The sequence below is a fragment of the Semicossyphus pulcher genome, unplaced genomic scaffold (assembly GCF_022749685.1).
Source record: "Semicossyphus pulcher isolate SPU_LCO1_2020_fin unplaced genomic scaffold, fSemPul1.0.p SCAF_27, whole genome shotgun sequence".
Classification (NCBI taxonomy): domain Eukaryota; kingdom Metazoa; phylum Chordata; class Actinopteri; order Labriformes; family Labridae; genus Semicossyphus; species Semicossyphus pulcher.
In genome coordinates this window covers 6,344,531-6,632,888 of record NW_027211701.1, presented here as the reverse complement: position 1 = coordinate 6,632,888, position 288,358 = coordinate 6,344,531, and the positions used below count along the sequence as shown (strand labels likewise).

At 41.3% G+C, this 288,358-nt stretch overlaps 12 protein-coding genes across 19 annotated transcripts; 5 read left to right on the top strand and 7 right to left on the bottom strand.

The window, feature by feature from the left end:
• Window positions 1-6,426: 6,426 nt before the first annotated feature.
• ctnnd1 (catenin (cadherin-associated protein), delta 1) lies at window positions 6,427-35,617 on the bottom strand. 4 transcript variants are annotated; one of them, XM_069676799.1, is made up of 23 exons: window positions 35,556-35,599; window positions 27,620-27,767; window positions 23,723-23,797; window positions 23,483-23,608; window positions 22,550-22,842; window positions 22,370-22,460; window positions 21,393-21,583; window positions 20,989-21,244; window positions 19,778-19,849; window positions 18,865-19,015; window positions 18,550-18,751; window positions 15,974-16,091; window positions 15,261-15,417; window positions 13,776-13,793; window positions 13,408-13,473; window positions 13,041-13,168; window positions 11,883-12,033; window positions 11,545-11,740; window positions 11,210-11,403; window positions 10,401-10,448; window positions 10,185-10,267; window positions 8,935-9,029; window positions 6,427-8,510 (listed from the first exon to the last, which is right to left on the bottom strand). In XM_069676799.1, exons 2-22 carry the CDS (start codon window positions 27,758-27,760, stop codon window positions 8,970-8,972), a joined length of 2,817 nt encoding a protein of 938 aa, XP_069532900.1. In that variant the 5' UTR covers window positions 27,761-27,767; window positions 35,556-35,599; the 3' UTR covers window positions 6,427-8,510; window positions 8,935-8,969. The 4 variants fall into 4 exon arrangements, with proteins under 4 accessions (XP_069532900.1, XP_069532899.1, XP_069532902.1 ...); XM_069676798.1 differs by having other exon boundaries at window positions 8,975-9,029; XM_069676801.1 differs by lacking the exon at window positions 27,620-27,767 and having other exon boundaries at window positions 8,975-9,029; window positions 35,556-35,617.
• A 10,883-nt stretch (window positions 35,618-46,500) lies between these two features.
• LOC138604792 (equilibrative nucleobase transporter 1-like) lies at window positions 46,501-54,711 on the top strand. Its single transcript, XM_069676779.1, has 12 exons — window positions 46,501-46,693; window positions 47,940-48,069; window positions 50,198-50,244; window positions 50,326-50,402; window positions 50,498-50,590; window positions 50,698-50,837; window positions 51,121-51,254; window positions 52,105-52,248; window positions 53,033-53,140; window positions 54,022-54,208; window positions 54,347-54,470; window positions 54,577-54,711. Exons 1-12 carry the CDS (start codon window positions 46,501-46,503, stop codon window positions 54,709-54,711), a joined length of 1,512 nt encoding a protein of 503 aa, XP_069532880.1.
• Window positions 54,712-57,573: 2,862 nt separating this feature from the next.
• LOC138604791 (zinc finger protein 853-like) lies at window positions 57,574-60,978 on the top strand. The gene is made up of 4 exons (XM_069676778.1): window positions 57,574-57,742; window positions 58,514-58,608; window positions 59,328-59,409; window positions 59,507-60,978. The coding sequence occupies exons 1-4, from the start codon at window positions 57,574-57,576 to the stop codon at window positions 60,301-60,303; spliced, it is 1,143 nt and encodes a 380-aa protein (XP_069532879.1). The 3' UTR covers window positions 60,304-60,978.
• Window positions 60,979-63,425: 2,447 nt separating this feature from the next.
• LOC138604861 (equilibrative nucleobase transporter 1-like) lies at window positions 63,426-73,453 on the top strand. Its single transcript, XM_069676887.1, has 12 exons — window positions 63,426-63,603; window positions 65,229-65,358; window positions 66,573-66,619; window positions 67,072-67,148; window positions 67,290-67,382; window positions 67,774-67,913; window positions 68,017-68,159; window positions 70,381-70,524; window positions 70,674-70,781; window positions 70,865-71,051; window positions 72,550-72,673; window positions 72,859-73,453. The coding sequence occupies exons 1-12, from the start codon at window positions 63,426-63,428 to the stop codon at window positions 73,006-73,008; spliced, it is 1,521 nt and encodes a 506-aa protein (XP_069532988.1). The 3' UTR covers window positions 73,009-73,453.
• Window positions 73,196-84,807, bottom strand: LOC138604860 (E3 SUMO-protein ligase ZBED1-like). 2 transcript variants are annotated; one of them, XM_069676885.1, is made up of 8 exons: window positions 82,560-83,881; window positions 82,372-82,469; window positions 81,564-81,895; window positions 81,392-81,456; window positions 81,045-81,202; window positions 79,973-80,467; window positions 77,517-78,970; window positions 73,196-75,335 (listed from the first exon to the last, which is right to left on the bottom strand). In XM_069676885.1, exons 1-8 carry the CDS (start codon window positions 83,663-83,665, stop codon window positions 74,658-74,660), a joined length of 4,386 nt encoding a protein of 1,461 aa, XP_069532986.1. In that variant the 5' UTR covers window positions 83,666-83,881; the 3' UTR covers window positions 73,196-74,657. The 2 variants fall into 2 exon arrangements, with proteins under 2 accessions (XP_069532986.1, XP_069532987.1); XM_069676886.1 differs by lacking the exon at window positions 82,560-83,881 and adding an exon at window positions 84,734-84,807 and having other exon boundaries at window positions 73,203-75,335; window positions 81,564-82,469.
• Window positions 84,808-88,977: 4,170 nt separating this feature from the next.
• ccdc175 (coiled-coil domain containing 175) lies at window positions 88,978-91,191 on the top strand. The gene has a single exon (XM_069676777.1). It carries the CDS (start codon window positions 88,978-88,980, stop codon window positions 91,189-91,191), a length of 2,214 nt encoding a protein of 737 aa, XP_069532878.1.
• A 9,270-nt stretch (window positions 91,192-100,461) lies between these two features.
• Window positions 100,462-106,516, top strand: noctb (nocturnin b). Its single transcript, XM_069676796.1, has 5 exons — window positions 100,462-100,651; window positions 102,466-102,608; window positions 102,719-102,893; window positions 103,882-104,213; window positions 104,296-106,516. The coding sequence occupies exons 1-5, from the start codon at window positions 100,639-100,641 to the stop codon at window positions 104,815-104,817; spliced, it is 1,185 nt and encodes a 394-aa protein (XP_069532897.1). The 5' UTR covers window positions 100,462-100,638; the 3' UTR covers window positions 104,818-106,516.
• On the bottom strand, window positions 106,312-123,775 carry elf2b (E74-like factor 2b (ets domain transcription factor)). Of its 4 annotated transcripts, none has more exons than XM_069676792.1 (10): window positions 123,411-123,775; window positions 116,174-116,335; window positions 115,836-116,088; window positions 110,885-110,998; window positions 110,395-110,583; window positions 109,888-109,965; window positions 109,568-109,763; window positions 109,062-109,457; window positions 108,764-108,932; window positions 106,312-108,331 (listed from the first exon to the last, which is right to left on the bottom strand). In XM_069676792.1, the coding sequence occupies exons 2-10, from the start codon at window positions 116,246-116,248 to the stop codon at window positions 107,720-107,722; spliced, it is 2,082 nt and encodes a 693-aa protein (XP_069532893.1). In that variant the 5' UTR covers window positions 116,249-116,335; window positions 123,411-123,775; the 3' UTR covers window positions 106,312-107,719. The 4 variants fall into 4 exon arrangements, with proteins under 4 accessions (XP_069532893.1, XP_069532894.1, XP_069532895.1 ...); XM_069676793.1 differs by having other exon boundaries at window positions 109,568-109,760; XM_069676794.1 differs by lacking the exons at window positions 115,836-116,088; window positions 116,174-116,335; window positions 123,411-123,775 and adding an exon at window positions 113,237-113,354.
• Window positions 123,776-129,330: 5,555 nt separating this feature from the next.
• LOC138604976 (skin secretory protein xP2-like) lies at window positions 129,331-137,309 on the bottom strand. The gene is made up of 4 exons (XM_069677025.1): window positions 137,146-137,309; window positions 133,508-133,605; window positions 133,016-133,088; window positions 129,331-130,912 (listed from the first exon to the last, which is right to left on the bottom strand). Exons 1-4 carry the CDS (start codon window positions 137,216-137,218, stop codon window positions 130,395-130,397), a joined length of 762 nt encoding a protein of 253 aa, XP_069533126.1. The 5' UTR covers window positions 137,219-137,309; the 3' UTR covers window positions 129,331-130,394.
• A 5,133-nt stretch (window positions 137,310-142,442) lies between these two features.
• On the bottom strand, window positions 142,443-145,199 carry LOC138604993 (ras-related protein Rab-33B-like). Its single transcript, XM_069677049.1, has 3 exons — window positions 144,981-145,199; window positions 143,076-143,254; window positions 142,443-142,953 (listed from the first exon to the last, which is right to left on the bottom strand). Exons 1-3 carry the CDS (start codon window positions 145,197-145,199, stop codon window positions 142,626-142,628), a joined length of 726 nt encoding a protein of 241 aa, XP_069533150.1. The 3' UTR covers window positions 142,443-142,625.
• Window positions 145,200-146,799: 1,600 nt separating this feature from the next.
• On the bottom strand, window positions 146,800-165,446 carry naa15b (N-alpha-acetyltransferase 15, NatA auxiliary subunit b). Its single transcript, XM_069676877.1, has 20 exons — window positions 165,266-165,446; window positions 158,271-158,355; window positions 158,071-158,175; window positions 156,719-156,876; window positions 155,925-156,059; window positions 155,187-155,340; window positions 154,019-154,138; window positions 153,803-153,898; window positions 153,589-153,695; window positions 153,300-153,372; window positions 151,981-152,150; window positions 151,733-151,885; window positions 151,126-151,254; window positions 150,776-150,989; window positions 150,429-150,622; window positions 150,205-150,313; window positions 149,988-150,086; window positions 149,693-149,836; window positions 148,700-148,797; window positions 146,800-148,444 (listed from the first exon to the last, which is right to left on the bottom strand). Exons 1-20 carry the CDS (start codon window positions 165,317-165,319, stop codon window positions 148,247-148,249), a joined length of 2,595 nt encoding a protein of 864 aa, XP_069532978.1. The 5' UTR covers window positions 165,320-165,446; the 3' UTR covers window positions 146,800-148,246.
• Window positions 165,447-174,771: 9,325 nt separating this feature from the next.
• On the bottom strand, window positions 174,772-281,153 carry maml3 (mastermind-like transcriptional coactivator 3). Its single transcript, XM_069676869.1, has 6 exons — window positions 280,735-281,153; window positions 228,942-229,682; window positions 226,572-227,510; window positions 181,897-182,163; window positions 180,431-180,509; window positions 174,772-178,893 (listed from the first exon to the last, which is right to left on the bottom strand). The coding sequence occupies exons 1-6, from the start codon at window positions 281,110-281,112 to the stop codon at window positions 177,779-177,781; spliced, it is 3,519 nt and encodes a 1,172-aa protein (XP_069532970.1). The 5' UTR covers window positions 281,113-281,153; the 3' UTR covers window positions 174,772-177,778.
• Between the last annotated feature and the right edge of the window lie 7,205 nt (window positions 281,154-288,358).

Below are 288,358 nucleotides of genomic sequence, written 5' to 3'. Positions count from 1 at the left end.
TATGACTTTATACTTTAACTGTATGGCATGAGCATGAGCGTCAAAACACACACAGGTCTGCGTCATATCTGCTGTTTGTCTCTTCCCTGCGCGGCATGATACCTCTGATAAACAATGCATGGATCACCTCCGGCTCATCTCAATCACAGCGTGTGAAGACGTATTTTATGCTTTGTAAAGGGTTTTCACAGAAATACAGGACCGATCGCAACCCTATTAAGTCAGGGGCAGAGCCTGACAAACACACACAGATCGGTGTCATCACTGCGCTGCATGATTATAAACTGCTCACTGCTGGATCACAATGTAAGTTCAGATAAACTGCTAGGATCACACTATGGATCATCTGTCTCTGACCCGCGTCGTCCCTCTCGTCGGTTTGTCCTGCATTAAAAATGTAGATGCAGTCTCCGCACTGGATGAATACAGACACAGTCTGTCTGTATTTCTGTGCGTCTGACCGTCATTTATGAGCATGCATGTCAATGAGCAGAGCAGAGCCAAACTATTAAAATTTCTTTCATAAGCAGGAACAATCTAGAAAACACACTACACATCTTGTTGACATTTTTTAAAGAAATAATAGGAACATTAATACATCTATTTACCTGTATCTGCTGAAGAGAGACCAATCTGTGTCCCAAAGTCGTGGTCGCACACACCACCTTCTGCACTGACACCAGCATGCATCTGACTATGCACTTCGTCACACTCTGTAAGTGGGATCTGGTAGGTGGCAGGTGCTTGGTTGTGGCTGGGTTGAAGGTGATGAGACTTCTTGAAGTCCCGCTCCAAGTTTGGCAGGATGTTCAGACCCATCATGATGTCCTCCAGCAGCTTCTCTATCTGCTCTTCATCAGACTCATCCACAGACCCAGGAGGCTGGGGGAGCGGGACCGAATCAAGACCATTGCTTCGGTTTAGAGTCAAACAGTCACAAGAGGTGGTGTTTGGGTGAGGTGGTAGTGGTTCTGAAGAGTTGGTGGTGGCAGGTTGAAGAACTGGGTTTACCAGCTTTGGAATTGAACCTGGCTGGACAGAGGAGGGTGGCGTCTCACTATTTGTAAGGTCTGTCTGTGGCCCTTTGTGGTTGGAGCAATCCTGAAACACAAATAAAAGGTCACATGTCTTTTCAAGTTTAGATGATAAAACATCTGCTTCCACTATGGACTTGCTCCCTCAGACAGCAGCTCTGGCATTCTAGTTACTAAGCCAGGATTTTACCTGATCATAGAGCAACTGAGCCAGAAAACCGCACCAATACATCAGTGCGTCATACATTATTGTATTTTTTTGGGAGCTGTTTGTATTTTTTTTTAAAGATTTTGGGGTTACTAGAGGCCTCTCCTATTAAGTAGGATAAGTGAGGTTTGTTGAACATAAAGCCAGAGTTTTCAATTTCAAGGTGGCTCTCTTTAACCAGGCTAAATCACCTTGGTATCGAAATGGAGGAAGTTACGTTCACAGTTTCAGATATAAATGGGCACCACCCTATTAGTTATTCGACGATAATTTATTCTATATACATTTCCAGCTGTGGGACTATGTTGAATCCTATAACTATGGGAACGTACAAGCACACATTTCACTTTGATTTGGCAGCAAAATGTCATTTCATGTAACCTTCATTATGAGACACTGTCAGATTCTTGATACAATTCTTGAGTATATTGTTGAAATAATCTGTAACAGGTTTAAGAGCTCAGTGACCGCTCCGTTTGTCATGAGAGGAGTACCTTCTTAAAACACACTCAAGAATCTAAAAAATATAAGTTGTGTTAACAAGGCCAGTGGATAACCACATTTATGATCCCCTGGGATTTAAGGTTAAATGGAGTCAGCTAACACAAAGTCACCGTTCAGACCTTTTATCAACATGTGGTTTCACTACATCACAAGTGGACAGCCTTAGGTACAGGTATAAACACTATAAACAAATACGATCACTCAGGCCACATTTGGGGTGGTCTGGGACGCATTTGTCCACTTGTGGATCCGGGGAGACCACTCACCTTTCATTGTTCACTGATTAATATTTATCTGTTGTGTCTCTTGAAAACCTTTTTTTCCCCCTATTGCTCATGTCACTCCAAGCATGTGTAAACGTACTTTATACAGTAGAGCGGGGTGTGCACAGATATACAGACAAAACATATCTGTATTTATTCAGTGAGGGAGACTGCTTTTATTTTAAAAACACTACAATCTCAAACTGACGAAGGAGGAGGGTGAGACAGTAAGAGCTGATCCACAAGCATTTTTTTAGAGTTTCATAGTGGATGCAGATCTGTGTGTGTTTCTCATGCGCTGTCCCTGACTCAATGTGACGATTTGTCCTGTATTTCTGTGCACAGTCACTATAATGCATAAACTACATATCCACATGCTGTGAATGACACAAGCGTGGAGATGTGACCCACAAGTAGTTCATCACAGTTTATATTAGTCCAGCATGGGAGGAGACAGGTGATTCGTAACATGGATCTGTGTAATAATCACACAGATCTTTCTGTCACTGTTAACAGAGACTCCAGTCTGCAGAGTCCACATATTTCCCTGATAAACCACAGAGATGTGAAGGAGCACATGCACATGAGCACAGATCTCCCCTTCTCTTTGCTGCAAGTCCGCATCACAGTTTATTTATTACATGATGTTTTTTTTTAAGTCTAATTAAGGTACATGAGGCTACATGTTTATCTGCATACAGAGCCGAAAGTGAGAATCACAAGTGGTCACTGAAGACGCATTTAAGGGGATATATGCCAGGTGTGAACAGCTGGGCTTAGAGCTATCCACTTGTGATCTGATCACAAAAACCACATGTTGATATCAAATGTGAAAAGGGCCAAGGAAAGCCTTGCTCTGAGCAAACCACTCAGAAACTATTATAGTCTATTTGTTTGAAATACTCATTATTTAGTTTGGTGTGCATTTCATGAAGAGGGGGCCTGGCAATTGGCACTCTGACACATTATAAGACAACTAACAGAGCTAACAACTAACAAACTGCAGGCGAAAATTTACAAAATATAATGTATAACCCAACTTTGTAGTTACACGATACCATCAGAGAAAAAGTTTAGTATCGTAAATATTCTACCCCCTAAAGAATATGCGCATTGGGACTTGCTGGCCCTTTAAATAAATGTGATGTATTGCTTTTGCTGAATCACACATTGGTAGATAATTTGAAATAATAGTCTTATTATATCTCTGCAGGCCAGTGCATCACGACTACAAATAACAGAGTGTTTATTGCTCTTGGAAGATGCATGTGAATCGGATTACACGTGTGTCTGATCCTATCAGTATCATCCTCGTGCTTGTCTACCTGTTTCTGGGAGGCAAGGACTGCCAACGTCTCATCTGTGTCTTGAATGTTCACAACCTCCCACACTTCTCCTTTGGTCCTCCTCCTCAGCTTCACCTGCACACAGGGAAGGAAACATATTAAAAATCAGTTGGCCTTATACACATTTGTTATGACAGTCTAGAGACATCAAAAACTTAACATAGCAGAGACATGTGACAATTCATTGTGAAACTACATCCTCATTTTTTCACTTCTTTTCATTTGTTTTTTTGTGAAAATTGTGTGTGTGTGTGGGGGGGGGGGATGGATGCTTGACAGGAGGTGAATTATAACAAAAATGTATATAAACCTCCCACACTGGTTGCGCGGGAATAAATTCAAAGTGCTTGCTAACGACTCAGTTAACAAACAAAGCCCGGCTCTGATACCTGTGGAATTTTGGAGATTTTGCTACTTTTCATTTAACTGCTATTGGGGACACTAAACTATATTTACAAAAGTATTTTTTCCTATTTTTAATCCATTACATACTGTGGAGGGACTACAGGAAAATGACAGAGTTGCAACATAACCCTGGGCAGAACTTGAACTCAGGATGTTGTATTTCGTGGTTGGCATTACCCCTCTGCCATGAGGGTGCTTCAAAAGTTTTCTTATTTTAGAGCTGATGGTCCACTTCCTGTGAGTGAAGGAAGTCTTAATAAATAAGAGGGTATGGGACACTCTTGTCTATTGCAGTCATTTTAAAATTTGATAAAGTCACAAAACAGTGGAAACTTATCTTTGACGTGGTTCACTATCATTTTGTACACAAAATTATTAAAACATTTTGTGTTTTATACACACACATAACTATGAAAAATAATTAATTCCACGTTATCTTCTTCTTGAAAAACGTACCTTGATAGAAATCTGAGTGGCCTCCATCATCTGCTGCATCTGTTTCATCTTTGCCAGACTCCTCATCCTGACATTTGCATTAGCATGCCTATTCTGTGTAACATTTCCTTTTCCTCCTTCTTGCATCTCATCTCTTAGAGTGGGTAAGCTCAGTTGCTCTGTGTTTTCTCTGCTGTCAGCCATCTTGCCATTTGTTTTCCCCACAGATGATTGCTGAGAAGTGCTGTATTCCTGAGGTGTAGGGGAGTTCAAGTCATCATTAATAGAAAACGGGTAGGTCATAATGTCGCTGGACAAAGTGGAGGTTGATGTGGGGTTTGTGACACTGTCAGAGGATTGCACAAATGTAGACTCTCCATCACTTGATTCACCACTGGGCATGCTGGGAATGGGTGGGAAGGAAGGGGAGCAAGAGTGTTTGTCAAATGTTGTGTTTTGAGGTTGCAAAGGTAAAGACGATGCAGACTCTTGGGTTGGAGCTCTAGTGTGGCTGGAGTCAGTTAAAGAACTGCCCACTGCCTTTTCACCAGCTGTAATGGTTTGTGTGCCTGTGGATTTACAGCTTCTCTTCTTAATTTGAGAGTCTCTAGCTCCCCCTACAGGAATGTCTGACTGTACTTGTGCATCCTGCATTTTTCTTCTTTTGTTACTCTCTCTGCCTTCTTTTCCATTGTCTTTAGTCCCATCTTTTTGTCCTTCTACAAGAACTGTGATCCCAAACTGGTGTACTGCAGACAGCACATCATTCTGCTCCACGCTCCCTTTTAATTCTAGCTCCCCAGAGTACAGAAGACCAACAAGCTTCAGCAGGGTCTGGGCCCTCACACCCTGCAGCTGGAGCTGGCGCTTCTGGCCAGAGGGAGGAGAAGGGGATGCTGCCAGTTTCTGTGACAGGTAGGGACTGAGAGCTGCGAGGATGCAACTGTGGGCCGGTACTGAGATACCTTAACAAACAGTAAAAACAGTAAAAAACTGGATTATATTTTACCTGCTTTAATTTGAAACTTTAGGTATACCACCGTTTAATTTCATTTTTGAAATCAGCTTACCCCTACCTTCAGTTTGCAAGAGGGTATCGCAGAACTGGGTGTTGATTTGCTGTCTTTGCAGCTCTCCAAGAAGCTGCATATCATAACCTGGCCACTGGTACCTCTGCATGTCCACATGGGCACTGGGACCGAAAAAGGACAGCGAGGGTTGCACATTATATTAACATTTACATTGAATGACACACATGAAAGTACAACTTGGTACAACTGAAAGCTACACTTAAAACCTACCTGTTCATTGTTGCTTATTAATTAAAGTGCCACGGTAAAAGTCCTAAAAGTCTTTTTAAACCAACTTTTTGCTTTTAAAATGGTGGCGTGTACAAATGTGAACTCTCTACATCACTTTGCGAAATCACCACAGCCTAGCATTAACGTAACCTAGCTAAACTATATTTTGCACTCTGTGGAGGCCGCGTCACGCAGCACGTGGCGGAGCGAAACTATGCTCGAGCAACGTAAACGCTGGTGAACTTCTTGTCAAATACTGCCTGACTGGCACTTCACTTTTTAGGCTGACTGTTATTTTACCACTTTTAACAGTTGTATTTTCTGCAAACCTAAGTATGAAACAGGGAACAATTGGCAAATTGTTTCCTTCACTGTTGTAAGGGAAGCGTGAACTGTCATAAGTTCACATATTATTGTCAATGTGGCTAAACGCTTTAAAAACTAACGTTTCTAGCAGACAAAAAATAAACGACTCAAAACATTTAAAAACAGGCATGTCACAACATGCCCCCCTCATTCGCAATATAGCCCATTTGAATACAATATTTAATAAGCTCTATTTGAACGGTAAAGCCGCGGAGCAACAAAATGCAGTTAACTAGCCCCACAATTGAATTCATAGCATTAGCATGAAAATCAAGCTTACCTGTATATATATGTTGCACGGGCAGAGTGGTTTTGATCAATTAAACTGTATTTGAAAGAATGACACAACCCTAAAATCCTGAAATTTACCCCGTGTTGTTTCATCTGAATTACTGAGCCGCACACGAACAGCGACACCTTCTGGCCACTCTGTCAAAGACAATAAGTAAAGTCTTACAATATTGGACGGATGACAGACTTTCTTTTTCAGTAGGGCTTACAACGAACTGCTCCATATTCATTCATTATAAAATAGCGTTATCAACAACAAAAGAAAACAAGAGCTCTGAGAAATCATTTTCTTTTTTATTAAAAACAGTATTGCTAGTTACATAATTCATTCATAAATGAGAATGTGCAACTTTAAGAGCCAAGGCAAAGAGATTATGGTGTAGTCAAGAATCAGATTTTTTCATTAGTGTTCCAGTATCTGATGAGTGTTGGAGGATTTAGTTTTACTAACTTGTTTTACATTTAATTAAGACATAAGCTAAATGTTTTCAATCAAAACATAAAAACTGATTGCATATGCGTTCACCCAGAGCACCCAAAACAATTAAACCCAAATTAATATTAAAAAAAAGGTAATACATAAAACCATTAAATTTAACAAATATTCTCTTGTATATATAGTTTAAATGTGCTTTTATTTTTTTCTCCATTTATCTAATAGCAAATTCTGGTCTATACGTCCTTACACAGATTTTCAAACAAACCCTTGCTCTCCTCTATTCTCCTCTTTAAGTCAGTCCTCTCTCCAAAAGGCAACATGTTTCTTTCAGAAAATTAGGCATCCTCTGCTGTAATTAGCATAGAAAACAAACAAAGGCAAGGGAGAAAAAAAAAAGGAAAAAAGAAAAACACACATAATTCCCCCCTAGTGCTTCTTTTAATCATCCACTCAGTAAGTATCTACATCTCACTCTGCACTAAGAATATGTATTCTACAGAACAAGCACTGTACTTAAGAAATGTGGGCAAAAACAAACAATACTCCCGTTTTACTTTTCTCTAGTCTTCAAGCCAGGTAGGCTAGGGTTTGTGAAGCAGTAAATTATACAGAACTCAATAGTTTTATATCTTATAAAAAACAATCCCAATGACAAGAATCAACTCTTACATACATACAAGTTCACATGTTCCATTATCTTGCAAAATAGAGAACTGCTGAGTTCTATATACAGTATTCCCAATGAGTAACCTGCTGAGAAAAAGACACCTTGGTTGGTTACCCATGTCATGTTGGACAAACCCATCGCACGAGGCACTCCAGTTAGCTCACACAGATGCTTTTAGATACAGTCTTGTTTGTACACATTCATAAGACCGTAGACCTGCAGATAACAGGAAATGCATCCACTGAATCCTGTGATATCTCCCAAGAATTACATTTAAGTTAAGGGGGTTACATTTGTCAAAAATATCACTTAAGAAACAGACTATACTGTCTATTTCAACAAGACGTACAATCATTTAATTGTCTCTCCATTTCTGTCTGTAGGAATACCCATACTATTATCTCCACTCTTCTATGTATAGATCACAATCATATACAGAAAATGCAGCATCCCCATGCATGTTGGCAATGGTCACATACTGAGCACTAAACAAAGCAGCTGTTGTAAAAAGTCAGATTCTATGAAAGTTTGCATTCAGTACTGGCAGTTGCAGCAGTAGCACTGTCATTTGGCACGTGTGCAATACTGTGGTACAGAGCAAAGCAAGAAGAGGAACACCCACTGACAAAACAGAAGCAGAAGCTTTACTGACTAGATCATTTAACATTTGTATTCATTCGTAGGACTTTTTTTGTAGAATATAACAATCAGAGAAAGAGAAAGAAAATGACAAATTCCCTCGATTTTTTCCAAACAAAGTGTCATAGCCATTTATGTAAAAATTGTTCTGTTCTGATCCCAACAGTCCTTTCTAATTAGCTTCTTCATTCTATGCTCCCCTCTCCAACAAATAGAAAAATTCTTAGATGAAGCCACAGTCCGTCGCTTTTTTTTTTTTTAAGAAAGAAATAGTGTTGTACAGACGAGTCGTAGTGTTGTTGTTGAGTGGTTAGTATTTTAGAGTTCAGAGACTCGCAGATAACAAAGTGGTCATAGTGTCTTGTCCAGTTCGTCCACAGGGAGAGAAGATCCACGTCAGTTTTTCTTCGTGGTTTCATTAGTTTGTCAGCTGCAATGGAGGAATGTCACAAAGAGAAATAAGAGAGATTGAGAAGCTGCAAAGAGTAAAGAGGGACAGTGTTAAGGATGGCGTTTAGTCCCATCTGTAGTGTAGTGGTCCCTCATTGTCAATTCAGCAAGGGCAGTAGGTGGGAGGAGGCTGTCGTCTTGTGATGCATACAATCAGTTTTTCTGCAAGAGAAGAAGAGGCACAAGTGTGGGAATTGATCATGCGGAGCAGCTAATGTGAGAAGTTCATGCCTAGGTGGGAATAATTGCACATTTAAAAATTCAGTTTCGCAGCACTGGCTTATAAAAATCAATACAAATACAAAATACAATACAAAACAATGGTTGCTGACAACAAAGTCACCACACAGGAGACACAAATTTCACAAACTGGGCAGAGAGAGAAATGAAATCGCATCGAAGGAGAACAAAAACCGCTGACACTTTTCACCAGCAGGGGGAGCAAAAAACAGTCAAAATTCATTTGAATGGATGCTCATTAACAACACTGATACTGAAGAACACACAAAGAAGTCATACTGCTTTATACACAACTCAGTTATTAGGCCATGCAGTGAGTGGAGAGCAGCCGGTGGGACACACATACCATGCGCTGACATGCATTGTGACAGTGGGTGTAGCCTAACCATCGTAAGAATCCATTAGAGGCAAAGAGGCCTGCCTCTCCCCATACATCCCTCCCTAAGAGAGAGAAAGATAGAGAGAGAGAGTAGAGTGTGTAGATAAAGAGAGAGAAAAGAAGAAAAGACCAAAGGAGGCATACAGAGACACGAGGAAGGGTTGAAGAAGAAATAGGAGGGTTAAGTGTGAATACCCAAGAGAAGGTGAGAAGACACAAACCATTCAAAGAAAGGAAAAAATAACAGTTTAGTTAAATAGAAGCATTAAATAAGTGAAGAAAGTGTTACAGAGGTTAGTTTAATGTTAGGTCATGTTACAAGGGAAAAAAAGGACACCTGTGAGAAATGATGTGCAAGACACATCGACCATAGTGACACCACAGTGCATGCACTGACATGCTGTCTGTGGGCGTGTGTGAGAGCACGTCTGTTCACACAGTAACATTTTTAGAAGGAAGTGCGGATTTCGGCATGTGTATCATCCTAAAATCTGGAACCTGAAAAGGTCTGTGTGTGTTGCACATGATTAACCAGTTTTATTTTTTCCTACAATTTCCATTTTTCAGATGGGTGATTATTCAACTAATAATGTATGACATTATAATGTCATACTTTTTCTTTTTCAATCGCACATTGTCAAATGGTAAAAAGTAAAAAGTAGGGCTGGGCAATGAAACAATTTCTATAAGGGAACATGATCGATCTGTATAACGATAAATTATATAATAATTGTTAATTGTTTATATGTACGTAAAAACATGTGTTCCCTTACATTGACAACAGAGCAAAAAGAGCAAGAATCATGTTTTGAGTAGAATACCTTTTCATTTTGTAATACCGTAATATAATACCGATACCGCCAAAAGGAAAATAAATACTGTGATATACATTTTAGGTCATATCGCCCACCTATAAACCTATATAAAAGAACCAGACATGAAAAAAATACCGTGATATACCGTGAAACTGCCAAAATATAATAAAATACAGTGATACAGATTTTTAGTCATACTGCCCAGCACTACTTTATGATGTCTCTTAATATCAAACAGTAGATTTAAATGCAGTCATTTTAACTAAATAATTTAACTGGATGAAGGATATTAGTTATAGGATGTCTGTAAGTCATGAGATATAAAATGTACACTAGTTAAATTGGAGTGCAGTCATGCCAGGTAATGTGTGTAGCACAGATGTGGTGTGCATGTGTATTTACCGGTACTGCATCTTTGTCAGCAGGTTCGAGTGTGTTATCCAGAGTGTTCCTTCTCCCTCTCTGGTCCAGTGTGGAGTAGGCATCTGAAGAGGAGAAAAGTATGTAAAGCCACAGGTGCTAGAGGTACATGTAAAGCAGCTCATTGAGAAGTAATCACAGCCTATTGTTTTACTGGTCAGTCATATGTGTGGTTGAATTTTCTGTTGTCACACTTGCCTGGTCCCATGTCATTCATTGGAATCATTTCGCGGTCCCCTTTTCCTCCTGTGTATCAAAGACACAAAAACAATGAGCATCAATATGTACTGTGAAATGTTTCTGTTCCCACACAGAGGCGGCCACACCATCTCCCGCCAAAGATAGAATAGCGTGTAGGTGTTTGAGTATTTTGCAAGTGTTTGAAGTGTGAGACATGAGCCAGCTAATATTTGTAACAACATATCCTATGTTACTTTGGTGTGTAATGGGTAGTTAGGAAACTTTACAAATCACTGCCAAAGATCTTAAAAAGAAAACATAACATGAACCTGGGGATTGGCAATCCTCGTTGGAATCATCTCAAATGCTACAGTAAACTCTTCAAATGTCTGTATGCCAAGCAGGTTGAGAAAAAACATGCAAGAATTAACTGCAGCTTCTAGTTAATTCTACAAAGTCCGCAGACAACCTACAATTTACCATAACACCGAGAGAATGTGAATAGAACAGAGAGAAAACAATGTCACAGATTAGTCTGTAAACTCTGTGGAGCTTTTTAATAACGAAATAAAAAGCTGGCGAGGCACACTTCATATATTAAATAGATCAGTCTTTAGACCTAACAGAACTGGTCGTGTACACAAATCAAACACTTCCATCCAAATTTTAACAAACACCTGCCCTGAGAGTTCGTCTTTTGTGGTGGTTTGTATGCTGCATTAGATACAGTTAAATGTCATGAGAACATTTTGGTGAAAGACTCGCTTTGGCTAAACTTTCAGATATTTGGCCTTGCAGAGAATGTAACTGCATGCAAGCATCCTGACCTTTGTCTATTAGTGGCAGAGTGCTGTCCTCATATCCTCCGTTGGCTCTGGGGTTGTTGCTTGGAGGGTTGAGGTTGACCATGAAGTCTGTCTTCTTCCAGCCGTCTTTTTCCAAAGTGCGCCGCAGCTCCTTGTAGCCCCACACTGTCTGCAGCACCAGGCCGGCCCCACGCACCTCCCGCTCAGAACGATTACTGGTGATCCATTTTAGAATAAATAGGAAGATTTGGACTTAGACTTAGTCACGCATTACGAAAACAAATTCAAAACCGCAATTTTAGCAGTTTACATATGGTCTACATATAGACACAAAAATAGATTTTATCGACCCTCACCCGTCCTTGTTAATGAGCACCAGTCTCTCAATTCCCTGGGAGGCCCTGAGGGTCTTGGCTGCTTCCAGGCTGGAGCCCAGCACCTCATGGAGCGTGCTTAATACCGACACCACAGTCTCTTCTGACAGTGCTCGCACCGGCTGACTCTGACCTCCACCAGGCAGGTTGGACACCAGGTGAGGCACCGCATGTTTACCTGAACACACACAAGCAGAGGAAAAAGTGTTAAAAATGTAAAATCACATTAATACTAACACCTTTCTCTGAATACAAAAAATGGTTCTAGGGCTGCATGACGCTTTGAGTTGCTAAGTGACACAAAGCAACCAGTTTCTCACCAAGTAGATCTCTGTTGCGTGCGTCAATAGCCAGGTTGCGGAGGGCTCCAGACATGGCACGGACTACGCGGTCGTTGCCATGGGCTAGAAGCTCAGTTATCATGGGTAGACCCTTCTCCTGGCGCAACAACGCACGGATGTATCGCCCGTACTAAACAGACACACATTTTTCCCCCATTAATAGATAGATAGATAGACAGATAGATAGATGGATAAACCTTTATGGATCCCACTGTGGGGACATTTTCAGTGTTACACCGCAGCAAAAAGGAAAGAGAAGAAGCACTAAGTGCACAATAATAATTAAACACTTGTGAAACATTTTAAGTTACAGAGAAAATACAATACAGTGGACACTGTGCACAAAATGGTTGGACGTTTGCACTGGATATAGTGCACATAATACCAACAGAAATCATTTTCAGTTTAAAATCAGGGGACTTACTACTCTACCTTTGACAAAATATGATTTCAGTTTTGCAGTAATTGTGCAGCACAAAGCCCAAGCTAACTGCTGGATGACACATGCCAAAAGTTCACCCCCATTACGTATATCATCTAAATCTAATCTCATATATATCCATAAAAAATATATTTTATAGAGCTCATTTAAATACAGTATTAGTTGTACGTAATCCTAAGCAGAGAAACCTTAATTTTACAATATATTCTCCAGGAGGCAGGGTAATGTGGACGGTTTGCTTTGTTGTTTTAGAAACTGCAGGGTTAAGCAGGGACACAGCAGGGGGGGGGGCTATAGTGAGAAGGAAGAAAGGTGGTTTAGGTTGCAATTAAAATCTGGCACCTTCCAGCAGGGTTGCGTGAAGCCGTTTGCTTGTGTATTTGCGCTTTAGAAAGTAATCACCATGGAAGAATGTTTTCATCAATTTTTAATCAATTCACTTCTTCTTCCACTCTCTTTGGTGCTAAACAGCGTGCTCTTTTGTGCTGGCTTAACAGCCTTAGGTTGAAAATCAGATTATGGATCTGTCTCTGTTTTTCTAATTTTAGTACTGTTTATTCTATCAAATGACAAATTTAGGGAAATTACATCGTTTTAAAAGCTTAGTACTGAAAAAGTAAACAAGTGCTACACTTTTGACAACCTTAAATTGTGCTGTAATATGGATAAGTTTACTAATGTATAGTGGTTCTTACACTCCAGCGTCCGGCACACAGGTTTTGAACAGCTCCAGCTGAAGCTTCCAACACAGTGGGATTCTTGGACTCCTTTAGCAGAGAGGTGTAAATGCGGACGACTTCAGGCTGGTACAAGAGCTCATAGCCTACAATTAAGAAACAGGGATTGGGGATGAGCAGCAGAAGGAGGAGGTTAAGTATGAAGAAACAAGTGGGGATAGCAGAAGTGATTGATGGGAAATATGTAGATGAAACAGAGGGAGGGAGAAAAAGAGGAAAGGAAGAGGGATAAGGAAGGTTTAACATTATTTAAGGACAAAATCTCATTTTTTTCTTGAAAAAAACTGAATGATACAGAAAAAGTGTCACCTGAGCCTTTAGTTACCTTTAGCAGGTGTGGTCCTCTTTGGAATGTCTATTACGTCTGCAGCTGCATCCTCATCTTTCCTACCTTAAATCAAACATTAACGTTAATGCCCTTAGAAACAGAATGTAAATATGACTAAATATTATTCATTTTAGAGGATTAGTTCCACTGTTAGTACATTTGGCCTAGGTGGTTAGACATATGCAATGTCCAAAAAGTGAGATGCATGTTGGGTATTTCACTACAATGCTTTTACAGTGAGAGGAGGGCGTGCATGTTAGTATTAAGACAGTCACCCAGACCTGTTAGCTCCGCTACTCTGTTACTAATACCACAAAAACAGGCAGCAGAAGCAAAGTGCAGTCATACACAGGTGAAGAACTTACCTTTGGAAAACCATTCATCTGTAGCCCAGCTCGAAAAGAGGAGAGGAGAAGAGAGGAGAGAAGGAAGGGGAAAAGTGGGAGAAGAGAATGACAGCACAGGAGGTAAAGAAAGCATTTACAGTAAGTAAGAGGAAAGCAGCCATAACTGAGCCACCCAGTTAACACCATAGACTGTATGATAAAATGGACGACATGACAGCTCCCTAAAAGTAAACCCAAAACATCTCGAATGGCCCATTCTGACCGGCTGCAGTATAGGTCATAAAGCCTGTCTCCTCCATGTTAACAGTGTTCACTTTTCTCACAAGTGTAGTTTTAATTCGTTTTTTGATGCTATAAAAAAGGGCTCTCACGCCATGATTGACAGCTCTGTTGACAAATACAGCTCCTGCTGCCAATCTGTCCGGGGGTAGAGGAGGAACGGCGAGAGGAGACGTAACTAAAAAGATAACTACAGCCATTGAACTTTCCATATCCATGAATATCTGCTTCAGACCAACACAAGAAGCTGTTCTGCTGCTGAATTCGCCGACCTGAGGGATCTTTGCCATTTGTTTTGGAAAGTTAAATGTGTGTTTTTGGTTAGCGGAAGTGGCGGTACGTCAATACCACGGCTTCACCAGCGATTCTCTACTGGGCAGACTCCAAATGTGCAAGATGGCAGCGCCCGCTTCCAGGGGTATTCACTTTTGAACAATAAGAGAAGGTAGAAATGCATCGTCCATCTTTAAATACAGTCATTGGTTACCACCTGCCTACATCCCAATGGCACTGCTGCCACCACACAGCAATCAGCAATGTGACATGCCAAGTATGGAGGCTAAATAAAGATAATGAAAGCACACAGAAGCTCACATAACATTATACAAACACATATCTTAGGTGAGGTACATGATTCTCTGCGTGTGGTAAATTTCTCTTTTATCCTCCAACGTGCATCACATCCTTGCGTTGCATAGAAGCTAAAGTGATGCAATCGTCTTTCACACAGTAGCAGTTTAATTAAGACTGTTATGACTATGTAAAATTTAGTCCAGCACTCTTCTGATTTAAAACCTGAGCAGTCTTCCTGGGTCTAAAGATCGTGTTAAAAACTATAAATAATCAAGAGGTTCTGATAAAAGTTTCAAACAAACAACACTAGCAATGAGGTATCTAAGATATTTGACTTCATGATGTCTGAATTTATAATAACAGATACATATTTAAACAGTAGAAAGGGGTTTTGTAGTTGGAAAAAAGGTAATCAATACTCTCAGTGAAACACAAACAGAGAGCAGCGAGAGATAGGATGAGCTTTCTCTCGTTGGGAAAATTGTTCACATTCCTGTGTGACCGAGTTTTGTTTGTGCAAGTGTGTTTGTGTGTATGTGTGTGTTTGTCTATTGAAACACTGCTGACAACAGTGACATCATCGCAAATGTTCCTCCTACTTACTGAACAAATACATTATACTGTATGTCTCTCTCTCTCTCTGACACAGACCTTTGCTTTTGCGGGAGCTGAAGCAGCCACCCTTCTGGCTGGAGGGGGCGGGGCCCTGGTTGAGGGGCACGGCCTCCTGGTAGCGCTCACAGCCAGGGATTTCTCGATGCACGTGATAGGACAAGTTCCTCAGCAGACACACACTGTTCTCTATCAACTGAAGCAAAAATTGAGAAATAACGTGGGGATGGAGAAAAGAGATGAGAGGAAAAAACATGATGAAAAAATGCAAATACCTGCACATCAACTACTCAGAGTGCATCATACACCATCTTGTTATTTAATTTCATTTGGTTTAAAAAGTAACCAATTTCACATTGCACTCTCATTACATTATAACACTAAGCTTTATGACACTACTTTCGTCTTATATTGTTCTTCATTGTTATAATCTAGAACCTACATTAACCCCAATGCTTCATTGCTGAGTATAAAGGGTTATGCTTGTAGCAGCTAATGTTGTCCCAGGCCTGTAGCCTCAAGATGAGGAGCAGGATAGAAAGGTCTGTCAAGCCAACTTCTTTGTAACTCCACACCCCCAGATTATTGCATTCAGTCTTGAGTCCTTTAGCACAAACTGCTTAAAGTGACTTGAGGACATTTATCAGACTACAATAACTTTTTTCACATATGCATTAGTACTCCCAAACACCTGTAAATAGACTTTGTCTTGAATTGGTATATTGGTCAAGCAATTCAAAAGGTCCACATACCTTATTGTCAACATCTTTACAGTCAATCTGGGATTGGACAATGTACATGAGCGAATCAACCAATCCTGTGCACTCCCTCAGCTTCCTCCTTGCCTCACTTCGCTCCGAACTCACATTTCTTCAAGAAAGTTGAGAAAAGGAGAAAAGACAATGTAAGACAAAACAAGGATTAGCAGCTTGAAAGGTTGGAGGAATTGGGACAGTTAGGAGGTTAAAGGGGAAAGGAAAGAGTCAATTTAAGTGACTACAAAAGGATTCCAACACACAATGCTTTAACACACCCCCAAGAGTTGTGTGAATGAAACTCCTGCTGAATCTACTGGTTTACAAAGAGAGTACAGTTTGGTGAGATCAAGTTTCAGCTCTGGACCAATTTCTTCAACTGTTCTCTGACTCAGTCCTATTTAGAGATCTAACAACACTTGATGGATGGAAACAAGTGGAAACTGACACCCACATAGTTCGTGGTCCATTAATGTAAAAGGCTTTTAAAGAGAGAAAACTGAGAGAAAACTCTGTGGAATGATATTCAGCCTTGGCCTTTTGTGCTGGCCTGTTTTTCCCAGTGACAGACACGCCCTCTCATACAATACCAGGACACATTGTCTTCCACAGCAGGGGGCACTGATGTCACTTTACTGCATAGTTCAGGAAGTTTATTTATATGCTGCAGTCTGCAAACATTCAGAATGTAAAATGCTGACAGAATCAAATCAGAACTGCAGAACAGGACAGAGACCAAGTTCTTAAAAAAGATAAGCTTAGATTTCAGCTAAGCTGACTTTATTTAAGATTCTTGAGTCAGGTGTGGTCACAGGTGTGACATAAAATGTAACTTCTAAACAAAGGGTCACACGTCGGTCAGAGAAGGATGGATTATTCAGTATATATCTTTATCAAGACCCACTGGGAAGAAAAAAATAGTCCACCTAGGGGCCTTATGGATGGGTAAATGTCTGACAGTCAGTTGGTTGATGTACCACGTTGGTCTGGACTGAAATCAGTCAAAAACTAAAAAGTTAGGGTTGGATTGTCATGAAATCTGGTACATTCTCTACAATAGTTCATTAACCTTCCATCTTGCACCACCATAAGATCAAAAAAATGTTCAAGATTTTTGACATTCCCATCATCCGCATTGGTATTTGGCATTTGGCATTTTAGCACACAATCATGCTAAACTATGGGGAACCATGGTAAGCATTACCAGGCATTTGGGTGACCTGACAAAGACCATTGTGTCGAAATGTTGTGATTAGCCATTAAACTTGTTGTGGCATTGAGCAAGTGTGCAGGCTCGTCTTCTTTTTCTTGTTGCTGTTTTTTGATTGCCCTGCACCTACATGTCCTACAACCCTTCTTCAAGCATTACCAGCTAAACATTGGTATGTTACCGATGTTGTGTGCCTGTTAGCATGCAGGTTGATACCTCTTCTAAACATACATCTAGCAAGTGAATTAAAGTCAATCGAGCACAAACAAATTGTCCAGATACTGGGAGCCATGTTGCAGAGCGAGGAAGGGAAGAGATTTTGGGATTGACTTGTGATTTTTCACTCTTAAAATTAAATGGTGTGAACCTCGTAAAAATAGAACTAGGACTTTTCAAACAGGTGATATGTCACTTAGCCTGTTTGCTGACACATGGAGTAGGTTAGAATACTTGCTCGTTCACTTGCTTCAGAGATAAGAACTCCAGACACTGTCCAGGCAGTAAAGAGTATAAATATAAGAGAAACTCTGTTCATGCAAACTAGTTTATCAACATGCCCACTTCCGCACTGAGCTGAAAAGTAACTGCATGTTTATGTGTTAAAGTGGCCTCAACAAGTACTAACTCTGATTTTATGTTTCTCTAGAAATCCCAAGTGATGCTAAAACGTTTTTGTTAATAAGTTAATAATCAAAACTAAACTAATTATGAAGTTTACTCAATGGATTCAATTTCAAAATCTGATTCCATTTCTTTAAACTTCTTTACTTGATTGACACCTGTGTCTAGTCATATGGTGTACTAGGACAAAACTGTCCAGACAATTTCAGCAGATACTAAACCTTTTTACCAAGTCATTCATACATACTACTGTAGACTTGCAAATGAACACAGTAGTTAACCGTGTGGTCAAGGGGAATGCGTAGATAACAGCCTAGCAAGCTGAACATACTGTTTACACAGTATAAGTCGATGCCCTACTGTCCTCTGTTCGCCCTCCCCCCATAAACTCCAAAAATCCCCCCTCACTCTCTCCTGATCTCAGAGTTTACAACAAGGAGATATGGTTGATTTAGAAGGAAACATTGTATTCTGACTACACACATTCTGATTTTTGGTTCAATAAAAGCTTTCATATGATTAAGCATGTTTCTTCATTCTCCCTCTGAATCAAATGGATGTTTTCTTTTTCTCTTCTGCTCTGTTAACTACTACCTTCCTCCATCATACATCCCACTGCTCTGTCAGTCTGTTGAGCTGGCATGTTTCCAATTTCCTCTCGTCTTCATCAAACCTCCCTCCCTCTGTCCATCTCTTTCACATCATCAGAAACCGTAACAAAAACAGTTCCTTCCCTCCATACCTCAAGCAGCCTGCTGTGTTGGTTAGGGCTGTCTCCCATTCAAGATGTCTGGGCTTGCAGTTCTCCTCCCCTCCTCCCGCTCCATTGCTCCCTCGCTCCCACCCTGAATGGGGCACCATCACTTCGTCAGACAGGGCATGTAGAGCGTGGTCCACAATCTCCATTTTCACAGAGTCGTGAGATGACAGGTTCCACAGCGTTCCTGAGAAAGTGTACAGATTATAACTCTGAGGCACAATATATTGGTTAGGTATAGATATTGTAGCTAGTTAAAGTCACTTCTGACAGTTTCTGTGTTTGCAATGTGCTTCCAACCTGTGATGTTGTCAGTGAGGTCCTGGTCATGGGTCTTCCTCAGTAACCTGATCAGAGCTGGCACTCCATCACAGTTCTTTATGGCGATCTTGTTGTCAGGATCTTTGCCATACGAGATGTTCTTAAGTGCTCCACAGGCTGCATAATGAACCTAAAACAACATTATCAAGATTATTGGTTAAAGAGAGATCTAAATTCATAAACATGGATGTGTTGTAGTGGTAGAACAGTGTTATGGCCTTGTAAATGTTAGATTACACAATGCAAATTTTGTTTTCATAGCAACTGCAAGTTATTAATGATATATATTAGGTAGCAACATTTCTAACATATAAGTTCATAAACATCTTATTGCATATAATATATATTGCAATTCAATTTTAATACTTTTAACATATATTTGTATTTGTATTTTTGTGTTGATTCTTTGTAACCACTTTAAGAGGATGTTTGACCCATTTTTCTAGCCAGCAAGTCTTCAAATCTGTCATTGGCCGTAGAGCATGAAATGTGAAATTAAGATGCTTTTCTGCCTTGAGGGTGGAATGCATATAGTGGTTTGTCTGGTAAAGCCCATACAAACATAAGCAAAACTTTACCACAGCTTGTGCTAAATGAAAGGGAATCATAGAAAAATCGCTGAATGTTTTAGCAAAAACCATATTTAGCACAAATGTTGACCTACAGGATTTGAAAAGAAGTCAAGTACGTCATGCTTATTTTATTTCCCTTTCAATTTGTATTAGTGCTGAGTTTCAAGTTCACCTTTTCTCAGGCACATTAACTGTATCAGTATTATATAAGAAATACACTACATCCCTTAAGCCTCACTTTTATCCTTTCGAGATCACTCATAGCAAACTTTTAGAGTAAAAAAATTACAGAAAACCATGGAGAAAATCATCAAACGGACCTCTTTGTTTGGGTTGTCAAGCATAGAGACCAATGCTGGGATGCCTTTCAGACGACGCACATCAGACTTCACCTGCAGAACAAAAGGACATGTCACATTAGTGGGGTGTCAAGTTAAGGACAGTTTAGTGTTTTTAACCAGCCAAGAAAAGACAAGCACAGGGGCCAGAATAACTTATTGACAGATCATCACTGAAGAACAAAAAACTCCTGGGCTTTGCAAACTCAAAGGAAGTCCAACCATGAGAGCTGAGCGTGCTTTAGGTGCCATCACAAAACAGTAAAAATCTGCTAATCACATGAGCAGTTTTGTGGTCCTTTTTCTTCTGAAGCAAAATTAAGAAAAAATGTATCATCCCATTTGCAAGAAAACTTGACTGTTGCAATGTTGACAAACAAACGCATTAAGATCTGTGCAGACAGCATTATATTAGCTCAGAATGACGCCCCTGACTATTTTTAAGTTTCGGTTCATTTTCTGCCAGATCGCTTGTTGTTAGACTTTCAGTTTGAGGGGCATCATGAGGCTTAATTCAAGAAAAAAAAGCCTTTAAAGGATCGTATTGTATTTCTCTTTCACTTTTCACCAAAAATATGCAAGGAACTTTCAATGGGTTTGGTACTCTTTGAGCAGTCAAGTTGCAGGTGATCAATTGATCAAAATAGTGCGATAATAAAACATAGGATTTTCTGACTGTGCAGACAGGCCAATTTAATACCTTATATTCAACACAACATACAAGAACAATAACACAGTACCTGCAGAGATTTAGACTGATTTCTTCACTGCATGAATTTACTCCCCTGGGTTTTTTGAAGGTGTGCTATACTTTTAAGCGCTCTATGTGGTTCATGTTATTGTAGACACAACACTTGCGGGTTTCTACATGGTAAAACAACTAGCACTGCTTACTTTGGCCCATGTTCAAAAGTTCCCTGCAAAAGTTAACTTTATTGATTTATAAGCAAAATTAAAATGTTTCTAAATAATTAAAAGCTCTTCATTTGCTGAAACCTGCTCTATAAACAACAGCCAACCTTGAGAAGAAAAAAAGGTCTCCACTGTCTACTCCCTTAAGTTTTTGATCCATACACTTCCACCATATTGTACTCCCCCAGCCGTGGGTAGAATTATAACCTTCTCTCTGACTCTGATTATATATTCTATTACACGTCTCAGTTATAAATAGAAAACACAGGTGCGGCTCTTACTTTATCATTCTTATAGGTGAGATGCTGCAAGTATGCAGCTGCGTTGCTCTTGACGGGGTCAAGCCTGTAGTTAAGCATGGCAATGACCTCTGGCAGCTCTGGTTGACGCCAGCCACCAGGGCCGGGACCTTTCCTTAGAGTGCTGTCCAACGAAGCCATGCTACCTCTTTCACCCTGAGCCAGGGGCGCTCCTGCTCCCCAATAGTAAATGTCCCCTGGACCGCTCATGTCACCATCCAAGGTGCCCTCATAACTCCTGCAGAGGTAGGAAAGGGTGAGAAAACATTTTTTGTATGACAAAAAACATCACAGAGGTGATCTGAAAAGCAAAATAATAACAATTTAACATAGTTTTCCCTTTCTGTCAGATTATTGAGATTTACCACAAAACCACAACAACTTACCCCGTTCTGCGTGGGGGTCCATGGGGAAATGCCTGGTGGTTGCGGGGCACAGTGCTGAAGTGCATAGGGTGTCCCATGCCATAGTCAGGCTCATCATAACCCATGCTGCGCTGATCATCCTCCAGCCCATACGGCTCTGGGACAAACCTTGGGATGGAGGATAGCTCCATGGCACTTCCCATACGCCCAACCTACAAAAGGGACAGGGAATATGATACAAAATAATTAAAGCCACACATCAAATGCTTTGCATAACTGATTACATAGCTTGTAGATTTCTGTCAACTTAATTTTAAATCCTATTAATTTTTTTTACAAATAGAATGGAAGCAATACACTAAAACAGACTGCACAACCAGACAGTATATAGTGTTTTTCTAGTCTTCAGACTTTTACACTACAGGCCACATTCACCCTTACACACACATTTATACACTGATGGCAGAGGCTGCTGCACAAAGTGCCAATCTCCAATCAGATTCTAACCATTGACGTGCCGACGCACACCAATGGCTTCAAGGTCTTGTAATGTTATTAATACTTATTATTTCAGTTAGTTCTGCACTGATGTTTATGTTACACTCTGTTAGCGTCAGCTTTGGCCGCGAATGTATTTTCAGCAGGTTTGATGTTGCTAAGTCCAGTAAAATGACGAGAAAGTGTTCGCTAGTAAAGAGTTGTGAAAGTTGTTTAACTTCTATTCAATGGCTGGAGTTTCTGTGACTTTTTAGTCTTTATTTGTATATTGTTGATAACTTTGCACAGGCAGTGCGTACACACACTCGTGCCGCATTAATGTCGTAGCATTTCGTCAAGCTTTTGTAGGGAATCATCAAGCATTTAGGCATAATTAAAGCGTTTTATCGGCGGAAAAATGACATATATGACCGATATGTCATTTTCAAGCCATTATCCGCAGATACCGATAACGTGCCGATATAACATTGCATTCCTAATACAAAGATTGTTAAACATACCTGTGGCTGAGCGGCATAGGGGTCCAGCTGGTTCCTGCTGTGGGATCTGTAGTTTGGATCCAGAGTTCTGTAACCGTCTGGATGGACTGGTCTGGAGAAGGAGAAACAAGCAGCTTGAGTGTGAGAACATTTCCCATAAGATTGTCCAATTAAATTGTGAAGATGAATTTCAACAGCTACCTGTAGCGATCATCCATGCGTGCTCCCCTGGTAAGGCTTGCGTAGGTCTCAGATGGGGGTCCGGTGCGGTAGTCGTCATAGCCCCCTGGAGGTCCATAGTGGTAGTTGCGGGGCACTGTGTGGGTGGGGTAGTCCATGGGCACACCACCGCCGGGTGCCTGCCTGTAGACCCGGTCCATGGGTGTAGTGTAGCCTCCCATCCCTGTCACTGAACCGCCACCATCCAGGGAAAGTGTGTCTGACACAGAGGGTATAACTGTGCGGGTGGTGGTAGTCTTTACAACTTTCTTTACCTTGAAGAACAAAAAAAAAAAAATAGACTTGATTCAACAGTTACCATTTATAATATTTTATAGTATATATAAACCAACTTTCAAATTAATCAAGAGAAGTCTAAAGCCAAGTCCACGGTGGTTTTCATATGTGTTTTAAAGCAAAACTCCACCCGGACTGTTGTAGCTATTTCAGAACAACTCTCCATAATTTAGTAATCTCACATTCAAAAAGCAATGGGAGTGAGCTGACAGAAACGGGAAATGCTCAAATTATAGCTTGCTTGCTGCTCATGTAGTCGGTAGTTACCAATAAAATGCAGAATTTAAACTCAGAACTGCTGCTAGCATAGACTCAGCAGTTTCTGTTTCTAGTTGATGTTGTTGAATGAACAGCTTTTAGACAAGGCTGAGGTCATTTGCTTTCTTCAGGGAGGGAGTGATTTGAACACAACCAAACTCAAGCCATGAAATGGTCGGCAAACTATCCAAAAGTGTCTGTTTTTAGGGCTTTTAAAAAACAGCTTTCTAGTGTGAATGTAGCCTATGTCCCAAAGAATCTTAACTCTGACATTCTGCAAACTTATGGAAAGCTTAAACTAAATTTTCGGCGTTTGTTATCAAGTGTTGTTAAGAGCATTTCAACTTTCCATCAACTCACCGTTGTTTCTGTGCGCCGCGTAGTTCCATCTTCACTGGTCTCCACAGAGACAACAGGTGGTATCTCCTGGGGGTCCTCCTCCACCGTGTATGTCTCCTGCAGCATCTGACCAGGCTCCATCCTGAACTGCAGACACACATATACAAACGCACTTCAGAATATAAGTCTACAAGTTATAGATTGTGTTCTCTTAATGTGATTTTAACAGTGGAAGCAGAGAAAGCTCTGAAAGATGCTTACATGATGTGTCCCGTTGATGTAACCCTCGTTCAGCGTCAGCCTCTCTATGTCTGCATCACAAGGAATGCGGCCGTTCTGCAGGGAGGAAATAACACACATGAGGGAATCCAACACACGCATGTACTGCTAGGAATAAAAGGATGAATATACATTTACGAACACATACGAACATTGCACCAATGACAGGGCAGTTTAACTTTTTCAGCCATCTGGATTAAGAGAGTTAATCATTTACAGTATTGACCAAATAAAAACTTGAGTGTAAGGAGCAACCATCATCAACTATCATTTGAACTTTACTGGCACCCAGCGGCTGAAAAAACATGCCTTTTTTTCTTATAGGTTGTGTACAGCAATTACAGCCCCACAAGAAACAAAATAAGGGAGCCATTTTTAAAAATCAAGTAAGGGACAGATGAGTGCTTGGTTTATAGCTTGCAGAGCCAAAATAGTAATTCCATGGATTTTTAGACACAAAATGAACTCCATATGTATGGAAGTATCATGAATATTAGCACAAACACTTTCATGCACTCTTCAGCTCTAAACACAACTAATGAGGTAGTTGAATGGAACACAATCATCCAAAAAGCGTATTAATTAATTTTGATAATGGTATGAACAGACTAAATAATTAGTTGGTAATTAAATAATTAAGTGCCCATAGAGAAAGACAAAGAGTTGACACCATCATCATCACTGTTTCCACAGTAGTGGTGGTGGGTGTGGTGCTATTTTCATTCCAGCCACAGGGGGAGCCTCGTTTCTCTTTACTGCAATCTCTGCAGTTATCTCCACTGCTGTGGAGGTAAAAGGCCCCAGCCAGGAGGGGACAATGCTCAACCTTGATTCAAAGATGGGATAGTGCTTTCTCGAGCTGACATGCATGTTGTATTTTACAATCTTAAAAACAGAAGTAACTTTCTGAAAGCTGGATATAATACCTGAAAGGGGAGCAGTGACAAACTTTTAAAGTGCCACTCTGCCAAAAGCAAACAAACAAGACTAAGCAAAAGAAAACTCTCTTTAGTTCAGATAAGGACTCGGCTAGAGAGTAGTATAGAAAGTTCTGGGGAGATGCGAGCATGTGGGAACCTGTCAGTAAGAACTAAGGTCGAGTTGCGCTGCCTGGGAGAGTGGCAGAGGCATGCCGAAGCCTTTGGGCTATGTAAACACGCACCGCACAGATAAGAACCAGCAAAGGCTTCATTTCGGTCCTGCTCTCACTGTAACAAACACTCCACCTATATTCGTGCTCCTTACCAGCCACTGGAATTACATGGGACTAGGAAGTGTCCTGTTAAGCACATGCCTACATGCAAGAGCGGCAAATAAAAGAGGGAAAGTGAGCGAGCGGGAGAGCTTACTTGTTTATGAGAGTGTGTTTCAAAGGTTGCCTCAGGGCCAAAGCTTACGTGTAAGTGTGTGTGTGTGTACATGTGTATGCTGGGGTATTCACGCATGCCAATGCCTGAGCATGTCAATAAGGAAGTAAAAGAATGAGCGAGTGTGGGTGTGTGTGCCTGCACGTCTGTCTGTAGACTTAGACTATGAAGTCACTCTTCAGTGACTGAACCAGGTTATTGACTCATGCATGATAAAGAGGGTGTGTAAGCAAACGGCGGACACATGTTAGCTATGGAACAGAGAATCAAAGATTTAGATCAAGAATTCACAGGTGATAAAACAGGTCTGACTGGACACTTGTTCTAGTTAAGGGTTTTATGATCTATTGAAAAAGCAGCTGAGGAACATCTTCTTTTTCAGAAATAAGAAAGAACAAATTAAATTCAAAGGTTTCATCCAAAAGCCAACTGGATATGGTTGAAGTTTGGAGAACATTCACAGACACAACAAATTAAAAATATATCAGCTGTCTGGCTTTAGCTTCAAAAAGTTTAATCTCTTTAAGATGGTCCAGGAAATACTCGATATCATAGCAAACAAAATGTCAAGCAAGACAAACACGATGGGTGACACTGGGTTATTAAGCTTAATTGGTAGAGAGATATGAAGATGATGATGGGAGGGCTTTTTTTTAATAAGACATTGACAGTTACTGAGGAAGGATGGATATATGTGGTGAAAAGCTGTGGTAAGCAACCGAGGGTTTAATTACCTCCTCAGTGAGGCTATACTGGAGGGGGCTTTAGTCTCGTGCTGGGCGATATGTCAAAAATATTTATCAAGATATATTACATATTAATTCATATTTATTAATTAAGGCTTTATTCATTTTTTTTTAAGTAAAGATGGTTAAAAGCAGTAAATAAAGAACAAATAAAGCAGTCTCGGTTAAAAATCAGTGTTTCTACAACACTCTTTAGCAGAACCATCATGTGGGTGAGGGGCTACAAGCTGAGCTGCCGCTTACGACATTTGTTTAGTTTTAAGGTAAAGTTAGGTTAAGTTCTTTCGTCCTGTTCATCATTCACAAGGTTTATACTAGGGATGTACGATATTGGATTTTTTGCCGATATCCGATATGCCGATATTTTACAACTCATTTAACCGATTACCGATACTGATATTTTTTCCCGCACACCTAATGGCAGAGATCATCAACTCTCTTCTGCATTGGAATTAGCGTACAGTATAATGGTGATACTCTTATCACATTTGTTACAACGGTCGGGGTGACGGGTCTTGAGATGGTTAATCAAGTTTGTAGTGTTGAAAGACTTTGCCTTGGCTCCTCCTCGCATCACCGAAGCTGAGCAGTCATTGCAAATAGCAGTTTTGCTGTCTATTTCGGACACTTTGAAAAACTTCCACACCACAGACATTTTGGCTTCTAACTCTCTCATGTTTCAGGTAGACACACATGACGTCATCACGCTGCGCCACACAGGTCTTCTTCACGCCGGGTACATTGCGCCGAGGTCGGGCATTTAATCAAGTATGCAGCAGCCCATTATTTTATCGGTTAATTATATCGGTGGATATCGGCATGTTGGCCGATGTCCGATAGTTCATTTTTAAGCCAATATCGGCCAATACCGATAACGTGCCGATAATATCGTGCATCCCTAGTTTATACCAGGCTCAGAATTATCTGCAGATGTTTCCTCCTCCCTGAAACAAATGTACCCAGTGATTAAAACCTGTAAATGTAAAATAATGTAAAAAATGTAATTACATTTTTAATAAAGTTAAAAAAATCAGTCTCTCAGATAATCTTCAGTCGACAGGCTGCGAGCTGAGCTGCCGCCTACATTGTAAGCTCTGTTTTTAAGTTATTCCTTCAGCAACATTCATTAGGCTTCTGTCGGGAGCCGAATTGTCGGTGGAGGTCTCCTCCTCTTGAAAATTAACACACTCAGTAATTAAAGCCAGTAAAAACACAAAAAAGCAGGTCAGGTGAAAAGTTTCTTTGAAGTTCTGTGGCGGGGCTTCGGGGTTTCGAGCCGAGCTGCAGCAAACTTAAGCCTACTAGCTGACTAACACTTTGAATGGGAAATGTTTAAATGTTTAAAGGTGTGCCAGCTATAAACTGTAGACCTATCACGTTATTTTGCACTATGTGATAGGGCTGTTTCATCTATCTATATTGTCACAGTCAAAATAAATGTTTCATTTTCCACATAACACTGCCTCAAGATCGTTTTATCCCCCATTCCTGCTTCAGTTGCCTTTTTGGCTGAATTTAGATCAGAAAATTGAAGGTAAATTCAAGCACCAATTCAAAAGCCCAACTTCACAAACAACCAAGGAGGTATTTCACGCCCAAGTGTGGTTAAGGTTTTGCAGCCATCCAGATGTCCACAAAGATGGGATGGGGTGACCATAGAGATGACAGTAGATGAACTTCCTCAGATCAAGTGAGAATCCAAGGGATTTTATGATGGAAAATGTGCATAGGGCAGGTTGAAAGGAGCGGGCGTTGTTCCGTATTACCTGCATGTTGGGGAGGGGGCGGGGCAGGGTGCCAGCACACGACCTCCGCTCCTCCTCCAGTGCTCGGCTCAGCATCTCAAACTGCCTCTCCTGCTCCCGCACCGAGGCCAGCAGGGAGGCCGTACTCGCACACTGCTCCATTCACACGCTGAGAGCAGAGCACAGGACAGGACAGGACAGGGTCAACACCAGAGAGCAGAGACTGAACCAACACCCGGATTTATTTAAAGAAGAGACATAGATCCATGCTGAATCACCCAGTAGACAGATATAAAGTCAGAAGGGGCCTGGCACAGTGCACATTTAGGAATGTACACAGAAGTGCTAATGAAGTTGATATTTAGAGGTCAAAAAGCAGCAGGAGCTGGCACAAGAAGGCACAGTGAGGGAAGAAAAATGAGGGAAGAGGGAGAATTGTGAAGATACAGCAGCAGGTAAAGAGAAAATGTGAGTACAGAACTAGAGCTAGTAGAAAACCAGCTAGAAAGAAAAGCAGGCATAAAGAAAGAGCTCACAACTCGACAATTCATTTACAAAAGTGATTATTTGGTTCAAATTCAAGGTGGTAACAGCATCAGCAGAGCCATGAAGCACTTTCCCAGTGCTTTTCTTCACCTTCTGCTTTGCAGGGTTGAAAATAGAAAGTGAGATACGTGATGAGAGATGATAACAGCAAGTTTTCAGCAGCAGCATATTGAGCTTGTTAGCACGTCCTTGTTCAGAGGATGCAAAGTAAGTGTGAGAGCACTGAGAGGAGTCATCAAGAGACAGTATCACACCATCAAGTTAATCTAAATTTATAAAGAATTCAAAAGGTACGGTCACTAGAGAAGGGAAAGACATGGCAGGCCTTGCTTCCTCTGCATACTACAATACTTTCGTATTCCAAGTCATAATACGGCGAATATTTAATTTGCATGCCATTCATGACAATTTACTTTCAGGCAAGGGGCTCTCTTATCAAGAGTTCTACCAAACTTTACAAGCTTTTCCTAATAGCAAGTAGATACATTTTATTCCAGTCAATTAAGCCCAGGCCTACTCACGTGCTGATGAAGCACATGAGCTCAGTCTTTGGGTTAAATTAGAGGGTTTTTTGATCAGCTGACACCTTTTAAAACTACTACACAAACTGCACCAGATCCAGTATGCAGGGCTATTGCACTGTGGACTAGCATACTTCCAGTGCCCCCAGATTTTCTTGTGCTTTCTCCTCGGTATTTTACTGCTCTACAATAGTTATCCATTTAAACTTAGTAATCTCTGAGATCTCAGTATAATGTTTTTTCGCTGTCATGTGTGTGTCATCTATGTATATGCCATTTTATTTTTCACCCTTTTTTCTTAGATCTCTCAGGGTGTGTGATCTGTGCATTCCTACCTTTGCTGTCATGTGTTTTGAATGACATTAAATAAGACATTGTGCTACATAGGGCCCTTTCTTTACAGACTCCTTTAACATTTACAAACTAAGTAGATAGTAGATTTATAGATTTATAACAAGTAGTTTTAAAACAAGAAAAGTTGTAAAAACTGAAGCTGGTTAATGACTTTTTAAAATTATTATGCAGTCTGTTTTTAATCAGTGATCCAGAGTAAATGAGTGATCAACTAGATTTCCTGTATAAAAATCATTTAAAACAGCCAAAACAAAGAGCAGCCAAGGGTCCGACTTCCAGACATCACTGAAGGGACGAATGGCTGCATAACTCTGCTCAATATGTGACATATTATCACTGTTTACTTATCTACACATTTTCAGCAATTAGTTAAACATTTTGTATTACTGTGACTCTTAGTTAAAAAAAATATGGGCCATGATTTGTGAAGTAAGGGCACAGCTTTTACTCCAAGGCAAACCTTTTTTTTTTTTTTTTTTTTTTACACATCACAAGACTGTGATCTTAATATAAACACCAATTCAGATGACATTCACTCATTTTTCGCTTGTGTGTACAAAGGCCTTTTATACATATTGTGAGAAACTGTCCTTCCTTCTGCACTTTTATGCTCCTTACGTACTTTATACTGCACCTTATATTGTACCATATCATAAACCTTGGAGAGTATTACCTCATCCTGCATACCATGTGACTTTATCTCACAACTGTCACTTTAACTTGTCACTTTACTTATCTTGTCACTTACTCCTACTTGTATAACAGTTGTATATACCTCGTATTTTTATATGTATCCCTCATATTTTTTGTTTTTTATTTATCTATCTATTCTTATTTATTTATTTATTCACTGACTTGCTATTTTGTCTTGGTACTGCTGTATCACCCGAATTTCCCCCGTGGGGATCAATAAAGGATTATCTTATCTTAACTTAACATGGTAGGTTTGAGGATTTTTACAATAACTTACTGGTAGACACCAGACCTTTAAAGGAAGCACAGCATAATAGAACATGCATTACACAATAAAGACCTAAATTATTAATCATAGATGATCTACCTCATGACAAATAACAATAAAGGACTGAGGAGCAATAGAGGACAGGAATTTGGGGGAAATGGGATACTACACAACAAAGAAGAGAAGAAGAGTTGTGTTTAAATCACAAACCTTGACTTTTGGATAATAATGCTGCCTAAACACACATGCCACGGATAACCTCAGTCTATCTGAGGCATATTAATCAGTCAATGTCACTCCTGAAGTCATAATTAGGACAATGACTAAGTCCATTTTTACCAACTTCCTCAGCAGGCAGGCTGGTGAGGGAGTAATGAGGAATCTGGGGGAAGTTACTTCAACAATGTCTGTCTAATAACAGGATGACACGAGTGTGGCTCATCTCCAAACCACGAAAAAAACATCTTCAACTTCAAAGTTCACTGATTCAGATAGATCAAACCTGGTCTGTCTCTGTCTGCGCACACTGGACCAGCAGATGGAACAAAGGCTCCTGTATTAAGATTGAGTTTGCACTTTTTCCAGCCTCAGTGTGTTCACACATCTGTGTGAGGACGAGTGGTTGCGTATGAAGGTCAGAGCCTAAATAAAGGTGGCAATTGTGTGTGTGTGTGTGTGTGTGTGTGTGTGTGTGTGCGTGTGACCGTAGTTCTATCCTTGAATACAGAGCAAGTTTTGGTGAAGTTAATGCTGTCTTTTTTCTTTCCATCTGTGTGGGGGAACAAAAACATACATTTGTGGAACCAAATACACAAGAGCCGCACAAAAACACACATACCACTATTCTCATACATTCCACAGAGAGATTTTGCGTGTCATATCCTGTCTCAGCAGTTGGAAGCTGTCCTAATAAGGGAGTCATTCACTCTTTCATTGTGCTGCTCTGATCTATCGCTCATCCCAACCTTTTTACTTCCAACCAAACACTACAATCCTGGAAAGGGAGAGCGGGTGCTGTTACTTTCTCCGACCCAGAACGTCTACACACAAACCAACAAAGTGCTTCTCCAGTGGCTAATGCTTACAAATTGAAAGATGGTTTGAAGTGATCTCAATTGGGTATATGTAACATAAGCTAAGGCTGTGTTAAAGTTTAAACTGAAAGCTTTTCTTTGTTCAACACTGACACATCTTTGCTTGGATCCCCAAAACAAAAAGAAAGTAACTAAATGTGACAAACAAATGTTTCTGTCTCTTGAAGGGTGCCTATAGCAGCTGTCAAGCTTTACATTAGGGACCAAGACTTCAACTTTGCAATGCAGAACAGACACCAAACATCAGATAAGTCAACATACCACAGTTTGGGTTGTTCTTTGTGGCTCTGTCAAAACGTCAACACTTTTTTAAGAGCATAGAGGAAGGCGGTCCCCTGTGCCTCAGTGCAAAAGACAGGCAGACCCACACAACCTCTATAGCTGTGTTAGTCCCACCACTAACATTCTTGTGGCAGCGAGCAATTGCTTGTGAGAGTTTTAAAATGGCTTTAGCCACTTAAAGCCCAGGCATTAGTCGTTAATCTATTGTAAGGCCATTAGCAGCAACGCTAAATCGTATCTGCTAATGGGCTAGCCCTGGATTTACAGTGCTAAGCCACTTAGCATCCTGAGCCACACAACACTGTTATACACACACACACACATAAACAACCCACTGAAACCTTTGTGCAGCACACAGCCAGTTTGTATGTCTACCACCCAGATCCCAGTATTGTGACTGCAGTGTATTCACTCATTCTCAAATGGTATCATTGCTATTTCAGCCACTTAAACACTGGTGGCTGTGGCAGGCCGACATGCACTCTGTTCCAGTCAACACACATATACACACAGTTGAGGTGACGCTATGGTAAAATGCTGTTGTGGCTTGGCCAAGTGCTTTGCTGACTCAGCCTCATTTGAATGGTCACACAGCAATTTGGCCAGTGTGTGTGTGTGTGTGTGTGTGTGTGTGTGTGTGTGTGTGTTTTGTGAGTTAGCCTTGGCCCACATCCAACTTCTACCGCCTTTGCCATCCTGACATTAAACCATGAGGCCTACATTGTAGTGGAGAGTGTCCACATGCACACACACTCCAGACTTTTAGGGACCTCTGCAAGGCCAGCTGTCCAGACCACCAACTTACTATTCTTAGTAAAGAAAAAAACGGCAAGCAACTGTAATTCAGGGCAAAAGACAAGCGATAACACGGACCAATCCGTTTGAGTATACGTGCAACTAACTATGCTTAGGAGATAAACAAATATAATATAAATGAGGCTGACTGTTTTGGGGTAATGCTGCACAGTTGTAAAACATTTCTCTATAATCTTAGATTTTATTCCACCATTGAAAATGAATATGTGGTTTATATCTAGTCAAAGAAATGAAAGAAAACACACATGTCAATGTGTGCTGACAATGACTTTAACTGATAAAACCAGCAGACCCTTACTTATAAATAATTAGAACCAGCAAATGTTCAACATTTTATAATGAATGATAAATTAATTGATTACCAAAACTGTAGTTTATTACTTCCCTTCAATTGTGTGATCTTCAAATACTTTTACCGTGTAATAAATACTGACTGACACTATCTGCTCAGCCATTATAAGGGTGACTGTCTTGACCTCAGTCTAGACAATCTCTGCTAAAGGGTTACCCTGCATTTAACCATTTAATATCATCATTTGACGGGATATGAATAATGCAATAAAATCAATATCAGGATTTGTTGTATTTTTCCAATACACTGGTACATCACAATACCAAAATTGTATCTGGAGTTAACTAACAACCAACTTATAAAGTACTCAACCTGATAAGCAATCACATGAATTTAATGGAATGTACTTAGCGCAGTCCAGTTACTATAGCGCTTTTCTAGTCTTTGCAACCACTCAAAGCTGCTTTTACACTACATATCACACACATCCTCACACACACACATCTATACACTGATGGCAGAGGCTGCTACGTAAAGTGCCAACTGTCAAATAGTTATCACATTCATACCCGTTGGCTAGCAATTTGGGGTTCCGCGTCTTGCCCAAGGACACTTCAACATGAAGCCTGATGGAGATGGGGATCGAACCTCCGATCTTCCGATTGAAAGACAACCAACTCTACCACTGAGACACAGCCGGCCAATGTATGGGTTAAACTGTTAAACATCAAATTAATTTTCTAGACAGAATTTACTAAACCAATAACACATTATTTTTTATCCTTAATAAATCATGTGAAATTATACTGTATTATCACCCAGCTGTATTTCTTGAATATAGGCTGCATGTAGGCAAGGATTTCATATTAGTCTTTACTTCAACTTCAGTCAATAATAAGTTATTACAATCAAAACAATTTAATAAATAAATTCAGTCAAAACACATGTAAAACGCTATATAATGTAGGTTATGCAAACGAAAAAAACAACATTCAGCATTTAGTAATGATTTACAACTGGTGAATGCAATAACACTGTGACAACCACTCAAAAATCAAGGTGGCATATTTGCTGCAGCGGGGACCATAAAAGTGCAAAGTGACACTCAACATTCCATGAAGTTAACCACCAGCAGTAAGGAAGGGTAATGTAAGACACTTTAGATGGCTTTAGTAATCTTTGTACTTTGATTTCAATCTGTGTATACCACCTAACATGTCCCTGCTTCATGGAGAGCAAATTAACGTGCTCACAGTTCAAATAAAAACACACACTGCAGGTGTAACCATTGACAGCAGAGAGGGGAAGTGAGATAAACAGAGAGAGGAAGGGAGCGGGAGAGAGAGAAGACTGGGAGGAGTTGCAAATGTAAGAAAACCCCAGCTTCTGTGTGTCAGAGGGACACACCCCTGGTGTGTTCTGAAGCCCATCATTACTGAGGCTCACAAATGATAGCCCTGGCTATAACAACTGGCTGAGCAGCAAGACTTTAGCCCCAGCACTCAACATGGCTATGAGCAAATTCTAGGCAGCAAAGGAAATGTCCAACTTAATTATTTTTAAAATCCTACAGAGGGGACATTTGTGAGCAAACGGCATGCCCAAACACGCTCACAATCTTTTCCATCTCTGTTCAAGCGGTCAAAGCAGACATGCCCACAGGGTATTAAGGGGAATATGACAGGCATGTCTATGCTTCCCTGAAACTAAGCAATCAGCTGACTGTACCAACTCATACAACAATTCACACTTAGTTCAGACAAGCGCTGACACATGTCTCAAGCTTTTTATGTTTTTTTCATGTGATGTGTACACAGAAACTTCAGAAGACCCCAACTGTTTCTAAATAGAAAGCTCTCTCCAAGAGTGATTCACTTCCACAGCAGAACAAGTCTGGTTTCTCAGAGTAATCCAGCAACTGTACGCACAGAAGAACTGTAAGGTGAGAAGGTGGCTGTAGTTGCAAGCCTTGACACAGGGGACTGAATAATGAAGCAACAAACACGCCTGCCACCTTACCACACCCAATACAGCCAGACCCACACAACAGGTTCTTGCTTTTGTCCCTGGCTGCCGCTCCTCCACCACCACCACCAATTCTGTCTCCCTCCTCTACCTGGCAGACCACATCAAAAGACAGCTGCAGGAACATGAAACATCTCTTCTCACAGCAGACTTTTAACACAAAAAATGAACAAATGTCACAAGCAATTTGCAAAACCACACCTCATGCAAGTTTAGTTACCTGCACACAGAATCACTGCCTGTAGAGAGTGGGCGTCGCAGGTACAATACAAAATTGGAAATTGATAAGTAAACCAGGACTGGACTTTGACTCCTAACTTACGGGCTTTGACGCGGCAGGCGGACCGGTCACTTCCGTGTACTCTCACCTGTCCTGAATAGCCTACAGGTCGGGGGGAACAGTGTCGCAAAACTCTGACAAATATTGCAGCTCTAATGTTAAAAGGGCAGAAGCTCAATGTAATGTTACAACATTATACACCAACAAACCAGCCCATTCGTGTAATAAACTGCTGTATTTGCAAATTAATATCATTATGGCTTGATAACTTATATATGTAGCAGTCTTGATATGAACCAATTTTAACTGCAAGCATTACTTTTGTGAAACTTTCCCAAGGTATTACTCTAGATAAGTAATTCATCAAGCCGACGAATGGAATATACCAATGCTAGCTACATTAGCTGCTGCTGTGGTAGCTAGCATGCTAACGCTGCGTTTACTACATGCAAGTTCACCTCACTCCTCCGTCTACCTACACCAACTCCCAATCAGCTGTACCATTGACATAATATCAAAATACATGCCATTACCGCTTCTGGAGACAGTTAGGCTTGTTTTGAAAAGTCCATGAGTGTTTGCAAGGCGGTTTCAGGCCTAGCCTAGCCGAGTGCCGCTGCAGCTGCGCCGACACGATCCAAACGTCGACTCGCAGGAGAAGAAGTAAGTAGAGATGAGACAACAAAAACACCTCGGCGTGCTCTAAAAAAACACCTTTCAGCTGCACTAGTACACTGTCCACCGCGGGAAGTGAGCACTCACAACGAAGAAGGAGAAAACACCCACCTATGCAATTTCCTCTCTTCCTTGCCCTGGCTTGTTGTTCACTTGTCTCTGCTCTTCCTCTCCGCTGGGGGGAAAAGGGGGGGGGGGGGGGGGGGGGGGGGCGAGTAGACGGCAGGAGAATGGAGCTGAATAATACGGGGGCGTTTTGAAATATGGATGAAGGCAATGTTTATTTTTCATTTGCGACTAACTACTGTAACTTCTTAATTTGGCAGGCTATATCGCTTTAACTGCAACAGTAGTACCACTTTTTTTTTTAAGATTGTGTGTGTTTTTTCATTGTTATAAATATCATTATCTTTGTTTCATAAAAAATTTCATAATGTTTTTCATAAATATTTTAAATATTCCAATCAGAATAAATGCGTATACTATAATAAATAAAGCTAACTATCTATCGTGCTTTCAGCATATCTTTCTTTCTCAGCCTCCTAAACGAATGCCTCACATTATGTTTGTATTATGGATATGCCCTCTAAAATGAAAGAGTTCCGATATTGCCCTCAAGTGGTCATGAAGCTGCTATTACAAGACAAGGCAAGGCAAGGCAAGTTTATTTATACTGTTGAGCACCAGTTCAAATTGCTTTACACAGTTAAAAACAGAGCATTAAAACATTAAAAGGAATGTGACTCAAAGCAAAACAGGAACAAAGAAAAGCAAAATATATGTTCAGAACACTACAACAGCATATGCTACTTCAAGGACGCTTTCTAACACTTAAGTATTAAAAATGCCTTTTTAAGTTTTCCAAACCCTGAAAAGGTGTTCCCAGAACTACCTTTTCTCCTGTGAGGATTCTAAACCCTTGGAGTTGTTACAATCACACATTTTTCTTTAAATCGCTAAATGCGAACAACTCATTTACTTAGGCCTAAGTCTTTCTACTTAATTAATGATAGCTCGGCAGTTATAATTTTTTCTTAGTTTTTAGAATTCTCTTGAGTCCCTTGGGTTTTTGAATTATTTTTCTCTTTTTTTTCTATTTATAATATTTTTTTTCCTATTACAAAGCAGGACCATTTATTTAACTCAAATGTATTTATTTTTATTTCAAAGGTAATTGAACATGAAGTTCCAATAAGAGTATGAAACAGACATGCTTAACTGTGTATTTGTAATATTAGTTTTCAACTTTTGTTCCCAGTTGTGCTTTAACATGAACAGTGAAATGCTTCAGCTGTATTCCAAGTGAATTTTGGAGTAGACATTCTAGAGGGAGTTGTCCTTGTCACTCCGGCATATTTGTTACCTTCGATAGATATAATTACTATGCTTTGCAAGTTTACAACCATAACATGCAATTTGTTAAAACGCAGAGTACCCAGCAGTATAAAGTAGTAGAATTAGTAGGAACTAATTTATTGTTTTGATTGCCAATGTAATGTAATGTAAAAATGTGTTCTACCTTAACCAGCTTCAGCTGTTTATCCATTGATGCCTTAGGATAATAGGATAATAATGTGGTGGCAATTTTCTGATGACGAGACCAATAAAGTTCTCAGGGAAACAAAGTTGTCTTTTGATGTCATTTAATTGAAGAATATTAAAAAATGAGTAAAAGCAATTAACAACTCGAGCTGGGTCAGACCAGTACTAAACAGAACGAAGCTGTCTAACTGACTGACACAGAATCAAGGTTCAGAGTATGTTATACATTACAGAATTAACTCCCTCTCACAGAGACAAAGTAAGGTGTTATTGTTATGACTTTAGCTGAAGCGCCTGACTATCTAGAGTTTACCCCTTGCCCTGGAGCTCTCAGCCAAGACAAGGCCACCAACTATCTCTCTAAGACGGAAGGAGCAACAGTAAATCATGCACAAGACCCTGGAGAGGAGCAGACAATACATATCCTTAAAATTAACCTTAGCTGATTATACCATGATTGTTGACTCTATAATATTAAACAAATTTAAACACATGATCAAACAGGTTAACATAAAAATTTCCTTCACAACCCCCCACTTTTTATCATTAACTGATAATTAAATTCGAGTATATGAGTATATATTAGCCTTCAGCAACATCATAATGTAAACCCTGTTTTACAGTTTAATTACACTCGTCCGGAGAAGGGGAGTAAAAGAATCATGGTAAAAATCATTGTAATATCTGCTGTCCTGTGAGAATTGTCAATACTTACCCATGTGTGATATCATGTCTGTGTCATAGTTGGGGAAAGGGAAAAGGTCAGGTGAGCGGGGGTCATTAGGGAGGTCAGAGTCAGTTTGGATCAGTGCTTTGAACGTTAGCTGTTTAGTCAAACTCACGCGTTAGTCTGGTGTGTTTTATTGGTCAGGTAATGTGTGTGCGTCACACTGATTGTCTGCTGTTGCATTTCGAACCATAGCAAAGGAAAAATGACGATCAATGTTACTAAAGTTAAACAACATATCCAGGCTGCCGGAATGGTCACCACGGTCGTTGACAATCCATTCTGGGGCAGCACCAAAGGCCAATGTTGAGATGGAGCTTGGCACGCTACTGTTGGAGGAGGGCGCTTATTTCACCCCTGCCTCTTACTTTAGGTTCCAACGCAGCTGTAGGGTAGGGTGGCGCTAGGCTCACTTCCCAGTTGCCTTCCTCAGCGTATCAAATTTTGGCTTTTCAGCCTTTTTATGTCTTTCAGGTCCTCCCCAAAGGGAGACAAAACTTGTATATTCCAAAGGTTGTAAATCATTTCCTCAGAGGCTCCCGTGTTGGAGAAGGAGCCAGTTGCAGTGGCTGGTGTGGACCCAAGTGGCCCTCCCTTGGACTTTGAGAGGGTTGTGTGGTGTTAGGAGGACCTGGAAAGGGCCAGTGAAACGCCTTTGCTTCCATTGCTTTCTCCTGAAATCTTTGAGCACCCAGTCACCAGGCTGGGTGTTGTGTTGAGGACCAGTGGCCTGTTAAGGCAGTGCAGCCTTCACTTGGAGGTGAAGGGCTGAAAGGGAAGCTGTTAAGTGTACCCAGTAATTATCTGAAAAGGGCTCAGCCCGCATTTATCTATATATACATCTTTACCCGTATAAGTTCAGCATCCTTAGCTTTAGCATTCAGCTTTAGCTTTAAAGGTTTTCACGCTCTACTGCACCTGCACTCTGTGGCTGATAGGAGCAGTAGTGTTTTAAATCAAACCCCCCAAAGTTCAGACATTTCTTTGATGTTAGTTAGTTGGTTAGTAAATTAGTTAGTTAGATACTTAATTAATCCTTTACAAGAAATTTTACTGCTACAGCAGCTTCAATCACTGTCAAGACACCACATGTAACACTACAACACAAATCAGGCACATAAAAATACCCTGACACTGACACATTTCAAGATACTTAATAAATGTAATAAAAATACACATTGTGGATTGAGATGGACGCAGATGGCTTGATGAATGACAGCAAGACCATTACCACAGCTTATCTTACCAGGGATCCCCCACCGGGGAATACCTTCCATGAGCAGTGCTTTTGCCACTGCTGTTGAATCCTGTTTGCTGGAGGGGAAAACTTCAACCCATTTACTGAACATGTCCACCATGACCAAACAGCACTTTTTACCTTCACAGACTGAGAGTTCAATGAAATCCATCATCCAATGTTGTCCTGGGCCTGCAGGGGCTGATGACTGTGCTGTGGGACTTTTGGAGCGCCCACTGCATTGTGAGCTGCACTGAGTTTTTGCAGAAATGTTTAGCAACAACAGAAAAACCTTGTGTATACCAGCATGAATTAATGGCAGCAAATGTCCCCCCTTTAACCACGTGATCTTTTCTGTGAGCCAGGCGCGCATATAAAGTGAAAAGAGCACGTGGTAAACAGGGTTTGTCATCAGGACCAGAACCCAGTGTCCCAGATCTTGCCACTCCCAGTCTCGTGGTTTAGCCAGAAGTACATGCATAATATTTCTCTGAAAAACACACTTTTGAAGAGAGGACAGGGAAACAGCAACAGCAAACACCGAACTTTTCCAGTAGACGTGAGTTATACTTATTCTCTCTGGTTCAACAACTTGTCTAAACCATCCGTCCTCATACTCTTTATCTGGACCTTCATGAATGTGTGAGGTGCAATGTAAATCGTTTGTAGGCATGTAGTTATCTGCACATGGTGTGTGTATGTGTGTGTGCAAATGCAATCAGTTGTCCTGAACATCTGGTGAGTGTGTGCGGAATGAGTTGCCAAACATAGGCATACAGCAGTGAGTGCGGGCTGTACTGCACCATGCGGGTGGGGTAAGACAGGTGAGTTCTTGTCAGTACTCTAACTTTCTCTGGTGTGGAAATCAGTACAATGCTGAGAAGACACATAAGATCTTTTTTCTAACAGACAAAACAATGTTTGAACTTGGTGTGTTCTAGGGAGCATGCTACAGGGACAGTACACTTTTCCTGTACTGGGATAACACAAGCTCCTACAGTTAGGCATGATCTACCATGCTGAATTTAGGAGGGGTGGACTCAGCATCTGCCATAATGACAGATGCTTTGGCCTCTGAATCTCAAAGAAAAAGGTATGCGTTAGCCTGCTATCTAAACTAAAATTTTTCTGCAAGCATCTGGTGTTTGATACAAAGTGAAATTTTACACATCTTAGACTGGTAAGGGCTTACGTTTAGCAGGTTTGGGTGAGTCGTTGTGTGGCGTTTGTGTGTGTGTGTGTGTGTGTGTGTGTGTGTGTGTGTGTGTGTGTGTGTGTGTGAGTGGGTGTGGCGTTCTTACTGTCAGGGCTCGTGGGAGGTTGGACTTCACTCTATGGGGTCCGCCCACCACACGGCAGTCAATCTGAAGAAGGCACTCTCCATGTTTTTGCCCCTCCCTTCTTGTCCTTTGGATGCAGGCAGTCTGCAGCCCAATGTCCACTTTCTCCAAAGTTGAAACACACATCCGGATCACAGCCATGTCCTCGACACCCAAAGCCGCGTCCACATCCTCTGTCTCTGCCTCGTCCACGGTCACCTCGTCCTTGGCAACTGCCTGTGGCAAACTGCATCATAGTCAATATAGCTTGAGCTCTCATGTCCCGTTGTGTCTTTTCTTCTTTCTTCTTTTTGCCGTCTGTCCTGCTCTTCTGCATGTTCCACATGTAGCAGGATATTTGACAGAAAGGTTGTGTCCCATGTGATGCAGGAACGTTTCACAGCTTCACACAGATGTGGGTGCATCTGGGCTAAGAACAGTCTCTTTAGGTTGGATTTATCAGGGCTGAGTGGATGTTCGCGCAGTCCTCCTCCTGGATTCTGTATGCTGCTGTGTTGGTCAAACTGGGCTGTAGGAAAGTGTCCACTGGTTCTCCTGGTGTTTCCACTGAGGTCATATGTCCAATCCTCTGTTGGTGTGGGGGCGGAGGCCCTAGGTGATCCTGTCTTGGTTGGGAGGGGGTGCCTGGCCCGGAGGTGCTGGGTTGTAGGGTGGTGGTGGAGCGGAGTCCAGGTGGTGATCCATTCCTCTCCCAGAGGGCCCATGTAACACAGGATATAAGGGTTGGGTTAGTGTGTGTTTTTCTGAATTGTCTTGTTCCTTTTTTCAGCTTTATCTACATGCTTCTGTTCTCCAATCAGTTACTGTTTTCCAGTTAGCCTGAAATGGCAAAAACTTTTTTCTTTTAGATTTAGACTTTTTTCTACTTTCTTTCTGTCCTCCTGTTCTTTGCGTGAACATATTCTCTCTAATATTTTACGTAACTGGTCAAGTTTGCGGAGACTGAAACTGCCCTGTTGAGGGAAACCCAATTCTACACATTTTGATAATTGATCACAACTTCCTGGGTGCTTTGACTCCATCACTTTAATCATGTCAGATTGGAATTTAGGTTTCGGACCTGGGTCCGGTTTGCGACACTGCTTGCTATGAGCCCTTCCCACCCATCCCTAGCCTTAACTTACCTCCTATTTGAATACACAACCTTGGTATCAGTTATCTATGAGTCACCGGACTCCCAACTACTGTTAAGTACTATGACACGTCTATCACCGACCCCGTGAAGCCCTTCTCTCTACTTTAATAAACGACCTTGGTATCAGTCATTTACGAGTCAGTCCGTGGGATTTTAAGCTTTTTCTTCTTTTACCGGTAAACCTTTAGCCTACTTAAAAATCAATACTCAACAACTAGACATCATTGGAAAATATCAAAATTAATTAAAATTTTCTCTGACCGTTGTTTTGTTTCTTTGCACACGGTTTTGGGTTGGTTCTTTTCCCTTTCGATAGGATCCGAGCGCTGGCCGGGCTCCGCCGGGCGGTCAGCTTCGCTTTTCTGCCAGTCCGACGGAGTCCGATCAGGCGTCGAATCCCATCCTCGTCGTCAAGTTGTGGTTTGCAATTTTCTGATGACGAGACCAATTAAGTTCTCAGGGAAACAAAGTTGTCTTTTGTTGTCATTTAATTGAAGAATATTAAAAGATGAGTAAAAGCATTTAACAACTCGAGCTGGGTCAGACCAGTACTAAACAGAACGCAGCTGTCTAGCTGACTGACACAGAATCAAGGTTCACAGAGTATGTTATACATTACAGAATGAACTCCCTCTCACAGAGACAAAGTAAGGTGTTATTGTTATGACTTTAGCTGAAGCGCCTGACTATCTAGAGTTTACCCCTTGCCCTGGAGCTCTCAGCCCAGACCAGCCACCAACTATCTCTCTAAGACAGAAGGAGCAACAGTAAATCATGCACAAGACCCTGGAGAGGAGCAGACAATACATATCCTTAAAATTAACCTTAGCTGATTATACATTTGATTGTTGACTCTATAATATTAAAGAAATTTAAACACATGATCAAACAGGTTAACATAAAAATTTCCTTCACAAATAACATAAATAATCATTAAAAATAAGGCTGCTAGTAGAACATCTGAAAGGGTTCATTCTGTAAATGATTACTTGGAATACTCATAAACACTGAAGATAGCCTAATACTTTAGACAAGACTGTGACTTTACCAAACTTTCAATCAAAGACAAGCTAGTTTGGAGAGAAAAAAGACATTAAGTATACACATAATATGCCCTCCATAATCTATTTGATTATGTGTACATCCATCCATTATCTATTCCGCTTATCCTGTTCAGGGTCGCAGGGGGGCTGGAGCCTATCCCAGCTGTCATGCTGTTGATCACGTGTACAGTTAAAAAGAAATTAAATCAATGTTTTAAGTTCCTCTTTAAGTAAAAAAAAAATCTGAATGCTAGACTTTTACTACAATATTAATGTAAAATAACTGCAGACAACAAAAATAGACAAAGCAGAAAAGCATAGGGTTATTAACTTGTTGTAATTATTGTCCAGTACCACATATGGTCAATAAGTGGTGCTATAGTGTAACTTAATACTACTAATGTCCTCTACTGCTGCTGTCAGCACACATACCATGCTTATATGTATTTTTATCAACACTAACAACAAACATGGTATGAGCTGATGCTCTGCTTCAGCTTTGTGAAACTCATCATCCAGGCCTCTGTGAGTGAGAAATGCACTTTGTGTTGATGCTTTGGGTTTCGCGGCTACAGGTGATTTATTATCATCACTCTAACATGCGGGAAAGATGGTGAACATGGCACACATTTTACATTTTGCTAAATGATCATTGATGAAACATTTTTTTCAAGCCTACTGAGGAGATCATTTCAGGGGGTGATGGCAGTTGGTTTAAGGATGTTTTTGCTCATCTGTTTATGTATGTAGTCTGTGAGTTTGTCATTATGTCAGTTAGCTTTTGTCTCAAGTGAAACAACTCAAATATTGGGTTTATACAGTAACATGAAATTTCATAATCCTCAAGAATAGTCATAACTTTTGTTATCCAGTGACATTTCATTTCGTGCCACCAAACAACAGGTTAAAATGTACACTTGTAAAACTCTTTGACAAGATACTTCCAAAGCCTGTTACTAATTTTCAGGCCAGTTAACATGTTTCTGGAACAAGTTTGCTAGTTTACAGTAGATTAATCTATATATTCACTGGGAGCATCCATGTAACACAGAATCACCATTAACTATACATTGCCCTTCAGCAACATTCACAACATTCGCAACATTGCTGCTAAAGTCCTGTTATACAAGTCAGACTAAGGGAACATCCTGGTAAACGAGGTGAACAACTGTCTCTTATCTCTTCACCCATATGCTAGTGATGTCTGTGGCCTTGAACTACACTGAAGTTTATGGGGACCTGTGGAGCAGACTATTACAGAAAGGTACACTACTAATTATTGTAATTATTGACATAGATTTCATGTCTGTATTAAATGATTAGAAATGCCTTCCAAAAGATAGAACAAAGACAACATTTGAAATTGTATACTTGTAAGCTGCTGGACCACAGAATGTACCTCCCCACTAATATTTGGATGTGTTCTAATAACCTAAACAAACAAGTAAATGTACCTTGACTGTTTTACATTTAAAACAAAGGATGGATTATACCTTTTAGAGATTTGGCAGAGACAATGGCATTTTCAAGTTCTAACAGTTTCTAAAGGATCCCATCTTCCTAATAGAAACTCTATAAAGTGTCAAATTTGGAGATATTTGAAAAAAAAAATCCTTATGTGGAATGATAAAATACTTTTTATGTGTTTAAACCACTTTACAGAGCTACAGGTCAACAGGCCTGCAAGATCTAACAGACCCTATTATGTCCACTCCAACAGACCAATACTTCTGATGTCATGAACAAACTTGATGATGTCATGTCAACTTTGAACTCACACCTTTTTATTCAGTCTCTGTTCTTCTTTCCGATATATTCTGTGTTTTTTTTCAACCAGCTCACATGTGATCACACGGCAAAAAAGTTTTATTCTGGTAATGGCATCAAGTGTCAGTAAGGCAGAATAAAGACGGGGATATTTACCAGTTCTGACATGTAACACAGTTAAAAGTCAGTACAGACTTGAAACTGGTGACAGTCTTTAAGAAGTCTGAAGGCAGCAGTTATCTCTTCCATGAGGCATTTTGCCAAGCACAGTGATGCAAACGGATGGAAGAAGTGCATGTGATGTTTGTCATAGCCTCAAACTCACCTACCTAGCCTGTTTTGTGTTCCTTCTTCCCAAGTGTGCCACATAGAAACTTTAAATACATGATGAGTTAAATGTTTGCACAGAAGATCTGACTGTTTGGAGGATGGATGGAAATGTTATATTTATGCTGCAGCATCTCCTTTACCTACATGTAGTAGGGTAGACCGGGGTTGGTTGTCACACTTTTTACTTTCATGATCAGTACTTCTTGCAGTGGCCAATTCATAATTAGACTGAAGCTTATGGTCTTATGTTGAAATTGGTATCCCTTTCAAGTAAAATGACGGCATTTAGTGTTAGTAAGGGTTGCAAAATCAAGGATTTATTATTTTATTAAACTATTTATTTTGTGTCTTTGTGGGTGGGTGTGTAAGAGAGTGTGGTATCAAAAACAGTTAAGAACATATGAACCGTAAGATGTTTGCCATGCCTACTGTCTTTCTGGCCTGATTTGTCAAAAAAAGACTAGGTCAAAACCTTGTATGTGGCTGACCGCATCAGGCCAATATGCGCGTTTGTGGGCAATGTGTTACAAGGACTGTCCTTATGAGGCCGAACAAAGTATCCAGAGCCGTATAGAAAGAGAGTCACAGCCCCGTCTGCTCCCCGAACAAAGTATCCAGAGCCATGTAGACAGAGAGTTCGTCAGTGGAGGTCCAATATGCTCCATGATCCGCCATTGCGATGTCGCAACTCTCTCTATGGCTCTGAAAGTACAGTCACTCACTCACTCAGTCAGTCAGTCAGTCAGTCACACACAGACAAAAGACAGCCCTAATAGTAGCTTACATAATGTGTCCAACATCTGTCACATGTGTCACAACTATCCCCACCTGACCTCTTGACAAAGGTTTTATGCTAGTTACCACATGGCTTTAGCACCACGGTTCCCTATCATTTGGCTGAAATATGCACTGTGACAACCAACCCGTGAGAAAACCAACCCTGGTCTCCCCTATTAGAACACAAAATGTTTGCTGCTAGTTTCAAGGGTACATATCCTTAGAGGCTGTGTCCCAAACACAAGCTATTCAGGTTTAAAAGTAACAATTTAGAGATGAATAGTGACACAACTAAAGAAACCGTCATTTGTGCCATAAATTATTTTACAACCAGAACCTGATGTATTTAAGGCCAACTTGTTAATACGGTTGAAAGATTCAAATACCTTAGTACAGTGCAGGACTATCAGTTGTCCTTCTGGGAATATACTAACTGTTGTAAGCTGATGTGTTTTTATTTTACTATAGGTAGCGTCTTACCTCGTTTGTTCTATATGTTTCAACTTTTATATGTTACCGGCTCTTGTGTTCCTTAAACTAAGCTCAGAGTCTTTCAATGTCTTCTTTTTTGTCTCATAACTGTTTTAAAAGGTCATTACCATAACTCGACCATCATGCACAACCTAAACTCTCCAGCTGCACTATGTGTGTGTGAAATTTCCCACCCACTCTTTCATGAGACATGCAGGGTAGTTAGCAGATTTCAGTTCAGAGTAAGCGAGTAGATGTCAGGGGCAGAGACACAGGGAGTGGCAAAAAATGGGAAAGAAAACATTGAGTCTTCGAACAGCTAGCAGTGCGACACGTAAGTCTTGCAGAATTAGAGGATGAAATAATGATACTAACAATAGTTTAACAATGCAAGTATTACTAATTAACTTAAGCTTGTAGAGTTGATTCCTGTGTGTCTGTGTGTGTCTGTGTGTGTCTGTCTGATCAAAAGAGCAGATAAGGACTCTGTGCTGATGTGATGATCTCATTTCAACTTTTCAAGAGCACACACTGTTGTCAGAAGGAATAAATAGGTCAGTGTGTGTATTGAGCTCTGTCAGTCTTTTTCTTACTAACCTCTGTGATCCTGCTGTGACAGCTTTACAGACAGGCGCCATCATTCCACTTCGCTCAGCCGCTCAAGCAGAAGCAGAAGCGTTTGGCAGCATGTTGGAATTCCCTGGGGGAAAAGCCAAGCTGCATTACTGGTTGACACTGCTGTCGGGACTTCTAGAGAGTTTGTTCTTCACAGGACTGGCCTTTGGCTGGGCCTCTCTGGTGTTTGTGCTGAAAGGTGATGGATACTTTGCTGGATACTGTGTCAACGCCACCAGAGACAATGAACACACTGTGTATATAGGTACAGTATAAATATGCATATTTTGTATATGGAAAGAGATGCACGAACAGGCATGTTTCCCAGTTTTATTAAGAATTCTTAAAGCTTCCAAGAATTGAGATTAAGCCTAATTTTTGATTGACCAGTGTTTGTAATTGATTCTATTTAGATATGGTGATATAAAATAACCTTAAACATTAACATGTATTAAATGAGTTCAGCTGAAAGGGCAAGTAACAGAAAACAACACAAACTTGTTTTACACACTAAAAATGCTGGGTCAAAAACTACCCAACATGTGTAGTTTACCAATATGGGTAGTTTTTAACTACACTGCTGGGTAACTATTGGTCCAACTACATGCTGGGTTAATTAAACTCAGCAAGATGGATTGCTTGTTTTTACCCAGCAAGATGTCTTAAATATTGAACCCAAATGCTTGTTCATTTGAACCAAAATGCTGGGTTAATTCTATCACATAAATAGGTTGAATATTCTACCCAAATGTTTGTTCATATTACCAACCTGGTTTTCTAGGTAATAAAGTGTGTATTTTCATACTTTTTAACATCATAGATTTAAATAATTATCGAAATTGAATGTTTTCAGGCTTTAAGTTGGCAATTTTTACATCATGGATGCATAAGGACAAATTGATACAGTGTTGGAAGCAGGGTCATAGGGTAATTCCTATGAAAGCTGCTCAGTGGCGCATGAAGCTAAAAAAGTTCCACATCGTGAGACCCATAGAGCAAGGGCACTAAGGTTTCCTTTATCACAACCCCAACTCCTGCAGCTCATGAAGTATTCTTACAAAATTAGCCTACTCTTTATCGTCTGTTAGTGAATTTTTTACATTACGACCAAATTATTTTATAAGGGCTATTAAAAACTGGGAAGTTAATGTACCAAAAAAAAAGTATGCTGATTTAAGACTTCTCCTTCCCATAGTAAGTAGACTATTTTTGAGCCACTTTGCATCATTAAACAACACAATTGCAATTACATTGTTGGCCATTATGTCAGATTGGCTTCAGTGTCTGGCGCACTTCCTAGTGGCTTGATTTAAAGGTTTTCCAAGCTAAGGAGGGAACTATGCTTTCATTTTGCAGTAGTCAGTAGTGCTGAATGAGACTAGCTGACAGCTCGTGAAATAATTTAAACAAGACCTTTTAAAGGACTCAGTTGTTCCCTGATACACCAGTAATAGAGTAAATATACACAAGCGTCATCCTGTTTGGGTAACTCGTTTCTTTTTTCCTTCCAGATTGCAGCGGTCAAGATGAGCACTTCTCTCTGATCATGTGTGTCGCTTTCATCGCCAGCACAGTAATGCGTTTCCCAGTCGGATTTGTGTTCGACCGCTTTGGAACCACAGCAACAAGGCTTTTAGCTATGTGAGTGCACAGTGAGTGATGTGGAAGTTCATCTTAGGACTCAGATGCAAACAGGAACCGAGAGATCATGAATGATTAAAAGAGAGTTTATTGTAATTTAAATACGGATCAGACAGTGATCTTAATATGTCTGATAGGGGCTGGGAATGGCGGAGCAGAGCAGACAGACGGGCTGAAGGCTGGGTGGAGCAAGAATTGTGATCTTAAGACAGAAGAAATAATTTGCTGAGGTCTGGAACACATCAAAAAACAAATTATCAGTAGCTAAGAAGTTGGCCTTAATGTCTGCACTGCACAGGAGACTGAACAATCTGGAAGAGTCTGGATGTCTGAGCTGGGGTTATACTGCAGTTGTTTAAGAAGCCGATGGTGAGGTGTTCAGGTTCAGCAGCTGCAGGCACTCATGAGGATGAAACCAGGTGGCCACGCACAGCAAACACACAAAGAGACAGACTGAGAACTCATGTGAAACACTAGAGTGGCAAAGCCAAAACCCAAACAGAACAGAACAGTCTATTTAATTAGTTTATCAAGGGATGTTTGTATTTGGTAATTAAAAACAGGTAAGATCATTTCTGGCAAACTCGGGCACACTCTTTCTGACAGGGCTGCTAGCAAAAGGGGAGCGCAGACAAACATTGACAAAGTAAATATACAGCATGTTGCTGTAGCTTTAATGCTAGGTAGCTAACATTAGCTTTTAACAAGTTGAAAAGCTGTTTACAACCTGATTGTCAGATGTGCAGCACCCACCTCAAAGATCAGTACCTCCTCTTCTTCCAGATTAGCTGAGAATTGACAAGTCTCCTGTTTGCAGGTTGGAGAAAAACAGATCTCGAAGTATTTGTTTCAGAAAATGAATTCATTGTGTTCATACTGTAGATTAAAGAGGTTTCTAATGGTGTCAGTAAGTGTAATCTGTAACCCACGGAATTATCTGCAAAGCCCAGCAGATGTTGTAGACATGGCACATGATGATCATGTTTGTGGCATTGCTCTAGGGATGGCAATGTGACATTAGGCTCTTGGTTTGCCACTCTGGTCCAAACTGAAATGTCTCAACAACTAGGGTGGACTTGACCATGATATTTGACATTCATGTCCCCCCTGGTGAATAGTAGTGTAGGAAAACAATATTTTTATTTTCTAACTTACTTTGTAAGCCTCTTTGAGAGAACCTTTCACTTAGTCCCCCCCCCTAAGTACCTGTTAATCTTTTTGTTATCACTCAGTACAATGCAGTTGACAATGATAACTGTCAATGATAAATAAAATTTGCACTTGAACAAATAGGTCCTTCAGGTCAGGCAGAGGTATACAAAAGCAGTCCTCTCTTCTCTAACAAAGTAACATAAATTTTGCCTTCTGATGGGAAAACTGTTGGTAGGAGAATCTATAATCTGTAACGCTAGCTAGCTTGCTAATTAACGCGAAGCTAACATTGGCTCCACAAGTTTGATAAAAATGCACTTCCTGAATTTTGGATGTTTTCAGTTGGGCCGATTTCAAAAGATGAAACCTGTAAAGGGTGAATTTGTCCTTTAAAGCCACAGTGGGCTACATGCATGATGTGTAGGAGATAAAAGATTGGGGCTAAAGCTAAATGTCCCTATTAAAAAACAGGCATACTCACCAATGATGATCTAAAGACATGAATGAAAAATTAATGTAGTTAATTAATTAATGTAGAAACTCTAATTAGTGATGTATAACTGTTGGTTTTGAGAGCAATTTTTATGTAACTAGTAAGCTAGTTAGCAAGACATGCTAACAATTGCATCTTAGGCTAGGGCAGATAAACACACTATTTCAATGCAACAGGAGCAAAGGGAGCAATTTCTCTGCCATTACATTGCTAACTTGCCTAAGAATAGAGCCTTTATGATTAAAAACATGTCTGTCCGTGTCAAGTAGGCTACATTGAGGTCAAAAATAATTTAAATGCCATTTGATGGGGCTATTAGTAGCTTATTTATCTAAACATTGCATATATTAAAACAGTAGTCCATTTTTCATACAGCTGGGTGTCTATTATGCTCACAGCTTAATAACAAATAATATATCTGGTAAGATTTGACCTTTGACCTAGTTCAATTTCACAGGTTGTTTTTTTTTTACCTTCCTCCAGATCCTTGTACACCACTGGCACACTGTTCATCACACTGTTAAAAGAAGGTAGGCTATGTTGTTTTGTACATTGCAGTTTTAGGGTCTGTCTCAGTCTGTCCTCTTATATCTCTCGGCTCTGTCTTACAGAGATGTCACTGTTGCTGTACCCTGCAATATCCTGTATCAATGTTTCTGGTATGATCCTCCATACCACCAATGTGCAGGTATGTTGTTTTCCAGTCCAAAGTGGGTAAACTTTTATGTTCAGGGGGAGAGAAGCACTTCATAAAGGATTATGAGAAATGTGTCGTCTGTTAAGGTGGGCAACCTGTTTCACTTCTATCGCTCCACCATCATCACCATCTACAATGGAGCATTTGACTCTTCTGCTGCAGTGTTTCTCGTCATAAAGGTAATACATAATTTATGCAATAAAACATTTCAATGAGACTCAATTCCTCTCCATTCCAATTTAATGAATCAAATTGTACCTTTTCTCTTTTGTCTTTCTGTCTACAGTTGCTGCATGAAAGAGGAGTGTCTCTTTTTTCGTCCTTTCTCTTCCTAACCTCGTGCAGCATCATCCTCCTTCTGCGAACCTTCCTTCTAATGCCCAGAGGACATATCCCCTACCCACTGCCAGATACATTCACATATGGGTCAGAACAAACAACACCATCCAGATGAATGGCAGCTCATACAGCTCGAGGTTTCTGCCTGTTAAAAGGCAGTTTTTTCTTTTTCCCTGTCGCCAACTGATTGCTTATAGAGGAATTGTTGGGTGTCTGAAAAATTATAGTAATAACAGTACGGTCTACACCTGCTTAATACGTGTGTCATAAGATAATTGATTGATTGGTTGATTAAAAGATTGATCAATACATTTAAATGTTTTCTTGTTACTGTGACAGTTCTTCTTAATCACCACCTCTGCTGTGACAGAGTAAGCTGCTCCGAAAGAAGAAAAGAGAAGAAAAACGAGACAAAAGAAATGAAGAAAGAAGACATCATGAGGAATCAAAGTGACCAGCAAGCAGAGGAGACAAAGGCAGGGCATGAGTCCAAGCAAGAGGAAGGTATGGTGATTTCATTTTTTTGTGACTTGCACAAAAACTTGCTAAGCTATCGTTATTAAAAGGACAATCAACCTTAAAACTTGCAAAGAAGTAGCTAATGATTTGGCTGGTTTTATATATAGGATTCTGTTTTTTCCAGGGGTCAGGGCTGAGGTGCAATTTGAAACAGAAACACTTTACTTCAGAAGCTTCAGTAGACCAGAATGCATTGCTGCCACAGCTTTTTTTATCTGCCCCCTGTGTCCCAAAGAAATTCAGGGAAATATGAAGATCTCCCCCTCAAGTGCAGGACAAATTAAAGCCCCTATGAGGAACTTATATTTACTGTCAAATTTCAGTCGTGCCCTTGAACAAATGCTTTGTTTGGTATAAACATTGATCTGGCTAGCATGTGCATTTGTTTTAAAAGCAAGAGAACAACTGCAGCTACATTGTATTACTATTTTTAATTTTACACCACAGCTGTTAAAGTGTGTTTATGTACTCTAGACTTGTTTGCTTAGTGATTATAATTTTGTTGATAAAGCAACAAAACATTTTTTAACATTCCCACTCTAGAGAAATATATACTCCAGCTTGCTTTTAACTAGCTAACAACCTACTCAGTGGGAAGCTTTGGCTCCTCTGGTCTTCCTGCTGTAAATCAGGATTGGACCCAATAACATTGGAAATGGGCATTAAGTATAATATAGACAGAGTTAACTTCCTTGCTGATGCTTTGGTTTGGTTTTGTAGATTTCATAGATGTTTAAAACTCATCATCTCAGGTTGGAAAGTTTAAACAGTGTTAGAGTGACCCAAGCTAGCTTTTTCCTCTGAAAAATTGATTTTCTATTTTTCTGACATCCAGTGGCCAGTTTCCGGAGCTGCGTCTTGTCGTGGCTCTTCCTGTGGCACCTGCTGTGGGTGCTCACCATGCTCTTCTGTCAGTTCATCTTCTTATCCAACGTTAACGCCATGCTCACACGACTGTCCAATAACGACCAAAACTTGGGTGAGGTATAGAATAATTGAATTCTATGGAGCGTTTTTCTGTTTATGGCTCACTGCTTATACAGATTAAAAGTATCAAGGTCAAAGGATGTCATTACAGCAGACTTTCAGCATGACGAAGGTGCTTTGGCTATGCCATTAAATGGTAAATGGACTCTACTTATATAGCGCTTTTCTAGTCTTTGCGACCACTCAAAGCTGCTTTTACACTACATGTCACATTCACCCATTCACACACACATCCATACACTGATGGCAGAGGCTGCTACGTAAAGTGCCCAACTGTCAATCAGTTATCACATTCATTCCCTCTGGCTATGCCACCGGGAGCAATTTGGGGTTCAGTGTCTTGCCCAAGGAAACTTCGACATGTAGCCTGAGGGAGCTGGGGATCGAACCTCCGACCTTCCGATTGAAAAATGACCACTGAGCCACAGCTGCACAAGCAGTATTAAATAATTTACTACCAGTAACAATTTAAGCTGGAAAAGAAAGCTTACCAGACCTCTGTTTCTTTTAGTGGTTTGAGGCTACGTTAGCCACTGTGGGATAACACTTGTAAATCATAAAACTGTCGCTGGTCATGTTGCATTGTAGTTAATGCAGGTAGTAGCATTTTTTTAAACTGTCCATCATGAGTATAAACTTATTGTAGGAGTGCATAGCTTACATGTTAGAGTTGTATTTGTTCAGTGCAGGAACTTGTGTAACCCACTTCCAAGGATTGGAGGATCAGTTTCCTCCAAACTAAACATCTCCTTTCTGTCAATCACCTCCCCCTACAGTGAGTCACTACACCAATGCATTTGCCTTCACCCAGCTGTGCAGTGTTTTGTTTGCTCCTGTGAATGGGCTCATCTTGGACAGACACAAGAAAAGGCCTATTGCTTCAGGTTAGTTATATTCTTCAACTCTATGTGGATATAAAGCTTTTTATTTGAGCTTTTTATTTAGATGAAACAGTTCAAAACACAGAGCAGTTCATTTTTTAAATTTTGTAATGACAATAAGAAATATATATTATGTAATGACTTAAAAGTTAATAAAAAAATTGGGAATTCTCACATTTGAAATAATCTACAATAAGCACAAAACATGGCCCATGCATGCTTTGCTACATTGTTGGCAAGTAAGATTTGGCCATCAGGGTTTTTTAAACTCTGGACCTTTGTATTGCCAGTGCTAACCTTCTTATAAACTCAAAATGCCTACAAAAGTCAAAATGTCGATAATGAAACTCATTCTGCTGGTTTCAGGATTATTGTCAAATGCTTTGATGAGGTTTGATCAAACATTTGGTGAAACAGAAAATTGTATGCATATAGTAGTTGTTACAGTATGACACTGAATGTCACTACTTTATGGAGATACAGAAGTAAACTGTTTTTGTGTTTTGAAAGATTTTGACAGATATCTGCATTGACATCAGGATAGAGTGATAAAACCATGGTCACAATTCAGTGGATTTTCTAAGAAAACTTCAGCTTTGAAGGATGCACCGGTAATTTATTTATTGGAAAATGATATGTTGAAGTAGCCAATTTAATCTATCATTAAGAAAATTTATGCATAAAAAATATATTCAACTGAGTCATGACCCAAAATGCTGTGCTTTTGATGCGTGGTATTTCCTGGAATATACACTACAAAAATGTCCTTATTTAAATCAAAAAGAAATAAATCAGAACTAGTCACATGTGAGTCATCTTTGTGTTGGTTGTTCCCGAAAAGGCCTCATTGTGAGCCATCATATATATTTTCTTCTATCTCTTAGGAGAAACCAGGCGGGAGGCTGACCTGCGTTCATCCTGCCTGTCCCTTTTCCTCACCTCCCTGCAGTGTTTCCTCTTCTGTGTGTGCTTCACCTGTCCTGTGCTCCCCCTGCAGTACCTCACCTTTGTCCTGCAGGTTGTCAACAGCTCCTTCTTCTATGGAGGCCACCAGGCCTTCATCAGCATTGCGTATGTTCATATTTCCTTCTTGATTCAACCGCATTTTAAAGCGAACAACAACAGTCAACAAAATCTTTCCCATCATCCCTCAGTTTGCTTTTTCCCTCCTCTTTTCCTCCCTCCTCTGCCCCCTCTCAATGACTCTAGATTTCCAATGTCTCATTTTGGGAAGATGTCCGGGTTGGCAATGTCATTATCAGCTCTGGGGCTGCTTCTTCAGGTTCCAATACTACACTTCATCCAGCACCAGCTACATGGCGATCCACTTTACGTAAGCGCCCGGGTCCTTGCGTGACATCTTCTTGCCTTAGCCTGATGGTTTAGGATAACGACTTTAACATGCAATTATTTGCATTCCTTTTCTGTCCTTCTCACAGGTAAATGTGGCTGTCACCTTGGTGTCTCTGCTGGCTTTTATACACCCAATCCACATCAGGCTGTACTGCAGAAAGCTGGCCAAACTGAGAACAAACAGCAAACAAGAGATAGATGAAGATTTAGACTTTTTTTAGCCAAATATAAAACAAAAACAGAATTCAGTTCATTTACTATGAATGATTTAGACTTTTACATAAACATTTATATTTCTATATTTCAGTGGCACACTTTTATTACTACTTTGAGATTACACTTGGTAATGACACTACATTATGTTTAGAATGTATTGGGATGTGTTTGGACTTGAATGTGAGAACTGACATTCAAAGTAACTTGGTTGAGTTGGAACATTTGTCACATTTGGCACCGTCTCTGCTTCCATGTTATCAATGGATCATTGCAGGTTAAAGCAGCTGAAACCAGCACTGGTTTCAACATTGTCTTAACTGCAATAACAAGGGTAATGTTAATATTCATGACAATAAAAGCTGACAGGAATTTGAGCAAGAAGTTTCATTCTTGACCTTTGACACACAATTCATTGGTAAATATCATAAATATAGGGACCTACTTCACTATTACTATAGGATATGTACAAAATCTCACTTAAAAGAGATATAACTGCACGTAACATTTCAGATATTTACCATAAAAATGAATTAAAGTCTTGAAGTCAGTAGTAAAATAAAAATGTGCAAAAACTGATGCAAAAATCCTTTTAAAGCCTAACCAGCATTTCTTATGCTATAAACTATGGACAGCTGTATTCACATTGATACGAATGAAAAGGACTTTGTTGTGTTTATCAGGTAATTCAGCAGCCCAACAGGTCTGTTAGTGCCCATGGAAACATTTTACAGCATGAGACATTAATATCTTGTATGTATATTGTCTTATTTCATGTAAAAAGACCCTTTATCCATGCTGCTGTTGCCTTTTTTGATTATTTGCTTACATTTATTGTATCTTTAAATTACACTATCTTCAAAAGAGCAACAAATATCAGGTCAGTTCACATGTACATGACTGTAAAGCATAAACCTGTACTTCTCATCACCTTGGACCAAAACTGTACAGCTATCAGGAGTCAATATGCCCATCTGTACACCAGGAAAAGATCCAAGTGTATAGCGTGGTACCAGGATGGGCCTGGACTGGGCCTGAGCTGGTCTTTTAACCCCACCCAGAAGGGAGCTCATGCTAGTTCTGTTCTTGGTCAAAGTTGACACTGATGGAACAGAGTGGGGTTTCACTTAGCCCCACTGGTTTCATCATTCATTACATGTGTATGATAATTACCCAAATGTTTTAATCAAAGGGCCATGAACGACAGCAATGGAGTCACACCTCTGTCCCCTTGGATTGGGATAGTGTGTGAGAAGATTAACTAGGATAATAGTGGGATTTGCCTCCTCATTCTCAGCTGCTGCGTTTAATCCAGTTTCACGGGTTACTTCATTTCATTTCTGCTTTATATATCATTCACTGTGCCTTATTAGTGTTATAGTGTTTTTCATTTGTTATAATCATTAATTTACTGCATATGTTTATTCATAGTTTAGTCAATAAATTCTTCATTTATAGAGAACCTGATCACGTGTTTTGTGTGTGAGAGGGATCACAGCCACTGTACATGAAAAGAACTCAAGCATCCCTTAAGATATGAGACTTAAGTAATTAGTTAACTGATTAAAGGGGTTCCCTGTTTTGTCAAAATTGGATGGTGGCCTATATATTAAAATTCTATATAACAAGTAGAGTGCTGGCATTCTGCATTAATTAATTCATTAATTATAAAATGTATAATAAATTAATTAAGGACCGATTTACACTACACAAGCTTGGCAAAGGGTTTTAGATCAATAGCTCATCTCAAGTAAGCAAAACTATATAATGAATATATAAATTAAGGTGAGTTTATAATTGAGAAGTCAATTGAAAAAAATGTTGTCAAAGTGGATTTTGGAAAGGAAGAAGCACTACATACAGTAGCTTGCTCAGATACAGTGGTATATGGCAAGATGTGTTAAGAGGAATTAACAGTCAAGTTGCATTAAATGGCAAAAAGATGATAATTTAGGTCTTGTGTGTACATACTTTACCCAAATTATCATCTCATTGCCATTACCAAAAAGTTAGTTTCCACAAGAAAGAAAATGCCACAGTTCATCAAATGAGTTTGAGAAGAAGCTGGCTATTGTACTCACTCTCATCTGGATAGAGGAAGTTAAACAAATCAGAGTTTATGCATTTTGATTCCAGCAGGGCACTTACAAGTATGAATACATGGTGTCAAATACAAGCCATGACATACAGTAGACATAGGTCGAGCAATATTCCAAATTGGAAGTTCAGGAATACTATATTTAAAAATGTAATGTACAAATTTATGAGTCGATTATCTGACTCTAAAAATGTAATCATGATTGGCACTATGTCAACTCACACTAAGTGACAAAAGGTGTTTTTCCTGCTTCAGGAAACACTGGAGAAATGTTTTAAAATCACAGTTGTAAACTGTAATGATTTCATCCTTTCATTATTGTCTATTTTTATTATATTGTGCTTCTTATGCTGATTTGGACTTATGTCCATATCAAAATAGAAACTTGAACTGTAATGATTTTATTCCTGTCTTTGTCCCTCTTTTGGTGTCTTTGTCTTTTATTGTATGTATTGTGTTTTGTGCTGATATGGACCTGTGTCTGAAATAAAGAAATAAAGGAAAGGAAAGTATATGGCCATGCTGATAATCTTTTTATTCCAGACAATTATTCCAGTAGGTGGCGGTAATGCGCCTTGAATCAGTTTGCCGAGCGCTAATACACTACACACAAAGAAAAAGGAGAGCGTTTTTCACCCTGCTGAGCTTTTCTTTGAAACCTGGGCTATGAAACACAGACAGTTATAATACTACTACTCTATAATACTACAAGAGGCTGACTGAAGCAGTCATGGAGAAGATGACTACGTTTCAGTCTCAGTTATCTTCCGTCATGGAGAAACTAGTCGTTTCCGCCGTGACGGAGATCAACCAGTTAGTGTGTGAGTACTGCGCCGTTCTTCGAGTGGAGCTGAGCCGGGAGAAACAAGACAACAGCGCCCTGAGGGAGCAACTGAAGCTGCACCGACCTGTCAGCAGCTTCATGCCGGACGCTCAGGATGGTAAGATGATGCACATGCCCACACACTCCAGAACTCAGGATGTTAGAAGCAGTGGGGATGAAAACGATGGTGTGGGGACCCTCAGATCAGAAATAGAGGAGACCAGGAGCTAATGATTACTTCGGTTTTGAAGTCACTGCTCAAAATCCTCTTTGTATTTGAATACAATTTTGATTCAATCGCTTGTAATTGTGATGATTTACTTATAATAAGTCTTCAACACAAGCAATGTTGCACCCTGCAGGACAAAGATAAGTCACAAAATGTATTGAAACACTAGAAGTCAGCGTTACATCTCCCACCACCTGCAGGGGTGACTTGAGAACAAGTGTAAAAACACACTACTTATTAGATGTAATCAGGGACATCCAAAAATATGCAATAAATTCAATGAACTATATGTAAATGTTGATCAAGGGAAAACCATGTTCAACTGTGTTGCTACAATTGTTACACAAATAAGCTGAAACAATCACCAAATGCAACATTGACTTTTAGTGTTTCATTTAATATTGTGACTCTCACATTACTTGTTAAACGTTTGATGACTAATTGACTATTAACAAGTAGAAAACAGATGCAAGTGAAGGAATTACAAGCCAATGGAACAACAATACTCTGGTTATGTCATGATGTTCTATCTTTATGCATATATTTAGTTGTGTTAGACTTAACTGGTCCTTTTTATTTTGTTTGTTTAATTATTGAATGAAAATGTAATGTAAAAGTTTCAGTTCAGTCATTGCTGAGTGCTTGCTTGCTAAATTATAGGAAACAATGGAGCAGGACCAGAGCTGCAGGCAGATCAGCTGAAGAGAAACACAGTATGGGAGAATGTAGAAGAACCTGCAGAAGAGCAGGAGGAGGTGAGGCTCTTTACTCAGGCCATTAAAGCATTTTGCTTTTACCTTACTCATTAAGTTTTATCTTTAGACTGGAGAGATTACACTCTATATCCCCAAATATTATCGTGACAATGCCTTCAGAAATCTACAAAAAACATTAATATCATTTTTTCAGATGCCATTTTAGACTGTGAACGAGGCCTATCATTTCCTTAAAGGCAGAAATTCTTTTTCAGACAATTTCTTCTTATATCTTTGTCACAAATTCTTTGTTGAAAGCTATAATTGGCATTTTCTTTAGAGGCACTTTTTTAATTTGTTGATAATCCCTCAATCTTTCCCCCTAATTTTTCTTGTCACCTGTCAGCCGTTCTATCAAATAAAGGCAAATGGCCATAGAAATAATCTTCAAATAAATATGTATATGTCATAGCATAACACTTTTATTATGCCTTGTGTTAGTTTAAAAAAAAAGAAAGAGAAAATAAATTAGCTTGCAGATTTCTATGGTAAACTACTTTCAAAATAAAGTGCACTCCTACTGCTTTCTTCAAAGTTGCCAACATCAGCTTTAGTGCAATCAAGTGAAATTCTGACACAGAGAGGTTATTAAGCACAGCATAGTTCCTTCTATCCACAAGATGTGTCTGATTATTGTAATACCAGTAGATGAAGAGGATGTAATTATGGGATGATGTGTTAATAAATACATTTTGAATTGCTGTTTTTATGTGCCTCAGAGAGCCTGTAGTTCTGTGCACTACAATTCAGGACTAATTACTGTCAAATGTGAGAATCCTGAAGATCAACAAAAGCTGAGAGGTAAGCATGTTGTTTTTTTTAGCTAAAACAACAATGTCATGTCCGTTATGACCATTAGAATGACTGTGGTGACCTTTGCTTCTGATTTTCTTTTCAGCATCACCTCCTGTATACTCAGCCACATGTTCTGAGGTCAGGGAGTGTCCTCCACATCCATCTGGACAGAGCTCACAGTTCTGCAGTGAACCTTCAGAGGCCAACAAAGATCTACACACAGGCTGCAGGCCATCTTTGGAAATGCAGTGTCGGTTAAGTATATCCCCAAGTGGATCACAGTTTGCTGATCTGGGATTTCACATTAAAAGAGAAGTAGAGAGTCCAGACTTACAGACTCAGGGTGAAGATGTAAATCTGGGCTTTGAGCTCCAGGAAGGGTTTATGTTTCAGATGTACACTGAATCCGGAGCGTTCCCTGGGGGCAGCACCCTGCCTGACGCCCCAGCACCCACATGTTTCAGCAGCTTACAACCACCAGAAAACCAACACGTGCCAAGAACATTAAACATGCCTGATTTATCATCAAATAGACAGCTCACTGCTGGCAGAGAAGCATCCAGTCACCAAGAAAACCAGTATGGCAGGAGAAGGACAGTTCAATATCGGACACCTGGGCGTTTCAAGTGTGACTACTGTGGGAAAGGTTTTCCTTTCCTGAGCATGATGAATGGCCACAGGCTCACACACACCGGGGAGAGGAATCAGGTGTGCGGTCAGTGCGGGATGACATTTATCAGACGGAGCCACCTGAGGCGCCACGAGATGCTGCATGCAGGCATCAGGCCGTTTACCTGCCTGGTCTGTGGCCGCAACTTCTCTCGTCGCGCACACCTCGGTTCACACATGAAGACCCACTGCGTGGGAACAGAGGAAGTTTCCGTGTTTCTGGTCTCATAATCGACATCGGCTTGCATGCATTGTCATGCTTCAAAGCTAAATTCAAAAGGGCAACAAAAGTTTAGAACTGAGGCAGCCTTTCGGATGACAGGTGACATGTTTTCAAGAACTTTAACCAAGTCCAGTTGCCCTTTTGGATTTAGCTTCGTATTACCATTACCTGGATGACTGAGAACCTTCACAGACATTGTCATGCTTCATTTTAAGCATACAGAGAGAAGAGTTGAAACCCGGCAAGGGAGAAAAGCCTCCCTTTAAAAAAATATCAAACCTTTCTTTTTATTTTAAAACTTCTGAATAGGCAAAAACAGATTTTGTGATAATTATAGCTGAATCAGCTCATTTCTGACCACTAGGGGGTAGAAGAATTCCTCAAAGCCATATGAAATTCCTGAGAAAACTTTGGTGGGGAGTTTTCAAGTTTCCTCCAATAATTAACTGACTTTATTTCTATTTGGTGTTTGGCAGGGAACTTTAGAGTACTGTAAGAACCGTAAAGTACTAAAAACACGTGCTTTTGGCTGTTCAATTGGTAGTTATTTGATTCAGTGTTAATACTGACTATAAATGAATGTGAAATCATTATTTTATTATCTAGAATAGACATCATATTCTGTTTTCTAAGAGATATGAATTCCTCCCATTGATTACAGTCTTATACAGGTTTTTCATGAAATAAATCAACCTTAACTTGAGCAGCTGGAATGTATTGAACTCTCTTTTCCAAATGTGACTTTTTTGTGCATATACTGTATTTGTGTTTTGGTGATTTGCCAATTCTGCTGATGTGTCAGTGGCACAGCTGGACATAGATTACACAGGATCCATAATATGTCTCAAAATGTCCAGTCATCTCACGGTTTGAATGACCTCCAAACAACAGATCTCCGCACAGAGTAAAGAGATTTTAAAGATTGCACATATTCTGCAGTTAATCATGCAGTTGCATGTCAAATTCAGATGACTGTGACAATACAAGCTGTTCATTACATTTTCTTATTAGATGAGTAATTTGTTTCTCCTTTAAATTCTTTGTGCACACAAACACATTGCTATCTGTATACAGTACACATATTTCTTTAACTTTATATACAAATACAGTATACTTTGCAGATGAACAGTGATCATAATAAGGAAAACTAATGCCAGTATGATATAAAGACACTGTCATGGATATTCAAAATCATTAAAATACCCCTGCAGTTGCATTCAAGTATATTTTGGTGACATTGATGAGTTAATCTTGTATTTTTAATTATATTTGCAGGGCTTAATTGGTGTCATTATTTAATTAACATGTGGGATGAGTGTTAGTAAACCCGTAAGATTAGCCTATAATGCTCAGTAAAACCGTTAAGAAGTAGCTCATAACGGACACCCATATGTTAATGTGGTTTCCCGCCCCATGTCCACCTGTTGAGATTCCAGCTGGCTGTGAGAGGCTGGGTGAGAGATGCAGCTCTGTACATGAGACAAACACACTGCGGCTCGGTGGGTGCAAGGCGCACTGTCCTGCAGAGCCCCTAGAGGACCGCAATGGATGTTTGGATCACCTGGAAATTAAAAGGTAAGACACTTCAGAGCTAATTGTTAGCGCAGGTGTTTGATGCATTATGCGTGTTTTGTCCAACAATGTGCTGAGTTGCTGCAACTTCTTTACAGAGAGATACGGACGAGTTATGGGCAGGCTATTATACGGCATTCGTGTTTACGATAATGCATGTGTACAGTTATTTTGCGTCTAATAATTCTGAACCACTTTTGATGGCCACGTTATAAGGATAGAAGTTGTAGCAGTTTAGTGTCAACGTTTTGCCATGTGTCAGTACACGTAGATTAAGTGACCTAATCTGGATTACAGTGAGCGCAGCCTGTCGATAACCTCCGTATGTTGACACCAGACAAGACAGAACACATAAGAAACTTTTTCTGTGTATTTGAAGTTTTTAGAAAAAGAAGCTAATAAAATGAAACTGACATGAAATGAAATGTAACTTTGATACCATGAGCTTTGAGTTTTTAATTATATATTATAGTATAAATGCAATTATAGTACTGTCCTCACTTATGTGCAGCAGACTTTTGATGTTATTGTAGGTACCTAATACAATCTTTAATGCTGTGTAGTTTAAAGTAAAGGAATTTAATATGTAACAAAAACATAATCAGATTGTGAAAAGAAACTCAAAGGAATTTGTAAATATGACAATATGATAATATTGTGAGGCAAAAAGTATTTTGTCCTTGAAAGTAAAGAACTCAGCAGGCTATTTGAAAGAAAAAAAAACATCTGATTGAGATTTGATCTGATCTGAGTTTTGAAACTTGTGGCCCAGCAGCTTTTTATCTTGTTGTGTCTGTGTTGGTTGAGCGGCTCCAGATGTCCCTGAAAGTGTCACCACAGCCTGGACGAGAGAGATTACTTGAGCAGAACTTACTTTTTTGTTTGGTGCGACATTTCCTTTAATTCTGCAATTTATGTTTGAAATGATCAGTATGAGCAGAGTCAGTTAAGTTTCTCTTAACAGACTTTGTAAGCACAGATGAATCTCGTGTCAACTTACATCAAAGTCACATTCTGCAGCTGCAGCATGGCACCCCACAGTGCAAACTGCAGGCAGTACTCTCTACCAGAGCAGCAGAGGACAAAGAGTCTCTGCTTGTCACATTTCATGGCCATCTCCCTCCAAGGTGTCTTATACTTAAACACTTATTTTAAGGACGTATTCAGGATCATCTCCACACAAAGTAAAATATCTACCTCTTGTCATTCTTTGAGCATGATTTAAAACCCATGTTTAAAAAAAGCTGTAGAAAAGTTAACATATGTCAACTGCTTCACTAATGCAGCTAAGTCCAGGATCATCTGTTGCTTAAGCACAGAACAATATGCTCTATCTTATTGTCCTGTTTTGGCTGACACCTGTTTTGTTTTTCTTCTGCATCTTAGAAACTTTAGTGCAGCAGAGACCTTTACTGCCCGGCATTTTCTGAAGGAAAAACTGCTTCAAGAGGATCAAGAGGAGGAGAAAACAACGGAAGAAAGGGAGACAACATCTTCACGAGGACTTAAGCCATACTGGAAGTGGACCTGTTGGCGACGTGACGAAGAGGCGTGCAGCATGCAGTGGTGTGGAGTGGGTACCAGTCTGCGCTACAGGCTGACTCTGGTCTCTGGGATTCTGGAGTGTCTGTGCTTTGCTGGTCTGGTGTTTGGTTTCACCTCTCTGGTGTTTGTGCTGAAGAAGGATGGCTACTTCAGTGCGCTGTGTGTCAGCGGCACAGGCACCAACAGTACAGGTGAGCCACTCTGGAGTCCTGGTTTCAGAGGTGAATTAAAGCCAAAAAAAGTACAAATAATAGCAAAAATTGCCCGCTTGCAATTGCTGTTGTTTTCAGGTGTTTTTCAAAGAAGCCCAACCACTGAGCAAAATAACAAAAAGGCAACTACCGTATAAACCTGCCATTGTCAAAACAGCTCAAACTACCCCTTTTAGTCCCTTTGGCTATTTTATTAAGCTATACTGATTTTAGTTCTAACAAGTTGTGATTTGCTATGCATGTACAATTTCTGACCTCAGCTTTAAAGAAATCTGAGCATGAGGATAGAGAAACATGCCTATCTATCTGTATCATAGAGTGTATATAAGAAGATACCATGTATTGGCTTGTGAACTACTGTGATGAAGCCTTCATTTCAGAATTAAGGCCATCACCATCTTAACTTATTGGAGTCAGAAGTTACCCTATTTTGACAAGAGGATGGGTATCCATTGCCAGGCCTCATATCCTAGTTGATGGGTTGCCAAGGGAGCACCTTGTCACTCATATGTAGCTAAGCCCTAAAGGATACCCTGTGCTATTTTTCACTCTAAATGAGCCCGTAATTTAAAAAAAATGAACATCATGCGGTATTATGGAGGACTTAAAACTAGACATTGAGACAAAGAACTCATGAAAATGTTACTGAGGTAGTACACCTGCTGAGAAGTTCAGCTCATTTTCTGGGAAACTTGCGTACAATTAGACTGTTTTTGGTAACCAGTGGAGTCACCCTATGCTGGCCATCACAAAAAAAAGCAGATTTAAAGCATATTGTGTATTGGCTTAAGTTTTGAAACCAAGAGGCAAAACCACTTATTATATGGAGTCTATGGTCTCTCTATCACACTCATGAATATATGTGTGAGCTGATCAGAAAGTTTTCTGCTGAGTAGAGAGCAGAGACATATTCAGTGTTTGACCAATATTGGCAAAATAATTGATAACAGAACACATTTATAATTGCATATATTGCACAGACAGCAGACATCCTCAGTGAATGGGCTTCTTTGAAAAACAACAGCAATTGCAAGCAGACAATACAGCAGTACTCATTAAAAAGTCAGCTGGAAGCACTGTATTTTCCATAACCGCCACACAGACGTCTAGGAGCTCAATGAATGAACAAAATAATTAATGACCTTTAAAAGCAGAATTCTTAAAGTGAAAAATTCATGTAAACTTAGAAAAGTAGTTGCGATCTAATGATTCTTAATCACAAAAGTTTGGATCTGTCAGGAGTACTACATCCTGTAGGAGCAAAGAGAGTGTAGGAGAAGAGGGGTTACTTAGTTGATGAAGTTATTCTAGTCTGCCCGGCTCATTGATCCTTAAAGTGACATCTTTATCTCCCATTGGGCCATTGCCCCAGTTAAATATTGACAAATCACCCACTGACTATAACCTCAGTCGTAAAGGCCAGTGTTGCATATTTCCACACACACACCTAGCAAAGAGCAACATTTTCATGCTATTAAGGCCAAGTTTCTGGATCTAATTCAAAAATTGTATCCTGCTTTTAGCAGTCATTTCCTGTTGTCCATCACCAGTTTTCACGATATCCCTTAATTCTCCATCTTTCTCTGTGCTTCTCTTCCTTACAGACTGCAGTAGACAGGACGAGCAGTTCTCTCTGATCTTCACCATCGCCTCGTTCCTCAACAACTTCGTGAATCTAATCATTGGCTATGTGTTTGATCGATTTGGCACGCTGGTGACCAGGCTGCTGGGAATGTGAGTTCCCTTTATTTGTCTTTCTCCAACCACTAAACAAAAGGAAAATCGCTTCAATTGAACATCAGAATCAGTTTTTGTTAAATTTTTCCAAAAACTGATGAACGGATTTTTACTTTTTTCCATGTCTCAACTTAAAAAACACATAATGAGCATAATGAAACAAAAGTTGAAAATGTTCTTTTGACAAAACAAGATTGTTACATTTGTTAAGTCATTATCGATGCATGAAACATACACGATTCAAGAGGTCAAATTTATTTTTTAGTTTGCACATCAGTTATTTGCACACTTTACAGTTAGGGTAAAGGGGGACCAGTTAGGGTTGCAGAGATAACAGTAGGGAGTGTCTAATGGAGGTTGCGAGAGATTACCATGAAACAGATGTGACTTAATTTGACCTCAGAGCCCACAAACACAGCAGATTTGTGACGATCAAAACCATGAATGCTTTTCAAGAAAAGTTACACAAAACATGGCACTCCTAGTTCAGACAGAGCCACATTCAGTCACAAAGGAACCCTTTTGACCCCAGACGTTTTGTCAATAAAAGTTACATTTCACTTAAAACACGTGCCTGCAGTTTTGTTACACAACTCATGCATGCATGATAATATCGGAAAGCGCCTATAACACAGTATGTCCTACTAAGAGTTGCTCTTTCCTGGGACAGTAAGTAATGTTTATTTCTAGAGTTTAAGCGTTATACATTGACAATTTGGGTTACTTATTTATTTCTTTTAGCACACGTGGATGCATATCTTTAGATAGCCTGATACAGGTTTTCAGGTTAAAGAGCCCACTGATGAAAAGCACTAAGACTGTGAAAATGTGTTTTAAAAGATTTAAACCAAACTAAACCCAGTTAAATAAAACATTTAAAACAAATATTCAACTCTTAAATGAATTCATAGTAAATTCACAATTATTGTCTATCTATCTATCCATTATCTATGCTGCTTATCCTGTTCAGGGTCGCGGTCCCAGCCGTCATTGGGCAAGAGGTGGGGAACACCCTGGACAGGTCACCAGTCAATATCAGGGCTGACATATAGAGATAGACAACCATTCAAGCTCACATTCACATCTACAGGCCATTTAAGAGACACCAATTAACCTTCCATCGTATTATTGAAAAAGTGAATTGTGTAAATAGCTGTCAGCTTTCTAGTGTGTCTCAAAGTGTGCATTCAGTCATGTTTCTCTCTCTCCAGATCTTTGTACACAACTGGAACCCTTCTCGTGGCCTTCTCCAGTGCTGGTAGGTACCCACATACAGGTGTTTAAATCCAAAGCCACAAAGAGACAAATTAAAGCAGTTAAACTCTGTTGACTTCTAAAGCACTTAAATCTCCTCATATTAATGATAGTGGAATGAGCCAACATAAATAATATTGTTTACATCAGGGAAATAGAATGGTGAATAGATTTACCTTTCCCCTCTGTCATCATCCCCGTTTCCATTGGTTTCTTTTAACTACAATCCTTGGGCAAAAAGGCATAATTTTGATGTTTTATCAACTATTATTTCATGGGAGCTTTAACAACCATAATTTCTCAAGAAAGTTTGCTTGTTTATTATCTTATTAGCTGTCATGCTAGCATGACTTGCCTGCTAACTCTCTGGACTCTTTTTGAGTTTGTTTTGTTTTGAATTCAAGTGCACCACCTGTGAAATTAAATATTTGTTATTGTCTTTCTTCTCGATTGTAGCATTTTCCAACCTGCTCTTTCCTGCACTGTCCCTCATCGCTGTTGGAGGGGTTTTGTTCCTTCTAACTAACATGCAGGTAAATACTGTATTTCAGTATGGATATCTGAGCAGAATACTATATAGTATGTTCATAAAAAATTATATTACATATACCTTTAAACTCTCCAATAAACTGTATTATACACCTTGCTGAATTATGTCTCTCTGTGCTGGGAAGGTGGGCAACCTGTTCCCTGCTCACCGCTCCACCATTATCACCCTCTGCAATGGTGCCTTTGACTCCTCTTCTTCTGTGTTTCTCCTCATCAAGGTAAAAGAGTGCAACCATGTCAGAGAAGCCTTTATGATTTTAAATAGTGGCGGCATGAAATCATTTACTAGATGGGTTATTGTGATAAAACAATAACAGCAGGATTGCAGATTGCACTTGGTCATGTAGGGTTAGGGTTAGGGTAGGGAATTCACACAGCAAAAAAACAAGGCTAATGCAAGTCTTCTGTGCAGTCAAAACAATTGATTCTGGTCTTGTTACATTAAATCTAGTTTAACTTCGGTTTGAAATGCAAAGGAAATGCACCATTTGGGAGGGTCTCGGCTGTCTTGATATACAGTAGTGTATGAATATTTGTGAACAAAGCAACAAAATTGCTCTTATCCATTTTTCTTGCAGTTTAACCAAAAGCTTTCCCTCTGATTTCCAGATTTTGTATGAACAGGGAATCTCTCTCCGCTCCTCCTTTCTTGTGTTGTCCTTATGCAGCATCATACACCTGGTGAGAACCTTCGTGCTGATGCCTAGAACCCACATCCCCTACACTCTACCACAATACTACAACTACGGGTGAGAACATTAACTTGTCTATTAGACAGATACTTTATTTGGTAAAGTAGATCATCTTCACAGATTAGACATGACATAGACATTTACTTTTCCTGGTGCATAGATTGAATTGTGGAAAGGCCAACACCTACAATGTGGAGCAGTTTGAGAAGATGGGGGATGGAGCCATGCCAGGTTCAGGTGAGAAGGACAACATGCCCCCAGCTGCTCAGGATGGGACAGAGGCACAAGACTCTGAAAAAGAAGGTACGTATTCTTTTTTTTTTTGCTATCCCTGCACACAGACATGTTTTAAACATTCTCTAAAACTCCTTAGTTCCTCCGGCTGTGCTTACGATCAGAGATAATTTTGCTACAAGTAAATGGACTCGAGGGTACAATTACAATGTTACAGGTCAAGGTCAATTTAGTCATCATCATCAACATGAATATCCCAATAAACATTAACAACATCCTCAATTTCATCATCATCATCAATAGCTTCAATATCATTAAGTGCAGAAGTGTTCATGAAATAACTGGGTCTTTAGCTTTTTTTAAAAGGTGAAAGGGACTCTACGGACCGAATGGATTTTGGTAACTCATTCCACCACCGGGGGACTACATGGGAGAACAGTCTAGTTAGCGACTTAGAGCTATCATTGGCAGAGCGTAGTGGGTGGGAGGAAGTGTAGACCTGGATGAGGGAGTTCAGGTAGGTATCAATTAATCTAACAATAGTAAAGAGCCAGTTGATATTCAACTTGGGGAACAGCTGGTGACACCTTTCTCATATAAACATGAGACCAGGTCTTTAAAAGATGCCTCATTCAAGTGCGACATGCGATGGAGAAGGTAAATTATTATGATCTCCAACTTTACAAGCAACTAATTATGAAAATTATATGATTAAGTACAAAGTTGAGAAACAAAAAAGAAGCTCTTCCCTTCTCTCTCTCTCAATATTAACATCAACCTAAGGAAGTAAATAATGACATTTTAGGTATTTAATGTAGACATGTACAACCTCTTAGTTAAGTACCTCTAAGTTATTTTGTTACCAAGTACATCTTTTTTTCTACCCAACAAAGTATAAAATCCAAAACACAGTTTAAATAACTTTTAATAATAATTTGATAAAAAAATTGACCATCACTGACTGTGAAAAGACGGTCCAGGTTGCTACGTTCAGATTGCAAGAAACAACAGGTTAAAACAATTTTCTTGCAAGCATCACAAGTAGATATTTGTGAATGTATTTAACAAAGCACCTTTCTGTGTGCGGACGTGCTTTAATTTTTGCTAACATTTTTGTTAGAATTTTGAACATTGACAAAGCACGAAATAACTATTTGCTATGTTAAGGTATGTTCTATTAAAGGTGTACCTAGCGAAGAATAAAGAGAAACCTTCTGTCTGTTGTAATACATGCCTCACTGAATGTGAGTCCCTATCTGCACATAAAGAGCCAAAGAGTGTGACCTTCTACACAGCATTGTTAAAGCGAGAGTGCAGTAAGAAGCTTTCATCAACCTTTAGCTAACTAAAGCATATTTAACTTGATGGTTTAGGTAGGTAGTGTTAGCATGATAACTAAAATTTCTTTACACTGATTTAGCTCACTATGAACACTGAAGAAAAATCAGCAGGACCATCCATGTCTGAGGGCGTGCTTGCAAATGATAAATGGACCACTTAAAGTTGCTTTTACACTACATGTCACATTCACCCATTCATACACTGATGGCAGAGGCTGCTACTTAAAGTGCCCAACTGTCAATCAGTCATCACATTCACACACCAATGGCTATGCCACCAGGAGCAATTTGGGGTTCAGTGTCTTGCCCAAGGACACTTCAATATCTAGACTGTAGCAGTCAGGGATCGAACCTACAACCTACGATTGAAAAACAACAAACTCTACCACTGAGCCACAGCCGCTCCCTATTTGTGTTCATTTGAGCCTCTGACTGAACTCGGCTTTCAGAGACTCTGTTTCTTTCTGTTATTCCCCCCCAGTCCCTTTTCCCTTCGGTTGAAAGCATTCATGAAGTAGAGTCTGCCTCCAATTCCAAGTGGTTAAAAAAAAAAGACATTGTATCAATACAGGTAAAATCAGTATATCTTTTATCATATAAACTATTTAGGTTATTTACAGTTAAAAATGCTGTTTGACAACTGTAATATATGAATATGAATATTGTTTTCATAATACTTAGCACAGTACAATTTGTGTCAAAAAAAGTCTGGATTAACCGACGAGCCCACCCACTGTGTGGTCTGATATGTTTTTGGTCTAGTACGACTTCTAGTGGTTCGGATTAGCTCATTTCACATTTCATGTCAATTTCTAACCTGTCCTTGTATTATATGTAGTATGTCAATTTGTGTGTCTGTACAGTGAGTGTTAAGAAAAAACAGAGTCAAATTCCTTGTACGTGCCCACATACTTGGCCAATAAAACTGATTCTGATTTCCATGTGTTTAGTGGCGAGTTTCTGGAGCTGTGTGCTGTCCTGGTTCTTCATGTTGAACCTGCTGTGGTTGTCTGTTATGCAGCTGAGGCACTACCTCTTCATTGGCACTCTCAACTCCCGGCTCACCCGGCTGGCAAACAATGACCCTGACCTGGGTAACTCATTATAAAAGTTCTTGACTATTTGTCCTTCATACTAACTGACAGTGATTTACAGTTACATTTTTGTTCTCTTGCTGACATTTCCATTTTCCTCATTATCTTTTCTTTGCTTTTCTCTGTGGCTTTGACCATCTCTCCCCCAGTGAGTCAGTACACCAATGCTTTTGCCATGACCCAGCTGTGTGGAGTGCTGTGTGCTCCCTGGAACGGACTCATCATGGACAGACACAAGGGGAAGCCTCTGGCTCCGGGTAAATCTATAACCAGTGTCATAACTTCACATTTGCAACTTCCCAACTTTAAACATTCCCTTTTAACAATTTTTCTTCTGTAGGAGAAACAGAGCAGGAGGTAGATCTGCGCTCCTCCATTATGTCTTTGTTCCTCACCTGCCTGCAGTGCCTGCTGTTCTCTGTGTGCGCCTCCATTCCTTCCCTCCCACTGCAGTACCTCACCTTTGTTCTGCAAGTCCTCAATCGCTCCTTCGTCTACGGGGGAAATGCTGCGTTCATTAGCATTGCGTAGGTGGCTCACACACACACAGACACACACACACACACACATACACACACACACACACACACACACATTTTTAATATGCCTTACAATACAAAAGGTCTAAACAAAAGACCAACTTGGAACCAATTTTGTTTAAGACAATTAATTTTTCAGTGTTTGGAACTATTGCATATTTGGCAGTGATAATCTACAGTTGTACACAGGTTTCACACTAATGGGCAGGGGGCAGAGAATGTAGGAAAACAACTGAGTACTGACTGTTGAAATGTCATCAAATGGGTTATTTTTGCAGTATCAAGGTTATGTGTTGTACATGTAAACATCATATCCTGAATTCTGAAACTTAAATAGGTTACCCATAGTACATCATAAGAAACAGGGTACTGTGGTATTTAAACATACCCAGGTTGTCTTTGTTGGTACAGAACATTGTGACTGAGAGAAATCAATACACAAATGCACATTGATGATCAAAGCTGTCATGAGCATGTATACTTGGATAAAGAGTTTCATGAAAACATCATATTGTGACATCACGCAAATTAGGATGAGGCTCGAAACCAGGACACTAATAAGCATGTAAACACACTCTATGAAGGCCAAAGAGTGGAGGAGCAGAACTCAGGGAATTCAAAGATGATTTTTCTTTCATCATAGTAATATTAGCACTGTAATTAAAAGGATAGTCCTCAGAGGTTGATAACTTGAACATACAGCACATAAGTACTCAGGCCGGCTTCTCCAAACAGGGCATATTGAATGTATGAAAAATGACCCTCATTACATCATTTTGGATACGGCTTGAGAATAGAAATTCTAAGTTGGGATCTGGATTTTTAAATATACTATGTATTAGGCAGAGTCAGTCTCATGGTAGATAAGAAGTGGATGTAGCCTCTTGGTTTCAAAAGTGAAGCCAGTGAAGCCAATGTGGAAGTGCCTTAATCCTTAAACCCACATTACCTCAGTAAGCATCTTTATAATGAGTTTATATTTAATAGTTTCAAATCTTCTTCAAAACAGTAAACACAAGTAATGCCCTCCTATGTAGTAAAATAGATGATAAAGCAGGGTGTGCTTTAGGATTTGGCTACCTGTAAATGACCTGATCTCTGTCAACTATTACAGAGATGTAAAGTTGCGTATCCAGCTTGTCATCCAAATAAGATCAGTTCTTGAGCCTCAAAAACACAAAATGGCCAAATTGCTTAACTTGAGCCTTCAAATTGTAGTCCAGGAACTCATCGGTGATGTCACAGTCACAACGCCTACTTCTTATATACAGTCGTCTTCAGAGAATGTTATTGAATTGCATTATGGGAAATGTTGGATCCAACATTTTTGGAGCTTGAACCCTACTCAGAATTAAGAGTCATGATGTCTCGGCCACTACAGCTTTGATTTAAGCCTTAGCTTTTGTAACTCATTTTTGTTAATCAAAGAAAGACTGATGCCATGTCATAGACATACCTGTGTAAATGAAATCTCTCTCTCTCTCAGTTTTCCAGCGTCTCACTTTGGGAAGCTGTTTGGCATGGTGATGTCCCTGTCTGCAGTGTTTTCTCTGCTGCAGTACCCTTGCTTCGCCTTGGTCAAAGGAGCTCTGGGTGGAGACCCCTTTTTTGTAAGTGCTTGAAACACTTTAAATAGTAGTTTTACAAAAAAGACCACTTCAATATCAAATCCCTCTGGAGGGGCACGATAAAATTTTGAGTAGCAATGAAAAACTTTGTCTGAAGACAGTGACTGTATCACTGATTGTTACATTGGCACTGACTAACGGACCCCTGTTTTTGTGATCTGTTACAGGTGGACATTGCTCTGATTGTCCTCACTCTGCTGGTGTTTATCCATCCCGCCTACGTCTTCATTCACTGCAGAAAAGTAGCTCAAAACAGAGAGGACAACACCCAGATCAAGGTCGACAAAGGCTCAATAATGGCTGAAGCCAAGTTTTAGTCACATAATTATTAAAATACGTTTTTTTTATGTCTAGAAACTTAACTTTTCAGGTTTTAAAATGCTTTTCTTAGTTGAAAAAAATGTCACCTGCCTGTTCTTCAGAATTTCTTTTACTACGAAATAGATTTTGTATACATTTTGTTTTTATTTATCAAACAACTCTGTTGAAATTGCGTATGGTGCTTGTGACAATAGATGTACAGCAGTGTACAAACAATTCTGCTGTACTGTGTGCTGTATATTTGTGCACCATATGTAGAATTGAGTTAGTATAGCAGCTCAAATGGTAATATATTTTATTTTTAAAAAGTGTGATAGGTATATTTACATTACAGTAAGACATCCAAAGAAAGAATCGTTGCATGTACATAAACAAGAATATTACAGTCAATGACAATAAAGACAATGTGCCAATACGAATAACAAGTGGTAAAGCATAAACAAAGGCACATGGTAGTAGTTTCACACAATGCTTACAGTGTTATCATGGAGTGTCATCTTTCCTGTTTTCACAAACGGTTGTTTACATTATACCTACAAATACAAATGTATTGTATCCGGAAGAGTTAAGGCACTAGGCTACATGGTACTTAATAGACAAAAGGCAAAGTTAAATGTAAATCAGGAGTGAAGCAGTTCAAACTATACACAGTAAGAAACAGATTTTACGTCAGCTTTTTTTTCTCTCTTTAGTCTTCAGCAAATAAAAAAGAAAACATCTAGCCACTGTTACTTTCGGGAGAAAGTGATATTTTAAACCTTAAAATCAGCTTATAAATATGGTAAAAGATTAAACTTAGTAAAACTTAAAATGATTAAAGAAGTCCTGTCAAATCTAAAATCATCCCATATGTAAATGCTGCAAAAGATGGGATTTGTCACTAATCATTCAAATACTAGCTTGCCTCTGATGCATCAAGGCAGTAGTAAAATGATAAAATGCAGAACACAACTTGGTATTTGTCAATTCAAATATTTAGAGTACAATAGCCTATTTCAGTAGGTTATATTTTTTTCACCATTTTTATTCTACTTAAATTCTCCTTTTATTTTAGTGTTTATTTACAAACTACTTTAAACCTTTCACCTACACCCCTGCACCTTTGGTCATTTACTGCACACACAGCAGTGTCTGCTGTTGACTTTCTTCATCAGCAGTGTGCTCAGTCTAAAAAACATCTTTTGGATTTTTTTTTTTTCAACTACGATGCCATTTTTGCAACATGACGTACAGTATCAAAACTTACAAAACCAACGTGCTACCAAAAGCCATCAGGGCCAGCTAGGTACATTTATAGGAAGAGGTTGCACCACAGTCAGTGTATTTAAAGAGGGGACATGCTATCAAAGATGGTCTCTCTCCCTGTGGTGTGAATAGACCCTACTCACAACAGCAGAACGAACAGGTACAGGAAAGAGCAAGGGGAGATACATATTGTTATAGATACATGGCAAATGACCTTGTTCTTTTGGAAGGATAAAAAATTTAAAATGCTTAAATAGTGTCACCTAATGTACTTTGGTCGTGCTTATGGACCAGGGCGGCCTGCCCAGGAAGAGTCAATCTGAGGGAAACACTGGAGTTACACATAACCAAGAGGGTTTAATTCAGAGCTTATAAAAAGGAATGAATGTATTTTGTGTGTTCATGGGACCTTTTCAATCCCACTGCTCTTGTCATCATTCCTAATTGCTGCTTGCCCACTCTCAGCGGTAGGCATGTGGTTGTGGTGCAAAAACAAAATTGAGTCCAAGCTTTCTGGTGGAATGTTTGCTCTCTTCTTGTATGTGGCTCGCGCTCCTTCCTGCACAAAGTCCTGTGCAGCACTGCCAGCCACTGCCGGGGCAGCCAGGTAGACCCTTGCAACTGTAGCCAACAGTGGAAACTGCACTGCCTTCATCCTCCACCACTGCAGGGGCTCCACTCCCAGCGAAGCCCCTTTGTCAGCTCTGAAGACAGAAATCTCCATGTCCACAGTCTCCTCCACAGAATTCGGCCTGCTCTTGGGGGCCGAGCAGAACAAGTCTCCCAGGAGGAACTCCATACCCGACATCCCACCACCTTGAGCACCTGGTTCTGCCTCCTCACTCTCATCAGCCTCCTCTTCATCACTCTCTTCTTCATACTCCATCTCTCTGAAGTTGATTGGGCGGGTTTCTTTAAGGCGCTTGCTCCTCCGCAGGTAGTCACTGTCTGACTCTGGTGACCTGGGTGAGGGGCTTCTCTTGATCTGGCTTCGCTTCTTACCTCTGCCTTTCCTGCTGTCCTCATTCACAATCCTGACAGCCTCTTTCTTCAGCCAATCAAAAGTGGCTGTCTGCTCCTTGAAAATAATCAAAACAAAAATATATTTAATTTGTGTTTCACTGTATCACTTGCTTTACAGATCAAGAAGGCAGCATCAAAAGTTAATGTAAATATTTCTGGCCAATGATGAACATGCACATTAGCAACAAAAATAAACTGGAAATAAACTCTTGGTAAGAAAGAAACTCATTTATATATTTCTTTGCATATATTACAAGTGTCTTCCACTGTGTCTTGTTTTGAAACATTTAACAGTTAAGCACTTGTTTTTCTTTTGTTTGTTTATGTGAACAGGGTTTTGTAGAAAAACAAGTTTCTAGTCATGTAAAAACAAAACAAAAAACCAAAAAATAGTTTGCCTTTATTTGATACAACATATGAAGAGAGACAGGAAATATGGGGAAGGGAGAGAGGCAATAACATGTACAAAATGGCTGAGGGCCGGGGTTGAAACCGGGACTGATGCAGCACGGACTTTACCTCAGCTGGTGGAGCTTGCACCCCATGTACAGAGGTTTTTTCAGTACTGAAACTCCGGTATTAAGTTCAAAAACAATATCGACTAATCAGGAACAATTCCTTACTCTCTTCCCCAAAGCAGTGATGGTCAAACCATAGTTTAACAACCGTACTATTGGGAGAGTCGTGTTTTCATTTCTCTACTTACCAAAACCAAAAACACACATTAACAAAAGTGAATGGAAATTTGTTTAACTGTGCATGTTGGCTCTAATGTAATGTCCATAAGCATGTCTGGCTAACTAGCTTAATACCTACAGTAGTAAACAAGGGTTACTTCCAGTAACAAGGGGCCAATCATGATGCAACTACATTAGTTTGAGCAGTCACAGGTCACGTTAAAAAACAACAGCATGGGGCACCAGTTTAGTTTAGCAGTGAAATCAGTGTCCCATGTGCCCTGGGCTCGACTCCGACCCCCTGTCCCCCAGCTGCATTCTATCCCCTCTCCCCATTCTCATATTTCCAACTCTATCCACTGTCCAATCAAATGAATTCAAAGTCCAAAAGAAAACCAACCCCAAAAGCCATGTTCACAACTATCACATCCACACAGTTGTATGTCCTTGTTGTGTGGGAGCCACTCCTGGAATGCTCGCAACCACAGCCTGATCTAAATAGAATGTGTTACTTTGTCAAACACATCGGTTAGTTGTTATTCTGAGAGATAACACTGAAAACTTTTAGAAAAAAGTAGGCAAGTTAAGCAGCCAAACAGTATGACAATGTTATGAAGAATCTGTCTGATCTAATATTTTTCCTTAAAGGGCAAATTCACCAATTTTCCACCTCAGTCCCATCATGCTATTATGGGGAGCTAATGCCATTATGGTACAACAAAAATACAATTTCGATCAGTGCCTTTGGAGGGCTCACAGTTTCTTGTGATCATGACAATAATTCCACCTTTTGTGTGATCAAAAAATGTATTTGTCTGGTCTCCCAATTAACAGAATGTAAAATCAGTCCGGGGCTGTCCACATGTCCGGAGTCGTTAAGCAGGAAGGGGATTATTATATGGATGGACTATATATATATATATATATATATATATATATATATATATATATATATATATACACGCTCCTGTTGCGCACTCGTTTTAAAAACATAAAGCTGCGTTACAGAGAGTAATAATAGTAAACACCTGTCAAGTCTGGACTTTACAGTAAGCTGTTCAAAGATCTGACCCCTCCTCTCCTGTCTCCTCGTCGATCTTTGCCTGCAGTTGCATGTATCTGTGAAACTTTATGGCCGTGTTTGCGCTTGAATATCATCAGTGCAATTTGGTCTGAGAATCGGACCTTGAGATGAGTGAATTACCCCCTATGTTTACCAACTGTTCTGGTCTAAAGAACGAACAGGCAGACTTCTTGTGAGACATCCAAAGAGACATACAAATACAAAGAGCTTACAAATGGAGCTAGCATTAGCTTAATTTGCTGGTTAGCTATAGCTGCTGTAATATGCAGTTGACAGTTGTCATTTCAGGCAGTACTATCACCACTCAGCTTCAAGAACAGAAGAAATGCTTCTGTCTACCTCTCTCCGAAATAAAGGATAAGATAAGAATTTCAATGAAATACTGTGCTAGAACAGAAAACTTGACAGGCAAAACAACGGTAAATAATGAGTTTATCAAAATTACAACTCCTCTGCATTTAACTTTACAACTCACCTTCTCCTCCATAAAGCCAAGCCCATGGAACTGGGGGTCAAGGGAACATGCAACACACAGAAACCTGTTAACGACAGGGTTGTCGTAACAGCTCGTCAAGTTCCGTCTCATCATCTTCTTCACTTCTTTCAGGATAGATGAAGAATCTCCCGGTCGTGACACCAGGTGCCGGGAGAGCAGGCCAGTGAGAATGGGTTTGATGAGGGACAGGCGGGGAAATGCCTCTTTTGCGAGAGTTCGACACGCTACATCCAGAGGTTTGAGGACCAAACACAACTCCTCCAGAACTCTCCATTCAGATCGCAAAGTTGTAAAGCTTATTGGGGATGTGTTGGTGGTGGAGTTTGCGTAGCAGCTGCCAGATGAACTGGATTCTGAAGCACTGTCTTCTTTAGACTCCTCTTTAATCTCTTTGATTGTATCACAAAAAAGGCTTTTATGTTTGACGAGTATGCTCAGTACAGGATACAGCTTATTCCATGTTGGCCGAGCGTGAGCCCCTGACATCAGCTCTGCCTGTTCTTCTTTTGTCAGGGTCTGAAATATAATGCCAGCATGGTGCTGATATGAGTCTTGGTTTTGTGCTGGTGGCAGGAACAACGTTGAGAGAATACCCTGGAATTGTCTAAGGGTCTTTGAGATGACACTGTGTGACATCACTTCCTCAATGCAGCCTTGCACAGCACTGAAGAAACATGGAACAGATGGTAGCCCTTCACTAGACTGGCCATGTTCCGATCCACTTTGTTCCTCAGGTGATACAGAGTCGTCCTTCTCAAGAAAAGTTGTTGAGTTAGGGTGAGGAACGCTTCCAGCTCTCTCACTCTTTTTTGGCCCTGAACCCATCTTGTTTCTTCCCTCCCCTCCCAGCAAGACCAGATTGGGCTGGACGATTCCCAACTGCTGCGCCATCACTTTCACATGAGCTACCACTGCACTGACGGAGTCTTTCGCCCCACTTTCGTTAAGTCTTTGGGTTGACAGAACCAGGTTCTGAAAAGTAAAATTACCGTCTATGAAGTGTGCCCAGAGGGTGAGGTACCGCTCAGTGTTGCCCTGCCAGTTGTGAAACCAAACATCCACACTTAAAGTGACAAAATGAGGAACTTCCCTGACATGGCTCGGAGGTCGCCCACGTCTCCTGGGCTCAAAGTCGATGGGAGCAGTGTAGTCAGTCTCCTCATTTTCTCCACTTCCAACTTTCCTCCTCAACAGCTGCACCAGCCTCGTCTTGCCTTTGGTGTGCTGTTCTTTTAGGAGGTTCTCGAGTTGACAGGTTGAAGGCATCTCATTGTAAAAGGGCAGGAGAGTGTGGATCAGCTGTTTGAAGCCTTCCCCTTCGACCAGAGCTGGGGGCTGGAGATCCATGATGACAAAGTTGGTGATGGCATTAGTCACCTGAACAGGCAATACCAGTGGGAGAGCATTGACCACTGGCTGAGGGCGTTGTTGACCTTTTATGAAAAAGAACAACCTTCAATCAGTAAATAATCTTTAACAGCCTGATAACACATTTTCTACAAAGCCTGTTCAAGCTGTGGAACAACACATTTTGACCAGAGATTTAGAGCAACAGCAGAAGAGCTTCAGGTACACATTTTGGTCAGATTTTTTAGCCATGCCAGTGGCATGAGAAGTTAGACAATATCCGAGTTCATGACCAGATATTTTCAAAACTAATTCACATCAGACCCAGACGGACTTTCTGTGTAGTAATTAATTAGCAATAAATTAGTCACTAAAATAAGATGGTGAGCATAGTACACATACCTGCTAGAAATTAGCATGTTACCATTGTCGTTATGAGTATATTGTCATAATAACCTTAGAATTAAGTTCAACACACTTCTGTGCTGAATCATCACAGCCTCATGGCTGGCTAGTATGGCTGTTTGCTTTTGGCCACCATCAATTTTGGCAATTGTAACATTGTACTAGAAAAAAAATAGAGAGTAGAGATCAGGGGACACATCATCTAAAATAAGTCGAACGAGAAAAGAAACACAAGCACTTGAGAATAAGACAGCTTTTAAACAAACTCTGTGCTCAAACAGCAAATTAAGAGAAATGGTAAAATTACCAATTTAACTGGTTTAACTTTGACTTACCGTGCTTTCCGTAGTTTTTTCTGCCACAAGTTAAAATATTTCACTTGTGTTCCCTTTTAGTTTTACCTCCAAATAAAATGGTTTGGATAATTTGGCTAAAGTCTTAGTTAGTTCACAACCTGTCTCACCGCTCAAGTCGTGGACATTAACGTTAAGATGTAACTATGTCTCTAAATAGCAACACTCTGATAAGCACAATGTAATCTTAACTGCTACGATTTATAGCAAAACATACTGTATAAAAATTCAAGTTCAAGTTGTATTTAATCTAGGACCTTTAATTAGTATCAGGAATTAAATACCCTGTATTTATTTTACAACCAGCAGGTCATAGATAGTAATTGTTACCTGCAGTCGGAAGGCCTCGATCCTTGTTACTCTCACGTAGTCTGATGTGGTGTTTGTTGGCGAGATGGTTTTGGAGATCGGGGGTTCCTCCTCCACAGCCCACATGTTCCCCACACAGCTTACATACTGCAGTGTTACGGTCAAGAGGCCTACCAGTTGGGTCAGGCTCTAACCCAAAGAAGTACCACGGACTTAGCGGTGTAACATTCGGGTGACTAAGCAGTTTCTCAGATCCAGGCATAAAATCATACTTTTCCGATTGAGAGCTGGGGGACAGAAAAGATATCAGGGAGGACGAGCCTATGCCTGAATCACAAGCTGCATCAGGGTTGGACATTGTCGTCACATCACTGATGACAGGCATGGGGCTCTGTGATTGGCTATGGTCTGACCAAAGGGAGGAGCTGCTGGGCTCTGGGAGAGTGACCAATTGGATGTCCTTCAGCAGGCGCAGCACCGTCTCCTTGTCTCCAAATTCACATTTTACATTGTCACCTGTATCTCCAAATAAAAAATAAAATTAGATGATGGCAAATTAAATTTAAGTTGGATCTACTAGACCAGTGGCTCTCAACTGATCTAGCCTCAGGACCCACCACCACCTCGTTAATGACTAATCGTGACCCAAATTTCTGAAAATGTTTCTACCACTCAAATTTAATTTATGAAAATGGTGCAGTTTGGACCTGGATGGAATAAACACAACAGTATAATAGTCAAGAAAAATGACTAGCAGTGCATAAGGGGAAAATATTCCCTCTACAAATTATTCAATTAACAGCCTTTTTTTTTCAATAGAACAAACTCAAAGTGCATAATAAATAATACTACATTAGGGCTCATCGAGTTGTGACTGTAACTGTGATTATCCAATCAGTGGATACATGGAGTGTGAATAAACTACACTACTGCACGCACATAATAGGAAACCCATGTCCTTGCCAGACCTTTTTTTTCCCAAGCACACAGCTGAAAACAGCTCCGCAACCCACTTTTGGGTCCTGACCCACCAGTTGAGAACCACTGTACTAGACTACCAAAAGTCATTCCATGCTTCAGCAAGTGAACTCACCCATCCCAAGGCCAAGCAAGGTGGCATAATCCTTGCCGATCCCGACCCTGAGCTCTGCTCCCTCTATGATGGGCTGGGAGACCTTGTAATAGATGTGGCGGTAAAACTGAATGATGGCCAGGTTGTGCTCCTTCTCACTGCTGGTATATGTTACATACCTGAGACATTAAAACAAACATATATAGTATGTAAATGTGAGCTCTGTTGAACAAAATACTGTACTGAAAAATAAGCAAATCAATGAGTGACTGAATGTGGGGCTTCAATATGAAAAAAATCAAGCAGACAGCAGAAAAAGTAACTACTTTAAGAGGGAAATATCACCTGAATTAATAACAGATGCCTACCTCATCCAGTTAGATTTGTTTTCATCCGAAGCATCCACATAGACAAAAGCAGCATCATCCCTGATCTGGAGATGGGAGCAGTATAGACATATTTTTTGAACAATGTTGAATGGCGTTCTTACAGGATTTCTATTACATTTTAAATGTTACTGTAGTGTGCATGTCTACTTACAGCCCAGGCATATTTGAGGTTGGTCGGCATTTGTCCTCTGCACAATTCTCCTACAAATGGTCCAAACATGACACCCTGCTGAAGGTGACACCTCGCATACACCTTCATCTCTTCCATCTGCTTTTCCCCAGAAGAGCCTGGATCAGACATCCCAGACCCCACTCCCTTGCACAGACTGAGGCAGGAAGGCAGGGACAGCACTGCCCGAGAGGGGCCGCCAAGGAGCCACGGTTCTCCAGGAGGGAGCACAGCATCTGGGACATAGCTCTGGCTTGAAGCAGTCTGGAGAAATGGAAAATCCTCAAGGAAATCTTCATGGTTTGGATACAAGCCTTGCAAAAAAAGAAAGACAAAAAAGAGAAGATTTATGTCAATTACGGAATTAGTTGAGGTATTTTTATTGATAATCCTATGGTCCATTTCTGTTTTTTGACAATAAAATAGAAATGACGGAATAAAGCAACACAGGAAATAGAAACAGCAAATATATTTCAGAGATGTTACTAAATTAGACTGTGATTGTTTTTAAAAAATAAAAAACATGAGACATTTACATTTGTATAGCAAAGACAGAAGCTTCAGGTTTGCATTAAACATTTTATTTTGTTCCCGAAACAAGGAAATGCCTGTTGCTTTAGTTTCTTGTATCCAGTATGTGTTAGTTTATGCCAAGTTTCTGTCTACATTTATCTGGACAGTTTACTACGACTGTGATTTCTAATACAATGAGTCAACTGCAGCAGTGGTGCAGAAAATGTGTGCTTGAATGAACTTCTGTTAGGTGGTGCCCAGTTGTCTGGTGGCAGACCTGCTGGGCCAGCTGAATCACTCTTTGGCAATATCTTTCTCCACTTCTTACTGCTTCCAAGTGATGGCGGTGGCTGACTGTGAAGGGAGCTTACAACCCTGGTAAAGAAATTATATTTTTGTCAATTCAGCAGTTGTAACAAGATATACGTGAAGGAGGACAGCAACAAGTGAATAAAGTAATCCTACCTGTGCACGATGACAGGAATAATTATTCTACCATCCAGTCCTGCATTGCACAGATGGTGAAAAGATGTGTTTCGGATACAGTGATTGGTATATATAACTGATGTGCGTGCTTCTTTACACATGCGAGAGAGCATTGAGCCTAGATAATTGACTCCAAGGGGGGCATTGTTGTACCAAATTTCATCAGTGAGCTCCTTTTTTGGCTGCAAGTAAAGGGCAGTTGCATTTGATGGGAGCTTGCTGAGGTACTTTAACAGGGAAGTAATGGGGCAGAATTCATTGCCTGGCTTCTCAAACATAGAACATTGGTCCTTTTTGTTATTAAAATTTGTCTCATCACCAAAGGATAAAGTGCAGTATCTAAGTCCCCTCTCTTCTTGTCTGATTACAAATGAATCTGGCTTTAGATTCCTGTTAGCCTGCTTCCCTCTGCGGCCAAAATATATTTGTATATCAAACCAGACTTTGTTCAGAAGACCCCTCGGAGTGCAGGTGTCCATTACGTGCGAGTGTCTGAGGATGCGGATATCATCAGGTGACAGTGATGGATGGTGTGATGCTCTGTCTCGACCAGACTTCCTTAATCTCTTGAGCACTCCCAAGAAGACCTTGTTGGCAGAGGTGAATTCAGCATCTTTCATTAAGCACACAGGGCGGCTGACAGGAGGCTCTTTAAAGTAACGGTTAAGTCCAGCTCTCAGTGCAACATAACTAGCAATCCCATACATCTCTCCTTTGCTGTTTCGTACTGATCCATAAAATTGTCTCAGCATCCCGTTCAGCTCAGTCTTCTCCACTGTATTCAAGTCCAGTTGCAGCCCCTGGGACTCCAACCAGCCAAAGAAGATATTCACAGCCCATGTCGTCTGCTTCCTTGTAAGCTTGCTTATTTCAGATCTGCTGATTTCAAGTTCATCCAGTTCCAAGTCTGATACTATGGCATGTCTAGAAATGTCACTGGTATTTACCTCACCCTCCTCTTCTTCTGACTCTTCCTCTTCTTTTAGAATGATCTCCTCTTTAGTTTCCATATCAGGTTCAAACAAATCCAAATTCTCACGAGATTCCCTCAGGTCTGCGTTCATTATGTTAGCTGTTAGCTCCATTAGCTATTCGGGCAATTGCTTTGTATTTAATTTAAAATGAAGCGAAGGATTTGGTCATGTAAACAAGGCGGAGTGATACCGCTCAAGCAGTCAGGTTACGGTGCTATACGGCGATTATACCACAGTCATTATCTGCTTGTATTGTAGAGAAAGGGACCAGTCGGTTTCGACACGGCACTTTAAAATGCTAAAGATGGCGTCTTTAACTGGCCAATCATTGCACCAACCGCATGTCTGTAGTTATTTGCGACATATCCTACGAGCGGGACAGTAGAAACATAACCCAAATCGAATGACATATCCTATTAATATTCCCAAAGGCTTCTGTCAGCTCCTAACAATGGACTACGCGAATGACTGTTTAGGAGATGCCATGGCAACAACATTGGTATGGGACTGCCGTAAAACAGGCTTCAAGCACGGGAGCTTGTTCTCTGCGCATGCGTGCTGTCATCTTCAGACGCTTACAGATGTGTTTGTTATTGCAAAAATACACTACGGTGTAGAGTGTACACGTGTGACATGGAAATTACATTGTGTATACAAGAATGACATTTGAAAACCACCTGTTAAAGAAATAGTTTTTCCTCAAAAAGTTACTTACTGAAGTTACTAGATCTACGATTGAGAGAAACTTGATTCTATTTACTTTCAGTGTGTGGTCATGGTCGTTATTACATTTTGCATTCATAAATGTGACAAGGTGAATACACTAATCAGTCTATGTTAGGAACGTTAGTAGGCTATGTAGTAAAACAACCTATAGGCCTACGATAGCCTAACCACGTGGTCTGTACTCTAAAATGTTATATATACACTTGCAGTGTTACACGGTGCACAACAGCATCAGATTCAGAGATTATTTTTCCATCTTTAACTCAATCCCATGGCAATGCACAGTTATAAATCGTGCCTCGCCATACTTGCACGTGTGAGATTTAGTTTAAAGGGGATGGATGAAGCAGTGGTTGCAAAGACTATCAGTGCAATGGGACTCAAATTTGATGCACTTTTCAGCAACACAGCTGTGGGAACTTGGTGAAAGTCCTAAATATTGTGGTAAATCACCTTGAGCCTCAAACAAAGCTCCCGATGCCGTGGGAGAAATGGTCTCGAAGAATTCTGCACGGTGTCGACGTCTCAGATGACTTCTTAAATTCGTGGTATTTCCACCTTTTGAAAGCACTATTTTTCGGCATAAACGACAAACGGCCTCTCGAGAATTCAAAGGTTGTCCCTTTTCGTCCGCTTTTAAGCCAAAATACATCCATACAATAGATTTGCCTCCTGGTTTACTGATAAGATCCATGTTTCTGTAATATGGCTCTTCTGTGTTTTTCAGCAAGCTATCCACTGGCTGCAGCACGGCTTCAAGAGGTAGGGTTGATAGAAAGGATACCCCTTCTTTTTCCTTCTTATTTAGTCGTTCAATGGCGGTTTACAAATGGCTTTCATGCGCATTATCGCCACCTTCTGGATTGGAGTTTGGGCAAAAACGGCTGCTCAGAGGATTGGGGGGCTCAGAGTAGCATATAATATTGGGCTATATGGGGATAAAGAGAGCGGGTTGTAAATAAATTAATAATTTGACACAACATATGGACTTTAATATGATTTTATTGATTTAAAAATGAATTATTAATTTATACAGCTAACTATCCAGCCCATCAAATTCAATAGTTGGAAGCAAAGCAATGGTGATTTCTTAACAGCCTACTTTTGGTTCGAATTAACATTAAACTTACCATTTTTATTATATAAGTGAGAACATTGCTTGCTTGTCTGATATAAATCACATTAAAAACTGAACCTTTAAAGCTCCTGTGAGGAGTTTTTTTGCTGGTTATGAAACAAACTGAAATTAATTCCGACTCTTTTATGCAAAACAGGCAATCAGCATCAAGACTGATTATTTCTATCAAATTATTTTTTATGCCTGAAACTGCTTGCCTTTGTTTATATTTTCCAGGGCAAAAATTTAAGTGGATGTTAAAGATTATTGTTAAAGACAGCAGGATGACATTTAATGTTTAAAACCACCACTTAATCATGTACAGGATAAAATTAGATGAGGTAGGCCATGGCTTTGTCCACAGGGGTCACCAAAATCAACAGAAACCAAAAGTTCCTCAAGGGAGCTTTAAGTTAGAGATGCGCTTACCCGCTCTGCTGTCGTTGTCGGGATTGCAGGACAGGTTCTTGCTCCACTTCTCCCTATCATCAGAAATAGTTGGGGTGCAGTAGCTCCTCAGGCTGCTCTCACATCTATGCCCGGTAACTGTCATTATTTCTCGACTTTCAAGACCAGCCCGAAAGAGGAGCTGTACAGCGGTGGTCCTCAAGCTGTAATTAGTGTATCGCCTTGAAAGCCCGGCCGCCTGGCTGATTTCAGGTAACATTTTGCCAAGGAAATTGTGCCCCATGGGCTCACGAGAGTACCACACGCCTTGTTTGTTCAGTAATTGTTGATCTTTCTTTTGTGGGTGAAGGTAGAAAGCTTTAGCGTCAGGAGGGCAAAGTGATAAATACTTTTTAAAGCAGGCTACAGGGCAGTTTGGATTACCAGGCTCAGCGAAGATGCATCCCCTGTATTTTTCTTTACATGGGTCTTTGGTCTCAGCGTTGTGGGAGAGTGAAATGTACTCATTGCCTTTCTCGTCATGTTTTAAAATAAAAGAGTCTCTATTTAAGTCTCGGTTGCCTTCACTGCCTCGCCTTGCCAGATGCAGCTGTACTTCAAACCACACTTTACGGACCAGTCCAATCGCTGTGTCTGGAGACAAGACATCTGAAGACCTGAGGAGCCGCAAATCTGCACTTGAGATGGGGGGGTGGTGCGGGTTAACGTCTTTTCCATTTTTGCGAAGCTTTTTAGTGACAGATTTAAATACCTTATTGCTGGATTTGAAGGTTGGACCATTAATTATATCAAACGCCGAGAAATGACGACTTATCCCAGCCCTAATAGCTATGTAACTGGCAACTGAGTACGTTTTTCCGCTAGCATTTTGAACAGATGCATAAAATGACCGCAGCACCTGATTAAGATCTTCGGCCCCGTAACTTTGAAAGTCTGTTGACATTTTCTTTTCTTTCAACCAACCCTCAAACACTGCCAAAGCCCATACCGTATTCCGATTTATGTTTGCTTCGTGTCCGTCTTCTTCTTCAATCTGGTCGACTTCTCTGTCATTCACCTCCTTGTGTCTTTTAACCTCACTCGTTTCTGTTCCGTTTTCCTCCTCTATTTTTATTTTCTTTGCTGGTGACTCTTCAAATCCTAAATCAAAAGTAATATTCAAAATTTCCTCCATGTTGTCCAGCAAGCTGTCCATGGCTGCTGCTCGGCTTCAAGAGTTAGTTAGGGTTGTCAGAAAGGATGCCCCTTTTTTCCTTCTCATTTGTTGTTCAATGGCGGTTAACAAAGAGCCTTCATGCGCATTACCGCCACCTTCTGGATTGGAGTGTGGATAATAATTAAGAATTAAACTCGTCTAAAAAATGCATGTTTTCTAAACAATCTGAAAACAATCCTGCTGAGTCTGCCTCTCTCGTTGATGAGGTTGACAGTATAAAAACATAGATAACCATGTAGTCCACAATTTTTATATATCTGCTTATACCCACCCCTTTAATTGTAGCATCACCTGTCCAAGTAATACTTTAATTGGAATTGAATGTGAACCGTACAGTCCTTGTCTTTTGTTTTAAATTTGATGTGATATCAAAATGTGTGACACTTTGTGTTAATAATGATGAACACTTTCAATAGCTTTCAAATTAATGAACTTGGCATATTAGTGACCACATGTGAGTGGGCTACAACATTTCTATTATAGATCCTAACATCTTCCTGTTAAATTATGAAACGTGCCAATACTAACGCTGTTACAAAAAGTTTTAGTTTATTAAAAAAATAACAAAACTAAACAAAACTTAAAGGATTGCGGCTGATGAGTTGTTGGTGTTTTTCTACCTGTTGTGTTTCTATGCTTACGCTGCCTTTTTTTTTTTTTTTTTTGAGGACCAACGACAAAACTCTGCGACGGGGTTGGGTTGCCAGGTCCTGTTTTACACAGACAATGAGTGTCTAGATCTTATTATCCTTTAATACAGTCTATGTGCACTGACCGTTGAAAACTTCCAATCCAAATGAAAAGTCATATATGCCCCCAAAGAAATTGTACACATGCTTGGGAAGAAGGACCAACAATCATTAACTGTACAATAAGGACCTCAGTTGCTTGACTGCATTTTTTCTTTTTTACCTCTGTGTCGCTCTAAGCCAGCTCAACCCATTTTACAATATAACCCAGCTATTGAAGCCAGGAGCTGCCCACCCAACACCTCCCTACACACCCCCACCCATGCCCTCATCTCCCCCAGCACTGCCACATTGATTCCAAGCAGGGCCCTGCACAGATGTTGTCACATCACCATCATCTATAATCACACATTATGTTGATAACATGAGTACTGTTTAACCTCTACTGAACCACATTAGTCCATGAAGAAAACACAGATTTGACATGTTTTCATGAAAGTCATGCAGTCAGTCAGTGTTCAGTTGTTTAGGCTAATTCAAAGTACTGTCTTATATTGTTACATGCATATGGTTTACTAATCCAGGGTCAGGGAGGTGAGAAATATGTTTTTTGCCTGTCATTGGAAAAAAGTCGATTTGGGTTTTTTTTTAGCAGTATTTATGCTGCTTCTTATTTTTCAATCAGTGTATTTATTGACTGATTGAAACATTTATTTTAACTGGAAAAAACACACTGCTGTGCAACTATGACATGTCCAAACAATAATACATTTTTTTAACATCACGTTTAATTAAAAAAACAAAACTGTCAATTAAGAGAGGGGGTGCCACATCTCATATCCGTTTTACGGGAAGCTTTCAAATCTGGCAACCCAGGACGAGCGTAACCGCCAGTCTATGGTATCCGCCCACTGGTGTTGTACAGTAGTGCGAAAGATGCTCTGATAGCTCTCATACCAGGTGAGTAAATTTCAGTTTATACACCGAGGTCCTGCATACAATTTTACACGTATGTACTAATATTTATATTGGCTGTATGTCTTACGGTTGGTAGTTGATAGCAACGATTTTTTACACATACTGGAGATTAGCTTATGGTTAGCCACCGATACTAACGTTATGGCCTTTTGGACTTGCCGTAGCATGCAGTCTTCTTCTTCGTGGTTGGGCAGCTGTTGCCATGGTGAACCCACTCACAAGTTATCGGTGATAGAAAACTTTAAACTGCAGTCACATAACCGAGCAGGAAAAACACACACCGACCATAATGGCTTCATGCCTCGTTCCCGACTTCCCGGCCGTCATGGTTGCTTTGGAGCATATGAAGGAGCTGGACAAGCAGCTGAAAGAGGACGGAGTACCATTCTCACCTGAAGTCAGCCTCCATCTGACAGAGATAACTGCTGCTATAACTGAACTGGAGGCGGACCGCCGTACGACTCATGAGCATTTAGAAGTGGAAACCATAGAAAATAGTAAGCTAAGACACCAAATAAACAACATAAGAGAAAGAATGAGTCAGGAAATCATGGCTGACGTAGCAGCAGCCCGGACATCCAATGCTGATGAGATAAAGCAATTGCACCATGACCTCAACACAGTTTCTCAGCTGCAAGAGAGCACCCTGAAGAGACAGGAAGCCCTATTGAGTCAAAATGAAGTGCTGTACCCAGAGCAACAGCAGATGAAGGCTGAGCATGAAGAGATCATAGTGGCCCTGAATGATCAAATCACCTTAAAGTATGGCTTACAGAATCAACTGGATCAGACACATGAGCAGATAGAGGAACTGAAGAAGAACATAGCTGCAGTCAAACAGGATAAAATGGCACTGCAACAAAACATGGTGCTGGAGAGAGAGGCTTTCAAAGTGAAGAAAGACAGCCTGTCCAGAGAAGAGGACCAGGCCGAGGTGAAGATAAAGCATCAGAAGCAAGCTATGAGGAGGTGCAGAAAAGAGTTGGACAGAGTCAATGATAACAAAGTAGAGAGCAACTCCCGCCTGGGCGAGCTCAAGATAGACATGGCCAAACTGGAGAGCAATCTACGAAGACTGACAGAATCCCGGTGCCAGTGTGAGAAACAGCTGGAGGGGGAGACCCAAAAGCATCAAGAACTTAGCCATCAGAGAGAAATGTTGAAGAAGCAGTTGTGTGAGTTAAGGGACACCTTCAGTATTGCAGTCAAGTGTCTTAAAGAGGAAATAGACACAGTTCAAGGTAAAACAGAGGAGGGTCGAGCATCAAGATTGCACCATCAAAACTCCCTGGCTCAAATCAATGAGATATTCAAACGTCAGAGTAAGGAAGAGAACGAAGTAAGGGCAGAGCATTTACATGTCACACTGCAGCTGGAGCGATCCAAGCTGCAGCTGGAGGAACGTATCACCTCCATAGTCAAACACAGCAAGGAGATCAACGAGATGGACAAGCAGATCAGAGAACTCCTGGAAGCAGACACAATTAACAAGCAAATGTTTGAGAGGAATCAGGAAGAGATTGGTGGTAATGTGGATACAGAGAAAAAGAACATCAGCCATTTTCAGGAGGAGAGGAAGCAGCTAATGAAGTTCTTGGAGGAGGCGAAGAGGATGCAGGAGGAGCACATGCAAAAAATGACAACTGATATTAGCAGCACCAGGAGGAGATACGAGGGGCTTCGACAAGAGGAGGCCGCACTCCAGCAGCGTCAGCCGAAGAGTGTGGATGCTAACTTGTTGTTGAGCCATACAGACCAGTGTGAGGTGGAGTACAGACAGAAAGAGACCAAATACCATCAGGAGATAGAGCAGTGCACCGCAGAGACCGAGACCATCATGAGGAGCAACAAAGAGAAGCAAAGGGAGGTAGAGGAGAAAGAGGAAATGCTGAAGGAGGTGGAGGCAAAGTGGAATGAAGAGCATTCCAGGCACCAGAGGCTGAAAAAGCTGACCTCCGAGCTTAGGAGGAAAAAGAATGAACTGGAGCTGTCAGTCGAGGGACTGAAGGAGAAAACCAGCTCTCTTCTTCAGCCAAAAGGGGAAATGAAGGCCAAGCTGGGGGAGCTACAAGCAAGTCACATGGACATGCTCAACAAACAGGCCTCAGAACTGAGAGCTGTAGAGATGAGCATCTATGACAATAGAGTGAAACTGGAGCAGGTCAGCATGGAGAACAGCAGGCTGCATCTCTGTATCAGACAGATGACAGAGGATGTTAGCAGAGCCAGGGGGGACAAAGACAGGTACTGGCAGGAGGTCCTACAGTTCAAGCAGGACACGACAGCCTTGATTGAGAGTTTACAGGAAGCATGGAGAGAGGATTTACAGCTAACTCAGGACTGTCAGTGCAAAGATGGAGTGCTGTTAATGTCGCTGGCTGCTATGTTGGACCACTTGAAGAGTAGGAAACAACAGTTGGGGAACGTCAGCACACTCCTACACCAACAAATGTTAGATTTCAGCAAACGACTGGGAGATAAAGCAACTGAGCAGCAGAGTTGAGAAGTTTTCTGTTGTTATAAATCTAAATAATAAAGCATTAAGAGGTTATATGTCTGCTGTGTTTTGTTTTGAACTCAAGCGCAAGTACATAAAATGGTATAAATTAAATTGTACAATTACAACACAACTCTCCTTATTGAGTAGACTTCAGCAACAATCATCTATACAGGGACATATTCACACTTTTGATCTGTATTCATGTTGGTTCTGTATTAATGTAATATACAGTACAGTAAATGCTCTTTTAGTACATATGTTTAATATAGACATCTTTACATAGACCCGTCAAAAACGTGGTTTATTCCTGCACTGCCTTAATGACTTAAACAGAAGAGTTATTGTTAATATTGTGAGTTCCATCTTTGCTTTTCCAGCAATTACAACTCATAATGTCTCTTTTGGAACCACTAATATAACCTGTGTTATTTTGTGTTTATCACAGTCAATTTGAATTTTTTTTACTAATACATGTCTTTATCAATAGAGTTTTTGGTTCACATACTGTATACTGACACATCACGATAGGAAAAACCTTAATCACATTAATTTCACCACCATTGTTTCTTTTTATCATTCTTCTTATGTCATTTTGATATTAGTTTAGTGAAAGGATATATTCCTTAGTACTTGAGAGACAGCTTTTACCCACTGCAGTAGTTAAATAAATATAAAATGGAAACTTTAGGTTTTTCATCTATATACACTGTTTATTTAGCAAATATAATTTAACCCAGAAAAATAATAACCATGGGGTCTTTTTTCTTTTCAGACTTCGTGTATAAAGTAGGATACTTGGTCCCTGTGTGGCTCCAACCAGCAGGTGGCAGAAGGGACCAGGCTTCTCTCTGCTGTGACCTTGCCCCGCTGCTACAGGGTCAGGCAACCACCTACTATTCTGTGGACAAAAATACACTGGCACATGCACACAGACTTACATTCCCTCCCGCCGTGTCACACACTAAGAACCACATTGAGGCAGAGGAAGAGAGCTGGAAAACAAAGCAGCAGCTGCTCTCGCACAAGAGGAGTCTAATTTAGAGAAGAAGGTAAGTCTTCAGATAAACATAACAAAATTACCCTGAACTTGTTTGTAACATGTGACAGTACGGATTCAATCTATGTTTGAAACAAGTTTTTGCTAGTTAGTGAAAGTAAGTTCTCTCCGTCTGTGACTGTGTTAATATGCCAATAATGTGCCAGGGTGTGATACATGTAACAACAAAGCCAACAACAAACACTGCTGTTACTCATTTTACATTTTGCTGTTGAGAGCAGCTTGTTATCTTCGGTTAAAGGACACACGCTGCAGTAAAGTAAAAAAAAAACCCTCTCTGAATCATGTAATGTTTTCTTTTTTGCACACTTGAGATTAAAAGAGCTTATTTTTGACATTTGCACTGGATAGAAGCCATGTTAATCCAGTGGACAAGTTTTATCGTTGACTTATGAGCAGTAAAGTCTGATGTCTTCTCATCATGGGTTTCTGATTACTGATCATATGTTTTACAGGGACACAGCACTGGAGCTTGTGAGTTCAGTATAGTTCTTTCACAGCAGAAACACCACAGCACCGGGCACAATGATTTTGCTTATAAGAATCACTAATGAAGATTCATGAGAGCTACTTTGAAGCACTTTAAGTCTCTGTTGTAGGATGATTAAAGCAGAAAAAAGCACAATAAATATCTTTCATGAATATCTCTCACATGAAAAATCATGCGGGAAAACAAAGTGTTTTCTCTCAGGACCAATCTTTCCCTCCTCCCTCTCAGTCAGTAGGCAGTGTTTTAAACAGGTTGACATTTTTGTCTGGAACATGACCAGCTCCAGAGAAGACCAGATGTTCAGTTATATTACCATGGTGATTTACCTGGTTAGAAATAAAAAAACACTAGATTCCTAAAACCTAGAGTTAACCCCTAAGTTACCTCACGTATTGCAAATCCTACTTTGCGCAATGCAGACCTCAAATTTGCATCCAAACTTGTTCTTCCAATTGTTTTTCAATGGCTTCATTAATGGATGCTTTTCTGTGGGAGCTATCCAGTTTGGGCATGGATGTGACTCTTTCAATTCTACCAGTGTCTACTAGTGTTTCAGTGGTATTCACCGTCAGTGGTCATAGCAAATGATGACGTAGATACAGATGAAAGCACATGCTATGGATTGCGTTTACACCTATGAAGATCTGAACACATTGTTAGCATTTACACCTTGCATTGACATGCATTTATCCTTGTCACGAAAACTTGTTGGGAAACAGATTACATTTGATTACTAGGATTAAATGTTGTCTGCAGGAACCAGTGTTTCCTACGCTTTGTTGTATGACGAATTTTTATATGTTTGTGTGGAGCACAATACAACTATTGTGCTTGTCTGTTTGAAATTGTATAAACGTCGTTTAAGCTCATCAAAAGAGCAAGCTAATCTTTTCTCAACTGTATTTTCGCCTCTGAGTATTGGTGGGCAGCAGCAACAGCTTGTTTTTTGGGCTTCAGTTCACATCTAATGTCAGCCAGACCCAGCGGCAGGATTTTCTGTTGAGAGGAAGGGGACTATAGATTATTTGGGGCAGGCACATTAATTCAGTTCTCTGACTGCAAGCTTACTGAATATGTAGCCTGTTGCTGACAGTCTTATAGATATATTACAGTTCTAAAACTAATTGCAGGTATTGACCAACATTGTATGTACTACCTGACATGACCCTGAAAGATCATTTTGATAAACACAGATATGAATCTGCGCACATCTGCTTAGAACAGGACAAAAACAGAAATCCATCTATTTTCTATACATTATCTATACTGCTTATCCTTAAGTGGTACAGATAATAGGTGCTGGAGCCAATCCCAGCTAACCTTCAGTGAGTTAATCACAGGGCTGAGGCGTAGAGACAGACAACCATTCACACTCACATTCACACCTACGGGCAATTTAGAGTCACCCATTAACCAAACATGCATGTTTTTGGACCATGAGAGGAATCTGGCCTACACAAAGAAAACCTGTGCAGGGAGAACATGCTGCAGCTGGCCGGCTGTTGTGAGCCAAGAACTCTCTTGCTGTAAGGGAACAGCTCTAACCACCTCACCACCATGCTGCCCTGGAACAAAACATGCCCAGTCCAAATCAATGAAGCAACAAGTTGTTAACTCAACATCAAGTTCATGAATAGCTAGTCTGTAGCTAGCTCCCCTACCTGTTGTAAATGTTCTGTCCTCATGCTTATGCAGCTATGGTGGGAAAGGGTCCCTGTTGGTTGATCAGTCATATTGTACAGTGTTGTATGTATATGAGACATGGTAAATGGATTGCTCTTATATAAAAGCAATACTACATGTATCACTACTATTGCAGTGACAATTGATATGTATATAACATTCAGAATGTTATCCATAACCATATTTCTATTCATAGTTATATGCAGCGCACCAGCCCTGGCAGTCTTGTTTGTGTTAAGTGTTTTGTTTTGTTCGACTATTGTCTTGTTATGTGCACTATTTTATTAGCACCTAGTCCGTGAGAAATGACCTAGTCCATGAGAATTGACATTTCGTTCAGCTGTGTACCTTGTATGAGGATGAATGACAACAAAGTGGACTTGTCTTGACTAAAAGAAAGTGTCCCCTTTAACAGAAGGCCCATAGGTTTTTTCTTGAACTGTTGTGTCATACCCAGATCTTCAGACTTTAAGTCTCAGCTGACTTTAATCTTGCAGAAAAAGAAGCTGTGAAGTGGTTAGGAACAGGCAGCACTGTTCTTACTGATTATTCATGGCCAGACAGGCTGAAAGCAAAACTGAAGATGGCGCTTGCAGTATATTTAGGAGTCAGCAGAGTAATTTAAGGTGGCGTGTCCAATTCTGAGAAAGATAGTTGTGTGGATTTTAAAAGTAGACAATATTCTTGATAAGATAATGGCAATAAAACCCTTAGAAAAGATTTTATGAATACCACAATGCTATCTAGAGCTAATAAAGACACAGCAAGTTATGCAACTGACGTTAGCCAAGTTGTGGGTAAGCAAACTGTCACTAAAGTTGCTGTTGCTAACATGCAGAAAGGATGAAATGGCTCCCCTGGAACTGCAGCACAAAGATGCAGACAGCAATATTCACAACTCTCCTGCTTCTAATGCTAAGGTCAAAACAACTGTATGTCATGGCTGCTAAGTAAGCTGAATATCTGTGGCTCCCTCAGTGCGACTTTGTTTGTTTCCCATTCACAAAGCCAAGGCTTTGTATAAACACTTAGATTATAGAATATCAGGTGATAGCAGGTTCCCATCTTATGTTTTTATTTTTTCTTGTGGCACTTGTTTACATATGAATCGTTATAGTCTCATGTCTGTCACTTAAAATATATTAAGTATATTTCCCATGTGAGATGGGCCTAGACATGTACGTGATATATATATTTACATGCAGTGATTGTGTAGGAGTAATTTGTTATTTTGCAGGAGTAGTGCTGTTTTGTTATGATAACTTCTATATTGTCTAATGCTTAGCTGTGGGAAGGGGCACAGGGGGTTTATGTTTTTGTTTGTTGCAAACTGAAACAAGCTTCCACCACCTCACACAACATGCCTCTATGGATTTTGTTGCTTCTTTACGTTGCAGTTTGTACACACTCAGCTTTGCCTGTCTAAAGGTCAGAGAGTAAAGCAGCAATTCAATACAACAAGCACATAACACACGTGATACCTATTGAGGGTTGTACAGGATATCACATACTGTATTTATGCTTACACATACATCATACACTATGTGACATTTTTATCTTGCCAAATACTTTTGGTTTATAACCAAATACCCGATTAGTATTACCACGTAAGTGTGTTAGCAGTAACACATTAGCAATATGCTCAAAGCATCGTGTAGTACAGTACCAGGCAGCTGCTAGTATGGCTTTTGTTTGAACCTTTTTTTAAACAGGGAAGTTAGCAGTTAGAGAATTTAGCTTATTATCTCAACAAAAAATTTAAGGTCGCTTAGTTTTTGAGCATTTTATCGTTAGTTATTTTAGTGAGTTGAAACCCAACACTTAAATTAGAAAGCGTTGACCCTCGGACGATGTGTTTGTAGACACCATAACTTAGAGCTCCTGTGAGGATTTTTTCGCTGGTTATGAAACAGACTGAAATTAATTCTGATTACTCTTTATGACCTACAAAAGCAAACCAGACCATCAGTGACAAGATTGATTATTTCTATATTTTAATGCCTGAAACTGCGGGCGGGGGGTAGGTGTCAGAAGAAGCGGTTTACTGCACGCTGCCTTTGTGTAGATCTTCAATGACAAAGATTCACAGTGAGTGATACAAATGACTGTTAAAACGAAGCAGGATGAGAATTTTTGTTCAAAACCACAACTTAAGCATGTACAGGACAAAATCAGCAAAGATAAGAGGTACAGCTTTGTCCACAGGGGGCGCCAAAATCAACACAAACCAAAAGTTCCTCACAGGAGCTTTAACTAAAGGTGAAATGTATCTGACATGCTGAGAAAGGAAATACATACAGTCAGCCAGAAATCTTGGGATTGTATCCAACAGATGGATCCTCCAAATATGGGGAAATAAGGCCGTATTCCTTCTCTGCATTTGAAGGAGCCCTCAAAATGTAACAGCTTTAGTGTGCAGCTTTTATGCATACGGTCTTCAAATGCATTCAAATGCAGGATTAAGATTAAGGGGGAGATTAAGATCTTATTTTAAGGTAAAGATCTGGGTGAATACACACACACACTATTTGTATATCTATAAATAAACAACATGATCCAGAAGATAATTGTATGTCTTTACATGTTTTTTTTCTTTATAATTTTTTTAATCCAACAGTTTGACCTGTTGCAGTAGCACCAGTATTGAAACATCCACCAGTTGATTTAAGGGAGAAAACAGGTTTCGTTAGTATACAGTAGTGGTGCTCAACATCACGAATAGAACCATCATAGTGAAATAGTTTCAGCTGTCGTGACATCACACACACGCAAACCCACCCACATATTGTAATGTAATGAGGCAGCTGCCCCTCTATGTGGAAATGTCAGTATGCCAATTAGGGATACAATGACATGCTCTCTGTCTTTCACACAGACACACACACACACACACACACACACACACACGCACAGATACATTATCAATGACTATTCATTCACCCTGTTTGCCATTTAGCTACTTTGAGTTCTTGTGAAAGAGGATTTTTTCGTTTCTGCTACAATTCTCTGGAAATCACGTCTTTCAGTATGATGCTGGTGCCTCTCATGATGTGTCGTGACCTGTCGTAATTTGTAGAGACAATGCACAGAGCCCTCCCTACAGGCGTGAGTCATCAAGGTCAGGCAAGACTTTGTTGTTAATCACAGAGCCAGCAGTGCGCTGACGTCAAAGCAACACAGTAGAAAATGGAAATACGTGTTTCTTGACTCCAATCTGTTGGATTAAGGGATCCAGATAAAGAGGAATTATAGGGCTTTGTTGCTGCTCATAAAACATAATTATTCTGCTCACGTAGTACACACAGGGCAGATATTAGTCCTTTTTTTATTCACAGAGTTGAACAGGTGAACGTTTCACTGAGGTCTCTGCAGAATGCTGATTTAGACCCACAAACACAGATTCCTGCCACTGTCACATTTTAATTCTACGTACTTGCAGAACATTGTCTGTTGCTGATGTGTAATGTGCGTTTTTGCTGTAGAAAATAAAAAAAGGTTTTCTATAGGCTTCTGTTGATCCCTTAAAGACCCTCATCTAGACTGTACCTGTGCTTCATCTGATAGCTGTCATAAAAAGTGGTCACTGTGCTACAAATAAATGTTATGCAGGTGGTTTTCATCCTTTTGGCTTTTCAGTCTCGACATGCTATCAGCTCTGTGAGGCTGTATTTTGAGCTAAATGAACATAAGCATGCTTACATGCTCACAATTTCAGCATTAATATGCTGATGTTTATCAGGTAAATGTTTACAATGTTCGACATCTTAGTTTAGCATGTTAGCATGCTGACCTTTGCCAAGTAGCCCAAAACAGAATATCCAGAGTATTTTATTGATAAGGATAATGTAATTTGTAATAGAAGTGATATGGCTGACGATCTAAATACATTTTTTGTAAATATAGGACCCGACCTTGCAGAAAAAATCTCTGATCCAGGGACAGTTGGAAAAAACATGGATATATTGATAGAACGAAATCCCAACTCAATGTTTCTCAAAGCAGTGGAAGAGAAAGAAATACTGGACATTGTTAAGAAATGTAAAAACAAAACATTATAATGACATTGAAACAAACTTGAATAAAACAAAATTAATGTTATTTGGGAATTGCAGAATTAACGAACAAGTACAAATACAGATAGATGGGGTGCAGATTGAAAGGGTTCATGACAATAAATTCCTTGGGAAACCACACACCAAACATTTTCAAAGTAAACTATCAAGAAGCATTTCAGTTCTAAATAAAGCAAAACAGGTTCTGGATCATAAATCACTACGCATCCTGTACTGTTCCCTTGTCTTACCATATTTCAATTACTGTGTAGAGATCTTGGGCAATTATTACATGAGTTCAATCAATTCACTAACTATTCTACAAAAAAGGGCAATACGGGTCATTCATAATGTCGGCTGTCAGGATCATACTCACTCACTCTTCATTCAGTCAAAATTATTAAAATTTACAGACATAGTGAAATTCCAAACAGCAAAAATCATGTTCAAAGCTAATAATAACAACTTTCTGCCACAAAATATACTAACATTGTTTAAGAATCGAGAAGGGGGATATCAATTAAGAGGACAATACAACTTCAAAATTAACAAAATCCATACAAATAGAAAAAGATTTTGCATTTCATTCTGTGGGGAGAGACTGTGGAACAGTATAAGTGAGGAGATCAAGCAATGTCAAAACATGCAACAGTTTAAAACAAAATATAAAGAAAATGTTTTCACGGGATACAGAGATGAAGTGGGGGTGTGACAGTCACTAGGTGTGCACAGGATACTGTTATAGATTATTATTTCTTTAATTATTGTTTTTTATACTTATTTTATGTCATTTTTAGTTGGTTCTTTTCTTTTATGTTGTGTTTTGTTATTGTTAGGTCCCTTTGTCTTAGTCTTTTTCTATAAATGTAGATGGATATATTGGTGTATATTTAGTATAAATCATGTTCATTATTATTATTATTAGTATTATTATTTTATGATTGTTATTAATAGTAGTATTTCTAAGGAAGGATAGATTTATAGATTTATAAATCATCGTGCAGGGAGAAGGGGTGGGATTAGATAAGTTTCGACTTCTTCCCACTCCTTTTTGAACAAACTTTTCATTGTCTGTCTTGTTGTTTTCTTTTCAAAATTCAAAAACTTTCAAAATTCAAAAACACAAAGTGCATCTGAGGTTGTATCGGACAAATTGAGACTTCGACCTGATGAAGGCAAGTAAAGGCATCCACTATCCACAATGCATTTCTGCTTGGGTAAAAAGTTGTTTGCAGATGTCTTTCAAAGAAAAAGATAACTTATTAATTGTATTCAGCAGAAATTCATTTATCTAAAATCCCACAGCCCCTCACATTATGCCATGACCGCTTAAGGAGGCCTCAAACCACCTATTGTAAACTGCTACTTCATGCTATTTTTACCATCTCAATAATATGTTTTTTCCAGCTCAAAATATTTTAATTTAGTTGTTTTAGTTTGTAAAAGCACAGGTACCACATGGAAAATAACACTGTTCACTGATGTCACAGTAGCGACAGTAAACTGTAATCAAAGTGTCTTGGGTGCTGTAAGAACACGCAATCTGAGGAAGTTATTATTGCAAAACTGGCATGCACACTCTCTCTCTCTCTCTCACTCACACACACACACACACACACACACACACAGACATTCAGCTCAATTGTTCATTCGTGCTGTGGTTGTAAAGCAGTTAATGGTATTAGAAATGAATAAGGTGTGAATGATTGAAAATGACTTATCTGTTCTGATCCTGACTTTTTGTGTGATATCTTGGTAATTCAATAAGTTTACTTGTGCTATTTCCGTTCACATACTCAGCTTGTGTATATGTGTGCGTATGACTGTGAGAGAGCAGCGGTTTGTGTTGCGCAGTGTGTCGCTCTGTCCCTCACCAGCCCATAACCTGTAATACTCCATATGGTCTGATGACGTCTATACTTCCTAATCTCCCCCTCCCTTTCTCATTCTCTCCCTTCCGGAGGTTTTATAGGCTGCAGTGAGGAGGGAGAAGTCAGATCTCTGCCTTCACACAGAGACAAACACATCAGTCACTGTCTCCTTTAGCAGAGGAAACAGGAAACATAGATCATTTAACGGAAACATACAGTGTCTGTTAGGGTGACTGTAGCCTTAAAAGGAGGCGTTAAAGACAGTTTAGTGTGGAGAGGACAAAGCTGTGGACAGTGATGGAAACTATGGGTAAGCTATTCTTTATTTTACCATAGATGAGGATGTGATGTACAGTTTCTTCTGAATATATGAATGATTGAATTTCAAATGTTCAAAACCAAAGACCAGAGGTGGAACATGTTACAGTCAAAGTGAGCTTCTGTATATCTGCTGATGTTCGAGAGTAAAGAGACAAATTGAACCACCATATTCAGTCCGGCTGGAGCTGGCCTGTATAAGGATACACATGAACCCTCATGAAACTCTGTTTATGGTTATCTGAATGTACCAGGCTCTGTTTTATATGTGGACAGGAGGGGATGCTGGCTTGTCCAGTCCTGTTATCTCTCACTCCCACATAGAACTGGACAGATTCTAAACATCAGTGTCAAACAGTATCTGATCTCTCCTTTTATAGTCACATAGTTCTGGTGTAGAGGAGCCCAGAAGAAGCCCCAAGAATCTGTTTGAAAGAGGAGATATCACTCTCAGATCTGTGCAATTTAACAGAATGCACATAAAACATATTTAACTCTTGATAGAAGTGGTGACATGAAATGATTGTGCTTTGAACTGTGTAATCAAATGTCTTACAAGGGTACAAGGGTTAAACATGCAAGGGTATGTTTTAGGCTTCAGACTACACTTTTTTCAGTCAGTATTATTATTATTATTTTTAATTCAATCCCAAATTGTTATTTATTTTATGTGTCTTTATTTTGGAGTAATATTGACTTAAATAAACAAAACTAAAAAAATGAAACACAAAATGTCTCATGTTTAAGTTTAGAAAATTGAAGCATAGACAGCATAGACATGGACGGACAACAATAGCAAAAACATTTATGGGTTATTTTTATAATGTTACTGCTAAAAATTAACAGCTGGGGCCCAACTGGGAGACATGATGTTTACATACTACGTACTTAAACACTACGAGTGAATTTGACCTACTTTGGTTTGACCTACTGCACATCAAAGTTCTCAGAAACCAACAGCCAGCATGTGAAATACTCATGGATGCACAAACTAGAACAGACGGTGCTTCTGTGTGCATATGCACTCGTGGCTGTGCTCACTATTATCGACCCCACAGCTTCACTTAGCCTCTTTAGGCTCATTGTTTTGCAACTTTAATGTTTTTTTTCAGCATTTCCGGCACAGCTTCCTGCTGTTTTTAGTAAAAATCAAACTTATGCTCTCCACTGTTCACAACTTGCAAAGCAGCAAATGGCAAACGGTCAAAGTTTGCAACTATGGGGTAAACATAGTATAGCAGTAAGTGGCCAGAGGAGGAGTGGGTGAGGAAAGAAGAAGAGTAAACATTGGCCTTTATTAATCAGGTGAACAAAAGTACAACTAAAAATAAATGCTTACATGTTTGCTAGAGTTTTTAAGAAGTAGCTGCTTGCTAATTACCCAAGACAATGTGTTTTATAAAAGAGTTCAATGGAGAATGTAGACCTGTAAATTACATTTTTTACTATGAAAAAAGAGGGGGGAAAAATAAGGTGAACACATCTCATTTATAATGAGAACATTGTTTTGATGAATTCTTTAGCCTAAAATGGGTCAAAAGGAAGTATTAGAAAGTGATCTCGATTAAACATGGAGTGGTCTTGGCCATATAGAGTGAGTAAAAATGTCCCAAACTAGAAACTGCAATCTTAACATGAGCCATACTTTAATAGTTTATTAAGTGTAAACTATCTGTCAACTAACTTTGCTATGGACCGATGTCTGCTCTGCTGTCATCCTCTTCTACATATGCTGTATAGTCATATACATAGTCAAGTGGAGCTCTAACAAACACCTCACCATCTTTGTCTTTTTCTTATAATCAGTGTGTCCGATGGGTGTAGGGGCCACCAAGCTATACAGCGCCCTGACTCAAACCCTCAGCAGCAGCTCCCCTCTCCCCCTCCCTCCTTCCCATCTGACCCCCTGCCAGCCTGCGGACGCAAACCTGGATCCAGCTTCCTGCCAGGTGACTCCTATTCTGTTCCTTGTAATTTAAAAGCCCGGAGATGCTGTGTGTATCATATTCATTCTCATCAGATCAAATAAATGTTGACAAGTATCATGTCTGCCTTGCAGGAGCAGAAGGGCTCCTCTTTATGTCCCCCCAATCCAGTGGAGCTGCTTCGACAATGTGAGGAGGCTCTCAGGGACAGACCGCCACGCATCCACAGGAAGTTCACTCACCTCAGTGATGGAGACGGCGCCCCCAGCAGCCCCATTAGGGTGATGCAGTGGAACATACTAGCACAAGGTAGGCTGCTTATAGCCCAACAACTGTTTAATGTCGCATGACAAAATATTGTTGGCTCTCATACATCTAATGACCCTTTTTAGCTACAAACACGGATGTGATGAATGCAGTGCAATAGGATGGCATAAGTGTCAATCCATGTTCTTGGTAATGCAACACAGTAAAGTTGGAGATATCAGATATTCCTTCTTCCCTCAATTTGTTTCTATTTATTTTTGGCCTGCGTTTATCAGCATTTTTATATTGACAACTGGATCAAATGATTATGTTTATTGTGAAATGGAGCAGTTCCTCTAAGCTTTAAGTATTTTTTAGGCCTCTTTTTAAGCTCTTTCTTTTGCTTTTTATGGCCTGAAACTTTATTTCTTTCACTCTGCTGCTGTTGTCAATCTTTCTAGTTTCTAGTCACAGCAGGCAGCTTATTTCAGAGAAAAATCTCAGCACATTGCCCGGCATCATTGCTTAAGCTAGGAGGTTGAGAAAATGTAATGCTCTCTGCAGTTGCTGGAGAGCAACACATCAGTGAAAATACTTCTAAATATTGGACCATTTTCCAGGTAGCAAGTGAAATTATTCGAAATAAAAGCCTTTGTTGCTCTGCTTATGCTGGAGGGGATATAAGCAACTGTTTGTTACCATGTTAGCCACGTCATTTTGATAATACATCACTGTTGGTTTTACTGGTTCTTTTACTGCCACCAAGTAGATATCTATCGATATTTTACTGCTCAAAAAATGTAAGAAATTTTAGTTAACCACTTTACAAATTAAATTTGAAGTAACATTTTTTCAAATATGTTAAAAGATGGTAAATGTAAACAAGACATAGAAAGTAGAAAATACTGTGGTATTTTATGTAAACATTTCCAGTTGAAGCAGGGAGATATCTGTGTTGAACACATGCCAACATTACCTATGAAGCAATGTTCAAATACTCGAGGTTAACTCAATACTGAAGTCAGGTCTCCCTCTTTCTCCTGTTCCTCAGCTCTGGGCGAGGGACTTGACAGTTTTGTCCAGTGTCCCCTGGAGGCCCTCAGCTGGTCCCGCAGGAAGTACCTCATCTTAGAGGAGATCCTCACCTACCGACCTCATATAATGTGTCTGCAGGAAGTCGACCACTACTATGACACCTTTCAGCCGGTCTTGGCAGGCCTGGGTTACAGCAGCAACTTTTGCCCTAAACCCTGGTCTCCATGCCTGGATGTGGAGGGCAACAATGGGCCCGATGGCTGCGCGCTGTTCTTCGATCAGTCGAGGTTCGAGTTCCTGGATAGCGTGCACATCCGGCTCTCTGCGATGAGGATTCCAACCAATCAGGTGGGTAGAATCTTATTAAAGTCACACATGTACACATAAAGGCAACTTAGACGACCGCTAACGCGCTGCTCTCTTGTCTCAGGTTGCTGTGGTGACGATGCTACGTTGTCGAAGCTCAGGCAGATGCCTTTTTGTGGCTGTGACACATCTGAAGGCTCGTTCTGGCTGGGAGTGGCTGCGCAGCACCCAGGGTTCTGATCTCTTGCGACACCTCCAGAATCTAGTCCAGAAACATCCCACTGGGCCCACTTGTGCCCCTTGCTCCAACATTCCTCTGCTCATATGTGGCGATTTCAACGCAGTCCCAACCGAGGAGGTTTACCGACGTTTTGCTGCGTCACCTCTCGGTTTGGACTCGGCCTATAAGAAACTCAGCCAGGATGGTTTGACTGAGCCAGAGTACACAACGTGGAAGATCAGGCCTACAGGGGAATGCTGTAGCACTCTGGACTACATCTGGTACAGTCAGGACTCACTGAGAGTGGACGCAGTTTTGGACATGCCCACTGAGGAGCAGATTGGACCAAACAGGCTCCCTTCTTTTAGCTATCCCTCTGACCATCTTTCTCTGGTTTGTGACTTGAGCTTCAAAGAGAAGGAGTGAGGAGAATAGGATGAACCAGCACACAGGAAGGGACGAGTTGTAAAGAGACAGAGTCCAGACTGGATCCTGGTTGGCTTCGCCCAACAAGAAGGCGTTCAGATGAGGATGAAGACAGGATGCCAAATTTTCAAACTGCCAAATTGAATTCAGAGTGTCTGACAGTAAAGTGTTTTGCTTGTTCGAGGCTTATATTTGATGACTTGCTTTAGCATTGAAATATTGTGTTAATTCTCTACGCTTATTGTTTGGCAAGAATTTAAAGGTGGTTTCACACAACTTATTGAATTATCTTGAGGTGTCTTGCTATTCAGGTAGCATCGGGCATCAGACAAATGTTACACTGTATATGGAACTCAGATATGTCTAATTACTGCATTGTGCTGATAAAGAAGCAATGTTTTCATTGGAACCAATCTCTAAGAAGGAAACTCTCAGTAAAAACTGACACAATTTTATCTGTTATTGTTTTTTGTTTCTTTTCGTGAAAAAAAGCCTGTGCTATTGAATTTTTTAATGCTTCTAACAAACCAAAAAAACTCCCATCCACCTCTGTTTTATGCAGGCAAGCCAATATCTCTATCTGGACAGTTAAAACTAAAGGTATGGCCATTGGCTAGAAACAAGGAAATGTATTTTGAAATTTGGGTGAACTAACCCTTTAAGCTTACTACAAAATTAACTCTGGCTCCTTTTAGGTTATGTAAATGTCACCAACTGGTTGGTGTCTGAACATTACTGGTGTGGCAAACACAGATTTAGTGTGTAAATGTGCAACAATCTTATTATGGGACAATTTTAGCATCAACATACTGTATGAGCACAGCTCCAAGACGAGCTTTAGGATCCAAAATAAAATCCCATATCCAACAGTAGAGAAGATCACACACCTACATTGGCATTGTGCATGTTCCTGTTTTCCTACACCACCTGTTGAGACATAATACAGGCTGATACAGGAAGACACTAACACAGTTTGTCAATCAGGTTTGTGAGACATTAAAAACTACTTCTACTACTACTTGGAGAACATTTTCCATACACATAAAGGGAGCTTTAGGGAGATTTAAAAAAAAAAAAAAAATGTTTTAAACATTTGTGCTCATGATCTTCAGCATCTTTTTTAGCTACAGCATGACTGCTTAAAGTTAACTTTGCCTTCTTATCAGGGCAACAATGAGTTTTGTAAACTTAACAATCTGGATGGAAAAAGGCATCAAGTAACCACACAAACAGTCTGCACTCAACATGCTCCTTTAAACATCCAAATATATTATTGCCACCTAAAAACAAGGTTACTGTTGGTCAGAATTGGTACAGTAACCTCCAAGCTTTAATGTAAAAGCTTAATAATAAATACATTAATGATGAATAGGACAACCGTAAGGTTTCAAATGTCTTTTTATATTTCAGTAAAATCTAATACACTTTGAAACAAGAGTACAGCAAAATAGAATATACTTCAAATGTTGAATATACAAACAGTTCAGTCTGAACACAAACATCTTTCCTCTTTTAAGATAAAAATAAAAATGACTAAAGGGACGGGCCGAAATTGAGTAAAAAAGTGTAATGCTGGCAAATTGACCCTCTGAAGTAAAGTGACCTGGGATCCACAGTGGTTTAATATTTTAACATTTTGCATAAACTTGACATTTTCAATGCCTCTCTTTTAATAATTAAAATAATTGCTTTGTTTAAATCTGGTTCTCCGAGTTATATTTTTCTCATGACATGCATCAGATCAGTCACATTTCTTCGCATTTACATGCAGCCAACACTGCTGAGCAAAAATCTGTCCAAAATTAAAATAATTGAGAAAAACAAAAATGAGAACCTTTTGGAAAATAAGTTTGAAATTCTAGTCTAGAGATTTTTCTAGACACTGGCGGACACACTGCAACCGAACTGCAAACTTTCTGCTGGTCGACATGTTGGTGTTTTGCCTATAAGATTAGAACTATATGAACCTTTAACAGCCTGACAGAGACAGAGGAGCACATAATTGTACAAATAAAAGTTCCCCTTCTTTTAATAATACTGTGCTTGGTACAAGGTATCAAAAAACAAAATGCTTTACTGTTCAGACAATACAAAGAAAAGAAAGTCAAAATTAAAATCTAAGGCGATTCTGTTAACTTTAGCTCCGTAAACAGTATAGAAGATAATATATATTTATATGTATATATGTACATACATGACCATTTCCTGTCTGATATCGTTCCTTGTTAGAGCTTCTCACAGCTTCACTTTCTCTTTCGTACTTACACTCTTTAGGGCTCATGTAGCACCTCCCACACTTGAATTACACAGTGATACAAGTAAAAAAAAAAAAAAAAAAAAAAAAAAAGTTGCTGGTTTTAACATCAGTCGAGGCAAAGTTATAAACAAATGGTTTCTACAGAAGCTTAATTACACACCCCACTGTGTCTTTTTTTTTTATTTGACAGTTCACATTTTTGGTTAGTTGTAATCATTTGCCTCGTTTTGTAGTGTTTTGTTTTGTTGGGTTTTTTTATATTTTTTAAAAGGTTCTTTCATTATTACCCAATTCTGGTCAGTCCTTCCTTTTAGAAGTCATAATATGTAGTGATCAAGGTTGGTCCCTTTACCTTACCAAATAAGTCCCTATTTAGTCTGTGTGTATTCCTTTGTTGCACAGTATGAACCCCATACACGACACTCAACGAGGTTTCAGTGTGGTTCTGAGTGAGACTGGCTTAGTTCAGTTTTAGGCAGCATCAGGGAAAATGTGAGGATAGGTTCAGGACTAAACAGGCCTTCAGGAGTCTTTAAAGTCTCACAGACTGCTGCTGGTTGTTCCAAGAGTAAAAATGACCTCTGGCATGTACAAACTCTCCCACTCTGGTAGAGAAGGAACAGCTTGATATAGGTACGAGTCTGTTCAACACTCAGGCTCTTCTCTCTTTGACACGTCAGGTGTTTCCAGTTTGATAACCACCTCTGCATCCATGGCCTCTGATCGGACATTCTGGACAGTTTTGGGGTTTGCCTGATTCTGCTGGACTGCCACCTTCACCGGAACCTGCACAGCTTGGACCTGGACTCCTGCTGCCTTCAGCTTCTCCAATGCGACTCCTCCAGTTGCTGGTGCTCCTATCACTAGCTCTGAACCATTAATGACACCGCTTATGATCCTAGGCTGTGCCGTTACCGTCTGATTGGCTGTTGATACTGTCACCACCCCTGCCCCGCTGCCTGGCTGCGAAACCACCAGAGTCTGTTGTTGCGTCTGTGTTGGCACGGTGAGTCTCATCACTTGCGTTCCAGGAGCAACGTTGACAGGCGCCAGGGCCCGGACTGTCAGAGGGCTCCCGAGGAGGCTGATGCCTGCCGGGGAGGCCCCGATGCTGGGCTTGTTTGTGCCTGTGGTCTGGAGCTGACACTGAGCTAACTGGTGGGCTGGGATTGTGATGATCTTTGCCAGCTGGACAGTGATTTTGTCCCCATTCTCTGCTGTGGCAGGGACCATGGTGGGAATTGTCTGGATAACAACCTACCAAAACATAACAAATAAAAAAAAACACAAGGATCATTAAAACAATGAATGTTGGAATTTCCTTGATTGATCTGTAAGTCTGTGCAGGGATTCTGCTGGTTTAAGTGGTTCATTTAAAACTCATATTAAGAACTTTTTAATACCACATGGAATGCAATTAAATAACCATTTTAAAATGAACAATGCCAAAGTATGAAGTTATGAAGGAAGAGAAATTGGGATTATAATTTCTTATTTTGCAGCAATATATAAAAAATAATTCTTATTGGTGAAGTAAATTAATGTAACATGGACTGGTACATATTAAATTAATGGATTAATTAACATAATAAAAAATATTTTTCCGTAGTGACACTATCAAATTATGAATCAATGTGCTTCCTAGCTGCTTTAGGTTGTAGAGGTGCAGTACCCTCTTGAAATACACACCTTCTGTTGAGAGTTGTTGTTACCAGCAGCAGCACCGAGAGCAGAAGTGTTGGTGAGGAGGGTGTTGTGTCCGGTTGCACCTGCCGGCTGCTGCACAGCTACTGTCGAGATCTTCTGACCCAGTGACGTTGTCATGACTACTGGCACCTGCATAGCCACCCGCACAGTCCTGTGGACAACAGAAAGGCAGCAAAGACACACAAACATAAATATTTACTGTAGATAACATGCTAATATTTGCACCAGCACTGCAAATATGAGACTCCCCCTCATGTCTAAATACAAGTGTTCCTCTAACCTGTGCCCAGGAGGGTTAGAGATGATAGCCGTTTGAGAATGCTGGGTATGACTTCGGTCTGGTGCTGCTGAAACAGTCACTATCCTTGGTACTCCAGCTGCCACTGCTGCACCGCCTCCTGCTGCTGTCTTGCTGCCCATAGCGACAGGAGCTTGTACCACGTTTGCCCTGTTCCCACCCCGCAGGATGTTGGGCTTCTTAGAGGACAACAGCATGTCTGGTGAGGGCATCACACGCTCGTAGGATGCAGCAGTCTCTGAGCTGATCAGATCGTCAGGGGTGGGCATGTCTACCTTGTCATCGTCAATGATGACTATGTTTTTGGGCATCTCTTTGAACTGGTAAACCAGCCGTTGGCCCTCTACCTTGGCCAGGATGCCACGCTGGTAGTAATATCTGAGGGGAAATGGATTATTAAGTTATGATGCTGCTTCCCTAAAACACAAATATGAAAAAACAATGTACAATATTTCGCACACACACAAAGCCACACACAGACTGCTCACCTGAGGGCCCGTCCCATTGTCTCATAGTTCATGTCAGGCTTGTTCTTGTGTTTGCCCCACAGCTTGGACACAGCCTTTGAGTCGACCAGTTTGAAGATGCCCTTCTCCCTCTGTGTCCACTTGATGTACCTGGGACAGGTGTTCTTGTCCTGGAGGAGGTCCAAGAGGAACTCCCATAAGTAGGTGGTGCTCCCTGCTGGAAATAAAACTTAAAAGGTTAAAGGTAACCCCTCTTCATCATAACTTAAACATTAAATAGAAACAGATTCATGCATACATCTATGTTTTTCATAGCCAGTAGCATTGCTGCTGTAAGGTACCTTTCCCTTCTCTTGGTTTCTTCTTAATTCCAAGTTCCGGTGAGCCATTAGGGAAAGATGACTTTGGCTTCCGTCCAGCTATAAACAGAAACATTTAAAATAGGACTTCATCATTTGCTTCAATCCCTGTAGCCAATACTGATGATCCTTGATTTGATGTAACCACTAGATGGTGCTCTTGGGTCACCATAAATAACTATAATTAACAGTCTAGGTTTTGGTTTGAGGTTTATGGCCACACTTGTGAGGCCAGGAAGGATAATTACAGAGCGGCCATATGTTTTCCATTTCAAACTTGGATTAAAAAAACATTCAAAACAAAGTTTCTTCTTTTACCAAAGCATATCTCCCCGCATTGCAGAGTCTGGTACTGCAGTGGGTCTACAACTGCATGAAAGAAAGTTTTAAATGTTTTTTGTATGCTTTTCCACAGCTCTGCAGTACTTGGTGTTATACTTCCTTACTGTAAAAATTAAACCTAAAACTAAAACCTTTTTTCTCTCTTACCTTTCCTCTTCCTGGCAGGCTCGTGGCCATGCTCTGTGTCTGGCTCTTCAAGCAGTGTGACCATCTCCTCATCTTCCTCCTCACAGCACTCCTCTGTGGATATCTCCACTTCTGTCTCTGTTATCATGTCCGGACGCATGGCAGCGTGAAGGAAATCTGGTGTTGTTATGCAAGGCGGGATAAAAGTTTCTGGGTGAAGGAATCAAAGAAGGAAGAGTTAAAATTGTGCTTTATACATTATTTTGAGACTATATTCATGAATGAGGCTGATAATAAAAAACTGCATGTCTATACAAAAGCTTTAAAGCTCCAACTTTGATAAAACACAAGTTTAACATTTTTGTTTAATTATTTCGTTCTTTATACCAGGTTTCCAGAAAAACAGAAAAATGTACTCAATTAATGAATATTAACAGTTTTGAAGCAGTAATAAAAGTTAAGAAAACAAATCCATCAAATTCCTTGTGTACTGTAATATAGGGTGCGTTACCTGGGCTTCGGTCTTCTCTTAGGCTGGAAGGTGAATCCATGCGTAGCAGAGCCTCCGCAGCCTCAAAAGTCTTGTCAGAGCAGTGGACACTGGTGCCATGGACAGACGCCTCCACTAAAACACAGACACACAATATCAGTTAGATAATAGTTTAGGGAAAATAAAGAAGCTCTAACACACACACACACACACACACACACTTCATAATGTCCCAAACAGAAAATATAAATATTAGTGTTTTTCACATCTATCAAACTATTGACACAGTGCTGCATACACTGCACACAAAATGCAACTATATGGTGCCCTCTAGTGGAAAGATAAATTGCTTTAGATCACTGAAATTCAACTTCAGAAACTTCATTTTCACTGTGATCCTGTGATCCAGACACATTACGACTTGAAGTAAAGTACAGACACTGCAGTAGGAAAAGTCCTTATAATATTGCCTCTTAATTAATCCACTTATAATAACGCTGCACGTTTTGCTTTTGTTTAAAGTGTCAAAGTATCAGAATTTTATTTTTGAATACTGAGGTGTGACTTTAAGAAAATGTTCATATTGGCTAGTAAAATGCTCAGAATGCTAAATGTATGATCCTTATTTACCACTTCAAATATGGCAGACATAGCAAAAAAAGACAATGCAGTATAAATCAAAACTGGCATACAGCCTGTTGGGAAGAAATGGTACGTGGCCCCATTTTGGACCCTGAGAAGGAACCCAGGGCACCGGCTGTTGGTGTCAATCATTGGTGGGAAACATGAGATCCTGTTACACCCTGCCCTGTCCATGTTTGGCTATCTCACTGAGGCAACAGGCACTGCATAGGGGAGAGACATGGGCTATCTTTAGATTGTCCCACTCACACAAACAAACAGGACATCAGAGCAGAGACCCTATAGCCAACCGAGCTGCCCTTGAAACCAGGCAGCTGTGCTGTAATAAGAGGTGTGGGGTCAGAGAGCCACAGCTTGGCTTGACCTAAATAGCAACATATGGACAAATTGGCCATTTCCAGTTAGTACAGAATATTCTGGTTATGATTTGTTCCTAATTAAGTAATAACAAAAATTGAGAGAAATCAACAATAATGGAAAAATGTGCATAAAATGTGGGCAGTTAAAGCTTTAGAATTTTTTTTTCAAATGCCTATTATTAACCTATAGCAAAATGTAACGGCGCCGAGAATAGCAGCAAGTCCGACAAAAAGTAGTGCTGCCCCTGTTGACTTCCGTGTTTACAGTGCTCATCCTTTCCCTCCAGTTCTCTTCGAAGAAGCTCACAAATCCTCTTGTCACTCAACACCCGCTTCGCTTCCAATTGGTTCACTCACAGCTTAACTGCCCGCCCCTGATCAAACCTGATTGGACGTACACGCTATTGGACTAACGGGCGTGTCAATCAACGACACACTCCGCCCTCTCACATACACAATGCTTCCGCCATCGAAATGGGACAAAAATACTTTGAAATCTGCGATTTAACAGAAATAGAAACGACGCTGTATGTTCACAATGCGTGGTTTATGAAACGAAACGGTGATCATGGACGTGAAATCTCATAAACTGTGTATTTGCAGATCAGTGTGGTCGAAGACTGAGGACCGCACTGGAAACAACTACAGGGAAGGAGCGAGTCAGCCAGGCCATCCCACGCTTCAATCACAGGCTGCACAACACGATAACGGAAACCATGAAACTAAATACCTGACACTCGAAATGTGTAAAATGTGCTCATCACAGCTAAAAAAATAAATAAATACATTGGGCCTTACTTTTGAGGTATAATAGACTTTTTTTTTTCAAGGGACGACGTGTGAATAGTGTTACTGCACATATTTCCGCAAACGGAACAAACAAAAGTCAGCCACGGGTAAATACTGAGAAATACATCAACCATAATAATAAAAGAGGGTAAATCTGACAGTATGTACCAGATTTAATATAGTAAAAATAAACCCGCATGTCCTTCCGACTCAGACAGCGTGGCAAAGACGTAGGAAAGACAACATCTTTACACTTCCTGGTTGGGCAGAGCCGATGTGCAGACCGTTATTCTACATTATACTGCACCGAAAAAAATCTGCTGCAACATGCAAAACACACTTCGTGCAAATAACCACTTATATGTGCAGATTGGCAAGCCCTGAGGAACTTTTCACCCATAAAACAGGGTTTTATAAACCACGTAGCAACGCCATGCAGGCTGCTACCAAGGTGATCACTTCCTGATTGCCCTCCATTACTTCACCACACTACTCGGCGGACTGAGACGCAGCGGTCGAGGTTAAAAACACAACCCGGAGTTAGCTCGCGGATAGTGGTTTTAAATACTTAAAGGTAGGTTACCTGCTCTGATGAGTAGATCGAGCTGATTTGCGTGCCCCTCATGCTGTGAAGTCGCCATGTTTCCACTTGCTGCAGATTCACATTGACTTCTCACTGAATTGTATAGGAAGCTACTAGCTTAGATCACTCCGCCGCTAATGGGAAATCTCCTCGCATTCAACGGGACATATTGCGACGAGAGAAAAGTATCCCTCCGCCGCCGACACAGGAAATCCTTCCTTTGCCCTCCCTCGCATGCGTAGTAACTACGTCAAATAAAGCTGTACTGCAACTGTTCTTAAAAAAAAATTAATAATATATATAATCTAATCGCGACAGAATAAAGGTTGCGTTTTCACAACAAACGGACTCCTGAAAATGGTTTACTTCAAGAATTCAGAACATTTAACCCATAACAGTTCAAAAAAATAAAAAACTACACGTTTTGAAGTGACAGTGGCTACACATTTGTAACTATGTTATATCTATGGATAACTTATATAACTACTTCACAGCATATGTTTTCTTTTGTTTATAGCTAATTGATTTATCTAGGTTTTTATAATAGCCAAATGTACTTCTATCACAGTTCATGCGATTATTTATTAAATAATATTTTGAATAGTGTTTTGCAAATGTTAATTGCCAATGGGGAACTTTCAGTTTTTTTGAACACTTACCAATACAGTTCAAGATATTCCTAGTTTTGCAAAAAAAAATTGTGAAATAGATTTTAAAGTCTGAGGCAACATTTATGAGTTTCATAAAAGTCATAAATTGCAGCAAATGCAATTGCAACAATTGCAGATAGCTCTCATAGCGGAGATGCTTTTTTTTGGAAGAGTTGTACTAATATTTAAAACCTTTTCCAACTTTATTAAAATCTTTAGTTAGTTCACTGTCATTGCCATTTTTTTTGCGGTCTTTATGAAATTTAAACAAGCTCAATATTATGAATTTCACAGAGTTAACGACAATATATGCAGTGCAAAAATATGCAAAAATATAGTTCTTAGTATTTATGACCTGCTAACAGATACTTCTAATGAAGAATGTTTAGAAATGGATTTTCGAGGTTTGATTTTGAACGTGTCAAAAATATAACTTTCATAATGTCAAAATAATATGCCTACATCTTTAAGTCTGTTTCATACAGAGGAATACTGCACTGAATTGGACACTCGTCACTATTACTAGGGGATTAAAAGATGATTAGATAGTTACTACTGCATGCATAACTCCACTCCTCATGAAATAGTTCCTGTCCAACACATATCCACAAGGTGGCAGAGTGTGAACACAGAGGCCAGTACCTCTAACAGACTACTTTACTGTGTCACTGGTGCTAGCAGCAGTATCAAAGGAAAAATGTAACCAAACCACAACAAAGAGCTTGAATATTAAAATTATACTGTGAACTTGGATCCATGTGGACACACAAGCGTTCTGAATACAAGCTTTAACCTTTGTAATGCACAAGAAAACATACAAGTGTCAGCCTGAATAACTTTGAAGTAAGTGCTTTCAGGACAGAGAAAGCGAAGATGTACCAATAAAAAAGCACACAAATCAAAAACAGCAGATCATCCACATTTGAAAAAATGCACTTACAACTTTAGGCACAACATACAAAAATAAACTTTGGAAGGTATAAATCAAAGTCACCTGCTTTTTTATTAGTTGATTTGCCACTCTGGCTTAGAGCTCTGGCAGTGGCACAAGCTGAAATTATGTGTATGTGGACCATGGTATGGCTTTTCAAGGTAAGCTTAACTATTAGCCTGGTATTTAAAGCAAAATTAGAGTCTTACATGTCTAGCAAGTGCCAAACCAATGTTTTGTTTGTGCAACATGCAGCCTATAAATGTGAACAATACCATGACAGGCAATAGCAGGTTTTTCTTTTTCTATTAAACCATACGAAATGGGAACTGCACATCTGCAATGGTACACAGACATAGAAAATAAATTGTAGATGATTCTATACCAGTATCATAAATGACTTCAAAATATATATATAAACATATATCATAAAAACGTGTCTATTATTATAATTCATTAGCCCCGAATCAAAAGCACCACAACAACAGTGTGGTGCTAATGAATAGAGAATTGAGAATAATGTTAATCAGTGCTAGCAAAATGTCAGCCATCAGTGTTTTCCTATCACACACTTTAAGGCTGTATTCGTTTTTATTTGAAGTAAACACGATTTAAAAAATAGAAACACTGATTAAAGCAGTTTAGCGGTCAAGCTCCCACTAACTCAGTGTGTTTTTTAAGTTAGGATTCCTTCTGTGGTCACCATTCATCATCATCATTTGTGCCTTCTCCAAAACAAACAGGCTTGGCAATTAAACCGGTAAAAATACAAAATTTGGGAGGAAAAATGGTTAGGAAACACCTCTGACAAAAAAACAAAAAGTGAGCTAATTTGCATCTTAGGTAAAAGGGCCAAACAATTTGCTAAACAACCAAGGCTTGCTCTTGGCATGCTGGGTGTCTGTGAGACTGTAGAATATTCATGTGATGCAATTAGGTTAAGGCAATTAAGTGCAAAAGGGAAGATTATGAGGCAACACTAAAATGAATTCCTGATAAAGCAAAATGTATGTCTTACCTGCCTCCCCTTCTGTCTCCACCTCCTGCTTGCCACCCACTTCCTGCATCAGGTAGGCCTCGTCTTCATACACCACCACCTGCGCTGAGTAACCTTGCTCCTCTGCCAGGCTGGCACCAGGTACCTCTTCCACTATGACTGCAGGGTAATCCTCAGCCTCCTCTCTATCCTGTACTTCTTCATAGGCCTCTTCTGCTTCACACTCACCCTCTACCTCTCCTTCAAGCTCCAGGTCAACCTCATACTCTCCCTCCTACAGGGGACAGGAGTTGAATAAAGAAGGGCAAGACATTCAAAAGTTGCAGAGCTACTCATAGCTGTGTCTGTGTTCAACCCACCTGCTGGGGGTCCTCCTCAGCTGTGACATACTCCACCACCGTCCCACCAGTGTCGACCAGCACCACTGAGGTCATGACTCATGCTCTTTAGGGACCAGCAGTCAGGGGTTTGCCACAGCACCTCCGTCTGGTGGCCTCCACCAGTTGGGTGAATAAAGGCTCCTGGAGAGAAAAAACATACTCTGTTATCAAAACTTTACTATTAGTTCCTTTAGGCAGTAAAAGCATATTTGTGTGTTCTTGATCATAAAAATCAATGACTTCCAACTCCAGAGTTGTTGTGTCTAGCTGATCCTGTGCGTTAATCCTCCAGTGTAGAAAACCTCTTGGATATCTTTACAAATAATTTGACATTCTGGAAAAAGTGTGCAAATTTGTCTGGCCAATGTTTGGTTAGCTTTAAAGGTGCCACTTTCTGAAGGGTGCTAGCATGAACCTTAAATGTCTAAGTGTAACTCAGTGTAACATAATATAATGTTAAATGCAAACCTATGGCCAGCTTTAAAGGTGGACTCAGTCTCCTTTGGAGAGAGATGGGGTTGCTACTTATCCCCTTTCGAGGCTACGTTGACTTGCTTGCAGCCTGTGGCTGTATGGACGAGAGAGTTGTATAGTTCTCCTCATCTAATCAAATAAGCATATATCCTAAGAATGTCAAACTTTGCCTTTTAAAGTATCACAGAGTCCAGGTGCTCTACTTTACATTTGCCCAAGCCTTTCCAAATTCTTTCTTTCCAAATAAAAATCACCTGGCTGAAATACAACTACACCTTCCTCCATCTGTCCCAACTGCAGACCAAGATCTGAAGAAAGGCAAATATCTCTTGTATCTCTTCCATCTATTTCTTTCTTGCTTAGTCTGCAGGAAGTGCCTGTGTGCAATTACAGGAAGTAATGCACCAACAGGAAGCCAAGTCAGTCCCTAAAACACACGCACAGTGTCCAGTGGAAGATCTAGGCAGGGCAGAGTAGAGCCAGGGTAAGAGCTGCTGAGAACCACAGCCCTCAGTTCCTGATCTGACCTGATCTGGGGGTCAACAATGGGATACATGACAAAGAAAGGCGCATGGAGAGAAGCAGAAGATATACACACGAAGCCTGCAGCTTTCAAATGAAAATAAATGAATAAAATGCAACTTAATGTGCTTGTTAGATTGTGTTAAGAAAGATGTCCGCACTATAAAGAATTTAGAGACGGGTGTCATTTTTGGCCTTTCCAAAATGAAAGCACAAATGTGTTTGCTCACACATACAGTAAGCTAAAATATTAGCACGTCCAAATAACTAGCTAATTGGCAGAGGCAGCTCAAGGCTCTGGCCATATAGGCGGTTGTCCAAGGTGCCACGTTCTGAAGGGTGCTAGCATAACCTCAAATGTTTTGAATGTAGCTCAGAATATAATGTTAAATGCAAACCTATGGCCAGATTGAAATTTTCCTGCATAATTTTTCCTCTGCCCTGCTCACTTTTGCGCCTTTTCTCTCTCACTCACTCAATCACACACTCGCTATACACTGCCCGACAAAAATGACAGCAATAAGAGGAGAAATGTTAGAAAGTTCAGGTCCACTCAAAGATTGTTCCAGAGGAAAAAATAAAGACATTAGTGTCTGTATTAATATTCTCAATGATTGTTGACGATATGTAGCTTGAATTTCTTGTCATTATTATTGTAGGTGCTTGTGTTTGCTGTTGTTTGTTGTGTGCTGTACTTGTCTGATCACACAGCTTACTTTCATGTTTCACAGACAGACAGCAGCTTATGACAGAGAAAAGAGAGAGACAGCAGATGATGAGATGTGTGTGAGTGAAGGAAAAACTCTTAGGTCTTCGGGTTAGGTTAAATAAGCCCTGTTCCTGATCAACACAGCCACAGCGTGAGAGTCGATTCTTGATGCTTCTGGATAAAAGTTTAGTTTAAGATTAGCGCTTCTGCTGTGATCTTTTTGGATTTGGGGACCCCATCCACACTCGTTAACTAAGCAGCTGCAGATTGTTATGATCAAATATCATATAAGCCTTTCATTTTTCTGTACTATACTACTATCAATACAATACATGAACAATGATGCTTGTTTATTTCCATGCCTTTTAGGCCTACATCAATAATGAACAAGTGAGGATGCTGACTGTTTGCCTGGAACATGAATCTTTAGCCTCAGTCTGTTAGCATATTACCCAGTATGTCTTAGGGCTACACACAGGCTAGAATCTGGCAATTTGAACATAATCAATACAAGTGTTGCCATTTATTAAATTGTGATAATTGCCATTTTCTAAGCAAGATGATATATTTTTTTGTGTACACTATCTATCAGGGTTTATCTTGTTACCTTTGAGTCGAAGGGTCAAATAGCTGTTGTAATAATAAAACTGCTATCTGACAATCAATGTTTTAAATGCACTTCATGATGCAGTTTGTTTTTTTATCTTAATTTGCTTCCATCGTTCTTCATGCTGAACAACCCTTTGAATGTAGAAACGGAAAAACAGCTCTTACTTCCTAATTGTCCAAGACCAGCTTCAGGGATGGTCATTTAAAACTGCTGTGAAACGCTTTTGCCTTTAAGTGTATTTGGACAACAATTTGTTTAACTAGCCTCTTATCCCATTAACTAGCACATCTCCCAACTTGTAAAGCCAAGGGAGCCGAGCGTCTGCTCAGACATAATCCTACGCAGAATTCTTCAAATTCTTCTCTGCACACAAAGAGATGGATTAAAAAATGTCGTTCTTGCACACTTTCATTTTTTAAGTAAAAAATTAATGGAACATTTTAATAGAATAGACCAAAATGTAAATTTAACATAATTAATCATGTCATTATCCATGGCATTTCAATTACCTACAAACCTACTGACCATACAACATCCTTCTAACTGGGTGTGTATGAGGACACGCTCAGTTACTCTAGCTGCTGTATTATTGATGTGCTATGCTGTGCTGGTGATTCCTCCACAACTGAAACCAACATGCGATCAGCTCAGATAGAAATCCTCTGTTCAATTATTCAACAGCATACTACAGACACTAAACTACATAGCTGTGTGTTCAATTAGTGCCTGACCGATATTGCTGGGCCAATATGGGCTTGTTGTCATTTCATGTCATGGTGGTGATTAAGAAAAGGTCTCATAACAAATCCTTCTTGCAGAGCATGCTCCTAGTCCACAGTTTACAATTCTCTCAGCATTGTCTGCAGCACATGTAACAGAGCCTCACAGGTAAGCAGAACAGTAGCAGTGGTTGATAAAGAATTATAATATTAAATATTCTTCAGTAAAATTATATGTTCAAGAAAACAGCCTTTTGAGTGCCTTTGCATAGTCATATTGGTGCACAATCCATAAAGTAAAGGTCTATTTTCATCCATCTGTATAATTTAGTATATCTGTCTTAAAATTAGGAATCGGTTAATTATTTTCCTCTAAATTTGGCATGTTCAAAAAAACTCCCATATCAGTCAGGCTATTGCATGGCTAATTAACATTTGCAGTATGCATGCAAGGGTATTATTTAACCACGTGACACATCCATAGAAGGAAATCTAAATGCTATGTGCTGCTCCTAAGTCATGGGAAATTAGGACGGAGTCGGTAGCCACTATGCTTGATTCAATTCCTTTCTCTTCTTTATTCCTTCTCACCCTTAATGTTGTTTGAACGTTCATGCCTTTTGCTCTCTGGCACATAAACCAAACAAAGGTGTATATATGTTGAACTATTTATTTTACTGTTTAACTGACAAGAGGTATTATGCAAGTTCTTGGAGTTGGAAATTGTGACATGCTGGGATTTTGTAATCTGTGCAGCAAAGCGCCCAAATATATCTCCAATATGCTTGTGACATAGGAAACACCTAGGACCCTGAAGACTTCTGGGCTGGCCTACTGGACCTCCCAAGAGATAAAACAAAACACTGCAGCACAGACCTGGAATAATCTCCCAGATGATGTTAGACTTGCTTCTGACCACCTTTCAGTCTTAACTAAAAACGTTCCTTTTTTTACACACTCCCTTCTCCACTCTCTAATAGCTGCAAACTCATTTTTAAACTCAATTTTAAACTCAATTTTAATTTTAACTATGCATCCCTTGTCTGATATTTTAATGAATCTGTGTCTTTTAAAATGTTTTATTACTGTGTAAACCACTTTGAATTGCCTCAGTGTATGAAATGTGTCTTACAAATAAAGCTGCCTTGCGGAATCTAAATAAACTCATCAGAAAAACAATCGGAGAGAGATTGGGTGAAAGGCAGGGTCAAAGAGCAGAGTCTTATACTGTATGTCTGTTTTCACTTGGACAACGAAATGATCTGGCATTAAAATGACCAATGCATATATATCAGAATGGATGCCTTCAATGCTAGTCCTTTGGTTCCTTTCTCTCCTTTATTTATTTTCAACTCAGATAGAGAGGAAACATCCCCTGAGGAGGACAAATACAGAGCTTGAATATAAAACAAGAAGGCTCAGGCAGACTTTCAACATGGGTTAATCACATGCGCACACAAGATCTGTTAGGAGTTGAGTCTCTCATGCAGAACTTGCAGGTTGCTTTGACTCAAACAAGTTTAACAGGACCTGCTGAGCGACTGCTAACACGTGGCTGACTTGTCCCACCTAGGCTCAAACATAAATGAGATAGCTACTTGTCATGTTGGTATTCTAGGAATTGAAAATATTTCTGCTGCAATAAATTAATTAATTTTGGATAAGAGCTACAGCTACACGTCTCACTGTAAATGTGTCAAGTTCAGTTTTCTTTTGACTTTTGATTACCAGCTCGAGTGCGGACAATCACTATGTTGCTCTGGTTTGTGGTGAGTCAGTAGACGTCACAAGATACAGCAAAGTCATCCTGACATGCCAACTTTCCCACAACGAAATCCCAATGAACACATTAAAACGCGAAAGGAAAAAAAGTGCAAACTTGCCTCGCCATAGAAAAGTTGATGCGATTCAAAATGCAGGCCTGCATTTTAGCTCGGCTGCTGTTCAAAATCCACAAAGAGACAACAAGGAGGTAAATGACAGAAGGAGAGTGGTACTTCCTTGTCATAGGAAGAAAAAGAAACAAGATGTTTTCTGCACCCGTCTCCCACTCTGCCTGTGTCTGAGTCTCTTCTACACCTCCTCTCTGTATGACATACATGCATGCATCCATCCGTCTGGCCCTCCATCTCCTCTCTCTGCCCGCATGCTCACTGTCTGCCTGTTCCCTGAGTGAAAGGAACCTCTCAGAGCGACTCAGCACTTCTCAGACCCTGCCCTAAGCTCAGATCACATGACAAGGGTGGAACACACACGCACACAACACACACACACACAGTCACATGATCTATCAACAACAGGGCTTTTGTTCCAAGTTACTGGGGCCGTTGGTACAGATACAACGCCCTGTCTTGTGTCCTGCCCTCTACCAAGTTAAACACACATTAACACACAGTTTTGACAAAAAGAGAAAATTTATGGCAGAGTTTGATTTACTTGACATCCACCAAACCAATATAAATGCATACACTCAGTTGCTATAATGATGTAGTCGTAAAGTTGGGTTACAAATGATCTGCAGTGTTACAGTGTCACTTATAATCACCCATCATTCAATGGTTGCAAAAATGTGCATTGCGTGAGTTAGCATTTTTGGATCATAAACTCTGTTTGCTTAATTTTCTAAACTGACTTATTAGCATCAAGGGTGAAAATAAGGCTGGAACTTTCACAGTTTAATCTTAAATTGAAAAATTTACATATTTAATGACATACTTAAAACAAGCATGTTAATGGTCATTCAGCTAGAACTGTGGAAATGTGAAATTTTACTTTTCTCTTTTTATGTCATTGGAAATTGAATATTTTGGGGTTTTTGACAAAACAAGAATTAAGATGTCGCTCTGGATTTCTGAAGTGCCTCTAACTAATCACCTAGTGACATGCATCTCATGATTAAGCCCCATTACAGAACATTCTGGCACAACTGCCTGGCCAAGCAGACACCTCCAGAAAACAGTTCAAATGTTAGCTCAGACTGCAGGATATACTGGCTGAGCAAAGGCAGGCTGGTCAATCATTTAACAGTGCAAAGCATGGGTACTTCATTAACTCCAACACTGGAGACAGCAGCTGCAGGCCTCGGGCCTTTGTGAACTAAAGAAGTTGCTGCTTAACCACAAACAAGAACCGTAGATTCTAGCAGTCACTAAAGCATACAGTGTTATTTACAATTTTTTGTTTTTCAAGAATAGGTACAGAGTTAAGTGGTGATGCTGAGGAAATGATATGGCAAAAGTGCTAAATGTTTAGTGTTTATTCATCCATCTGACAAAAGCTAAACGTTTTATTTTTGAGCTTTGTCAATAATGACTTAATCACATGATAAGCTGATTGAAAGATTAATTGAATCTAATTTTAAGCACATGTTAATATCCAAAAAGCATCCTTAACAGAAAAATATCACAAAATCATATGATGATGTCTCTCTTTCTTGCTGACTTTGTAACACTTAAAAGTTTGATGGATTGTCATTACTTTAACATTTGTGTTAGTGTGTAAAATAAATAGCAGGTACAACACCAATATGAAAAACATATATTTTTTTCACTTCCCAAATATTGCGTAATAAATGTAATAAACTCATCACCAACATGTACTACATCCCACTGCAGGGTTACAGCAATATGCTCTCACTTGTTTTCTACAAAGACAATTTGGTTTCATCGGGTTGTCACAAATTTTGTTTGTTTGTTGTAATAACTGCATCACATATAACGCGGTGAGGTGAGCTCATAGACTGTAAAGATTAAAGATCAAAGTTAATTGAGATTACAAACCCCCACCTTCATCACACAGTTGGCTGGCCGCCTGTTTGTAATGCAAACTAAGTCAGGCATGTACAGTGAGTCACTGTACAAGGGGAATTCACTGTTGCAATGATACCTTTGCTCTTCAGTGCAGCTAACCTTATCAATGAATGATCAAGCCAGCTCTGCTGTCATTTACATATTGTTTTATTAGATGTATATTACCTAGCTGGTCAATAACATTCTGTACTGTAGGGCGCATTTCAAGAACCGTGATGTTTAACACGAAGCACATAATAAGATAAGTGAATAGAAACATAAACTAAGGTAACGTTAGCTAGCCAAGTTAGCATTGTGACAAAAACAAGCTGTCAGAAAAGAAACACAAAAACCATGTGGCTAATGCTGGCTAATGTCAAGTCAGCCCACTTACCGTGAAAGTCTTCTTTTGCTCCTTGCTTGTCACCAACTTCTTTCCCAGGCAGCAACTTGATGTTAGCTGGTGGGCCAATGAGAGTTTGCTGTGTGAGTGTGTGTGTCCGTGAATGTGTCACATGCAGTAACCTCCGCTCCTCTACTACTGACAGTTCGCTCTGATCCCGCTGCTGCTGTCGACTGTCAGGCTGAAGAGTCCCGCTGCTAACTGAAGCTAAGGCGACGTTAACTTTAGATGTTTGTACTCTTAATGCGCAGCAACGGAAACTCCATAAAGATGAGTATAAAGCCCCCAATGCTTTCGGTGTTTCATGTAAGTAAGTAAATGAATAAAAACGGCATCGTCACTACAGGATAGGCTTCCTCTGCTAATGGAGACTGACTCTGTTGTCAGTTTACTCTCAGCTCGTTCAGGCGAATCACACTCGTGACGTCACGCCGTACAATAAACAATCAGCTCACTCAAGTAAACTCATTCTCTAGACTCATTTTTTGTCCCACCAGCTACAATCATAAGATAAATGATTTGTCATTTATTTGGTATTTACGTTCTTGCCTCACTCTACCTCACGCTACATGCCAACAAAGATGATGACAAAATGCATACAAATTATTTGTTGCTGGTTTTTTTTGTTTTCATTTTTTTTCCTTCTTTTTTTTCAGAATTTCTATTTATTGAAATCTTGACTTTCATTCGTATTTTCACTATTGATGTCATTAGTATTCCTAATTTTTGTACCCATGTGTCATATGGGGAGGGAGGGGGGAGTTTTGGGAATGGAGGGGCAAAGCCCCCCAAAAAGCATGTATGTATGTGCAGGCTTATGATTTTTTGTTGTATTTAATTTAAACTCCATTTTTTAAAAATAAAACATTTAATTAAAAAATTAATTAATAAATAAATATTCCACAAAACAAAAAGTTAGTATCCATACATTAGACAATGATAGAATAACAGTAGCTGTCTCCACCAAGTGGTCAGTGCACTGATATTGCCTGTAGAGCTGCACATGCATTACTATTATTTATTGATAAGACTGGTAAACACAGAACAATTGATAGTACAACAAAACTGAGTTTCTTTGTTAACACATAACTTTATTTAAAATGTATGGGCAAATACATTATCTTTAAAACAGATACATTGTAATACACTTATACATAAAACTTGCACATTAACTTAACTTAAATATAGTAATATTGATCATATTGATAATTTACCCTAATATTTTTGTGATGTTTCTTCTAAGAATGCAAAACATTTGAATTAGAAACCAAAAAAACTGAAGTCTTTAAACACTGACATACTTCAAGATAGTCATGTGTGCAACTGCATTTATAATATGACAAACATGACAAAAAATACATATTTTATGATCTGTTATGCTATTAAGTCAGCTTATATGACTGTAAAAATTACATTTAATGGTTATCAGCTTGAAGAAAACAAAATCATGGTTCTGTCATACCATGAAAAGTTGTCCATCATATCATTCCAGTAAAAGACTATTTCCACTGCCTACTACAAGAACAAACATATTTTCAATTCAATGGCTCATGAAAAGTTATTCAACAGTGGCACCTAGAGGACAACAGACATTGTGGGAATCATTTCACAAACTATTTAATATTGATCAGAAACAGGAACCATTTTTAAAAAATCAGATAACATTTAAAAATAACTCATTGCTAGTTCTCCTCATGTTTTCCTCTGTCGTCCTGGTTTGGTCGACATAAGCTAGTGTTGTGGAAGGCACGCTGTTTGTCATGTCATGACTGCGCCGTCACCAACATAGTATCTGTGGATGCAACAAACAAGCACATCAATAGTTGGTATGAAATAAGTTTAATAGATATGAAAATGTTGTTTTGCAAAATACTTGGGCTAGAGTTTAATAAGTAGAATGTGATGCAGTGGGGTTTAAAATTGAAGTGTAAAAAATTAAATAAAATTTTTTCAGAATACGTTGAAATGTTGACAATTAAGTTGACATATGTTGAATTAAGTCAAAACATTTTGTGTTTAGAGTGTCTAGAAAAAGTCAAAATATTGTGCAAAAAGGTCGAAGTTGAAGAGTCATGAATAAAATGCAGGGATAAAAAAAATTTGAGGAATAAAAATTAAAACTTTATTCCAAAAATGCAAATTGCAAAAAAAATAATATATTCAAAAAAAAATCCTCCTCCTTGCATTTTGTTTCAAGCGTGGCCTTAGTGCTCTTCTGAGTTGTGGACTATAGAGAAGGTTTCGCCTTTATTTAAAGTAAACTTGTGCAACTCCTAAAGATATAATCTATCATTATAGATAAAGCTTAGGTTTTAGGTGTTTTTGTCTGACATTTTCTAAAGTATGTTCTTACTTTGTTCTTCCACCAGTGACACTGCCTCCTTCTCATCATGCATCATATCCTCAGCCCCCTCACTTGCCAGCTGCCCTCTCAAAGCTACAGGTGGCGCCACCTCCTCTGTAACTGATGGAGCAGAGTGACAGGAGTGGCAGTGCTTGGCTTCATGTACCGGAGCCTCTGCTGTAGATTCTGGTTCAGCAGCTGGAAGAACCTCCAGGTCTGAGCCGGAGGAGGCTGCTGCCAGCTGAATCGTGTTCACAATCATTGGAGCTTCACTGTGTGTTTCCTCTGCTGGAGCCTCCTCCACTGGTGTCTCAGTAGCAGCTGATGTCTCATCCACTGGAGCTGCTTCATCATCAGTGGTGGCCTCCTCAGCTGGTGTAGCTTCCTCAGACTCCTCAGCAGGAGCAAAATCCTCAGCTGAGGTATCTGTAGATAAGACAGCCTCCACTAGAACAGCTTCATCATTAATGGAGGCCTCCTCAGTTGGTGTGGCTTCCTCAGCAAGAGCAGCATCTTCAGGTGAGGCCTCGACCTCAACCTCGTCCACCTCTTCCACTGTCAGGGCTGGAGTTTCGGATTCCTCAGCTGCCTCCTCATCTACGGGAGCAGATGTCTCCTCTTTAATCTCCTCTGAACCTTCTCCATCAGCTGCAGCCTCTGCAGATTCATTTACGTCATCTGCCGCCTCTTCTGCCACTTCTTTAGCTAGCTCTTCTTTTGCTGCCTCTACCGTCTCCAGTGAGGAATCCAGACCTTTCTCAGCTTCCTGTATTATCCGAACAGATGCCTCCAGACTCATTTCGCCAACAGAAGCTGCTGCAATCTCAACTGGAGAGCCCGACAAGATCTGCACAGATGTGATCAGATCTGGCGCAGACTCTAAAGGACAGAAGGAGGAAATCAAATTTCGCTGAGAGATTGGAAATATAGTAGAGAACACAAGGACACACACTTCAAAATATATGTGTATATAACTTAAATATAAGTTTATCTGCAACAATTTTTATTATAAATGAATCAAGTTAGGTTATTTAATATAAAAACATGCTAAATGTTTACTTGTTCCAGCTTTTCTGATATGAGGATTTGCTGCTTTTCTGTGTTTAATCAGAAACTGACTAACCTTTAGGTTTTTGACTGTTGGAAAGAAGAATATATCACATAAGCTTTTGGAAACTTGCACAGGATTGTTTTGAATTTTTTATACTTTTCATGCACTAATTTTATGAGTTGATCAAAAATGGCCATATTAATCAACAGTTAAAATAGGAATTTGTTACAAATAAGATATTTTCCCTAAAACTTGAATTATACTTGGAATGTATCATGTTAACTACTTTATAATGTAGCTTTCTGTGAATACAGGGCATATAGGGCACTTCAGAAACTACAGTTTTATGCTGTGTATCTTTGCTGTGCTTTTTTTGTACACTTACCTTGAGGGGCCATCTATCACTGGATGTTTAACTCTAAGCACAGGTTCAGGAAATGTTCTACAGGGGACTACTTGTGCAGTTCATGCTCCTTCTGGTGTAAACTTTTCAGAAATACTGCAAAATACAGCCCTTCAAAAAGCAGTGTATGCAGTGAGCACCCCACAATAAACAAATGGAGATAATTATTTGATAGCACTAAGTGAAAGAACAGGTCTTATGTTTAAGACATGGAAGGACATCTTTATAAAGATGCTCCCCACACAACGTTCAAAGCATTTAGTTCCATGGCACTGTTAATGTTAAACATCCTCAGCTTACCGCTGACAGACAGTTAAAACTTCATGGATGTGTTCGAGTTCTTGCAGAATTTTCACACTTGTTAAGTTGTTCAGCAGGACCAGCCACCATCATCATACAGTTTGCCTGAAGTCCTTTTCTACCGGTTGTACAACATGAAGATGTGTTTGCATGTTTGCAGATCTATAGCAGACTAACACATTAGACACTTAAGTAAAGGAAGTTGACTGTTTTGTAGGACTCCCAACACTTAGTCAACAATTCGAGTCAGCATTTTGTATGTTTTAGCTGGGTCATTGTATACCATGCAGTGCAGAAGAAATAGGAAAATAGGAGGCTGTGAACTTGAAAACTGGAGTCTCAAATGGGACTTTGTCGTTCATGTGGTTTTAGCTAAATAATTATGGCGGTCTCATCTGAAAAACAAAGCTACCTGAGGTTTAAAACCTGAAAAACACTGAAGCAAATGTGTGTGTAAATCTGGGTGTCCTTGACACTTTTCGGGGAGCACAAGGACTGTGAGCTGCCGCTACCTCAACCTCACAAGCTGAAAAATTCTGATGATTTAGTTTAAAACAAAATGGTTACTTGAAACACATGGAACAAAAGATAGAAGATTCCTGAACAGCCAAAATACTGAGTTGGGTGCAGCCTGGATGTTGCCTGTTTGTTACAAGCTGAAAGATTATCTGTTACTGCCAGAGATGTGGACTTGAGACTTGGACTCGAGTTGACTTAAGTCACTGTTTTGCTGACTTGCGACTTGACAAAAAATAAATGACTTGAGACTCGACCTGGATTTGCAAGTTCATGACTTGAGACTTGACTAGAGGCATGACGATTCAGATGACTTGAGTGTGTTCATAACTTTGAATGTTAGCTGTTACATATAAAGTTTCTGTCTAACTATCAAGTATGTATGCAGAGCAAACTGGGAATCGTGATTGGACGACTCAAAAAGCTCCCTGGTGATTGTCTTGATTGGATGGCTGGCTGTCAGTCAAACTCCTCCCTATAACAACTTGCACCATCAAAGACCCCAGCTACCTGATGTTTTTTCCCCAAAGAGAAGCCTCAGTCATAGTAATTACTACCCAATACAGTCTCAGACCAGACCATCATCATGGCTGCATCTGTGCCAAGATAATACAGATAAAATTCATTGGCACTTTTTGAACAGGTTATATAAATTGGCTAACAACATTAGACGGGCTACTAATACCTTGTCTTTTCTCTTTATAAAGACCGGATACTACAGGTAAGAGTGCTGGATCTTGGGTAGAAAAGTGACTTGGGACTCAACCTGCCCAATAAGAAATGACTCTAGACTTTGAGACTTGAGCAAAGATGACTTGGTCACAACACTGGTTTCTGCAAAAGGATTAATTGGATTAAACACTGTAATGTAAAATCCTTTTTACAGTGGTTGTAAAAAAGGCGATCTTGCAAAAATTTGCAAAACTTGATCATAAGCTTTGAGGATGGTAATGTACGCAAGATTTCAAAACTAAGCAATATGTTAACAGGTAAAAAGTATTCTTTAAATGATTATATTCCAGCCTTTGGCCTGAAGGCACAGGAGCATGAAAATGACAGGGATCGTTTAGGAGAGGGAGCATATCTACAGGGAGCAGGATTTTCTACACCTACAACACAAATGTTGCTATGTTTACTCAGACACATTACATTCAGAGCAGTAAGCGAGTTAGCTATATAGCCAATTTACCAAAGAGAAAATGTCAATCATATTCTCCAAACAATACATAAAGCACTTAAACATATGGTACTTTGAAAAAAATGCAACATCGAACAAAAGAGAAAACTCATCTCTATATCGATCCAGTGATATTTTATTTATTGAACGCTTAAATGTATTAATCATTACAACTTGCTCAGAGACAGAAGTGAATGAGTGTTCCCTGAAAGATAGCATTTTTACATTTAAAGAGTAAAGAGCAAACAGAAGTGAGTTCAACACACAAAAACTGTCTTTACATGGATGTGATGATGTTGAAACAAGGGCCAGTTTGAAAACGAGGGTGCAGACTGATGTATATGTAGAGACGTGGTTTAATGGAAATAAAAGTATTTGAAGGTTCAAGAAAAAAAAACAAAAACAACTTTGTCTGGCTCTGAGAGGAGATGTGCAAAATGAGATGTTATTAGAGCCGAGGAAACTAGACTAAATCTTCAGCCATGAGAAGAGGAGCTCACTGGATTTTGGTCAAACTTCACACTGACATAATTAAAACTGAATGAAGCACAATGACTTGAGGTTTAATCTCTACGTTTGCATAATACCAACCTAAGATCAAAAGATTCATGGGATATAAACTGAAAGTAAGCACATGCTGAGCAGAGAAAGACCAAGTGCAAATGATGTTGAAGGAGATGAGACTGAAAGTCAACAATCAAATAGGCTGCATTCATTCACCCGCCGACATTTTTACATTAGGGGGAAAATGCAGGGCTGTCCTATTTTAAGGGCACTTCATTTTCCAAAGAACTTTAAGTCAATGCGATTCTATCCCTTATATCACCTATTTCAACACTCCTCTATTAATTGTACAGCAGCCAAACCATTATTTGGATTTGCTCTGGTTGTAAAATTCCTAAAGAAACTGATTTTTCTGAACTGAATCTACACAGGCAGCCTAATGCCAAATGTTCTGGTCTGAGTCTGAAGGTTGGGGTGAGGTAAGGGAGGCTGGGCACCTGAAAGCTGGACTGATGAACCCCTAACTTGTACTCATAACCAACCAGAACTGGAACCAATGGCTTTTTTTGTCAACCATTATTAAAATAGGGGTTCATGAGTCCTTTTTTTCTGATGCCCAGAGAGGTGGGACACAGCACAACTAGCTCCCAGCCCTCCTTTCTGGGTGAACTATCACAGCTTTATGCAGCCACCTCTGCAACAGGGGCAGCCTCAGCCTCAGGGGCTGCAGCGGCAGTCTCTGCCTCAGCGGGGGGAGCTGGAGGGGCTTCATCTACAGCTGCCGTACCAGCACTCTCTGCTGCAGGGGCCTCTGTTGGCGTCTCCTCCGTGGCAGCGACAGGAGTGGCTTCAGGAACAGCATCCACTGCTACAGGTGCAGCAGCTTCTTCTAAAACTGCTGGCTCAGCTGCAGCCTCGGCGACGACGACCACCTCAGCAGCAACAGCAGGCGCTTCTTCAGTCACAGCCTCGACGATGGGTTCGGCAGCCGTCTCTGCTACTGGTTCCGCTGGAGCAGGGACAGATTCAGCGACAACTTCGGGGGCGGGTGCCGCCTCCTCAACCGGGGCGGGTGCCGTCTCCTCCACTGGGGCGGGTGCTGCCTCCTCCACTGGGGCGGGTGCTGCCTCCTCAACTGGGGCGGGTTCAGCTGCGGGAGCTGACACTTCAGGGGCTGCTGCTACCTCTGGTGCAGGAGCTGCAGATTCAGAAGTAGGGAACAGAAATAAATAAATGCACTCACTCTTAATAAGGTGTTTGTGTTCAAATTAAACTAAATCCTATTTAAAAAACAAAAGCCATTTCAAAGTAGTTTAGATCTTTGGGTCAGTGCATTATCCCTGTGCATCTAAAGCAAAAGACGATCAGATGCAAGGGTAAATATTTCCGTTACAATGCCATTTTCCAAAGAACTGGGAACACTAGAATCCTGTCAACATGAAAAGTAGGGTTGAAGGTTGTGAGTTGACGTCTTTAAGGTCTAAAGCGTAAAGCAGCACAATATTAGCAGAGTGAAGGATAATCCTTAATCCTAACATGTCAGCCCTGGGACAAAAATAAAACTGCTGACCTCACTGTTGGTTTCAATGACTACAGGAAATGATATCAGTTTATACAGATCCTAAAAGAGCAACTACTAAAGACAAACATGCTGAAAATATTAGCTGGGTACTGATTATACAGTTGCAATCATTCAATACGTAGTATATAAACACAATGGATAAATGTAACTAGAATGATAAAGCAACACTTTTGAGCTAAAGTGATTTTTTTTGCTTAATTTAAATGTCCCAAACCCAAATTGCAAACTAAGCCATTATTAAGTGCAGCTTTACAGATAATCTGAAGGCCCAGTACACAATACACTCCTATGGAATTAAGATGAAAATCTTTTTAAAAACTAACCGAAACCCGAAAGAAGAGTTTAAACTGATAGTGAGACAACTGCAATATGATTTAATGAGTCACTTAAAAGCAAGGACGATCATGATATCACACTACTCAGGTGGCTCTAGGGAGGGCTATGGCATTTGTTTTAAACAGGCAATCAGTAACCAATAGTCATTAACTGTAGGATGGATTGCAATGAGTTCTACTACACATATTAAAGCCCCACTAAAGATCAGTTGTAATTTTGGGATTTAGCGTCACCACTTGGTCATAATTCCAATTCGTATAATACTTTGGTTTAGAAACACCAGCCAAACTGAGGACATCAGTTTTAGCTGTGCTTTGTATTTAGTGCTAAATTACGATGCTAATGTGAGATAGTGAACATGGTCACCATTGTATGATTCTTTCCAGCTTAACATGCTAGTATTGTCACGGAGCGTGTCTGTAGTGCAATAAACACACTAGTCAAGCACAGGAGTAATATAAGCCCCACAAGTTTCTGAAATGATGACAGACAACAGCCAATAGTAAAATCTGAACCACGAGTCCATGTTATTTTTTTTGGAGAGGGAAAGTCAGTTTCCACTGTGGCATCAGCTAGGATTTATACAATCCTTACAAATACAACAGTGCTAATGGTCTGCATTACAGCAAACAAGGAAAAGAATTGTTACGGAACAAAGAAAGCTGCACTGTAATCATACTCAGTGATGTTTACTCAGATTAATACACTATGATGATGTGATCTTTGACTACAGTCATTTTAATATCACTACATATGTCATCCTAGTTTCTGTGACTGTTTCCTGGATTTGTTTTAGCTTGTTTATGTAATGCGATCACAGGGCCGTTTAAAGCCAAATGTTACATCCCTAGCCCTGCAGGGAGCCAAGCTTTGTGCTCCATTTGTGACAGAAAAAAACCTCAACAACTTCAAGGCCACATGTACACAACTGAACTAGTAGCAGCCCCTTCTTATACCCATTACAGAGAAGTTAGCCTCGGGCGCAGGGCCATGATAGCTCCACATTCAAACTGGCTGAATGGACAAATAATTCGCAGACAGAAATCAAAACCGACAGGCAAGATAAAGCTATTGAGAGTGATCAGTCTACCATGTTTGATGTTTGGGTGGTGAAGCCAGAAAGATCATCTGCTTTCACTCTCTGCTGTCAGTTTCTCAGATGTTTTAGTTATTCAAATGATCAGTACAATTGGATAATTTAAGGCCTTAAATCTATTTAACATGACACTTAACATGTGTACAATTTATTTTTTTTTAATTAACTATTGTTCAGTTTTTTTGTTTTTTTTTCATGCGATATAGTTTACTTGGCCTGAAAGCCCTTGCAAGACAATATGTGATACAGAGTTATGCTCAAGTTGAATGTGTGAGTTTGTGACTGACCCTTAGCTGCAGAGTCCATGCTGGCCAGTCTGTCCTCATAGCGCTCACTATCACCGTTGACCGTCTTGTAAGCCTAACAGAAAGAGAACAGATATGCACTTATTGCGTTCCAGCACACAAAGACTAACCGTATAAAATGATAACAGTATTACAAAATGCCACCCAACACTAACATTTTGTCTGGCATGAGTCAACAGAGCAGCAAAAAGCCTGACAGTAAACACGAACAACTCTGCCCAGACAATAGCGGTGTGTAGAACACACAAAGAACCTTCTGTGTTCCTCCCGGTGTCCGAGCTGTACTGATGTCTGCCACACAGACTAGTCTGTCGTGAGGTTAACTGGCTCTCAATTTACACCATCCGAGAGACCACAATGTAAAACTACACAAGTAGCCAGTGCTGCTCTTCATGGTTGTGGTTTGGAAGTTTAAGTCAATCTTTGAGACATTTCTTCCTTCCCATTTAATGAAACACCAGTGCAGATACTCACATAGACGACTGCAGCAGTTAGGCCTCCTCCACAAAGAACAAAGTACGCCATGTTGGTGGAGCCACCAGGAACCCCAAAGGCCATGTGTCGCACTGGAACTGCAAAGAGAAACAGGAGAATAGAGTTAGAGGGTTAGTATGAAAGTTTGGTTTAAACTTTTAGTCAAGAGATTTACCTTCATCATCAAATCATGAATTGATGTAATTTTGGTGTGGGATTGAGCCATTTTCAAATAAGGTCTACCACTGATAAGAATTGATGTGAGGACAGATCCAAAATGATGGTTTGCCATGTTTTTACATATTACGACATCAATTCTGGACAAACCACCAGCTCTTAACCAAATCTTCTCTCCGATTGGGAACATTCATGTGAAAGCTCCCCCAAGCCAGGAAAACCACCAACTTTGTTTTTCTGATTATTAAAACTCCACAAAAATGCAAGATGAGCATCAATAGGTGAAAATTTTGATAATTCAAGGTTGTTTTGGAAAACCGTTTCATCCAAAGAACAACTTGGCAGCATGCCCGTTCCGATAACGTCAATGTGTCATCATCCCTTAATCCAGTTACACAAGGCAACCCTGGTCATTTGTAGCTGAGGAGATGGAAAGATTTAGCAGTGGCCAAGCTAAACACCAAACAGTCCCTTAAATTAAATCCCCAGCACACAAACAAACACTGAAGCACTTCCTGCTTCACAAACTTTGCAAAAAAACCAAACAAACTTGAAAGTATCTGGTAGGCTTGAATGCCTAGGAACTAGTCCCTCAACATGTGACAGGACTTGAGGATCTGTCAAATGCTTCTTAGCAGGCTGTTGTTGTGGCTTAGGTGAGTATTGGCTTGACACTGTACACATCCTGAGAAAAAAAGATTTGCTGGTGTTTAAAGGATTGCCAGTGGTGCATGCAGAGGAGGCCATAAATAAAACCACCCTGCCTGCATCCCAAACACTGCCTCAGCCTAATCTCTTCCTACCTAGACCTCACACACAGCCTTCACACACACAAAAGAACATGTGCATGCACATGTTTACAGTGCATATGATATCTTTAGCATGATTTACACAATCAGTGTGTGCACATGCACGTGGTTTACTCAGCAAGCTGAGTAGGCCATCTGAAGCAGTGAGAACACAATGTACAGCACACGCCCCTTTTTGTCCTTCCCATGTTTCATGTGTGTTTAAGCTAATCATAACTCATCCTGTGACTTTCACTGTGGCAGCTTGTATCTATATAAAGACATAAAAAGTAGTGTCACCTGCTGCATACACCACATGTTTAACCAGACAGATTCACAGGATATTGGGATCATTTTGAATTTTAATTGATTAAAATTAGAGGTAACCACAAGACCACTGGCTGTAATGTTTCACTTCAAAGTCAAAAAAAATATACAGAAGCTGATGTTGCATTAGGAACAAAAGGTCATGACTTTCTAGACTGCAAGTTTTAAAGAAGTTATTTTGGTAGACCATCTTCAATTAAAAAGGTCTGGAACAAAACTTAAATTGTCATCTAAAGTCAAGAAGTTACATAATTGAATCCCTTTAACTCTTGTATCAAATATAAGCAGGTTGCTTGTAGTGATGAACCTACAGGGAACTATCACCTGAATCTGCAGCTTCCTCAACCGTTTGGGGCTTTGTAATGACCTTTAAATCATGGCTTCACTGTCTGGTGCTAAAGCATATTTGTGACCTTCAAGAATTTTCAGTTTTGCACAGATTTGACTGCCTATGAGGGTTTCAGTTAAGACGTATTCCTGATTCCTTGTTTCAGAATTTGTGAACTTCATTCTATCATGATTTATGGAAAAAAAAAAAACATTTTAAATTTAGATTAATACAGGACTTAAGTAGTTTTTGACCACTCATATGCGTCTGCAAAATCTGTAGCTGGAGTCAGCAGACCATTAGCTTCGCATAGGAACAGGAAAAAAAAGGGGGAACTTTGTCAACTTGTTTTTGTTCTATGGTACCAAACTCAACAGCACCCTTAAAAAACAAATTGTCATTGTTTTAATCTAGCCTATACAAATATGTCACATTATACTGTAGTTTTATGAGAGGTTATTTCTTGACTTGAAGCAATGACTTCTCTGCGACACTGGCACGTAAACCTTGTATAATTGTAATGTAGAATTTGTAGACTTTGATTTTTGTACTGATGAAACAAACTCCCCAACACGTTGCATATTCTATTTTATCGTTTAAGTTTTGCTTGTTGGTAGATTTCACTACCTAGATCTTTGGAGCACTTTAACCTACCATATCCAGACATCAGGCTAAGCTAACCACTAAATTACAGTTGCTCAATTAGTAAGACCAGGTTGATGAAACCAAAACAGGGCTGAACATGGCCATGTTGTCAATGCTGAGTATATAAGCACTAAGTCCTCCTCCTCTAATACCCATGACACAGCAACTCTACGCAGGACAAGTCCAAGTACAGGTTATTTATACGAGTAATCAGTTAATCCCTGCAGTGAGGTCCAAGCCTGTAAAAATGGACACGCATGTCAGGCTACAGTATACAAGATGGCTGCTATGATAGCACTGACACATGTGTGTGGACATGCATTTTGGATAAAGGTGCGCTCCTGCTACTGTCTGTCAGTGCCATGTGCTCAATAACACATGAGAGGGGAGTGGGAGGTATGCAGACCTGCAAGACAACCAGGGGAAAAAAAGGAAAAAAAAGGAGGCCCTGACAAACACAGCCATGTTTTTCCTAGTCTAGTAAAAGAACTCTGGTCTTGCAAGGAGACTTAATCTGAGCCTTTGGTCAGAGTTTTTTGACAGGAAATTAAAGCAGCAACACATCCCCAGGCTGAATTCCACATGCTCAGACACCAAATGATTCGGAGAAGTACGTTTGAAAAGAAAAAGCATCCTGAAAACACAAGTGATCAACCCCCAACCCCCCCTCACCCTTCTTGCAAACATTGCAAAGTGAGGTTTAAAATAAAAATGCATCAGCAAAACACACTTTTATGTTGTTCAAGGTTTAATTGGTGCAAAGAGTTGGTTGTAGGCTACATAACATTTTTTTTTTAAAGCTGAAGCTTATGTAGAGCTCTGCGATCTCCATGTGCTCAGGCTCACATAATGAAGTCCTGGGACAACGTGTAACCACGACAAAAATCGCCCTGAAACGGTTATTTCTTCGCAAATTTCACTTTTTAACGTTAAAAAATAAAGTGCAGCTGATGCAACTTGTTTAGAAAACCTAAACTGAAAGAGCTTGAGCCGTGTATTTGATGCGCTCTTTCATAACCACTGTGCAAGAACTGCGTGTTCCCAAAGCAGGACACACCTCCTTCTGACTGCCTGCACAATGGAAATCACTCAAATGCATGTATTGATGGGACTTTCACATATTCAACGATAACAATAAATGTTAAAAGAATTTACCATAAATGTCAGTGCATTTGCACGAGTTAACACACTTTGGACAGTTCAACAATCTGTGAGAGCCATCAAAAACGTTTCAATTAGTCCATTCTTTTGAGTCCAGACGAGCAGGTAAATGCACGAGGCAGAAATAAGATTTAACTCTACTTCAATAGCTCTAAATGATTTGAAAGGAGTGTAACATCATTAAAACGTCATTAATTGACAACCTGACTCACCGCTTCTGGATGTTGGTTTGAAAGCACTCCGTGCCAGCGGCCCGATTCTCTGCCATGCCCGTCTGCAGAACATCTTTGCTCCGTTACTAGCAGCAGGTAAATGAATGCGAGTCTCTGAGTTTCCTGCAGGTTTTAAAGACGATTGAGGAGGAGCGCAGGGCAGTTGTCCAATGCTGATTGCAAAGTGAACACCCCCTTTCAAAAACGGCTAGTGCTCTGACGCGCCCCCTATAGGCCAGAATGATGTGAGACTGTATAGATCTCTGATAGTTTCGGTTCTTGTAATTACTTTTTGACGTATAGTGAAATTATTTCTCTAATTCTGGTTGATTAAGTATTCTGGTACAGATTTACAGTTTTGTAGCACATGAAATGCTGGAGGTGACCATTTATTTGACATTGTTATACGTAGAAATCCCTCCTTAAATTAGATGAATTGTTGCCTTTGCTGTGACGGTTTGCAGGATCAGAAGTCCCTCGCTCTGCTTTCAAGAGGATTACAGTCCCATGTGGCTGCATCGAAAGAGACAGTGAACTGTGGTTGCATAATATACTTTGCCCCAGAGCTATTGTGGGCCTGCACCATGCAGAGCCAAAACTAGATGAATAGATTGGAGAGGGAGTGATAAATGTGCTGCTTTCTTCATATTTTAAAATCAAGAGTGACTTTTAGAAATAATGTAAGCCTACTGTGTGTTGTTGACAACAGTTGAATGAGAGTCCAGGATTTATTACATATACCGTGCAGTGTCCCTGTCGCCCTCCAGTGGTTAAATCTGCATGTATCATAGATGGCTGCATTTGTGTATTTAGCTATATGTGACACGTTATTTCCCTCTGGTGCTACAGTATCTGGCTAACTCTTTTGTATATTAAAACTTTTTCAAACAATGTAGGACAAAACTAATCAAGTAAAAATAATTATCAAAGCTTCCACTCTCAGAAATGTCAGTTTTACTAAATTTGCTAACACTGGTTTCTGTAGACACTGCTATTATCAGATTAAATTTAGGACAGTTGTGCAGGGAAAAAGCCAGAGGGAACTCAAGTGAGAAAATGTGCATTGCATTGCTTATGAAGAAAACATTTGATATTTGAGGGAGATTTTGTAACAACCTCTAAGCCAGTATTTCAGAATAATGAGAAATACAGCTATTTTATTATGTTCAGAAAGTTTCATCAATTTGTGATCTTTTGCCATTATTTCAAGATAATGTTGGGAATTACAGCTCTTTGAAGGGAGCCGGATCTTATGCCTCCGTTCCTTCCGAGAGACATCGTTCTTTGGTCAGACTCGCGAACCTGCCTGCACTATATTCTCCCATGTCAACACACACATATTTAAAATTCTGCTCTTTTAAAATTTAAAAGGAAACAGCAGAATAATGTAAGAACAATTAATCAATGTAATTGATTTGCCAATGTATGATACAAGTCTGTGTGACTACAGAGATGTCAACAAAGAAACAACAAACTTGGCAGAGGGTTATAATGTTGGTCACCCTCAGCACTATGTTGTGGTGACATGATTCTGCTGCACGTGACCTAGTATAGCAGATTTGCAGTTGAAAAAAACTGCCTGTGGTAATCCAGCAAATTGGGGAGTGGAGGGCCGCTGGTTTAGCTCAGTTGGTAAAGCAGGTGCATATGCAGAGGCTACAGTCCTCAACGCATTGATTGCAGGCTCAATGTGTTAACTCCCAGTCTGCCAATCATTTGGTGCATGTCGCTCTCTACTCCCCACATTTCCTGTCTCTCTTCAGCTGTCCTGTCAAAAAAGGCAAAAAAAATAATCTGAATAAATAAATAAATAAAAGGGGAGTGGATCTAGGGCAGGCAGTGAAATTTGGGCAAAACTATAAAAAGAACGGCTCTCACCTACGACTTGGTTCCCGACGTTCACATCAAAGAGCTGTTTAAAAGAATCAGATCGTTCGCGAATCTCGCAACAATATTTCAAGATAGTTTTCATTATTTTGTGATACAAACTTGTTTGCAAAAATGTAATCATTTTTTTCCAGAATGTTTCACACCATATAGTGATCCTTTTTCATTTTTTAAAAATAATTTTATTTTCATTATTTCGTGATGCTATCTTATTATTTTTTAAGTACCAAGTCTTGAGATTAAAAAAAACATGTTTTTTTAAAACAACATTTTATCAAATATTTACTTATTTCTTTGTGGATTTTTTAAATTATTTGTAATACTAAGTCATTATCTTGAGAAACTAGTTAATGTTTTGATATATTAACTTGTTATTCTGAGATACTAAGTCATTTTGACAATATGTTTTCATTTTAACTTACACACATTTTATTACATCGGTGGATATTTTTGAAGATATTCTGACCAAAGAGTACTGAAGAACAAGAGAGAAACTGTGATATATTTTGTTGTTGTTTGTTTTGTTTTGTCTTATAATCGCCACTAGATGGTGCTGTGGTAACATTGATGTCATACTTGACCGAAAAAGACAAATAAACCTTTAAAGTTGAACAGAAACTTTGTGTTTTTCCTTTTTAAGGAAATTGTCTTTTTAAATTACAGGAAGTGTATAAAATGTCATGCTGTAACAACAACTGTGTGATTTTGTGCTTTTATTTTGATTTAAAATGTTTTAGTTTGTAAGCTCAAAACAGAAGAGCTCTCTGTGAATAGTCAATAGATCTTGATGTGTAAAAAATGGATTGCATTCCCCTTTAAGAAGACCTTCTCTGAAGTTGGGTACTTCAGTCACTGTGAAAATCACCACTGTAACAGAAGGACAATGTTGTCCCACTCCAAAAAACTTCAGAAATTGTGTTGCTTTTCTCATAAATTTCATTTATACAAAATATTTTGATTATTTTCACATATTTCACTTATTCAGTTGCATTCAGTTATTACATTTTATGAAAAAAAAGGCAGCAGAAAATTGGAAAAACATTAAAGAACTCTCCTCTAGTTACTACCTTTCCTGTGTCTAGAGAAAGACTTCTAGCATTTGACTTCTGAATGTTGCACCAATGTGACACTTACATTGACACACACACACACTCAGCCGCCCATTACCTCTGCTGTGTTGCTACATGAGTCTAGAACATAGAGCAGTGGAGGTTTGCCTTCATCATGTGACGACCTCTGAATCAGCGATTGGACACAGAATCACGACACATGTGATACACTTTCTGACGCCCACTGCTCATGCACAAGACCGGTGCATGACTGCTGTGATGTTTGATCCATCAGCACACAGTCCTCTGGTGGGAAGCCCTGAACAGCCAGTTATTTTAGTTTAACTGGAAGCTTTTTAAAGAGAAGATTTTCAAAAAGAAAATCCCTTTATCTGTACTTTTTTTTTTTTTAAAGAAAAAAGTAACATATTTCAAATGTTTATGCCTGCATCGAACCTAACTTTTCTGCTATTTCTAGTTTGACTACCTAACCTTTCACTGCCATTAGCCTCAGGGTCATCATTAGGAGTTAAATGTCCGTTTGCAAAATGCCAGTCTGCAAATGTGCATGGTTCAAGAGCCCAGGGTGGCAGGGAATCAATATAGTTTTACTTACATATTAGACCAGAATACATGAATTTAGGTGACAAGCTTATAGCACATAAACTGTACTGGCTTTGGTTTAAATACTGTATGTATATTTATCTAAAGGTAGGGAACGCCCAGCATGCTAACTAAAAGGGGCATCATGTCTTTTGTCACTCATTCTGTTCTGTATGCTTTGTTTTTTTGTTTTGCAGGATTACCACAGGGGAATCAAAGCAAGGCCAGCTCAAGTCATTTTGGTGCCCTGGGTGAGTTAAGGGCCCAATCCTAATCTCTACCCTAAGCATTGAACCCTCACATAGTTTGATGATGTCAGGGGTGCTGTCCGTGCAGTGCATGAGCTTGTGAGGGCTGAGAACTGTATAAAATCTGGGAATGGGACACAATATCATGACATCACACATTGCCTGGAAAATAGATGCACCATTAAATAATTAGAAAAAAGTTGACCTCCAGTACTTAATGTGTGTCTTGCATTACATTATTTATTTTATCAAACTATCAAAAGTTAAAAAAGGCATTGTTGTAATCATTTGTGACTTCTTAACTGAAAAACATAAACATGAAATAAAAAACACCAAAGTGATTAATTAAATGTTGTGACTTACAAATAAACTTAAGGTTTTTACCATCACCCTCCACCGTGTTTTGTTTACAGTTGATTTTTTTGCTCAAACTTTATTGAATCTGACTTCAATATACAAACATTTGTTTACATTCAGTAGGGGGCTGAGCATTTACGTTCTTCAACTCACAAAGTTCGCAATGAACTCTGTCCCGAAGGAAAGTCTCCAGATACAGACCCACGGAAAGTGGTGTCGAAAGGTCTGCATCAGGCCCTCATGCACTTGATGATTTAACAGTGGGACAGCACTAAGCATTCACACTTAGCAGGGACGAGCCTCAAAGTCTATGAGTCCAAAGATTCGGTGCCCCACACTGCAAATGGTATATTTTAAGTTTTTCTGCCACACAAAACCTTTTTTTATATATTGCATACCATTTTGCATCAGTTACACACAAGAGAACGGATTATGAGATTTGATATTTCAATAAAGACTGAGCTTCCTTCAGTGTATTAGAATATGATGACATTTGGGGGCCTTAGGATTCCCTGCCTTGAGCCGACCCTGCATCAAAGTCAGCAATTTTCAAATTGTAAACATGGCAGCTTTAAAGCCACTTTCCCACTGTTACATTATGGCTGTGTTCACACTGTAAAGGGCTCATTTTGGTCCAGTGAATACAAATCATGCAAACCATTCACACTCACTCTTGGCACATTCATATCATACTGGAGTCACTCTTTTTTCCATTTGCTTGGATTCATGGCAACATCCAAGTGGAATTTTTTACTAATGGAAAGATTTTTCTGTGAACTCTCATTTATCAGACTTGGCGCTGGAAGTGTGGACGTGCCTGAACAAACATTGATGTCTCATGTCTCTCAAACTAAATACCAAATTTAGAGGCTATTGCTAGTGCACAGTATTTTCTAGGCTAAAACGATCAAAGAGTAGATTTTGCTGTACAGCTACTTGTTCTGTTCTTTTACACCCAAACAAGTTAAGCACCTGATGGGATCAAAGCCACCGCTAGATCCCAGTGAAAGGTCTAAGGTCACATCGGATCAGAACTCCAACCAAATAACACTTTCAGTCTTTTTATTCTACAGCTATTGTAAACAATAAAATAAAAAAGTACGACATCTCGCATATTAAAAAACATATATATATATTAAAGTTCTGTGTGGGAGTAAGGACAACTGCATTTCAAATGTCAAAGTTTTGCATTTCTGATCTTTGGTCAAAAGTGAACATTGTGGATAATATAGTCATTCTCTCACACACATACGTCACACACAATCATACACTCACAAAGAACTTAAAAGTCACATTCTGCCATCTGAAAAGGCCAACAGTCCCCTCTCTCTGTGTCTCAGCAGCAGAACCTCTGCTCCTTCTCTGCCATTTTTCTGTTCACGTTAAAGGACCCGCCGTACGCTGGGGCGTTCGCTCCCGACACTTTCTTCTGCCTCTTCAATTTGGCACCAAGAGCAACAACGATGTCCTCCAGCTTATTTTGCTGATGCGGCGCCTCCCCATCACCTTGTCGAACTGTCACACATTTGTTTGGTGGGTTTTTGGCGGACGTTTCAAAAAACATCATGCCATTACCTTTGGCGAAGCTCATCGCCAGCTCCTGGCTCACCTGGCCATCAGTCCTGCGGGGGTCTCTGAGGTCACTCTTATTACCCACCAGGAACCTAGAAGGAGATGAAGCGCAGCAGGAAGGGACAAATGACGAAAAATATTGTCAAGAGTTGAATGTTGACTGAGGCGGAAAGGACTGAAACAGAAAATACACAGAGAGAGCTCAGGTCGTTACCTGGGGATGCCCTGCCCGAGGGAGTTCTGCCTGCACTCCTCTACCCAGGCAGTCAGGCCACTGAAGCTTGTGGGGCGGGTGACATCATATATGAAGAGCACAGCGTGGACGTTACGATAGTAGTGTTGCACCATGGACTTACGGAAACGCTCCTGTCCTGCAGTGTCCCACAGCTGGAGCTGGTGATGAGAAGACAAAAGAAGGTAGACAATGAGAGACAGAAAAACATAAAAAAAAGAGGAAGTTAATGAGAAGGAAGGCATGGAAAGGAAAAGAAATCATGTGTTGAAATACCCCAAACCAGGCACTAAAACACACGCACATGCAATGAGTCATCACAGAGAGGGAACAAAGAAAAGGGATAAACAAGTTGATCAGATCGTTAGAAAGCCTGATTTCTCTGTCAGGCTTTGTCATGGTTTCCTCAAACTCTTTTAGCCCTGTAAAACATTTTGTTGTTGAGGAAAATTGCTACAAAGTTAAAATTTTGTGTTAAAAAAACTCCAGCCCCAGACTTGACTTGATTGACTTTTGACTAATTTTGAAACTTTTCATAATGGAGTAAAGTCTTGTCTTGACTGATTTGAAACTTGGTTAAGACAAAGAATTATCTTGAGAAACTCGTCGTGCTTGACTTGAGACTTGAGACTTGGTTTGGACTGAGATTGGACTTGGAAAGAAGGAGTCATGGCTGAAAAGAGACTTGACGACCTGGGACTTGAACTAATCTACTAGATACTTTGTTTTGACTCAGACTTGATTGACTTCTGGCTAGTTTTGAAACTTTTCAAGACTGGTTTGAAACTAGTCTATGATGACATCAGAACATGTTAGGACGGAGACATGTCTTGACACTTCACTTAATTGACTTGGGGCTTTTCTCGGACTGAGATAGGAGATAGATTCTGAGACCAGTTATTATTTACTTCTTGGGATATAACTTTAAACTTGACTTGGACTTGGTTGTTGATGTATTGTTTATAGCTCCGGTAAAATGAGTTAGGCCAACTCGGCATGAAACAAAGTACAATGTCCACAAACATTTCAGGAGCCTGAGATGTTTCTTTAACTTTACATTCACTCAAAACAAAATAGACCTCAAAGGACTATACAATAACCTTATTATATAGATTTACTTGTCACAAAGCTGGAAAACTGCTTCAGTAACAAATCCTGAGACACCATGGACAGACACGTCCTGTATCATGTGGTCATTTTAAAACACTCACACAAACCAACTCACACCGACAGTTTTAATGCAGAACCATCGAATAAACAGAATTCCGTATTGTTTAAACAATGGTGTTTAATTACACTTATCCTTTACTGTAAGACTCAAAATCAGACCTGAATTTAAGGTACTTATGCGGCTGCTTGTGCAACAGCTAAGATGCCAATATAATCGAGCATGTAATGTTCTGAGTGATTTACAGGCGGCATTAGTTGTGCATTAGTTCTGCAAACTCACGCAGGTCTGCTGATTGTCTGAAATCCAGAGAATTCTCAGTCATTCATTGCGGGACAAATAACTCATTCAGCAGAGCCACACAGGAGAGCCTTTAGAGCTAACAATGCAGAATAAAAAAACATGATAAAGTCACGTTTAAAAAGCACAGACACTTTTATGACCTGGTGGAATCTAACGGGAATATGATGGCCTCTTGTACTAAAGGATCCTTGGAGGTTTTACATAGAGATTTACATACAACCTTAAAGAGCTAGCATTGCTTTGACAGCTTTATTAGCATTCAGTTTATTGAGAGTTTGAAAACAAAAGAACCAGATGGAAGATCACAACTGTGCGTAAAAATAGCTGTGTGGCACGTTATTGTGCATAATTAGGACGTTAATTTGTCCACTGTTTAGCGTTTTTCTCTGAAGGGATGCACAAACATAGCCAGTTACCTTAATTTTCTCTCCATCGACATCCAGCACTTTCTCGCGGAAGTCCACCCCGATGGTGGCCTCCACTCTGCTGGGGAACTCTCCGGCGCAGAGTCGGTGTGTGAGGCATGTCTTCCCCACTCCGGAGTCCCCTAACACAAGAACTTTATAGGTCCGAGAGCGATTCAGCATCGAGGACACGCTGCTCATCGAGTTTGACAACTCAAGAGATGACTCCATTTACCCGTGGTTCAAACAAAACTCACAACAAAATGGGAAAAACGGCGTTTGGCGTTTCACTTTTGCAAGAAAGGATTCTCATACAGCTACACCTGGTCTGACAAACAAAGACTTCCTTTTAAGATTTAGTGCTACCTTTCCGCACCAAATCTCCTTGAAAACTCTTCTCGGCCGTGTGCAGGCTGAATGAAAGGAGGAGTAGAAGCAGCATGGTGATGATTGGAGTCTGAGGGTGGAGAGTTGGTCATATGACAGCAGGCATCAGCATGTGGCATTGGTTTGGTTCAGTTGGATTCCTCTGAAAATATTTTGATTGGCTAGATGTTATATTAAAAGTTACTCAATCTTATATTTGTCAATAAAGAAAATCTTTAATCGCGTGGGCCTCTGTTACCAATTTTTCTATTAACTTCCGTGGGCGGACTTTGACATGGGCTCCTGTGGGGACAAACATTTATAAGACCCCCCATCCCCTCCCACCCCAGATCACAGTTGCGTTGATCATAGACATTTCGGGTCATTTGTTTTATTTTGCAGCCCTTTGTAGATTTTTTTGTGTCCCAATGTGGTTCTTTTTTTTTTTTATCTTTTAATCTATCAATTCTGTTGTTCTGTCTCTCTATATGGTCGTGTTGTTGATCTTTTGTGGTGTGTATTTGTGGTCATTTATTTATTCAGCATCTATTTGGGATCTTGCTTCACTTTTGTTTAGTCTGTAACATTTCTTTGCAACATTGATTTTACGACAAGAAATGATAACCGTCACTCTAAGCAGAGGCTCTGGTCAAGGGGCTGACGTGTGCCTGGTAGGTCCGGTCAGTAATCCAATCATGCCAATTCCTCACTTCAACCACCTCCCTCACCCCCCTGACCCCAGCAGCTCCACCCTCATTGTCAGAGCAACATGCTGCTGCCCTCTACTGGATTTACTAAGCAGTCATAAAGCAGTCATATCTCTTTTGTTAAGTCCTGCTGTCCAGCTGGCCTTTAAATGTACTGCTCTTCTGCAATTCTTTGACCATTGCGACGCCTTTTCAGGTCACACCTCTAACCCCCAAGCAAAAGCCAAAACCACTGAGCTTATGGGTAATTATTGAATTAAGTTTTTCATAGATTGGACAAATGTAGGCGGAAATATTAACAATCTGCCTAGCTAAAATTAAATAAACTGGCTTTACAATGGCTCGGAAAAAAAATGAGCCTCTTCTAACATGTATAACTAACTTTTCTTCATATGTTGCAGAAACATGGCCAGGGAGAAGTAAATGTTTGTTGGCAAGAAATTTCCTAAATAATTCACGTTTTGCAAATATTTTTTTAACTCATGTAATTGTTATTTAGTATTAGGTTGTAAATTATGACCTTTATTGTGTCCATGTTGTTTCCACATCATGACTGGAAGCTGAATACACCTAAGTCAGAAGAACAACTACCAACTTTTGATTAGGGACCATCACATTAGCACTTGAACGCTGGGCTAGTCTGTCCTGATCCATGCCAGCTTCTCATGGTTGACCCTGAAACAATAGGATCCCTCCAGCAGCTAAATGATTGTTACAGCAGCTACACATAAAGATGCACAGAATCATTTTCTTTCGTTTGGTTTTAATACAAAAATCCAGAGATATCATACATCGCCATCTCAGATTTCATCTTTCACATTAGAACCCAAATTAGAGGAAAAAGGGGAAGAAAAGAGATTGTTGGAGAAAAAAAAGGGAACAGAGAAAGTAAAATGACAACTTCCAGGTTCTTGTACGTTTACTCGTCTTGTTACATTTTCACTTCTGTCACCCAGGGTAAACAGGTCTGGAGGCTGAACTCTGACCTTTAGGGGAGCCACTTTTATTAGCAGAGAAGAGCCCTCTGTAGTAGGACGTACTGAACGCTGACTTCCTTTGAGCATTGGAACCACTGTGTGCATGCAGATAAAACCATTTCTTGCAGTGATAACAGTAACACCACAAATGACTCTGCCAGCAGGCTCAGTGTCACCACTTAAACCAGATCGAAAAATCAGTAAGAGTTTCATTGTTCCATTATGGACAGGAGGGTACCTATGGTATTGCTTGGATCTATCCGACTTTCTCATAACTATGTAAAAACGTTAAGAGTAGCAGAATATTTGAAATGGAGCACAACACACAACCGTTACAGTTTTTAATCTGTGCTACAAGGTGCTCCATAATAACAGACAGAGGATAACATATTCCCAAGTTTAGGCGGGAACTGTGAGGGAAGCACAGTTTGATCCAAAAAAATGGCTGTTCACATGTGAGGCGGCTTTCGTCACGCTGTGCCCCCCTGCAGAGATCGGGCCTTCTCCTCACACACTCCGCTGCACTGCCACATGTAGATCAGCGCCCTGACAGCAAGTACAGAAACACCTGTGGCCGCTGGATGTCTTCAGTGTCTACTTCAGTGTCCTTGGTAACTCTTCCTGCTCAGCTTCCTACAGATCTGTCGCAGATCAGATCCACTCAGCTCAGTCTCCAGTTCCCCCTCGACAGTTGTGTCCTATTTTCATTTAAATTAGCTTTTTAAAATAAGGGGAACACAGTATTTGATAGGCGTGTTGGAGCAGCCCCGAGTCAAACTCGAGTGGTTGCTGTGACCTTTATTGGTCATATCCAAGGAAACCAAAAGTCCGTGTTAGTCCATCACAGTTTCTCCTGACAGTTTGCCAATAACTACTGTTTATTTTCATATTCAGCATAGTTGTCAGCTCTATTAAAAAAGTTAAATGGCCATTCGGTTATCTTCCTCTTTTCCCCCCCTCTTTCCCACAAATATACACAACCGCATCCATGCTCTCTACACACACACACTCACTCACTCGCACACACACACACAAACACACAGTCCTGATTTTCACCATGTGGGAGAGAGCCAAGCCATGCCAGGTCAGACTGGATTAAGCCGAGCCAAAGAACGAAACACCCATTTTCGCTTCCCATGTCTGGCTCTACAAAATGGCTGCCAGGCGTACCACAAGGCTTCGTGCTCGGCCCCATTCCTTTTTCTCATCCGCTGTTGTTCTGTCGTGCTCACATCTCATTGGCTAGCTCTTCCGTTTCCGTGGAAACATCTCCGTTGGCGATCTTGGTGTTCTCTTCGTATCCAGGGGGTGTGAAAGCTAACGTGTAGGGGTAAAGCTTGTGACACTCAGTGCGGTACGACTCCGTGCGGTCCTTACAGTCGCCCAGGATGCCACTCCGAAGACACTCCAGGACCTCAGTGCAGATCTGATGAAGGAAAACAAAGGATGAAGGAAATAAAAACAGGAAGCTCAATGCATTCACGCTATTTCAGTAATACTGATCTATCAAAAGAGCTGTACACAATTTACAGTAAGAGAGAAGAGATGTAATGCAATGTTTTCAGTACTTAAAAACTACACTGATGATAGCACTCCCAATGTGGTATCAATGGAAAAATAAGCATGTATTTTCACTTCTTGCCAAAGAGTTACCAAATTGCATAATATCCTGAATGCACACCTGTATGGTTCTGTTGTCGAGTGACTCATCTAGTGCAGTAGCCAGTTCTGCTGCCTTAGTTTCTGTCGATGAGTCCAGATACACCATCATCTTTGCAGCTGCAGGAGGAAGAGAAGAGCAGCTGTGAGTCTGATGAAAAGTGTGGGTTTGTGACATGCATGAAATCACAAACCTTTAAAAAAAATTAAGGATGAACATGAATTGGAGAGTCAAGATTGGCTTTGAGTATGTTGACATAAAAGATTATTTTGGAAAAAAAAAAAAAAGTGCAAATCAAACAGTTATTGCGACAGAGTAACTGAGACAGAAGAGTGTTGGTTGAGGGGTGTAATAATTTGTTCCTTGAGGTGCCTTGAAACACTGCCGACTCTCCCGTTTTCCCTCGCAGACATTCCACATTTATAACGGAGTCATGTCTCATTCAAAATCGTCAGGTTTGAAATGTAGACTGAGGTTTTTTTAAACGATCCACCAGTATATTCTCATTGTATTTCAGATCCTGTACCGCTCTGCCTGCAGCGAAGATGGTAGCATTTCACTCCAGCGTCTCTCGCTGGGCCGTCCCTATCAGAGGGAGGGGCACAATGCACCCTGGGTGTTGTAGGAATGTATAATGGGCGAAACCACGAGCTGTTTGTACAACTTTCTCCACAGCTATGCCGTCGATTTCAAATATTATTGCTTCTATCGATTACAGAGAACACCAGCTTTGACTGACAGTGGCTTTTACCAGGGGTGAATTGCTCCTTAAAGAGTGATTTATACTTCAGCATTGGATCTACGCTGTAGGTAAGGCATAGTCGTGGATCCCAAGACGTAGACTGACTTGCACCATCCCTGAAAAGCAACTACATAATTCAACTCAAAGACTGCAATTACGGTTATTGGCTGGCTCGGTAGCATTTCACTGACATGCAGGAGGGAATGGTTAAAAATGCAATAGTGTCTGTGTGCGTGTGTGTGTCTGTGTGTGTGTGTTTGTGAGAGGCCTACCAGCCAGTCGGTGTGGTATGGAGTTTGAGTGCTTAGTGAGGTAGGCCTGGTTGAAGCTCTTTGCATTGCTGTCTCCAAACAGCCGGGTGATCTCTTGCTTCAGCACCGTCCTGACCACCTCCGGCAGCTCCTTGCTCTCAGAGACTGAAAGAAGGGTGGATGTGAGCAATGGTGGGAGAGAATTTAGGAAACAGACAAGGAAGAAGTAGGAAAAGAGGGCAAGTTGAGGTAGTACGTATGGAAAAAGGAGCAAATGGATGTTTAAAAAAAAGAAAGAAAATGCTCGATCTCATACCTCCTTTAAAGAAGCGTACTAGACACTGGTGTAACCATGGGTGGTCTGGGTCAATGGCCAACGCTCTTTTCACTGACTGGAGCATCAACAGGTATTTTTCTAAAAAGAGAATATTGAATATAAATCGTTGTAAAATTAAAAGGTAATGGATAATAACAGAGCGTTAAATCTAAAGAAAGGTCAGAGCAGTTTTGTTTATATGGGCGTGCTCACTGACCTTTCCTGAAGTAGATCTCAAAGGCCAGTAGGTGTGTGTCTATTTTGCCCTTGACCAAATGTTTGAGAGGCATCAGGAACTTAACAGCTTCTTCCAGTGGATTTTCTACCTGTTATCAGGAAGTGACAGAGGGGGGACACAAAGGACAAAACAGTCATCACTGTCACCGATCCTGCTCGCTTGCACAAGTGCACAGACAATAAATCTTCACATAACTCCCTTACCTTGACAAGCTTGTCAGGAATTAGCTCCTCCTTGGGACCTCCAATCTCCTCGTCATCATCTTCCTTCTTCTTTTTCTGGTTCTTAAGCTGCTTTTCCTTCTCTGCATTCTTCTTCTCCTCCTCCAGCTGGGCCTTCTTCTGTGCCCTCCGCTGCTTGTTCCTCAGCTTCTTCAACTCTTTGTCCGAGAGATTAGCTAGAAGGAAACAGGGGTGTAAATTACATATTAAATGTTCTGATTTCCTTACTTTTTGTCAAAGAGTACTTTCAAAATATATTAGAAGTTCAGCTGGTTCTCCACAAGTTACTCCCTCTATACAGTCACACATCCTCACTGTCTGGCTCTCACCAGTATCGGCCTGCAGCTCCTTGCTGTCGTCAGTCAGGGGATTGTCGTGGAGGCTCAGGTAGATCTGGATGGCCGTGATGGCAGCCTTGTAGTAGAAGGGATGCATCCGGAGCACATCCTCCAGCTTCAGCAAGTCCACATAGGAGCGTAGCGTCATCTTCCTCATGCAGTAGGTGTGGAAATCAAACTGGTCGTCTGTGATCTCCACAAAATGCTGAAGTAAGAGGGAAGAAAGATGATGTAAAACGAAAGCATTTGACCCATACATGAAACAGACATAATGAAGGTTGGTAAGGAGTCTAATTTATTCAAATATGACATATATATAATTTCTTATAGTAAGTGCTCACCCTTTCAATTTCGTGGCACTTCTTCAGGGCCTCCCCGAACTTGTTCATGCCCTTATATGCGAGTGCACACTCCGTCTGGAACCACATACACTGCATCTCGTTCAGGTTCTCCACTGCGGACGCTCCCTCCTGGACAAAGAGAGACCAAAACACACACCAGTTTAACACAACTTGTTTGAGGAGTGAGTGTCGATTGTTTTTCAGCCTTACTGTTCTCTATAAAACAAAAACAAACAAACACAGAATGATTGTTGCTCCACCTTTAGGCAGCAGAGGCAATAACAGATCCAAAGAGACATCTGTGTAAATGGGATAGCTGGAAGAATGGGACATGGCGTGATGTTCTGATGACATGCTAGACCCTTATAATTATTAACTACAACATATATTTAAATATATTATGTGTTATTAATACTGTGTGAAGCTGCTGAAAGTAACTTCCACCCTCAGTTACTTAGGGTTGTAGGATTCTTATGTGTTAGGCTCTTGAGATCTTCAGGTCGTACACGTTCACAGATGGGCTCAACAGGAAATAGAAACATGATTGTGTTGATATTTTCAAACATGTCAGCTGTCAGTTTGTATTTGTGTGCACAGTTTTTCTCACCCGTGTGAACTTGGAGCACATTTCCTCTGCCTCTTTGACCATGCCAGCTTTCAGCATGTACTTGGCACACTTCGAGTTGATAAATCTGTCAGCTGTGTCCAGAGCCTGGGCCTCATCCATCCACTGAGCAGCCTCCTTGATGTTCCCAGCATGCTGCAGGAGGAGAAAAGTCAGTAAGCAGTCAGTGCAACAAAGATTATGCTTGTAAAGTTCTAAAAGTAAACATAAAAATGAGCAGTGTTTGTTACCTTGTAAATCTTGGCTTTGATAAGGAAGAGTTCGATTAGCGTTGGTGTACTCTCAATGGCTGCGTTGATGTATTCTAGAGACAGTGTCTGTTGGCCAATCATGTCGTAGTGCTGTGCTAGGAAGTATTGCACCCACAGCAGCGTTGTCGGTGGTTCTTCTTTACCGTCATCTGCCACAGTGCAAAGAGATTATGTGAGCTTGTAGTTTGGGTTGTTACCCCCAGTTAACCCCCCAATTTAACAAAAGATTGAAACACTTTAACTTGTTAGTTATAAATAAAATCAGATCCTGAGGTTCAGTTGTTTTTAAATGGATATTCCTAAAACTATTTGTGAAATCAAATCTAATTTTGGATACTTCCAACATTCATTTTTCTTAATATCCATATACAGTTATTGCATTTGTTATTTATCAGTCTGTATTGGTAGTGCCAGAGTCCTCCATTGCCACACAGGAAGTGACGGCCAGCATGAAATTAGATTATGAATGAAATTACATTTGATCACCTTCTTCATTGAAATAAATAGGGCAGTACCCGACTCAGAATTTGGTTCCTCCAATCAAATATATATAGTCAAAGCTTTGTATTGAAAAGCCATTTCCTTTTCCATTTTTTTTTTTCAGTTCAGCACCACACCAAACCACATTTGACCAGATACATTTTTTAAGTTAGCTGGTGAGCTAAAGCGTGCTGCAGCATGCAAGTCATAAAAGCTACGCTCAAATGTTTGTAGATGTACCAACTATTAATATAAAACTGCTTTACTCATTATCTTTAATAGTGTTTATCACCACATCCATCAGGTTTGAAGAGGAGATGACCTTCAGCTTATAATAAAAATCTTGTACGTAACAATTAAGGAATGTGTTTGTTTGTTTGCTGTGTGTGTATGGGTATGTTTTTAAGACATTTGAAGGAGATTTGTCACGCAGTGAAAACCTTGGGAATAATAAACACTTAAGTATAATTTTAAAAATCAGTTTGTAAAGTTTAGAGTCATGGTGTTCAACTATATAATAAAAGTGCAGATTTTCAACTAACAAAATGCTTATTGATTAATGTTTTTAAAAATACTGTTTCGGACTGTTCCTCCTCTTTGTTATTTCTGACAAAGTAGATGCTCAGATACAATTTCCAGAAGGACTTGACTGTCACGACCACCAATAGCCAGAGGTGTTAGCAAATAAACCAGGACTGCAGGATTATGGATTAAAACTTTAAAGCTGTCAACATTACACTACAATGCACACACAATTTAGATGATTAAAAAAAGACATTTAATTTATGAGAATCGTGATGTAGAAATTTTCTTCTCACCGTTCTGGTTGAACATTCTACAACCTTTTAATGAGGTTTCATAGCCAACCACCAAATCCTCAATTATTGCCACCTGCAAAGAGAGAGGACACAGAACTTTACCTCGCCAGCAATATGAGGTACGTGTGGATACTGCGGAATCATTTTAATCTATTACACCAGAGGCTTTCCCTCTGATTGACCTCACTTCCTTCAGAGCATTATGTAAGCTGGTTTAAGTGAGGAAAATGAGAGATTATGATTCAGATTTAGATCAGTCGTCCGACATGTTTAGCTGCAGTGTTGTCACCTTTTCTTTGTCGTTGTACAGTGATTTGAGGGTGGTGAAGACCGGTGGACAGCCTTTACTGAAGTTCATCCTGAGATATCTGTCCAAACATTCTCTGAACTTCTCACCTGAGAAGAGAAGGACGAGATCACATAACTTTATCCCCTTCTATGACACGTTTAGTATAAAACGCCAAAACAGTTTTAGCTGAAAGGAGCGATATTATTGTCCACACCAGAGAGGAAGGTGAGGGGCAGCCGACGAGGAACCAGTCCTTTGGGAAACTTCTCCCAGGCGTCTTCATAGATCTTGTGTCTCTCCTCTACACTACCTAAAAAAAAAAAAAAAAAGTTAAAAAAATCAGTTATGTTGATTGTACATTCAGTTGGAATATTTTAATCCTTAGTGATGATAATGCTTGTGATTCCATAGAAAAGATAAGGTGTCATACTTGGTTTGAGGGCATTTTCCAAGCCACGGTAATACGACCAGTTTTCTGGGTTCCTCTCCTGTAGACGGCGGTAAACTTCTGTTGCCTCATCCAGACGCTCCAACTTTAACAGTAACTCTCCTGTAGAAACGGGGGACAGAGCTCCGTGTCAAAAGCTGCTCAATTAAACCAACAACCCATGGTTAACGCTACACTTAGAGAAAGTTAAGAAAACTGATTAGAGAAGCTTTAGATTGCAAAATAATGAATTTGAATCTTGCAGAAACACATCTTAAAATACAACCAGTCATCTCACTTTTGACTCGCCCCTGCTGAACCGAAGCAGGTAAAAAAAGAGTGTGGGATTACGTTCTGTTGAGCATTAAGATTTGTAAAACATGAACAAATATCACTTTGAGATTCGCACACTGATTCTGGTCCAGCAGTGTGTTAAAGCTGGCGGCAACTTTGGAGAAAGCAGCGAGAGTAAAGCTAAATTTTGAAAGTATCCTAACAACAGAATGCCAAAGTCACTCCTCTAAAAAAGATGCTCATGCACTGCCAGACTACGGGAGCAGGACTAGTGCATTTGGGAGAGGAGCACTGGGAGTCGTCATTTTTGCAAACCCTACTAAGCTACCTCTCTGCCATTTTTGTGCAACTAGTTAGCTAGTTTTGCTCATGGAGGTCTCTGCCCATGATCAATTAGTTCAGAGGCACAGTTTGGACAGGTAGGCAAGTAGGTAGGTAGATAGGCAGGTCAGCCATCCAAACATTTTGTTCAGTCTGAATGAAATGTTTGGATGGACTGAATTTATTGTCTTTTTTAAGTCAGAGCAATTTATTACTTGATTGCTGTCAGGGTGAAAAGAGAATATCAACACAAATAAGAAAGGCTGAAATTAAGACCACCAACCTGTGGGTGTAAAAAAGGCGACTGTGCATTTTTAAAAGGTTACATATTCAAACAGCCTTTTGACCAACATGTTTTAGGCCGTGAAGAAAGTCAGAACACATTGCCGACAGAGCTGGATGTTTCTATCAGTATCCACTGTGGATTTTCTAAAGCAGCTCTGTGTTAGTGCTAGTGATTAATCTTACATTCACTGTCCTAGAAGTGTTGAGCCACCACTGGCTAATAAAGGTTTTCAGTCTTGTTGACTGAGTAAGTACAGAGCATGTGACCCACCTCGTGTCTCCTCCACAGCCAGCTTGTCACAGATCTGCTTCTCATAGTTGGACAGATGCTCCAGGGCCTCCTTGTACAGACCTGCCTCCCTCAGCACCTGGTTCTGGTACAGCAGCAGCTCACTGTATTCATAGTCTACTTTGTCTGGAGACGTCTGGACAAACAAAGAAGTGTTAGTGAAAACAACACTTTCAACAAGCAACAATGAAAAACTACTGGAGCTGCTGGGTGGACTCCTGTAGCAAAGCTGTGCAGGAAACTCTGCATTATTCTTAGTGTATCTGTGCAGTTGCCTAGTCACACTGGCTTGTTGTATTACATAGATGGCACAAAGACAGGAAACAGACTGGTCTTATCAGGATCAAACAAGTGGGGTGGGGTGGTGAGCTCCATTGTAGAGGTGACCAGTTTATAGCACCCCTTTTTTAATACCCTGTTTAAGGGAAGGACTGTCTGGCCTCAAAGCACACACTGGAAATAAAATGCATCAATCAACCAGTCAGACACCTACTACATGACAAGAAATGTGAGTAATCCTGTTACTCATCCAACAGTGCAGTGTGTTTAACAGCATCTGGGACTTAAATAAACACTTCACATTTACAGCTCCTTGTTCCATCAGTTTTTCAGTTCTGATCCTGATACCTTTTCTCCGCTAATGTATGTAAATTATGACAAGTGAAAGGACACCTATATGCGAATGCTAATATCAAATTCTAAGCTGTGATTGGGTCAAACCTGTTGAGTTTTCCTGAACTCCTCAATGATCTTTGCAGCCATCTCGTAGTCCTCCAGGAGGTGATAGGCGATGGCGTAGCCGATCCAGGAGGCCCGCTGCGCTGGGCGCAGCTGCAACAGCTGATACCGTGTCTCCTACAGAAAACAAATATTCAAACTGGTTTATTTAGCAGTGTTTACTATAAAAACCAACAGGGTGAACAAGACTGAACTTAGCATTCTATACCCTTTGTATGTTGACCCTTTCATTTGTGACCCAAAGAATTCCTCATGTGATTTGTTGTAGGAGGGAATAAGGAAACGGTAGGCAGCACAAAGTGGAGAAGAGTCATTTTGCTGATTCATGGTATTGACACCAGCAAAACATAAATAACACCCAATACACAGCTTCTGCCTTCCCCTCCCTCATCCTCTCACTAAAGAAGTGTCTTAATCTCAAGCTGTCTCAGGAGAGCTGTTCTACATCGTGAAGGCTGACTGCAACCTGATATCTGCCCGCTGATACACACCGTCATCTCCAAACCAGTGCCAAACTGGGTTCTTGACCAGGCAGTGAAACAGATAGAAGTATGTATTCCTAAAGGTCCTATCTCCCAAAACACCCAACATATTTTTTTGTCTATTGAAAAGTTGTCTTGTTGAAATGTTCTTAAATGTTCTTTTCACACCTGGGTGTGCTGTTCTACAGTTGACCACAGGGGGACAGGATGACTGAAAATGGATTTTCTTTATGATAATTAAAGACATCTTAACGATCTAAAAATTCCACTTATAGTTCCCCTGTCAGCACTCACCCTGTAGCCCTCCAGGTCTCTCATCTGGATCTGCAGCAGGGACAGGTCTCTAAGGATCTGCAGGTTGTCTTTGTCCCATTTCAGAGCATTGCGGTAACACTTGATGGCCTCATCGTACTTTTTATCCGAGCGCTGCAGTAGGCCGTAAACATGCCAGCCTGGGTCACAGAGTTAAGGAACAGGAACATCTCCATGCTATCACACAAGGTTGTTACACTACTATTTAATGTGTATACAGAAGTGCACAAAGATGGTGAGCTTACTATGAGCCAATGAATCTCTGAGTAGGAGGAGGACAATAAGAATATGAAAAGAAAGGGGTAAGAGGAGAAGGAGGAGGAGGAGAAAAACAAGAAAGAGGAGAAGAGAGAAGAACTGGACTTGAAACTGGTCCCGCCCAAGTCCCAACAGACTGAACTGCTGCTGGTCAGAGAGACAGGAGAAAATAATTTCAAAACAAAGAAACTAAAATATGTTTACAATAAAATTTTTAGTCAAATTTAACCTAAGAAAGACCAAAAATCAGTGACTTACTTAAAATTAAAAGAGACTTTATGTCAAGCCACTGGCTCTGTCACACTATGTCAGCATACATCCTTCAAACTACACTATGTAAATGTAAACTATGTAAACAGGACACATTTTTGCAACAGAATCAAGATGCGAAAAGCCTGCTCACACTAGGGCTGAACGATTTAGAAAAAATATCTAATTGCAAATATTTTGACTTATATTGCAATTTCGATATGATTTGTAATATTAACGGGAATGATAATGTTACATCAGTATTCTCATTTTCATTGAAAAACATTAAAATTATTAATGGTGTGTTTTTCCAGGGATCTGTAGCAAACAAAGATATTTGATACTAATACTTGCCTGTTTATGATGTGTTGGCCAGAACATCTCTGCAGCACAATATGGTGGCACACATTTTACCTTTAAAAAATATTGCACCTCCTGCGATTTGAAAATTGCAGAAGGCAATTTTGCGATTTCGATAGAATTTCGATTAATTGTTCAGTCGTAGCTCACACATGTTGACTTTAATGCTTAGGCTGATAAAGCACTTATCTGCTGGAAATGTGCACAGATTTCACTGTGGCCTGAAAGTCAGAGAGAGAGAGAGAGACAAAAAGAGCAAGGGAGCGAGTGAGAGGATGTGCTGACAATACACAACAAAGACAAGAGCTCCTCAGCACAGCGTGTGACATCTCAAGGTCCTGTGCCATCAGACACACACTCACCTGTTCTTACAAAGGACACACCAGTTATACGCGACAACAGCTTAACACACAGAAAACCTTTTTCATCTACACACAAACTGTGTGTTACACCATGAGTAAGGATACAGACGTGGCTCCTGAGGTCGTTTCGCAGCCCCCTTCTCACCAGGTCATAGGCTTCCTCCTTCTTTCCCAGGCAGTTCAGGGTCAAGCCCTTCATGGCCAGTGTCTCTGGAGGAGAACAATGGTACAGCAAATAGTAAGAGATACAGGACATATTTCAGGAGATGTTTGTCATGAATCTTTCCATCTCGTCTGCTGCTTACCTCCATGCTCTGCAAACTTGGGGTTGGACAGGATTTGTTTGCAGAACTTGAGTCCATTTCTGTACTGTTTGTGCTCGTAACATCGCTGTTAAAGGAAGGAGAGAAGAAAACACACATTTAGCCAAGAGCAAGTGTGATGTTTCAGAGACAGAAGATGCATTCACCCTGGACCGCATAGCCCTGTTCAGACTTAAAACAACTGGAAGAAAAACTATAGAAATGACACTTGTCTTTATTTCTCTTTTTGTGATTCACACTAATGACCGACAAGGCGACACCTGGAAGCAAGATATCAACTAAAGATGGACATCATTTCACTGCTTTACCTGTAATAAAGCAATAATTCAGCCCTTTCTTTAAGCACTAGTTTATTTAAATTCTGAACATACATGCAGCGATCCCCTCGTTTGTAAATGAATGGTCTATGTTCTTCTAACCATGCAAAAGGTCACACACACTCCAGGTTAATACAGTAAATTTGTTTGGAATTAAGTAGCCCAATAAATCCCAAGCAACACCTGGAGTTTCCTCTTTACTGTCATGTTTATAAGTAAAGAGTTTTAAGTTTTGATATCCATATTTGGTGCAGTGACCTAAGTAGCCCCTCTAATCTGTAGTATATAAATGAGGCTGCTGAAATAGCACTCAGAAACAATGACTGATATCCAATGTGCCTTGTTAATGGAATTTAGACTCGTGTGTGATTCAAGCTTTTTCCATTGTACAATGTTATAAGACATATTGAACCAGCAACCAAGTATCATGACAATATCAAATGAGGAGACAAGCACAGGGGCCAGCCCTGTTAAAAATAATTAAAGAGCCAAGACAGAATTGATAACTGCAGCAGAACACTATCAAACCACACTCTCCAAAATCATTCCAAAAAAAACTATTCACATTAACATTTATGCACACAGTTGGGCTCAAATGTTGAAACAGATATTTTACGAAGGCACACAAAATATTAAACCATCTTAAAGGAATTACCAGTTTTTTGCCTTTAAGTTATATTTAGGTAAGCAGTTGCACAATCAACAGTAAACCACCCCCCTTTTTAAGCTGATCACTGACTGTCAGGGGAGATAGTGTGTGTGTGTGTGTGTGTGTGTGTGTGTGTGTGTGTGTGTGTGTGTGCGTGCGAGAGACAGGAAGAGTCAAGCTGGCAGATGGCATTGTGTTGTCCCACCGCCGACTTAACTAATGGTGAAACATAGATGACGTCAACAACACATACGGGTGCCATGGTCGGATATGAAATTAAAAGTAATTCACTGCTGAATTAAGTGGAGGATTACACGATCAGCATCCGACTCGAGCTGGAGCAAAGAAGGAACAGGCTCAGGTGGAAGGAACAGGTTCAGGTGCTGCTTCATCTACATAATGAACTCTAACTGACCTGTATGAAGGACAATGTGACAAAAAATGTTGCATACTGGCACAGAGCAGTTGCATGTGTGTGAAAAGTCCATCTGTTCAGGGGCTAATGGAGAGAACCAATGTCTTCATTGTGACACCATTTACTTTTAACACAACCTGACACAGACAATGCAGTCAACAATGTACAAAAAAAACCATACGCATAATACATGTATACAGATGCTAGTACACACACACAAGTAAATTTAGCAACATTTACACCACCAGCTGTGCTTATCCAGCATGTTCTCTACCTCACCCCCAAAATAACTCAGCCCCCTGAGTTACAGAGTGTCAGAGCGCTGGCTGTAAGCTGCGGGGCTCACTGCAAGGAGTGCATGTGTTAGATTTCAGGAAAACATTTCAAAGCTTGTTCCACAGCACTGACATCACATTAGCATCATGTTGGGAGGTAGTGACAAGGAGAATTCTTTTGCTACAACTCAGAAGAACATCACATTAGTAAACGGCAACTGAAAATGATGATGCAAAAGCTGTACTTAAAACAAGCCTACTTTATGTATGGGAGTAAAGTTGAAAGGAATTATTATAATATCATAATAAAGTTGATTTTTATGATACCTTTCATAAAAGATATGCTGCTCAAAGTGCTTTACAATAAAACAAAATTACACGCTTCAGAATAAACATAAAAAAAGGCAATGAGTCCGATTATAATAGACGAAAGTAAAACCCACTTGATAATAATATATCATATAAGATTAAAAAAATAAACAAAGATGCATGCACAACAAAAGATGGAAAATTAAAACTGTTGTTGAAGAATTGTTGAAGAAGATGAAAATAAAATCCATGAAATGCATCACATAAGTAAAATAAAGCCAACCTTATGATGAAGTTAAACAAAATATATAGAATGCATTAGATGAATTGAAATCTGCATTTTTAGGAAAGTCATACCTAGTTTAGGGTTAAGTTACGAGAAAAGTTATCTTCCAAGTATTTAGCGAGCTAGCTTCTCTGATATCTGCAGGAATTTTGTTTAAAGCTTTGGAGCATAACAGAAAAAATCCCACATATTGTTCTGACAGTTGCTGGAATTCTCCAATAAACCACCAGCAGATGATTGCAGTTTTGTTGAGGGCAAATATTAAAAGGTTTGCAATGTAGCTTGGCTCTGGCCTAATAAGGGCTTAATAAAGAGGAAGATCTTCTATAATGAAGTCTAAATGTTAAAGGAAGCCTGTGCAGAGCATCAGGAGTCCAATAAAAAGTACATTACAGTAAGCAAGTCAGCCTGAAATAGTTTCTTAGCTTCTTTCTGATCTATGAATGGTTGTACTTTTGCTCTGTTTTTAAATTATTAAACTATGGTTGTATTCGAGCCTAAATGTCATGGCACCTACATTGTTCTATACACCAAATATTTCCCACAGTAGCTACATATGGCGTGTTGCTACAGGTATTAGTGAAATTAAATGGAATACCTGGAAGTTCACTTTGAAGAATTACATTACTATGAAGGACTATCACGGGCCAAGACACTACACACAGCCGTTAATGCTCCTCTCATTTGGGATTACACAGCTCTAGAAAGTAATCAAAGCTATCATTTTCTGTTATGCATCTCTGGTTTAAGAAATTACCATAGGAGTTGTATTTTTTACTTTACTCCTCCACCTGCAACTAAGTTTGATTTTTGTTGATGCAACTTGAAGAGAAACTAGGAAGTGCTCGGTTGGATGCAAATCATTGTTATGCAAATTCAAATACAGAGACGATTTATATTTTTACTGAGATGAATAGCGCAAGCTCCAACTCAGGGTTAGGCTTCCAGTAAGAAAAAGTGTTTCCCCTCACCCCAAAAGAACAAAATGGAAACTCATCAAACTCCAGTGCCATGCACTAGTTGGAGACCTGCCAACTTCTAATAATGCATTTGGGCACTCAGTCTGGGAAAGCAAAAATAAAAGAGGGGTGTGGTTCACTCCAAACTACAACTAGAGAGAGAACTTATTCAAATCTCATACCGTATACTACCTACTGCAGAAACTTTGGTTAATAACAGTAATTTTATCCTGGGTTCACTCATTGACACAACTTTTACCAACAGATAAAAGGCTTCCAGTCCTCTCCTCCACTAAAGGTTCCCTCACTTTAGACAAGTTTTGAACAATGATGTTTAACTGTATGAAAGTTTGTGACATAAAACTCTGACAAGTGCACTCTATGTTTTCATCTACTCAATTTGAGATGCTCATGCAGAAACTCAAGCCCATATTAAACATGTAATCCGCAACAGTGCTTTAACAAAGTTACGGTGTTACGGTGTAACATACTAACTTAAGACAACCAGAGGACTGATTAAAAACAATAGTAGTGATGTGTGAAAATCAAGTATAGTTCATATTTTCTGCTAAATGTTTTGCACTTTTGCAAACACTAAAAAACAAAATCTCAGCCATCATTCACAAAATGATTTACGTTAGGGATGCACGATATTATCGGCACGTTATCAGTATCGGCCGATATCGGCTTAAAAATGATATCGGCCAACACGCCGATATAATTAACCGATAAAATAATGGGCTGCTGCATACTTGATTAAATGCCCGACCTCGGCACAATGTCCCCAGCGCGAAGAAGACCTGCGCAGCGTGATGACGTCACGTGTGTCTACCTGCAGCATGAGAGAGTTAGAAGCCAAAATGTCTGTGGTGTGGAAGTTTTTCAAAGTGTCCGAAATAGACAGCAAAACTGCTATTTGCAATGACTGCTCAGCTTCGGTGATGCGAGGAGGAGCCAAGGCAAAGTCTTTCAACACTACAAACTTGATTAACCATCTCAAGACCCGTCACCTCGACCGTTGTAACAAATGTGATAAGAGTATCACCATTATACTGTACGCTAATTCCAATACAGAAGAGAGTTGATGATCTCTGCAATTAGGTGTGCGGGAAAAAAATATCGGTATCAGTAATCGACTAAATGAGTTGTAAAATATCGGCATATTGGATATCGGCAAAAAATCTAATATCGTTACCATTTACGTATATTAATACAAATTCTACCTTGTGTTATAGAGAAAATTCCCAATGATAAAAATTGTTTAAATTTGCAAATTCTTTATTAAGTACAACATAGGTTCAATGCTTTTTTTGTTGTTATGTGTGGCCTAAATATGCAATTATTCTGATTCTACACAGCTTCCAAACTTTTTGGGAAAGTTGGTTTGTAAGTGTAAGATCAGACAAACGTCAATCCAATAGGTTTAACAGCGCAGCCTGACGACAGTACAAGGAAAAACAATACCCCTCTGAGGAATGCAGCAAATAAAGGCTTCAACTTTTCAGATCAGGTGCAGGTCACAGGTCTGTTTTCCTGCTAGAGGTAGAGTAACTGAATGCCAGCCCTCTGCCACTGTGCAGATAAACATCCACAAACTCCCAGCAGAGCCGCAGGCTTTCCAAACAATGGTGTTTATTTGAACAAGTTGGTGACGTTAAAAGTGGTGACTGCCAACGTACTACACAATGTTCCTAGAAAGAATGTACCTAGATGCCCATGCAAATATGTTAAACAACAAAAGCCGAGGCAGCAAACTACACAAATCTACTAGACAACTCAATTACTCTCACATCCTGTAAAATTAGCAACAGACTTCATCCACACTTGTTCAACCTTTCCTCTGACCTACACAAAACTGTGTGCAGATTGAAAATAAACATCGGGCCTCAAACATTGCAGCAGGGTAGATGGACTAGTGTTGGGAATTACAGCTCTTTGAAGGGAGCTGGATCTTATGACCTTCTTTCGAACGGCTCTCGGAAAGGAACAGAGCCATAAGATCCGAGAGTGGTCGGACTCGCGACCGTGCCTGCACCCTATTCTTCCGTGTCAACACACACGCATATTTAAAATTCCGCTCTTTTGAAATTTAAAAGGAAACAGCAGAATAATGTAGGAACAATTAATCAACATCATTGATTCGTCAACAATTTATGATACAACTCTGTAGCTGTGTCCCAATCCAGGGGCAGCCTTCGAAGGGCGTATTTGAAGACCGATTGCATCACAGCGGCACGTTGAAGGCTGTCCCAATTCGAAGGCTCCTTCAGATGTGGCTGACAAATATGTCCTCTGTTCCCAAGGCCACGAAGGATCCATCGGGCCCAACGTCGGCCGAAAGAATAAACGTTTAAAAGTAAACGTTTTTTGGTTTCAACTCAATGAAATAGTTGCCGAAATGTTTACAAAAATTAAGTTTGCAAAATTAAGTTAGGAAACACTAGTTATGCTAGCTAGCTACCTGATGCTAGGCGACAGGAGCGCTGTTTGGTGATGCATGGGTAAGTGCGGGAACAGCTGGTGATGCAAACAGGAGAGGCTCTGTAGACCAGACCTACTCATTTCAGTTCGACTTTAACTTTCTGCAAAGGAATCAATGGAGCATCCTCCGTCGAAGGCAGCAGCCCCTGGATTGGGACACAGCTTGTATGACTACAGAGATGTCAACAAAATATCCAACAATCTTGGTGGAGGGTTATAAGGTTCGCCACTACAATCAGCACTATGTTGTAGTGCCATGATTCCACTGCACGTGACCTAGTATAGCAGAGTTGCAGTTGAAAAAAGCTGCCTGTGGTAATTAAGCATTAAGTGGAGTGGATCTAGGGCAGGCAGTAAAATTTGGATACAATTATAAAAAGGACGGCTCTCGCCTACGACTCGGTTCCCGTCGTTCACAACAAAGAGCCGTTCAAAAGAATCAGATCGTTCGCGAACGTCACAACACTAATGGGTGGGAGCTAGCTGCCGAAGCTCTGCAGGCCTGAAGCAGCTACAGATTTGCTGACACAGTCACACCGGTCCTTCCGTTACTTTCTCCACTTCTCACACATGCACTACCCCTTTCAGCTGGTCTAATCTAGACTTGGGATTAAAACGTTTGCAAACATAGGTCCCACACAAACAAAATAACAGTGACAGTTTCCTCAGTCCGCTACACCAACATATCTAACGTTACTTAGCCGATTAGCTAACGTCAAACGGCCAGCAAGTGGGCTGAGCTCGCACAGAAGTGTAGCATTGCTCACACCTGATACATACTAAAGTTACAGATATATCCCGGTATAGACAGCTAATATGCATTCAGGTAACAACAACCACGTCCAAAAACATTTCTAAAAAAGAGCGTAAGAAGAAGCTTAACGCCACACACGACCGTTACATCGGCTAGCCATCGTGGATGGTAGCTTAAAGCTACTGGTTGTTGTGTTTAACAGACAGGGAGGCAACTAACTACACAACGTGGCTTCTACAACCGTCCCCAATGTGTTTAAGTAGTGCTTTATTTTTAATAATCATCACCACGTATGCCAGAATAACAACAAAGTCATGAACAACCATTTTGGCTCTACGTTACAGTGACAGCGCACGTCAGGGCCGGGCTAGCTCACCCATTCAATGATGCCATTTTGCTAACAAACTGAAGCTAACGCTAAAAGCCGGAGAGCTACACTGGCACACAGAGTGCTACCGATGAGAGTTAAAGCTCGTCAGTTTCCCCTACTAAGGACAGCTATCATTATGTAGCCCTTTGAAAGTGAACTCACCAAAATCCTCTTGAAGAGAGCATTCTCTTTCGGCGGTAAAGTAACTGTCGGCATTGTTGCAGTTGAGATCAGTTTCCTCCTCGACCTCAGCACATGTAGCTAAAGTTAGCCCAGGTAGTCAAGACGAGTTGAGCTGAGTGATGGCCCTGGCTCGCCTGCTTCAGCCGCTCCGCTCGATTGCTCCGACTTCTCTCCTCACTCGCTTCCTCCTCACGTGGTGACGGAAGCTCCGAAACCGATCAAAATGGCGACGGCTGGCTATAACATACTCAAGACATGTATTAATATATGTGTAATATATTATGTAAAAGTACTCTTTGAAATAGCTATTCGAGTCTGGTGTGGTTGTCATAAGATAGTAATTCTTTTTTTAAAGTTTAAAATGATTTTAATTCTATTAGACTTGTTATTCTCACACACTGAAAAATCCAGAAACAAATATTGTCCATTTGAAAAATATAATTCTTCAAATCTATGCGCAATTCAAAAACGTCATCACAAACCACTGTATATCAGTAGGCAACTGTTTTAGGTAAATCTCTTTGTTTTATCATGTGTTATATGTGATCTTTCCCTCTATCACGTTTTCATCTTGCATTTTTTTTTTGTTATGTAATTGCTTTGGACTTGTCTGTCACTAAACGTCATTGTAAATGAAGCAACCCGTATGAGTCTTCACATTTAAATACAGGTTATTTAAAAAAAACTGCTGGACCCTTTCTTACAACCAGCACAAAGCAATGCCCATAGCAGTGTCAGCACTCATACTGAAAAAGTGTCAATTTCTGTAGAGTGCTCCAAATTTGTAGGAAGCAAATGTATCCTACTTGCACCCATCTGTACGCCTGTGGGCGTATTGATGTAGGTGGGGTCCTGCACAATATTGGGTCATTGCAACTTGAGGAAGCACAAAGAAATCAGCCATTGCTCACAAAAACCTGGTCGCAGGACCTAGAGAGCTATGACCCATGGTCTAAAGTACATGGCGCAAGGGCCTGCACCTGGCACATTTGCTTTTTTACATTTGGTGGGTGGGACATTTGGGTGGGCCATGTATTTATAGGCCTACCATCTATTCTGGTGGTTAATATTGAAATGGAGACACTTTCCAATTTACCTTAAACTTATTTTAAACATTTCTTCCATTTACACCAGGACTCAGCTGTTCAACCATGAGACAGCTGAGTTGTTCAATGGTAATGCCATTGTAATTGTGTTTCATTGTTCATTTGTTTTATCATTATGATTCATTTAAGAATATACTGTGTGAACTGTGTCAAACTGGGAGCTGATGTCATGCTTCTCTTCAGCATGGACTAATACAGTAAAGAACAATTTTATGCTAAAATGTATTTGGTAAAAAAAAAATTGACAAGTGTATGTCTTTACCACATGACCAGAGACCTGGATATGTTTTATGTTACGTTTATACCTGCACACCCTTTTTGTGTCATCCTCACCACTTTAAAGAGAGGCCCAGGCTTTGCAGTAGTCATACGTTTGATTATTGCTATCTATAAAAAATTGTCAGAGAAGCTGTTGCATGTTTTAGAAGTTACTTGGTTAACAGAGAAATGCTGCTCAGTAAAATACCCAAACCTGGATTTTAGTTTGTGGACAGCCGGTGTATGACTGATGGACATGGTAAACAAAACCAAAGCATTCCTCGCAGTTTCCCATGATTAGTGTATTGTCTTGTTATCTCTATGATAACAGAGAACATAGACACATAGAACACACTCACACTTAAAATATCATTTTCAAAGTTTGGACCTTTGTAACTTACAGGGTTCTTAAATGTTAAATTTTTCTAAGGCCTCAGGTATGTTAGTGGTAATGCAGGTTGGGGTGTCATCTCCATTGTGTCCTGTTACTTTCAAGAGCAAAAGTCTATTCAGTACCTGTGACCTGTGAAAATAGAATATTAGTGCATTATTGTTGAAAGTTATGATCTTGAACTTGCAAGCTTTTTTTGAATGATGAGGAGATGGAACACATGATCAGAATGCTCCCTCGTCATAATTCCTGTAGAATGTTGCATCACAATGGACATATCTAGAATGCAGCCTGTTCTATACTGAAAGCTCATTTGCGTTCAACCAACTGACCTGAGTAGTACCTCTCTGTCTTACTAGAAAACAAACCATCAGTTATTGCAAACCAAAACTTTTCTTACATCTACCACTCTAAAAAGTACTATACTTACTACAACAACTGAAAAAAGTCCTGATATTTGGACAATATCAAGTTGAACTGTGCTTAAACTGTTGAGTTAACTGTTACCACTGTAATCTTCCCGGCCTCACCTTCACCTTAACTGTACCGTCATGGACAGAAGATTCAGCCAAGGAAACTGGGTAAGATTGTCTAATTTAACCAAGACGCAATTCTTGGTGATCTCATTTTTCACCAAATGCCTCACAAGGCAATGTCTTCATATTTTAAGGAAGCCTCTTTTCTGTACAGTTCTCATTAGTGAGTGTTTTAAAACTTAAAGCAGTTACAGTTACTGTAACTTAACTCCAAACAAACTCAACAGAAACAGATGTTGCAGAATTTGTTTCATAACTTTGTAAAACACAGAAAATACAGTCAACACTGCCAATACTCTATATGCTGTGGAGATTTCTGGTTTGGTTAAATATGTCTCAATTTAAATTGCTCCCTGTTGAGTGCTCCAGGAGGTACTGTCCCTAAACACAGTGTGTGAATAAACACACTGGTTGTGCTTTTCTTCCCATCCATCCACTACATATATGTATGTTGCTGTCTTTCAGGCTTTTGGGCAGATGCATGTTGGTGCCTTTTATGCTCCAAACAGACCGGCTGCAGTGCTGCAGCAGCCCCAGCAGCCCCAGCCACAATCTGCTAATGCAGTTGTGCAGGGTCTGAGAGATGCCCTTTACTCTGCAATCAACGAGATAAAGTCCCTCAAAGAGGAAAATAAAACTCTGAAGGAGCAGATTCTGTTAGAGCATAAACAGGTGGAGGTGAACCAGCTCCGGCAGCAGGTCAAAGAAAAAGATGACCTCCTCATACGGGAGGTTAAAAAGCGACGGGCTAGAACCAAAGCCCACATTGACACCTTGCACCTGCTGGCCCAAAAGGACAATGAGCTGAGGAGAAGTGAGGAGCAGTGGAGGAGCAGGTGTGATGCTCTGGAGAAGAGCCTCATTGATAAGGCCAACCAGCTGCAGGTATGCTGTCTCAGCTCAGTGTTTCACTTCAGATTACTGACTTGTTGTATTCTTACAGGTGGTTTCAGATGGGCAGTAAAAAATACTGTTTTTGTCTCTTCAGATGCTCACCGTCATGAAGGAGCAGGAGCAGTTGGATAAAACAGCAAGAAAGGAACAGGAAGAGATACAAATTAAAGAGGAGGGGAAAGATGAAGAAGAGAAGATAATGGATAAGAAAGAGAAGATGAAGAAAGAGGTGGACGAAAAGGTGGAAGACAAAGACAAAGAAAAGGAGGAGAAGGAGATGAAGAGGAGTGAGGAGACAAAAGCTCCAAAAAAGGAGCAGGAGGAGAAGAATGTGGAAGAGGAGGTGAAGGAGTATGATGAAGAGAAGATAAAAGAAGACAAAGAAAAGATGGAAAAGCAGAAGAAAGAAAATAATGAGGAAGAGGGAAAAGAAAAAGTGGAGTGCAAAGACAATGTCATGTTGGAGAAGGAGATGGAAAGGAGTGAAGAGAAAGAAACAAATAACAAAAAGATGAAGAAGGCAAAGAAGAAGAGGAGGAAGAAAAAGAACAGGGGTGCAAACTGACTACAACAGTCAGGAGGGTGACCCTGCAGCTTGTTTGAGTCATGTGACAACTGTGGGACACCCAGTCCTCTGTAACCTAACTCCCTACCTATCTTACCCACTCCTTTCTTCCTAACCCTTCCACCCGTCTACAACCCCCCCACCCCCCCGCCTGCTAACCCTCCTTCAACCCCAACCCTTACCCCTTACCCCTTCTTCACCCCCAACCCTTACCCCGTACCCTTTACCCCTCCTTCACCCCCAACCCTTACCCCTTACCCCTCCTTCACCCCCAACCCTTACCCCTTACCCCTACCCCATCCCAACCCATCTTTTCTGTTGCATTTATTAAATGTTGTGAACATTAAAAAAAAAAAAAAAAATCATTCTGTTTTGTCGAAGCTACAGCTGTCTGTTTATGCAGACTGTCTGTGTATATGTATAAATACATCATTTTACAATGATCAGTACTACAGCATTACTGTAGCCTCATTTTGGTTTTCAGATGTATCTCAGAGAGCTTGGGTCTGCACTAATATGTGATGTGTTCTCTATGACAACGTGGCAAATCAGGGAAAAAGTATAATTTTGATTGTCTGGTCAAAACTGCCAAATTTATGATGGCAGCAGCTCTGATTGATTGTATTCATAATTCAAAAACTTTGCATTATACCATGTAATTTATTCCTGTCCACATACTTTTGGCCTACAGCTGCCTCAGTGCCTCAGCTTTCATTTTAAGTCGAAATACTATAGCACAATTATATTTTCCAAAGCAGAGTTTGTGCTCCAACATTATGGTAACAGTTTGAGGAAGGCCTTTCCTGTTTCAACATGACAACGCCACTGTGCACAAAGCCAGGTGCACACAGAGATGTTTCCTAGATTTGTGTTGAAGAACTTGATTGGTCTGCACAAAATACAACTGGTGGAGAACCATATGTAAAGCATGTTAATCCCCAGAGGCTCTCGTAATCAAAACATAGGGATAGACATCTTACACCTCACAGCGAGTGTCCGACCAACCTATCCGAGCTCGAGCCCTGCACGGGACAAAGACTCCAACCGAAGACCGACATCAAGCTCTTTCTTCAGCGCGCTCCCTCTGACACACATGCACTAGTACTCACGCAACACAGGGAGTACATTTATTAAAGTTAGAACAAATTAGTTAGTACAATAATAGTACAAACAGACAACCAGTGCCACCGACAAACATTCCCAGAAATATAAATACTGACTACCCAGTACCAATTACACATTCAATAGAGAACATAGCCATGTCACCCAGCAGCAAAATATGCAAATAAATAAAAAAGGTCGAATGATCTTTGTAGTCCAGCACATAATAATTTATCTAACATTAGATCATCACTGATCCTGTCGATGTGTCTGAGCATTTAGACACTCAATGAAGTGACTCATGCTGTGCAGCTTGCGTAAATGCGCACAGCGTCTCCTTTAATGTGGACACAAAATTTTTATCAGCATCAGAACATTTATGCCCCATGTTTGGTCACTGAGGTCACTCAAATAAAAACAAAAAAAGATGACTGCCCTGCAAATCTCTGGACACTGTCCTGCTCATCAGAGGATAAGCTCTCTCAAGTGTCTCCTTCAGGCCAAACAGTTTCAGTTTTCCCCACCTATAGTATAGCCCCTCACATCTGAGATCAGAGTGGAGACGGGGAAGAAAACATTGAAAGAGAGAGTCAAGGAAACAGCCATTTGAAGAAATTTGACATCTCTGCTCAATGAAATCTAATATGTCTCTGTGAGCATTATATAGATAATTTTAACTTATATCTTATATATGAAAATAGTTTGTATATTTCAGCTGTCTTGTCACTTTTTACCTCAGGGCTCAAGAAAAGACTTCAGCAAATAATGTGCATCCTCTCAAACCACCTCCAGCAAACCTCTCTCCTCAAAATGCATTTTATGAAGCGACACAACCTCGCTCAGATTGATTTACGGCAGAAGGACACAGGTAGGAGGAGGCGAGGAGGCAAAATAGAGAAATGAGAAAAGCCTGTGAACTTATTTTGAAGTGTAAAAGTTTGCATATTCCCATTTGGTTCAGTAAAAAGACACAGGTTTGTCTGTTAGCCATACAGGTAGGTTTCCAAGCCTTTTGATTAGATGCTAGTTTAACGTCTTGGTGACAAGTTTTGAAAATAATAAACAACACATGCTGATCTAAACCAATTTAAACTGTATGTTATAAAACCTACTAACTATACGTGGAAGGGTGGTGTTACATTTTGATTGATATCTCAATGGCCCACTCTGAAGGCTGCTGTTAAAGTGTAAAGTGGGATAACAAATGTAGCAGGGCAGTGAGCAGGATGAAGCTTCTCTCAGTTGCTGCGAGTGTCCTCTAGAGGGCGCCATGTCAACAGAAAAGAGGTGAATCCACATCACTGCTCTCAACCAGATAACTCCTGGTTATCATTCACAGAACAACTTTGCACTGCTACTATTAAGGTGTGAGGGAGGGTGGACAGGTCACTATGGATGTGTGTGCAGGTGTGTGCTCAATACAGTACTTAAAACAAGCAGGGGCAGCATGCAGAGCACTTATACCAGAGCCCAACGCTTTCCTTTTAAATAAATATTTGAAACAGAAAGATAAAGTCATCCAAAAGGTAATTAGAAATCTCCTTGTGTGTCTGCATGTGTGTGTGTGTGTGTGTGTGTGTGTGTGTGTGTGTGTGTGTGTGTGTGTGTGTGTGAGTGTGTGTGTGTGAGAGAGAGGGAGAGAGAGAGAGAGAGATTTTCATGGTGTTTTATTCATGGTGTGAGACAGCTTAGGCCTTGCTCTGCTGTTATCTGGTGGCCTCCTACTCCTCCACCACTACAATGGCTCCTGCTACCACATTCATCAACTTGACACCACACACACACACACACACACACACACACACACACACACACACACACACACACACACACACACGTTTCTCCCTCTCTCTCCACACTATCACATCCCGTGTTCTCTCCTTCCCCCTCCACATTTCTGCAGCCACGTTTATTCAACTTATTACTCTCGGAGAGCGAGCGAGAGTGAAAGATTCTCTAACTCATCTCCCACTCTTTGTGACACGTCATTTGTCGGTCTGATTAGAGACCATAACAGCACCTCATGAGTGTGTGCAGGGCTCATGCTGTGTGGGTGTGTGTGTTAGTGTTTGGTTACAGGAGAAAACTGTCTGTCATTAACTTGGACTTGTGGTTGGCTCTGCGCCTGCACTGCTGATGATCTCATGAGCACCGAGGAGCAGGAAAGACAGTTCAGTGTGTGTGTGTGTGTGTGTGTGTGTGTGTGTGTGTGTGTGTGTCTGTGTATGTGTGTTCATATATGCATGGTTGTAACTGCCACCTGCCCTGTGGAACAATGCAGTTGGTGAAAAACACACTGTGAATGAAGAATAGAGTGGATTTTAAAGCTGCTCACTGCGGGTTAAAAAATGTAAACATTCACATTACACATATTTGAGTATTCCCGGTTAGTGTTGAAGCTGGGGCTGTGCAACTTCATAAATCAGAGTAAACTCGGTTATGAATGAATCCAAAATGTTACGCGTCTATCTCACATCACATGACCGTGCACTGCCGCACTTACGATGCCGGCCAGGGCAAGTTCACGAGATGGGGAGAGGAGTGCAGCACATCATAGTCATGGTTTACCATGGTTTACTGCTGCTTATGTGTATTGAGTGCAGGGGTAGAGGGCACAGACAGGTTAGCATTTTACTCATTTGGTGTGAATAAAATGAATGGACTGACTTATTAGAGGCCTGCAACAGCCACAGGTTTTTTTCTTTTCTTGTCATTTAACTTAATGAGTGGGTCGGGTTGTAAAAAGAGTTTCCACAGTTATAACAAAAAGGCTTCTAAAATTCGACCTACAGAATAAAAAGTATGGATTTGGGAGATAGAGAACATGGGGAAGAGTATACATAGTAAGCATGTTAGCATTGTGAGAATGTTGACAACCTGATGTTAGCATTTAGCTCAATGCACCACTGTGTAAATACTTGCTAGCTTCAGCCTCTGACATGTAAAGTGGTGTTCGGTTTTTATGCAAAATCTAAAACAATACATTAATGTAAAATTTATATGCAGTTATTATTGATTTCTATATTTGGTCAGTTGGAAGAAAGTCCTTGACACTCACAGCAAATGTGTTATTTTTGACATTTTATACAATAAATGACTTATTGAGCAGATTTAGTGATAAAGAAAATAGTTGTTTCTTGCAGCCCTGCAGCGACTTCAGTCTGATTGGATTTGTGTAGAAAACCGATGAGTTTCAATCTTTCAGGCAGCTGGCACTATCAACAGTTGTTCTACTTTTTCACACCAGTAATGAGCACCTCAACATCACGCTCTCTGGAGATGTTAAAGTGTGTGCTTGGGGGTGGATTGTAGCAAACACCTCCAACTGCAGCCTCCCCCCGCCACCCCTTCACTCCCCATCCTCCTCCTCCTGTCCTGTCCTTCATCCTCCCTTTTCCTCTCGTTTTTCTCTGTCCTAGGTGGTGTCGCTACTGAACATGAGTAATGATGTTGTCATCTCTGTTAGTCTCCATTTATCAATGTCAGATGGGAAGCAGGAGTGTACTGGATGTGTGTGTTTGTGTGTGTGTGTGTGTGTGTGGAGGGGGTGCTGGGGGTGGGAGGTAGAGAGTCGAGGAGAAACGAGGCAGCTAGGGAGAGTGGGATGGAAAAATGTAGCAGGAATATGAGGAGAAGAGGTAGAGGCAAGCTGCCAGGACAAAGAGGAGAGATGAAGAAAAGGGGCGTGGCTGACAGAGGATGAGGAGGAGTGAATTTGAAAGGGGTGGATTGTAAAAAAAATGATGGATTACAACAAAAAGGTCCTGACCCTGCGTGTGGTCTGTCTGTCTGTCTGTCTGCTGACACCAACAGGGAGCCTGTGATTCATCGTTGCTATTACTGCCAGACAGAATTAAGGCTCTGCTCTTTAGCATATGCAAGTCTAATTATGCAAATCTGGTCTGTTAGACATAACATTACTGGAGCAGTTAGTCAGTCTGGTTTTAGGATCTACATGGATGTGCGTGCATCTGTCTTTGTCAGTCGTGCGACCTTGAAATGAAAATTCTGCTTGTCGTCTGTGTCACTGCATGTCCTCGGACAACACACAACACACAAACATTTCCTTTTCATCATCATGTCTCCAATTTTTTGTAATTCATGTGTGTTAATGGGATGAACTGATCGGTCATAGATTTGTGCGAATGTTCGTGTATTTGTGGATACTTGAGAGGATGAGCTAGCTTAACAAGCAGCAATGGTGATTGGTGAATGGTGAATATTGAACACCAGTGTTTTTAAAGCTAGCTACATGTTTAAGCTACACTTGTAACAGCAGCATAAAGCATTTTAGCCAGCTAGTGATACTTAGTTAGCTTGCTAGCAACCCTGGCCCAATCCCAGACTCCCCTGTTCATGGTCTCAGACCTTGAGAGGCATTCACTCTAAGTGTTAAGGGTTGTCCCACTTTCAAGTGGCCATATCTGGGCAAGTATATGAGGAAGGTCTGCCTCATATACCTGCCTATATTTTATGGATTGCACACGTGATTTGAATTAAGTCTGTAACGTGGAGATCGGGACTGCAGCATTATCTTCATCTTGAGGAATCAGTGAATCTCAGTGATCTAATGAATGAACTTAACATTGCACCGAATGAACAACAGAAACTTTAATTTAATATGATCAGCGAGAACTTTCTCTCTTTATTGTATCTTTTTGAAAAACAAACCAAAAAAAAGTCTTTTGTAATTCTCTTTTGTTAACATTTCAGAATTCTGTACAGGATAAAAAGAAATAAGCACTGCTTAAGAACAGAGTCAAATCTCAAACTAGAAAAACAAATGAAAAAAAAATCCAAAAAAGAGGTTTACAATACAAATTAGTAGTAAGACATTGTCTGAAGTGCAATGGCATAGCTCAGATGGGTTAAACGTGAAATCAAAAAACTTCAAAATAAAAATACTTCTCTATTTTCCAACAAACAGTAAATTCTTTACAGAGTAGAGACTGTATTATCTGATGTATTTAAACCTGTAAAAACATATTTACAAATAGCAATTATCTTTTATATACTTTTTCTCATAATCACATATATGTCAGCACCAGTAAAAAAACAAATAAAATAAAACAAAGAACATCAACAACAACAATTTTTGTTAAAATGTTGTCTACAGACTTGGTCCCGGTACATAATGATATATGGAGGAAGCTTCCTTTCTCTTCCTGGAGGGATTTAATAGCATATCATGAACCCTTACTTTGAAGAAGACAAACAGGTCATAAGGCTGTGACCTTAACGCTGACCCACAAGTGTTTCTCTACCTTCCTGCCTCCAGCTTGGAGTGGTAAACCTCAGGTTTTTTTCTGACACACCACCTCCGTTTCACTGGTCTGACCCTCTGAATTTTGATTTGAGCCTGTGCTTAATTGCATTTCCTGCACAAGGAAGGCTAAAAAAAAATCTAGACACTGACACAGGCTTCTTTTTTACCTGACCGTTTCCCCTGATTAAACTGGGGGCCTCGATATCCTCAAACATCTGTCTGCCATTGACTTTAAGACTCCACAAAGTGAAACGGAGGATTTTCAGCCCCCAAACATGACAAAATGGAAGTACAGAACCTCATTCGTGGGTGCTACCGAATGCAGAAACGCTTACAGGATGACGGGTGGGAGGTTTAAGTTTAAAGGGCTGGATTATACAATATCAACAACAATGAGAACAAATGCGTTGATGGCAAGGAGTTAGTTTACAGAGAAGAAGGCTTTTTGGTTTGTTGATTACAGCATCATCCTCCAAACGTTCACTCTGATGAGCTAAATACAAAGTAATGCACGTACAAACACGCTTCCATCCATCTTTAAACCAAGATTAAGAAACCGTTAGAGAAGTCAGGTGTTATTTTACCAACGACTACTGTATTAAAAACTATTCGACACATATTTATTACCCAACTTATAGGGCAAAACAGTGGACAGCTTGTTGATGAAGAGCCATAAGGCCTGGAGTAATGACTACAGTTTACTAAAGTAAGCTCAGAGAAGGGGAGAGACAGACTTCAGAGGAAGCACTGATCATTTTGATGCTAACTGGCGCTAACCGTTGGTACCCTTTAAGCCTAATCAGTTGTCTGAAGTTTATGAAGTTACTTACTATTAAAACAAACTCAAGGCTTAGCAGTGGTTCATATTCCTAGTAAAGCGCTGGAAGGGCACAAGTCGTATTTCTTCACAGTAGTGTTACAGTATAGCACAGTTACGTTCTAGTTTGGAGCGAGGGCGTTTTATAGCTGCTGTACAAGAAAAGCCACGATGTAAAGCAGGGCTACGGTGATTGACAACTTACTGTGTCACAATGGATGGGAAGGCTGTGCTGCAACGGGAGGACAAATAGATTTTCAAAGACAACACAAACTAAAAAAGGGCTAATTTAAACATTTTTTTCCTTTTAATCGACAGACACAACCAGCATCATTGTAAGAGATAAAACACAGCAACAAACAAAACAATGTGGGTGGGCTTTCAATGAGCTTTTTTTTTTCCTTAAAGAAGAAGTCACTTGTGGTGCTTGAATACATTCAGTGCCCAGCGATCGTTTTGCCTTTTGACAGCCTGATGCATGTGATGTGGTTTGTGTCACACAGGCAGAAGGTTTAATGTAATAATAGCTCGTTTAGCTGCCGCTCACACATCCGCTTATCCTCCCGGGCTGATGCTTGTTTGTCTGTTTGTTGGTTTCTATGTGTGTGTGTGTGTGTGTGTGCATGAGCTTTTGAGTCCAAGTACTTGCTTTAGCTGCCTATTCTCTCTCTCTCTCTTTCTCTTCTTTTCAATCTCTTTTCTATTCCTCTTCATGGACACTTTTCATCCATCGCTACTCACAGGAAAAGAATAGCCCCCAAAACGCCACCCAGGTTGTTGCCCAGCAAATGCACTAGAGGGCAGAGTACGCTTGTGTGGCACAAGAGAGGAATATCATTTGTTGTGTTGTGATGTTCACAATTTAAAACAGAGAAAGGAGTGTTGAGAGTGAGGAACAAGTCTCTGGAGAGAGGGTGGGAAAGACGGGAGGAGAGAGGAATGGAGGATGAGAAAGAGAGAGATCAAGTGAACAGAACAAAAGAAGAGAGTGTGAGGGAGACAGTTTTGTGTATGTGACGCTGTGTGTGTATATGGGGGGCACAAATCTAAGAGAGGAAATGGGAGCGCTGAGAGTGCTTTCTACTCCCTTCAGCTCCTCACATAGTTGAGAGATCTGAAGCACTGAGCTGGGTGGCACAAACACACAAACACAAATAAATTGCTGTCTTGAGAACAAGTCTTCCTTCCCCTTCATCAGTCTGCGGTGTTCAATCAGCCCCTGCTGAAGCTTGGGCTCAAAGCGCTGCGGTGTAAACGGGGCTCGCTTTCAAACACTGCAACATGAGAAAAATTCATTCCGTGGAGAAAAAAGGGAAACTAATGAAACCACCTCTTAATCTCTATATTGGTTTTTCATCAGTATGCACGTGACATAATGATTGCTCTTTCCATCTCACATTCTCACACACACATTCACACACAAAACAAGAACTCATTTATAACCTTGCTCATGTAAAAACATGCCAGTCCACATCATGTCATCCTGTTTTTATGTTCTCAGGTTTCAATATTTGTCTTAGTTCATCCAGTAAAAAGTCATCTCTAGTTTCCCCATTGGCTATTGGCTCGTGAAAAACTCCTCCATCCAACCATCGCTTGAGTCCAGCTCTGCCCCTGCCCCATCGCCCAATCCGAAGGCTCCTCCCCCTGAGGGCCCGCCTCCATATCCATATGATGACATGTCCTGATTGGCTGTCCTTTGGTAGCCTGGTGGCTGACCTCCAACCCCAACTCCCCCTGGTCCGTAAGGTCCACCTCCTCCTCCCCCTGCCCCTATTCCTGGCCCCCCAGGGCCTGGCCCGAACCCTCCCATCCCACTCATGCCCTGGCCCATCACCCCCTGGTTCATCCCCTGGTTCATGACCATGGGCCTCGGCTGGTTGGTCCTAGGCTGACCGCCCATGTGAGGGCCCATCATTGGGCCACCCATGCCGGCTGCCGGGTTGCCCACTCTGGGGTCCATTCCCTGGCTCATCCCCTGGCCTGGGCCCTGAAAGTGTTGCTTGGTTATACGTGCGGGTTGACCCGGCTGCATCCCATATCCCTGGGCAGAGCTGAACCCCACCATGTCTCCTCCCCCTCCTCCTGTAGTCCTTCCAACTCCTCCCCCCATGGCCTGCAGAGTCTGTCCTTGTTGCTGCGGCCAGCCACCTGCAGCCATTCCTCCTCCTCCTCCTCCTGCTCCAAGCATGCTTTGCAGTCTCTGTGCTTGGGCTTTGGCGTTGGGAGGGCCTTTGAGGGGTTGCTGGCTCATCGAGTTCATTAACATCCCCTGTCCTCCATACCCTCCAGCTCCACCACCTCCTGGGCCTCCGGGCATACCTCCGACCCCAGGACCTGCACCTGCCTGCCGGGGTGGCCCTCCGGCGGGGTTGTGCTGCGGTGGAAGACCCATGGAGGCTTGGACACTTTGGCTCTGGTGCTGCTGCTGCTGCTGCTGCTGGTGGATCATTTGGCTCATGGAGGGATTGAGCCCGTACAGGGAACCCTGGTTGGACCCTTGGTTGCCGTAGGGTAGGCCCATGTCAGTTTGGGGTCCCACCGATCCCCCCTGGCCCTGAACAGAACTCATTTGGACCATTTGCTGCTGGTTCTGTTGCTGCTGTTGTAGCAGACGGGCAGCCCGAATGCTCTGTAGAGCCTGGGTTCTGGATGCCAGATCCTGAGGAGGACCTAGGAGGGAAGAATCAGATGAGTTAAAATCAAAGAACAGAGACAATATAGCTGTGAAAGAATCAAGCCCTTTTCGCACATGCACTGCACTCCTGAACGTGTCTGGATATCAACTGGACATTGTATGGACACATATGAATTCCACGGACAAACTTATCACAAGGAGCTGGACCTTTCCTAGAAGGGCTTTGGAGTCGCCATACTAGATCCACTTAAATCACCATATGGCACACAAGACTGATCTAATAAGTCAGTGCTGAGGCAAAGATTAATGTTCCATGACAACCTGTTTACTCTGAAAACGAATGGTTCTGTTCGGATTTACTTTAAATAAGACAGTACGAAAATATACACTCTACACACTCTAAAGCGCTAGCACTTGTCTTTCACAAGCTCAGTAGTGCCTGAGCTGTGGAGGTCTGCTAGTGTGGAAATGGCTCTAAATCCTCTAATAAACCCACTTCTGACTTCATTCCACTAATCCCTCACCTCACAGCTAGGACTGGAACAGTAAAAGAGGAGTCCGAACGAAAGAGGATCACACACTCCAGACTCGTAAGTAAGCAGGGAGTGAGAAAAGTTAGAGGTCATGCAACCTGACTAAATAGTCACATCTAAAAGTTAATAGAAATAAGTACAGTGACAGTGATTTGTTTCTGATTGCAGGTGATAACAGTGCAGCCTTAAAATCACAGAAACACTGCAGGAAAGCTGAACAAACAGGTATATTTCTTGTCCACAGTTTCTTGCGGAAGCTCCCTCGTTTGCTCCACATTATCTTCCAGACTTGCAGACAGTCTCTCTGATGGCTATAAATGGTTTATACTTAACTCTCTTCCTCGCTGTCAGTATATTTCTTCATCTCCATCATCCCCTCACCCACTCATATTTACCCTTTTCTCTTTTGTCTTCCAAACCTCTCATTTTACCTACAAGACCATCTACCTATCCCCTCCCTAACCCTTTCCCATTTCCCTCTTCTCATCCATCTCTCTGACTTCACCGGAACTCTGGGGGATCCAGGACAGACAAGTTGCCGTGGTAACAGGCAGGGAGAGGAATATTCTATATTTTTTTCTGGAGGGAGTGAGGGAGAGAGAGAAGAGAGAGAGAAAGAGGCTGAAGAGCATCTGAGCGCCAACTGATGTATCTGACAGAGACAGACAGAGAGGATGAGGTTTGGGTTCAGGGTGATGTTTAGTCGGTGCTGCTGTTTGCATACATGTTTTTATGTGTTTGTCTGCGATCTGCCTCTGAATATGGCAGTGAGTGAACTGTAAAATCTGTTAATCTGTCTTGGCACTGTATCATATATACCATACTAGTATGCATGTGTGATTGCAAACATTTTCGTGTGACCATCTGGATGTTATGCAAGAATCCGAAAGTGATTTAACAAATATCCATTGACTAATGTGGTCATCAATATAAATGTTAAGAATTTAGGTCAGGTCTTGACTTTCTTATTAGAAAATCTATCAGGACGCTGTCGTTCTTATGACTTTGCACATATTGTGTGTATGGTTGTGTGCCTCACCTTGGTACTGATTGACTTGGGGGTATGGATTCCTCTGGCCCTGGCCCATCTGTCTGGGGAGATGCTGCTGCTGTTGGAGCTAGACACGCACAAAAACACAACACACAGACAAACACAAAATTGTTAAGGGTTTGGGTTATGAATGTGTTACATTGCTAGATATGTACTTAATTAATAAATAAATATTTGGTTTAAAAATAGGATAGGGACAAGAAAAATTGTTAAACAGAGAGGACAGATTTCTCTCTCAACCTTCATGAGGCAAATATATTTGTCTGATCTTTTTAAATTGTATACTTGAATTGGACCAAATTTTGTTTTTTTCCCCCCAATATAACATTTTTGTTGGTATTTTTGTACCTTCACGTGGTGTCGTGAGTGTAGTTCACTGTTGGAGTCACAGCTTCAATTACATTCTGACCTGATACTAATTTAGGCAATGGACATTGGACCAATCATTTAGGTCATTTAGTTAATTACAAATACCACAGTACAAATGAGAAAGATGCTTGGAACAGAAAATTAGAGCCATCTCTACTGAAATTCAGGTAAAACCAGATTGATCCAGCAGTTACAAGTTTGATAAAGTAGAGATAAAAAGCATTTGCTACAGCAGATGTGAGATCGATGTTTAGTGTAGTAGAAACAGAGAGTCAGATGTTTGGTAGAGTAGAGATGATACAGATGCTTCTTCCATTAGAGATCAGACGGATAAGGCGAGAGAGATGTTTGGTACAGAAGAGACAGATGTTTGGAGTACAGTGTCTGCATGATGCTCGCCTACATAAATGACACCCTAACATAAACTAGGAAACCAAAGGCCGACCTGGTACTGTATCACAGCCATAGCACGGCTGCTAGTATAGAAAATTAAATTAAAACAACGAATAGGCAGCATAAAAAGCAGCTACTGAACAGGTGCCTGGAAAGCAGAGGTGTTGCTCATTTAAATAGAATTATGATAGCCAGTTAACAGCATACGCTAAACCCGTTCAGGATGCACTTCCTTTCAGACACCTATATTTGTGTGTCTGTGTATGTTTTTGCAGATCCAATTAAAACCAACATAGTGGGTGGTGACTTCAGAGTTCAGAACTCTTTAACACTTGAGTCCCTCAAAGAGAGAGAAATAAAAAGAAAACACCACATTATCACAGCAGGCGGCAAGAGCCAAAAACACACACATACACACACATTGCAGAGATGAAAATGAAGTAGTGAAGAGGGGGCTGGTTGAGGGTAATTATACATGCAACCAGACAACAGTAAGGAAGAGGAGAGGATGAGCTGCTCTTTTTAGAGCTGCAGACAGACAAATAAACAGATAGGTATGAACTTAAAATGCACAAACCCACACACACATTATAATTTCAATGCATGACGGATGAGCCTTACAGGCCAAGCCATATTAAGCACACCATCACACTAACCTTGTGCTATGAGCATACTGTCTACTACCAACTCACCTGCTCGGCCAGTAGTTGCTGTTGCTGCTGTTGTCTCTGCTCTCTGAAGAGCTGCTGTTTCTGCTGCTCCATTATGTGCATCTGTACCCTTTTCTCCTGCTCCATTGCCATCATCTGTTTCATCATGGCCGCCTGCTGCTGGTTGCCCACATAGCCCGGAGGTGGACCTGACCCCTGGTTCGGCCCCACCCCTGAGGCAACGCCACCAGCAGGGTGAGGAGGTGGAATAGCGCCAGGCTGTCGTGACATTCCCACCACACCTTGTTCCTGTAAACACAGAGAAGAAAGGCAAGCTGGTCAGATGAGCTGTTGGGTGACCAGTCAATGACTTATCATGAAGTTGAAGGAACTTTGACATTTTGGGAAATACTCTTATTGGATTTTTAACTAAGAGCTAGATGAGAAACCCGCTGAGAAACACCAGAATCAAGCTGTTGAATAGAAGTTACTTAAATACTGGATATGAGGGGGAGAAGCTAGCCTGTTGAGTGTTGCTGGTTATTAGGGTGCCAGGAAATGATAAGGATTGATGATGGGTTCAGGGTTTTTCAGATATCATCTGAACATGTTTTAAAATTGCACTTAATAAATGTCTGAAAAGGGATACTTTAGCTGTAAGTCAAGGTGATTTGTTCAAGAGCGGTTCATAACTCTGCCCATGAAACAGTGAATTGACATTTTTACACTTCAATCTTAGTATGAAATAAACTTTTAAGATACAACATGTTAGTCAGCTTCAAATTCTATTGCTATGCTACTCAAATTCTGTGTTCTTCAAACAGGGTCATCTACCATTTCCAATCTTTGTGCTAAGCTAAGCTTAGCTAACTGGCAGCAAGCACTAGCTCCATGTTGACCATGCAGGTATCGATTTGTTAATTTAAGTCTCAGCAAGAAAGCAAAGTATCTTTCCCAAGATGTTGAACAGCTGGTTTGAAGTCTGTGTAGCTAAAAGCATAAACAAAAGACATGTCACACTATGCTAACCACCTCTTCAGCTCTATTGTCACTCCTCTTTATCACAAGAGAATGTCATACAACTACATCAGGTATAGAAGGAATGCATATTCAATAAAATCCTAGCTATGTTGGCATCTGAAGTTTGCACAATCTGTATTAGGCATCAAACTGAAGTCAGACAAATGAAAAGCTTGCACACTCCAGGGCTCCAATGACCATTTATTGGATTTAGCACCAGAGTGACGCTTCCAGCACAACTGCTCTTCATCACACAATTTGAAGTGAGACATTGTGTTGTATAAAAGCTCACAAAGACACAGTCCAGGTGTTTTTGAATAAGAGTAAAAATAAAGAAATAAAGACAGGACTGCCTCAAGATTCAGCACGTCCGGCCACCCTGTGTCCTCCCAGTGGGGCACTGGTTGGTCCTCCCTGCATACATTATGTTCTCATTAGCATATAAAGAGCACTTCCTTCTCCACTCAGCCGTATGCTAATCTCTAATAGGATGAAATGGCCTGCTTTGGCCAATGGGAGGGGAGCGTTTATAAATCTATTAAAGGTTAGACAGCTGAACGAGAGTGGACATCGTTTAGGCCTGCTGTCAGGAAGTGAGGGGAAAGGCCTGAGAGGAGAGGACGATTCAGGCCAGTGGAGAGTGCTTGCACACATAAAAATGCAACAACACACAGCCACCCACTGCCACACAGAGGAACAGACAGCGTACAACAAATCACATTTAACTGCAGGGCAAGAATGAAACAGCAAAAGCAGGATTACAGTATCGCATCGTAGCATTGGCAAGAGTCTGTAACACATCACTATACTCAATATGTTTTGAAAGAGCCAAAGCCTCATAATCCGTAGTGAGGCTCCGCTCTTCTTAGAAAGGAGTTAGGTGGAGATAAACCTCATATATTAGAGCACAACAAAACCCCTGCGGAGCAAACAGACTCGGCTGCTTAACACTGGCTCACCAAACAGCCAGACCAGACTGATCGATGCTCAGAGCTACGTGTCTCATCTCCGGTTGGCATGTTCCAACAGGGTGGCAGCAGGGCAGTCAGACAATGTAATCGAGGGGAAGAGAGAGAAAGGAGAGGCGTAGTGTCAGGAAATGACCAACGGGTGGCAGTGGTGATCTTTAAGCGTGTGTGTGTGTGTGTGTGTGTGTGTGTGTGTGTGTGTGTGTGTATATGTGTGTTTGAGTCTCACTGGCCTCTCAGCAGATGGCTCAATCATGACGGTTCTGATCTACGATCTCCCTCTCCCCCACTCACTCTACCTCTTTTCTTCCCTTCTCTTGAAACACCCCACCATCAAACTCCTTTCTCCACTCTTTCTCTGGTTCTCTCTATTTCTCTCTGTAGACAGGGGCCCTGAGTCATGTCCACACAATTGCCAGGGAACGAAGGAGCGGAAGAGGGATGGATTTCAAAGGAAGGTTCGCGAGGAAAAGAGAATTAAAGGTTTTAGAGGAGGTGGTGTACAGTGTGTGTTGCAGGGGGAGAAGTGGCAGTAGTGGCACAGTAGCTGAAGGAATGACAGAAAACTATAGTATATAGACACTATATATGGATAAAAGAGAAAAGCACATGAGGGAAAGGAGCTAATGAATTAGCAATGGTATTGATAGTATTTCAGTATTTAACTGGAGCATTACTAATATACTTTTAATTGTGTTTCATGCCAATATGCCTGAGTAAAAAGAAGAACACCTCTTTAGAAGGAAAAACCAATTAAATAATTGAAAATAAGAAAGAGAGGAAGAGGAGAAAAGGAGAGCAGATCTTGTTTTGGGAGAAAACAGTAGGAACCAAGGAGGTTATTGGCCTGAAAGAGGAGGAGTAAAAGGTGGGATAGAGAGGAGGAGAGGAGAGCAGGTACCCTGGCAACAGTTGCTGCGTTGAGGAGCAGATGGAGCTCGGAGGAGCGGTTATGGCTGCCGTGCCTGGTCACCCTCCACATACAGTAACACACATATTGTTATACTATGTTTTTACATCATACCTTCCTTCAACCTCTCTCCATTTATCAGTCTGTCTTTAATTCTCTTGGTCCTAACTCTTGAATGTTGTTGAATATTGCCACAAAAACCCTCCCCAGTCAGTTTTCTCTTTTAGCCCTGTCAATCAACTCTCTGTCTCTGCCTGTTCACCTCTGTACGCCCCCCCAGATGCTTCATTCTGCCACCTTGCACTGGCATCCAAAAACTCTGCTGTCCTATAGAAGAGGGTCGGTGGCTAATGAGATGTGATGGTAAACTGCTAACTACAGGAGCAACAGAAGAACACTTTCAGTTTGAAATTACAACAGCTATGATGCAGACACACCAATTTATAGCTGAAAAAAATGAACAGAGATTAAAATAAAAGGAGAGATGAATGTATCGCAGGTTTTTCCGGAGGATGTGTGTGTTTGTTATGTGTTTGTGAGTGTAGTGTGTGTTGTGTGTGTGGTGGAGGCTGTCTGTTTTATTGGGTTAGGAAGCATGGAGAGCCCAGGTGATTACATTACACGTGAAGTGAGCGGAAATGTGTGTGTGTGCATGTGTGTAAGTGAGCGAGATAGTGGGAGAGACTTTCCATTCATTCCAATTTCTCATGGAGCACATGTGTGTACTGTATCCACTGTGTGTGTGTGTGTGTGTTTAATGTAAAGCTGGTCAGTAAATCATGTTTTATCGATTAATTCAAATGTATGATTTGATTCAAATGATAAGATTTGCACTAAATTAGGGTTGTCCTTTGTCTACAATATTTGGATATAGTGATGTACAGAGTCAAATACTCCAATGGATGATGACATCATTGCACCATTGTTTTTTTAGCTGTGTTGTTGTACAGCGAGCCTAAACACAAGATTTAGTGGATCAGAGGAGGTTGCTGTCGTCACTCATTTAAAAGGTTGGGGTTTCGATCTACATGACGAAGAGTCCTTGAGCAATACACTGAACCCCAAATTGCCTCTGAAGGCAGAGCCATCAGTGTGCGAATGTTTTCAGTTAGATCCTGATGAGCAGATTGCCACTGTGCATGTCGCAGCCTCTGCCATTAGTGTATGAATATGTGTGCGAAAGGGTGAATGTGACATGCAGTGTATAAGCACACTGAGTTGTCTGAAGACTAATTAAGTGCTATATAAGTATATTTACCATCCATTCACCATTTAGGCATGTATGCTGATATAGGAGTGTAGTTAAAGGGAATAAAAAGAAGAAACAGATGTAGTGCACGGTGGGTGGGTGGGAAGTGGGGGTGGGGGGTAAAACACAAATTTAAGATGGTAGCTCCTTGGACGTTGGCAACATAAAATCAGCCCTACCAAAATACTCTGATTCGTCTCCTGCACGCATTTCAAAGACCAGAATACTCAACTTGTTTTTTGTTTGTTTATAAGTGAAGAAAATGATTAAAAATGTTGATCCAAAGAGTGCTTAATATCTGGAAAGTTCCAATTTGCCAAGCCTTGGTTTGAAGGTGTATCACATACATCAGTATGGTCGTAGACTCCCAAGGCCAAGTGAACTGAAAATACCCCTGCTCCCATGGTGACCACACAGAGGTGAGATCAAAGGATGCACTTGCTACGATGAAATAACACACACACGCACACACACACCATCCTGAAGTAGATTAAACCACATTCAAAAACCAAAAACAAACACAGACGGACAGACTACAACAGCACTACATGATGCTTTACAGTTCATGCATAAAGACATAAAGGGAAACACAACGGCACCCCATGCATAAACACACACACGCAGCCTATAAGAGCAGCGACGGCTGGCAGCAGAGTGCTGGGTGTCTGTGTGCTCTCCAGAGTGGCTCACATCTGTCACCCACTTGTGTAAGAGAAGGGAGGGAGGGAGAGAGGGAGGGAGTGTTAAGAGGAGGAGAGCAGGAGCAGTGAGAGCGAGGGAACAGAGTGTGAGGGCTGGATGGATGAGGAGATGCCTCATTAGACAGTTACAAAGACTATGGCTGCAATCAGACTGAGAAAGTGAACACGAAGTGCATCTGCATGACAAATCTTTTTATATGGATGTTGGATGTTGCAGTGGCTGCTGATCTGTGTTGCAGATGCATTGAATGCTGTGTCTCTGGTTAGTGTGAGCAGCTTGAAGGTCACAGGTTTGATCTCATTCACAGTCAGCGCTTATCAATGTCTGAATGTCCTTGAGCCTCACACTGGTTGACCTTGTACTCTGACCCTGCTGATGTCTAACATGTAGAACTATGCAAATCAAAGAGCTCTGAAAGAGTCTGCTGTTAATATAACGGGATGTCTCACAGGAAGTGTCTGCTGGAGCTGACACTTTCTGCGCCCTGCATTTTCGAGGGCTCCAACTGGAATACAAGTATTGATGTTTGTAGGATGAATAGAAGGACAAACATAAAGGTGGTCATGGCTATTTTTTGTCAATGCATTCAGATTATATAAAAGTTACATTTGCATCTAACAGAACTGTATTTAACATAGTTTATACAGTATATCATGGTAACAAATTCAACAATATATTGCAGCCACAACGTTGAAACAAATAATTATCTGCCGTTAAGACCGGGATTCCTTCAGCTTTATTCATCCAACACACCATGTTCTACATTGACAGAGACATTAGGGAAACACCTTGGACTTTGCAACTCTTTGGTTAGATAAGATTCCAGGGAGCCACAGGCTAGATTTTTTGTCAGTGCAGCAACAAGAGCCATAATCAAGTATGGTCCTTTAGCATCACATTCTACCTCAACCCGCCCCTAATGGGATGACAATAACAAACAGAGGAGAGACGGGTTGCTAGTAGAGCAAACTTATTCATGTCCTATTAATTTCAGTCTGCTTAACATGGTACATGTGAAGTTAAGGAATTTTGTGTGAAGAAAAAAACGTGTGCAAGGTATTATGCAGCACCTGACACAAGCATTACAACACATGCACATACAGAAACACACATGCACGCTAACCCCGAGCAGATGGTGGAGCCAGACCTCACGGTATCAAAGTATCCCCACAGCGGCACAGGTAAAGAAGACATCACTTTGACACACACACACACACACACACACACACACACACACACACACACACACACACACACACACACACACACACACACACACACACACACAGTAATATACAGTAGATAGGTTGAGGCATGAGGCCAGTGGTTTGATTCTAAGCCACCACTTGTGTAGAACATATCCACCCACCTACCCTAACCCCACCCCCTCAAACACACTCACACACACTTACTCAGTTTCTCCCTGTAGAGAGTTATATTTAAACTGCTGGAGAAGAGTCTTGCTCCCCACAGAGGTCTGTTTAATCTCTCAACATCTCTGCTCTAAACCCTAACTGGCCTATTTCTGAATCTTCTGAATCTACACACACCCATATACACACACACTCACACACACACACATTCACACACAACCACATATTATTTAAGGGGCAAAGTTAAAATGAAAACTCACATCCCTTCATTCCCGTCACAGTCTCTTAAACAATGAGTTAACAGGTGTTCTGGGGATCATCCTTTTACCATAACTGAACCAACATGAAGCCATGCGGTGCAGCTGTGAAATGCATGGAGGCATGCAGGAGTGGATCAATTTCAGTAAATGAATCCCTGCAGCATAAATGCTGTTTGGAGGCACTGTGCTTAACCAAGGGATTTCTCTGCACACACCCACAGACAGCACAAAGCCTTTAATGTCAGTTCCAGCTTGTTTGCTATGACATTTGCATGACATTCTTTAAATTGCAATTTACCAAACAAAATGCTTGTTTATATTTGTCTTTAGAATAATCATTCAATATTCACTCTATGGCCGATTTACACTTATCAAGGCATTTACAGCCAAAGCTAATGAGCAACTTTTGTCTCTGGTCAGCTGACAAAACAAGTCCTGAAATAACTTTTCGTACTTTGTAAACGCGGAAATGTCAACACTCTTACATCTACGACCTTTCTCTGACATTCTTGTGGGACTAGCTTGTTAGCTTTAGCTTGCGAAAGGCTCTATGAATGCACAAGTAGAGTGCATCCAGGTAGGTAGGTAAGTTGTTGGAAGCCAAGCACCAAAAGAGCACCTCAGAAATCTACAGGTTATTTCAACGACCTGTGTCACACTATAAGGGCAACATAGCCTTATTTCCGCTGCGCAGTACGGTCCTAATCTACATAACTGGACTTGCTCTTTGTACCAAGTACTGTTTAGACATTGTTTTACACTGCAGATGGTACCCTGTCAACATAGGTAGCACTTTTAGAATTCGTGTGACAACGCATGAAACTGATGTGACGTCACCTATAAGACAACACATAAAAACAATAACACAATAAGGAAGAGAGGAATGTCTGCACTTTGTCGCTATGCATGCTAGCTCGGCTTATTAAAATTGAGCTGTTCATCTGATTGGCTAGTAGCTGTTGCCTCGTAGCTTTCTTGATGTTACATGACATCAATTGTTTTTGTCTGATCAACTCAGTGGTATGCAGTGTTTTAACCCGGGGAAACCCAAAAACCAGTGGTTCTGTGCAGTGGGAAAGGACTTCAATATACTTCCCATTACTATATGCATGAATCAGGAAGTGTTGGCATGGTAACACTCATAACTAAGATGGTGACCATGGTAGACATTATACCTGCAAAATTAAGGCATGTTAGCTTTGTCATTTTGAGCATGTTAGAATGCTGATTTTAGCATGAAGCTGCTGTGTATAATTTTACCCCAACAGATCTACCAGCACAATGTAGAGCTTCTTCTTCTGAGAAACGAAGAAACGACTTTCAAAGATTTACACTGTTGGAGTACATGTTGTTCCCTGTGGATGGATGGAAAACCTGTCGCTATCATATTCAGCTGAAGCTGTCTGTTTGGTATTTTTGGTTTCATAGCTTGATAAATGATAAATAAATGATATCAAATATCTAAATTGTGGATTAATTTTCAGTGACTGCTGTTTCCGCTCTATGACAGGAGTAAATCATGTTTCGTGAAGACAAGCGAGGAGGAGGGAGTGAGCAGAGGGAAGGGATGAGATCACTGGTGGCCGGGGAGTGATTGTGGCGAGCAGACGAGTGTACCACCCTGAGAGGGACCAGGTGGTATAGTAAATCACCCTGGAAACGGTCGCCATGGAGACCTTAAAGACACACGTGTGCGCACAGGAGTGCGGCCATGTCTGGAAGAGAAAGTGTGAGAGTGAGTGATGTATGGTGTGTGTGTACGCCTATGAGAGAGGAGAAGAGGAGGAGATATCAATGTGTTTCTATGTAATCTAATCATGGCGACTGAAAAAGGTACGTCTGAGAGACAGCTAACAGCCACAGCAGGTGGACTGCTCTTTCTCCTCTTTTTCTGTCTCTGCCCCTCCATTACTCTCTTTATATTACTATGTGTGTACGTGCAAACATATATGAGAAGTGAGTGTTATATACAAACCGTGTCGCTAGAAGTAGCAATAAAAAAAGAGAAAGGTGCTAAGTATGATCTGTTGTGTGTGAGTGTGTATGTGATCACATTCGGGCTCTTCCCAGAGAGAATTCCCGACCAGAGGGTTTGAATTATTCACAGCTGCGATCAGTGCTATAACACGGCTGTTAACGGAGGTAAAGATACCTTCCATGCATCCGTCCATCCTCCCATCTCTGTTCCCTCCTCCCTCCCTCCCTCCCTCTCTCTCTTTTTCGTTATGACACTTAACTGCCTTTTAATCCTTCCAGCCATCCTCCATGCCTCTGAACAACCTCCTCTTCAATTTCCTCCTTCCTGTCTCACCACACACTCTGTTACGTCTTTCTTTTTGTCTCTTGCTCTTCTCATTCAATCTCTTTCCCCTTCCCATCGCTCTCTCATTCAGTTTTATTTTCCACGAATCCCTTCCTTTTTTTGTATCTCTTTTAAGATCCCTCCATCTAGCCACTCCTCTGCCCTTCCTCCCTTGTTCTGTCCACCCTTCGAATCCATCCATCTTCCCCTCATTCCTTCCTTCTTTGTTCACCCGATGGCTGATCCCTCCGCAGCCCAACATTGCGTCTCTCTCCTCCTCCTCCTCCTTATTTCACCCCCGCTTGCATTTGTTTTTCTACCTGTATCACATTTGTTTTTCTACATCCACGCTCATCCATCTTTATTCTCGCTGTTGCTCATTTAACGTCTGGATCCGTCCCTGCCTCCGCAGCCTTCACCCTGCTCCACCCCCTCCCCTCCTTTTCTGCATTTACTGTTTTCCTCTTTTCACTCTCTCCTGTTTTTCTTTGACTCCATCTTTACCAAACGGGCGAATAACCTCCACCTCTCTTTGTCTCTCCTCCCATCTACCTCTCTAAATCTATCTCCTGCCTCTGTCATAGCCCCCTCATTATGCCTTCTCCTCCTCTCCACTCCCTCCCTCTCCCTCTCTCCAGAGAAGCCATTAGGTGCTGCTGTAAGGCTATCACTCTTTTGCTCCCTCCCTCTCTTTTCACTCTCTTTTTCTCTCTTTGCCGTAGTCTCAGGGCAATAGGCTCCCCCTTCCCTCTGCCATTCCTCCTCAGTCTCTCCATCTCTCTCTCTTCCTGTGTTTCTTCAGGGGCTTTTTTCTCTCCTCCTTTTCCCTCCCCCTCTTCTCGCGTCTTCACATCATCCTACTCCCTTCCGCTTCCAATCCTCTTCGCCCTGCCTCCATCTTGATTTCTCCACCTCTCCAATTACCCCCCCACCTTTCCCTCCATACAACCATATTTCAGTGAGATAGTCTAGAGGAGCTTATATACACTCTATACTGTATATACACTCAGCGGCCACTTCAGCTGGTACACCCTTACAATCTAATGTGAACCACGACAACAGCTCTGCCATCAGTTCTACATTACAAAGCCTATCATTTCCCAGTTTTGGTACTCTGTTTATTATTGAGGATGAAGCCGCGGTGTTGTAAGGGAAGGCATTAAATTGAGTGGTGGTCCTGATATTCCCTCAACCCCATTTACGTGAAGAGGGCAGAATGTAGAATTTACATCAGAGCCATTTTATTTAATCACATTAGATTGTACAATATCGTCTCGCAGCAGGGACTGATTGTAGCACTTAAGCCACGTACGTATTTGTATGATGAGAAAGTAAGCCATACTAACTTTGAAATATATTTTTTATATATAGAATTTGATTACTTCCAAGTCCATTTGATGTCCACAGGGTTGCAGCGGACACCACACCCCACAACAATACATTTAAGCAACGCTGACGTGCTTTTGGTGGCTACGGCGGCTCCACCCGGCCGATCTCATTACCAGAAGGCAGCGCCTATCACAGAGAGTATTTTGGCTTCAAATTTGTACAATAAGACCCGATGGAGACGTGTCGTCCACATATACAGAACTTAAAAGGCCTTTCGGATGAGAGGTGAAACGTCTTCAAGAACTTTAACAAAGTCCAGTAGATTTTTGGATTAAGTTTAATACATATACAGTCATTGGTTAATCCAATGAATAACACAAATGTGATTATAAGCTATATAATGAAAAGATATCTCGGATATGTTGGACTTGCTTTGTTTTACAGGCACCCAGATGAATGTCTTTCAGGCTTTTAGAAAACCACATCGTGAATGTCACTTTACATGCTGGCAATGATTTCTCAACTAGTGTAGCCATCATGGCTTTTCCCTGTAGGCCGGCTGTTTGTTTTGTCAGCTGACAATTACGTGTTTGCTGCTGGCTGACACATTACACTCCATTCAAACTGTTTTCCTGACCCTCGCTAGTACATGTTAAGTGCACCTGTATACTGTATCTGACCCAGTGAATATCAGTGGCCAGGGGAGTTTTCTTTGCATGGCAGCACCGGTTAGTAGTCTAGACTGTTGAAAATAATTCAGTGCAGCGAGGACCAAACTAGATGCGTCAAGGAAATGGTGACCGAACTGCGGGGTATTATTTTTCACACAATGTAGCATTATAAGGGAAAAAAATCAGGTGCTGCCAGGAAGCATTAATGAGTTGGCCTTTTTGGTTATCAAGCGTACTTACTTACGAGCAACATCACTGAACTACTATTTTTATTAAGCATGAATCATTTTGGACAAATAAACTTCAAAACCAGCAAATATATCCATCAGAAATGTATAGAGCTCGAGGTTTCCTACCAACAATCAAATCTCTAGAAAGCTAAAAATGTTAAAGATATAATCTGGAAGTTCTCGATAAGAAGGCATACGCATACGTCCCAATTTAACCAGACGTCCACGGTTGGCTCCCTTTTACGGTTGTAACTCTTGATTTTCCTCGCTGACGGTCGCTTTCCTCTTTAGACTGTTTGCCTTCATCTGAGGGTCAAATTTGTTGCTTTTTCTTTGGATCTTCACTTATTTTTACCGTTTACTCACAACACTTGCAGAGACCGGAAATGCATCCACGTATGTCGCCACAGACACCCAGTCTGTAATACTGAAAATGCAAAGGCTTTCATCAGTGGGCCATAGGCTTAATCAGCATTGTGTTACCTCATTGGGAGATAGATAGTGACTTAACAGACATGTTTTTCCAAAAACATCTTCCAGATTATCACTTTAAAGCTATTGTAGCGTAACACCAAGATACGCAGCATGTTTTTTGTGTGAATAATATAGACATTAGACATTACAGTAAAATTCTAATCCTCTTATTGTATTAAAACAAACACAAATCAGTCGGAGCACGGAGACAGAGCACAAGCGATCTTTACTTTCTTTGTCTTACACGTTTAGCTGCCTTTCTACGTGCTGCACCTTCAGCTATCTCCATCGCCCCCAACTCTGCCCATCTTTGTACACCATTAATCTCTCCACTCCTTTACCTCCTCTCCCTCACCCCTCCCTCTCCAACACTGGGGAGAGACAGAGCGAGGGGGGGAGATATGGAGACAGAGAAAGAGAGAGAATGACCATTATCCAAGCCAGCATCTGCAATAATTCCACTGCAGCCTATTATCCACAATAGAGCCAAAATGGCCTTTGGTAATATGATGAAATCTGCCGTAAAAAGTAGAAATGGGACTAAAAGCGTCGGAGTGTAGAAAAACCTCCATTCCTCAGCTGCTTTATCACATTATTGCATTCTACTCATCTCTCTCTGTCTGCCTCCCTCCCTCCCACATTCGGTGCACTGTGTCTAAATTCTCTCTATTTCGCTCTGTTTGTCTCTTTCTCTCTGCTTGTTTGGTGATACCCCTCCCTTCATCAATCACACACTCTGTTCCTATCTATTGCTTTCCATGTCTGTCACTTTCTCTTTCTGTCTCTTTATCTTCCTCTCTCTCCGTCTATGCGAGTCTCGATGAGTGTGTCGATCCGTCGTCTGATAACACCCTGTTCTCCAAAAGTAGAAAATGGAAATACCATTAAACTGAGTGTTGATCTCAGTCTCTTCCTAATGCAGCTAAAACGCTCACCCAACACACACACTTACACATGCTCACGCATACGCACACACACACACACACACACACACACACACACACACACGCAGACAGACAAACGTGGATGTGACTGTGCTTGCACACAAACACAAAGAGAGAAAGGACCCTCCGATCACTAGTGTACCACAAATAGGTGCAGGGAAAACAATTTGCAGTCATTGCTAACAGCTGCTGCTGGTGTGTGTGTGTTTGTGTGTGTGTGTGTGTGTGTGTGTGTGTGTGAGAAAGAGAGAGAGACAGAGAGAACGTGGCCCATCTCTCCCCCATTCCTTTCCTCCCCTCCTCCACTGCGCTGTCCCAAGGGAGGTGGAGAGGTGATGTATAGACCCTCTCCTGATCACACGACTCAGCAGAACAGATGGACAGAGGGAGAGAGAGAGAGAGAGAGAAGGCGAGAGAGGTGTGTGTGTACAGTGGTAGACTGAACAAAAGGGCTGTATGATCGTGTGTGCAGACTAAAGATGCTGAGAGCTAAAATATTGTTCCAATAATCTTTAAAGCTGGTATCCACTGTGTTCCCTGTTATTCATCTGCACGGCGGGGATCGACAAACACTATGCTAGCACATAAACCCTGACAGGAGCTGTTTTTTATAGTCTGGTTTTGAAAAACATGGATTAGCTTGTCAAGTCATACCCAGTGTATGAAACAAGTTTTGCAAAGCATAGTGAAGAAGGGTTCGTCTTTTCTTGTAGCACTGAAACTGTTTGCTTAGCACACTCACCCGGCTAGCATTATCCTTGGAATCGTGGCTATTTGACACCTTACACCTTATTCTTTAACTAGGGTTAAAATGATTGATTATTTTTCATTATCGATTGATGAATTTCTTTGTCTATAAAATAAAAAAAATAAAAAAATCCCATTGCCCAAAGTGAGTTCAAAACACAAACACTAGACAGGCAGTCTATAGGGCGTTTTTTTTTTTTTTTTTAATAATAATAATCATCATCAGCAACATCAACAAGATCAGTATAGTCATCATCATCATAATGAAACTCCTAGTCAGCATAAACTACATCCTCGATGTCATCATCATCAATAGCATCAACATCATTAAGGTCAGAGATCATAAAGAGCTGGGTCTTTAGCTTCTTCTTAAAGGTGAAAGGGACTCTGCGGACCGAATGGAGTTTGGTAGCTCGTTCCACCACCTGGGGACTACTGAGGAGAAGAGTCTAGTTAGCGACTTAGGGCTTGTTGTGATGGGAGTACCAGGCGCCTTTCATTGGCAGAGCGTAGTGGGCGGGACGGAGTGTAGACCTGGATGAGGGCGTTCAGGTAGGCAGGAGACGTTTCTGTTGCTGTTTTGTAAGCGAGCAACAGGGTTTTGGATTTGATGCGAGCGGCGACTGGGAGCCAGTGGAGGGATATGAACAGTGGAGTGACATGCCGTTTCTGGTTGATTAAAGACCAGTCGCGCTCTGGATCATCTGCAGAGGTTTGAATGTGCATGCAGGAAGGCCTGCCAGTAGGTAGTTGCAGTAATCATTTACTGCAACACTAACACAGCCTAAACCACGAAAAGGCAAAAGCTTATGTATTAATCTTACTTATTGCTGCATTTTTAAAAACACTATCATTTATTAGTTTTGTAATGACACATCTAGACAAGGAGAAAAAAAGCATTAATTGGACTCTTGTTGGCCTGACTCTTGATAAGCCCATTATTATTGTTCGAAGGCAATGTTTCTGCTGAAAGTGCAAGTCATACTCCACAAAAGACACCGTCGCTGTTTTGTTACACGTCACATGTTTGCTTCTGGTCCCACACAGCGGCTGCAAACTTTTTGTTTTAGTTTAAACAAACAAATTTGGTATAATGACTGTCCTTTACGGCGTCATTGCTGGATCTCTAAATAAAAAAGACTAATGAGAGAACTAAAAGAGTAAACTGTTGGTCTGAAAACTAAAATAATGAGCTAAAAGTGGCTGAACGCTCTGTCGAGTCGAGGGGAGCTGAAGAGTCAGACGATGTTGTCAGTTAACTGATGTTGCTACTAATGCTAATAGTAGACTTGTTGACTTCAACTGTTACAATTACGATTACCTCAGCCTTTATCATTACTCTGCTTCTCTCGCTAATTTATTTATTTATTTATTTATTTAGCCAATCTTCACCCTAGTCTACCACTATTATTGGCATTGTAACCATAAGTATGTGTCTGTTGTTGTTCATGTAACAAGGACATATGTTGTTGTGGTAACAAGAACATATGTTGTTGTGGCTCTCTTTGCCTGTCTCTATCCTGCATCTCCTTCTATCCCATTTTCGGCCCATCCAGTCGAGGCAGATGGCTGTTCAACATGAGTCTGGTTCTGCTCGAGGTTTCTGCCTGTTAAAAGGAAGTTTTTCCTTGCCAATGTGCCGAACTGCTAAGTGCTACTCATGGTGGATTCATGTTGGGCCTCTCTTTAAATAACTTAACAAAGAGTCGGTCTAGGCCTGCTCTTTCTGTAAAGTGTCTCGAGATAACTCTGGTTATGATTTGGCTATACAAATAAAATTAGATTTTGATTTGATTGAGTTAACCACTTAAATCCCCAATAATCACACATAAACACTTCTATCTATTGAAACAAAACAAGTAATGTAGCTTTAATGTTACGTTCTTAAAATAGTGTTATAAAATGTAAGGTATAATACACGTACACTGTATTATGTGAGTCTACGATGTTTTCAATGATGTGGTATCCATAAAGCACAAAACATGAACAGACTGCAGACGTAGGCTTGCTCATCAAAGAACATCCATCTGTTCATTTAAGCTAACATTTTACTCCTCTGAAAGTCGACCTGTGGAGATAATGGCAGGCCCTCGCTGGCTGACACCACGTTGTGAGCCTCTGGTGGTGAAGCTGCTAAAAGCCCGACTAAACCGGAGCGCTCTCCACACAAAACTGAGCTGTAAAGAGCCAATTACCTCGGCTGTGACCAGAGACCCTTCCTCTCGCCGCCTTATCATTTCTACAAAACAAGAGCAATCGAGGAGTGGTTAAGAGGGAGGGAGAGAAGCGAATGAAGGGTGGGTGGAGGAATGACACGAGGAGGGATGGAAGGAAGGCTGTTGATAAAGGAAGGGAGCAAACAGTCACCCTGAGGAGATGAAGAGAGGAGGAGGGAGGGGGGTATATAGGGGAAATCATCTTTGAAGGAGTGGACTGTCGGCCAACCTAGAGGGAGAAATAGATGTGTAAACAAACACTGGCTATAGGGACAAACAAGAGTGAGCCGGAGAGAGAGAGAGAGAAGAGGGAGGGGGAAGATGGAAGCGGAGTGGGAGGAAGGCACGGAGTGAGAAAACAAGCTCGACCATGTGTTTAAGTCAACAACGGCAAGAGAAACCTCAATAGAGAAAAAGGTGTGGGCGGGAAAACACTCCACAGGGAGAGAGGAGACAGATGTAGAAGGGTAACAGGCGCTGTGAGATGTAGAAAGAGACAGAAAGGGGAGAAGGAAGGAGACATAAAGAGATTCATTTTTGATGTAGAGGATAAAAATCAAAAGAAAGTAAGATATTAAGACGGTGTGAGAAAGTAAAGCAATGCAGAAACTTCCTCGCTCGATGACAGCGATGACAGCAGAAAGACTCAGACGAGGTGGGTGGAGAAGGATGGGGTGATGGAGGGTGGTGGGAATTAAACGACAAGAAGAAAAACTAATTATTCTGTGATTCTGCTAATTAGCTCTGGCTTTACTGACAAGCTCTGCAAGGCAACAGACGTTTACCAAAGGATTCGCACTACCCTGATGGCCCGGGTGGGAGGGAGCCGGGGAGAGAGGGAGAGACGGAGGAGAAGCGAGGTGGGAAAGAAAAGAAAGAAGGAGCAATGAAGGTGGGGCCTGGGGGGAGGCGCGGACGGACTGATGAACAGAGACGGACGGGAGGGGAGACAGGAGGTGGTGGGGATGCGGGTCTGAAGTTATCTGAAACCTCTCCGTCAAGTGAGAGAGGAAGAAAAGAGAGAGAGAGGAGCGAACCCTCGGGGATAAACTTGTGACGTGTGTTTACCCATGCGTTGAGCAGCTTTTACATAAACCAACAATTAAAAAGCCTCATTTAGGCTCTTAACACTGCAGATAATGCACACACTGGCATATAAATGAGGCAAAGTCATCTTTAAACACTGACTGTATTCTAATAAGTGCTACTTCGAACAGACAGAAGCTGTGTGTGTGTGTGTGTGTGTGTGTGTGAGATAAGGATGAATTGTTTCCTTGATTTTTTAAATAATTACTTTTCGAGAATATGTCTCTCTTCCTTGGATTTCTTGCCTGAAGTTTGATTTTAAACACAATACTTCACATAACTCAGAAAAATGGCCTCTCTTCTCTTTGTAGGCTACGGTACAGCAGCAGGGTCAATTGTACTTTTAAATAATACCATCACATTACCGAAGCCCCTTCCTCTTTACTGTTGACACGTCTGTCAAGCTTCCTTTAACGCAGCACGTATGTATTACACTACGATGCCCGGTTTACCATTACAGATTCTTAGTCACTTTTAAAACAAAGGATCCTTCAGACAGAAGTAGACAAAAGCAGGACTCCTCATTTATAGTCACGACTGATTTTGGCTGAAGGCTGGTAGGAAACTGTTTCTAACTAACTTTTTAATATTTCCATCTTGGTCGTATAAAATCAGCAGCCCTCAAAATAGAATTTTATAGGCATGCATGACATCATAAAAAAAACGATGCAGGATTCAACAGTTTTTTGGTAAAAGACGGTAGGCTAGTTTTAAAAAAAATTAAGTTTCTAGGGCACAAAACACAAAGCTTAGATTTATACTTTAATGTTCATAATTTTAAACAATATATTCCACTATTATGTGGCGAAAACTTTTGATGTTGATGTTTGACTTCTAAAAATCCCAACAGAGGTTCAAACGTTCCCCTGAATTCTGATTAAATTGCAAAAGCGCAGGCGTACTCTCAATTTCCAATTCAAGAGATTTACTAGCATTGAATTTTCTGGAGCAATTTTGCCAATCAATCAAGGTACAATGCGGTACACAATATATTTGGACATTTTACAAAATCTGTTATATTAGCAACACACGACATTAAAAGTCTCTCTCTTTCACCCCTTTCCCACATAAATTTAGCGCGTTGGCGCCGCTTATAAATGCAGATTGTCTCTTTCCCCACTGCCAGTGAAGTATCCTCCTTTCAATCTCTTTTCTGCTGCGTCACCGTCTGATGTCATAAACGTACCCGAAACAGGGTTAGTAAACAGCGAAGATGTTACGGTGGTTTGATCTTCATTGTATCTATTTATCTATTGTATCTATCTCATTCAGTCTGCGTATCAAACTCGGCACCGACAGATTTGGAATGATGTTCGAGCGCTGCTCAGACGGAGACGGGCGGAGACAAGGAGTCGCAGAAGTTACAGACGGAGCATAGCATTACGCCGGAAAGGGGGCTGAGATTAGTGCAACACAGGTTTTGTGTTCCCATCAATGCCAATCGGGGCCTAGGTGATAATTACCCGGGTCTACTGCAGAGTCCCTTGACCCGGGTCTGAATGCCGATTGTAGCCTTTTCCACTAAGCAAAAAAGCCGGGTGTTAGTGGGTTTTTTGACCAATGGGAAAGAAGCTTTTGTCTGTGTCTGTCTTGGTCACAGTTGATGTCACACAACTAAACAGGGGATTTTCTAATAGAACCTGTAAGCCCTTGAAAAAGCCTGCTAACCTAATAACCTGGGTTACTTCTTAAGGGTAACTAATATGCAGGCATACATTTCCTCATTATGAATTCATGATTGTGTTTCCTCAGTTCCTGTTTTTATTGAGCTCTCTCTTTATGTTTTTATTCAACTTTGTGCATGAATAGGGGGGTGGGGATTGTTTTTATTTATTTTCTCTCTATGTAAAGCCCATTGTGCTACATTTTAGATGTTTGAAAAGTGCTATACAACGGATTGATTGATAGTAACACTTTAAAGCCTTTAAAGTCCTATTCACAACATACTTCAACAAGTCGAAAAATCAAAAGCTTGACAGGCTCACATGACCCAGCTATAGTTGCTAAGCTATGATTGCTACGCTATGAATTTGAAAGTTCATTTATTTGGAACATTGGAGCTATTTTCTGCTCCATGCTTCACTTTCTGACTCTGTTCAGTACATATAACGATGAACGTCATAAATGTGGGTCCCTGCAAGTGTCTTTCCTGGGAAGAAGTAAGGAGATTGTGGCATGAATTTGCAGGAAATGCTGTGACCCTGATTAGAGCATATGTGCTGGACTTCAGGTTCATGTAGAGTACATACAGCTTAATGTCTGTGTGTGAGGGAAAGAGGAATGTAAAAGAGGAAGTGTGTGTGTGTTTTTATGCTGAGAGCTCATTTGCAGTTCCTGTGTTTTACTCTGGCAGTGAGGTACGCCACGTGCCAGGAACGTGGCACTCCACAAAGCATTAGTTTACTGATCACATACACACACATTCACACACACAGACACGCTGCAGCTAATGGTTACTGGCAGATCCAAGCACGAGTGAAGGGGGCGAAATGAAAGAGAGGGGTTAAGTCGCTGAGTATGGAGGGATTTAGACCTCAAACAGTTAGAGGAAAAGAGAGAGAGCGAGAGAGAGAGAGAGAGAGAGAGAGAGAAAGAGGGGGGCGGGGGAGTAAAAGAGTGCAGTGAATGACTCAGTGAGCGTGTAAGTGTTTAACTGTGCCGTACTGGTGTTAGTGAGTGATAGGGAAATCTACAGGGACCAACGGTGAAGGTAATGCCACCAGTGCACCAGTAACGTCTCTCTTTCTCTCGGCGGAAGAGAGGAACACACTGTGGAAGGAACGAGGGATATCCCTGCATCTCATTCCTCTCCTCCCTGCCTCTAACTTTCTATCCTTCCCTCCACCCTATGGCACAAACGCCTGCTTCTTTAAACAGATGAGATATCCCAGATTATTGACCCAACCTATTGATATGTTCCACATTTCTTTGTGTGCATTCAAATGTGTGTGTGTGTGTGTGTGTGTGTGTTTGTCCTGGGAGAGTAATGCTATGCCTCCAGTTTCTGCTGCAGAGAAATCAATGACAACACAACTCTTCCACCTTAGAAATCCAATGATGGGGTGGTTAGCAACACGTGTGTGTGTCAGTGTGCACATTATGTGTTTACGTTGAAGAATGTTTATGTGAGCTGGATATTTGCACATCTTTTTTATCCCTGCAACACAAAGGGATAATAGGACGTTTCATAGCATTGGTGATAAAATATGCTTACCTATCCGCTAATCCTCGCTAGCGACAATGTGTTTGCAAACTGAAGGTGTTAATTAGTGCTTGCTAATGGCGGCTGAGGTGGGCTAATGCGTCAGGTCCTCTCAGAGACTAGCGAGGGCCATTTGTGCCGCGGCTGCTGAGATTGATTAGGGGTAGGCGAGAGTGGCATATTGTAGCATCGTTAGCCTTGCTCATTGACCATATGGAGATCAATACTTAGTGCGGCCCGAGGACAGTCAGAGACACACGCACACACAAGGTAAGCACACAAACATTTCTCTACAGGCAAACTAGAGGGAGAGAGAGAGAGGCACACACTCACATCCACAAACAGCCTGTGGTCTAAATAATGTTAATGATTTGACCATTAGGAGTGAGGCATGAATCAGTGGTAATGGCTACAACAGAGGGGCTGTAATGATAAATTGTTACACATGTACGAGCACGTACACACACATACACATACAAATACACACAACAAAGCACTGAGCTAAATACAATTAGAGCCACACATCTTCAAAAAGGAGAACGTGTCCAAGTGTTTTACTTGTCATTGTTCCCTCCATAATGTGATGAATACATTACAGAGGACACAATGACATGACACGTTCTGTCATTAAGGCTTTTATCACCACAGAGGGCTAAAAATGACGCTTCCACGTTTTCTCTTTTATCTAAATTATTCTCACCAGTGTTCAGACCAAAAGCAGAATCCTGTTTGAGTAAGAGATCAACAGGTTCGAGCTTTTAAGATGTGAAAACACTGTAAAATGAATTTCAACACGGGTATTAATCCATATGGAAGGATATTCAATGTTTGCCAGACTTTCAGGGGGAACCTTTTAATCTAATTAGCTTACTTAACAGGCTAAGGTGTATGTATTGTAAAAATGCTACTTTCTATGCTTAAATTACAGCAGCTGGAACTCAATTTGATGGATGGAATGGATACAGGGTGAAAACAATGGTAGAGCAGGGTGTGACAGAAATCTCTCTCTGTACTGCTGAAAATCACTAAGTATGTGTTGCACACTGATAAGAGAGGATACAATGATACAAAAAAGTGACATCCTGACAGGCAATATAATAATAAACATTGTCTATTTTCAATCTTACAACTGATTGTCACTCTAAAAGCACTGTTCGCAAAATAGCTAACTAGCATGTACCAAGAAAAAGAGAAATTCAATTAACTTTAGGTTTTGTCCTTACTTTCAAAGATTAATTTGCACTCACACACGTCAAGCAAGTCGTTTTGGAAAACATGCAGGTATTATCTCAGTCATGTGGGTATGACAGCACTGCAAGGTCAGAATCTATGCCCACTTTTCTGATACAGGACTTGGCAGGCTGGAGGGAGGTGCAGAATGGAGGGAGCGTTTAGGGCCCCCTATTCCCAGGTGAGTCTCAAGACACAACGCCGGCTATTTCAGTCTCATCTGCAAAGAGGGAGAAGAGGAGGTGCAGGAGAGGAGGAGCGGGAGGGTAGGAGAAGGAAGAACGGAAACTAAGGCTCTAAATTTAGCCCGATGCGACATTCCAGAGGAGAATAATACTGCTTCCCCCTGCTGCTGCTGCTGCTGCTGGAGGAGGCAGAAGGAGAGAGGCACCAGAGGTGGGAGACGATGACAATGAGCCTTACGTTTTTTAGGCTCTATGCAAAGAAGAAGTAAACACAAGTCAAAAGGCTTCCAATGTGTCTTGGATCAATAAAAACAACTCTTCAGCTGCATTCATTGTTTTGCTGGTGATTGTGCAAGTTTTCCGAGCCTATCATGTGATTCTCTGTTCGCCCTCATATCCCTGACCTTCTGCAGAGGGAGGGAGGGAGAGGAGAGGTTAGTGAGGGGAGGAAAGCGAAGGGGGGAGGAGGAATGTTGAAGAGCAAGGGGGGAGAGATATTGGAAGTAAAGAGGCAGAGAAAGAGAAAGGAAAGATGAGAGGAAGGGAGTAGAGGAAGGACACAGAAGGTAACAAGAATGAAAACATACCACCACTGTCTAAGGCATGCACACATGGGGCAAATATGCACACAATGCTGTTGTTCCCACAATGTTGTTGCCTCTCTGTACCCAAGTATGTGCGTGTGCTCTTCAGACGCACATGACCACACACCCAATTTCGAGGTAACTCTGCTCATATCAGAACTGCTGCTATCGTTGTGTTGAGGAGTGTTACACATGACCTTTATTTGTCACTGTGTTTCTGTGAAAGTATGCACGTGAGTGTTCATAGCAGTGTGAAGTTTGTACAGGAAATAAAGAGACTGCAAACTTTCCGTGTGACCACAAATAAAGGAAGTTATCATCAACTTATCACTTAAACAGAATCAAAACACTTTAACTGTCTGCACACAGATTTGTGCACATTTTCACGCTGTGTAAGCAAAGTGATTTTAGTTTATTACAACTTGGGTCAGATATTCTGCCACTCTTTCTATCAGTTATAATGACATTATAGTTATCAAAATTTTCCAACACAGCAACATTGCAACAACGAAGACAAACAGCAAAAAACCAGAGCAGTCAGTCCATCAAGTGATAAACTAGCCAGCAGATTAGCCAGAATATCTTAGACAATGTATTTGGAGGTTAAATTGAGAGTAAGCACAAAGAATGTCAGAAGTAATCGCAGGTCAAAGTAGGAAATCTGTGAAAAGTGTGGTCTAAGGAAGAAACTTAATTATTGGGTTGCCCAAAATTTCAAACTTTTCAAATCTGTGTGATCACAAGACTTCTATTCAGAGCGGTTCAGCCACATCCACACTTCTACATTTTCATTTAAATATCGCAATTTAATACAAAAACAGTTCCTGTCCAGATGAGTATTTTAGCACCGTTTTCAAACTTATGTCAATCCAGACCAACACACCCTGAAAATGCAAACAAACATGACACTTCCACACATTTTACCTTCGTGTAACCTATATTTCAGTACAACACAACATTCCACATATAGTGTAAAACGCGTCACGCGATGAACACTCCTATTTCTGAGTGCACCTGAACGCAGCACTACAGCGCATCCCCCCGAAACACGGCAGTGAGGGAGACATGCCCGGATTCGTTTACTACACCTACTACGGAGACATCAGTGATCGCCGACTTACTCTTTATATCGTGTGTGCGTCCATGAATATGTAAGTGTAATGTTTGCCGTAATGTTTATGTTACACTCTGTTAGCTTCAGTTTGGCTGTGAGTGTACATGTTAGTGCTGTCTGTGAGGACTAAGCCTTTTTCTGACAAGTGACATTGCTCCTTCTCCGCCTACCTGCTTAACTAATGGGAGGCTAACTTCAAGCCGTAAAGTGGTATCGGGGTGCGGATGTATAGACGTAGTTTTACGATTACGAGTGCTTAAGCTCCGATACATCTCGAATTATCACATGACCATTTATTAACAATTGGCATGCTAATGTGGTGGACACGGAGAAGGCTCAAAAATTAGCTTGCCTCGTACATGAAGGGAGTAGTAACATTATAAAATGCATAGACAACAAGTCCAACAGTTCCATTAAAGTTATAATCTCGAAGATCTCAGTTTCATTCTCTTTGGCGGCACCTATGGCGATAAACAGTAATTGCGGAAGCACACTTCTATCCAGACAGTGTTGCATGTGTGCCGTCCACGGTTGGCTCCGGTTGTGATTTTCCTGGCTGACAGTCGCTTTCCTTTTTAGACTGTTTGCTTCATCTGAGCGTCCAATTTGTTTGTTTTTCTTTGTATTTTTACTTATTTCTGAAGTTGTATCTGTAGTCATCGACCTTTTCTTTATTTGTTCAGCCATAGTAGATTACTGTTTACTTGCAACACTTGCAGAGACCGGAAATGCAGCCGCATAGCTCCGCCTACCCTCTCTGCTAGACCAACCACTGCTGGCTGATGGAAAACGCGTTGTGATTTTTTCCATGAAAGTCGCCACAGACACCCAGTCTGTAATACTGCAAATGCAAAGGCTTTCATCAGTGGGCCCTAGGCACAATCAACTTTGTGTTACCTCATTCGGCGATAGATAGTGACTGAACAGACATTTATTCAAATGAAAATCTTCAAGATTATTACTTTAATAAGTTATTCATGTTTAGCTAACCAATACAAGTTAAGGCCGATATTGTTGCTTTCTTCTGGACATGGCTCACATGATTGGTGTGACAAATCAGAGAAGGACTCGTAATGGCTGATTGATATGATCAGCCATCTATTGCTGGTGTCTGCATTATTGTTTCCAAAAGTTTTGTAGAAGCATACAAACTTTAATGAAACCCTGAGTTCTGTAAACTAAACAGGGGTCTCTCAGTTTTAAGGGCTCTAAAACACCTGAGCATGGTGGACGTTAGTTCAGTGTTTTGGTTCGTTGATGCAGAAGTTTGGATGTAGCCTTGTTGAGTACAATGTTATAATTACTGAAATGCTGCATATGATGACATGACCTAAAAAATATGTGAATTTTATTTAGTAATTGACTGAATGTCAGCCTATCAAAACCATTCACCATCAGAACACCCTAACTGGGCTTTGGTGGCAGAGTGGCAGAGTGGCAGAAAGCTAAAGCGTGCAGTGTTAACTCAATCACAGCGCAGTGATTGAAAAAGTAAAAGGAGGAAAGAGAGAGTGACAGAAAGCGAGGGAGAGATTGAGCCAGAGAGCTGGGAGGGGGAGGGCAAGTTTGTGCAATTTCAGCAGGAACTGTTTGTGCCGTTCCAGACCGGGGTGACACGGCAGTGGCAGACATTAACAAACAATCAGGGGCTCTGGAACATCACGATCAAACTGCTGCTCGATTAAAGTCAATTCTCTGCACACTCGGGAGCATTTCTGGTAGTTACTCTTAAACGGCACAGATCAAGAAATGATTGAAGGTTCGCTGGAGGTATGAGGAGAGAATGTGTGTGAGTGTGTCTATTAGTGACCTCTTGTTACAAGTAGACAAACAACCCCACCCCTTCCATCTCCCTCCCTCTCAAAGGTAGAGCGACGGCAGGGCCCGCCCACGACGAGGTCAAAGAGAGATTTACTTCCTTATCAATTGGAGCAGACAGCTGCCTGTCAAAGGAAAGCGAGACAGAAAGAAGGAGGGATGAAAGATGGAAACATGGATGAGATGAAGGTCTGCGTTGGGCAAGGTCACGTTACTATGGAGATTTTACAGCCGCATGACGTGGAAGGCGACTGTTGTGGCTATCTGACACAGACGCACATATCAAGGTCTCAAGTACAGAGAGGGGAAGACAGGCAGGAGGGTGAACAGGAGACAGAAAAAGGAGGGAGAGAGTGATAGATGGAAAATGAGACAGATTTGGTCTTTGCTATGGCAGCAATGAGTAGAGAGCTCAGTATGTGTGTGTGTGTGTGTGTGTGTGTGTGTGTGGGTGTGTATGTGTGTATGTGTGCTGCAGCCCTCCTCTGCCAGATTACAGAGTGACGTAGTGTTATCATTTCTCTGATAGGAGCTCTGCCACAAGAGGAGGAAGAGGAGGAGGGAGGGGACGGAGGGAGAGGACCGAAGGGGGAGGGGTGACGAGTCTCATTGCTGGAAAAATGGTCTGATAGCCAAGAAAAGGGCAGGGAGGGAGGGAGAGAGAGGGAGAGAGGGAGGGAGGGAGGGAAAAGGAAAAGTGAGGCAGAGAGAGCAGAGATAGAGACATAGTGCCACACAAAGGAACAGAGCATACACACAAAGAAAGAGAAACAGGCAGAGGAAAAAAAGAGGGCAAGGGAAAGAGAGAGCAGAAGAAAGTGAAAGAAGAGGAAAAAAAAGAGCAGGGAGCTTGAAAAGAGAGAGTTCTTTGTGTGAGAGATCAGAGGGTGCAATAGCGAGGCGAAAAGTAAAAAAGCAAAACAAGAAGAGGAAAAAAAGGGCAGAAGAAGGAGGAAAGAAGTAGAGGTGAGAGAGAGGTGAGAACACGACAGGAAGGAGAGAGAAAGAAAGAAAAACGAGGGACAAGTGATGGTGAGGTGCCCCAAGCGACTGGTGGGTCATAGAAAGTGTGTGTGTGTGTGCGCGCGTCCACATGGCAGCAGCAAGCAACATTTACAAAGAGGCAGCTGTTCCATTAGCTACTGCCATTGTGTCTAATTACATCCTGGTCTCCTTAGACACACACTCACACCCTCACGCACACACACACACACACACACACACACACACAGCATATGTGCATATAAACACACAATCGCCGCCTCTCCAGCCAACCAAGAAATCCCTACCATGCACGCTAACAAGGAAAGGAACTTGGAGCGACAGAGCCGCAGCATGTGTGTGTGTATGTGTGTGTTAATCACAGTGTCATGCACACTCCCTTACAACCCCACCCCCCTCAACACAAGAATACGAGGCAGAGAAAAGATCCACGACGAGTGTCTGTGTATGTGTTAGCCAGCATCTTTCTATTACACACACACACACACACACACACACACACACACACACACACACACACACACACACACACACACACACACACACACACACACACACACACACACACACACACCTCCCCCAGCCTTTGAGGAGAGGAGGATCTGAGGCTTTGTGAAATACCAAACATACCAGAGAAGCCACATGAGAGAGAAAAAGGCAGCTTTTGAGGAGCCTCAAAAGACACACACACACACACACACACACACACACACACACACACACACACACACACACACACACACACACACACACACACGCTCACTTAGACACAGGGCTTGCAGTTGCTACAGGAATGAGGCTTTTCACACACAAACACGCGTGCACGCTAAGCTAACATGATGTAAATGCAGATAGTCCAACACATATTCACACAAAGATACAAAAAAGTACACACAGACACACACAGACACGCAGACTTTCTCCCTAATCAGCTCAGTGGTGTAGCATTTGGATAAGAAGCACTCCTAAGACTCCTTGACAATGGTGAGACAGGAGAGCTTACATTGTATTAACGCAGACAAACCATACACAAGCATCCTTCAAGCTAAGCGCTGCTGCTAACCTGCTGTCTGAAAATTCAGCAGCACAGACGTAGGAAAACACAACAGGGGTGCGGGGCAAACCAAACATGAGGTTATGTCATGGGTTTTTATTCAACACCTTAAAAAGTAGAAAACAAAGGACATAAAAGAAAGATTGTAAAACAAGGAAAGCAGACAACGTGAGGTAGAAGGACTACAACAAACACCGTGTGTTTGTGTGAGAGGGGAAGGAGTGTCAGACAGCAAGCAAGTATGTGAGTGAACACAGAAATACTGGTAAAATGTGACATTGGTTTGCAGGCATCAGGGCTTTCATCTTTGCATCCAAACATTCATGAAATACATGCCAGGAGACACTGAGGCTATTCAGCTTGGTTTAGCTAGATTTGAGCAAGCATTAGCAAAAACTAAGTGTATTTTCTAAGTGTAAACTAAGTGTATTTTCAATGGCAACAGCAGCTATGTCTTTTTCCTGATGCTGGCTTGTGCCATCTTTTCTTTGCGAGCACTTCACCAAATTTGCTCCCCCACTACAAACTACTGTCGCACATTTTACAGTTGATGTATGTTGTAGCTCGCTGGCTATGCGTCTGTGCAGGTAGCAGACATAAAAAGGTGACCGATGATTCTGTATATACTCTTCAGACGTCTGCAAACATGGATGTGTTAACATGTTTTTTTTGATCTAGCTTAATCTGGTCACATAAAGGTTTACGTCACTGAATGTCTGCTCGTCCCAGACTGTCAAATTGCCTGTTTTTATTTCTCAAATACAAAGTCAACAGGACAAGAGAGAGAGAGAGAGAGACAAAGGAATGACGAGGCAGGCAGGTCACCTCACTGAGCTTGTCATCAGCAAAAGCAGACACTGCTCTCGCTCCCTCACATGCACACACACAAACACACACACACACACGCACACCACAGGTTTCTCTCATCTTACACATAGCAGGGGAATGGGAGGAGTTTGCCTTATGAGTGACTGCATTACCGGTGCTCCGAGGGCACATTGTCCATTACAGCTCATTAGTTTCCTAAATCACTATTCATTTTCAACGGGGCGCCCTGTGGTCTAATCCCAGTGTGAGGAGGAAATGGGAGGCCATACAGGAGGGAATGAGAGAGATCAGTCACGTCATCGACAAAGAGGCTGACACTGTGTGGACGTCAAGCAAAGCACACACAGGTATGAGCCTGGTGAAAGAGTTACATACTCACACACACACACGTACACACTGTCTTCATCCCCATCTCCATCCCCCACCTTGATTTATGAGCTCAACCTGCGAGATTGCTTTCCACAAGAGAGAGAGAAACCTATACCAGCCTGCCTTTTGAAACACACAAACACACACACACATATGCTCACACAATGTCATAAGCTCATGCCTGCCGTCCATGTCAAGGTGAAATGAAGTAGGAAAACAAATAGATGTGTTAGTGGCAAAGCACTGGTCCGCTGAGCAGCGGCTGTGGAATAACTGTCAGACACTTAAATGATTTATTTTTTTCCATCTACATCTTGCAATCAGCAGGAAGATAAAGATGTAGAGGTGTGCAGGTCGGCAGATTGCACCTGACCTAAGATGCAAAATAGTCAAAAAAAAAAAGATCTTATAAAGCTTTATTTCTTTTAAAGCTGCTGATGTTCCACACCTTCGAAGCCAGTTGAACAATGAAAAACTACTAATACTGTCACTCAAACTTTTACGTTTCTAGTGGTCCAAGCGGTGGCTAACTTTCCCCAAATCTTAAAAATATTCAGGCATTGTGGAAAAAATGCAGTTGATTTAAATCACTGTGGTAGGCTGGTATGTCACGTAACCAGCTCTTTTTAAACCCCTACCAGAAACACCCTGATGCTCATGGTGTGTTGATTAATGGCCACAGAGGAGCGGCTCATCCTCAGGGGGTCGGGGTAGGAAACATGGATAAGGTTCCTTAGTTTTGCAATATACTGTGGTTACTGGTCCGTGCATACTGCAAGGGATGTGAAGCTTAATGATGTTAAATCTTCTTCTTGTCTTATTGTCTTATCTATTTCATTGTGTGAGTCTTTGTGTATGCTCTCCAACCGTGTGATGCCTGGTCAGCAGCTGCTACTGCAACATTTCTATTTCAGGTCTTTAAGGATGACATTGTGATACATGCATGGAAGTGTGTGTGTGTGTATATTTGTGTGATGTGACAGTGTCCAAAACGGGCCAAAAGAGACCCAAATGCCCTTGTGTGTGACGCAAAATAGCAGTCAGCCAAGACCCCAGGTGTCAAATGGTTACTGAAGACTGATGGTGGCTTGCTAGTATTTGTGTGTGTGTGTGTGTGTGTGTGCCATCTCTCTCAAAACAGAAACATATAACCTCTAATGCCCAGAAATAGTCTTCTGAATGATACTGTCAGCATGATCTGTAGTCCATTACCGTCCAGCCGGCACGCTGGCTCCTGCTCAGCAGAACGTGGCTCTGTAACAGCGGACAGTGCTGCGGTGGATTAGCCTACATAACAGTACATGTATTAAAGGATGTAATGCAGGTATTTAGCATTTTTGGATTTAGAGCTACCCCCTGCTTCTCTGCTGTCAACCAGAGCGGGAGAACATTTTTTTGGCTTCCTTTAGGATCCTGAAACTCACTAGACATCATCACTATTTAACCATTAAACTGTCAAATGATCTGGAAAAAAAGAATGGCTGGTTGGCTGATAAAGGACGCCACAGGAAATTAAATAGCTAGAGTAAATCTCTACATTTGCACTGCAGAGTAGTGAGTAGGCCACATTTTTCTCCATTATGCTCAGCACCACCACCACACACCCACAAACATCACAGACTGTATAAAAGAATTGGATGTAGCCTTTTTTGTTTTAAAAGTGAAGTGCCTTAAACTTTCATTTCTTCTACTGACCAGCAGGGAGCCACTCATATGATTCTACAAAAAGTCTGGCTGCATGGAAGAGAAGGAGAAAGTTATTGTACTTCCCACTTGATTTATTGTTGTTATGTGTTTGTGGTCCAAATGGTAGTATCAATTCTTCTTCAATACAACATAATTTTCATTGATTGTTGATAAAGCATGGTATGATTTGGGGCGTGTCTACCTGGGCTTTACAAGTTTGTCACAGCCGCTGTCTGAGGTGCTGATCCCGGGACCACCAGGGATGTGCGAGCTGTCCGGGGTCCTCGCTGTCGTCAATATGCTGACGTGCAGGATTCCCTCGCTAACAATGACAAAGTACAATCTCAACTGCAGAGGGGATTTGCTGTTCTACGCATAGATATTATTTTAGGAAGCTTGGCTATAAATTCTGCTGCTGTTTGTCTTTTGTAACTTTTCTGGGCACCACTTGGGTCTTTTTTATTCCTCTTGGTCAGCTATGTGCCGACGCAAGACTACAGTGGTCTCCCCTTTAGGTTTGCTGAATGATGTGTCATCTGTCCAAAAGAAGCTGATGTACAGCATGAAAAACAAAGAAAAATAATCTCCTAAAACTTAAGAATAATACCCCCGAAAAGCTCAGCCTGCTTCCATATGGTGTCTGAAGCTCTTTGTATTAAACCCAGCATGATAGCTAGACTTGTTATCAGCTGTACTCAGCAATGCAGGAAGAAAGAAGACTGAGAGCAGTACTTCATGTAATGGCATGCTCTGCTGGGTTCAAAAAGCAAATTAACTGTTCTGAACTGTCAATTAACAAATCTCATCTTCAATAAAAGGTGTTAATAGTCCATCGTTATGTTCCCACATGAAGCCGTCTGCCCTCAAGGCAGAAGAAACCGGTCCTTGTAAACACAGAGACAGAGCCACAAACACACACAAACATGTACACGTATTGTTTACTGTACACACAAACACACACACATAGAGCCACTGAGGAGAATATGCACACACATACAGTATACACACACGCACACACACAGGTTTGCTGTTGATGGCGCAGGTAAAGCTATGCTTTCCCAAGCAGTTTGAACTTTGTGTGAGACTGGCAAACATCCCTGTGTGTAGGGGTAAGCAGATTTTCTGCCTTCTTGCGCAAAAACTACAATAAGGGAGAGTTGGAAGGAGGGGGGAGGGAGAGAGAGAGAGAGAGAGAGGAGGAGAGGGGTGTTTTAGTGCTTTCCTATAACAGATAGATGATGAGGAAGGAAGGTCAGGAATACATGGAGGAGGTGAAATCTTTCTCCTCGACCTGTCTCGCTGTCTATAGGCGCGCAGCATCACATGACACATGCTTTTTACTGCTCATCGTGTGACAGTTTACCTGCATCAAGTCAAAGCAGTTTACACATCTCTACACAGCTTCTACTCATCTCCATCCGCTGAACTGATGGAAACTAACAAAAGACTATTTATAATAACGCAGTGTAAGTGAAGAGGGAAATATTCCTGGTAGTACTCCATAACGGCACAGTTAGGAGACCTCAGAGGAGGATGTAAGAGGCAGTTTGGGTATCAATTTTGTTTAAATATAGTCTACAAAGTTGTGAATGTCTGAAATATTCAAATGTGTTCAAATGTGGACTGAAGCAATCTTGAAAATTTAGCAACTTCAGCGGACTGACATTTTTGGATTTCTAAAATATGACCTACAAACACATGCCTTTGTAAAACGACTGTGAGCTGTTATTTAGTTTTGTATAGCTGAATAACATCAAGAACAGGCATTGTTAAAGACCCAAATCTTTGGGGACCAAATAAAATAATGTGGAAGTTAATCCACAGTGTAAAATCTAAAGTTGCAGTCGTACATTAGGGACATCAGTACTTGAGTGAAGTTTTATCATACTATTAAATATGTGTCAGGTGCAAAGCAGAATGTGATGTTGAGCAGCTTGTCCTGTTTAACACTAGACAGAAGGAATGATGCTGCATTTGTTCACTTTCATCCGGTCATGTAGTTCAACAGGCCTCTAAAACCAAATCAATGAGACATTTAAATTTGTGAATGTCTATATGGTGGAGGTATGACCATGTGTTGTCGAACTGACCAGTGCCTTCAAATTGAAACTGTGTCTAAAGGGAATTATCTTTGGCTGGCTGTATGATGGGGCTGCCTAACTGCTATCTCTGTGTGTGTGTGTGTGTGTTTGTGTGCCCCCCCTAAAGTTGCAGTGTGTGGGTGTGTATGAATGTGTCCCGGAATAAGGCTGACAGCGCATCTTTCCTGGAAAGGGTGTGTGTGTGCTTTTGTGCAGTTGGAAACTAGAGAAATAATGATACAAGACTACAATAAACAGACACACATGCAAACAGACCTCTGGTATGGAGTCCTTTGTCTGAATTTTTTAGTTTTAAGACATGTAAAATGCTCTGCTTGAAATGATAAATGGTGTCTGATATGTTTCTTCTGCAAAATGTTTAATTACCTTGTAAAAATCCTCCCAAGGCATCTCCTCCTTCACCCTCATTAAATGTTCCTGAATCTGCATAGTCCCCACCCACTACGCAAATTCCTCCGTTGCGAAAACAAAACACGTCTTGAAACTTGTTGAAACTTGCTAGCTTGAAATGTAGTAATTAGTAGCAGTAACGGTAACGTTAGTAGCCAGTAGTGAGTTTTTACGATGACGGTTACAGCTGGCTCGCACGTCGCCAAAGTGGTTGCCATAGGTTGCACAAAATGATATGCATAGCGTCACCCTGTCAATTAACGGGATTGGCTCCTTAGGTTTGTGACATCTCAAAACTGCCAATCTGAAAATGTGTTGTTCAGCCTGTCCTTGGTACACTGCAGTTTAAAAGCAGACAGGCCCAGCCATGGAGATGACTGCTGATGTTGTCCCTGATATGTCTTGTAGCACATGAAGAACACCACATGGAGATGTTTACAAGGTTAAACCCTTGATTTCACTGGAGGGGGGCTTTAAGAGGTGAATACATTAAAAAACAGTCATGTTGAAGCTACTTCAACTCCCCCCAAAAGATTTACAAAACCAGTTGTTGTTTTTGTGTGCATTGCTTTTTAAATAAATGTTTCCCTCCTGGAACCTATGTTTTTGTGTTCTGGTATGCTTCTTGTCTTCACTCTAACGCTGCTTCCCTTGACTTGTCGTGTGTGGCATTGGTTTCCTTGTTTTGTACTTTGTCCCTATACAAATAAACATTCAATAAATACATTTCCCCTTTTTCTGTCTTTCTCTCTCACTCTTTCTGTGTCTTTTTATGGGAAATGAGACTTAGAAACCTTCATAGCTGTCCTGTGTCATACCTGACAACACTGCCATCGCCCACTGCAGCTGTCACAAGGGCTGATAGATGAATCAGTACAGTGACACATGTAAAAAAAAAAACATGGACAGGTAGTGTTGATTTGCAAGTGAAAATCAGGCATATAGTGACACTGCATAATTCAACCATCTTACAAAAACATAGTGTCTGCAAACAATCTATAAATTCACTTAAACTACAATAAGTACCGTTTGGTCTGTTGAGATTGTAGAGGTCTTATTTTACCTCAGTGGTACATTTAAAGCTCATCTTGTACAATATGAATGATTCGGATAAGAAACGGAGGTCATGCTGCGAACAGGCGTATCAGATCTTAAGCTGGAGATGGCACATTAGAGATAATGGTGCAAATAGAGCACAGAAACAATGTTTTGTGTTAAGGATACTGAATCTCAAACTTCAGCAGCCACTCTCCCAATACAATCAGCCTACAGACGTCAAATAAGATTTGGATCTAGCTTAGGGGCTTATAGAGAAACACCAGGGTTACAGCAAATATTAATCTATATTTGACTGGAGGCTGTAGTCAATTTCACATCCTTGGTTTGAAGCTGCAGAGATTTAGAGCAAGGAAAACCTTTTTATTGTACCTTTAAAAAAAAAAAAAATGTACTGCACCAACATGGACTAGTGTAGTGAGCTGGTAGTGAAAATTGTGTTTTTTCCATACTATTTTGGTGTCTGTTAGGATGTTTCCTGAGCTGCGATGAACCTTGTATCATAGATTTTGTTTTCTGTAGGTGGCGCTGATGTCTGTTTAGTCCAGCTATATTAAGCACTGCTACTAGTTATATGAAGTAGGTACGGAGTAAATGAGCACAGCGTTGAGTCAAAGGGTGTAAGAGAGTAACAAAAATAAAATGTATTTATGTGCAAATGTTGCAGATTGTTACTTTAACCAACTAAGCATGTTTTTTTTTATTATCAGAATCATCTGAAATTATTGTGCATCTTCAAGCAAACACTGCAACATATAAAAATGACTTATAAGAGCAAAGCTGTATCCTGTGGACCCAAACAATTAATCAAACTATACAAACTGTGTGTGTGCGTGCGCTTTAGTGTTGGTGTGCGTGAAAGAGAGGGAGCCACAGAGCCAGTGGGAAAGAGGAGAGGCAGGCAGGGAGTGTGGGAATAAAGACGGGGGAAAAGGGAAGAGATGGACAGAGGTAGCTTTGCGCAACCATCAATCACCTTCTTGGGGTTCAAGTTTATTTGGCTTCATTTTTATGAAATACATAGCACGCTGGAGAGGGAGAGGAGCAGGGGTATGGAGAGAAAGGGAGGAAGACATTGGGAGAGAACAGCATGGGGAGAGGGAGAAACAGGGGAGAGGAGGAGGAGAGTAATATATGAAGGGAGGGAGATTGAGGGGAGAGAGGAGCGGAGGGAAGAGCAGAGTAGTGAGGAAATGAAGACGGTAACACAACGAAACAAATCTCTAGGCAGAGAGAAGAAACATTAGCCAAGTGCGCATGTTGAGGTGTGTTTTCTGTGTGTGTGTGTGTGTGTGTGTGTGTGTGTGTGTGTGGATCCACAGCCTGCCTCACAGCTCTAATGAGAGACCAGAGCTCCCTCGTCTCCGTCTCCTCCATCACTTCTCCGTCCCTCCTGTTCTCCGCCTGTGCCGCTGTCGTTCTTCATAACTATTTGGACAACTGAATGTGGGTTACTCTCACTTTGTCTCCATGTCGCACTTTTTCCTCTCTCTCTTGTTCAAGCACCATGTGATATTCCTCATGTTGTGATCAGTTTCCATCCCTCTCTACCCTGAACCTTCTCTAAACCAGCGCACAGTCCATGAGGCTATCTTCCCCATGTTCTCATACAGTTCTGTTTTTCCAGCACAGCCCACTTCTCCGGGCCGTATTGCCCTACTAACATATGACTCACAATTCCTCCTCACCATTCAGCTCATTCATTCCTTCTGTTTTACCATTCAATCATGCATCTCCTCTCCGTTTATCCCTCACCCTGTCACTATATCTCCAGCTCAGTTTGTCAAAGTTTTCAAACCCAATTTATCTGCACTTTGTGCTCTGACGACTGTGCGGTATCAGGATGGTTTACTATATCATTATCGGCACTGTAATAAATGCTTTTGATGACACTGGAAAAGCATCTATACTCAGACTGCCCCCCTTAGCATTTATGTGATTCATCAGTTGAGGATACCCTGATTTGAAGCTTGTTGCATGAGCTAAAACTTTCACATTGTATCAATGTACCAATGAAAGTGTGAATGTTTCACATTAACTTTGGCAAACTATTAAACAACTTCTTGAAAGATCAGAGAGCTTTTAAAGGACAGGTGTGCAAGTCTTTCTTGTACACTGCTTTTTGTCAAATTCAGTGAACATACATTTGTTTCCACTACCTCCACTACCTGTTCTACGTGTTTACAGAGCCAAAAATCACAGTTACTCATAATTAGCAACAGGCTCTGTTAGTGTACTGGGTCCTCTCCCTCTTCTGAGTCTTCACCTATAAGGAAAGGAGATAGACCATGATGAAAAAATATAATCCCCTCATGGAGTCTATGTGGCCCTGTGGGCTGAGTCCTTCCCTGTCAATGTGTGCCCACGAATTTAGGGGGCGGAGCTTTTAAAGGAGGATTGAATGGAGTCTAATGTTGGCTGTTGAGTTCACATATCAGTAAACATTCTCATACCCTACCTCCAAGTGGATTAGCTGCTTCATTGTACACAGAGTAATGCAGTAGCAACATAATGGCAGGGCGTAAACTTTACAAACAGAGTTTTAAAGGGATCACAAAACTAATTGTGATGGAGCAAAGAAAGTGGGTTTAAACATTAGGCAACGAGACACCGGTCAGTGCGTCCTCAGTCTGTTGGCTGCTCTGACACTCTCTGCTGCAGTTATGACTGTCAGTGAAGCCGGCTTAGTCACTTTTAAAACAAAGCTTGGTACAACTTCCTCTACTGCCGGCCAAAGTGACTGACTCTTTGGTTGACAACCCTGAAAGCTTCATAGTATGTGAGACGATCTGTTGTGCGCTGGAATTTATTAACTGGAGGCAGGACAATTTACTTTCTAATCTTGTTCTAATGTTTGTACGTTACGGAGGACGACGAAAGGTATTTAAACGTGAACCAATGTCCACTGATATATGCTGCTAAACAAGAAAAGGAAGGATCTTCTTATTGAAGAGACAGATCCAATTCGAATGACAAAATTCTGAGTTGGGTACAGCCCTGGGGGTATACGCACAGTTTTATACACAGACGATTCACTCCCACACCCTCCCTTGTTTTTCTCTCAGTTTTCCTGCCACTCTCCTTTCTCTCTTTTCTCAGTATCAGGTACAAGACTGTTGGATTAGGCTCCTTTAAGAGCGGATTAGCTGTGTCGGAGCCGTTTGAGGTAAATTGCTCCGAGGAGTCAATCTACCCCCACCGCCACCACCGCCATTGCCGCTGTGGCATCCTTTCTCCTCTGCGAGACGGAGTCAAAATTCTCAACCTAATCCTCAAAGTGCCTTACCGCGCCTCCCTCTGTCCTGCACCCCCTCTGTGTGCCTTCAGTTAGTGCCCCTGCATTCTCCCTCTCCTTTTTCAGCCCACAGAGGAGTGATGAGGACTGGAGGAGTGATAGACATGCGGGATGGGTATGGTGGTGGGAGGTGGGGTTGGGGGTGGAGAGGAAGGACTGGCATGTGAACCGTATGACTTAACAAGACTGGCTGTTTTGTTGTGTGTTCGTGTGTGTGTGTGTGTGTGTGTGTGTGTGTACCTGCTGGAGCATGAAGCTTAACAGTGGTGAGTGGTGTTCATGGTTAGCGGCATGAATGTGTGTATGTGTGTGTGTGTTAGCATCTGACTGAGCAGATGGGGAGGATGGGGTGCATTTTGGGGACAAGGGCGGGGTCACATCTGTGTTGTCCCTTGCATTTGTCTTTGTGTGTGTGTGTGTCACTTGGCATTGTGGCCACATTTAGAGCCATCAACACAAACAAGGTGATTAGCAAGTCGGGACAAACACATAATTACTAAAAAATTAATTGACTGACCTCAAACTCTTTCTAATAGCCAACTGTTTTCCCTCCCATCGCTCTTAACGTGTCCAAAAATTGTACTCTGCTGATTCTAGGTCTGTAGCCAATTTGTACAACATTGATAGTGTGCTGTTAATGCAATCTGTAGCTGAGCCTTATGCCATATTTATCACTAAACTCTACACAAGTGCAACCTGCTTATAGCCTGGAACATTTGGACAGACACAGGCTGTCGCGTATATGCACAAACGCACTCACACGCACACACACACACACACACACACACACACACACACACACACACACACACACACACACACACACACGCTTCTCCTGCCTACCCTCGTCTTGGAGCTGCCATTGATTTGGGCTGCAAGGTGCTGTGGGCAATGGTTGCCATGGCAACCGGCAGCCGAGCAAGGCAGCCAAAGTTTGAGCTGGCATGAGGAGAGTGTGTGTGTATGCGTGTGTGTGGATTGTTTGTGAGTGTGTATATAAGAGGTAGAGCAACCAAGCATGCGTTTATGTTTCTCTGTGTGTGTGAGAGTGTGTGTGTTTGTGTGTGTGTTGTGTGAGGTGCTGGCGGGGTGACAGCAGTCTGTTTAGTATGCAGCCTTCTGACTGCATCTCCCTTCCTCCCTCCCTTTGGCCCACAGACACAGCATAAGAATGATCTACCCCCCATGCAAACACACATACACACACACACACACACACGCACGCACACGCGCACACACACACACACACACACACACACACACACACACTTGGCTATTGCTCCACTACATATGCACACACTTAAAGTCACACAGACACACACTCAGACACCATGTGCCTGCAGACGCACTGTGTCATGACTGGTTTATAACAGAGTGAGGCCTGCAGGTCGATATTGCAGATGAGGTTAATATCAGAGAGGGTTTGATTACAGACACAGTGAAAATAAACACTCCACTTTACAGTGACATTCCTCTGAGAAAGCAGCCTGTTGGTGGAGGTGAGTATTGATATTTCGTCTCCAACCCTGTATTCACACCCCCAGGGCGTGTCGAATGGGTGGAGATGGTCTGTCTCAGTGTGTTTGCTCTGGCGCTGTCGGAGTGAACCAAACAGCTTTGGGTGGGGTGTGCGTGTGTGTGTGTGTGTGTGTGTGTGTGTGTGTGTGTGTGTGTGTGTGTGTGTTGTGTTGTGGGGTGTGAGTCTGCCGACCCTGAGAACTGTTTTCCCTCCTGCTGCTGCCGACACATCTCACAAACACACACAAGACATATAGGCACATACACATGCTTATTTATCCACTCTTATCTCAAGACATTTGCATAATACACTCACTATCATGCATGATGACTGTGTATTATACACGTACAGACACACACACACACACACACACACACACACACACACACACACTCACACACACACGTATACAATCTTACATAACTTATATCCCCAGACTGACATTACACACAAACAGTCTTAAATCGCAGTATACACACAGATGTATCAGACCGCTAGCATTAAACCAGATATACACACTATACATTTCGATATAAGACGAAGACACATGCACACACACACACACACACACACACACACACACACAGATTATCGATCCGAGTAGTGAAGGGAGGCTCAACACTAACAGCTCCCTCTAAACACAGGAGAGGCAGAGTGTTTAAGGAGGCAAGGAACAGGTAGAGGGAGGAACGAGAAGGAGGACAGAGGGAAAGGAAAGGAAATGCAAGAGGAAAGGATAGGGAAATAAAAGGAAAGGGAATATGAGGAGTGGAGAAGGGTGGAGATATAGGAGGCAAACAGAACAGATATGAAAAAAGGACAGCAGGAGCACAGAGAGAGCTGTTTGTCTTGTGTTTGTCTTAACAGGAAGCATCTCAGGAGGGACCGAGAGAGAGGGAGAGAGAGCAAATACACACCAGAACACAGCAGTCTCCACCCTGCCCCCTCCACCTCCCCGCTCCACCCGAGCATCCCTTCACAACCTGCACCCACCCCCCCTCCCCGTCTTCAGAGCCTCTCTACAGGATCTGAGAGCAGCTCAGCTCAAGCCCTGACACGTGTGCCAGAGAGAGAGAGAGAGAGATGGAGGAGTGAGAGAGTGAGCACTATTCACTTGTGTGTGTGTGTGTGTGTGTGTGTGTGTGTGTGTGTGTGTGTGCGTGTGTGTGACTCAGAGAGAGAGAGCGGGGTGACAGAGTGAGCAGGAGACAAACTGTGTGTACGTGAGGGAGGGAAGGTAATATCTTCTGCTCCTGGGGATAGATGGAGGAAAGAGAGAGAGAAATGACTGGGTCTGGGGCTGTTATGTCCCCAGTTCTTCTCCTTTTCTCCTCCCCTCTCACTCCCCTTGTCGCCCCTTCCCTCCATCAATCACCATGTGGTTCGTAATAGAGTCAGACGGTTATAGGATTATTAAGGCTGAAACAGATATCGATATTTGGGAGTTTACTGATACTGATAATAACTCAGCTATTGTTCTCAAATATTTGAAAGAAGTATATTACACAGTCTATTTAACTGTACAGAACTATAACAAACATATATATATATATTTAAATAGAGTGATTAAATAGATATAAAAACATGTAGACCGTTAAAATCACCTGTCACAAATGGCTGATTCATCTTGCATTTCTCCGTTGTATAACAGGGTCATTACCTTTCAATACCAAGTAATGAGAAATACCTTTTTCAAAATGTATTTAATGCAACCAAAGCAGCCTAATCCTGACCTACACTGTATATAAATGTTGCCTTCAATGTCTCTGCTGTCTGACTGAGTTAGCTGATTTAACACATTTAAGAATGATGCCTCTTTCTGGAGTACAAGGTGTAGCCTTTTCTATGTTACACTGTGAATTCTGAATTCAGGCAATTCAAGAGCCTTTGCCACATTTAATTGGTGGTTTGAATTTCATTTAGAAAGACACAAGTCTATCTTTTACTGACACACACTTGTGTGATAACTTACTGACTTACTTTTAACTTCAGGGAAACATTTTCAAACTCATTTAACTTGACTGAATTTATGATGATACTGATGATACAATTTATCTGTTATAAGCTTAAGAAGCCAATTCCATCTTTACGGCCAGCAAATGTATTGGTTGGCTTGTAGTTCGCGTGTGAGACATCATACATGAAACTGGCTCTCTCGGTGTGTGTGTGTGTGTGTGTGTGTGTGTGTGTGTAACCCCTGAGACCTTGTGGAGGGTCAGGGGTCTCAGTAGAAGAGGACGGAGAAAGGGATGAAAAGAGGAGGGAGGGTGATGAGAGGGGCTTTACCTCTAGAAAGAAAGAGGGGTGGAGAAAGAAGAAATGAGGGTTTATCAAAGCCTGTTTATTTTTTGAGCGTGTGTGTGTGTGTGTGTGTGTGTGAGGCTGGTGTCGTGACTCACAGGGCTATTACCAGCCGGCGTCAGCTTCTTGGTGCACCGCAGTGGTAGTGTGACACACAGATCTCCTACATGCATGAACACACACACAAAAACACACATGTCCACAATCCTTCGTAATAATTCACACACACACACACACACACACACACACACACACACACACACACACACACACACACACACACACACACACACACACACACACACACACACACACACACACACACACACACACACACACACACACACTCAAAGTCAAACCTCCCGCTCCAGTTTATCCAGACAACACAAGAAGCCTTCCTCTGAAGCCAACACCTGTCAATCCATTCTCATCCAATCATCACCCAGATAACCCAAGAGGCCCACCCCCGCGCTGCTGGCTTCAAACAGCTGCACACTTGTGCAACAAGCCACATCCGTCTCACAATCATTCTGTCACACAGACACACACACACACACACGAATACACACAGTGAGGGAACTGCATCATCCGTCACACACAATCACACAAACATCTACAGACTCACGCACGCGCCTCTGCTCCCCCACTTGCTGCTTCCACTGAGACATCCACCACCGTGGCGACGGTAACCGCGACAACGGGCATAAATTAGCGTCATGGCGATATGCAAAGCGAGGGAGCAACAATTAAAGCTTGACTAACGAGCTTTTGAAGAGAGAGGCTGAAGTTTCCCTGAGCAGCTGCTAACTGGATTAGCCTACACACACACACACACACACACACACACACACACACACACACACACACACACACTCACACAGATACAGAGAGTGGGAGAGAGGGCAGAGCAGAGAGACGGTGATGTTAAAGCACCACCTGTGAGACAGCACACACACACACACACACACACACACACACACACACAAAGCCAAAGGCTAATGTACACATGCGCTAATGCAGACAAAGAACATAGAATCACAGCTAGGATCCCTTCACCCAAACACAAACACCATTACCGGGGGTGTCTCAGGGGATATCAACATATCAGCGCAAATTATTCCTCAACAACAAATAAACACACACACACACACACACACACACACACACACACACACACACACACACACACACACACACACACACACACACACACACACACACACACACACACACACACACACACACACACACACACACATAAACTTTCCTCATCCATCTGAGCTGTGACAGTTACCAAGATTTAACAGAGGATTGTTAAATAAAATAGTCAATCCAAGGCTCCGTCTATGAACTGAACAATAAAGACTCTATTATTGTTAGAGAACAGAAAATATGAATAATAAAGGTGTTCATTAAATACAGCACATTCAATGATAAAACCCAACAGGTTTGCTAAAGCAGAAAGGAATGGTAATTTCATTATGAGTTCTCTTTGTGTGAGATGTTGTGACAATAAGCGAATGAATGACAATAAGTTGTGAAAGTGCTACTAATACTACACTAATCTTTTCTTTGGAGGAGATGTCTGTTTATTATCTCTTTTGATCAAACATTTCAAGGTACAATGTACGAAAAATGAGCATTCAAATTTGGTTTCGTTTCAGCCTGTTACTGTAGCACCACCACGTTTGTTGCATTTGGCAAATTGCTGTCGTTATTTTCATGATGTCTCACCATGACATACTGAAGAATTTGCGCCTTTAATTTGGGCACAGATGGTTTAAAAACTGATATTGGGAGCTGATTGCCAAGATCTTTATAAGGCTGACAAATATGCCAACTGCATTTAATGTTATATGATCCCAACTCCATAGCAGTGCTTATATCTGAGTTGCTTCTATGTTTAGATAATGATCCATCAACATGAGAGACAAATTCAAAAATATAATGCTGATATTAACTACCTTTTGACATGACTTTGTCCCTATCTGGTTGTCTTTCAAACATTGAACCTATAGTTTGTCATGCCAGCTTTTCATTCAAAGATGTGAAGTCTCCAAGCCAAGATAACCCCGATGCCATCACAATGACACCCCCCCTAAACCTTAACAAAGCTCTTTTAGAGCCACAGAAGACATCAACAAGGTGTGATCAGTCCAAAAGCTTAACACAATAAATGAATTCAAAGAGTCACAAAAGCATATTAGTGTGATATTCTGAAATCCTGAGATTGCATTAGATATTCAAAAAACAACACTTCATTCAAAAAACAAGCACCTGATAAAGCATGCATTTACATTCTGATGGCATTATTCCAGCATCTTTTTGACCCATTTATTTGAATCAATCACAAATCTGTTGATTTTGGGTTCATACCGCTGTAATAAGCAAGATTGAAGCTGATGTGTGACCTGCTAGATAAATTGAAACTGCCACTCAATGGACAGAAGTGTACAGGCGCTTAGCAGTTGAAATCGAATGCCCCTACTTAGTGTACATCTGAGAAATCCCTGTACAGATCCAAGCCGACCCAGTCTGACCTAGCTGACAGGTCATCCAACTGGGCACTAGTTAACCTCAAGTAGCTGGAAGGGTCGGGAAAGTTAATGCATACACAGTCCCTTAACCAAACTGTGTTCATGAGCCAAGAAGTATTAGCTTTTACTAAAACCTTATGTTACAAGTAAAATCTGTGGATTTAGGTTACCCCCTTAAAGTTGTGATCAAGATGAATACACACTATAGTTTTTGCTGCACATATAGCAGTTGATTTGCTGATGTTATTTCAGAGCCTTGTGACTATCCACCAGAAATGAACTTATTTACTAATTACAGAGCCATTATGATCGGGCTAGATGCATGTAGAACAGTGAGTATGCAGTGAGTTTGCATTTCAGACACTCTGTTCTGAATTGCTCACTTATTTCTCTCTTTCCAGGCCCTTGAGTTCCCTTTTAATATGCTCCATTCTCACTCTACCATAAATCTCTCTCTTTCTGCATTTGCCTTTCTCCTTTAAGTCGTTCTTTTCCTTCTCCGCATCCCTCTCCCCTCTCTTCCCGGTCTCCAATTCTCCTCTGCTCACTCAAATAAATCTCTCTACCCCCCTCCTTCTACCCCTCCTTCTACCCCCCCCAAAAATCTACGAAACACACACAAACATACATGTGCACGCACTCGCACTCACTCACTTACGCACACAAACACACAGCCCTCCAGGCAGCAGCCACAAAGGCCCCATATTAATAAATCTGCTCCTTTATTGGTGCTGAGTGTCTCTGGCGGAGGGAGAAAGACAGGGAGGAGAGGGGGAGGAAGGAGGAGGAGCAGGACAGAAGATGCAGAGATCACCAGCGGGGAGGAGGAGGAGGAGGAGGTGACTGACTGTAGCCATATCATGAACACAAGGGAGGCAGAGTGAGAGAGACAGAGACATAAAGGTAGAAAGAGAAAAGTGCATCTTCAACAAGAATGCACACACCAGCACACACATTTGAAGATAATTCAGAGGCCCTGAGATAATGAGCAAGAGATGAACCATACAAGTGTATGTTTCATTTGTGTAGGTGTTGTGTGGCAGTATAGTCCACCCACACTTCCTTAACGTCCTCTGTCTGGTGGATTATTAAGGACACCTGACACCTGGCTGAGAGCACTGGAGCGTTCAGAGTGGGCTGTGCTGCTCGCCGGGTTTGGGAAACAAACTGCCCGAGGTGGGCTTTTGGTAATGACAGCAGCTAGCCTGGCTTAGTGGTCCAATCTCAGCCATCAGTCAGCTGTGACAGATTGGGGATATGAGCTAAGGAGCCGTTTAGCTTTGGTGTTTGCCGTTGTGTGTGAGTGCATGCGCTTGTGTGTCTAGGGGAGGAGGAGTGGGGTGGGGGCTATCAGTGCTGCTAGTGTTGCAGAGGCATCAATACACTCTCGACAGGCCATTTTCCTATGCCTGTTTCCAGCCCTGGCTTGTTGCTGGGGCAACTACCGCCATTTTACCTTCCCTGGCTGCACCTCAGGAAGGTTTTATAAAACAGCGATCCATTTTTCAGTAATCTGTCCTGGTCAAATGTATAAATAACCTTTATTTCTCCATTATTGCCATTGTTTGTAAAAAATTAAGACCTATAAGGCAACTGGGAAAATCTTTAGTCAGGGGCAGTTCTGAAAAAAATCAGTGCAAGTTTTCCAGAGAAAAACTCCTCAAGGATTGACAAGCGAAAACTATAGGGTGTTTTGTACTCCTCCCAAGGTCATGGTTTGAGTGCTCTATAACGCAACCCTCCTAAACCTTGGCACTCATCTCCACAGAGGCTGCTTTCTGTGTTAATCTTAAAAACAACTCAGGAAGCAGAGCTCAAGCTACAAACTACAGTTGTGGGACAGCTTCCTCACAGACCAAAGCAAAGAGAAGTGAAGTATTAACTATACTGGAACAGCAACAATCCAATGGTAACAACTTTGGCTATCAAAAATAATAACAGAGAGCGTCAAACAGTTCCCTTACCTGTCCATGAGGCTGCATGGTGCTGTAGGGCATGTTCTGGTTCAACACCTTCTGCTTCATCAGCAACATCCTCTTCTGCTCTTCGCTCAGATGGGCTGTCTGTCCCGGGATCGGGCCCTGGGTCTGCCCTGGACCTGCACCCTGGCCGCCGCTTCCGCCACCACCCATGTAGGGAGGCATCATGGGGTTCTTGACCTGATTGTTCCCTCCCATGGGTGGAGTCATTCTCTGCCCTATGTGATCAACCCCGCTGCCGCTGAAGTGACTCAGCGGTTTGGTGTTGTTATAGGACAACATGGCTGCCGTTTGCTGCTGCTGCTGCTGCTGCTGTTTGGACAGGGCATTCTGGTTGATGCTGTTTGGCTGCTGCTGACCCATCATGCCCATGTGGTTGTGAGGGAGGTAGTTGTTCATGGGGGCTTTGGGCCCATTGTTGGGGGCCATCCCAGCACCTAGAGGGCCCTGTGGCGTGTTAAAGGCTTGCGGTGGGTACACCATGGGGCTGTTGGGTTTGTCTTGGTTAAAGGGAGCAGAGTTATAGGGACTTGTTGGAGCGCCTGCAGGGGACCAGTTAGCTGCTTGTTGCTGCTTCTGCTGCAGCAGTTTGGCGCGTTGCTGAGCCATTGCTTTTAGCTGCTCTGCTGGAGAAAGTTCAGGCGTCACTGGTCCTACAGGCTGACCACCAGGGGCAACCCCAGCTGCTCCTGGCCCTGTGCCCGCCTGACTGACCCCTGGGCCAGGGTTCATCATATAACCATTCCCAGGTCTAGAGACTGCTTGTGTCTGAGCCTGGGTTGGGGTCTGAGGAGAGCGAGCCACACAGTTGTGCAACGGGGAACCCGATGCCATGGCAACGGCTGGAGACTGCTGCAAAGGTTGCTGAGGAGGTGTTCCATTGGCAGTGGTCGCAAACTGAGGGCCTGAAGACGATGGTCGGACCTGAGGAGAGGAGTCCAAACACAGAAAGTCCCATGAGACACATCTACGATTACCTTTATAAATTAATAAATAATTAGCTTCGCCCAGATTAAAGCCTGGAAACAGGGGGAAGAACTAGCCTGTAACAAGTTGTCTCTTGTTTCATCTATAAACAGCAAAGCAAAATGACAATTTTCAGTTAAGGGTCAGTTTCTATCTGCGATCTTGCTGTCAGAGGGTCGGTTCCATCTTGCCCAAACAGAGACTTATATCACAGATCATCTTTTTGTCTTGCTGAAAGCCATCTGTCACAGAACAAAATACAAAGCAACTAGCTAATACAACTTTACTATATAATATAACACACCATGTAAGCACTTTGTCTTTGTTGTGTTCTTGTTCTGCACATTTTACAGTGGCATTTATGTAATTGTTATTGGGAAACAGTAAACATGAATGACACATCTGTGTGAACATATTACTATTAATTACTCAGCCTCCATGTAAACCCAGAGGTTTACATTTATGCACATATAGCACTTATTTGTGCTTTGTGTGCAGATTACATATTGGTTAATGAATAGTTGCTGTTCTAACCAATGACTGTAGATGGACAACCAGTCTCCATCTGCTCCCATTGTACGAAACTGATGCCAAAATAGCCCCTGTGATAGGCGCTGCCATCTTGCGATGATGACGTCATTTGGAGCCAGAGACTGCGCAGTAGAGATCGACGAGTGAAGTGGCCGTAGCCACTTCCATTAACCCAAACACACACTTAACTTAACTGTTAAAAAACAGCTAGGATCCCACACACCGGCGTGTTTAACAGCAGAACAGCTTCTCTGTGTTGGTCGGAGGTTAACGTTCACAGGTATGAAAACTTCAATGACTGTAGTGATTGTCTTAGTTACGTTTCCACTCTGCTCACCCGGAATTGATTGGCTGCAGGAGCAGAGCTCAACAGAGCTTTCAATCATCATTTTGACAGCATCAAATAACTATTTAAAAATAAACTTCTCAGAAAAATGAACACTTGGACGTAAATCAGCATGATAATAACTAGCTATAATGACAGAAACCATGTTTGAGAAAAATTTATCGGACGTGTATTTTGATTTTATAGTTTGACCCATGTCCCACCTGCAGCCAGTCAGCAGGGGGCGCCCGAAATGTTTTGGCTTCACTTTTAGGGAGCTGTCATGTCATCCATCTTTTTATACACTCTATGGTTCTAACATGTTGATCTATTATGTCTGTTACAGCTTAGAACAAGTAGGCTTTTAAATTGCTAGTCCAAGTGAGTTAGATGCCAACAAATGTATTTCGGTCCTTAAAGAAAACGTACCAATACCAATATGGTATTTTACCTCATCTGGTCACAACCTACACCAGACATAGGGGTTAAGTACCCCTGCCATAGGACATCATACTGACCCTCTTTGTACTGACCTGTGGTGAGCCCATTGGGACCTGTGGGCCTCCCTGTGGAGGCTGAGGAGGAGGAGGCAGGGCTGCGGCTGGTGCCGCCCCCCCTCCAGGAGCAGTTGTATTCCCAGCGGCTTCTTGGGGTCCTGGTGTCTGATTGTTTGCTGGCCTTCCAAACTCGGCCTCTTTCTTGTCCTCAAAGTCCTCATTGAAGAGGTCGTGCATGTCGTCCTCTGGCACAGTGTTGGCCAGCTCATCGATCAGCTCCTGCCACTCCTGATCATTAAGGTTGATGTCAGAGAACAGTTTATTCTGGTTGGATAGAGACTGGGGATCAGAGGACTCCATCCCGCCTCCGTCATCCAGTGGCTCTTGTTTCAGGTCTTTGAGGAGGCTGAAGCTGTCCTCCAGGTCAAGCGAGCCATTCAGCTTCATGTCCGATAGATGGCTGCCACCATTCTTCCCCAGCTCATCTGTTGCCTGGCCTACATGGTTGCCGTTACTGTTTGTAGTGTTGTTTCCACTGGAAGTGTTGGGCCCACCAAGTATGGGCTTTATGTCCATTTGGTGATGCAGTGGAGAGATGGGTGGTACATTGTTGTTATTGTTGTTAGGGAGACCTGTTAGTGAGTCCAAACCACCGGAGCCCTCCTTCCGTACCCGTTTGGTGGTCGGCGAGTAGCTGCCTCCATCACAAATGCCATTCTGCTCTCCATTGAGGGGCGATCGTGCACTGTCCAGTTTCCTCTTAACAGTCTCCTGGAGCTGCAACAAACAGGAAGAAGAAAATGGATTAGGGCTGGAGGAGCACCAGGAATGGGACATGTTAGCAATATGAAAATTTTTCTGTGGTCTCCTGGGGGCTAACAACGGAAACAACAAGCGATACCAAATCAATAAGGCAACAGGCTGAATACTCTCTACACTTAACGAGAACTGTCCTGAGACTGCAAGAGGTGTGCTGAAAATCAAAATATCACCAACACAAATCAATTATGCTTCAAGAACAGATTCAATTCGACTGAAATAATGACCATATAATAATGAGTTCTCACAGGAGCACACATGTAGGAACACAATTCTCAGGCATATAGTATACATAAAAAAATTGGCCAAAGCAATGAGAAGACAAGCAGCCTTCTCAATTAGCAAACCCCAGCACGCTGGACTGGTTTACTGAGGAGGGAAGATAGAAGAACAGCATCGGTCCATCTGGAGTATTCTCCCCATTATGCTATCAGCCAATGGGTGAATATCCTACCACATCTAAATCCACACCAAGTTCTGAGCTTTACTGTAGGCGGCCTCCACACAGTCCACTTAACTCAACAGTCTCACTGCTTCTGTCATGGCACAGACAAGATAACAACAGGGTGCTAACTGACATTGGCTGGCAGTTAAGGTAATCACTATTATAGACCTGGGTTGGAGAAAGGAGGAGGTGGAGGAACAGCAAACCGAAAGTTTAGCTAGCCAGAGGAGTAAGATAATGGGCAGAAAACAGGGAAGAAAAATACCATGCAGACATTTAAAACTAATTTCTCTATTATGATGTTTTCTCTAATCAGGTGTTTCCCATCAGTGAAAATGTGCTTTACAAAAACACTCTCACAAAGGGAATCATTTTAAAACATAAATCTCAACTTTTAGTGTGAAATTCTTCTTTAATGAATTTAAGCATTCTTTTTAACAAACAGACCATTAAACTGTATTTTGTAATTCTAAAGTTTCTGTGCACTTTGGTTGCAATTTAATAAACTCTCAATCTCAATTTTACTCCTAATTCTTGTTAATTTCAAACGCTAATGAAGTTGGCAGAGAAATAGCAGATGCTATTAAAATGACGGATGGGAAGCAGGGACCTCATTTATGAAAGGTTCCCAGGGTGCAAATTTTGTTCTCTGACCCAAATCCGAGAGAAAGTTTAGGATTCATACAAAAAGATGATCGTTGTGCTGAAAACTGTGTTTTTTGGTTGTTTTTAACTTGGTATATAGTTGCAGTATTAATTCACATTTAAGTTTTACATGAATCCCGGATAAAGTAAGAGACTGTCCTTAGGAAGAGACCATCAAAGACCACATTTGATAACAGACTGGGCTGCTCACTGACAGCTTAGTTAATCTAATCCATTCATTTGTCAAAGAAAACCATCTGTAAATATTTTAAAATGCAGCTGACTTTATTAAAGACGTGAACTTACATTAAATAGTTCAATATTGCAACAATCTTGGATGGTTTAAACATAAATTACATTAGTGCTCTAACATAATGAAAATGTGTAATTACAAAATGGAGAGAAAATGCATGGGATGCTATACTGACAGCAGAAATAACACCAGTAGTATTTTACTGAACCATCCTACTCTGAAATCTTCAGTTCCTCTTTTTACTGACCAAAGTAAGACAAAGAAACACATTATTGACCTTTGTGCATTATCAAAACTCCCTTTCTATGAGCCAATTTACACACATACATTTTCACTATGGACAGAAAGAATCGATTGGAGCATGTTTCAAGTTACATGTACAGTATGTGTATCCTGCACATCTACATTTCAAACAGTCTTCTGAGAAAAAAAGGAGCCGAGAAGCAGTAAAATATTTTGTAAAAGCCACACGCTCAGCTGTCACATGTGAGAGAGTCAAACACACACACACACACACACACACACACACACACACACACACACAAAGGAGGCACCACTGGTACATGTATGTGTGTGAATTCTGCACACTTAGCTCTTTGTTATTCAGATGGAACAACAGACAAAATATATTCAGATTGTATTCTGACCCTGAGGTGGACCCATTCAAGCTGGAAGACGCACACACACTCACAAACCACAAAACAGGCAACACAACACAGAGCACACTTTGTTTTACTTTGTTGGTCTCCTTGTGTGTGTGTGTGTGTGTGTGTGTGTGTGTGTGGGGGGGTGGGGGGGGGGGGGTGGGGGGTGGGGGGGGTGGCTGTCAGGTTGGCTTCCGCTCTGTTCTCCACGATGACTGACAGTCAGCCTAATTATATTTATGGGATGATAAACACTATTAGTATTGACAGCCATATCTACAGTGTGTGTGTGTGTGTGTGTGTGTGTGTGTGTGTGTGTGTGTGTGTGTGTGTGTGTGTGTGTGTGTGTGTGTGTGACTTGAACTCTTGCTTGTGTGTAACCATTAAAGGTACAACTGAGAAAACACAGGAAAATACACATCTCCACTGTCACGACACGGCTTCATCAACTCTGTGTGTGTGTGCGTGCATGCATGTGTGTGTGTGTGTGTGTGGTCCTGCAATCAATGGTTTTAAATAATTCAGGTCTCCTGCACGCGGCTTTGGTTTTGTGTGCGTGCTGCTTTTTGTGTGTTTTTGTGTGTGCGTGTGTGTGTGTGTGTGTGTGTGTTGCAGGCTTTCCCTAAATGCCAGTGACTCATGTTGATAATAACAGACTTGCCTTTCAAAGCCCACCTATAAAAACTCCCATAATTATCCAGGTGGTGTGAACTATAACACCCTCCCACAGACGCATGCACATGCACGCACGTACGCACACACACAAACAGAAGTTTTTCATACACACACATCCCAAAAAAATCTGTTCCAGTTTAACCTCCTGGATAGAATCCTGCATATCGAGACAAAGACAAAAGACGGACGAGGAGAGACTGACTGTGGCTCTGTCAGTACTGTATGAGTCAGCGTGCCACCGGCTGAAGCAACGAGACAGGATGTATGACAAAACTGAGAGACACAACAAAATACTTTAGTAGAGTGCTGAGGCATATGTCAAAAAATATGATCCGATTTTTTGTATGTATCGTGATATGAAATTTGGAAAAGCTGCCAGTTTGAGGAGTGTCCTGGTAATGACGAAGGCATGAAGAAAACATACAGCATTGAGTATAACTTTAGAATATAGTTCAATAACATGCACTTCAGTCGTCTATTACAATTTTTAAGGCAGTATTCTTTTGTTTAAGTGAAGATAGTTAAAAAACTGCATAAAGCAGTTTCACTTTAAAAAAAAACATCCTTTCGACACTCTAGAACAGTCACAGGCTGTCAGGGGGAATTGCAAGCCGAGCTGCCGCTTACATTAGTTCTGCTTGTTTCTAGTATATTAGCTTGTTTAAGGTTAGGACTGCATTAATCTCCATTACAATACATAGACATGTAGAATCTGTAGGCAGGGACATGGATTTTAAGGATGGCAAGTGTTCTGGTTTCTGTTTGTACTACTCCGTGTTTGTAGTCCGAGTAATCACGTATCAGCAGGCTGTGGGGTATGCAGGAAAAACAGTCCGTGTGGAGAGTAAAAGCAGGCGGAACGTAATGCGCCATTATGCCGTCCCGGCTTCCTTCAGCTTTTTACAAATCTGCATCATGATGTTGAAATTTTGGCAAAGGTGAGACCCTTTAATTAAAGTAAATCACAAGAAATCACTTTTTCTGTAAACGATGCAGCACACGGAAAAGGAAGTCTTGACTGGTAGTCATTTATCGCTAACCTATGGCTACACACCTGGCCTGTTCACCGGTGTCCGAGATTGGGATTGCATCAATGTTCACATGGTTTTTACAAAAGCGGAATTACGCACAGAAGTCTCCTTCTCTTCATTACGACCCAACGTACCCTGGTATTAAAACCAGTAAAAAATACTACATTGAACAGTTTCAGGCTCTAAATGAGTTTCCCTCCAACTCCTTTGGCAGACACAGGATGACCATGCGAGGAGGCTGCAAGCTGAGCTGCAACAATCGTCCATATATTTAACTTTTTTAAAGATTTTTTGTCAACACTTTCTTTACATTTTCCATGTTTAAAAGAAGACGACCGCTTTCAGCAGCTCAACAATGCTTTGCAGAGGGAAGTGGGCTTGTAGCTGGCATGTGCTTTGTGTGCAAGCACAAGAACTGCAGGCTAACTGGCTGTTGTCGGTTGTTCTGAGGTGCGATAGGCCGTTTGGTCTAGTGTATGTATCTATGCATACATCTACCCATGCAAGTTATTATCTTTATCAATGTTAATTTCTAAGTCTATGACATCATTTATTTTATTGATCAGAATTAACTAATTAATTTCTTTCCTTTTTGTTAGCACATTTAGCAACTTAATTACACCTCTGAAACACAGCAAACAAACTGACAATGACTTTGTATTTATTTGACAATCCCATCAATCAAATACCTGAATTGAGAAAATGAGCATTTGCATGTGTGAAAGAAGGTATCAGAGCCAGGCGAAGGAGAAAATATTGAGAGCTGAAGACAAAGAATTTTGAAGTAGTTTAATCAAGCTGGAGTGCTTAGCGAGAGCAGAGGGAAAAGAGCATCGGAGTAAAAAAAAAAAAAAGGACGAGAGGATGTAAAAGAGCAAAGACAGGAGAGAGAGAAGGGAAGAGAGCGCTGCTTGTTCCCCCTCCTGCGTCTCTCTCTGTATTCTTTGACATAAACACCTGCTGACTGCTCCGCTGTCGGCTCCCACAACAGACAGAGAGAGAGAGACAATGACAAAGATACAAAGAGACAAAGGTAAGAGAGAGAGACACACACACAGAGGAGGAGGAGGAAGAAGGGATTTATTTGTCAGCCAGAAGGTCTTTTTTTTCTCCTTTGAGTGGAGGAGCTACCAGAACATAAAGATGAAGAGGAGGAGAGAGGGTGAAGGAGAGAAGAGGTGGGTAGGGAGGGAGGGAGAGAAGAGGAGATAGGTGGCTTGATGGAAGGGCATAGCGCGCCAAATGACAGCGGGGAGCAAACGATGAGAGGGTGATCAGAGAGGGAGAGGGAGGGAGAGAAGTGAGACAGAGATGGAACCACTAAGGTGCTGTTGTTATAGCAACCTGCTGCTCTGGTGCTTTGTGCGCTGCATCCTCCTCCTTCCTCCTCCTCCTCCTCCTCTCCTCTTGCTCACTTACTCCCTCTCTTTAAAGGTTGAGCATCATATCGAATTCAAACCAAAGGTTCAATATTATAAGAACATGTCTACGTCGAGACTTTATTTTATGTTGGAGGCGTCTAGCAGACATGGCTCTCCTCAGAGGAAACCTTTTGTCTATAGGATAAGACTACAGCCACACAAACAGAGGAGCAGTATTCCTCTGAATATCTATCACAGAAGGTGTTGTACACCCATCTCAACATTCCTCCATGCTGCAGCCCTTCTCCCCATCCTTTTCTTTTACACCTCTCTCCATCCTTTCTCCTCCACTCCAGCTTTCCTCGCCGCCACATTAACTCCTATTTTCTCTCTTCTGACTGCAGGGGACAGACTTGCCAACAATAAGCAGGATGTGGCCATGCAACACACAAACACACACTGAGTGGCTCCAAGTTGGTGACCACTGTACAAGTGAATCTAGTTAGCCAAAGAGAGTTACACTTTAGAAAGAGCAGTCTTTGACCAAAAACAGAAGTCACAAAGGAGACAGAAAGTCCAGAGCAGAGGAAATGTTTCAAAGACAAGTCCTGATCCCAGCATCATGAGCCAGTTGAGCTTTTGTGCCAACATTTTAAATCTTAATGTACAATCAATCCACTCACTTTTGTGAGACTATTTAAACGATTGTTATTATCTGTGATTCACCACCAGAAACGAATGCATGGGAATTCATCTGTCAAAGAATCAAAATATACAGAGTTTGTCTGTAACATGTAGTAGAGTAGAGTAGAGATACTTGCCCGATTAAGTAACTGTGGAGACCAAATATTATATGTAGGTAGCCCTCAATGGCTACCTATATTGTATGTCTTGTCTTGCCACATCAGAACAAAGGAATTACTCACATTTGTATATTTAATACATTTTTTAATTATCTTTTTGTCTTTACTATAAAGAACAGCTGAAGAGAGACAGGAAATATGGGGAGTAGAGAGTCGGGATGACATGCACCAAATGATCGGCAGACTGGAGTCGATCCTGTGATCAGTGTGTCGAGGACTGTTGCCTCTATACATGGGGCGCCTGCTCCACCAACTGAGCTAAACCAACGCCCCACATTATGAAACTTCAAACTTTTTGTTCAAGCATGAAGCACCTTGTCAAAGGTTTTCTTAGATTTACTACAAGAGAAATGTTTAAAATGTTTTAACTGCAGACATGACTGACTCAGACAGCTAAGTGTGTTGCTGGTTTAAGCGTTATTGCTTTTTACGGAAGCTTAACACTTTGGCCTCCAAGGTGAGGGGCTTGGTGGTCTATGGGCCCAAAGCTAAAAAGTATTAGCTTCCATCCTTGGTTAAAATGAATGTCAAGGAAAGACTATAAACAGGTTGTTAGATGCAGTTTAAGGTAGCACAGACCTACAAAATATCAGACAAATTTCATTTGTTTTCCTCAGTGTCGGCCAGTTTGTACCCTGATTGTGAGTGTGTGTGTGTGTGTGTGTGTGCTTGTTCCTGGTCAGGCCCGCTAGACTGTGAAATGAGTCAATTAAATCAAACAGGTCTTTAATAAGTAAATGTGGGTACCTTTTTGTGTGTGTGTGTGTGTGTGTGTGTGTGTGTCTGTCTGGCATGTTTTCACTTATTTTAAACCACAACCTGCCAGTAAATGCTGCTGTTTAGTTGCAGGTTCTCTAACTTGTGACCACAAGATTGTCCTCACCAACTGACAAGTTTCTGAGGCTGCGTTCAGGAAGTAACTGTAGGCGTGCAGCAGAATCAGTGAAGAAGTGTTGGAAACTTCATTGAACCAATGTGCCTCATTTCCTCCAAAGAAAAGTGAAACTGTAACCGGATGACTTCAATGACTAACTGTTATGTCTTTAGAAGAAACTAGGATGGTAAAAACATATCATACATTATTATTTCTTTTTGCATTTTCTCTGTGTGACCACCAGGGACGAGACAAAGGTTATGATTGCAACTTACAGAAAGTCAGATTCCAGTTTAAAAGCTTGCCAGGTGTCATTTATATCTATTGATGTGAACTCATTTCAGTGAAGAGAACAGTGAGGACACGCAGAGGAACTCAGGAAGGAAAACAGGCGGGACTGTCAGAGTCTGTCCTTCATCTCAAGGACACTGTTTAAGCACATGTCAGCAAGCATCCATCCTGCTGAGGTGTCCTTGAGCAAGTCACTGGAACTCACCAGAAGAGTCTTTCAGAGAGTGACCCTGACAGAAAGGGTCTGAAACTGGACCAGGTTCTGGGCCATAGGGCCAAGCAGACTATCCTGACAGATTTGAACCATTCTCATGTATATGTGTTGGAGCGCAGACCAGCAGAAAGTTAGCTGGCTTCGCATAAAGATTTGAAAAAAGGAAACGGCTAGCGTTTTCTAACATCCAGTTAAAAAGAACGTTTTGAGAGTAAAACATTGGCTTTGGGGTTGTTCAGAGCAAAAATGACTGCCCCACTCCGCGCTTCACATTTTTGGGATTTTTGTAATGGTTAAGAATTTACTGTGGTATTTTCTTCCTGAGTTCCATCCATTAGTACACACAGTGTTTAGTTTCTCTGACCAGATCTCTGAGCATTGGGCAATAGATGGACAGAACACAAAAACAAAGAGTCTGTGGGAGTGAAGGACAGAAAACTCCAAATGACAAGAGGAAGGTACAAACAAAAGAACCATTTGGCTGCCATCCCAGTGTGTGTGTGTGTGTGTGTGTGTGTGTGTGTGTGTGTGTGTGTGTGTGTGTGTGTGTGTGTGTTAATGTGTGAGCGAGAAAGCGCCTGCCAGTCTGTCTCCTGTACACAGGGGGCCTTTACTCCCCTGATTTGAATACACCCGAACTTCTAATCTTCTAAACAATACGCCTTAAATCTGACCTCTTCCAATTCTGCAAAGAATCCAGTTTTCTTTTGCAGTCGGAGCTCTGGCAGATAGAAGTGTCGCTTTGTCATCCTCCAGCCAAAGTAAAAACTACGTTAAAAAACATACTGGTATTCTGAGCTGTGGTTTATAGATATAGATCTTTTTCTGCAGATACTGAAAAAGCGATATTTAACCGCTTCTTATGGCCCATACCTGTAAGAGGGCTGATCATTTCATATGTTTGTACTTTAAAACGAAGTTTATAACCTGTTGATTGCGCACACATGAGGGTAATAAAGGCTTAAACATAGTGAACAAGGATGGGTGATTCCTATTCAATAGTTCTCTAAACCCTTGCAGAACATTTGTTGCAAATTGCAGTTAGTTGTTTCTCAGATTCCTTTTATTTCAGTTCATCTCCACACCAAACTCCTGTCAGCCTATATGAGTCTCATATTTAACCTGTAAGACACACCTTTATTACAGTTTAAATAAGTGCCGGCTGCAAGTTTGGACACTTTCTGTCTCCTTCTTTCTGTTTATAGTCATATCACCATCATTTTAACTACATTATCTAACCAGATAAAAGACAGTTATGTAGTGAGCTAAAAAAGCAGATCTGTTAGAGAATCACTTATTTTTAATGTGAAACTGCTTTATTCGTTTCTTTACCAGTTTCAAATTCTGTGTCCGTTGGTTTTGAGAGTGAAGGAGAGAGGGAGGGATGTATTTAAAAAGTTTTACGTTTGGGCACTGTTGGCTAATGTAAGCCTGATACGAGACAATTAGAATCAGAATCAGCTTCATCAGCCAGGTACATACACATACAAGGAATGTGACTACGATTTAACTAGTTTAGGTGACGACAAAAACACACACAGAATAAACTCTATTGTGGTGTGTTTTATTACAGCTCTTTCTCATATCATGCTTGATTTGTGTGCTTGTGTGTGTGAGTGCATGTATTTGTGCGCTTGCCGTAAGAAAGAAAAAAGGTGAGTGTGCACATGTACGTGTGTCATCAGCAGTTTCAAATCTGCTGACCTGACATAAAAAACTACAAGCCACAGAAAAGCATCACTTCTTTCCTCCTCGTCCACTCTTGACCCCCCAACTCAATCAAAAAAAAAGACCTTAATGTGTGTGTGTGTGTGTGTGTGTGTGTGTGTGTGTGTGTGTGTGTGTGTGTGTGTGTGCGTGCGTGTGCGTGCGTGTGTGCGTTTGCTAAAGAGGTGAAAGAGTGAAAGAAAGAAAGAGGAAAAGGGAGTGAGGTAAGGAGCAGTGTGTGTTAGCAGACACATTTACAAACCATTAGCAATAAACACACAACTTATTATCATTGTAGTCAAGGACTGTGTGCGTGTGTTTAAGTGTGTATATCTCTGCAGTGTGTGTGTGTGTGTTTACATTTTGGAGATTAAGTGTAAGTAAGAAAGAGGGCAAGCTGAGAGTGCAGAGAAGCATCAGAGAGAGAGAGGAAAAATGAGGGGATGAGAGAGGGGAAACTGTGTGTGTGTGTGTGTGTGTGTGTGTGTGTGTGTTTGTGTGTGGTTCCTGGCCGAGCAGCTCCTCTCTATTTATAGAGCTGCGGCTCCTTCCTGTTTCTGGAGCTGTACCATCACGCCAGGAGGGGGTGGGGGGTTAGAGAGAGTGAGAGAGAGAGAGAGAGAGAGAGGGAGAGATGAGGAGAGGGAGGAAGTGTGAGTGGGTGTGTGGGAGGAGAGACTGGTCGTGTTTGAGTCTTTAGTAAATCAACAGATCCACCCCCTCTCTTTCTCTCTATCACTCTCTCTCTCTCTCTTTCTCCCCCCTCTCACCCCATCCCTTCTTCCTCCCCCTCCCTCTCTTACTCAACATGGACTCAGCCAGCAGCTACACAAGAACCACACCAGAGAGGGAGAAAGAGAGGCAGGGGAGAGAGAGAGACGAAGCTAAAGAGTGCTAAAGGATGATTAGTGGGGTATTTTTGCAGAGTTCTGTTGCACAATGAGACACAGATGATTTATAAAAATAAACTGGAGAAGAGATGAGTGCTTACATGAAATAACTACGCAAAGAGCAACAACTATTGACCTTTTAGCTTTACAAAGTCATGTGGTATCTGTGTGAATGAAACCCTCTGTTGTTCTTCCTGGTTTGATTGCAGCAAGACAGACCGGGTTTGTGTAACTTTGGTTCTCTGATTATCAACGCACAGAAAGACAAGAGTGAGACTCATCGATAGATTTGGAGAAAACGGGGATCATTACAAACACGTACAGGCAATCTCATCACTGCTGCTGAAGTAAGACAGTGCCTTATGATCAGTCTGTAATACAAAAATACTGGATGTTGTAATATTTAGCCCAGAACATTTTAAAGATATAAAATGACATGATAAAAGTACATTCCTGCAAGAGCATTTCATATCGAGCACTGCATGAGTTTGAAAGTAGATGAATGTAAAGTGTAAAGTGAAATGTAAAGTCAGAAAATAGATTTGTTTCCATCATGTCTCTGGTATATGTATGGTGGTACATATATGTATTCACGCTGCAAAGCCAAAACGATTTCCATTATAAGAAACGGACTGCAAATTCAAAAACAATGTAAATTCAAAAACAAATGCAAGGACGGAACAAGCTGCAAATTAAAAAACGTGTTGCAAAAAGCCAAAACAAATGCATTAACATCAAACGTGCTGCAAATAGTCCACACAACGGAAATGCTCCAGGGCTGTAAAGAGCGTTTGGTGTAATTAATAATAAATTCACTGTCTCATTCCCCTCTCTCTCTCTCCTGTCAATAATAAACCTGTTACGCCGAGCCGGGCAGAGTCATCATAAAGTACCTCTAGTTGCACGGCTAACAGAAGCTACAGTTAGCAGCAGTTACTTTAGCAAAGCTATCCGTTGATCGGCTATATTGTTAATTGTTTGATGGGATACATTGTTGATTGTTTGATTTCTTTGCTCGTTTTAAAAGTTGTGTTTTTGCACAGCAGTCAGTAGCACATGAACAACAGAGACACTCCACTCCAGCACCGAGCGCCCCCTACAGGCCTGGAGCACTTCAGCTGTGATGATTGGATTTGCAGTATTTTTCTTTTGTATGCGTTTTTGATTTTGCATTGTTTCTGTATTCACAGCATATTTGATGTTAATGCATTTGTTTTGGCTTTTTACGACACATTTTTTCCATTTGCAGCGCATTTCTGTTGTTGCATTTGTTTTGGACTTTTGCAATTGTTTTTGAATTTACACTGTTTCTGAATTTGCAGTCCGTTTCTTATGATGGAAATCTTTTGGGCCATTGTGGTAATGTGCCCTTGTCGGCCACATTACCACAACGACAATCAGCTCCACTCAAACGCAGTAAGTTTTCATGGATCAAGTAAAGCTAAATTATACTATGGTTTATTATTAAGCAGCAGTGTGCACGAGCACAACGAGCTAGTTAGCAGATTTGTGCAAAATTGTGTGCAGTTCAACAAAGTTGTACACGTGACATTCTCTGCCTGACGTTGGTGCCTCTGCTGCCTCATTTAGGTGGCAAACTAGCTGGTAGTTTTTTTGGTTGTAGAGTAAGAGAGCTGCTTTGTATAAAACAAGCAGCCTTACCTTTGTAGCCACTTTGCCATCTACAATGTAGAAGCCAAATCCTCCATGCAAACAACATAGCACTACTGGCTTATAGGTAAATACGGGGATGTATGAAAGTCAAAGTGCTTCAAAGGTCTGTCTCCGCTACACTGTGAATGTTGAATTCACACGGGTTGTCTCAGTTCCAATATTTGAATTTTCTGGAGAAAAAAAGGGACACCTGGGAAAACTGAATCGTCTGATCAGGACAATTAAAAAGCAGTTCAAAGTTATATAAAACTTTATCAAACAAATGGCATTGTTCATTTGTGGGAAGCCAGTGGGGGATCACGTCCTTGTTTTGGCACGTATGACACAACTGGTGGTTTGTGGTACCTGCTGGGTTAAGGTGAGGATCCAAGTGGGAATGTGTAAGTCTTTCAGTTGTTCACCATATCAGCCTTGTTATGGTTCAGCTATATTATGTAGGAAAATATAAATAACAGATTGGGGCTCCATACTGGCAAATGAGGATTAGAGAGGGACCAAAAACTAACTGTAAATAAGGAGACAAGAATAGTTCAACAAGACACTAAAGAAAGAAGGGGGGGTACTCCTGGCTTCATGGCCAGATGGTCACCAGGAGGGGCCTGACAGCTGTGTGTGTGTGTGTGTGTGTGTGTGTGTGTGTGTGTGTGTGTGTGTGTGTGTGTGTGTGTGTGTGTGTGTGTATGTGATGGTTCCTGCGTATGTGTCTGTGCAAGAGAGAGAGATAGGGACAGATTGTGTCCAACACCTGTCCTCCCTGGACACAACAACAAAAGAGAAAGCAAGAAAGGCTCTGCTCAACTCAACACGGGCAACATCAAACACACAGTGCGAGGAGCAGAAAGAAGGTGAGAGGTACAGTGAGAGGAGGACTGAGAGAAAGAGAGCAAGTAACAGAACAAAAAGAAAAGCAGCAACAGAGAGCGTAATACTACAGGAAGGATGAGAGCTAAAAGAGAGAGGCTGAAAATAAGTGGGAGGATTTTCTTTATACAGAGCCATTTCTGTTATGACACTTAAGAAGGATGACATCTGCAGCCAAAAACAAAGTATGTTTGTGTGTATTATAAGTATTAGTCTTTGTGTGAATCTACCGTACGAGCATATCTGTGTGCATTTCAGAGGGGGCTCCTCTGATTGGCTCGGTTGGGCAATGTGCCACAGAAGGCGAGCGTACGATTGGCTGTGTCGAAACCCAGTCGGTTTCTGCCTCTGCCAGAGCCTGTCGTGAGGGCAGACTGGTGCACGCACACACACACACACACACACGCAGATTTATGGATGCTCAGTAGCAGGAACGAGTGTTTTTTCCCCCCTCTTTTTCACCACTTTTCCCTCTCTACTCTGTTGCCTCTGAGCCGAGGGGGAGAAGAGAGAGCGAGAGAGCAGGAGCTACAGTGTGTGAGAGAGAGAGAGAGAGAGAGAGAGAGAGAGAGAGAGAGAGAGAGAGAGAGGCTGCTATGGTAACAGATCACTGTGGCAGCGAGTGGAGGGGCCCTGATGGCTATTTGGCAGCGATGCCAGAATCTCACTGGCTGCACACACGCGTCAGTGTGAATGAGTGTGTGTTAAGCGTGTGTGTTTGACCAGAAGACATGCTGAATGGGGAAGTGTGTGTGTGTGCGGTGTGTGTGTGTGTGTGTGTGTGTGTGTGTGTGTGTGTGTGTGTGTGTGTGAGTGAGTGAGCCTTCCTGGGAGGAATGAACCACTGAGCTGGTGTGTGCGTGTGTGCTCTGTGCTCCAGATGTCCTTAGTCGTGCAGATCGATGGCCACACGAGAACACATCCCACTAACTTGAGTCACGACACCCGTCTCCTTATTCTTCCCTCTGTCTCTTGTATATCCAGGCTGCACGACTCTTCCACTTCTTCTTCTTCTTCTATTAAGGAGGTTTAAATGATCAAACACTTTGCTGCAGAGAGCTGAATCAGGTTATAAACTATCCTTATCATTTCAGACATGATAAATCACCAGCAGGATATTGTCTGATTAAAATAATGTTATTCCACCTCTCTTCCTGGCTGCCTTCACTCCTCTCTAATTTTTCTGTGTGCATAACTAGGTCATGCAGTAGTAGACTGATGTTGCCTCGCCACTGTGCAATTCTTTTAATGTGTGTGTGTGTGTGTGTGTGTGTGTGTGTGTGTGTTTACACAGCCTAAACACACATTTCAACCAGACCTGGAAAGAACAAAGTCCAACCCAGTATGCACACATTCAGGAAACGTACGCACGCGCACACAAACACACAGTGATAGTTTGTATCCATTATAATGGGTTGACATTTGGGAGTTGCAAGCCTGTGTGTGTCTGTGTCACACTGTGTCTGAGACTACAAAATTGATGTTTTGACACTTTGCCTTACATTACAGAGGGATGTATTATACTTTGCTTGCATCAATATTTTAAGGACACAACACACCCCTGGTAAACCCACAAAAAAGCTTTTATTTATTTAACCTGATTAGACATGAGTGTGCACGCTGAACCTGACATGACAGACATGTCCCTGACTCCCCTGTTACTTTGTGTCACCTGTTGGACAACTTTCACTTTTATCAGGGCTGGGTAAGACCAACATTTATGGCAGTAAAAGTTTTGAGTGCTATTTTATCAATTCAGTTGCTGCAGATTTTTTTTGCGCAGGTGTGAGGAACATTTTTCATCAGAAGCTTTGTTCAACTTGCTCAGTTTGACATTTTAAGATAACAAAAGTGTCTTCATAATGCTGACCTTTGAGGAGCAGGAAAAACTCAACGTCTCTAATGGAAACTGTAATGGACCAATTTTATATTCATTAAATGCTGAAACATACAATATATATTGTGCCCTTACAGTGAGTGATATCGGCAAACAGGAGCACGAGCTTGGTAAGCAGGTTTAGCTGTAATTCACAGGAACTGTTATATTAATTGGGATGCTAATTTATGACCTGCTGACACCTTTGAGCCTCTCATAATTGAGCCAAATACTGAAAGGGGAATTTTCACACAACCTTGGTTGTCACTTTTCACATACAAGGTAGCCACCTACTTAAGCATGCCCTGCTTTTATGTGTATTTTATTCTGAATGGGCCAATAATTTACAAAATGAACATAATGCTGTATGGCAGAAAAAATATAACTGGGGACTGAGACAAAAACTCCTTCGGAAAATGTGTACTGGTTTAATAATTCAGTTGAGACTTGGGTCATTTCCTCATCTGGTTCCATTAAACCAAACTTCCTTTTCCAACCTGTCCAAAGACACTGCTAACAGAGAAAATGCTGGTTCAAGGCACTTCACATCAAATTCAGACCTTGCCACTTTCTCCACTTATTACAAATATTGTCTGAGTTAAAGCTATTCACTTTAAACATGTTAATGACTGAACAAATACGTTTGCTAAAAGAGAGTTAGCAATCCAGCTAGCTTGGGAGGCTACTATGATTAACATGTTGTCAATTAGCTAGCTAGAATCACTGAAAACACCTATGTGGGTGTTATGAAGGAATTAGTATTTCTAATTTAGATAATGAAGAACATTTAACTGATTCTAACTTGATTGACAAATTCTTGTCAGTGTGTATATTTACCTCTCTGCCTGTGGGCTGAAGTCATGATAGAACCAGAAGATATAAAGACTAATCTATCAACACTTCTACAGTACTCCTCCTCTGCCACTGCCTCTCCTTCTCTCTCACTCTTTCATCCCATTGATCTCATCTCATGGCAGAGTGATCTTCATTTAATGCAACAACTACTATGTGCTTTTGTTTCTGTTTCTGTGCGAGTGTGTGTTTGCTGTGTTTACAGTGTGCCGTGTGGTCATTCTCACTTCCCTCATGTAAACTGTCGTCTTTATACCAAATCCAACATCTTGCATCTCTTCACTTCCTTCACCTCCCTTTCCCACTTCTTTTAGTATCCATCCCCTCCCCTCTGTTTCTCGCACCACTTCTCCCTCTGTCTCTCCCATCCTGCACCCAGCATCATTCCTCTCATCTGTGCAGAGCGGGCAGACCCATCATTACCCCAGCATGCATGTATTGATCCACTGCCCCAGTGTGTATGTGTTATTTTAAGATGCTCAGACCTGTAATCAGCTTGTTAATGATAGTTATTGCCAAAGCGACAAGCTCTGAGCGGGTATTCTTGGCTTTTGGAGACCAGCGAGCGGCATGCAGACTGAACTCACACATACAAGCAAACACACATATATAGGACCATGTTATGAGGGCGGATGGGGGCGTACTGGTGCTCTAATGAGGGTGAGTGCTGCTCTGGGACTCGTTGGGTCGAATCTGCAGTGAGGATCGCTTACTGCTGTCTGTCCGTCAGAAAAATGAGTGTTCATAGCTCACACACATTCTCATTATCTCCCCAGGGCTGTGCAGGTAAGTGTGTGTGTGCTGTGTTAGTGTTTACAAAACAAGTATACGCATATCCGAGAACGCTGACGTCATCTGTGCCCATGAGCTGTGTGCTTCTAAAGATATTTAACACCTGCAGGAGAGTCCGGGGATTGCATATTGCCTGTTTAGAACTTTTTTTTTCTTGCATTGACGCAAACATAAATAAATTATGTGTGTGTGTGTGTGTGTGTGTGTGTGTGTGTGTGTGTGTGTGTGTGTGTGTGTATGTGTGTGTGTGTGTGTGTGTGTGTGTGTGTGTGTGTGTGTCTAGTATAGCTGTGCTTGTGTGTGTGCATGCTGCTGCCCATCAGCAACAGGGAAGTGAGGCTGTGTAGCTGCGGGCTTTGACTCGCTCTGGACGAATGACTTCTGCATTTCCCCAAAACATGGCAATTTTACATTCCTATCAACATAAGGTAACCTAACCGCCTTGCCCACACACACACACACACACACACACACACACACGCACACACACACAAACAAGGGTACACATGCCTTCATGCACGCACAAACACACACATATGCAGATAAATATTTCATCTTGATATATTACAGAATACAGGTGTTGCACCCCCACTCTATCTTTCCAAAGGCAAATCATGATTCTCACACACAGAAACAAACCTGGAAACACACAAACACACACACACACACACACACACATAGGCGCACACACACACACACACACACACACACACACACACACATAGACGCACAAAGCTTTGCCAGTATGGATAAGCCCTATTTGGCAGTGTTGAGGAAGATGCATTTCAGAGGTAAATGACATCATTATCATATAAATGACTTCCAGCCAAACACATCTGCTAATGTAACTACGCACACACGCGCACACACACACACACACTCACACACACACACACACACACACACACACACACACACACACACACACACAGACAAATATGATGTGGGTTACACATACTTTTAGAGCAGCAGACTTTCACGAAGTGAAGACACTCAACACAAATCTCTGTCTTAACCTCACACACACACACACACACACGGACACACAAACACTCTGTACCATTTAAAAATAAACGCACACAGAAATCTCTGAATGGGGTTGGTTGTGAGGATTTGAAAGCCAACCTTGAGCTATGGAAATAACATCTATACACCACACAGCATGCGTAACAACAGTGTTAGCCCAAATCAAGTTACACTCTGTGACCACTTCAAATAATTACTGTAGATCACTCGTGGAGGAACCTTTACTCATGTGGGGAAGGTTGAGTGAAATGTGTGCTCTTTAACAGCGCTGCTGCACATTCATATATTTAATGTAAACACATTCACACCTTTGAGGAGGTGCTCAGTTTAACAGACATATTTATATACTAATGGCTACTACAAGTGAAATGCCATCTTCACGCCCAAGCGCTGGTGTTTGTTGTAATAATAGCAGTGTTGTCTCAGTTTTCGGTGTGTGCTTTTGTATTGTTAAAAGGGAGCTCGTTATTGCCGTTTTCCTCCCATTTTTCTATACACTTCTCAGGGCCCAATCAGACAGAACCTGTTTAAGCAGCTCGGGTCGGCTTTTTTGTAATTGTTTTCAATGAGAGGGATGCCCTTTTTGCACGCTGCTTTTGCGTTGCAGAGCGCCTCGCATTTTTCCGCTCCATGCGCCTCACGTTTTTGAGGAAACACTCTGAGCGCCTCAAGTTGAAAAAACTTCAACTCAAAGCAGAAAAGCGCCCGACGTCATGGGCATTTTTTCCTCATTGTCCAATCGGATGAAAGGAGAGGCGGGCCTTCTGTCAGTAGACCATATAACGGTTAGGTTAATGACAGCTATGATTCGGTGGTTGCCTTAACAACAGTAGAAAAAAAGGCGCAACAGGCTGCTCTTTTTTTTAACTGTAGGCTTCAACAAAAAAGGCAGTGCGGTGCGCCTTGTGTTTTACAGCCTGCAAAACACGCTCTGTCTGATCGGGCCCTTACTCAGCTGCTGTGCTACACGTATTTTGCTAACTGCTATATGAATGACTTGATAGCTCAAACCTTGCAGCCTATTTTCTGTAGTATGTTATTAAGTCAGCACAATGGGTAGTTAAACTGTTGTCTGTCTGCAGTGTCCCTTCTCCTTACCTCGTTTGATCTCACTGCATGACATTTGGGACTATTTGATGGAATACTGGGAAAGTTTTTATGGACAAATGAGAACTGAGTTGTCAGGTTCCCACGGTTTTCCCATCGTCCTGTTGATGCCTGTGATGCCTTATGGCCTGTCTCAACTTTTGCCTTCTGAAAGACTCAAATTTTCCGTTTTTGATTTTTAAAAGCTCTTAGTTCTGGGTTCTTTGCATCCACCACACAGGATTTTTTTCTGTGTATTTTTGCTAGCAGCCAGAAGTGACAAGAAGGCACCTTCAGGATGCTATAAATTGAGATGCATCAAGAATCATTGCACGGTGACAGTCATGGCTAGTCAAGGAGTGGAAGAAATAACATAATATGTAATAATACATGTTTGCTGATATCAAAAATGATCTGATCCTTGACTCAAACCTTTGTGAAACACAATATATTACACAGTACATCGTATATATTGTTTAAAAAATGTTTCCATATAAGCTACCTCCAGGCACAATGTTCCATCACAGTGCAACATTAAGAGTTAGACTCGAGACTGTGTCGGGCATTTGCAGTTTTTGAAGATTCCAGAACCCTCTTCTTCTGCAGCGTCTTTATTTTTGCAGCTTGCTGCTGTTTTCCAGCTGTGCTGCCCCCTGTGGTGAATAAAAACCCTCATTTGTCCAGAGCAGCGCTGCAATGAGTGAACACACTCACACAGAATTACTTTCCGTAAAGTAGATCTACAGCATGTGTGAACAAAGGACAGTGCTTCCTTAACCAGACAGAAACCCTGAAGTGCTGCAGCTGCATGTGTGAGAGGAGGTTATGTGACGGCGACAAAAGAGGAGCAGTGTTTGGTGTGACACAAGATTAAGCTCAGATAGAAGCACCACGGCACCTATACAGACCGGCTCGGCTGCTAACATAAAGCTGGCGTTGGAGACACTCTGTCATGCTACAAAGACAGAGGAGGCAGGTAGGCGACGCTGACTGCAGCAAAGCTGTGATGGCCGTTATTGTCCTCAAGACCAGGACGGCTTTTATCTGCTCTCCAGGCTCACAAAGAGGAGCGAAGGAGAGAAAGAGGGGGAGGGAGGGGTAAAAAGAGAGAGAGCACACAGACTGCCTGCGGCTCGCTTTCAACATCTCAATGACTACACACACTCCTCTCTCTCCCTCTCTCTCTCTCTCCCTCTCTCCCTCCCTCTCTCTCTCTCCCTCCCTCTCTCTCTGTCTCTCTCTCTATTATTTTCACCCTGTTCCTTTCACTGGTCCTCCCCTCCCTCCCTCCCTCCCTATCTGTACTTCTGCCTTTTTCTCCTCCTACTCGCTCTCTCTCCCCTCGTGCCCCCAGGCCATAAACATCCGCATGTCACACACATGCCAGGAAACACAATGAACACACACGCACACACACTGCTGCGGACACACACGCACAGACACCACCAACACTGAGGAACACCAGCGGTAGGCTTTGTTCCAGAGCGCTGGTTCTGGGGTCCTGAGGAAGCGTTCATGCAAAACAGAAGTGTGTGTGTGTGTGTGTGTGTGTGTGTGTGTTGCATGCACATACACACACAACCTAAACCCCCCACTGCCCGAGCGCCCTCCCACCCAGACTGTCGCTTCTTAACACCATCACTTATTCATGTGAGTGAACATTAGAACGGGACTCTCCCTCTCTGTATCAGTCCCTCCATCTGACTACAGTGTGCGTGTGTGCGTGTGTGTGTGTGTGTTTGTGCATGTGTGTTTTTCATAGTAATGGGGTTTTGTTAGTAGTGCATGATTACATGGGTGATGTTGAAGTGTGTGTGGTGTGAATTTAGGTTTATGATTTCAGAAGCGACCGAATAAGCCAGAAAATCTGTTAGCTCTTTACTCGCCAATATGTGTGCGTGTGTGTGTGCATATGTGCAGTGTCTGAATGAGCCTGTGTACGTCAAGAGAGAAAGAGAGTCCGTGTGTGAGAGTGAAACAGAGAAAGACAAATAAAGGCAGAGAAAGAAAGCGATGGAGGAAGTTATTAATTATTTTAGCTTCTATTAGGAGGAACACGTCGCGTCGATACCCCTGGAGACGTGTCATGAACGCCTCTTATTGTTCTCTCGCTGACATACGCCGCTCTTCTCCTCCTCCCCTCCCACCTCTCCTCCTCCCCGCTCTTCTATCCTTCTCTCCCTGTCACATGTACCTTTCCTCTCCTCTTCTCCTCCCCTCCTCCCTTCACTCTCCGTCCTCCCTCTCGTTCATTCCCGGCTGTGACATGCACATCTCTCCTCCAACCTCCCTCATTTTCTTTCTTTTTTTTTCCCTCCTCCAGCACCACATGTCCTCCGTCTCAACCTTTTCACTTCGATTTCCCATCTCTGCTGCGCTCCCTACATCAAATATTTCTCCCTCTTCTGTCTGGTTCTCATCTCTCATCATTTTTTACCTCTTCGCCTTTCCTCCCATGACATCGCCAACCTACCTTGAGCTTTTCATTCGTGCTTGCTATCCATGCCCCTCCCTCAGTTTCTATCCTACATTTAACTAATCTCTGCTTCTCCTCCTCTTCACCCACACAGACACAGCTCACTCATCCCTGTGAACTGTCACAGTGTTTTGTTCTTGTGTGTGTGTGTGTGTGTGTGTGTGTGTGTGTGTGCGCGCGAATGTGTCTGCCTGGGGAGATCATCTGGAAACTCACAGCCTGCCTCGGCTCAGAAGCCGCCTCGGCTTTTATCCGCTGCTCAGTCGCAATGACTATAACCCGCCCACAACTCACTAAAGCAGCCAATGAGAAGACGGCAAAGCACTTCCTTGTTTCAAACAGCATGTGCTTTAAAGAGACACTGGCGATTATAGACAGAGAGAAGCACAGACAGAGACGGAGACAAAGAAAGAGAAGCTCCTGATTCAAAGACACAGCTTTTACTATACAGTTGGTCTGATTAGGTCAACATGAGTTAATCAAACATGCTCTGCAGCCCTGCTTGTCACCAAGGTTAGGTCATTTAGTTGTCAAAAATGTAAACCCAGGTCACTACAGAAAACCTGTACTACACCATAACATATGATTTGATGCTATAAACCATTAATAACGCTAACAGCAAAAATTGCTGAACACAAATTCTGTGAGGAAACTGAGTAAAGATCTCATGCAAAGTTGCACCACATTGTCAACACGTTCTGCTATTTATAACAGATCTGTGTCATGTTAGCTTAAAAATATTGTCACTTTGAAGCTGCAAATATCAATTTCTTCATTTTACCGATAATTGTTAATAGTGAGCAACACCGATGCATCAGTTGCCACTGCAGTTCTCTTTAGCTTTTTAGCTTTGCGTAGCATTTTAGCAGCTTTTGGTATTTTAACAGTCAATTTTATTGTTATTGTCTCTGCCCTCTCAGCCACAGCAGACAGCTGTTTTCAGTGGGGGAAAATATCAAGATCTGTGTGGACTTTGCTTTAAAATAAAAATATTTTTGTGTATATGGCCTAGATTTGTTAACCAAGTCCTTGTTTCTAATCTAGAATCCAATGACTACAACACCCATGTTTAGTCTATAGAACTGTGTGAGATCTCCTAGCATCTAGCTAACCTATAAGCTACCCTTTAATAAGCAGTCAGCAGGACTCAAGTCTAAGCAGATCTTTGACCTTGGAATGGGTTAGGAGTCAACAGTCTTAATACACAAATGAGACACTAATTATCTGTGTGCACACAATGCAAAACACAGATTTGTAAATACACACCCAAGCTTTAGCTGGCAAACACAAACAAAACAATTATGGTATAGATTTCTACGAACACGCACACACATCCACACACCCACACAGGAAAACACAGCTTTCTACTGTCCCCCAGACAAAGAAGGGAGTGCATCCCTGCGCAAGTGCCCCTGGGGGAGACCTGATTCTGCACCCACCCCTTAACCCCCACATGAATGCACACACAGACACAGACACACACACTAAACACAGATATTAACCCACCCCCGTGCTTGACGGCCTATTTTGAAGAGTAACAAACAGGCTAGCAGAAGAAGTGGGGGGTGGGGCAAAAGGGGCCCTCTATGGTAACAAGGGCTTTATAAGCCAATTAGGAGTGCCGCCTGAATGACTGACAGACAGGGTGGAGAGTGTGACACTGCTCGCTGTCTGATGTGTAGAAGGTGTGTGTATGTGCGTGTCTTTGTATCAAATTGCATTCCCCTCTCTTATAACTAAAGCTTTGGGCTAAACGGCTCTAATATGAGCACATAAACAGAGTCAAACACACACACACACACCACAGGGCAAACATCCACACGATCCCCTCCCTTGAGGTCCAACTCCTACACGCGAAAGCATTCAAAAGATCTCTTTGTCTCTCTATCGTGCCAGAGACATTGAGGAGAAAGACGAGAGAAAAGGAGAAGGAAAGTGAGAGGGAAGAAAAGAGAGAGCAAAGAGGAGAAAAAGAGCAGCGAAAGGGAAGAGGGTTCGCAGAAAAGCAATGAGGAAAAAGAGAGACCTGATGGGGGAGAGAGAGAGAAAACATGGAGCAGGAGACAGAGGAACGGGAGGGGGAGCGGCAGAGGAAGACGAGGAGAGAGCAGGCGAGGAGATGGAAGCTGGGAGAGAGCAAGAGACAGCCGGGCTACAGCACTGCTCTGAACTCGTTTGATCCAGTTCGTCTCGCCAGGCGTTCCTCGAGATGCATTCCTGTGGCTGGCTGGGCGCAGAGCGAGAGAGAGACACAGGGAGATAGTGAGAGAGAGACGGACAGAGAGAGAGAGTACAGAGGGTAAGACCAGCAGAGATTGAGAAGCAGGGAGAAGCTCAAAGGTAATTTGTGAAAAGAGTAGAGAGAAAGATCCACTTGAGTAAATTAAAAAAGGGATCAGCTAGCAACACACACGGAGAAACGGAGTGAGGAAATTCAAGAGAGAGGAGCCGCAGCAAAAGTTCACTAAGTGCCAAATGTTACCTTCAACTAAAGTTCAACCCACCCTCTTTCCTCTTTCATATTTTTTGTCTTCTCACTGCCAGAAGCCTGAGCCAAGAAATGAAAGTTAAAACACAAAACTCCGAGCAGGAGAGGACAGCCACAGAGAAAAGGTTTTGTCACATTTAAAGCCAGTGAAATAAAGCTGTGACATAAGCAGCGAGCAGCCGAGAGCAGATGTGAGAGGAAAACACACTCCAGCATCGTGCAGACTCACTGCCCACAGAGTGAGGACTGAAGGAGGAACCCATGAGAAGTAATGGAAACCCAGAGAGGAAAGATTTATGAATTTTGTCAACACGGCCAATTAGGAGAAGAAGAACATGGGCATCCATGTTCTTCTTTTTGCTTCCATGTGTTAAACTATGGAAAGCCTATTAGAATTGAGAGCAGCAACGTCCTGACAGCAGACAGGGAAAGTCAAGTATGGATACGATCTAAATATGACCTTACAGGACCAATTGTATTTGGTAATCACTGCACCACCCCAACACAGAGATGATGTTTCCTGCCTGTAGGAGGCGCCACAGTTTCAGTGCTTCCCCTCAATAGGAAATATTGAACTCGAAGGGGTGAAATAATGATATGAATATGCCTCATAAAAGTAGACTGACAAAAAATCTGAGTTGACTTGCATTTTGACGGTCATATATTTGTACTTTTGTTGTGCAGTTGTGTCACTGCAGGCAGAACATCTGTTATATTTTGTTACTACAGTTCATCAGCAAAGTGTTTCGCTGCTCGTAGTTTTAGAACTCATATTTTAGAAAATTATCTGAAAACATTAGTGAGTAGAAGGAAAACTTTCAACACCTAAACATCAAGTCTTAGTCCTGGTTAGAGAAGTGTAGTATGCAACCAAGATGTGGACATACTGAACCCGTGAACAGAATCCAAAGCAAATGCACAAATTCTGTTTTCTGTGATGCTTCAAGTCTAAGTCTTGGTTGGTGGGTGCGTGTCATTTTCAAAAATGTGAAGATCCCACCTGGTAGAGTCCCTGCAGACTCAGCTCGGCTACAGATTTAAAGCATCGCATATCACTGCTCCCTCCTTAAACACACCTCTCCCCTTCCAGTCCGTCATCTAATCTCCACCCATTTGCCCTACACACTCCCCAGCCATCATTTTGCCTCTGTTCTCTCACACACTCCCTGTTCACATCCGGTGTGACAAGTCAAAGAGCGGTCATCAATTGTATACGTGCGTGTGAGTCTGCAGTGCCTGTGAGGGGGTAAAGATGGTCTTATTGGAGGATAAAGGAGAGAAGAGAGAGATGGGTCAATTACTGCAGGAAATGGAAAGCGTGTGTGTAAGTATGTGTGTGCGTGGGGGAGGATTTAGTCTATCATTACTTCCTTCCTTCAGGGTCCCTCTTTACGCATCTATAAAACAGCCGAGCTGCCTCAAGGCCCCCCTCCCCGTCAACCTTCCAAACCTCAGCTATCCTCTGTCCCACCTCGGAGTTACCTTATTTTACCCCCCACACAAGCCAACGCACAGAAACACATTACTATATATGCTCTGTATACCAAGTATTCCATATACTGTACACATGGAAGCTGGACAAAGTCACATCTAAAAACTGTAGTTCATTCAGAACACAGTGAACACAGAATAAAACCCAAGGTACTGGACCTAAAGGAGTATTGCAACACAATTTGCAGAGTCACATTGGTACCAATCGCATGTCTCCATATTTTAAAGCTACAGTCAGCAGCTAGTAGCCTTAGCTTAGCATAAAGAGAGATATTAGCCCTGTCATCAGTGTAGGGGTCAGGTTATGGTAGCTCAGAATAAGTTCGGCCATATTTAATTGGTGGAGTGAAAATAAGCCATCATGGAGAGAGAGGAGGCGTGGTATTATTTGGATATTTGAATAACAGCACCCTTTTTCACACTGTCTCTGACAGTCAATTATGGCGTGCACTTGGTTGCACACATAATAAATGCATCCAGGGGCCAGAGTATGACTGGCAGGCCAGGAAGTAACTGCATTGGACAAAAAAATAGTCCCACACATGACTCCCTGTAAAACCACAACATGTCATTTCTACACACACATATTTGTACACCTTCAACAAACAAGATATCAGGTGTAAATTACTGAACTTAACTATGATTAAGTTAACTTTAAAAGGACATGGGCTAACAGTTTTCCTTTGCTACCAGTATTTTCGCTAAGCCAAACTGCTGGCTGTAGTTTTATCTTTACCATACATATATGTAAGTGGATTATCTCATTTGAAAAAATTGTTGAAAAGCTAAATTAGGAGAGCTCTTTTCAAGTAGATTTCTAGCTATAATGAATTCCTCTCTGAGTGAAGGCAGGTGGAGGCCAACCAGCACACACACTCATCATGTCCAATCACAACATGATCTAACACTAAGTCTTGTTGGCAAAAGTGCTACACGCACAGCTAACACACAAACACACATAATCTGCCTGTCTCTTTTCAAGGCCTCCACATGTTCCCCAAAGACCAGGCCATGAGGGCAGAGGGATGACTCTGATTAAACAAGTTCAGAGGTCTGGTTGCCATGGTGAAGGCAACAGCAACAGGGAAACTTACAGTATTTAAAGTACACCTGTCCTCCTGCATGCAGGTGTGCATGTAAATGTGCAAACATGTGCAAATGTCAATGTGTGCAAATAAGCTAAATATCTGATCAAATTAGCATAAACAAGTACAACAGATCATAGGACATGAAACAATGCAGGATTTGTTGTATTTGTGTATGAGTGTGTGTGTTGGGGCGAGAGCAAGATAATAAAAGAGGGACAATGCATACAGGCCATAAACAGATTAGCACAGAGGCAGAGTAACCCGTCTGTGGAGTTTAAGATTCCCTGTGAGGTTTATGTTCACTCGTTACGTAGACATGTTGGGATGAGCAGGTCCTCATATGGTTTGTGTCTTAAATTCATACTGATGCTCCATCCAATATGATGAGGTGACACAGTATGATTTCTGCAGAGGGCGATAGCAGTAAAGTAATAGACTATTTTAAAGGAGCAATTCACCCCTGGAAAAAGCCACTGTCAGTCAAAGCTGGTGTTCTCTGTAATCGATAAAAGCAATAATATTTTAAATTGGCGGCATAGCTGTGGAGAAAGTTGCGGTGAAATAGCTTGTGGTTTCGCCCATTCTACATTCCTGCAACACCCAGCGTGCATTGCGCCCCTCCCTCTGAAGGGAACGGCCCAGCAAGAGACGCTGGAGTGAAATACTACCGCTTTGCTGCAGGCAATGGCTCAGAGTGGTACAGAATCTGAAATACGACGAAAATATACCAGTGACTCGTCTACAAAAAAAAAACTTTCTACAGTCTACAGTCTACATTTCAAACCTGACAATTTTGAACGAGACATGACATCAGAGGCGGGTGTCCTACATTGAGGAAATGTAGTTTGGCAAACTCTCTGGCCTCCGCCAGATGACATGTTTCACGTAGTCCAGAGGAGCTTTTCCAGGGCCCATTGTAGAAGCGGATAGCGTCCTCCAAAGGCACAGAGAGAAATTGCATTTATTTCCTACCATAATGGCATTAGCTCCCCATAATAGCATGATAGGACTGAGGTTGAAAATCAGCAAACTGGTCGTTTAAAGGAGAAGAAGAAGACTGCAATTTCAAGTCACCTGTGTCAACTACTCCAGCATTTCATAATGCTTTTGGAAACGCTGCTCATCCCATTTTAGTCTGAAAACTCTGAGGGTGTGTTTGACTGTGTACGTGCTGAAACTGAACTTTTGCAAACTGATGCAACCACATTTGATTGGGTCACTCAAGACTTGTCCTTCCCTGATTTGTCACGCTCCTGTCATGTGACCTTGACTTGCAGCATTTAACTCACTGAATAACTAATTACAGGCCCTGCTGACCTCGTTACCTATGCTAGCTGCTTTTGTGCAGTTATATTGTGCAGCAGGCAAGCCAATCCTCTGAACTACAGTCATTTTGGTTTAAAAGAATAAAACTTTTAACATGAAAGCTTGGTGGTTTACTTAGCGGTTAGTTTACGTGGCAACAGTTACTTTTGGGTAACCAAAAATTATATCACTGCTCCTTGTTCACTGTGAACTGTCTCAGATTTAGAGGCTAAAGCTTTGGTTAACCATTGGTCGATGTGGTTGATGCATAAAAAACAAAGTTTTGTTGCCCTCTGAAGAACCGCAAAGATGAGATAAGAAGTCCACTATTACATAACAAAAGTCAAAGGTGTCCTGTGTGTGTGTGTGTGACTGTCACTAATTTGTAGAGTCTGTGTGAGCCCAAACAAATGACTCAGGTTGTGTACAAGAGAGGCATCTCTGTTTGTAGTTGCACACACTATGCAGGTGGACACTATATTGTAGCGTAGAACTGCGCACTGTATCGCTGTGTGTGTGCAAGTGTGTCTGTGGACCAGTGTCTTTAGTAGACTTGTGCTAATCCTCTTAGCGTATGCTGCTTGAAGCTCAGAGCGCATTATGTAACCCCGCTAATCCAGCACCGCATCAAGACAGACAGCAAAAGACCACAACCCATGCTCCCTTACACATACTGAAAAACACACACACACACACACACACACACACAGTCCTGGAGTTCCAAAGACACATGATGTCAGTGGATGATAAATCTCGGAGTTGGTTTCAAATCACTGATGAACTAATAGTCTATTCTGATTTCAAATACCAACAAGCAAGACATCCACTGTACAGACAGGAAATATAGATTATTAGAAGATATTGACAATCAACACTAATTGGACTTTTAGTGCTGAATGTCCAGACTGCAGCTGCAGGCAAACTGAAGCACTGACAGGCTCTCTGTGTCCCTGCTGCCCTCTTCACATTATTTCTGTATCTTCCCGATAACCTGAACATCCAACCAAAAAGAAAAAAAAAAGATCTCTCACTCTTTTCTCCCGCTCTCCATCCTGTTACCAGGGCAACAGCGGCCATCTTGCTGTGCCCCATCTGTCTTGGGTACACATCACAGGCCAGTCATAAATGTGGAATGACAGTCAGAGAGGGAAAGCGGAGAGGGCGAGACAGAGAGTCTGAGGAAGAGGAGAGAGGTCGACTCTCCAGGTTCAACCTCTTAATAAAAAGCAGGATCGGTCGTCTTGAACAACCTTGACTTTACCTCACTCACCTTTCTGATATGTTAATACGACACTAGTCAGCCTGTTTGTCTTGGGTTAGGGCTGGGTGTCATTGTCATTTTAAACTTTTCTCTAAATGTTAGATGGCAAACAAAACTTCTCCTTAAAAAACACAAACAAGTCTCTCTTCAAAACATGAGATTAATTTAACACCAGAAGCTGAAGTTCTCAGATCCTTTGCATGAATTAAAGAAGAAAAAGATCAGGAACTATCTGATAGATAACAAATCTGACCAAACATTCCAGTGCAGATGTTTGGTACAGCATTTGAAAAACTATTATGGACACATTCAGGTTGAGTTCTCTTTCTTCTAACTGCAAAAATGTCTCTTCAAATATCATGAAATTATACAAAACATCATCATATCAGGCCTTGAAAGTCTTTGAAGACAACCTCTCATTCATTTATGATACTTACAAGCTCAGTGGCAACTGAAACCTGCATTGCTGCATAAGATGATTTTTTAGCTTGTCGGCACAAAATGAGAGTATAGACTAATAAACACATTAGCGTTCTTTTCCTCCTGTTGCATGTATAAAATATAGTTATTGTACAAACATGTGCCCTATGAAAAATGGCACTGACAGCTGAACACACAGAGAGTAAAAGTCAAACAGTGTGACTAAAAGTAACAACATAAATACAGTATTGTAAAATGAAGATTTGGCCCTCACACTGGGTTAACAGTTTTCATTTTTGACTTAAAGGGATAATTTAGTTTTTACAAGTGGGGCTATATGTCCGAATGTCGACATCAAGGTGAATAGTTGAAAATATTGCAAATATACAATGTTACAGTTGCATTTAGCAGATGCTTTTGTCCGAAGCGACGTACATCTGAGAGTTAATACAACACAAGCAACGACCAAGACAGGAGGGAACAAAGTCAGTAAGTGCCAACAAACAGCTTCAAGTTTTTTTTTTGGTTTGCTTGTTTGTTTTTTAAATCATCATCAACAACATCAACAAGGTCAATATAGTCGTCATCATCATCATGAGTATCCTAATCAACATCAGCAACATCCTCAATGTCATCATCATCAATAGCTTCAATATCACAAAGTGCAGAGGTATTCATGAAAGAGCCCCCGTCATAGCTTCCATGTGCTGACGACCTGCTACTGTAGGTAATAAACTCTTTATTAATAAGTACCTCGTAAAGTCCCATTTCAAATAACCAAAGCTATACCCTCAAGAGAGTTCCTTTTCTTGTCTCGATATCCCTGACACACTGACCCTGACAAACGCAGACACACACTTAGCTTAGTTACAAATTTACAAAGAAAAGAGGAAGGACTTTTTGTGTTAATGTATTAACACAACTACAAGATGAAATCCACTGTAATGTTGGACAGAAAGAAGTCGTCATACACACGATTTTCACACCATTGCACAAATGGACAAAAATAATATATCTGCACAAAATAAAATGTATTTAATCTGCAGTAATGCGCTGTTTCATTAAAATAAAGACCTTGCTTGAAAGAAATAAAATCCACCTGTTAACAAAAACCAGATCAGTCTAACAACATAAAATCCAAATGTGTGAAAATCAAAACCAGAGGGTAATTGACTTCACACACACACACACCATTAGCTACACAGTGCAGCCCGTTACAGGCTATGCGTAGACTGCACCTGCTCACTCAGTGCAACCGAACACAGTGTTGGAGCCACAACGGAGGCGGGGTGACCTCACATGAACTGCAGCTCAGGGGGAAGTGACGACGTGGTTTCACTCCCTCTGTGACAAAACTGAGACACAATCCTGTTGGTGTTGAGACGGTGTGACACACGACTACAGAGACAGAGGCTGCACAGAGAGGCTGAAGGACGTGTTGTGAAAGTATGTAAGAAATTTTAAAGGGATGAGAGAGGCAAAGAGGAAACACCAAAAGGAAAGAAGGAGATAAAAATAAAAATAAAAACAATAAAGAAAAGGCAGATATACAAAAGCAAACAATGAGCACCCATGAGTACGTAAAAAAAAGGCCAACCCAGCCAGAGATAGAGAGAATGAGTGTCGCTCTAGTCCTTTACCCTGTTGGTTTGGGTGTTGGGTTACTGTTGGTGCACACATACAAATGATGAGTCACTTTCTGAAACACACACGCTCACACACACAACTTTAAATATAGTCTCATTATACTCAAACTCTCAGAAAGTCCACCACTTTCTCTGTAACTAACCAGTTTGTTACTTTGAAGTTCTGACCAACACACAGACGAGCACTAATTTATGACAAATGATTACGTTTTTTCCCCACTGCAACATTTTCATGCATGGCCTTTCTCCCAGAGCTTGTGCAAAGAAAAGGATTACTTTTAAAGAGAACTGTTGTGCTCCCCCACCCCATCCCTCTTTTCCCTGCTCTCCGCCGGTGTGCACGTTCATGCACACGCCTAGGCCTACTCCTTTTAACATTTTCTCAGAATTTTGTCATCCTAAAGAGCACTAATTACAGGCTTAAACATGCGGGCAACTGTAGAGTACACACACACACACTCTAAGACATACGCACTCCCACCCTCCCGACTCACTCGGCAAGTGAACATAATTAGAGACTTCAGGAGGCTATGAAGGAGTGGGAGAGGGGAGTGTTGGAGAAGAGGGGATTAGAAGACATGAAAAAGTTTATCTAAAGAGTTGAAGATCAGGGTGGAACTTCTCACTGGCTTCTTGCTGTTTTCACTTTTACACCACAGCTTCTTGGAGGGGAGCCGAAGCTTCCACTCAGAAGTCAGCCGGGCTACATGAAATGGTTAAATTAAAGAAAAGTAATACAGAGTGCTACAGTAACTCCGAACTGATGACCGTCACAACCCTTGCTTGTTTTTAATCTCTTGATACGATCTCGGCCTGTCATCACATGCGATCATTTGCCCTGACGTACACATCAACACAACATTCAGCCAGTGTATGAAGAGAGTGGGTCCTTGGAGTGTTGGGAACATCCTGACATCAGAGGAGGAGGAGAGAACAAGACGAGGAGAAAGGGTGATGATGAGCACACTAAAAGGAGAAGGGTGTGCTTCTGCAAAATTACAGATATGTTCATGTAAATGGACTGTAAATATATAAATATATATTATATATATTATAAAGCACTTTTCTAATCTTTGCAACCATTCAAAGCTGCTTTTACACTACATGTCACATTCACCCCTCACATTCATACGAGCAATTTGGGGTTCAGTGTCTTGCCCAAGGACACTTGACATGACATGTAGACTGAGGGAGCTGGGAATCGAACCTAGACCTTCCGATTGAAAGACGACCGACTCTACCACTGAGCCACAGCCGCTCCATGTGCAATGATTTTTAAAAAAACATGATTAAAAATTATGAATTTTCTCATAGTATCACCACAATAAAAAATCACAAACTGTCAACTCTTGCATATGCATGGAAATAACATTGAAAATAAAGACTATAGATTTTAGATAACCAGCCACTTTTCAACTTCTAACAACAAATCTTCTAGAGCCACTAAACATGCTAGACGCAGGTCCATCCATTCTTTGTCGCCAGAGATATAATATGTTCATCAAGCAGTGACGGCGTAAAACTCCAATTAGCAACCCTTCACTTCAAAAGATCACTATATTGACACTATGAGTTCCATATAACCCTGAACCCCGACCCTGGACCATCCAAGTAAGGGCCCATTTTAAAGTAAATCATTTAACTGTGTATTGTGTGTCTAACCTTTTAATGATTGTCAATAAAGTTAAGAAATATTCAAAGTCCCTGAAAATCAATTTTCATAATCAGCTTTTGGAGCTTACATGTGTTTACAAATTATCAACAAGCAACAGTTAATAAGCCTGAAGCTGCAATCTCTTTTTGGAAGAAGATAGTACAAATATAATGCAGAAAGAATGGGAAATTGAATTTGAATTCATTTGTTGAAAAAAATCGAAATCAAACTGATCATTATCTGGATTCAATTGTTGCAACCTTTAAAATTAAAAAGCAATTTTCGTCAGCAGCAGCCTCTCAATCAGATATCAGAGCGTCCTCGAATGCACCACCGAGAAAGAGTTTACAAACGGCCTCTGTTTGCAGCGCCAATATCACATGACAGTTATCAAAAATAAAGGCAACACAAGAGTCACATGTTGGATTAGCTTTGGTGGAAGAGTTTGTTGCTGTGCTTGTGTAAAGGAAACTGGAGATTGCGGAAAGGAAGCGCATTTATTTTGAAAAGCTTTGGGATGAGTTTTCACTTTGCATACATTTTTTATTTCTGGACCTTGATCATGAAATTCTCAATTCTCATTCATTTTGTCAGACTTTAAAAAACTTTCTTGCTCTGTTCACAACTCTTTGAAACTCCATATTATCTAACTGTTCAACAATACCTCTCTCTCTCTCGCTCTCTCTCTCTCTCTCTCTCTCTCTATGTCTGTTTGTGTCTCTCTACCTCTATTTTTAGCCCTCTCTTTCGCAGATTAGGGGCCTATTTATAGACCCCCTTATGTTGTCCAATAAGAGGGCTCTCTGCGGGAGAATGGCAGCGTCACAAGGATTCACACACCTCCCATTTGGCACTGAGCCCAACCCCCCTTTCCCTCTCCACCATCAAGTCCATCCCACCCTCTCCCTCTTCCCTCCACTCTTTCCCTTTCTCCTCCCATCCCATCCCACTGTTCTCCTCCTCCTTTATGCCCTCTTACACTCCCTCCTCTACCTCCCCTCCCTCCGTCTATACAGGGTGGCTCTTGGCCCGGAGCCCACAGCTTCAGTGGAAACTTTACACACAGGAAAGAGCCTCGCGTCAACCCCCCCACAGCCTGACAGTGTGTGTGTGTGTGTGTGTGAGTGTGTTTAACTGTGTGTTCTTGTTCTTGTGAGTAAAACTGTGTCCTACTTACATGAGAAACAGTAAAGAATCAGTGAAGACTAAATATCAACAATGAGCCAATAAGCATGGTGCTCATAAACACCACATCCCCTGGTATAGTGAGCAATCTGCAGACACAGAGACAAACAGACGGACACATTTCTTCTTCTTAACTTTTTCCCCCTTTTTAAAAAAGAGGACATTACATAATTCTCCAAACACTTCCTCTCTGAGCCGAGAGCACTCTGGCGTTTTATCAGACACACACACACACACACACACACACACACTTGACATATCCAAGCAGACAGGCAGCCTGTTCGGGCTGTCTGCATCACAGTCGCTATGACAACGACGGGAGAACAATCCACAAAAAACAGCCACTCGGGAGGAGGGGGAGAGGGAGAGAGAGAGACACACAAACAGACAAAGCCGGAGAATGAGAGAGAGAGACAGACAAAACAAGAGAGAGACAGAGAGTGAGGGAGAGAGAGAGAGAGACAAAACGAGAGAGAGAGACAGAGAGTGGGAGAGAAAGAGAGAGAGAGACAGACAGACAGACAAAATGAAAGAGAGAGACGGGAGAGAGTGTGAGAGAGAGAGGGGGCTAATGGGAAGCTCATGTGTACGTGCAGCTGTACCACATCGGGCTGCGTGCCATTTCTTTGCCGGATCCCCGACTCGGTTTCCTTTACCTGCTCTCTTTCCCTCTTCAGGACAGAGAATTCTCACGAACAGTGGAGTCACATTTCATCAGCTACAACATTCTTTTTGTTTGTGTGGCTTTACCACAACTTTGTCAAACTGAGAGTCACAGATCAACATGGTGACACACCACAAAATACCACAAGAAATATGATGCTGTGGAATTAAACATTTACATTTATGGCTCAATGAATATCATTTTTGCAAGAAATGCAAAGCCAATTTCTTGTGGCTAAAATAATTGCTAGAAACTATTGACAACACAAATAAACGGGGTAAAAATTTGCTCTAAAAAGTGTGATTGAATAAAAACTGCAAAAACACTCCTGTGTTATTCAGTTAATATAGTGGTCAATCTTTTTTATTTACTTTATTCATGTCATCGTATTACTGTATGTATTATGTGTGTTATTTACCTGGAATTAATCAATTTTAAAAAACACACAAAATAACATGAAAACCAAAAAGCTGCTTTTGCCTCTGTTCTTAAAATTGATCAACAAATGATTGCAGAGGCTGGAAGATGTGGTCACACTCTGTATAATGTTTCTGCAGAACAAACCTCAAGAAGTTTTGAGGCTCAGCGCTCTGAAGTGTGATCAGTGCAAATTATGCTGCAGAGAGAGCATACAAGGCTGCAGACCTGTGTCTGTCCTGACCACTCATGTTGAAAGCAGTGGAAGCTGCTGAGACCTTTCCAAATGTGCAGAGTACATTTGGTTTATAAGGGGTCAATATCTGGTTTAGCACACGTCTTCAGATTCTTGTCTACCCATGTTTAATGAGCTCACAAACACCTTTTTCTCTTCCAGAAGTATCTTCGCCACTCCAGTAAGATGCAATAGCTCTTACTCTGCTAACAAAGCCACATCCATTGAATGTAAATGTGATTACCTCATATGGGGAACAAATGTACAACACAGGTAATCTAGTTTTACGCTAAGAGAGAGAGAGAGAGCAGGTAGAGTCTAAATAGAACTATAAATCAGCTGCAGCAACACTTCGGCACTGTCTATACTGAAACCTGATCATGATGCTGGAACAAGACAGGAAGGATCCAGAGGTCAGAGGTCACATTTAACTTACACTTACAAATAGTTTTGACCACAGATTTGATAGAGTGCATATTCTGGAATATCTATAGAGAACTGGTTCATGAATGAAACAAGCCTAAGACCCTGTGTTTGACCCTTAATGTTTGCAGCAGTACAATATCCTAGTTTAGCTTAGTAGCATGTGCCAATTATCACTATATGCATGTTGAGGCTGAGGCTGAGGCTGATTGAAAAGTTTTTAGCCTAAGTGTTGCACAAACCCTGTGCCACACAGCTGATTTATCACTGGATGAGTGAAAACATTGACTTTTGATGGTGGGTCGCCAGAACTGTGATAACTATGCGTCTTACAGGTAAAGAATGAGACTCGTGTCGGCTGAGGAGGAAGAAATGGAACGATTGTTGAAGATTGTTATTGAACATTAAATTTGATTCAACTGACAACATTCTGAGTTAAGTCCAGCGCTAGCTAGGTCATAAATTATAAACTTTAGCATAAAATAAATTCTTCCGGTATGAGACCTGGTATGGTATTGTGACTGAAACAGGTTGGTGGATTAAATTCCCAACATGTCCTTTAAGGGCTGATCACAACATGACAGCTCAAACATTTAAATATGATGACATTATCAGCAGCTACTTTCAGACACTCCGCACAAGAATCATCCCCGTTATCAGCTGTATATTTCTGAATGCTGCTTTACATTGTGGCTGCTTGTCGTTGCCATGTCTGATTTCAGACTGAGCCGCCCTTGCTGAGTAGGTGTTGAACAGTCCTGTCATCTAACCTAGAGGGTCCATTCGCAGAGACTCCAGCACAGCTTCAGACATGAAAGCAAGAGCATCTCTCTTTGTGTGTGTCTGTCTGAATACTGAAAGCATACTGTTGTTTTTTCCCCCTTTACTTAGCACACAGGTGTAATGAACCGGAAAAGCGATGGTGTGGAAAATACACTGTTAATGTTCCAAAATATTTAGTAAAGGCTCATAACAAAGATTAGGACTTTTCCTTCTCTCCAGGGACCTCCGTTGGCTGACGGTTCGGATCCTCGAGGGGCTCTCTTTGTTGTGTTTTGTGCGGCAGTCATTAACTATCCATTAAAAAACTCAATGGCTCCTTAACTGTCACCAAGCCAAAAATAAAGCAAAAATCCCACACTCGAACAGGAAAAGTGACAATTACCGAGCTTGAAAAAAGCATAATCACTGCTCTTCCCTGCTTTCAGAGGAAGTGCCGCCTTTTCAAACTGTTACAACTTTTCACAGACGAGAGACTTTTAGGGCTTTATCGCTAAAGGGTTTCAGCTGAGCTTTAAGCTGCTAACTCCACAAAGCCTGTTTGACAAAAATCATACAACGTCTGACCCAAATCTGCTCAAATTCTTCAGGGAAATGTAGTTTTTCTTGGCTATTTTTGCTACTCCGCACTCGTCTTGTGAGTCCCAGTGCTTTACATGACACACTGAAGTGAACAGTTTGTGACAGCAGAGAGGAGGGTAAACATCTGCCTGATCGTGTCTCCCCCCCGTCCGCGTCCAAGGAGAAAGGAAGACAGAGAGAGACAGGGAAGGAGAAAGAGTGGTACAAAGAGCAGAGGTTGACAAGATATTGGGGATATGCAAAAGGCTGACAGGCAGAAAGACTGGGCTGAGGATGAGGAGAGGAGGTGAAGAAGTGAGACAGAAAGGTGAAGGAATAAACAAGAGAAGACGAGGCAGTACGTGTCTGGAAGAAAGAACAAGAAGGAGAGTAAAGTCAGGACACAGAGAGTGTCAGAGATAACAGAGACAGATTAGGAGAGGCGGGGACAAAGACAACATTTCTCAATGACAGATACAGATTCATATATGTTCCAAACTGAAATTAAACTTTTCCTTTTCATTAGCAGGTCATAAGTTTCAGATATTACTATCAAACTACATAATATCATCTTGAGCATCTGCACTTTAGTCCAGAATGGTCCCTATTTATAGGAGGAATGCAGCAACACAACAGTCAAATCAAATCAAATGTTATTTGTATAGCGCCAAATCACGTTATCTCGAGACACTTTACAAAAAGAGCAGGTCTAGACTGACCCCTTGTTATGTTATTTAAAGAGAGGCCCAGCATGAATCACCATGAGCAGCACTTAGCAATATTCGGCACATTGGCAAGGAAAAACTTCCTTTTAACAGGCAGAAACCTCGAGCAGAACCAGACTCATGTTGAACAGCCATCTGCCTCGACTGGATGGGCCGAAAATGGGATAGAAGGAGATGCAGGATAGAGACAGGCAAAGAGAGCAACAACAACATATGTCCTTGTTACATCAACAGTCAGCGCCGTCTGTTTACATTCTCGACATCGTAATCATGACATGAGTATTTAAAGGTCAGAGCAAACTTCACGGAAGCAGATGGAAACAGAGCAGTTGAATGGAAAGCTTAGGTTGACATAAAGAGAGAAAAGAAGGGGACTTGGCTCTGTCCAAAGGTAATATAAGCTGCCTACCAGCACCTCTTAAATGAGTTATTAACACACAAGTAACAACATGTTAATTAGTAAAGTTAAGAGGTGCTGGTAGGAGGATTTTTACACTTTGGACTGAGTCATGCTGCCTCCAATGTTTTTGCTAAGCTAAGCTTAAATACGCTATTCTACAGCAGGCTGTGGCTTCATCTTTACATACAGATATGAGTGTTCTTAATCTTTACTAACTCCAGCATGTTTGCCAAAATGTCAAAATTACTGTTTAACTAAATTAAATTAAATCAACTCTGCCACATATCCTTATTCAATGGTTCATAAAAAAAATCTGCAAAATGTTTTGTGCATGTTCCTGTAAATGTCCGACTCATTTTAACCCTGGGCGTCAAATACCAATGCTTCCCTTTGATGTCTAATACACACACACAGGATAGCGTCTGTTAAAGTGATAATCTTGAGGATTTTCATGTAAATAAATAGTAAAAATAAAAGTCACTATCTATCACCAAATGAGGTAACACAATGATGATTGAGCCTATGGCCCACTGATGAAAGCCTTTGTATTTGCAGTACTATGGACTGGGTGTCTGTGGCGACTTTCGCGGAAAAATCCTAAGCGGCGCCCAGTTAGCGACGCATTTTCAATAACCAAGCAATGGTTGGTCTGCCAGAGAGGGTAGGCGGAGCTAAGTGGCTGCTTTTCTGGTCTCTGCAAGTGTAGCTAGTAAACAGTAATCTACTATGGCTGAACAAACAAAGAAAAGATCGATGACTACAGATACAACAAAAGAAGAGAAAATCCAAAGAACGAGAAACAAATTCGACGCTCAGATGAGGGCAAACTGTCTAAAAAGGAAAGCAACCGCCAATGAGGAAAATCAAGAGTCACAACCAGAGCCAACCGTGGACGTCACACATGCAACACCGTCTGGATATCTAGGAAGTGTGCTTCCGCAATTACCGTTTATCGCCAAAGGTGCCGCCAAAGAGATCTTCGAGATTATCACTTTAACATTGAGAAAGCAAGATAGAAAGGTAAATAAAAAGAGTACCATGCAACAGAAGCTTAAAGATCTTCTTTGTTAGGGTTAGACTCAGAAACTACACTGTGAAATTTAGGAAACAATCACAGTGTGGATTACAATGCTAACTCCACGTTGCCTGTTGTTTCACATGTGACTAAACCCCAGTCTTATGTGTGAAAGTTGGCAATTGTTCGGCCTATGCAACATCCTATTGCCACCCCAAGCAGACCATAGTTGTTTGTCAATACATCACTTGATGAACAGCCTGAGAAGTTGCTCTGAGCAGTAACATTGGGGTAAGTTGCACCTGCAGTTTATAACCTGGTATGTCAGCCTTTGACTGCCCTACGTGAGACCTAAAAATGGTCTCACGATTATGTTGGTAATATACAAATAAAAGTGCATTACTTTTGGTTAGTACAGTAAATGAAAAACAGCCAGAACTGTGTAAGTCATGAAGTAGAGAGATGACTTTTGCACATCTCTATATTTTGGCCATCTCTGGTAGATATGTTCTGCTGTTAAAAAAAGGCAGATATGTTTCCAATGCTTTTTATTAATTTGAGACAACATAGTTTTTCCATTGGCAGTCCGAGGATAATGAGCCACTTATGGCAAACAAAAGGGCTCTGTATTTCTAAGTAGCTTTATAGTCTACAGATGGGTTGCGTGCAATATGGAAGGGTTATGAGAGGATGAATTCCAACCAGAGCTGCCCTGACATTCAGACTGGAAGGCAAATACAGTATATAGTATTATACACTGTCTTTACTCAACATCTTGTACAGACAAACAAAAATCTGCAAACACTTTTCGACCCTCCTCTCTGTGACTTATGTTAGAAACTTTCAGCTAAATAGTGAGAAACTATTATAGCTGTTAGTAGAATTCTTCTGATTCTCAAGCCTGAGGAGAGGGCAGAAAGTGAGTGTGGTTTTGAAAAGAGCAGCTGGCGTGTTTCCTTGGTTGTGATCGTTGTTGCTGCTATTTTTGGAACCATTCAGGAAGTGATCTACAGACAGGCTGCTGACGGAGTATTCAGCTACACTAAACACAGCTTAACTCATGAGGAACCAAAAGAAGTACGGGTGAATAGAACAGGGACGCTGTGCCTGCAGAGAACAGCAGGTATATATCCATGAGGGAGCTGTGCAGCTGTATTATTTCATCTCTGTTTTCTACTCTTTCTATTCTTAATGTTACGAAGTTGAGCAATGCGACACCAGCTGCTTATCACACGACATGCTCAAACAGACCATGTACTGTATTTGATCCAGTGTCAGTGGGACTTTAAATTTGAACAGATCTGACCTTTTTTTCCACACAACAGCTTAAAGAATCAAGTTCCACTAGATCATATCAGAGTACATCCTACAGCAGCAAGCATCAAACATTTGAGTACTCATGTTCCACACCAACTCTTACTCTTGAACTCTCTAAAAACCAACAATGTGTTTTTCTTCAATGCTTCGGTGACATTGTACGTCCAAAGAGGCTGCAAGCAGAGCTGCCACTGACACAAGGCAGGTGTTGCTCCACTTGTTATTAGTTTAGGATCCCTTCAATATTCATCGTTTACAAGGTTTAACAGGCTCTGATTTATCTGCAGAGTATCCATCTGTTCAAAGCAAACATAACTAAATCCAGTGAAAACACTGTGTAAAGCAGATTCATGTTAAAGATCAGTTACTGCATTGCTCTTCAGTAGACACAGAAAGAGATGTGTAAAAACATGTCCTCCATATGAAACGCTTTAATGTTTTTTTCAGTTATGACTTGTCAAACTAGATAGTAATAAAGTTAAGTGACTGGGATCAGTATCAGAAAGGACAAAGTGGTATCAGAACATCTATAAAAAACTATCTTAACTCTGAGAATCTTTTCCAGAGTTTTCAGCTGCATCTAGATCCCTACACAGAAGGCCAAGGCCAAGAATAACCGACCACAGTCGATGTTCTTGCAGCAACAAAACAGCAATTTAATGATCACAAATCGAATGACTCAGGACTGTGTGAGGCAAAACAAAGCTGACTCTGACATTATCCATCTCTGAGCCCCTGTTTTCCAACAGATGTGTTGCCTTCAGGTGCACTTTCAGGCAATATTAAGAGTCATCAGTCAATCACTGTCATACTGCCGCAGCACCACAACACTTCCAGTCTGAAATCATTTGGTTTAAATCAGTTATGAGACAGTAGCATAGCAACCATGTGGCTAACTGTCTGACCACACATTTAATATCCTCCCTCACACTGTCCTGCTCTGCCCCACTGTGTCCTCGCTCCATCTTCTCCTCCGTATTTTCGCCCTCTGCAGTATTATCAGATCTTTTTTTCCTCCTTCACTGCAGCCACTGTGGCACAATTACCCCGGCTGCTGCACTAATGGCTATTGATGCAGCTGAGGGCCCCACACACACACTTGCACACGCAAACATTCATAAAAAATTCATGACGCTGGCTCAATAGGAAGGTGCGGGAGGTCTGGCCAGCCCTAGAAAGAACAACAAATGTCATTTAACAAAGGAGGGAAGATGCAGATGATACAGGGTTCGACATTTTGCACAATACGACGCAGAAAAACGCAGACACACAATAAACAAAGAGACGCATGAACGCTAACGGTTTGACGATCGTCAGGTTGAGTTCAAACTAACCTGTTACCTGAGATTAAGCAGATAACTGTGTGTGAGTCTATACGGGTCTGTGGGTATACACTAACAGCATGTGTGTAAATGTGCCTGTGTGTGTTGGAGTCCGTGTGGTAGGTAATTCCCTCTTAGCGTAGGATTTCTCCCTGCCACCGACCTGCGTTGAGAGAGCTTTAGAGCGCTAAGCCTGCTAGCTGAGACTCAACCAGGGATCACCGGAGACATGGAGCGAGGAGATGGAGGGAGGGATGGAGCAGGAGGGAGCAGGAGGGAGAAGGGAAAGCACAGGTGGGTGTGAATGATCAAAAAGGAAGTAGGGCAGGAAGATTATAAAGAGGAGGAATGAAAGGTCAAATGGAGGAATAGAAGCAGAGAGGAAGAAGGAGCTGTGAATTAGCAGAGGGCGCTTTGTTTTGGATGGATGTAGAAAGAGGGATGGATAGAGGAGGAATATATGATTTAGTGCAAGAAAAATGGTTTTTCGGGGTGGGGCGGTTTGCTTTGGGGTTAAATGGACCATGACTGACCCCGAGTTTAAACAGACAAACCGGTAACAGGAAGGTCAATGGGCTGTTACCTGCTGCAAACAGGAAGCTGAAAACCACTTGTAAATGGGGGCTGATATTTCCTCAGTGGTCACCACTGACTAATTACTCTTTACAGTGTGTGGTGTAGTGTGTTTGAAAAAAGAGCTGAAGTCTTACTAGAGATAAAATGTCTCACACAGGTCGTGACAGTGTTAAAATATTGTGTTTCCCCCAAACCAAACTACAACTCACCATCATCGCTATAGCCAGTGGTTAACAGTAGTAAGTACATATAGGGAAACGCTGTGCTTTTTACTCCACTTAATCTATTTCACAGCCATAGTTACTAATGACTTAAGATTTGACACTAAACGTACATAAGATAAGCTTATATTGCATTGATTAAGTTTGCAACAGTGTTTTCTAAACCCCTTACAAAACAAAAAGCTTTTATCCCCAATCAATTTTATGTCAAAATTATGTGCGAAGCATTACTGAAAATCAAGGACATTACACATTTTTTATCCATTGGCCATGTTTGATCTTAAAATCACTGGTTCCATTCAAAGCAAGATTGAGTTTTGTAAAAAAAAAAATTAATAAACGGCTCTAAATTTAGCACTTGGCTGGTGGCAGCTGATGTCCCACAGTTGATGGTGATATCAGCAAATGCTGGCCATAAACTTCTTCTGACCAGACAAGCTTACATACAAACACACAATATGCTGTAGACACAAGTTCCTGCCAATACACAAAGACGGTTTCTTGAGTTTCATGAAAATCAGGTCCGCTTCCAGTGCGAATGTGTATAGGCTACTAGGGCTGTACATGAGGCAGAAGTTTGTTTGGATTTAGCTATTCAATACAAAATCCCCTTGTGCACCAAACCAAACTTCTATATCAGTTAATATGAGAGACAGGTTTTTCAGACCCGGGAAGAGCCGCTTATAGATGCCGATTGTCTCTTTTCCCATTACCAGTGAAGTATACTCCTGTCGGTCTCTTTTCTGCTGCGTCACTGTCTGGCTTGACAAACGCGCTGGAGACAGGGTTAGTTAACAGTGAAGATGTCATGGTGGTTAGGTATTTATTGTATCTATTACTCATTCAGTCTTTTTATCAAACTCGCAGCTGACAAATTTGGAGATTTCGAGTGCTGCTTGGACGGAGACGGGCAGAATTTGTAGCTGACAAGGAGTCGCAGAAGTTACCGACAGAGCATAGCAGCGCGCCGGAAAGGGGGCGGAGATTAGCGTGCTGACACAGGTTTTGCGTTCCCATCAATGCTGATCAGAGCCAAGGCGATAATAATTACCCGGGTCTACCGCAAAGTCATTTGACCCGGGTCTGAATGCCGATTGTAGCCTTTCCCACTCAGCAAAAAAGCCGGGTTTTAGCGGGTGTTAGTGGATTTTTTGACCAGTGGTAAAAGGGCTCTAGTGAACGATGAGATTCTTACCCATAAACAAGGAAATAACCTGTACATGAGCCAGCAGCAGCTCAGCTCACAGCCTGTCCCGTGTCCGGGAAACACTGACTTGTAACATGAAATTGCTTTATTCAGTGTTTGACTGGTTTTGGTCACCTGATCTGTTTGTTTAAGAGAGGAGGAGACCATTGTGGATAATTCAGCTCCCGGGAAAAACCTGGTGAAAACTTCATTTCGAGATTCGTGGCATGCTGTTTGCCCAGTAACAAAAGTACAGATATTCTCCGGGCAAAATGTGCATTACATCTGGACTGATATTAAAATCATCTACTTTTAAGGGGCAGCCGTGGTGTATACATCCATAAGACATACTATTCTGTTTTTTGCCCTACAATTATCCTACTATTAATAGCAGAGTGTAGTGAACAAAGTTGGGTGGTCAATGTCAGAACTCTCTTAGCAGGAACACTATTTTAGAAAGCCTGCTTGGTTTGAAAGTAATTTCCAAATTGGTGGTCCCTTACCTCACAAAGTGCCAGCAGCTGAGAAACATCCATAGTGAACAGGCTGAGGCTGCTTTTATATCAGCCCTGTGGTGGTGGTGTGTGTGGTATGTACAGATGAAACTAACATGCTCCATGACGGTGATGCCACAAAAATGTGTTCACAACATTCAGTCATGGCAGTCGAAGATAAAATTCTTAACACATAACTTCCAATATTTACATTGACTCACTTACACATTTAAGAATGCATTGCCAATATGCACACTGACTCACACACTTGCACACACTTGGGGTGGATCACAGCACCTAGGCATCTCTGATAACAACCTCATCTATATTTCACCGTTTCGCCGTTTGTGTCTGCCTGTGAGTACATGAAGGGTGAGAGGAACAAAGATGGGTTCCCACCATTCTGGTATGAATAATGTAAAATCTTAACTGCCCCTCAGAAGCCTTTTTAATGCTATGCTACCGAGAAGCAAGCTAGCAGTCTGCTAAATATATGGAAAGACAAGGACAGCGCCAGCAACTGCAAAAACAACATTGAAGATATGACTATTTTTTAGATCAGGTGCCTAATCTTTTGGTGTATGGCAAAGTAAAAAATAAGAAAATGTCAAATTTATAATTTTCAGGTGTTTTATTTAAGTCTGATTTGAAAATTTGTCAGTTCACTGTTATGGTTGACAAAAAGAAGCAGAAAATCAGGCTTTTTGAGGGGCTGGAACCTGAGAAGGTGAAGCATGTTTTACTATTATTTGGTTGTCAAAGTGGCTGCTGGTGCTGTTTCTGTTAATCAACTCAGTTATAGACTAATGGCTTCAGCTTTAATCATAAGTGCAGTGCAGTAAACTGTGGGCTATTATTGCTTGTTCATATAATTCCAGCACTTGGCCACAATAAGTCTTGATTGTCTGCACAAATATTAGCATGCTTTGGATAATACAATACAGCCTGTATTGTACTGCATTCTGAAAAATCCATAACAGTGGAACTGAATCTGTAACCAGCGAGCAGGTGTTTTGCCTGAAGAGTGAGGGCCTACGTCATCGTAGGTTTGAATGCCCTTTGTCGCATGTCAGCTCTCTCTTATTCCTGCATCCTGTCTCACATCAGCCGGTGCAAAAGTGCCCAAAGTTAAATAAGTTTAGCTGCTCTGTGTAGAGGAGTGGAAGAAACTGGGCAGCTGCACAGTGCAAATGTTTGTAAATGTATAATTATGCAGCATAGGGAAACACATTTTGGAGCAAATTCATGGATGCAACCTCTTAGAAATCCCAGACTGAAGCTTAAACGCTTGAGTGTTTAGCAGGAAGGTGACTAAAAAAGACCATGAAACTAGTTTAGCAAATATTTGAGCACTGAAACATGAGCAGGGCCTTCTGCCATACCATGTTCAGCCATCACTGATTATGGAAGTAGAGCCTTCCAAACAGTTAGACATGGCTTGACATGTGTGTGCATGGCAGAATTGATAGTATTATGCATATACAGGAAGTATACTAAGCTTTCTACTTTTATTTAGTTAACTCAAACTTTCTAACCTGGGCATGAATTTGCTGTTGTTCCTACAGCCAAGACTGGGGAAAAACTGCTCCATGCTCATTCAAGGTTCTGTGCCGAACATGTGTGTGTTCCTGTAGAATATGTGAACAAGCGTGGGTGGAAGGGAATGTGGTCGCAGCCGCCCCAAATCAAAAACATCCAGTGTGTGTGTGTGTGTCAAGGGACTCAGGGACAAGGGTGAAAAGAAGTAAAAAAAAAAAAGAGTGGCAAAATTTTAAATAAGGTGCACATGACAGCAGAAAGTGACGAGTTGGAAAAACGCAGAGGGAGTTGGAGAATTTAGCATGTTATGAGTCAAAAACAGCATGTCTGTGATGTCACAAGTGTGTGTCGACGTCACGCCCTGCGTGTGTGAGTGTCAGCTCTGTGCCAGCTCAGTGGGTTAAATATAGCACTTGGGCTACAATCCCAGCTGACATTAACAATGCTATAGCCACCAAGACCCATCTACACTACATTAGCGCTGTACTGACGCTGTAACCGGAGAAGTGGTGAACAGAGGGAGGGGAGGAAGGGAGGGAGGGAGGAGAGGAGAGGAGAGGAGAGGAAGGGAGAGGGAAGGCCTCGGATTCATGAAAACTCAGCCGCCCACACTCTGGCCTCTGTTGCCAAGAGTTGAGCAGGACAACACTGTGTGTGTGTGTGTGTGTGTGTGTGTGTGTGTGTGTGTGTGTGTGTGTGTGAGACATTCCTCGGCGAGGTGGATGCCAAGGAGCGAGCAGAGCAGAAGACAGACTGTCCTGAGCTACTGTGTCTTAGTGGAGCTAACGAGCCCCTCACCGTGCACCTCGGCCTCGCAGCTGTGAACGTGTTAGAGATTAGGTAATCAGATCTGACTGGATGTTTTGTCAAAAAGTACAAGTCACAAATCTGGTTTTAAGCAACATCGTGGCCCGTCAGTCCAAAGACACATGCCTGTAACTGAAAGGTCACGGGTTTGATCTTCACAGCAGCTCGTACGTGCCTCCATCAGGATAACAAACCTGCCTGCTTATAAAAACATGACAGCTACTGGTGAACATGTTCTGTTGTTTGTCGAGGCCCCACAGTGTCACATCATGTCGAGATATTGAATACAGACGCAATCAAGTTTGACAGCAGGCCTCTTCTGAGAGATAGAAAACTTTAACAAAAGTCAGATTTTGGTGTCTCACTCTGTTTCAACATGCAGTTTTACTTTCTTGGTGCTGTTTCCTGACAATTATGTTAAAGACAAAACAAGAAAAATACACACAGGTCTTTCCGACAACAGTGACCTCAGCAGGCTTAAATGCAGCACAGCCAGAGGATGAGTTGTGTTTTGTGGATGCTGTTATTGTCATCAATAATTCTCTCTACCAACACATGTAATGACCAACAGGCTCACAGCTGTTCCCTCAGCGTTGTCAGACGTCAGACAAACAGACAGGTGATATCTAGTAGAGCATTGTATATGTAAGAATATGTCAATGTGATAAGTGTCATATTGTGATACTCAAAGTGTTTCTATTTGATCTAATCCGAGGAAAACTATATTAAAAAAAAGCTCCATATAGATCAAATCTAAGTTTTTTTTTTTAATGCAATTACGCAATCAGAACACTGACCACTTTGCAGTCCGAGCAAAGGAATTACATTTGCCTTTATCAGTAAAATAAAAATCTTTGCATGTTAACTTTTACCTCAAAATCTATACAGCATTCTGAGAGATTATAAAATATGCAAAAAAATAAAATCATGAAACTTAAGTCTACTGAGTTTCTTGACAACCCCTATCTATCAGTAAAGGATTACTTAAAAAAGATTTTTGATTTCTGGTCTTATTACAGACTGAGTGGTCCGGTCCATCTTAGATTTGACCACCAACTGTGACAGAAATGATTAAAACTCATGCCGAGCTTTTGCACTGCGCTCTCAAATGCAAAAAGAGAACGAGTGCTAAACTCTAAAAACATGTGATGACCTTTACTCAAATATGGCCCTACAAACCAACCTTGTACTAATATTTAGCCTATAACCACTATAAATGAAGTCATGTTTTGCTAATTTATATATAGGATTAATCCCTCAGTACCATGCACGCACAAAAGTGTTGAGTTTCCCACTAAGGGTCTAAAATACCTGAACTGGTAAGTTTATACCTTGATGAAAGGGGTGAATGATGAAGATCACGTAGATACATAGATACAGGGCACACTTTGGGCTGTAGTTTAGTGTTTAGCATGTACTGCAAAAGGAAAAGGAAGAAATTCAGAACTTTTCTTTGAATTGCTTCGTTAGCAATCTCCAATTTTTAGACTACCCAAACCAACCAATCACAGTTCTTGCAGTCCCCACATCGTATCTCTGTTTTCCCCATAACACTGACATGTAGTTACAGTTTTGAGCTGGTAAACATCAGCTATGGTATAGCCTAGCCGGTACATAGGCTCTGTAGCTACACTGTAACGCCTAAATGCATTAATAACTATGCTTCCTGTGTCCACATACACCCCGTGCGGTAGAAACATACACGTGCATGTGTATATCCACCCTTAAAGGTCTTAAAGGTGTTAAACATTCGTTATGAAGAGCTATATATTTGTGTGTTGTAGTAGTCAGTTATTTGTGGTGGCAGGTACCAGCCAAATCAGCGCCCTTGTCATTGGTTTGCCTGATACTGATGAAATGCATCAGTATATTGTAAATAGTTGCACATTAGTGCTGTAACCATGTGCATTTTGAATCTGGCCAAATTAAAAGTCTGTTTTTTTAGTTTGTATCTGGATGTGAAATCATAAGTTGTAATTCACTTTAAAAGTCTCAAGGTTAGCTAGCTGCATGCTAATGCTCATAACAGTCATTTGATCATAGTAGTAACTCTTATTTTTCTTAAAGGTTTAACTCTGAACATAGTTCTGCACAAGTCATGATTATTATGGACTTGTCTTTGGCTATAATTTATGTTGTCTTGTAAAACAATTGACAAGCTAATCAGCCATTTGCCTTCTAGGTTAAGTCACATAGAATAATAGGTATGCTATTATCCTTTGTTAGCATTAGAGCTGCTTGTTCTGTCATCACTGTTGTTGTGCCTTTGTGCTGATGCTTTTTGTTCGTCCTTGCTTTATTGTGGAACTACACATACACACACACACATACACGCACACACGTACCTGTTGTGATGCTTTCAGTGCTCACAAATCCTTCAAACCCACGACAGTTACAGTCCAAGCTGTAGGTGTGCGTGTGTGTGTGTGTGTATGTGTGTGTGTGTGTGTGTGTGTGTGTGTGTGTGTGTGTGTGTGTGTGTGTGTGTGTGTGTGTGTGTGTGTGTATATTATAAACCTTCAAAATCCCTCAAGGAACTATAATTACCAGCTGTTACAAAAGTGTCTGAAAGTCTGACACTGTCTTTCTCTCCCATTGTCATAACTTACAGCATTTGTTGGGCACCTAATCCAGGGAACATGCAGTTTTCAGAGTGCTTAATGTGTTCTTAATGTGTAAGTGAATCCTTGACTGTTCTAGTGTTGGGATAGAGTCATACTTGTATTTGGACAGAAAGCAGAAAAGGGGGCCTGTTGTTTTCGCAAGTGTGAAAGTGATTTTAAGCAAGATATTCCAGACTCAGTTTGGGTCTTTATGTGGTTGCACCAGGTTTATAACATCAGTTTATAACATCATAGATCCCCCTAACTTTCTGAAAGTTTTGAAGTTGGCTAATGTACTCCCTGAATTATGTCAAAGAAATGGTGGGAAAGACAAACTCTGTGACTTCTTTGCCTTTCTCACTAATAGTTAGCCTATAAACATAAACACACACTTTCCATAATTATAGGCTAACCCCTGCCATGGCGTGGGTGTGTCTGAGAACCATTAGACCAAATCACAGTGTACAGACATTCACCTGACAATACACAATTCTCACAACTAACACACTAGCACTGAGACAATGTTGGAGCTCATTAACTATTTGTACTTTGTAGACATTTCTGACATTCTTCAAACTGACAATTGCCATACTGACTCTGCAAATAGACCAGCACAGCAGCACACGCACTATTTTTTGTTTTGTTCTTCTCATTTTAGACTTATATTGTCTTTGTATAAAACTACACACTGGTATGAGCAAATATTCTCCTTCACATCTTTCAGGTGTGATGAAACAGCCTTTAAACACACCTTCACAACACAGCATGCTGCCTTAAACACAACCCCTACAGATAAAGGCCCTCTGGGTACTTGTGTATGCATGTGTGCATGTGATGTGTGTAGTTAACATTTACAGCATACTTTGCTTTCCTAGAATGCCTGCTTCTGCAGTGACTACATACAGCCATCTAGCTGCAGCTCTGTTCTAAAGAGGAGAGAAAGGATGGCAGACTTTTCTCACAATGCGTTTCTTATTCTCTATAATTCATGCCATAACAAAGCCAGAATAATGCAATGTAAAATAAGAAAAGATACCAACATCAGGATCTCTTTAATTGAGCTATTGAGTGCTGTGCTTAGGCATGTGAGGTGTCACAATCAGTGACTGGGAGAGAAGCAGAGGGATGCCACTGTGTCTTTAAGCTGTAATCCCTCCATTCTCTGAGCATTTGTTGCCGGCCATCTAATGGGCGGTTCGTTTTAATGTCCACAAGGGCCGCTGGGAGGTCTTACACTATTAAAACCACTGCTGCTCTCGCAGGCTGTAGCTGGTCAGGCTCGCATAGCTCTTAAATAACAACTGAGGTCTCCGACGAAATTAAAGACGTTCTGATTTTGCATTTCAAAAGAGGAGGAACTGGCTCATTGCAGCAACAAAAGGGGATAACAATGTTGACATTCCCGACATGTATCCTTTGGTATTTTCTAAAGGGAAACCGGAGCCTGCCCACAGGAGAGGTGGTGCGAACAGGGAGCACTAAACAGTTTCCCTGTGTCTCCATCTCTGTCATGCAAGCAACGAAAGCCAAACATCAGGATATATTCTTTGTAAATTACAGAATCTGATTGTTTACTAGTTGGATCTGCAAAGCTGCTTATAAATAACAAAAAAGACCCCGGACCAAGAGCCTTACAGAAGCCACAAGAAACTCACCAATCCTCCATATGTTACCACTGCCCCCTACCAACAGGAAATCACTGTAGCATCCCTTTAAAATAGACTGTGACTGTGAATCGACTAGACGTACAGCATGCACATATCCTCAAGCATCACAGCTTTACTCTTACAAGGACATGCAGTAGAGGTAGAGCCTACGTGTAACATATGTCATGTCATATGTACTTGTGTTAAGGTTGAAAGGTAATTATGAATAAAGTTACAGTATTAAAAATGTTTACTACTGTGGCAGCCACTTGAAGTAATCTACAAGGGCGATGGCAGAGTACATTTAGTAAGAGGGGGGGGCTGTGTTTAGGTGTTTTGTGCTCTAACCTTTGTAACATCTCAAATCAACATCAAGTCGCTACAGTGCTGCAAAATGCTACTGCCAAGATCAAGGAAGCAATTTTGTAACGTTAATGCGGCCTGTCTTGCAGAACAATCTGCACCCAAAAACAAAGAACAAAAAAGGAGAAGTTGTTTTCATGCAAACAAAAGGCAGTCAGCCTCCAGAAGTTAGTCAAAAGTTTCTTAGGTGAAAAACTTCACTAATTAGCTGTGCCTTCCAAACTTTCAGCCCTTCTTTATGCATAAAGCAGCACTGATCTTGCAAAAGATCAAATATCTGCTGTCAGCTTGTCATTTTTCAAATCCTGCAGCATTCAAGCTCTAGCAGACTATTTTCTTCAACAAGAGGCTGGGTTTCTTTGTAAACAAAAGCACTAGTTGGCACTCGGGTTTGAAAAAGTGAAGTGTGTTTCCAAAGCAATTGCCTGCGCTCAGTGAACATGTTTTCAACAAGTTTGCACTGTGGCGAACAAGTAGTAGTAGTGCAGCCTGCAACTGATGGGGGTCCATGATTTTTAAAAACAGGGAGATTAAGTGGAAATTAAAGATATAGAGAGTATTCTTAAGTGTGTGTTCTGTTTTTATGTGAGTGAGGGGGGAGTCTCTGAGCTGTCTTTGTCGTGACAGAGTGCTCGTCCTTACCGCTATAAGCGTGTTATTCCTCTGTTCCGTGGAGGAGGCAGAGTCCGGATCCGGCTGCTTGCTCTGCGGCTGTTTGCTGCTGCCGCTGCCGCCGGTTGACTTCTTGGCCCTCTGCTCCAGACTCCGCTGGTACAGGCTGACCGTCTCCCTCCGCTCAATCTCCAGCTGCTCGGCGTGGGCTTGCTGGTACCTGTTCTCGCAGTTTACGTGGTGTCTCCGGCAACCCTCTATCCGCTGCCTCAGCCTCTCCACCACTGTGCTGTGCTTAGGTATGCCCACCGCTCCGGCGGGTACCCCGCTCCCGGCAGCCGGGTTCATGCTGTTGTTGATGCAGATACTGCCGTTGGGTCCGGCAGCGGGGGAGGCGAAGTCCCCCATCACTGGGCCGAGTGGCTGCTATTTTGGAAGAACTTTTCTCCCAGTCAAGCTCACCGCCACCGCCGCCACCTCCTCCTCCTCCGGCCACCTCCTCCTCCACCTCCACCACCTAGTGTCCTCTCCCTCTCTGTCCTCCCCGGTGAAGGGTCCCAAGCAACCGGGCAGGGGACGGAAGGTACGACCGACAACAGCCGCCGAAGCGAGCTCAAACCGGGAGGGTTTAAAGGGCTGTGAGCCTAGCAGTCATATGGTAAAGGGCTCGCGAGTGACCGTTTCTTCTTCCCTCCTCCACACTGTTTCCAAACAAACCGCTCCCGAAAACACAAATAACACCCAGCCTGAGTGCGACTGGATAAAGCCCCGGACTGAATTCAACAATAAAGCCGCTGCCACGCTGCTAACAGCAACTCCGCTTTAAAAAAAACAATTTCGTAAAGGTATGAACGTTAGCAGGCTCTCTCCGGTCATACACACACAAACCGTCCCACGGAGGAGCAGCAGCGGCAGCAGCAGCAACAGTCCAGTCGCCGTTTTACAGCGTTGTCCTTTGAGAAAAAGTTTTGCTGCCTGAACCGAACGGGCTCCGGAGTTTTCCAGTGAACTTGCATCTCATATGGTTTTGGTTTAAAAGAAATCCCGGTAAATATGTCGTTGAGTTGGGGTAAAGAGCACAAGCGCCCTCGGTAGTCCGGTTGTGAGGCAACGAGAGTCACCCAGACGGCGCAAAACGCGGATATGGGAAGCAGTGGCGGAAGTCTGTAGTCACTGGCTGCCGCCTGCCACCATCACAATAATCAGGTCCGCTTCTCCACCATGCCAGCGGAGTGATATCAGGACAGGAGTTGAGTAAAAACCAGCTAGAGGCTGTGAGAAGCCCGCTGACGGACAGTATGAAAACCCGGAGTGGATTCCGGAGTTTCTCCCAGACAGGAACGGGCTGGTCCCACTTACAAGCCTGTCCGTGTTGTATACATATGTTACTACACTTCATTTGCACCCAGTTAACAGCCCGGGACAAATACAATTCTGCTTGACTTTGGTGTGAATGGGTCAACTGGCTTGTTAGATAGCTTAAAAAGTTACTCCCAGGGGCATGAGTTAGTCAAAGTAAGAACCTGTTTTTTAAGTTTTGTGAAAACGAACAAATATGTGTAGCTAGTGCAATAGAAGATGCATTCAGAGGCCCATGAAGGCAATTCACCAAAGCAAAGGGACAGGGGCAGGTCAGCAACAAATAACAATAAACAAATAAACCCAGTGATTAAGAATTAGTGCAAATAAAATAGCCAGGAAAACTTATCACCAGAGAGTTCAGGATATAAGGCAGTAGACAAGCATGAACTTTCTTTATGATGGCTATTTTTTTTACCTATCTATTTTTTACTTGCATTTTCTTTACTATATTTTACCAATTTCTTTTTTAAATAACGTATTAACAATAACTTTTCAATAAAGAATCTCAGGATATAGTTGTTCCGTCTATATAAATGACCCCATCATGACACTTAAACACTTTATATTTGAATAATTTTGATGTTTTAGGAACTATACAATTACTCATTTTGGGTTAAATAGTGAAATGTCTCAATCTACATTTCATCAAGTGTACTAAACTAAAACAAACAAACATTAGAGGTTTTGTTTTGCATGTGTCCAACTCATGAGAGCTGAATGCAACAGCTTAAATGTGTTTCACTTAAAATTAAAATTCAATTCATAAATGTATTGACAAGAGCGTGGCATGGAGGGTTCCCTGCCAATATCTACCACAGAGGCCTATGTGCAATAACAATAGTAATGTAAATATATGCAACAGTTTGCCTGTGACATGAACTTCTAGAACCGCCATTCACTGGCTCAGTCCATATATATTGAAGTTACAAGGAAGAATGTCTGAATTCTTTACATGTATAATGATTTTTTTTCTCAGGCTGATGAATCATTGCTTAAAGGATTTAAGCAGGAACTGGTAATAATAATGACATCAAAAATGTGCTGATAACCTCCCTATGATGTAAGCTACCTTTTGGCCTCTTCACATGCTGCATTGTGGTGTCTTGCATGGCTCGTGGTCATAATCTGCTGATAGTACAGTCTGAACACACAGTACTGAGTAATATGCAGCATGTAATAGGTTAGAATTCAAAAAAGCTTTCCTGTAGCTCAACTTCAAATGCCTACCCGGAGACTAACTGTTCTGAGACATGTTTGCATTGTTAAAATAACAATATTGTGTAGAACAGATAATGATCGGCAGCTAATTCACAGAAAAAGGACTACAGATGCAGGGACAACCGGTGGGTAAACTTAAGTTATTAACTGTTTTGGCAAAGAAGAACAGTTTTATTTGAAACATTTAAACATGTGGAGGCAAAATAGGGTGAGAATGAGTTTCAATTCCATTCAACTGCTTGTATTATGACAACAAAGTGATTCATGCCTTCCCAGCAACTTCCAGGAGTCAATATTTGAATAAGAGTTTCACATGAAAATACGATCTTAAGGGCAGTGAACACATGACTGATGACTGTAATATCAAGTAAAGCGATTTACAGGAACTTTTTCATTACGAGGTGATAACCAATCATGACACACTTCTTTCAAATCACCATCAAAGTCAACACTAAAGAATGATAACATGTGTGCATACAATATTCACATGCTGTGATTCTCACAAAAACGTGGTTTATTTCAATGTTTTGTCGCAGTAGAAGCTAAATTCTCCCTCCCTCCCTCCCTCTCTCTCTCACTCCCTCTCAGTTTGGGTCTCTCTCTCCCGTTTTTATTTTTATCTGCCGAGTCATGTGGGAGTTCCATCCCCGACTGTTCAGGCCATATGTGCTCCCTTGTCTCTTTCTAACCAGCCCACCAACACACACACACACACACACACACACACACACACACACACACACACACACACACACAGACACACACACACACACACACACACACACACACACACACACGCACTCACACACTTTTAACCAACAGAGACATGGACCAACACACTCAGAGAACACACATGCACACAATCTGTATGGCAATTCAAACATAGGCAGCATGTGTTTCTGCTTCCACTCCATTGGCTGTCATTTTGTGTCCTGTGACAGTGTTAAAAGACTATCAATGAGAGGATGCTTGCTGGAGCATCAGTGATAAAAAAAATTAGATATCATTTAATACAGCGCTCCAGATAAACGTTATTAACAACTGTCCTAGAACCATCCTGAAAAACACTTCTAACCTTCATAAACTGCATGCAAACTGTCCTTACGAGAAATAGGTTTAAAACAAAACCAAAATGTTAACTTCAAATTGTAAAAGCCAAAAAAAGAAAAATAATTAGCACAAATAATTTATTTAGAATCAAAGAATTTTTCAAAAGTTCGGTTTTTGTTATGAGAGTACAAGTAGGTGCCCCAGCAGTGTACTTCAGTATTGAAGTAAATATATGTTGTTTCTTTATAGCTGACAAAGCTTTTGTGAAATGCAATGGTTTGTAACATTGTAAGTCTAAAATCAAATACATGTTCTAAATATATCTTTCACACATTTTAACACTATATTCTTTTTTGCATTCTTCAAAGTAAAGAAAATGCCAAAAACTATACTATACCTGGACTATACCTATAGTCTATGTGTGGGAAACACTGTTGTGGGTGTTATGTAGGGCATCCTGTTGGGGAAAGTAAATCTCCCTTGTGTGTGTATAAAAAATGTGTCTATCCTGGTAATGGTGGTAATGCAAAATGCATGTCATGGCAGAACGTGACACCGGTGACTTACTAACACAGGTATACCGCCCACCCCTATTTCATTGTAAACATTTGTGCTTCTGCAGCACTCTGGTTGTGGACCTAGCTTCTACAGAACTTCAACTCAGTTTGCTGATCTGGAAGCATAAGATTCAGACATTCCAGGTTAAAAAATACAGTTAAACATGAGTAAGATATAAAAGGTGACTTGAGGTTACTTGAATCAGCAGGAAAGTAACACGTAATGATAAACATGTAGTCAGGGATCTGTTTAGGTTGTCATTTGCTAAACATTATACATATATACATTTCTACATACAAACAAAAATCCCTTTCCTCTTAAAGGCGTCCAGAGGAAGATCTCTCTTCGTCACACATTTCTATGTCTCGGCCCTGGACAACATCATTTTAACCAAGTGCTTCTACAACCAGTTTGACTGTTTGAATGTTCTACAAATACTGAGTCTGTATTTAAAGTCATTTTTAAATCTCTCTTATAGAGATTTATATAATATAAAATATAAGGAGTGAATCAAGATCAGCAGTTGGTGGCGCCAATACTTGACCTGGGGCCATTAAACCATTGTTGAAAAAGAGGAAGTAATAGGATGGCATAATTTAAAGAGTGGCAACCAAACCTCATACAAACGAAAATAATGTGGAAATGAGGATGGAAATATGACATTTTTGTTTGTTTCAAAGATGGTAACAATTATTTCATACCTTATCACAGATCTGATGTTTTTGTCCGTCACTTCGGGTGGAGCACAAGCGTCAGTGGATGTTTAAGTCACATGCATCATGTGAGACATGATTCATTTGCTAAGTTTGTTTCCATTGCAATTTGCAGAATTTTGCTTTAATCAATCAACTTTTCCAACATTGACAAATGCTAACACCTTTTGACATATTTTCACTTTATTTTCAAGTTAACTGCATTTCCACTTGTTTTTTTTTAACATGCAATATCAAAGGCAAAGTGCAACAATACACCAAATTAAAAGAGGAGGTATTATGCAGTTTCACATTTAAAGACATATATACAATGTTACAATGTTGGATGTCCAGACTTAACTAATAAGTATAAAGTATGTTGGAGTAATCCCCAGGCTTCTCAGCTCAGTCCGCAGGCTGCTGTGAACGCCAGGTTTAAGGCTATTTTTTTTACACGCCTCAGCAGGCCTCGGAGAGCTGGCCAATCAGAAGAAAGCAGGCTTGTAGGGGCGGGGTTTCTTAAAGGGACAGAGCTGACTGAGTTGTTTCAGGCAGAGGCTGTATGAGGGCCTGCACAGAGCACCAGTGTGAGAAAAAAAATGGGGTTTTTTTTAACTGTAAATTAGGCTGAGGTACCTCACAGGTATCACAGAGTATAATACAAACCTTGAAATTAGCATATTAGCCCCCTTTAATGTTTTCCAACTTGTCTCACCACTATTGAACTCTATTTACAGATACTACATAGAAATGTAGAATCTGTAAGGCAGGGGCGTGCATTTCCAGCTCGGCAAGTGTTCTGGTTTCTGGACCAAGTTGAACCCTGTGTCACGAAAGCCGTTCAGCGTTCAGATTTCCCGACTTCCTTGAATGCATCAGAAATGATCGCTCTGACCTCGTTCAACAAACGAGCATTTTTAAAGAAGTTTTCTTCTCCTCTTGAGGACAGACCTGACAAAGCTTCATTTTGACTTTCCTCAAATCTGCATCATGATGTTGAAATTTTGGCAAAGGCAAGACCCCGTTAAATAAAGTAAATCACAAGAAAAACTGTTTCTTTTTCTGTAAACAATGCAGCACGTGGAAAAGGAAGTCTTGACTGGAAGTCGTTAATCGCTAACTCCCAGCTACACACCCGGCATGTTCACCAGTGTCCCCAGAGGCTATATCGTCTTCAGACTATAGCTGATGGGATCCGAGATTGCACCACTATTAAAAGAATATGAACAGTTTACAGCAGACTATTAGGTGACTGTTTACTAACTTCAGCTGTATTTTGCTCTTAATATATATTTTTGTGTAAGTGTCCCATTTGTTGATGTCTCTTGCTGATTTGAGTCATCAAATGTTTTTGCTGAAACAATTTTTATTATGTTCAGTAGTTTAAGTTTGTTCATAATTATCTGGCAGAGCACTGAAACACTTTCCATGAAAAAAGTCATGTGGTTCAGAGGAAGGGCAAGACAGCAACAGAAGAACTAAGATGTTACAAATAGCAGTTATGGCTAAGTAGACAAAAAACATCAAAGCAAAGTTCACCAACAGAACATCCCAGCAAAACATTATTCATAGCACTCATGACACTGTTTAATCACCCATTTTTATTAGCCCAATACAAAACCTCAACTGCAAAACATTTATCACCAAACTGTAAAAACAGGAACCTCCCGCTTCTTTTTGATCATGACATGACAATGGCATGAAAAGAATAACAGTGGCAGAAGCAAATTATTACCACAATGTTTCAGACTATTTCATCATCCCCCATCTGCCAGACCTGAAGCCATGAGGATTTTCTTGGAACATCTTGGCTTTCTCTTTCCTTTGTAGATGGAGGAAAGGCTTTGGTTCACATGTTGTTGTTCTGGGTTGAACAGGAAGACGTCTGCACTGACCCTGGGCAAAATATTGGCTCAAATAACTTTCTTGTACTTCTTTTTATGAGACCATTGAATTCAAATAAACTGTTGGTTCTTCCACTAATGATTTTTATGTTTGTGTCAGTAACAAACCTGCTGTACCTCTTTGTAGTCAATGAAAAGTCACAATAGATCGGTGTGGTATCCCTGCAAATTTCCCATCAAATCATAAAAGATAGAAATGCAAGAGAAGAAAACATAATACAGGCAACCGAAGCAAGAAGTAAATAGGATAAAGCAGTGAATATCTGCTCACCGAGAACACTGTCATCAATATGCCCAGACTTCAAACGGACTTCGTACTTTTGGGCAGGCAGGTTAAAGTCTGTTTAAAGAGTACAGTGCATGTATGAAAAGAAGCTGAACAGTTTGATATCTGGCTTACAATCCCTTGTTATACAGCTCTTCGGTGTAGCAGCTGATGCTAACGTTTGCCTCACTGACTGGCAGGGCAAGTTACTTCCCTGCCCTGTATCCTGGAGGACCAGATTCAGACATTTAAAAGCAATAGCTCAAGATGTCTGATCTACCGTGATCCGTGTGTGTTTTTGACCTTGCATCGTTTCTGTATTTGCAGTGCGTTTCATGTTAATACGTTTGTTTCTGTGTTTTGCAGCACGTTTTTTTTCCATTTGCAGGACGTTTCCATCATTGCATGTGTTTTTGGATCAACATCGTTTCTGAATTTGCAGCCTGTTTCTTCCAATAAAAAACATTTGGGCCATTGCTAGCCCAATGGCCCTTGTCAGCCACCGTACCAATCAGTTCCCTTGGATCCTCAATCATGGTTATACCAAAACAAAAACACAAACAAACAAACAAACTAAAAAACAGATACTACCCAGAAGTTTGCCA

Coding starts and splice junctions, on each gene's coding strand:
- ctnnd1 (XM_069676798.1), bottom strand. CDS start 27,760: ATGGAGCAGTGTGCGAGTACGGCCTCCCTGCTGGCCTCGGTGCGGGAG. Junction 12,034..13,040: donor TGTGTGCCGGACGCTGGAGT/GTAAGAACCACT, acceptor GTGTCTGTTTAG/TACGGGCGATACATCCGTGC. Junction 9,030..10,184: donor CTGACAAAGATGCAGTACCG/GTAAATACACAT, acceptor TCTCTCTCTTAG/GGAGGGATGTATGGGGAGAG.
- LOC138604792 (XM_069676779.1), top strand. CDS start 46,501: ATGTTGGAATTCCCTGGGGGAAAAGCCAAGCTGCATTACTGGTTGACA. Junction 53,141..54,021: donor GAAAAGGCCTATTGCTTCAG/GTTAGTTATATT, acceptor TCTATCTCTTAG/GAGAAACCAGGCGGGAGGCT. Junction 54,471..54,576: donor TACATGGCGATCCACTTTAC/GTAAGCGCCCGG, acceptor TCCTTCTCACAG/GTAAATGTGGCTGTCACCTT.
- LOC138604791 (XM_069676778.1), top strand. CDS start 57,574: ATGGAGAAACTAGTCGTTTCCGCCGTGACGGAGATCAACCAGTTAGTG. Junction 58,609..59,327: donor CTGCAGAAGAGCAGGAGGAG/GTGAGGCTCTTT, acceptor TATGTGCCTCAG/AGAGCCTGTAGTTCTGTGCA. Junction 59,410..59,506: donor AGATCAACAAAAGCTGAGAG/GTAAGCATGTTG, acceptor TTTTCTTTTCAG/CATCACCTCCTGTATACTCA.
- LOC138604861 (XM_069676887.1), top strand. CDS start 63,426: ATGCAGTGGTGTGGAGTGGGTACCAGTCTGCGCTACAGGCTGACTCTG. Junction 65,359..66,572: donor GTGACCAGGCTGCTGGGAAT/GTGAGTTCCCTT, acceptor CTCTCTCTCCAG/ATCTTTGTACACAACTGGAA. Junction 70,525..70,673: donor AAACAATGACCCTGACCTGG/GTAACTCATTAT, acceptor TCTCTCCCCCAG/TGAGTCAGTACACCAATGCT.
- LOC138604860 (XM_069676885.1), bottom strand. CDS start 83,665: ATGGAGCTAACAGCTAACATAATGAACGCAGACCTGAGGGAATCTCGT. Junction 81,457..81,563: donor ACCTCAAATATGCCTGGGCT/GTAAGTAGACAT, acceptor TCCCATCTCCAG/ATCAGGGATGATGCTGCTTT. Junction 78,971..79,972: donor TCGAGGCCTTCCGACTGCAG/GTAACAATTACT, acceptor TTTTCATAAAAG/GTCAACAACGCCCTCAGCCA.
- ccdc175 (XM_069676777.1), top strand. CDS start 88,978: ATGGCTTCATGCCTCGTTCCCGACTTCCCGGCCGTCATGGTTGCTTTG.
- noctb (XM_069676796.1), top strand. Junction 102,894..103,881: donor GTGGAACATACTAGCACAAG/GTAGGCTGCTTA, acceptor CCTGTTCCTCAG/CTCTGGGCGAGGGACTTGAC. Junction 104,214..104,295: donor TGAGGATTCCAACCAATCAG/GTGGGTAGAATC, acceptor CTCTTGTCTCAG/GTTGCTGTGGTGACGATGCT.
- elf2b (XM_069676792.1), bottom strand. CDS start 116,248: ATGACCTCAGTGGTGCTGGTCGACACTGGTGGGACGGTGGTGGAGTAT. Junction 116,089..116,173: donor CTGAGGAGGACCCCCAGCAG/GTGGGTTGAACA, acceptor TGTCCCCTGTAG/GAGGGAGAGTATGAGGTTGA. Junction 109,458..109,567: donor ACAATGGGACGGGCCCTCAG/GTGAGCAGTCTG, acceptor ATTTCCCCTCAG/ATATTACTACCAGCGTGGCA.
- LOC138604976 (XM_069677025.1), bottom strand. CDS start 137,218: ATGTTCTGCAGACGGGCATGGCAGAGAATCGGGCCGCTGGCACGGAGT. Junction 133,606..137,145: donor CAAACCAACATCCAGAAGCG/GTGAGTCAGGTT, acceptor TTCTCTTTGCAG/TTCCAGTGCGACACATGGCC. Junction 130,913..133,015: donor CATGGACTCTGCAGCTAAGG/GTCAGTCACAAA, acceptor CTGAATCTGCAG/CTCCTGCACCAGAGGTAGCA.
- LOC138604993 (XM_069677049.1), bottom strand. CDS start 145,199: ATGGAGTCATCTCTTGAGTTGTCAAACTCGATGAGCAGCGTGTCCTCG. Junction 143,255..144,980: donor TCGATGGAGAGAAAATTAAG/GTAACTGGCTAT, acceptor TCTCATCACCAG/CTCCAGCTGTGGGACACTGC. Junction 142,954..143,075: donor CTCGGGCAGGGCATCCCCAG/GTAACGACCTGA, acceptor ATCTCCTTCTAG/GTTCCTGGTGGGTAATAAGA.
- naa15b (XM_069676877.1), bottom strand. CDS start 165,319: ATGCCGACAGTTACTTTACCGCCGAAAGAGAATGCTCTCTTCAAGAGG. Junction 153,373..153,588: donor TGTACAACGACAAAGAAAAG/GTGACAACACTG, acceptor CTCTCTTTGCAG/GTGGCAATAATTGAGGATTT. Junction 150,087..150,204: donor TGAGATCTACTTCAGGAAAG/GTCAGTGAGCAC, acceptor TTCTCTTTTTAG/AAAAATACCTGTTGATGCTC.
- maml3 (XM_069676869.1), bottom strand. CDS start 281,112: ATGGGGGACTTCGCCTCCCCCGCTGCCGGACCCAACGGCAGTATCTGC. Junction 227,511..228,941: donor TCCCAATGGGCTCACCACAG/GTCAGTACAAAG, acceptor TCCTCTCCTCAG/GTCCGACCATCGTCTTCAGG. Junction 180,510..181,896: donor AGCAACTACTGGCCGAGCAG/GTGAGTTGGTAG, acceptor GTGCGTGTCTAG/CTCCAACAGCAGCAGCATCT.